Genomic DNA, 288,358 nt, shown 5'->3' with positions numbered 1-288,358 from the left:
TTTATGTCATTTTAGATGGCTGGGGAAGAAAAATATTTTCCATGATCTTTGTTGTTACACTTGAACAGTGGCTCATCAGTATGTTGGCACTGATTGACTTTCAGCTGTTGATGGTTTTTTCTTTGTTTCTTTGTTTCTTTCTGTTTCTTTCTTTGTTTCTTTCTTTTAATTTTAGATTCAAACAACAGAACTCAAATACAGAATAAAGAAAAAAATCTGAAACTTAAATATTGAAACTTAAATACAAAGTAAGAAAAGAAAAGTATGTCATGTGCATAGCAGAATATGAGAGGATTCAAAATATGTACCAATAAATTTTCATTTCAAGAAAGCCTGTATGATAAATACTACACATTATGTTCAGCTGTCCCTCTTTTCTTTGCTTCCTTGTAAATGTTCTTTTGTTCTCTGCTGTGCACTTTTTACTTTGTTCTCCCCCCCCACCCCAAGCTACAGTTAGGTGTGGGTACATTTAGATATAGATATATACATACACATACACATATATACACATATAGACATATAGACATATATTTTCCCTAACAAATTCTACTCCTGATCTTTGTTTTTACGTTTGTGTGTATCTCTTATTTCCTATCCCTATTGACTCCTCTTCTTTACTTCTACCTGCTCTTTTGCACTCCTATTACCTAACCTACCCCCCCACAAGGATCCCTCCCTTATCTTCCCATTCTCACAAATCTAAACACCCTTCTATAACCCCCTTTGACCTATTCCCTCCCCCTCCCCTCTACAGATCCCTCCCTTATCCTTTCCCCCCTTCCTATGCCCTTACTATTTTATTTCTTCTGAATTTAGAAAACTTTTATACTGTTCTAGATGTATATGAATTGTTCCCTCTTGAACTCATTTCTGATGAAAGTAGGTTACCAGAACTACCAGCCCTCCTCCCTCATCTAATTCCTCTGTGTTGGTTCTTCCTCTTGCATCTCATTTAAGTAAGATAATTACTCTTTTTCGCTGCTCCTAAATTGTTTTACTTTTCAAAGTCATATCATACTCAGATCTACCCCAATCTTTCTTATGAACTACCCAGTTACTAGTGACAATCTTAGATATATGTTTTACACTTTACATACGTAAAAGGTAAATGGTCTGTCCTTATTGTATCCCTTGTAATCAATCTTTGGTTTGTACCTTATGTTTCTCTTAGCTCTTGTATATCAAATCTTCTATTAAGTTCATTTTTTAAAATAAAGTCCTGAAAGTCTGACAGTTGATCAAATGTCCATTTTTTTCATTCATGATTATGCTTAACTTTGCTTTAACTTTTATTTTCAGCCAAAACCCCAGTTCTTTGCCAAGAACTTTGATATATGGTATAACCAGACCTGAGGTCTTTTAGTGTGACTGCTGGTAGGTCTTGTGTGATTCTACTTATGGCACTCTCATATTTAAATTTTTTTCTTTTTCTTAATATTTTATCTTTGAGCTGGGGGTTTCAGGATTTGAGTATAATATTTCTATGAGTTTTCCTCATAGGATCTCTTTCAAGTGGTGATCGGTGGATTTTTTCTATTTTTACTTTCCCCCCTTGTTCTAATACTTCAGGACAATTTTCCTTAATTATTTCTTATATTATTGTATCAATATTCTTTTTCTTTGATAGCTTTTACATGGTCCAATTATTCTTATATTTTCTCTTCTTGATCTGGTCTCCAAACTAGTTGTATTTCTTATGAAATATTTCACTTTCTCTTCTATTTTTTTCATTCTTTGTATATTGTTTTATTATTTCTTGATCTCTTATAATTTTGCTGGCTTCCCTTTGCCCAATTCTCATTTTCAAGGAGTCATTTTCTTCCTTAAGATTCTAGAACTTCTTTTCCAATTGGTTGACTTTCTTTTCATAATCTTTTAGTTTTTCTTAGATTGTTCTTTTTTTCTTTAGTTTTTCCTCAGTCTCTCTCATTTGAATTTTAGTCTTTTAAAAGTTCCTCTATAAATTCTTTTTGAGCAGATGACCATTTGACATTACTCTATGGAGTAAAAGAAGATTTCTTTGCTTCAGTATCCTCCTCTGAAGATGAACCCTGGTCTTCTCTATTCCCATGATAACTTGCTGTAATTGGATTCTTTCTCTTTTGCCTGTGCTTTTTTTTTAAAGTAATGACTTAATTTTTGTATTCACCTCTAGTCCTGGAGCATGGGGGATGGTGCTTCTGATCTCAGATCTTCAGTTCTCCCCTCTAGTCTGGAACCAAAGCCAAACCTCCAGCCTCCTGTAAGTGCCCACAGTCAGATGCATTCTTCCCCACTGCTTCTGCACTCACCAGGTGAGTGCTGGTTTCTTCTCGCCTCTACCCTCGGCAGCACAGCTAGTTCTGGTGTTCCTTGTCAGCAGAGGTTCCCTCAATCTTCCCTGGCTCAGATGCCCAACTCCCCTCACTTTCTGGGAGTAACAGTTCTAGTGGCTGGGGGGTGAGGCAGTCTTCCAACCCAGTTAACCCCAGGGCTTGACACTTGTTGTTTAAGTGGCTTGCCCCTTGTTAATTCTTACCCAGTGTTTATTGTGCAGGAACCCAACCTTGTCCTGGGACTTTTCTTCTGATCTTCTCAGACTGTCCCAAGAGATTCACACCCAAATCCTAAAGCCAGACACTGACTTGCTGGCTTGTAACTCCCTTTTGGGACACTTCTAAAGGGAAGAGTTTTGTCTAAGTTGAAATTATCCACAAGGAGAAATTGCCATTTGAGATCATCTTGGGTCTAACTATTTCACTCAGAGTTCAGATCTGCGGACTCTATTTGGGATAGCTCAGATAAGTTGGTGTACCTTTCACCTTGGGCTTTCTGTTTTATCTGGGTCCCACATCTCCAGTCCACTTAATATCCATAGAACTCCTTTGATTCCCAGTTAGTATTAATTTGAAATATAGGCCAAACTTCCAGGACTGTCTCAAGTCCTAAACTTAGATCCTGCTTGAATTACAAGGACTGCACGAAGGCCTGAAGGTAGGAGATTCTTTCTTCTTGGTCAGTCAGGGTTCTAGTACCTATTCATCTGAGATGATTTAGCTGTGTGGGAAAAAGGATATGCAGTCCAGACTTAGAGCACTAAGTTAATAGTGCCAATATTGTTTGGTGAGAACCAGTCTGGGTATTCACCTAATGGCTGCCAATTACCAAAGACAAAAAAAGTCGATATTCACCCAACCACAGAGACACTAGGTGGTGGTGTTGAGGGATCAGAATTGGGAGAGGTGGTTCAGATTTGAAAAAGTTTCTCTTTAGCCATTAGGAGCTTTACTGACTCAAAAGCCGTGAACCTGAGATTTAGCAAGGAGCTAAACAAAGGCACTGATTTAGGAAAAGAACCAGGCTTATATAAGGACACAGGATGAGGATGATAAATGACACAAGATAAGGGAGACAAGGGAATCCCATGATCCAGGATGAGAAGGGGGGTGGAGACAAGGAATTTTATGGTCCAGGATAAGGGGAAGTTTTATGGTATTTCAAGATAAGGGGAAGAGACTCCAGGATGTCCTCAAGCTCAAGAGGGGCCTCACATGGTACTGAAAAAGCAACCCTTAAGATTAACCCTTAGGGCACCTTTGTATGCACATCATTTCCCCACTCAATCATTAGGCAGGAGAAATCTTTCAGGAAAGAGGGGTGAAGGTCATTGTCTTCATTAGCTGCTTCCTGCTGAACAAGGGCAAAGAGTCCACTTCAGGGGCCAAGAACAGGTTGAGAAATCATCGTAGGGGTGGGGAATGTGATGCCAGTTGAGTTCAGGGTGGAGAGAGGCAAAACACTTGGGATCACCAAGGGAAGGGGTTGACATCCTAACAGTTGAAGGTGAAATTTCTGTGGGTGAGAAGACACAAAGCCAACTAGGAGATTAAACAATCATGTACCAAATATAAGAGCAGTAAAATGATTAATAATAATGGGGTCAGAATTGGGGAAAGAAGGGAGAGAAACCATGACTCCCAAGAGGAGGTAGAGGGAGATATCAGGCTGGCATGGATGTCTTACATCCAAGAAGCTGCCTGTAATACCCTTTGAGTGCTCAAAGGATAAATTCCATGCAGTGTCTTCAGGGAATGGGGGAAGAGCTATGGGGAGTTGGCTAGTATACTGGGAATGATGGTAACACACCCAGCAATCATGTACTCTGTCTTGCCCCACAGAGTTCCCTATTTGAATTGACATTAGATTTCCAGTCCTGAGGAAGCAGACCTAATCTTTGGCACAGAGTAGGAATCAGGAATCAGGGGGCTAGAAACAGAAGTGGTCCAAGGTGGAGCCCAGAACACAGCTATAAAGCACACAGGTAAGTCCCCATGGTGAAGGGCTTCAAAATCTTCTTTGATCACTTTCCTGGCTAGTCACACTCTACATCTTATCTCACATCTCACCTCCTGCCTCCTGCTTGTTTCTCTGCCTCAGCACTCCTGTCTGTCTCACCACCTACCCAAATGCTTTTGGGAGAGGGACAAAGGAATTGTCCCTGTCTGAGTCAGAGTGGGGAAGGGAGCAAAATGAGGCTGAAGGAACGTCCAGGGAATGAGGAGAGTGTGGAACAGGTGTCCTTCTTGCATGACCATCTGCAAGTGGACAGCATAATCTAGGAGACACAAATCTGACAAGCAAGTGCAATAGGCAAGCCCCAAATAGAAGGAGCATTAAAAGTGATGTCAGAAAAGAAGAAAAACAAAGAAAGAAACCAAGAGCCCTATGATATTATTTGCTTTACATACAGGGTTTTCTGATCTTATTATTTTCTCAAAAGTTTCCACTCTGATTCCAATTCCTTTTAGAGGCTCAGATGCTATGGAGGATCCAACTCTATACATGTAAATAGAAGTAACAACACTTTGTACATAGAAGCTTTCTACCCTTGAGTTCAATAGTTACACAGATAAATTTACTTATAAGAGACTGACTTTTTCCAGTTATCATAAAATATTTAGGAGGATCCATAAGTAATTAATTCCAAAACAGTGCATATCACTAAGTTGTTTATAATAAAACATGTTTGTACCACAGAACACAGAACACGCAGTATAAAGAGGTATTATTTCCACAATACTACAAACTTTGAATGAAGTTTGACTTTTTCATTAATACAAAACATGTTACCTCTAAGAAAATTGCACTGAAATTCTTTTCCTCAAATTGAAGATGTTTCTGATCTAGTTTCAGTAATTAATAAAATAACATCGAGGTCCCTCAATCGGTTGCCCCAATACTCAATTATTCTAACATTATTTTAAGACATTTAAGGATCTTATTCCATACAGACGTATATATAGTAACAGACAGATGACTAGGCCAAATATCCATTTATGTGCGTGTTCATCCTTCGTTGCCAAAGAAGACCATGCCATGAGAGAAATGATGACATGATTTGCACTTGACTTTGTTTTGAGTGAGAGAGGGCTGTGCAGGTCACCAGCCTCATTTCTCCTCCAGAGCCATCTGGATCCAGTGACCAGATATTCATCAGGATAACTGGAGATGACTCAGGATGAGGCAATTGGGGTTAAGTGACTTGCCAAAGGTCACACAGCTAGTGAGTGTCAAGTGTCTGAGGTGAGATTTGAACTCAGGTCCTCCTGACTCCTGCTCTGGTGCTCTACCCACTGCACCACCTAGCTGCCCCAACCTCCTGAAGTAGCCCCTTTCACTTATACATGGTCCTGATCATTCCTTATGTGTGAGCCGCCATCATCCTCCTTCTAACTTATCACTAGAGTGTGAGAACCTTGAGGGCAGGGACTTGGAATCCCTGATATTTAGCACAGCACCTGGCACACAGTAGCCACTTAACAAATGCTTACTGATTTGTCACAAGAATCCATTTATCATAAGATTTGAGAATCAAAAGGGATGTAGAGATCATCTATTAAAACCTCCTTACTTTAAAGGTGAAGAAAGTGAAGCCCAAAGAGATTAGTGACTTGTCCAGGGTCACATGATTCAAATCAGGATTTGAACCCATGTCTCCTGCCTTCAAATCTAGTGTTCTTTCTACTCCCATATGTAGTCTCATCCCTTGGAATAGAGGACAAAAGAAAGAATAAGCATTTATACAGTATCAACTATATGCTAGGCATTGGGTTAAAGCACTTTACAAATATTATTTCATGTAAACTTCATAGAAAGCTCGTCAAAGTTATTATTATCCTCATTTTACAGTTGAGTAAACTGAGGCAGCAGAGGTTAAGTGACCTGCCCAGGATTACACAGCTAGTAAGTGTCTGAGGTCAAATTTGAACTCATCTTCTCAACTCTAAACCCATCCCTCTATACACTGCGGCACCACCTAGCTGCTTCCTTGGTCCTATATTTGCCCATAGACCCAACCATGAATAATTTCATTCCCTATTCCATAACTGCTCAGATATGTAGAGATAATTATTATCCTTCCATCCAGGGCTTTAATTCTTTAATCTAAACACCCAGTTTCTTTAGCACATCATTACTTGGCATCTTGACTATTAAGCTCAAAAAGGGGTTACAGGAAAGGGGGTGAGGAAGTATTGAGGACATCATAGGCTAGATGAGTTTTGATCAAAAATTTGAAGAACATCATGTGTTAGGATGCACTAGAGCAAGTGGAGTGAAAAGGGGACTGATGGGACCCATAAGGTTCTAGGTTGCCTAGGGAATAATGCCTAGACCATCTGATGAGGGCTGTTAAAGAACAAGTTGATAGAATTATGGGGGAGGTGGAGGGATCCTTCAACACCTCCCACCAGCCAAATACACCAGAAATGATGGCTGGAAGGATGGACACTGGAGAAAGCAACAGCACCTTCATGAACTACCTGTTGAAAGGGGAGAAGACCAGCAAAGGGCATCCTCCAGAGACCTTCCAGCCTAGATTTACCTCTATGGGATACACATCTGATTCCATCCTCTGAGCTGCTTTCTCCCAAGTCAGTCTTTCTCCCTCCTAAAGAAGACATCTGATAGCTCAAGTAGAAGAGGTTCCTTTGTTGATATCCATTTACTAAGTTGTTTAAGATGTAAAAAGGAATATAATCTTAGGCTGAATAGCTCAGATCATAAACACACACTTTAATGTAGTAGTTCAGATGTAAAGTAGCCTTAGTCTATGGGATAATGATTCAACATTGTGTTTGTACATTAATTCACAAACTTCTTTTCATTTTGTCTAATTATTTCCATATCATTCATAAAGAATGTTCTATTCCAGGGATTTAATCTTTCACATGGCTATGCAAGAGAACTAAGTTACCCATCTGGGGTCCAGAATAACTATCCATTCAGATTAACCACTTGCCTTGATTACAGAAATTTGCCATAAAAAGGAAAAACAAGGACATGACTAGATAAAACATCACGGGTTTGCAAACAAATATTATTAATTCCATCTCATAGTCAGACTCAGGAATATTCAGATGAGAAACATTCCTTTTCAAAGGAACACAATGGAGAAACTGAACCAGGAGGATCCTATCCTAGGCAGAGGTTAGGATTGTTCTCTCAGCTTTTCTAGAGGAAGATCTCCACCTGTTACAGTCATATTTTCTCTGAGTAGCTTGTGGCATTTCTCTCAGATGGTGGTTTATTGACTATTGACTACTGATGGATTTTTCTATGATCCATCAGATAACTCAAAACATAGTTCGATATAGTCCCAAGAGCTTTTACCTCAGATGGCAAGTTTCATTAAGCAAAAATTTTACCAGGACTTTCATCTCCAATTTAAACTTGTCCTCAAGCAAAAGTCAATCACTAGAGATCATTTCTATATATTTGTAAATTCTGACCAAAACAAGCTCCTTCTTTAGGAACTCCATTACTCAAACAAACTCCTCAGAGCTGCTGGGGGCTGGACTTTTTGACTAGCCTGATGACTGCTCTGAATGGGCAGAATCCTCCTTTCCATATAAAACACATAGCAATCAATTACCAGTTTTAGGTTTTAGCATTAAAACTATAACAAGCAAACTTACAATTTTCATAAATGATAACCAAATTGTTTTAGCTGTAACACAAACAATAAACTTCAGATGACATCAATTGCAATTACAGATCATATAAAAATTATTGACAGAAGGATAGGATGTCTTACCAAGTGCAGACAGCGACTGCCTAGCTTCTTTATCTTGACCCCTCCCTCTTCACTCTTTCCCCAGGGCTGTGGCTGTGTGCTGGATACTTCCAGGCTGTAACAGCTGCCCCTCCTCCTCCTTCCTTTTGCCAGATGGGGAAAGATGAAACTCTTCCTAATCTGATCTGGGATGAGAGAGTTAACGGAAAAAAAAAAAACCTCTACCGAAATACCTTCTTGACTCAAAGGGAGGGAGTGGGGGATGGGAGTGACCAGGGTTGAGAGGAGGTATTTCAAAACTCCTTAAAGATCAATCACAAAACTTTCAGACTCTGACAAGATGATTTTAGCTGTTTTGACTTTTCACTTCTATGTCCATCCCTTAAAAATTTACAGTGGAACATTGAACTTTTCAGACATGATGGGGTACAAGCCCAAGGCAAGATCTTTTCCCTTTGGGTCAGGAGAGCTTTTGTCCCAGTAGTCTGAAGGGCCCCTGGAAAGTCTGGCCTTTGGGGAGTGGGGGGCTCCTTGGATTCCCCTTCCATTTCTCCCAGGCCAGATACTCCCTACCTTCTATTTAGCATTCTTTTGATATTCCTCCCTTTGATCCTATTACCAGCCACTCCCATCAGGATCCTCCCTGGGTTTGATCTATAGAGACCATCCCTGGGACCCCAGACTACCTGGTGACATCTGCTTTTGGCCCAGGCCCTCCATTGTCCAATATCTCCTGATTACCTCCGGCTGTTTCCAGCACTTGAACCCCCTCCTTGGACTTCTCCTCAAGATCCTTCCTAAACCCTTCCTCCCATCACCCTAGACTACCAGACCACCCCCAGATCCCTCCTACAGTCATTTCTGTATTTAAGTTACATCTTGCCTCCATGAAGGTGCTCAGATTCAATCCAGCTCAGTCTCTGTCTAGCTGGGATTCTATCTGGCCCGCTTGTGAATACAAGCATTACAAATTCTTAGGCTCCTTAAAAGTCAACCCAGTTTGGTGAATCTTTAATAAACTTTGTTTTTCTTTGGCTTTAGGAAGACTTGAATCGAATTCATTCGAGCAGGACCCAGCATGTCAGTATTTTGGGATCCCCAGCACCCCTGAAACTCAATAAGACAGATAAGATTGGTGCCCTTTCTTAGAATACCTGAAGGATGAACCAATGAAAGCTCCTATTTAAGACCATCCAAGGACACAACAAACCTAAGAGTGAAACTTAGAAAATTCACAGTAGGTTTGGATATAATTTTTATCAGTATCAAATTATTGCAACAAATTAGCTTGCAAATGGAAATTTAGTAAACCTTTAAAAATCACACAAAAAAAATTTGCAAAGCATTTCTTTGTAAAAAAAAGTATTTCCCTTTCTAAAAAAAGTCTTGCAATTTATCCTGATGTTAGAAATTCTTAATAATCATAAATTCCTAAGAAGTACCAAAAGGTGTTTTACCTTGGGGAGGAAGTTTGGGTTTTTTCTAAGGCAAGATAATACTCAGTTGAACTAGCCTTATCATGAGAAGTTTACCAGGCCTTTAAAAATTTACTCAGTAGGAATGCTGCTACATAGAAGGCTTCACACAGGCTTGATAAGAATTTATGACTAGCCTTCCACATCCAGAGAAAGAGGTATGGAATTGGATCACAGAATGAAGCAGACCATTTACTTTGTATTGTGTTTTGTGTACATGTGTGGTCAGACCTGGGCTTTAGGAAGATCACCATAGTGGCTGAATGGGGGATGGACTGCAGTGGGAAGAGACCTGAGTCAGGTGGACCTACCAGCAGCTACCCCAATAGTTCAGGTGATGAGGGCCTGCCCTAGGGCAGGCACAGGGGCAGGGGAGAGTAGAGGGCATGTTTGGGAGATGTTACAAAGGTAGAACGTACGGGACTTCACAGCAGATTGAGTATGAGGGGTGAGAAAGAAGAAGAAGACTGGGTGACACCTTGGCTGAAAGCCTACAGGACTGGGAGGATGGTGATATCCTCAACAAGGATAGGAAAATGAGGATTAGAGGTGAGAGTTTAGGGGAAAAGATAATAAGGTCAGTTGCTAATGACTACCTCCTTTTCTGTCCTTCAACTAGGACCCAATGGGACTGGGATGCATCAAACTCACCTGTTCACTAGGATTGCCTCCACACCCTGATGTGCCCATCCTGAGATAAGAGCTTGCTTGCCCAAGATCTGAAAACAAGAGATGTAGATGAGTCAGCCCAAACCCAGGCTCAGGCCTGCTTAGGCAGGGCATGTGATCCAGAGACTCCATGTAATCAGGACCATCCTGCGATGATATTGGAGTGGAGAAAGGGTGTGCCTTCCCTACCCTTCACTGAAACATTTGGCATTTCATGATGCCACCCGGAGAGAGCCTGAGGCCTTAACAGGTGCAGCCCCCTGGCTCCCTCACAGGATGGGGAAAGACCAAGAGACCACTCAGTTTGTACCACCTCACGCCAGCCCAGAATCCACACATTCATGGTAACCTGTGTCTCTGCTTGGCTGGTTCTACCCTAATCTCCATGGAAGGTGGTTGCCCAGGGGAGCCATGCCTCATCGCTTTGAGGCCTCACTCCAGATTTCCTCTACCATGCCCCCCAGCTGGGTACCCTGCATCTTCCTCAACGCATTTTAGCTCTGTCTTAGGTGCATCTCTTCCCATTAGAATTTAAGCTCCTTGAGGACAGGGACTGTTTTTATTTTGACTTATTGACTGACTGACATGCAGAGTCCTTTCAGCCTTGGTCATCACGTGGCCAAAACCAGGTCCCAAAGCTTCCATATGGTTGGACAGAACCAAGAGTGGTAATTGAATGAGCTGAGCAGAATGTCCCGTTCAGCCTTTCTACAGAAAGAAGAATTCCCTAAAAATGAGAGCTCCTGAAGGCAGAATTGCCTGCCTTGAGAAATAGTAGGTGTCCCCCAAGCAGAGGGCTGAGTAGAAGCTGGTCCAACCCCTTCCTGCATATGTTAAGAAGAGAGCACATGTTGGAGTAGACTTGACCTTTAAGGCTCTGTCCAGCTCTGAGATTCTCTCCCTTCACCATCTCCATGCTTGGCTTTGGAAGGGCCATGAGCTCACTGTGGGGCCATCCCAACATCAGCCTCCAATTGAGAAGATCCACTCCAACTCTGACTTAATCCTGCCTGAGCCTCAGTTTCCCCATCTGGGGTACAGGGCAATAACAATAATTCACACCACACACCTCACAGCCTTGTGGTGAAGGAAGTGCTTCATCAACCTTAAGGAGACCTAGAAAGCTTGCAATCCATCTGACCATGATGCTAAGCTGACGGCCACTAGATGGAGGAAGAAAACCACAGATCGAAATAGCATCTAGTCTTTGTTACTTGAAGAGAACGTTGAAACATCTGACTGAAATTCAACAAATTTGTATTTCTTAAGCACCTGCCATAGGCAGGGAATGTGCTGAGAGGGATATGATGAGGGCAAGTGATATACAACTTGTCCTCAAGGAGCTTATGACCAGGTACCTAGTAGATAGACAAGCACCAGTATGTGGCACACCGCAAGAGCTTCCTGAGTGCTTGGTGACTGACTGTTGGACAAGATAACTATGATATGAATTGGACTCTCTTAAGTACCTAGGACACATGTAGCAGGGAAGGACCATTTTTAATTTGGAGGCTTGGAGAACACTTCATGGAAAAACTGGCCCCTACCTTGAGAGGGGTTTCAGCAGGTGACTTTATTCAAGGGGTGTGGAGGCCAGGATCAGATATAGACAGGGAAAGATTAGAAAATGAAATGCTCAGTCGATTTTATTTGGTAAAGCAAATGCTTTTCACTTAGTCAACAAAATGACAAAATACTAGATTTTAGAATAAATATTAATGCCTGATAAGGTCCTATGTACATGTATATATGTTCTGCCCTGAGAACCACATTTTTAGGAAACATAATGTTATACTAGAGAACATACAGAGGAAGGTAACCAGGAATAATGAGGGGACTGGAAAAGATTCCGTATGTGGAGTATCTAACCACTTCCATTAAATAAAAAAGAAAGCATAGATCAACTACATGGGCATGCAACTAAAAAATCTTAGAAGCACCCTGCTTCTCCGGCATAACTTTTTTCTTAATTTTGCTTTCACTGATTATTCCTCTTCCCCTCTACTTCCCTTCTTCTCTGGAGATCAAGACATAATAGAACAAATCCCAGATCTGCTGTATAATTAGACTCTTTCTATTACCTCTGATGATGATAGAGTTCTGAGGTGACCCATGTATCATCTCCTTACATTAGAACATTTTTATCTTTCTTTAGTCTTTTACGATTGTTTGCTGAAGTTTACTTTTGTATGTCTCTCTTGATTACTACATTTTGTATTTCAAAGTTTCTGTGCAAGTCTGGTGTTTTCAGAACAGGGGATTTCAGAAATGCTTTTAAATTCTCTATTTCATTAAAGTTCTATTTCTCTCCTTTAGGATCATATTCAGTTACATTGTGACCTTTTCATCAGGAATGCATAGAAGTCCTCTATTTCATTAAAGATCCATCCCCCCTCCCCTCCCTCTTCCCCAAACCCCATAGGATTATACTTAGTTTTGTGGGGCAAGTTATTCTTGGTTGCAAGCCAAGATCCTTTGGCTTCTGGAGCACCATATTCCAAGGTCTCTACTCCTTTATACTAGTGAATGATAAATTGTATGTGATCCTGACTGTGACTCCTTGGTACTTGAATACTTTTTTCTGGCTATTTTTAATAGATATTTTTCTTTGACTTGGAAGCTCTGAGTTTGGGCTGTGATATTCCTGGGACTGTTCATTTTGGGGTTTCTTTCAGGAGATGATTGGTGGATTCTTTTCTATTTTACTTTGCCTTCTGGTTCTAAGACATCCAAGGAGTGTTTGTTTTCTATGATTTCTTGAAAGAGAATGTCTAGGCTCCTTTTTTGATCATAAATATCAGATGACCCAATGATTCTTAATTATTTTCTCCTTGATCTTTTTTTCCCAGGGCACTTGTTTTTGCTATGAGATACCTTATAGTTTCTTTTATTTTTTCAATCTTTTGGTTTTGTTTTAATATTTTTTATTGTCTCATAGAGTCATTGGCTTTCTCTTGGTCCATTCTAACTTTCAAATAACTTGTCACCTGTGCAAGATTTTATCTTGTTGTATCAAATTGTAACCTTTCAATTCTTTCCTCCACAGCTATCATTTATTTTCCTTTATTCCTTAAGTGTTCTCGTTTCATTTATAAAAAAATTTAAAGTCTTAAAAAAAACCTCTTATTTCATCTCTTCCAGGAATTCTCATTCAGTTTGTGCCTAAGTTGTACAAACTTTTCCTCTAAACTTTTGCTTGCAGATGTTTTGGTGTCATTGTCTTCTGGGTCTAGATCTTAAGCATTTGTGCCACCATAATAGCTTTTTATGGTGGGGTTCTTTTTTGTTTCCTCATTCTTTGAACCCACCTCCTGACTTTGGATTTTATATTGAGGCTGGGCTCTGCTTACTTTTGGGGTGGATGTCTGGGCTTACTTTTTATCTTCTTGAACTCTTCTGCTGTTTTCTTGGGGTGTTGGATATTGTGTTATTCTAGGACTTCAGGAACAGCTCAGGCTCAGGACATTCATTGGCTCACTTCTCTCAAAGTTATGTGCTCAAAGGAAAAGTCTGTTCATTCCCCTCTTGGGTGGAGGTCTGAAAGTTTCTAACTCAGGTTTGGGTATGAGCAACTCCTGGCTGGCAGTTCTGGTAGAGGGTGCTAGACGTAGCCACTATCAGTCAGCTAGGAAACTCTGGGGATTGATGACGAAACTGCAGACTCCTTTTTGGTCTGGGCTTCCTGCCTTGGTTGTTCCAAAGCAGGTTTCAGGTTAGACTGGAGGCTGGAACTGGGTCCCTGCTCTGTCTGCCTTGTATCTTTGACCTATACTTGGCTAGTGAATGATAGAACTGCCAGATGGTATGATTCCCACATCCTGTACTAATTCAGGGATCTCTTCCTGCCACAGTGCCTCTTACCCAAGTGCTTAGCCTCAGTCCTGTTTCAGTCCTTGCTCTCCACTGTGTGTTCCTGGCCAGATCCTATTCCCAGTGTGCTAAGTCTATCTCCCTGTGCTGACTTGAACTTGAAAAATGATTCACTATAAGTTTTAGTGAAGTTCCTGATCAGGATTCAGGTGAATACATTTTCTATTTTGTTTGTGGTATTGGAGAAACTGGGTGATATTTCTTCTTACTCCTCTGCCATATTGATTCTGTCCTGCCAATCAGATGCAACTACAAGCAAATTCTAAGAAACATTTGTATCAAATTTAATTTCAATATTGCAAAATCTATTTTAAAAATAAAAAAGAAGGGGCCCTATCAAATTCCTTCTATGTTACAAATATGGTCTTGATACCTAAACCTAAACCAAAGAGAGTTTAATAAGAGGATGAAAATTGCACCTTAATAGGTCAAATAGAATATACTTAAAACCAAGAGTTAACTTTATATGTAATAGGAATACAGTAGAGGTCAAGGATACATAAAAGCCAAGGCTCCCCTCCAAGCCCAGTGAGATACACCTTTCCTACTACACTGGTAAGTTGCTTCCTTGCTCCTAGATCAGTTCTGAGGCACTTTTCAGTAGAAGGGGAACTTGGGAGGGCTTCAGAGGGTTCCTTCCTCACTCTGCCATCTTGCCACTGGAAATTGTCTCACTTTTTTTGTGATTTTCTTGCATGAATCTCTTGCATCACCTTTCTTGTATTATTCTTGCATAACTTTTCTTACATTATTCTTTTCCCAATTTTTCTTCTACCTCTCATTTGATTTTTCAAATCTTTTTTAAGTTCTTTCAGGAATCCTTTTTTTGGCCTGAGGCCAATTAACATTTTTCTTTGAGGCTTTGGATGTAACAGTTTTGACTGTAGTCTTCTGAGTTTGTGTTTTGATCTTCCCTGTCACCATGGTAACTTTCTAGGGTCAGGTTCTCTTTGTTGTTGTTGTTGTTGTTGTTTATTCATTTTTCCAGCCTATTTTTTGACTTTGAACTCTGTGTTAAAGTTGGACTCTGCTCCCCGGTTGGAGGGAGCAGTGTCCTAAGGTTCAGATTTATTGTGCTGCTGTTTTCAGAGATAGTGCTGAGGTGTTTGTAAGTTTTCAGTTCTTCCAAGGTGGTATTATGTAGGGAGAGGTGTGGTCAGTTACTGCTCTCCTGGCTTGTACTCTTGTCTGTGAGTGACCACAAGCTTTCTTTTCTACCCTGGAACTATGCCCAAGGTCTCTGTTTCCCTGTGACTTCAAGCTGGGTGGTGCTAGTTCTCTTTCTCACCCTGTGACTGGGACCTAGATCCATGGGCAATGCAACCAAGACCTACAGCCAGTGCCAGCAAAGGGACCTCTCTAATCTCTTTATGAACAATTTCCAACCACTTTAACATCTTCAGGCTGAGAACTCAGGAAGCTGCAGCCACAGATTTGATCTTTCACTCTAGTCTAACATACCTTTCCTCCTTACCTAAGTTGCCTTGGGCTGAAAAATTATTTTACCTCATCCTTTTGTGGGTTTAGCTGTTCTAGAATTCATTTTGAAGCATTATTTGAAGTTGCTTGGAGGGAATTTGAGAGAGCTCTTTTCTGCACTGTCTTGGCTCCACCACACAATTTTATTACTGTTTTTAAAGAACCTTCTTTTAATTTTATGATTTCTTTAAGGATTTTTTTTGTTTCCAGATTATTTATTTCTTCCCTGTTATCTAACATCTCTTCTGTGTTTATTTTAAGTTTGTTCATTTTTGGATTTCTAATTTTATAAATGTGTATTAGGTTTATTTATCCTCTCTTTTTCTATTTTCTTAGTTTATCTTTTTATAGATATGATCCCCCCCAAATTTTTCCTTAGCTGCATCAATCCCAGATATTTTGATACTATGTTTCATCATTATTATCCTTTTTTGTATAACTATTAATTATTTCTCTGATTTGTTCTTTGACGCATTCATTATTTAGGATTTTGTTGTTAAGTCCCCATTTGAATTGGTGCCTTTTGCTTAGGCTCCCTGAACTGACTACTATTTTCATTGCATTATGGTCTGTAAAAGGATGTACTTACTATTTTTGCCTCTTAAAATTTGTTCGCAATATCTGCAATATTGGCTTTTAATAAATGGCCAATTTTTATAAAAATTTCACGTGGTGCTGAAAATCTTAATTCTTTAGCAATTCCATTTAGAAGATGCCAAAAGACTTTTGCCTCATGTTTTTTTGTTTTGTTTTGTGTTTTTAGCAATTTGCTCAGTTTTGTTCATAATTCTTGTAAGCTTATCCAGACCTGAGAGAGGGTCATGAATATTTTCTGTTAACATTGTGTTATGTCTTCTTGTAGCTCTGTTTTTTTTTTTTCTCATGAGGCAGCCAGGTGGCACAGTGAATTGCATCTGGAATCAGGAAGATTGGACAAATCCTAGGACACTTACTAGCTGTGAGACCCTGGGCAACAGACAAACAATATAGTTTCCTCAACTGTAAAATGTGTATAATATAGCACCTACCTTGCTAGGTTATTGTGAATATCAAATGAGATAGTTATATGAATTAGATGCTAAAGCAATTGAAGTTTATAAATTTAATACTGATATTGATCTGTTGTCTAGGGTTCCTTTCAACATAATATCAATTCCTTGTTTATCCTTTTAAATTTTGAATGTTTTTGTTTTGTCTGATAGTAGATTACAACTCCTGCTTTTTGGATTGACTTGATAGATGGTAAATCTTGTAAGGAACAATCTTGCAAGATTGTGAGGTTTTGTTTTTGTAGTCCATCTATCACTTTTTCATTTTATTGGATTGGTTAATTGATTTACCTTTAAAGTTTATAAGAACTAAATTTCTATTTTCCTCCATTTTTCTCTAATATTGTTTTGTTTTCCAAATGAATGTTTTCCCCTTCTTCCTCAGTATGGTGTTCCTTCAGTTATATTAATCAATTTTAAGGCAACACTATTTCCACCTTTACCCTTACTTTCATCCCCCTTCCTTACTTTTCATCTCTTTTCCTAATTTTTGAGTTTTGCGTGTTAGTTTCTTTTTGCTTGCTTTCATATGTCTTTATATACTTTTATATGTCCTTTCCTTCCTTTCTTCTCTCATATGTTATGCTTGCTTTTATATGTTATTTAATTCTTTCCTTCCTTTCCCTTTCCCAGTTCAGTAGTCAAGTAGGATCCCTTCCTCTTAGGCATAGTGGAGTGCCATGCAAATGCATGACCTTCCCCACACAACTTCATCTATTCTTTAGTTCTCTGTTCAAGCTATGCTGAAGCTGTTGTTGTTGCTGTTGTGTTCATTCTTCATTGCCAAAGACGACCAGGCCATCAGAGAAATGATGACATGACTTGCACTTGACTTTGTTTTGAGTGAGGGAGGACTGTGCAGGCTACCAGCCTCACTTCTCCTCCAGAGCCATCTGAATCCAGTGACCAGATATTCATCAGAATGACTGGAGACTGCCCAGGATGCAATGGGAGACCTTGGCCCCTTTAGGCCAAGGCCTATTCAGGAACTCACTTAAGGTGAAGTAATGCCCATTCAGTGAATAGGCCTGTTTAAGAAGTAATCAGGGGATATCCTTGCTGTGGCCATGCTTTTCATGCTCTTTCAGCCTGAGTAAATTTCTGACATTTACTTAGCTGAGGTACTACAGAAAAGGTGGGTTTGGAGTATAGAGTTGAGTTCTTTTGCAAGATTGTGAGTCAGCTTGTGCAGTACTGTAACTGGGAACATGATGTGTGTATGTGTGTGTGTGTGTGGCGGGGTGTTGAGAGATTTCATTAGGCATTAGAACTTGCCTTCTCTGCTATTTCTTCATCAGGTCTGTACCTACTTTGAGTTCTTGGCACACCCTCAGTCTGAGGTCTTCTCACTTGAGGAGTCTGGCTATCCGGAAGCAAAAGGAAGGGGTAGACTCCCCATGCAGATGGATGATGCCTAGTCTGGCCCCTATTACCCTTTCCTCAGGGGACATGCCAGGCCCTTGTGCACCCACAGTTGGAGGTTCAGGTAAAGAAATATTTAGCTTTGGGAAAGAGTAAACTTAAAGGGAACATGAAACGTATTTTCAAGTATTTTAAGCTATCTTTGAAGCATGGAGATGAATAGATATCATGTATTAGAGGGCAAACTGGTTCTGCAGTTTTCTCTGTCTGGAGGAAAATGTCAGGAGGACAAGGATGAGGTGGAGTACATTCGTATTGGGAAAGAAGTAGGAATAGTATTTCTGAACAATTCATGGACAGATGATGCCCAGGGATTGGAATATGATAGATCTGATGGACAAAGATGGGAGGAGGAGAAGCATAATGGATATTTTTAATATAGAGATGCCCTTTGAAGCATCTCTTCTTCATATTCTATCACATGGAAAGAATCTGATATCTGAAGAGTTATTGGAACAGGTTATGACAGAGAAGTCACAGGAATTATTTTCGAAATTGAAATACTTGTGGTATAAATCTGTGAGAAGCCACCAAGCTGTTGCAAGGGATATCTAGCGGCATGAAATTTGAGAATGATCTTTAGGAAAAGTTTGGTGGCAATATATAACCTTAATACCTAGAAGAGATGAAGTAAAAAATGGGAATCTGTGAGTTTTAAACATTAAATCATAGTTTGAAGATAAAAGCTGAATTAAAGTTCTAAGAGACAAAATAAAAGGGTAGCTGCAATTCTAATAAATTTTGATTTGAAAAATTTTAATTTTTTAAAAAAATAGAATTTATTAATTGTACACTTTCAGTTGTCAGAATAAAGAATGAACCTTTTGTTTTTAAAAAGGGGAAAAGATTATTACTATTTGTCCAGGTACAGATGACTCCTGTATACCCGTGGAACAGGTCACTTGTGCATAAGGACAATCTGTAGATAATGAAACATGGAGCACACACACTGACCATTTGTGTGGCCACAGTTTCTAGACCAAATCCCACTGGACGTGACTCCCCTGGATTTGATTCTTTCGTTCAGCTCCTAGTTTCCTACTCTCTAGATTCTCCTGACTGATGCTCTGATTCCTACTCTGAATGGCTCTTCCATTGGTGGAATTCTTCGACCTTGTTTTTCATTCATGACTTCTGGCTCTCATGCCTTTCATACTTCAAGAATCTATGCTTTCCTGGATGAGGAACCTTTCTCATATGAGATAGAGTATAGCCCTTTCCATGTAAGTCTTTTTGTTTGGCTGGTGATCCACCTTTTGATGATGAGATAAACAACACTAAGAAATAGAAAATGCTTGTAGAAGGATTTTAACTTTTCAAAATAGTTTCACATGCATTATCTCTTTTAATTCTCATAATTGTGATGGGATGAAAGAATAAATTGTGGAAAGCATTGGAGATTCAAATGGAAAAGTAAGCCAGTTCCTGCTCTCCACAGACACTAAAGACCCAAAAAGAAAAGTTCTTGCCACCAGAATCCTTGGCCCAGTCAAATTGTTGGACATCTGAAACTGATGTGATTTTTGTCCATGTAAAGACATTAAAGATGTGAGAAATGAATATTTCTCTCATATTTAATAACTATTATATTTAGGTCAAGATTTTTCCCTTTTTCTACTTCCTTATCCAGAAATCATCCTGTGTGGGCAATCTCTCTTAAAGTTTTACCTAGACTAAGCTCAAAACAGACAGTAAAAGAAATTCTAAGTTTGGATTAATGGGTCTATTCTTGCTCATTGTGCTTTTCCAGACATATCTGGGGAAACGTTGATCCTCTCTTTTGCCTTAAAAAGTGATGTGGAAATTGATGTCTCTTTGATCAAGATTTGAGTGACCTAAGTCATGTACCCCAAGATAACCCACCTCCCATTGTGTTAATCAATCTAATCAATCAGAGGTGATTACACATCCCTTAGGAATACCTTCTCTTCAAAGGGCATATAAACTGCCACCCCATTGCCATTAGCAGTCTTTGGTCTGAAAGAGAAGGCCAAATGACTATCCTTTTATTAATAACCTGTTGGCCTTATTAATAAAATTGTTAAATTGCTCAGAAACTACATCTCTCAACCCTTTTTAATTGTCACAAGGAAGAGAAATGGCCATTTGATTTGTCACTACAACCTAAGGAGCATGGGACTTTTCCATCTGTTTCCCAGGAGGATGGCTGTGAACCCTGGGTTGGAAGCATTGCTCTTCCATTTCTCAAGACATTTGTGTTAAAGTTCCATCAAGGTCTGAGAGGAGGTAGTAGTTAAGGTGATGGTGAGTGTGGTTTGACTTGCTTAGTTCATTCTGTCTTCTAATTCTTCTCTAAGGTACCTGGCTACTTCAGCAAGGCTAGCTTGCTTGCCCTGTGAGTAGCAGGTGATTGGCATTTGATGGGGATGGCTAGCAGCCCCTTCACCAAAGGAGTTACTTCCCCAGATGATGAATGTGAGTGTTAGGATGGAAGAAAGACTGGTAGGGTGTAGGTGTGGTGCTGTCACTCCCAGAACTCCTAGGCCTAGCTGCCTGGTGGTGGTGGTAGTGCTGTAAAGGAAAATGGGCCCTCTCTCCTTGAATTCCCCCCTCAATGGTGGCTGCAGGGGCTCATCCCTAGGAAAAGGTGGGTCCAAATCAAGCTTCTGACCTTTACCAGCCTCTCTGAGCCTCAAGTTCCACACTTGTAAAATGAGGATGATAATTAATACCTGTGGGCCCTTCCTTCCAGGCTTAAGAGGCTTCAATTAGTATGGAAGGCACTTTGCCAACTTCTAAGTATCCTGGAAATGTTGAGTATTGCCCCTGGCCTGTGCAGTTCACTAATATTCACCTTGAGTCCCTCCATTCCTACCCAGGATGTCAGAATTTCCCCAAACTCGAAGAGCAATTCTGGCTCTAGTTAGAGTATGTGTAAGTGAGCACAGACCATAGCTCTGAAGTTCACCTTTGGGTCAGTCTTGTTGCTGGTCCCACTCTAACTCTGTACTCTAGCTTCAGGACATGGGCTCTTGACTTACCTCTCTCTTCCAGTAACTTCATCTTGTGCCCCTATGCTCCAAGTACTTGTGTTTGGTTCTTCTGGGCCTGGGGGTCTTGTCTTCCCCCTCTTCCCTCAGTCCTTCCCCAAAGTACCAATCTCCTGGCATGGTTGCCATTATTTGCTTCCAGACCTCCGTGATATTTCTGATCTACTTGTACTTCAACCTCTACCAGTGATAGAACTTTCCCACACATTTCCCTCATTCTGTACTCTGCTCAGATGCAACATTCTCTCCCCACCTCTTTGATGTCCTTTCACATGCTATCTCTCCTTTATCAACTTTTATGAGCCTTTGACTAATCAACCATCCCCTGTTCCTGGCTGGTCCTGTAACTGCCTGAGCCACTGAGCAATTTTCATCATTTGATAGAAGGAATTGTTTCATAGGGATTAGGTACTTTGTGTAAGGTTACACAGATTCTTGGGGGCAGAAACAGACAGAAGCTGATTCTCCAAATTCATAAACTTTCCACTAGGCCATGTGCTTTTCCTCAGCTAGGGGGAGCCACAGTATATAGAGTTCTGGGCTTGAACTCAGAATGACTTGAGTTCATATGTGGCCTCAGACACTTACTGGCTGTGTAAACCTGGGCAAGTCACTTCACCTCTGCTTGCCTCAGTTTCCTCATCTGAAAAATGGGCATAATAATGGCACCTACCTCAAAAGGATGTTTCAGAGGATCAAATGGGAGATTCATAATTACAAAGAGATTAGCCCAGCACCTGGCCCAAAGTACTATAGAAATGTTAGCTATTATGATCATTTTTTTGCCTTCAGTGGTGCTCTATGAATTCTTCAGGACTCACAGGACTCACTTAGAAGGCTAGATCACCAGAGACATTCTGCTGCACCATATTGTTTCCTTTCATCAAATCAAACCCATTTGGAATTCAATTTTTAGATTCCTGGAGATCTGCATTCTCACTTAGCCTGCTTCCATATGCAAACTTAATGCATCAAATGTTCACATGACTTTACGGACTTTCAGGTAGTTTTGGTACATTGTGTAGGGACAATTAATCAAATACCTGATATTATTAATAGTGCTGCATAAAATCTCAAGAAATAAGCAGTACATAGGTAAAATTCAGTCATTATATTACTAAGCAGTCACCAAGTAAATTCAATTAGTCTATTTGATTTGAAAATAGACCAAGTAGTAGCAACTATAATGTGAATTCAGCCTCCGCCTCTGCCTCTGGGCTCCCATGCTGCAGCAGCTAATGGGAGCCCAATGCAGCTAATTGCAGCCATGTGGTGAGGGATTTTAGAGGCCCATAGCTTTGTGCTGGATCCCTGTGAGTCATCTTTCTCTTCTGCCAGGCTTGCTGTAACTTGGCTCTGCCACTCCTTAATCTCAGAGGCTGCCCCAAAACATTCTGTTCTTCCTGAACCAGTTCGACTGAACTTTTCCCATTGCCTCCCACTTCCCCCATTCCCACCCAACCAGGGGAGTGTTTAACCTAGGTGTCACCATTCACCTTCAGGCTCCTTCTCTCACTTCCTTCACCCTTTTCTGAGATGTCCAAAGACTGCCTTACCAAAACATGTATAGTTCAGTCTTTGCCCTCTTGGTTAAGAGACTTTGTAAGAAAAGACAAAAACAAGAGATGGGGAAAAAGCGTAGGAAAGTAAATTGTTCTTCATATTTTGTTCTCAAAGAGGGCCAGTGACATCACAAGGGTAATGTCTTGCCTTGTGAGTGAATTGAATTTAAGCAAGACAGAGTTGTGTGAGAAGGGGCAGTCTGAAGGGAAGACAAGGAGAAGGGAAGCTGTCCTACCGGAGGAAAACAATCCCACTTGCCACACAAATAGTGATCAAGCACTGCTCCTCTGCACTAAATGCAATACTCCACTGCATTGTGGTACTTTCATTCTTTGTGAAAATCTGTCAAAATCATGGAGTTCTTGGTTTCCTTCTTTGTTTTCCTCTTTTCTGACATCATTTTCAATGCTCCTTCTATTTGGGGCCTGCATATTGAACTTGTTTGGCAGATTTGCGTCTCCTAGCCTATGCTGGCAACAAGGACATCTGTTCCACACTCATCCCCTCATTTTACTCCCCTTCCCACCCCTACTCAAGCAGGGACAACTCTATGCCCCCTCCCAGCAGGAAGTAGCTCTCTCCCTCTCCCAAAAGCATTTGAGTGGATATTTCTTAAGGGGGAGACAGGGATAATGATAGGTAGAAAAGAGTGCTCAAGGGAGATTGAGCAAGTGGGATGCAAAATATGAGATATGAGATAAGATGCAGGGTGGGACCAGTCTAATGAAAATGATAAAAGAAGACTGCATTGAAGCCCCCATTGTAGACTTCCTCAACTATGGGACATCCCATAGTCCTATTTTCCTTGTTTATCTGTTTGACCAAGACACCTCTGGACTACCTGTTATCCCAGGCATTCCAGAGCCATCCTTGCCCCATCTCCCTTCTCCTACTCCTCTTCCCCCATCCCATCAGATTGTATATAGACAATTGCTCTGCCTCCTATGGGAGCAGGCATGCTGGGTCCGTTAATGCCTTTCTTTAACTTGGAGATTGTGTGAGTGAATTCTTTCAGGACAGACACTGGGACTCTCCCATCTCTTCTTCCACTGCAAACCCTCTGCTTCACTTGTGAGTTTTGGAGGGTCTGGGAGCTGCTAGTTCTTCAGTTTACTGTAGCCTCCTCTTCGTACATGCAGAAAAGGGGATTTGAGAGCTGTCTCTGGTGAAAAAAATTTCTGTTCAACCAGTCTACAATTTAGCAGTTGACAAGAAGTTACTTGTGTGTGTTCATAATGCCAAGGTCAGAATGTTCTCCACTGTACCAAACTGTCTCCTAATAGATGAGGAGAGATGAAGGTGTGGGAAGAAAAATGATGTTGTATTAATCATGGAGGAGATACAATCTGGATATGAAATAGAAATCTAACTATTTGTAGAACAACACCAAATCTCCATCCTGCCAAAACTATCTGTGGCTACCTTAAAAATGCTGTTCCAGCTCCTTAACCACAAAAAAATGGAATGCTAGTGGATGGCCTTCATGAATTTGCCTTTTGAAGATGATTTTCACAAGTACCATTGTAGAGTTCAGAAAAGGGAGGAAAAAGGCAGAGCTTAGAAACTAAGCTGTATGAAAGTATATGCAAAATAACCCCTGCCTTTTGGGGGTATCAATCCCAGTGAAGTAATAGCATAGATGTAGCCTAGATGAGATAATCCAAAATTGCCTGGATTCTTTTCAGCTGTGTTTGCACAATGCTGATTAACAATGAAGCAGAAATGGTAAACTCTCTAGGGTTATCCCTAATTATGCATCACAACAAAATGTTCAGAGCAGAAGCCTGGGTCACCCATTGTGCAATAGAAATGTGTACCAAGCAGGGCCCACTTTTGGCCAATCACATCCCTGCCCAAAGGTACAATTCCCAGGATGTGGATCTCAAAATCACTTTCGGTAGCCCTTACTGGAAACTGACCATTTACATGAGATATTAAACTGTACAACTCCTTAACTGACTCTTTGTTTAACTGTGGATGGCTTCTGATTTTTTTTAAGTTTTGTGGATTGTGTCTAAACAATTCAAGACTGTGCTCCCTGATTTTGAGATGCCTAAGTGATGGTATTGCACAATCACCACTCTACTGAATGTGTACAACAGCCCCACAAAGTTGATGAAGTAAAGTATATGCCCTTGTACAGCTTTGGGTGCTAGAATTAAAGAGAATCTGTTATGACAAGGAAAAGAAAAAAGAAATGTGTACCAAGTATCTGTTTTGGAAGACATGATCAAAGATATGGAGTAGAGCTATCTAATCTAACCCCCTCATTTTACATAGGAGAAAACCAAAGCTCAGAAATATAATTATTTGCTAGTAAAGGACAATGGTTGGGAATCAAACCCAGGTCCTCTGACTCAAAAGCCAGTATCCACTTCAATATGACCTAGCATGACACAGCTAAGTGGATAGAGTGCTGGACCCAAAGACAGGAAGGCCAGAGTTGAAATCTGGCCTCAGACACTTACTAGGCATTTGACTCTGGCCAAATCACTTAATATCTGTATGCCTCAGTTTCCTCATCTGTAAAATGAGTTGAAGAAGGAAATAGCAAACCACTCGAGTAACTGCCAAGAAAACCCCAACATGGTCTCGAAGAATGGACATTGCTGTTCAGTTGTTTCAGTCATGTCCATCTCTTTGAAATCGCATGGACCATAGCAACCAACCCCTTCTATTCTCCACTATCTCTTGAAGTCTGTCCAAGTTCATGTTCATTGTTTCCATGGCACTATCTATCCATCTCATCCTCTTCTGTATTCTTTTCCTTCCCTGGTATAATACAGCTACCTCCCTATATGACAAATGAGGAATGGTACTGATGTTCAAGGGCAGAAGATATACTGTAGGTTACCTATTATGGACCATGTAGCAAGAATGAAAGAAAAGAGACCATCTGCTCAACTAATGAATGTATTCCAAATGACCACAAATGCTGACCAGGAAGCAAAAAACTTAATGGGATGCAGCAATAATCCAGCCATTTGGACAGTGAGAATGGAGTCAACAATTCTGGTGTTCCACAATTAGTCTTGGCATCTCGAAGATTGCCAAGGAATGCATATATACTTGTAGCTCTCAAGAATTCGTTTTTTATTGAATGGAAGAGTCAGAAGGGACCCTAAAGCTCATTTTGTCTAATTCTATCAGCATGGGCTAGTGGGATGAGGGTTGAATTTGGAGTTAAGAAGAGACCTGGGTTTGATTCCCACTTCAGACACTCACTAGCTCTGAGATCATGAGTTCTCTGAGCCTCAGTTTTCTCATCTGTCAAATAGGAATAATAAATGCTTTCATGTCCACCTCACAGGGCTGTAGTTAGGAGCAAATGAGGTAATATATGTAAAGTGCTTTGTAAATCTTAAAGTTCTGCAGAAATCTCAGCTTTTATTATTCAAAAGAGGAAGAAAGTAGAGTCAGTAGTGAAACCCCAAATACTAGCTATTGTGAGGATGTAGGCTAGAAAAGGAGTAAGAACATTCATGAATTTTATTTAAGTTTACCCTTCTTTTCCAAGAGGTCACTGTTTAACCAAAGTCTTCTCTCAAAGTGATTGCCTTTCTTTTAAATGAAAGTGTTGGCAAAACTTTGTTCGGACATGACTTGCAAATTTCACCTTCACTATGAGGAAATACAAGCACATTTCAATTAACTAATCCATAATAAAAACCAGAGGAAATATGCTGTAATGGGCACTGGGCTGTCCTCAGGACTGAGGGTTCAAGCCCAACTCAAGCTGACTTTAAGATCCAGGCAAATCATTTAACCTCTAAATGCCTTAGACCACTTGGTAAAACTCAGAATGGCATCGATAGAGGAAGCTTCCTCAATGGGAATTCCCAAAACTAATGAAATCACAGATCAAACCCCTATCTTTATTAAATAGTTAACTTTTGGGAAGAGAGATATAACTTTAAGTACAATTCATTAGACTACTAATTCCTTGACATATACCAGTAATTGACTTGTAACCAGAAGTTCACTGGCCACATGTTCGTTGATTAACTGAACATAGATACAGCAGAACTGCACAATAAACTCAAGAAGTTTAATAAATAAGTCACTTCTCCTATTTCATAGCTGAAAAAATGTCACCAAAGAGACAACCAAAAAATCTAAACTAAGGTTATGCCTAAGGAGTCCTCCATGCTAATCGAGAAACTCCAACTTCAAAGCAATGCTCTTAAATCAGACCCATGAATCAATTTAAAGTCTGATTTTAACTGACTGCCCACATACCCAGAACTCTGTTAGACAGTGTGTGTGTGTGTGTGTGTGTGTGTGCATTTGTGTGGGAGCACATATGTGCATGTGTATGCATGCATACACACATGTATATGTTTGTATGTGTTTGAGGTGGGAGGATAGACATAAGAGGAGAAGACATGGTCCCTCTCTTTAAGAAGCTTATAGTATAATTCAGGATACAAAAGGAGAATCATGGAATTTAAGAGTTTGAAGGATCTGACTGGCTGTCTAGTCCAACCCTTAAGTGAACACGTCTGCCAAGTGATCATCCAGCCTCTGTTTGAAGACCTTCAGGGAGAAGGAAACTACCACCTCCTCCACCTTGGGCCAGTTTGAATTCCTAGGGTTCTTTTCCTGACCTCAAGTCTAAATTTTCCTCTTGGTAACTATCACTCCTTGCTCATGCTTCTGCCTTCTAGGGTCAACAGAATAAGAAGCCATTAGCTTCCTCACATAAAGACTGTTCTCATGTCTCCACTGAATCTTCTCTTCTCCAGGCTAAATTACTTTGGTTCCTTCAACCAATTCTCATAAACACACATTCCAGACTCTTCACCATCCTGGTCATCCACCCCTAGACCTTCTCTGGCTTATCAGTGTCTCTAAAGGTTGCTTCCCAGAACTTAACTCAATACTCCCATCAAGGTCTAATGAGGGGTATAGAGAGATTACCACCTCCTTATTCCTTCTTATTTATTCTCCTTATTCTTTCTTAATGCAGTCTAAAATAAAATTATCCTTTTTGGCTATCATATCTAACTCATAGTGAGCTTATAGTTCATTAAAACCCTCAGATCTTTTTCAGATAAACCACTATCCAACCAGGTCTCCCTAGTTTTATGTTTGTGAAGTTGATTTCTTTTTTGCTCCCAAATGTAAGACTTTATATTTGTCTCTGCTAAATTTAATTCTTATTTAATTCAGCCCACTCTTCTAGTCTATCAAGATCTTTTTGACTTCAAACTCTCAGTAGGAACCTGAACAAGGGCTTCAGAGACCACAGGGTGACTCCATGGCTAGGGCTCCTCACTCCTCAGCCCAATCAAGAGAGAACCCTTCACTTCCTCCATTGGCTGCCCTTAGATTTCACTGCACTTTAAGTTGAGATCTCTTCCTCTAGTTACTAAATGTGCATCCAGTTCAGACTTTCCTTTTATGTTGGCAGTCCAACGTATGCAATAAAGTCAAGTATGTCAATAAAGTCCAAAGTGCCAAACCTAGGGCTTTCTTTTCCATCCTGGGTTGCCTTCTCCAGCAGCCATGGAGCAAGAGTCTGCTCCTTGACCCATAGAGAGAACCCCTAATTCATGTTTAGAGAGGGAGGAAGCAAGGAAAAAGCATTTAAAGAGTACCTATGGTGTCCCAGGCACTGTGATAAATGCTTTTTGAAAATTTTTTTACAAATACGACCTCATTTGATCCTCACAACAACCCTGAAAGGTAGGTGCTATTAGTATGGTCCCCATTTTATAGATGAGGAAACAGAGGCAGACAGCAGTGAAGTAACTTGCTCAGGATCACACATCTAGTGAGTATCTGAGGCTAGATTTGGGCCTTGTTTCAGGCTCAGCACTCTATCCCTGGGCTACCAGATGCCTTGGGAATTTGCAACCAAGAGCTATTCATTTGAGTGGCTGGGAATCCAGGTGTACTAAGTAAGGAATCTAATCTGGACAATAAGATAGCATCAAGGGTTGGAAACAGCTGGAGGCAATCTGGAGATAATGGAGGGCTTCAGTGGGAAGCAGGTGGCACCATTCAGAACTAACTGACAATGGAGAACCAGACTAGGTTAAGTATGACAGATTTGAGTATGAAAGGTCAGATTCAAGGGGAAGATTCTAGGAGAGTTAGTTCAAAGAGGTTCCCAGAGTCTACACCCCATCAACCCCACTCTCACCACCACCCTCCTATCCAATCAGTCATCAAGTCCTGTCTTTTCTTCTTTTGTTGCAGCTTTACACCTTTTGAAAGTGTCCCCTCCTCTCCGCTGATATGGGTCCTCAACCCTTGTGTCTGAACTATTTCAATAGCCTGCTGGTGGGGCTGCCTGTCTCAAGTTTCTCCCCACTCCAGCCCATTTTCCACTCGACTTCCTAAAGTGAAAATCTGACTCCCTTTTGCCTCCAGGATGCAATAGAAAATCCTCTATTTGATATTCAAAGCCTTTTACAACGTGGGAGGACTGTCTTTTGCCTTTCTTTTATCTTAAGTGCTTAGTACAGTGCCTAGCACATAGTAAGTACTTAAGAAAAGTTTATTTACTGAAGGACAGTCTGAGGAGGCTTTACTAGGGGTCTATGACCCAAAGAAGGTTAAAAATCCCCGATCTTGGCAATTGTCTTATTGTACAAGGAGACCTGAGGCCCTGAGAAGTCTAGTGACTAGTCCAAAGTTAGTCCTATAATTAGCTACTGGATGATTAGGTGGGAAAGTTCCCAGAATTCTTCCAGTCTGGAAGAGAGGACAAGTCATCCATGTCTTTAAAGGGGTCTTGATGTCAACTTCCTGCTTCAAGGCAAATAATTGATCCATCCCATCTCAGAAAGCAGGATCAAGAGCAGTGAATTTTCTTTCTAATGTTTTAACTTGTAGGAAGAACACTATTGTTACATGAACAATGAATTATGAAGACAACACAATTGAAGAGAATTTTGGACTGGCTTTAAGTGAATGTGCAGTAAAATCAATCTGGCACACCTAAAAATAAATATCCTCGGTATTATGCTGTGTCATAACTGGGTAGACATGGTAAACAATTCGTGTAAGTGATTGTAACATTATCTTTCATTCAGTCAAACCAAATATTCCTGGGGTTAGATAAGGAAAAGGGAAGAGAGAATACATCTATCTAGCTGTAAGGTTATTTTGGATCATAGGGTCCCTAATTTGGACTTTGTTGAATAACTTTTGGGTTCATATAGAAGAATAATGATGAATTTTCTGCATTGGGGCACAAGACAAACCTTTACCTTTCAAGATGTAATATTCCTAGAAGGTCGAGATATGTAATTCAGAGAAACCAGCTTGCCAAAGCCACGTGAACCTATGGAACTTCCTTTTGATAGATTGTCTGTTTCATGACTTAGCATTGTACTTGTACCTTGATGTACCCTAACCCACCTTATATTCCTGAGACACTTCCTATTGGGGCATGCACAACTCAGGGGCTCTTTTCCCCCTCCCTTCACCCTCAACTCTAATTAGATGATCTGTCTGGCATGGTTGGCTAGGTTTTAATATTCACCCCTGACTAGACATGCTGCATTGAGCTATTCCTCAATGTTGTAAACTGATTGGCATAAGATTTGTGATTTTTTCCCTTTGACTACTGTTGTTTGAACCTATATTAGAAAGTCTAGTCACTCTCTTAAGTCATCTTACACGAACAGGTTTTTTTAAAGTTATTTTTATTTATATCTTTTCCTCCTATATCCCTCTCCCTTTTCCCTCCCAGAGAATCATCCTTTATAACAAAGAATTCTCAGGTGAACAGTTGATCCCACAGTATTGACTGTAAATCTCCTACTTGTTGTGTGCTCTTATGACATCTGAAGGGTTGTGTATCCCAGAGGTGGTTAATCCTGCCAAGCCAAGGTCTGAGGATTACTGCCTAATATCTTTCATCTGAGAAATAAATGGAGCTGAGTTGCTATAGTCCAGGCTTGAAGCCCTGCTACGATGGCCCCCACATCCCTAGTATCATCTGGGGGACCTTTTATTTTGTTCTAGCTCCTTCAGGGGAAAGATCATGCCTCCTGATTCCCCTGCTTTTCCCCACTGCACCCAGCACATGCTAGTGGGAATAGTAGATATTTAGTAAACATTTGTTAAGAGCTGACCTGAAACATCTGCTTCTTTCCACTCCTGGCTCAGCAGCAGCATTCTCAGCCAGTAGCAAATAGAGCCTGATTTCTCCTGGCAGAGGTTAAAACAGAGTTTTCTTAAAAGAGAAATTGCCAGGTCCGTAGCCAGAATAGGCAGCCACCACTGTGATACAATATGAGTAGTATCAAGTCCATTTCTGACCTCAAGTATATTCTTATTTACCTATCACTGCTGTCTAAAATTCTACCAGTAGAGAGTGATTACAGAGTCTTAAGACATTTCAATCTTGACTCTATTGGGTACCAGGGGCACACAAATGACTGGATCTCTCAAACAGTAGGTGATCCCAGACTAAATTTCCTCTTCTGTATGTAATCTGAGCCCCCAAACCCACCGATAGGGGACCCTTGCCTCATTGATGAAGATCAGTGTCCCTTTTCTGAACGAAAGGTGGAGTAGAGTTAGTGAGAGTGGGAGAGAAGAGAGATCGAGGCACTTCTCTCTCTTTGGGTTGTTTCTGAATTCCAGTTTCAAGAGAAAAGATGACCCATCTCAACTTCTCTTCAGGAAAATGATGAGAGAAAAAGACTGAGAAGCAATTTGTAAAACTATACTAGAAACCCTGAGAAATATTCTTTTGGATGAGATCTGGGACTCTTCCTCTTAGCTAAGCTGAGTGAGTTACTTCACTCCTAATGGGAGAACTTCTTCAGTCTGCTTTGTCTGGTATGTATTTTCATGTGTATACTTTATCTGATATCCGTTTTTCTACTGACTTGGAAAAATGGGCTTCTTTGGTATTGTGGAACTGGTATTTTATGGGAAAGGAGTAGACCCTTAGATATAAAATATGGAGTCTCCTTTTTCCCATTAATAAGTAATGATCAGAAGTTTAGTTTGAACCTAAAAATTATATCCCCTAAACTGATAATATTTAAGGGAGAACATATAATTCTAGCCTGCAACCCCTTCTCTCTGAGGAGAGCTGAGTAGTGTACAGACTCTGGTCTCAACTTCCTGTTTCCTCTCCTGGCAGAAATGGAAGTCTCCCTTGGAGAATGGCGAAGATAGGAGATGTTAGAAATTTATCTATTGCTGCCTTTCTGTGAGCCACACACCCCACCTAACTACATTAAAACTTAAAGTCAGTGAGTTAGGCAAGCATTTATTAAGCACTTATGACTTGTAAGACACTGGGCTAAATATTGGGAATGCAAACACAAGTGAAAAATAAAAAGACAGTCCCTGCTCTCAAGGAGCTTATATTCTAATGGGGGAAGTTAATACATAATAAGAAGCTGAAAAGCCAGGAGTAGTGAGGGTGAACAGGGCAAGGTACAAGGCTCAGGGGCATGATGAAGGCCACAGTATGGCTTGTGAAAATGGAAGAGATGGTTGGTCTGGGCATCTTCCTGGGTTCTAGGAAGAACCATTAAGGAGGAGCTGCAGGCTACATCTGAGGTATGGGTTTCAGGTTGAAGTTTCTTTCCAGGATGACGAGTTTTCTGTGTCATGATAGAGAAGAAACTTAAGGATTGGACTAGATGACCTCTAAATCCCTTCCAATTCTAAGTTCTGTGAACTCATTCCTTTTTTAAAATTATCATTAGAATTTTCTTTAATGCAAATAAATATTTTAATATATGCTTGTTTCGTGTGAGTTCTCCACAAAATAGTCTTTTTGGCAAGCATAACTTTGACATTCAAACAACGTGGTCAGCCCATTGGAGTTGCACTGTCTGAGGCATAGTTTGAATGCTTGGCAGTTCAGCTCAAGCAAGGACTGGTACCCTATCCTGCCAGGTGACCTGCAGAATCTTCCTAAGACAATTCAAATGGAAGAAATTCCGTTTCCTGGCATGGCGCTGGTAGATTATCCAAACTTCACAGGCATGCAACAATGAAGTCAGCACAACAGCTCTGTAGGCCTTCAGTTTGGCAGTCAGTCTAGTACCTCTTCTCTCCCAAACTTTTCTTTGGAGCCTCCCAAACACTGAGCTACTTCTGGCAATGCATGTGTCAATCTCATTATCAATGTGTACATCCCTGGAAAGTATACTACCAAGGTAAGTGAACTTATCCACAGCATTCAAAACTTCTCCATTTGCTGTAAACATGGTGGACAGAAGAAGTGATAAAAGGACACTCTCAAGGTCTCTCTTAAGAACCTTGGAATTGAGTGACATGGGAGACACAGGCACAGGACCACTCAGCATGGTATGTCCACATCAGAGAATGTGCTGTGCTCTATGAGCAGGGCAGAATTGAACCAGCTCAAGGGGCATGCAAGATGAGCAAATTTAAAGTATTCACCCCAAATATTCATACGGACTATCTGTGCATGACCTGTGGTAGAGCATTCCAAGCTCTTGTTGGTCTGATCAGCCACAGCAGAACCGAGTGAGTGAGAGCCATGGAGCCCCAGGTATCTGCAGTGGCTGCTCCTGAGACTATCAGCCCGCAGATTAAATGTTTGTAAGTCACCTACTTGAAGTTCCAGGAGCCAAAATGGCAGAGTGATTGGCAAATGTTCTCTTCCTCTCCCCTTGTTGGCCTTGAAAGAACCATAAAATATTTTCCCAGAAAGATCCTGGATCAGTGGGATCAGCAGAAGGAGCAAACAGTCTCATAGCCCATGAGGCTAGGAAAATCGCTGAAGAGGATTCCTCTTGCTATTGTGGAAGGGGAAGAGTGAAGGACTGGAGCTGTCCCAGACAGCCCCACCTCAGTGAATGGGGAAGAGATCCAGAGCCCCAGGAGGTGGAGCCTCGCAACCACCAATACCAGGACTCCAGGCATGCCTCATCACCCTAGGGGAAAAGGGAAGACACTAGGGCAGCTGGGATCACCAACCACTGAGCCTGCCTTTGCTCTAGCTCAGATGAGGAGACCTCCTCTGGCCAGACTACCCCTCCCCCACACTTAACAAGCTATCTCCAGAGCAAATCTGGAGAAACACAAAAAGACTTAACCTGGCTTCTGTTTTCTCAAACCAGCCAGCTCAGCACCAGATTCTTTAGCTTCTAGTTGAAAGAACTGGAGGCCACAACACACAAATCCTCATCATCATGAGTAAGAAGCAAAGCAGGAAAGAAAAGATCATGGAATCTTTCTATGAGGGTAAGGAACAAAACATGAATACCAAAGAGGCCAGCATTGAGACTGTACTCTCATCTGAAACTTCAGAAGGGATTGTGAACTGGTCACAAGCACAAAGAGCACCTTTGGAAGAGCTGAAGAATGATTTTAAAAGCCAAATTACAGAAATAGAAGAAAAACTGGCCAATGATTTTTAAAGTATGAAAAAAGAATTCACTGAAGAGAACAGCTCCTTAAAAAGGAAAATTGGACAAATGGAAAAGGAAGCACAAAACCTAACTGGGAAAATTAGACACATGGAAAAGGAAGTACAAAAATTAACTAGATAAAATAATTTCTTAAAAGGAATAATTAGACAGATGGCAAAGGAGATGCAAAAGTAAACTGAAGAAAACCACTTGATAAAAATTAGAATTGGTCAAGGAGAAGCTAATGAGTCTATGAGACATCAAGAATCAGTCCAACAAAATCTAAAGAATGAAAAGATAGAAGAAAATGTAAAATATCTAATTGAGAAAACAACTGACATGGGAAACAGATCCAGGAGAGAAAAATCTAAGAATTATTGACCTATTAGAAAGCCATGATGAAAGAAAGAGCCTGGACAATGTCTTCCAAGAAATCATCAAGAAAAACTTCCCAGAAGTCCTAGATTTAGAGGACAAAATAGTCATGAAAAGAACCCACCATTCACATCCTGTAAGGGATCTCAAACTAAAAACACCAAGAAATATTGTTGCCAAATTCCAGAACTATCAAGTGAAGGAGAAAATACTACAGGCAGCCAGAAAGAAACAATTCAAATAATGAAGAGCTACAGTCAGAATCACACAGGACCTTGCAGCTTCTACATTAAAAGATCAAAGGAATTAGAATATAATATTCCATAAGGCAAAGGAGCTGGGACTACAACCAAGGATCAATTACCCAGCAAAGTTGAGCATAATATTTCAGGCAAGGAGATGGACATTCAATGAAATAAGGGATTTCCAGACCTTCCTGATAAAAAGGCCAGAAAAAAAGAGAAATAAAACTCTGGATAAGATAGGTATGATAGCTCTCTGGAGAAAAATGAATGGAGATAGAAAGGAATATACCTTTTTCTCAGTGGTACATGGCACATATACAAAAATTGACCATGTTCTAGGGCATAAAAACCTCACAATCCAGTGCAGAAAGGCAGAGATAGTCAATCCATCCTTCTCAGATCATAATGCAATAAAAATTATATGTAATAAAAGTCCATGGAAAAACAGAACAAAAATTACTTGGAAACTAAATAATCTAATCCTAAAAAATGAGTGGGTTAAACAACAAATCATAGAAACAGTCAACAACTTTATTCAAGAGAATGACAATAATGAGACAACCTAACAAATCTTATGGGATGCTGCAAAAGCAGTTCTTAGGGGAAGTTTTATATCTTTCAATGCCTACATGAATAAAATAGAGAAAGAGGAGATCAATGAATTGGGCATCCAGCTGGAAAGGCTAGAAAAAGAACAAATTGAAAATCCCCATTAGAAATTACAAATACTGAAAACCAAAGGAGAGATTAATAAAGTTGAAATTAAGAAAACTATTGAACTAATAAATAAAACAAAGGGTTGGCTTTATGAAAGAACCACTAAAATTGATAAACCTTTGGTCAATTTGATTAAAATAAAGAAAGAAGAAAACCAAATTGCCAATATCAAAAATTAAAAGGGTGAACTCACCTCCAATGAGGAGGAAATTAAAACAATAATTAGAAATTACTTTGCCCAACTCTATACCCATAAATTAGACAATCTAAATGAGATGGATGATTATTTTAAAAGATATAAATTGCCCAGATTAACAGAAGAGGAAGTTGAATACTTAAATAACATCATCTCAGAAAAAGAAATGAACAAGCCATCAATGAACTCTCCAGGGCTGGGTGGATTCACAAGTGAATTCTATCAAACATTTAAAGAACAGTTAATTCCAATACTATACAGACTCCTTGGGACAATTGAGGAAGAAGGAGTCCTCCCAAATTCTTTTTATGATACAAATATGGTTTTGATATCTAAACCATGAAGAGCCAAAACAGAGAAAGAAAATGATAGACCAATTTCTCTAATGAATATAGATGCAAAAATTTTCAATAAGATTTTAGCAGAAAGAATATAGCACCTTATCATGAGAGTAATACATTATGATTAGGTAAGATTTACACCAGGAATGCAGGACTGGTTCAATATTAGGAAAACTATTAGCGTTATTGATCATATCAACAACAAAACTAACAGAAACCACATGATTATCTCAATAGATGAAGAAAATATTTTACTTTGCCACCATTGTTTTTGTTTTCTGAGGCAATTGAGACTTGCCTGGGGTCACACACCTAATAAATGGTCTGAGGTCAGATTTAAAATCAGATCCTCCTGATTCCAGGGCAAGTACTCTATCCACTGCACCAGCTAGCTGCTCCCACTGTATTTTTTGTGAAAGATTTTATGGAATTTCATTGCCTAGGTAAATTATAAGCAAAAAAACCTAGAAGGAATTACAATACATTGCATTTGCAAGATCTTAATCAGGACAGTTTCACCTGGCAAAATGAGAAACTTGACATTTCAAGATGAGGGAAAAGTAAAGGTTTTGCAATTGAATGGTTTTCAAGTTTGTGCTAATTTGCAAAGGAAAGATTTAGTGGAATAAAGAAAACTAGTTCTGTAGTTGGACTGGAATATGATTGGGAAATCAAAATATGAGTGATTGAGAAAGGAGTGAAGGTTCAAATCAGGGTGTAGAAAGAAAGGGGCTTTTGTAATAGTCTATAGGAAGAAAGAGAAAGAAAGTGAAATGAGAATTAGAGTCCATGTGCAGGTAAAACTAAATCTAAAGGCAATTTCAAATAAGAGCTTAGGTTTCCTGAAGAGCAAGAATGTAGAACTGGTGATCGATTTTGACCCAAACTGGAATAATACAAGGCATTCATGTCTGACAGCTATCAAAATGTCCAGCATATATCAAAAGAAAAGCTCAGGATTTAGTCAAGTATTGCTAAGAATTGTAAGTCATCATATGTCACTTGGGTAAGAGAAGACGAAGATTTCCAGGCGTATCAAACTGTGGACTTTATTTGGAGAAGTGTTTCTTTCCTCATCAGGCAGTTAAAATTAATTTTGATATCTCTCATGAGTTCACCTATTTTGATGTTCTTGATGTAGAAAATTAGCTGGAACTATGTTGCAAACTTTAAAATTGAGCAATTCAAGGATTGGCTTTATATTGTGTTTTGATCAAGTAATTAGGGAAAATTATTATTCATAGCATGATTGATCTGTGCCCTGAACCATAACTGTGAGTGCTACCTTTGTAACTATAAGAAGCAACTCAATTCTAATGACTCCATCCTGGCCTCCCAATGCTACTTTGTATGGAATGCCAAAATTCATTGATGACTAAGATGATTTTTCTATGTAAAATTCTTTAAAAAATATATTCAATTGGACTATTAGATTGGTGAGAATTTTCTTGTTCTAAGTCTATAATACTGTTTTATGTTAATAATATGCTTTTTTTTTTTTGCATTGTGATTTGGAGAAACCGTTGTGTAAGAAAAACTATTCATTTGAGAAATGATACCTAAAGTACACTGGATTTGTATCATTAGATTAACTCCTCCTTTGATATGAATGCTGTGAAATTAAGAATTTAAGCTATCACTTATTAGAGACTTTTGGCCTTTTGTTTAAAAAAATTCTTAAGTATTTAATTGATTTACTTTGCTTTAACATGAATAATAATGATAATTACCTAATGTCTGGGTGAAATCCAAAAGAACTTATAAATTTTCATTATCTATGAAGTTCTTTAGGGACTTGCCAGGTCCTCTGGGTATTCGACCTTGACCAGGCCATGAAATCTGAACAGTTCTGTGAGAGAAGGAGCTGTAAAAATGTTGTTGTTTGTACTTTGTTTTTAATGAGGACCAATGACATAGCAAGGTGATGTCTTGACTTGTGGGTGTTTAAGTGATTTAAGTGAGGCAAGCTTGCACAAATTTATCAACCTCCCTCCCTCCCCAAGAAATCACCAAAGTCCAGGGGCAAGACAAAAGTCAAGATAACTGGCAATGGTGTTTTTAATGTCTGACCAAGCACCTGTTTCATCTGCCTTCATGGCGGTTGGAACAAATTGTTCTCATCCACTCATTTCACTGGGAGAAGTCTTGGTGAGTCTTAACTAACTCCATTTTGCTCTGTATGATTCATTTTGCTGTGTATGACCCCTGCCTGAACTGCAGAACCAGATGTACCAGCTAGTTCCTTTCACTGTCTTCTTTGCTCCCTCAGTTGGTACAAAAAGACTTAATTTCTTAAAAAAAAAAAAAAAAAAAAAGGAACACTTGAACAGCCTAAAGAGTGTTCCCCTCCTTTACCTAGTCTGACAGGTGAGGTATATTTCCTTTAGACTTAATGCAACTAGATGTACTAATAAGGACATATCCCTTCTCAATATCTTATAGCTAACAATAGCCATTTTCCAAATCAGCTGCACTATAGTGAGTGGCCATCTTCGTTTTTTTCCCTCATGTAACATACAAATGCTACTAACCAAATTGTGATCAACACATATTTCCACCAACTGCTGGTGGAAGGTATCATGCTCCGAGTGAATAAACTGCATAATATCTGTCTCTGATTCATGTTGGCTTATTGGCAGCGGCTAGCTAACTTATGACCTAAAGAAAATTCACACAACAAATTCTATTTGTAATTTTTAAAGATTCATTTCCTTCTCCTGCAATTTTATCTTGAAGTTCTCTTAACCCATATTATGTCTTCATTATATTAGGAATTCTGGTTATTCATGTCTTCAGCCTTGATTCTTTGATTGAAACATTTTGCCAGGACAAGGGTATATCCTATGTCACAATCTTGGATGGAGTGATTAAGCCTGGTTCCTATAGACTTGGAGTAGGACAATGCTGTGAGGGGGCTAAATTCTTGCCTCTGCAGAAGTCTGCATGCTTTTGCTCAGCTATGACTTGGGATGAGGTAGATGTGTACTAGTTCCATCTTCCGTCCATGATTAGGAAGCTATTTGGGGGCAAGCTCCTATTACTTTCTGCAGTCCTATTCTGAAACTGGGAACTGGGATAAACCTCTGCTCATTTCCACAGTCAGGAGCTTTAGCTGTCTTCTAGCATGGCCGGCAGCCAGGAGATCATGTTAGCTTCACTCTGTCTTATGGTCAGCTGGGACTAAAAGCTCAGACTGATTTTTAGCCTAATCCTTATGACTGGATTTAAAAGCTCACTGGTGGTTTTGTTAAATATTTTGTTCGTCATTCCTTAGGTGTTTCTCACAGAAGTTTGAGTTGGATAGAACCTTGAACACTATCATTTTGGACAGAAGTCCTGAACTGATTCTTTTTAAAATGTAAATACTCTCTAGGAGAGGTAATGCCATAAGCCTTAACTATTGAGCTCATGTGAATTTGATTCTCAGAGCTGTTCAGACATGACAGCTGGCTAAGAGCTTCTCCTTGAGAGAATGAGATATATTCAGTGGGGGAAAGGAAAGAGAAGCACTCACTATCTGGGGAAGACAGGACTGGCTTAGAAAGTCTGGGCCACAGGAGGACATTAGAGGAGTAAGGGAGAGGAAATCTGTAAAAAAAAAAAATTGACCTTATAGTGGAAGATGACTGTAAGCTCGGCACTCTATCCACTGAGGTGCCATCTACCTGCCCAACTGCTCCAACTGCCTATCATAATCAAGATGTCTCTCATAAACATCTTTAACTCAAAATATCTAAAACTTAACTCATTATTATTCCCCCAAACCTTCCCCTTTTCCTCCTAACTTGAGGAGAGCCAATGAAAAGGCATGGAGTCAGAAATGGATAGTTGTGTTTGAGCAATAACCAGAAGGCTAGTGCAATTAGAACTGTAGAGTTTGTGGAGGGGAGTCAAGTATGGAGTGGGGGTACAAGATTGGAAAGGCAGAAAGAGGTGAGGTTGTGAAAGGGCACAGCATTTTATATTTGATCCTAGAAATGAAAGGGAACCACTGGAGTTTACTGAGTAGGGAATGACATGGTCAGACTTTAGGAAAACCACTTTGGTGGCTAGTAAGGGGACTAGTAAGGGAAACAATCAGAGTAGAGCAGGATCTAAGAAAAGGAGACCAATCAGGAGATGTTGCAGGAGTCCCAGTGTGAGAGGATAATCACCTGTGAATGGAGAGAAAGGGATGTATACCAGAAATGTTGCCAAGTTAGAAATGACAAGTTTTGGAAATTGATTGGTTATGTTGGATGAGTATGAATAGTCAAATATGACACTGAGATTATGAATCTGAGTGACTGGGAGAATGCTAGTGCTCTCACCAGTTTAGAAGGGAGAGAGTTTAAGGAAAATTATAATGAATTCTAATTTTGGATATATTAAGTTTAAGACATTCCATATTAAGTTTAAGGGACATTTCAGATGTCTGATAGGCATTTGGAAAAGTGAGATTGGAAGTCAGCAGAGAGGGTAAAACTTGATAAATAAATTTGAGAATCTTCAGCATAGAAGATGCCATTAAATCCACAGGAGCTGATGAGATCACCAAGTGAAGTCAACTAGAGGGAGAAGAGAACAGGGCCCAGAACTGAACCCTGGGAGATATCTCTGGGTGAGGATCTAACAAAAGAGAGTGAGAAGTAGCATGGAAGGAGAAGAGAATGATCCACAGGGTCCAAGGTTGCAGACAGCTCAAGGAGAATGAGGAAAGAGCCACTGGATTTGGCAACTAAGAGATCACTAGAAACTTTGAAGACAATAGTTTCCATGGAATGATCAGATCAGAAGCCATTCTGAAGAAGTTTTAGAACTGAGTGAAAAATAAAGTAAATGCATTTGTAATTTTTAAAGATTCATTTCCTTCTCCTGCAATTTTATCTTGAAGTTTTCTTAACCTATAATATGTCTTCATTATATTAGGACTTCTGATTATTCATGTCTTCAACCTTAATTCTTTGATTGAAACATTTTGCCAGGATGAAGGTATGATCTCTGTCACAATCTTGGATGAAGTGATTAGGCCATGAATGTAGATGGTGTTTTCTCAAAGAGTTTAATTAGGAAAAGGAGGTTATAGGATAATAGCTACCAGGGGTGGTCAGATCAAGTAGAGGTGTTTTAAGTATAGGAGACACATGGTTATGTTTTTAGGCAGCAGAGAAAGTGGCAGTGGAGAGGGAGGGATTATAGATTAGAGAGTGAAGCAAGCTAACAGAGAAGATTGGATAGGATCACAGATGCATGTAAAGGGGTTTGACTTGGCAAGGGATAAGGACTACCTCTTTATGTGAGACAGGGGTAAAGAAAAAGATATCTTAAACTTTATGTGCCCCAAACTGAAATCCTTGAACCTTCTCTCACCACCCTCATATCCAAGCTGTTGCCAAATCTTGTCTATTTTTAACTTTATGACATCTCCTGAATATGCTCCCTTCTTTCCTCTGACACTGGCACCCCCCTGGTGCAAGCCCTCATCACCTAATAGCTGGACTTTCACAATAGGTGCTGGGGGAATCTGCCTGCCTCAAGTCTGTCCCCACTCCTGTCCATTCTCCATTCTAAATAATCTTCCTAAAAAACAATTATATTACCCTCATTCAATAAACTCCAGTGAATCTCTTTAACTTGAAATCCTCTGCTTAGTGGTGTAAGTCTTTCATACCCTGCCTCTCCTTTCAGGTCTTCTAATACCTTACTCTACCCCATGTACTCTGCAGTTCAGTGATACTGGCCTCCTGGATGTTCCTCTCTTACAATACTCCATCTCCCAATCATGGAGGCATTTTCCCTGGTTGTTCCTCATGCCTGGAAACTCTCTCCCTCCTCAGCTCTATCTCCTGGCTTCTCTAGCTTCCCTCAAGTCCCAGCAAAAATTCTGCTGTCTACAGAAAGCCTTTCTCCATCCCCTTCAATGCAAGTGTGTGCCCTCTGTTGATTATTTTCAATATATCCTGTACATAGCCTATTTGTACATAGCTGTTTTCATGCTGTCTCCCTAATTAGGCTGTTTTGCCTTTGTGTCCCCAGCACTTAGCACAGTGCTTAACACTTCGTAGGTGTTAAATAAAAATGAGCCCTCTTGGCAAATGGCCTCCACTTTTTCAGTGAAATCTGAGGCAAGAGTTCAAGCTGAAAGGGGCAGTTGTGGAAGGTTTGAGGAGGGATGCAAAGGTTTGGAAATGGTGCTGAGGTGAGTAGGGTGATGCGTCACTTAGGAAAATGTTTCTTGCTGCAGTGAGGATCTAATTGAGGGAAAGAAAAATAAGCATTTATATGTGTGCCAGATGCTGTGCTAAACCCTTCATAATTATGATCATATTTGAGTCTCACAATAACCCTGGGAGGTGAGTGGTGTTATGTTCCCTATTTTACAGCTGAAGAAACTGAGGCAGGTAGAAGTTAAAGTGACTTGCTCAGGGTCATACAGCTAGGGATAATTTGAGCTCAAGACTTCCTAATTTTAGGTCCAGCACTCTCCTTTGTACCACCTAGTTGCCTTGAGACTATGTAACATTAATTTATAGTAGATCCAGTAAGATCAGCATTGTGACTTTCTGCAGCTCCATTCAATATGTGAACAGCTGAGAGGGTGTCAGATGGTGGAAGAAATTCAAGGTTGTGGTTTGGGAAGGCATGACTGATGTTAGAATAAGTTGGCAAGAGATTAAAGTGTAGAGCTAAATGGATTCACTAAGCAGTTGGGATAAGAGAGAAGAATATAGTCCATGGGGGAGGGAGGGATATGGTCTGGGATAGAACTGAGGGATGGAGGGATTGGAGGTCATAGTAAGGACAAAGCACAAAGTTAGGGATTATGAGGCCAAGGGAGATGGAATGACAGAAGATTATGGTCAGATGAAAGGAAATTCACTATTCATGAACACAGAAGTGGAAAACTTATGGATGATGGCATAATAAATGGCATGACCATTTCTGTGTGTAGCTGAAGTGTAGTGGAAGGGTGGACCATGAGAAGTAAACATATTGAAGAAATGAGGAGTTTGGATATTTAAGGGAGTTTTCATTATGCACATCAAAGTCCCCAAGTATGAGAGCAGGAGGGAGGGGAGATAAAGGCCTTAATCTAAGCACTGAACTCTTTGAAGAAGGAAAGAAAACATCCTGGAGGTCACTAGACAGCAGTTATCAGAATCTTGAATGGATGATAAATTTATATTGAATGAATCTCAACAGAGAAGTTACTGAGTCATGGTGATAGAGAGTGTCTGGAAGTGACTGTAAGGAGACCCATCATGGGCCAATGAACTGTGAGGAATGAGTTAAAATGGAACCAAAGGGGAGCTAGGGATGTAGGGTCATCAGGAGGTAGCCAGGTCTCCGAGAAAATGCAGAACCATGAAGAAAATAGTTGTGTTTGGGACAGAAAGCAAAAGTAAAGAGGTTAACCTCAGAAAGACACAAGAATATCACATTCTCTAACTTTGTTTCATCTCCATAAGAAAGCTGGATCCACCAGGTAAAGGGGGGGTATGACCACTCAAATATTGGGAAATTAAAGAGCAAATGGACCCAATGTGTCCAAAATGCATCCCTCAAATTCTCTGCTATGGCAGGGTTATGAATTTTCTCTTCTTTGTGTTTAATTCTGATGGCTCCTTCTGAATACATTTGAAAACTAGACCTCAGCAACAACGGTTGTTATCCTTCACATTTGAAGAGGATCAAAATGACATCACCATGTCAGGATCAAGATACAGTTTGTGCGCAACTGTGACTGATCAGATCAAAATAAGCTTAGAAGGCTCTACCACGAGTCAGGCACAAAAGTCCGTATGAACATTTGGAGTAGAGATGTCTCTAGGGAGAGGATTCTCAGCAAATGGTAGAGTAGATGAGAAAATTCCAATCTCTCAAGATTTGCCCCCACAAGAGACAAAATAGCACCTCAGGGTGAATCTTCAGCAGTAATCTATAAAAATAATCATTATAAATAATCAATAAATAAAGATAAGTAATGACAATGCTAATAAATAAATAAGATTAGAGGCAGAACTGGGGTCCTGTGTACAGGCTTGTGACTACAGCTCCCAGTGTATCTGCACCTGCTGCTTCATCACCACAGGACTTTGAGGTAGGTAAAAATGGTAAAATGATATAGGTGATGTCTTTTGACTCATGCCTAAATTATATTTAAGTGAGACAGAGTTGCACAAAGTCTTCAGCCTCACCCTCTCTTCCAGAGTCATTGAAGTCCACTGGCAAGACAAAAGTCAAGATGACTGGTGATGGCTCAGGACACAATGGCTGACCTTGGCATCTTCAATGTCTCACTATGCTCTAAGCATTCCATAGTGCCTGTTTTCACTGTCTTCATGGTTCATTGGAACAGACCATAGACGTCCACTTATTCCACTGGAGAAGTCTTCATATACTTGGGGTAGACAGCCCCCTAATTCACCAGTTACTCTCAACCTGGTTTGGCCCATCTGCTGAAATGTTTTACCAGGGTGTCAACACTACCTTTGCACAGCTTCTTGGAGCCAGAAGTGAGTTAGGTGGCAGGTGAGCACTAAAGATGGAAACCAGCACTCATACCAGAGGTACTAGTCTTTCCTGAACACCTATACACCCAACTCAGCAACGATATGGGAAGGATGAAAGAATGGGGGGGGGGGGGGCGTTATATCAGATAACCTTGACCTTAGCAAATCAGAGGCAAAGTCACCTACTGAGTAGAGATAAATGAGGCTTCTTAATTAACTGGCATTTGAAAGTTAATAAATCTTCAAGAATCAGAATTGTGTGCCTTTTACTTTGTGCTAAACAGCTTCCTCTCTAATTATATATTTAATGGCATTTGCCAGCTTTGGGGGGAAATTGCTGATCTGAGATTAAGAAAATTTTTTTCTTTTTCTATTCTGTTTTTTTCTTTTTATGATGCAGCACACAATGACTGTATGCTTGTCATCCAAGTATTACTCTAGCCAAATTTGGAGAGGCCTATCATCACAGGTTAACCACATAGTAGTGACTGTTTTTTATGACCATTCATGATACTGTCCATTAAGATGATGACGAGACACAATCACAGACCCTGGAAACACTGAAGTATTAAAATAATCTAGTCCACATTGGTGACATCATGGGACCAGTGAAGCACAGGCTACAGCATCCTCATAGTTCCTTGGGGTCCTGCCTGATCTGAAAAATCATAGGAATCACAGCCCAGGAGAGTGGGACCATTTGAAAAGACATTCGCAAATCTGGAACAAAGAGGTGTGATTTTTTTTTCTTTTTAGTCTTGCATGCATCAGATATCAATAGAGATCAGTATGATTATTTCTGAGTCCTAGTTTTCAATCTTTTTCAGAAGGAGCAACCCAGAAGTAGACCCAAGGAAGAGAAAATTTGTAACACCACCAGAGCAGAGAATTTTCAGGCATGCATTTTGGGGGACATCTGGATCCCTTTCCTCTTCAATTTTCCAATATTTGGGTGGCCTCCTCTCACCAGTCTTTTACCTGGTGGATAAGATTTGTTATGGAGGTGAAATTAAGTTTTCTCCTAACAGTGCATCACTATTTATGTAACTGACCCTCAATCACCTTTTTTCTTTCCCCACTATACTGTGAAAAGATGAGATTACTTCTTAGTGTGTGTGCGTGTGTGTGATAGAGAGAGAGAGAGATAATTTAATCTTTTCATATGTGTGTGTATTTATATATTTATCTCTCATAGGAATTTAGCTGTTTGCTTGTCTCCTCATTAGAATGTGAGTTCCTGGAGGACTTTTCCCTTTCATTATATCCCCAAGGCTAAGCATGGAGCCTGGTACATAGCATGTGCTTACTAAATGCTTGCTGCAGCTGATTTGGCCCTAGCATTCTGAAATCCAGTATCTTCTTTCATAGTAAGGCTGATTTGCTTGTTTTGTATTTAAACTAGCCCACAGATAGCCAATTTAGCTACAGTACAAAGGTTCCTCGGCCCAAGAAGTGAAAATCCAGGACAGCAGAATAGAATTTGGCTTCTGATGGCATTTAACAGGGCCTTTGGACAGATCCTTAACTACACTGCGGTGGCCAGAGCTTTGTTTTAGGATGGAAAATTTAGAGGAAGTCAGGAGTACTATGCTAGGACACATACTATTTTCTCCTCTTCTCCAGATTGCCCTAGGTACCAAAAAGACTAGTTTTAAACTGTCAAGTTTAAAGGTTACAGTTTTTTAGTAAAAGTCAAATGACTCAGAACAAGTAAAGATTAGGTTGCCTGGCTTTACATCAAAACAACGAAGAGGAAGAGGAAACAGAATTGCCCAAGTTTTATGTTGCCATGTAGCTTTTACTTGGATCATTTGTTTTCCAAATCCATCAATTAGGACCTAGAGTTAGAAACTCTTATTTTAGCTAAAAGAGAGTTGCAATTAAGTGTCTGCACCAAACATGACCCTACTGCAGGTAAGATCTGACAAGCAGGAACAAGAGCTCCATGGGAGAAAAGATCGAAGCATTTACTAGGGTTTGAACAACAGCAGTAAGGCCAATCTGAGAGAACTGAGAAAAAAGTTGGGTGTGAAACAAAGGAACAAGGTGAGAAGACAGTCTGGTCCCAGGAAGTGCATGGAAATTGGTGCTCAAGACAATTTGGTGGGTATGAATTAAAATTTGAAATACACGAGCTTTACAACTCCATGTGCAATCTTCTTTTTCTGTTCTTTGTGTAGGAAAATGTTCATGTTGGGGGCATTTGTCAAGTTCATGATAATAGGAAGGAAATCTTTTTTTTTTAAGTGAAAAGCAGCAAATGCATTGACTTCAGCCCTCTTCAGAGAGGGTGTGAGGTAGCCCTGGGTGGAGAAGGTATGGGGACAGGTATGACAAGAAAGCAGAAGGCCACAAGTCCAATTTCTAGCTTGGCCTTGCCTTCTGGGACACGGCCTTTTAAGCTAGAAAGAATAGAAGACGTCATGTAGTCCAATCCCCTCATCTTATAGATGAAAAAACCAAGACACAGGTGACTTGTCCAATGTTACCTTGGTTTCCACATTCATAAGATAGAAGAATTGGAAAATGCACACTGAACCAAGGAGTGCTGAAACTCTGGAAAGAACTACTTTATTAGACTGGGAGCTTTGCACGGGCTTCAATTGCCAGAAGCATCCGGTGATCAGCTCTGAAATCGAATTCATTCAGTTCTAAAAGAATCTTGCCGTAGAATAGCTTTTTATATACAGCAGAACTTGGTAAACCCAAATCACCACTCAGGAAAAAAAAAGAGATGCATGATGATGTGGTTTAAGCTGAAATACTTTGACCACACAATGAGAAGATGGGACTCGTTGGAAAAGACCCTGATGAAGGGAAAGATTGAAAGCAAAAGGTGATGGGGACAGCAGAGGATGGGATGGATAGAATGCGTCATGGAAACAACAAACATCACCTTGGACAGGCTTTAAGAGATAGTGGAAGATAGAAGAGCCTGGTGTACTATGGTCCATGGGATCACAAAGAGTCAGACACGACTGAACAAAAACTATGTAGTCATCATTTTCCCTTTTTTCTTCACCATCTGGACATGGCCACGACGAACATTTGTTGGCAAGTACTTAATCAGTCTTTGTGGGCCACCAATCATCTGCCATCTTTTCCTAAGCCCTCTTAATTAATCTCTCATGTTACCTTTCGGCAACTCATTATGGATCGTCTTAGTCACCACAAGCTTCAGCAACAGATAAACATCAAAAGAGGATTCACATATAATACCCTAGAGAGACAGAACTTCTGTGCAATTTGGAGTCTTGAGGTATATGTATGGAATATGAGGAAGACGGGAGAAGCACATTAACTCTCCTACCCCCTAAGAATTCAAACCAGCATAATAAAACTTAGAGAAAGAAGGCATTGCTAGACCACATCCCTAGATTGACATTGAAACTTTGTTGTGAACAGGAAAAGAACTTATTGATTCAAACTAGAACAATCTCTTAGAAAAGGGAGACACATCAAAATGAAGTTGGTTGCCATAACATATATAACAGCTTGGGGTACACAGGATAAAGTTTTGCCTTCAAATCCCAGGGAATAGTTTAGGGAGATGCCAAAGAGGTAATGGGCAATTTTTGTCAGACTAGCTTCCAGGTGTCCAGGAGGAGCAGGAAGGATACTATAAGGAAGGCTCCTGCAGCATGCTAGGCACATAGTAGGTACTTAATAACTGCTTGCTAACTTAACCATCTCTGTGGGGCACTGCTTAGCTTCTCTCTCTCTCTCTCTCTCTCTCTCTCTCTCTCTCTCTCTCTCTCTCTCTCTCTCTCTCTCTCTCTCACACACACACACACACACACACACACACACACACACACACACACACACATCATGCTTGTCAAGCCAGAGGATGGAAACATCAGGAACTCTTTGTTCCTCTCCTCTGTGCAAAGAGCTGTCCTTAATCATCTTCCTCCTCTTTCCCCTCATTGGATCTGCAGTGCAAATCCCTCTATGTTCATTGACCTTGAAGGCTTGCTAAATCTCCATTTTCTTTCTGTTCTTTTCTCTCCATTTTTCAAAGACCTTACTTTGCCTTTACAAGCTATAAAGCTGTGGGATCTTGGGTCTAATGAAAAAAGCCCCACCAGGAAGGAGGAGAGCACTGATTTATAGATATAGATATAGATAGCACCGACTGCTATCTTCTCTACAGGAATGTGCATATGAATGTTAAAGGTTAGTTTTGAAAATGAATGTTCAGTTTCTGGAAATTATTTTCAATAGATTTAGCCATTTGTACTGTTCCAGGAGTTTCCCTTAGAAGGTGCTTTGCTTGGTAATCCTCGTGAATTATCCCTCTCCTTTCAACAGCCATTTTTTTTTTACTGAGACCTTTTGGCCAAATGTGGAAGATGCAAAGGAAGGGAAGTTTAAATGAACCCCAATCCCTCCTAGTAGCCTCCACTATAGCACTAGCAATAGAATTCTTCCAGTCAATGGAACTATAGCCCAGTCAAAAGAGGTGGGGGAGTGATTTTCTAAGGAAAGGAACATTGAGAACCCCCTGCTCCAACTGCTGATTATATTTCTAGCTCCTGCCTCCTAACAGCCTTAGAATGAATGACAGAATCATAGATGCTATGCTTAAAGGCTAAATGTTCCCAGTATGATATGGTTTCTACTTCTTTGCACCCCAAACTTAGGCTTATTTGCATCTTGCTGGAAATATGGTGCCAAAAATGGAACAAAATACTCTGGATGACTTAATCAAGACAGAGTCCAAAAGAAATATGATGTCTCCCCAAGCTCCATGATTCAATGCAACCTAAGATTGTCTGCACTTTGTGGGCTGTTGTGGTCTTGTGGAGTTTACAGTCCAATAAAGTCCCCAATTCTTCTTCACATGAATGGTTGTTTAGTGAGGTTTCCCCCATTGTCTTGTTCTTGAATCCAGAACTTTATCCATTGTTAAATTTCATTCTTCTGTTAGATTTGATCTGTAAAAGCTTATCAAGATCTTTTTTGAATTGAATGTTAGGTATCCCTCTTAGCTTTGTTACCCACAAATTGGATAAATCTGAATTGTGGAAAGGTTATTCTAGGATTTTCCAGGACAGACCCAGCCACCAAAACTCTTCTCCAGGTACTGAGCCACAGCCAAAGTCAGGTGATCATTGAAGGGGCCAGCTACCACCTGGATACCTAGAGGAAGCCCCTTGCTGTTCAGGCCAAGTGGGCACTGGGTCACAGGCAAGCCCAGGGCATTGAAGATACCTAAAAGAGACCAAAGAATAAAATTCTGAAAATCACACTTGTTTTCTAAGATTCAACTATTCTACTTTCTTACAGAAAACGGTAGCATTTCACTTGCTTTCTCTAAGTGCAGGGGAGGGTGAGGGTGCCAGCACAAAAGGAAGGGTCATAATTAACTGTATGCAAATTATCTTATTTTGGCACTGCGGCTGTGTGACTCTTTCCAAAACTACAAATGGATGGTGGTGCAAAGATTACTGTACAATGAGGACAAGGTGAATAGACCAATTAAACAAAACCATACTTGGCACAAGAGAAGCAAGGAGATGAGATAGGGGACTGTGGGTGTTGTCAGGCAGAGGCAGGGTTTCCTGACAAGGGAAGGTTTGCTGGTTAAGGGACTGGAGAGAGAGGTATGCTCAGAAACAAACAGGTCTCAATCCATTGAGAACCATGTGGTCAGTACCTACTGAGAATGAAGAAAGGACCTTAATATGGCCACTCCAGCAAACTGGTGCAGGGGAGGGCTAAAAGTAGAGGAATCTTGATATTTTTCTGGAAATTTACTACATTAAGAAGGCAGGAATGTGTGGTTCTGTAAAATCACAGAATTTGAGAACAGGAAACGACTTTGGTGGCCACGTAGTCCAACTCATACACAAAAAGAAATTCCTATGCTTACACATCCATGGAGTGCTTATCCAGTCTCTTCCTGAAGACCTCCAAAGAGGAGGAGCCCACCACCTTTTAAGGCAGTGGAAAGTTGCCACCTTAGGATGGCTCTAGTTTTTAGGAAGTTTTTCCTGACATTGGGAATAGATCTACCTCTTTGCTACTTCCACCCCTCATTCTTAGTTCTGTCCTCTAGAGCTATCCCCCTCAAATCTCACTTCCACCTAACAGTTCTTCAAATACCAACACAACATCCCCACTGAATCAGTTCTCCAGACTACACATGCCCAAGGTCTTCAAGGGCCTCACTGTTGTATTAGAATTCAGACGGAATGGTTATGAATAGAGGGGCCCAACAGGTAAGCTGGCAGACTTTGGCTTTGTAGGACAGCCACAGTGTGTGCCTATGAATGCTCTGAAGATGAGCTGAGGACAACCTCATCTCTTTCTAAGCTGGAACCTACCTGTGTAAGCAAAGTTGAAAGGCCTTGTCAGAGGGAAGTGGTGCTTGGGAGCCACTAGAGGATGGGAGGGGTATAAGAAGACTCCATCATTTCCCAGCATGCCTACAAGCTCTGACCAAAGGTTTTGCCTTAATTCTTCAAATCTGGCATTGGTTTCAGAGTCATATTTCAGAACTGATTCCAACAGGCTCAGACCTATGGGTGACAATAAAAATCGATATGAAATTAGAAAGATTACTCACATGTAATGGCCCTTGATTGGGACAGTATCTCCACATATGGTCTCTGTTCCTCATACTTTAGTCCACGGGAATAATTCAGGCCTTCCAAAGACACTTGATGCCTAAGGAAGGAGAGTGTGCTCCCTTTCCTTGGCTTTTAGCACCTTTTCCTGCTCTACCCATGGCACAACCCAGGAGGTCATTCATCATTCATCACTAGGAAGGATAGAGTCCAGATACTTTCTCACCAAAAGTTTTCATAGATTTTTCATAGATTTCATCATTTTCATAGCTTAGGGTACAAGTTTGGTTAAACTACTGCCTCTTCCTAGTGGCTAAAGAGTCCTATAACTGAGCAGAAGCTGCCTGATCCAATCAGGGGCTACATTTTCATGCCCAAATCCTCTGGAACACAATATATCTAACATCCATGGCTTCTCTGCAGACTAATTTACTATAGTCACTAAAGAAAACAATAAAAATAAACTTAGCTACTCCCCTAGCCCCCAAACTGAAGCCCTCCCAGTAATGAGGCTCTAGACTGGGATAGTGCTAGTGGTGATGGGCAAGAAATGTATTTTTCAATATTTGGAAGGAAAAACTGTCCAGACTTGCTGGTTAACTGGATATGGGGAAGGGAAGGAAGAAAAGGAGACCATGAAACCATGGTTTCAGTAATGGGTGACCAAGTGACACTTGGGTGTGTGATTTTCTTCAATTCATGATCTTAAGTGGTTTAGCATTAACAATAGAATTCAGGTGCCCTAATAACCCTACTCTAAGAACTAGAAAATATGGTCTACCAATAGCTTATGGCTAAACAAAAATCTGGCCAATCATTGCCCCTACCCAGTATTAGAGGGGATAAGCAAAGCAATGCTCCAGATTCATGAGATTCTAAAGGCTTCCATTAGAAATACAGTACACTAAACCCACTTTCTGTTTCTTCCAGGGCAGTACAAATTGTAACATTTCGGCAATACTACCCAGATGGAGAGCTATCTTTCTGACAGGTTAACCACACCCACAATTCACAGATATGTCCATAAAAGGAACTGTCCTGTGCATAATGAAGTTTTTACGGATTTCAGGACTAAAAATTTGCTCAGGCTTCTTGCATGCTGCCTTTTCCCCATAAGAGAAGATGGATGAATATACCAATAGAAGGGATGGTGTGTGCTGACATCCCAAGGACCCACTTCACCAGTTCCCAGAAGGACCACACAGGCTTTCCATGATCTCCTAGCAGTTCCTGGAACGTCACCATTTCCTGGAATTTGTCAAACAAAACACACATAGTTGTACACTTGTTTGAATGATGTTTTGATACAAAAGGGTCAGGGAAATCTCCTCAGCTGCTCTTCTGAAGGCTCATAATGAAAAGTCTATAGAGAGAGATACAATTTAAGAAATTAACTCTTTCCCCCTCCCAAACATCCCTTTTTCCTGAGACATGACCAGGCCATCATTGTGTCTATAGGAAAAAAATAATACCTGTGGCTTCCTTTACCCAGCTTCCTACTGACCTGCATCCAGCCCTGCAATTCTGAGACTCTGGGGTACAACAGAAAACCATACAACGAGGAATATTAGAAAATTTGCTGTCTTTTCATGTTGGTATAAAGTTTGCCAAGAGAGGTAAAAACAGAATTTTAGAAAGAAAAAAATGTGATCATGGAAGAAGCAGGCTTCCTTCAAAGTTCTTGTCACTATAAACATGAGTTGCAGGAATAAAAATCAGTATTTCTATCACCTAGTGCATGAAATGGGCTGTATTTTCAGGCACAGCAAATCCACAGTCCTCAAAGTATATTTTGATACCACAATCCCATGACACCATACCGTGCCATCATGGTTCTTGGTCGACATCATGGTGACCCAGATCTGGTAAGAGTATTTCATTTGGCTAAATTTTACATGTTGAACTGAGGCACCTAGCACAGTCTCCAGATGTCTCACCACCTAAAACCAAAGAAAAATAAAAACAAAAAAAAATCCATCAATTGAAACCTCTGGCTACATCAAAGTGAGCAAAGTATCCTATAGATCAAAAACAAGGACTCTGGAGACATGAGTCCACTTTTATCCTTGAGCCTACTAAAAGGAACCAATGACTGTCATTGGATAATGAATGGCTAACACCATTCTGGATGCAAGCTAAAGAGACAATGATAGAAGTGCTGCCACGCTAAGGATGTTGAGGAAGACCTGGTTATGCCCACGTGCCCTTTCTTCAGTCCTTCATGGCCCATAGTAATTGCAAGGACCCCGCTGGGCTATGCACAGAATCAAGGGTTTGTTTGAGAGGAAGCTTCAGATTCACACTTTTCAGTCTGTGGATTCACAATTCACAAACTGGGTTTCCAGTCTGGTAGAAAACTGTACCATGTTTCTATATATTTCAAGCAAAACTTTATCTTTTATTTATTGTTTATAGCAGAACACAAAAAGAAGATTTCATGGAAAACCATGAATCTCCACTTCATACATGTTGTTTCAAACAGTTGCAAAACTATCCATTGATCTATGCTCCCTTCTGAATTTCTTTCAATTCTCTTCTGTGCATTTTATTTTAAAAAATGTTTTCTTTTTTTCCAATTACATGTAAAAACAATTTTTAACATTCGCTTTTTAACAAAATTTTGAGTTCCAAATTCTTTCCCTCCCTTCCCCTCCTCCCCCCTCATTGAAAAGGCAAGAAATTTGATATAAGCTAAACATTTGCAGTTTTACAAAAAAAAAATATTTCCATGAAAGAAAACACAGACAAAAAAAAATCAAGAAAAATAAAGAAAGTAAAAAGTAATATGCTTTGATCTACATTCAGACTCCATCAGTTTTTTTCTCTGAAGGTGGCATGAATTTTTCATTTTAAGTCCTTCAGAAATGTCTTGGATCATTATTGCCAAGAATAACTAAGTCATTCACAGTTGATCATTGTATAATATTGCTGTTAGTGCATATAATGTTCCCTTGGATCTGCTCACTTCACTTTGAATCAGTTCATGTAAGCCCTTCCATGTGTTTCTGAAGTCATCTTGCTCACCATTTCTTATATTTTTTTAAAAGATACATTTCATATTTCATTTTTCCAATTACATGTAAAAACAAATTTTAGTATTTGGCTTTTTAAATTTTGATTTCCAAATTTTCTCCCTTCAACACCTCACCTCTCATTGAGAAGGCAAGCAATTTGATATAGGTAATACATGTGCAGACATGCAAAACATAATTTCCTATTAATCATTTTGTGAAAGAAAACAGACCAAAAAAAAATTCCCAAGAAGAAAAGTGTGTTTCAATCTGCATTCAGAATCTATTAATTCTTTCTCTGGAGATGGATAGCATTTTTTCATCGTAAGTCCTTCAGAATTGTCTTGGATCATTGTATAGCTGAGAAGAAGTCATTCATAGTTGATCATCGTACGATATTGCTGTTACTATGTACAATGCCTCCTGGCTCTTCTCATCTTACTTTGCATCAGTTCTTGTAAGTCTTTCCAGGTTTTTCTAAGACCATCCTGCTTGTCATTTCTTATAACACAATAGTATTTCATCACAATCATATACCACAACTTGTTCAATCATTACCAATTGATGGAGATTCCCTCAATTTACAATTCTTTGTCACCATAATAAAAGAGCTGCTATAAATGTTTTTGTACATATAGGTCCTTTTCCCTTTTTGTTTTTTAATCTCTTTGGGATACAGACCTAGTAGTGATATTACTGAGTCAAAGGGTAGGCATGGTTTCATCGTCCTTTGGGCATAGTTCTGAATTGCTCTCCAGAACGGTTGGGTCAGTTCACAATTCTACCAACAGTGCATGAGTGTCCTCTCCAATGTCTTCTCCAACATTTGTCATTTTCCTTTTCTGTCACATTAGTCAATCTGATAGGTGTGAGGTGTGTGAACCTTAAAGGTCTTTTAATTTGCATTTCTCTAATCAATAGTGATTAGCATTTTTTTAATATGACCATTGATTGATTTAATATCTTCATCTGAAGCTGCATGTTCATATCCTTTGACTATCAATTTAGGAATGACTTGAATGCTTATAAATTTGACTCCATTCTCTATATATCTGAGAAATGAGGCCTTTATCAGGAAACTTGCTGCAATTTTTTTCAAGTTATACTTGCTGTATATTTCCCTCCTATTTTCCCTGTTTATCCTTCCCTCTCTGCCTCTCTGCTTCTCTCTCTCTCCATCCCTCCCTCTCTCTCCTTCCTTCTCCCTCTTCCTCTCCCCCCCTCCTTTGACCCTGTCCCTCCTCAAAAATATTTTGCTTCTGACCACTGCCTCCCTCACTTCTATCAGCTACACCCTCCCTTCTCTTATCCCCTTCACCTACTACTTCCCTCTACGGTAAGATAGATTTCATCTTTGATCCAACTCCAATGAAAATAAGGTTCAAGTGTTGTCTGCCCCCCCCCCCATTTTCCCCTGCACTATAAAAGCTCTTTTGTACTTCTTTTGTGTGAGGTAATTTTCTACCTCTCATTCTACCTCTCCCTTTTCCCTTTTCCCAGGTCATTCCTCTTTCTAACATCTTAATTTAATTTTTTAAGATAACATCCCATCACTTTCATTCCTCTTTCTTGCCCTTTACTTTTATTTTATTGTTTTGGATATCATTCCACCATAGTCAACTCACACCCATGCCCTCTGCCTAAGTTGATGTTCTTGTTTGTCCTTCATTCTTGAAGAGGACCATGACATCAGGGAGGTGATGCCATGACATGCAAGTAAATTGGATTTAAGTGAGGGAGGACTGGGCATAGTCACCAGTCTTTCTTTCTCCTCCGGAGCCATCTGTGTCTCTGATTGATTCAGCGTGAATATAAATAGGAATTCTTTAAGTTTTGTCAAGAAACCCTGAAGGTCTAACTGCCCTAATAATGAGAAAGCACTTCAGAGTTACAAGTATCATCTTCCCATGTAGGAATGTAAACAGGTTAATTTTATTGAATTCTTTATGATTTCTTTTTCGTGTTTACCTTTTTATGCTTCTCCTGAGTCTTGTAGTTTTGAATGTCAAATTTTCTATTCAGCTGTGGGTCTTTTTTATCAGGAATGCTTGAAAGTCCTCTATTTCATTGAATGTTATTTCCCCCAGAAGGATTATACCCAGTTTTGCTGGGTAGGTGATTCTTGGCTGTAATCCTTGCTCCTTTGCCATCTTCTGGAATATCATATTCCAAGATCTCCAATCCTTTAATAATAATCCTTTAATCCAAGCTGCTCAATCTTGTATTATCCTGACTGTGACTCCATGATATTGGAAGTGTTTCTTTCTGGCTGCTTGTAACATTTTCTTCTTTGACCTGTGAGCTCTGGAATTTGGTTATAATATTCCTGGGAGTTTTCATTTTGGGACCCCTTTCAGGAGATGATCAATGGATTCTTTCAATTACTATTTTACCCTCTGGCTTTAGGATATCAGGGAAGTTCTTTTCTTGATAATTTCCTGAAATATAATGCCAGGTTCTTTTTTTTTTTTTAAATCATGGCTTTCAAGTAGCTCAATAATTCTTAAATTATCTCTTTTATATCTCTTTTCCAGGTCAGTTGTTTTTCCAATGAGATATTTCCTATTTTCTTCTATTTTTCATTATTTTGCTTTTGTTTATTGTTTCTTGGCATCTCATGAAGTCATTGGCTTCTACTTGCCCAATTCTCATTTTTAAGGAATGATTTTCTTGAGTGAGCTTTTGCATTTCCCTTTCTACTTGGCCAATTCTGCTTTTTAAGGCATTCTCCTCTTCAGTGTGCTTTTTAAAAGATATTTTTCTATTTGGCTGATTTTGCTTTTTAAGGAGTTTTTCTCTTCAGTGGATTTTTGTTCCTCTTTCACAATTTCACTTAATTTGTTTTTAAGGTATTATTTTCTTCAGTATTTTTGTGGCTCCTTTACCAAACTGTTGACGCTTTTTGAATGATTTTCTTGAATCACTCTCATTTCTTTTCCCAATTTTTCCTCTACTCTCTTATTTGAGTTTTCAAATAATTTTTGAAATCCTTTCAATCTTTCCTTCTTCCAGGAATTCTTTTTGGGCCTGAGGCCAATTCACATTTTCCTTTGAGGCTTTGAATGTAACAGTTTTGTCTTTGTTTTCATCTTCCGAGTTTGTGTTTTGATCTTACCTGTCTCCATAGTAACTTTCTATGGTCAGGTTTTTTTTGTTCATTAGTTCATTTTTCAATCTATATCTTGACGTGGAATTTTGTGTTAAAGTTGGGCTCTGCTCCTGGAGTGGAAGGAGCACTGTCCCAAGCTTCAAGTTTTTTTGTGCTGCTTTTTTCAGAGCTAGTTCTTAGGGTCTGTAAGTTTTCAGTTCTTCCAAGGTAGTATGATGTAAGAAGAGGTGTGGTCACTGTTCTTCTATCCTGTGCTCTGGTCTATGAGTGACCAGAAACACTCTTTTCCACCTTGGAGCTATGAAGAAGGTCGCTGTTCCACTGTATTTGCAGGCACTAATGTTTTAGTGCTCCTCCTCTCACTGGAATTTGACCAAGAACTGTGTAATGGGCAATGCAACACAGTTCCAATACCACTGTCAGCAAAAGGCCCCCATAATCTCCCTCTAATCAGTTATCTGACCCCTTTACAGTCTGTGAGTTGAGAGCTCAGAAAGCCACAGCCATGGACATAGTCACCTCCAAAGTTTGCTGATGGTTTGCTAGGGTGGGGCCTGCACTAGAATGTCCTCCACTCTCATCCCAGTGAGAAGACCTTTCCTGCCAACCTAATTTATTTTGTATTTTGTATTTTTTAATTTTTTTATTTATTTTTTAAAATTTATTTATTTAACTTTTAACATTCATTTTCACAAAATTTTGGATTCCAAATTTTCTCCCCATTTGTCCCCTCCCCCCCACCCCAAAACACTGAGCATTCTCTTTGCCCCTATCACCAATCTGCCCTCTCTTCTATCATCCCTCCCTTCCCTTGTCCCCATCTTCTCTTTTGTCCTGTAGGGCCAATGGGAGGAGGGAGCAATTTGAAGTCAACACTCTTGGGGAGGTTCAGGATCAAAAGAGAGAATAGAAGCAATGGGGGGCAGGATAGGATGGAGGGAAATATAGTTAGTCTTACGCAACACGACTATTATGGAAGTCATTTGCAAAACTACACAGATATGGCCTATATTGAATTGCTTGCCTTTCAAAGGGGATGGGTGGGGAGGGAGGGATGAAGAGAAGTTGGAACTCAAAGTTTTAGGAGCAACTGTCAAGTACTGTTCTTGCTACTAGGAAATAAGAAATACAGGTAAAGGGGTATAGAAAGTTATCTGGCCCTACAGGACAAAAGAGAAGATGGGGACAAGGGCAGGGAGGGATGATAGAAGAGAAGGCAGATTGGTGATAGGGGCAATGAGAATGCTCAGTGTTTTGGGGTGGGGGAGGGGACAAATGGGGAGAAAATTTGGAACCCAAAATTTTGTGAAAATGAATTTTAAATGTTAAATAAATTAATTTTAAAAAAATAAATGTTTACCAACTGACTGACTAAAGCTCTCATTTTGTAATACAAGAATTAGTTCCAAATGAGCAGACTACTTAAAACTGGGGACTCTAATCCTCTAACCTCAGGATTTATCTAGATCCCACTCTGTCCAAGAGCATCTAGTGAAGCCAGCAGAACAAATTCTTCTTGATACTTTGGTTGCTTCCTAGAGAGCACCACCCAATCAGATGCTGCAGACAGCAATAATGCTTACAACAGGGATACTTAAATGTTTACCTGCTTATCAGAGACAGTTAAGTTTCCATTAAAAAAACATATGACATATACATACATAGGTATTCATACAATATACCTGTATTGACCCATGATTCTATTGATACAGGACCTTCTGGTTTAGAAACCAATGTAGATCACCAACTCAATTGTAACTTGGAGTCTTGGAGAATTGCTTGGAGAAGGGTCAAATGCTGGATTTGACTGAGATAAGACTCTTCTTCTTGCCCAAAGGACTCACAGCTGGATCCCAGATCAATTAATCTAAGGGCAAAGCTAACCCAAATTGCCTCAGATTGGCACCACAACTTCCTTTACTGCTATAGTCCCAGCTAGTGTTCCACTAATATCCTGGCCCATAACATCACTTAAATTAATTTACAGATTTAGCGCTAAACCAATCAAATTACCTGCAAGATACTTTTTAGAACTAGACAAAGTCATAACAAAATTCATTGGAGAAATAAAAGGTCTGAAATATCAAAGGAAACAATAAGAGAAAAAAGTATGAACAAAGGAGACAGTATTACCAAGCTTCAAGCGGTATTATAAAGCAATAGTTAGCAAAGCAAAGTGATATTAAGAAAAAAAAGGAGAGAAGTAGATTAATGGAACTAAATAAACAAGAAACAGTAGAACAACATTTGATGAACTCAAGAATGTAAATTAGTGGGAGACAGAAACAGCTAGGCAAACTGAAAATCAGTTTGGCAGAAATCAAGATTAGATCATTTTACACCATTTATTACCACATACTCAAAATGCATAAACAACCTAAATATAAGAACTCTCAGCATAAAAAACATAACCTAAAGTGAGATCTGGCAATTCTCACAACTAGGAGGAGAATTCCTAACCAAACAAAGAAAAGAAAATTTTGACTACATAAAATTGAAATCTTTTGCACAGATAAAATTAATAAAATTAATAAATAATTAGAAGCAGTACAGTAGAGTGGGAAAATATTTGCATAAAACATTACCAATGAAAGCCTGATATCCAAACTATCTAGGGGCAGCTAGGTGGTACAGTGGATAGCATGCCAGACCTGAAGTCAGGAAGACTCATTTTTCTGAGTTCAAATCTAGTCTCAGATGCATTAGCTTTGTGACCCTGGGCAAGTCACTTAACCCTGTTTGCCTCAGTTCCTCATCTATAAAATGAGTTAGAGAAGGAAACGGCAATCCACTCCAGTATCTCTGCCAAGAAAACCTCAGATGGAGTCATGGAGAATTGAACTGAAAAGCGACTAAACAACAACATCCAAACTATGTAGAGAACTGTCACAAATATATAACATCAAGTCATTCCCCAAAGGATGTGGTCAAAGAATATGAATTGTTTTCAAAATAAAACTTACAACCACAGAAAACCATGCTTCAAATGCAAATAAAAGCAATCTGAATTTGCACATCAGGCTATACAATCTGCTAAGGATAAAAAAAAAAAGAATATTGGAAGGGCTGTGGAAAATAAACACACTGATGCACTTTGAATGAAGCTATGAAATGAGTGGTCTAACTGTTTTGAATTCAATTTGTAATTATTAAAGAAAAATGACTGGGGGCAGAGCCAAGATGGCAGAGTAGAAAGACGCATATACACTAGCTCCCAACCCACAGCCCATAGATGATCTGTGAAAAAGAACTCCCGGCGAATTCTGGAGCAGCAGAGGACACAGAATGGTGGAGCGGAGGAGATTTCTGTTCCAGAGAGCCCTGCAAACCTCTCGCAAAAGGTCTATCACACTGTGGACCCGGAGCCAGCCGAGCCCAGACCTGCTTCGGCGTGTGGCGCCGAGAGGAGCAGATCCGAGGGGGCTTTGGGGACAGAATCTCCAGCGGCCATGCAGGTCCCTCCACCCACAGGTGACAGGTGTTGGTGAGAGGGTCTCTTTGACAGGTCGAGAGGGGAGTGGGGTGCCCCCATAACTCAGGCCCCCTCGGGAGGCAGCAGCAGAGGTGGGAGCAGACCAGGGCTCCCCAAACAGGCAGGAGCCCGGATCCATTGTTGAAGGTCTCTGCATAAACCCCCTGAGGGAACTGAGCCCCATGAGGTGGCCCTGCCCCCACCTGAGCACCTGAACTTGATCTCACACTGAATAGCAGCCCTGCCCCCGCCAAAGCCCTGAGGCTGGGAAGCAGCATTTGAATCTCAGACCCCAAGTGCTGGCTGGGAGGATCTGGAGGCCAAGTGGGTGTGAAGAGAATATTCAGAAGGCAAGTCACTTGCTGGGAAAATGCCCACAAAAGGGAAAAGAAATAAGACTATAGAAGGTTACTTTCTTGGTGAACAGGCATTTCTTCCCTTCCTTTCTGATGAGGAAGAACAATGCTTACCATCAGGGAAAGACACAGAAGTCAAGGCTTCTGTATCCCAGCCCACTCAATGGGCTCAGGCCATGGAAGAGCTCAAAAAGGATTTTGAAAATCATGTTAGAGAGGTGGAGGAAAAACTGGGAAGAGCAATGAGAGACATGCAAGCAAAGCATGAAAAACAAGTAAACACCCTGCTAAAGGAGACCCAAAAAAATGCTGAAGAAAATAACACCGTGAAAAATAGGCTAACTCAATTGGCAAAAGAGGTTCAAAAAGCCAATGAGGAGAAGAATGCTTTCAAAAGCAGAATTAGCCAAATGGAAAAGGAGGTTCAAAAGCTCACTGAAGAAAATAGTTCTTTCAAAATTAGAATGGAACAGATGGAGGCTAATGACTTTATGAGAAACCAAGAAATCACAAAACAAAACCAAAAGAATGAAACAATGGAAGATAACGTGAAATATCTCATTGGAAAAACAACTGACCTGGAAAAGAGATCCAGGAGAGACAATTTAAAAATTATGGGACTACCTGAAAGCCATGATCAAAAAAAGAGCCTAGACATCATCTTTCATGAAATTATCAAGGAAAACTGCCCTGAGATTCTAGAACCAGAGGGCAAAATAAATATTCAGGGAATCCACAGAACACCACCTGAAAGAGATCCAAAAAGAGAAACTCCTAGGAACATTGTGGCCAAATTCCAGAGTTCCCAGGTCAAGGAGAAAATATTGCAAGCAGCTAGAAAGAAACAATTCAAGTATTGTGGAAATACAATCAGGATAACACAACATCTAGCAGCTTCTACATTAAGGGATCGAAGGGCGTGGAATAGGATATTCCAGAAGTCAAAGGAACTAGGACTAAAACCAAGAATCACCTACCCAGCAAAACTGAGTATAATACTTCAGGGGAAAAATTGGTCTTTCAATGAAATAGAGGACTTTCAAGCATTCTTGATGAAAAGACCAGAGCTGAAAAGAAAATTTGACTTTCAAACACAAGAATGAAGAGAAGCATGAAAAGGTGAACAGCAAAGAGAAGTCATAAGGGACTTACTGAAGTTGAACTGTTTACATTCCTACATGGAAAGACAATATTTGTAACTCTTGAAACTTTTCAGTATCTGGGTACCGGCTGGGATTACACACACACACATGCAGTCGCACATGCACACACACACATAGAGACAGAGTGCACAGAGTGAATTGAACAGGATGGGAACATATCTTTAAAAAATGTAATCAAGCAGTGAGAGAGAAATATATTGGGAGGAGAAAGGGAGAAATGGAATGGGGCAAATTATCTCTCATAAAAGAGGCAAGCCAAAGACTTATTAGTGGAGCGATAAAGAGGGGAGGTGAGAGAAAAACATGAAGTTTACTCTCATCACATTCCACTAAAGGAAGGAATAAAATGCACACTTATTTTGGTATGAAAACCTATCTTACAATACAGGAAAGTAGGGGAGAAGGGGATATGCAGGGTGGGGGGGATGATGGAAGGGAGGGCATGGGGAGGACAGAGCAATTTGAGGTCGACACTCATGGGGAGGGACAGGATCAAAAGAGAGAATAGAAGTAATGGGGGACAGGATAGGATGGAGGCAAATATAGTTAGTCTTATACAACATGACTATTATGGAAGTCATTTGCAAAACTACACAGATTTGGCCTATATTGAATTGCTTGCCTTCCAAAGGGAAGGGGTGGGTAGGGAGGGAGGTAAAGAAGTTGAAACTCAAAGTTTTAGGAACAACTGTCGAGTACTGTTCTTGCTACTAGGAAATAAAAAATACAGGTAAAGGGTTATAGAAAGCTATCTGGCCCTACAGGACAAAAGAGAAGATGGAGACAAGGGCAGAGAGGGATGATAGAAGAGAGAGCAGATTGGTGATAGGGGCAATTAGAATGCTTGGTGTTTTGGGGTGGGGGGAGGGGATAAAAGGGGAGAAAATTTGGAACCCAAAATTTTGTTAAAATGAATGTTAAAAGTTAAATAAATAAATAAATAAAATATTGAAAAAAAGAAAAAAAAAAGAAAAATGACTAAACAGACCATACCTTTTATCATGGCAATGACACTACTGGACATATAACCCAAAGAAATGACAAAGTTTTAATGCACACCAAAATATGAATAGCAGCCTCTTAAGTTATAGCAAAGAACTAGGCATACATTGGATGAACACACACACATATGTACATGTGTGCATATATACATATATAAACACATATATCTACATTTTATACATACACATATATATCTAGATCTATCTATCTATCTAGATCTATCTATCTCTCTATATATCTATATCTGCCAGTTTTCCCAGAAGTTTTTCTTGAATAGTGAATTCTTGCCCCAATAGCTGGGATCTTTGTGTTTATCAAACACTAAGTTTACTGTGCTTATTTACTTCTGTATATTGTATACCTAATGGATTCCATTGATCCACCACTCTATTTATCACCCAGTACCAAATTGTTTAGATCATTATGGCTTTGTAGTAGAGTTTGAGATTAGGTACTGCTAGGTTCCCCTCCCTCTCAATTTTTTCATTGATTCCCTTGATAGTCTTGACCTTTTGTCTCTCCAGATGAATTTGGTTATTTTTTTCTAGCTCTATAGAATAATCCTTTGGCAGTTTGATTGGTATGACCCTGAACAAGTAAAGCAATTTAGGCAGATAGAATGGTCATTTTTATTATTTGACCCAGTCTACACATAAGCAATTCATATTTCTCAATTTTTTTACATATGCCTTTATTCATGTCTACCTCTGACTAAGGCATAAGGTAAGAGGTGTTGATAAAACATTTTTAAAAACAAAAACAAATTAGGAGTTGTACTAGATGACTTGTAAAGTCCTTCTGAGTTCTAAATCTATTGAACCTATGACTTCTTTCCACCATACACACACACACACACACACACACACACACACACACACACACGTATAATTACTTTAGTTGAAGCTAGGAATATGAGTCTGGTAGGACTTTTGCTATAATCACATGAAATGGCATTTAAACAGCTCAATTTGACTTTGGACAGTACTACCCACATATCCACTATTAATATTCTAACTAGCAGCCAGAAAAGGAAAAAGTTTGGTATATCACTTCTTACGTGATGACTATCATAAATTACTAAATCCTGTTCCTACTTACTTTCTTCTGGGCCTGAAGCAGTTCTTGGTCCACTCGGGACACTAGAAATGAGCCCCCATCATGTTCCATCCAGTAGAATTTAATTTGTTGTGCTGGAACTTTTTTATCTAGCTTTAACCTGAGGTAAAGAAAAGGCAAGGAATATTGAGACAAATATTTATCTCTGTGTCCTCCCCCTACCTAAACTACTGAGCTATAAAATACTTTCTCCAAGTACATCAGAATCTTCAGACTTCAGATATAGTGAGTTCTTCCAAAACAGAAATACCTATAATGCCTACATCAATAAAGAAATATAGCAAAGTGTGGATTTAGTGGGCAGCACCTTCAGTTGGACAGACAAGAAAAGATAGGAGCATCTAATATCTGCTTGCAGAAAAGACAATAAATTCAGGTATATAAATAATAAATAAACAAATAATAAATAAATAAATAATAGATTCCTATCTGCCTCTGCAAATGAGATCAAGAGATCTCAGGGGCAAGAACAGAATTTAAAATGGGTTGGGTCCAATGTTGCCTCTAATTTTTAACAATTTTAAGTGAATTGACTACCTTACAGGAGCAAACAATACTGAAGGCTGGGCAGACCTGAAGCACTTTGCTTTGCAGCCAGCTGAGCTTGACATCTCCCTCTCTCTCCCATGGCTGACCCCCCCCCAAATCAGTGGCCACATCCCTGTTAGTGTACTTTGGCAATTTCACTCTGGTGGCACCTTCTTCCCTTTCCACTCTCACAGCCATGCCTCTTGCTAAGGCCCCCTTAACCTAGTGCTTGAGCTTCCTAACTAGTTTCACTACCTATAGTCTCTCTCCACTCCAGGACCTCTTCCACAGAGCCAATCTGATCACATCATTTGTTAATGAAAGTTGGAAATATTGTTGTGTTACCAAACAGACAAGCTCTAGTTTTTAGGAAAAGATTGTATTTTTTTATACAAACTTGCACACGAAATCTCTTGATTGGCCTTAAAATCACCTGGCATTGGACAGCTAGGATTTTTTTTCTTGTTCCCTGATGGCAGCATAAATGAACCAGAGGCAGGGTGGGGTGAGGGTTAGATGAACTCTCTAACTGCTCAAATGGCATATCTCACTAGAGTGACAGCTTCAAAATATGGGATAGTATAAGTAAGGCTACAACAAATTTTGAAGATCAACCACATTTTCCCACTGATTCTTTTCTCTCTCATTTTTCTATATTGCTCACCTTCTTTAATTTAATAGCAGATATTTATATAGGATCATAGGAACAGAGTTCTAGAGCTGACAAGGACCTTTCAGGTCATCTAGTCTAACTTCTTCATTTTACAAATGAAGTCACTGAGGTCCAAGGAAGTTAAATATTCCACCCAAAGTCATACATATGATAACAGCCAGAAGCGAGATTTGAACTGAGGTACTCTAACTTTAATTGGGGTGTTCTTTCCATTTTGGTTTAAAGTTTACTAAATGGAGAAGGAAATGGCAAAGCACCCCAGTATCTTTGGCAAGAAAACCCCATGGACAGCATTGATGTGCTATGTTCTACTGGGTCACAAAGAGTTGGACAAGGCTGAATGACTGACCAACAATAAAGTACATCGATATATGATCTCATTGGAGCCTTACAACAACTACCCTGGGAGATAGGTGCTACAGGTATCCCTCTTTTGCAGAGGAAGAAACTGAGGCTCAGAGAGTCTCACCTCTGCATATAACTAATATGTTCGTGTAGAGGGGAAGTATACATGACTGGTATTCCACACCATTAGGAAGCCAGGGCCTGTGGATGTGGCCTTTTCTTCCTCAACCTACTTCTACCATCAGTGGGCTCCTCCTGCTTTTCTAGGGCTGTCTTGCCTCTGAACAAAGGATCTAGTTGTGTCTGGTTCTTGGTGACCCCATTTGGAGTTTTCTTGGTAGAGATACCAGAGTGGTTTGCCATTTCCTTCTCCAGATCATTTTACAGATGAGAAACTGAGACAAACAAGGTGAAGTGACTTGTCCAGGTTCACACAGCTAGTCAATATCTGTGACTACATTTGAATTCAGGGAGTTCTTGACTCCTGGCCCAGCTATCTACTTTGACACCTAGCTGCTCCCTCCCTTCACTAGTTTAAAGGGGGCTGGGTGCCCCACTGGAGGAAGAGCATTGTAGCTGGAAAGTATCTAGAGGAGGAGGATGAAGAAGGCCCATGCTGGGCTCAGCTAAAGGGTCTGGGGACATTAAGCCTGGAGAAGAGAAGCATCAAAGAAGGCAGAAGAGTTATCTTTAAGTATTGCCATGTGGAAGACAATAGAATCTTGCTCTACTTCCTCCCATGGGCTGTGGGTGTAAGTGAGAGAGGGAGAATTAAGGGAGAAACCTTCTTGCAAGGAAAGCTACAGCTGCCACAAGATCCAGCAGGGTTCCCCTCATGGGGGATCTTTAAGCAAAGGCTGGAGGATCATTTGTCAAGGACAGTACATAAGGAATTCTTGTTCAGGTACAGGTTGGACTAGTAGCTCCTCCTGAGGTCCTTTCCAACTCTGAGAGTCTGTGGAGTATGCAGAAGAAATACTACTACTACTACTACTACCACCACCACCACCACCACCACCACCACCACCATCACCACCACACCACCACCACCACCACCACCACCACCATCACCACCACCACACCACCACCACCACCACCACCACCACCACCACCACCACCACCACCACCACCATCACCACCACCACACCACCACCACCACCACCACCATCACCACCACACCACCACCACCACCACCATCACCACCACACCACCACCACCACCACCACCACCACCATCACCACCACACCACCACCACCACCACCACCACCACCACCACCATCACCACCACACCACCACCACCACTACTACTAGTGAGAGCAGATATTTAAATTTAATTTTAAGAGTTGCAGAACACTTTACAGATGTCATTTCTTCTAATCCTCAAAACCCTATGGAGCAGGTATAGTATAAAGGAAAGAGCACTAAATTTGGAGTCCAATGAATTGAGATCCTTTTAAGCTCTCTCTCTCTCTCTCTCTCTCTCTCTCTCTCTCTCTCTCTCTCTCTCTCTCTCTCTCTCTCTCTCTCTCTCATATCCATATTCATGTCAGGAATTGGAAGGGAGAATGCATGGTCAGGAGTATATGAGTGAGAGTCAACAGAGTGAAAATCAAAGTTGTCTTGCCATCAGAGAATGCCATAGTCTACCAGAGCAGAAAGCAGAATTAGCTGAGGAGTTAGGGAAACAAATCATAAACTAGGCATAGAAGCAAGGGTGTGCTGGTAAATGTTTAGCCACCAACTCTCCAAAAACTGCATTCAAGACACATTTTTAAGTTTAATCTCCATTATTAACTTTCTCCATCACTTTGTTAAGTCTAGACAATTAACAAAGCAATATATTAAGCCTTGATTGGTAGCATTTGCTGATTTTCATGGTGTGGAAAATTATACTGAAAATTTAACCATCAGCTCTTGTGAGGATGAAAAGGGGATAAGGTGGCTGTCTGTGCATGGCCCAGTCAGGTTGTTAAAAGACAAAGACTGTGTAGAGATCATATAACCAAGGGCAATTACTGTTGGAGGAATTTACAGGAGCAGCATGGTGATGGTGCTAGAAGAATGCTGCATCAGAAGTACTGAGGTTCACAAAGAACCCAATGAGAACCACAACAAAAGAACCTTCCCCCCTCCCAACTAAGAGCTAGAAGGGACCACTAACACATTAGAGGCACAGCTAAAACGATTTTAGTGGACTAGAGTGATGGGCCAAATGAAATAAAATGAATTTAAAAGGGATAAATGTAGAGTCTTGATATTCTTTTATTCCACTCTATCAGTATTGGAACAGGGAGGGCTGGATACACAGAACTCTGCACTTGAAACCCAGACTGGGTTCAAATCACCCATTAGACCACTGTCTGACAGCAGGCAAGTCACTTATACCTCCTAACAGTGGAGCTGTCCAAGGTGCAATAAGAGGCTTCAGGAAGTAGTGAGGTCTTCTCACTTGAGGTGATATAGCAAGAGCTCTACCAAAGTGGAATTAGATGCCTTGAGTGGTACTGGGTTCTCCCTTGTTGAAGGTCTTGAGACAGAAGCTGGATAACCCCTTGCCAGGTATGTTACATCTTGCATTCCTTTCGGGTGTGGGTTGGAATAAATGGCCACTGAGGTCCCTTCTAACCTCAAGTTCTACAATTAGGACTGGGCAGATGAACTTTCAGATTCCATGATTCCATAATTCCATAATTTGAATCAGTAAAGCTTTGGAAGTATATATCACTTACTTCTTTAGGTGGGCTTCAAACCCTCTGCTCTAGTGAGTATTCAACTGGACTCCCTAATTCAGCCCCATTATGGGGAACTGAGTGGAATTGCCTCCTCTCTTCAAAGAAGTATAGGCATCATCAAACATGATGACTCCAATCAGGGGAAGATTAGCTTACCTTTTCTTGATTTATATTTTCATCCCTCCAAGAGTAGGGCAAAATGTCCCACCTCCATCCATTCTGTAAGCAGTCCCATTTGGACCAGAAACCTTTTTAGCAACTGGTTCCTTTAGAATTTACTTCAGATACAGTTTGAAATGAGATTGCTAAGAGAACTGCAGAATGGAAAACCAACCAGGAAATTAATCTATTTTCCCACATAAGTAGAGTAAATTTTGGATCACTTGTCTGCTTTTTATCCAGTATCTTCTTCAGGAAACCCCCAAAAAATCAGCATTTACAGAGAGTGGCTTATTAGTACTCATAACATTTCTTTGTTAGAAGCCAAGAATCATTACCTCTATTTTACAAATGTGAGAACTGAATCAAAGGTATTTGGAGGTAGTGTGACTTAAGGGCTGAAGTACTGAACTTGGAATCAGGAGAGACCTGGGTTCCAACACCTCTGGTAATAGTTACTAGCTAAGGGACCATGGACAAGTCTCAATAGTTTCCTCACTTGGAAAATGAAGATAATAATACCTACAGCACCAACCTTTCAAGGCTGCTCTAGCAAGCAAATGAGAAGATGTATCTAACATACTTTATAACTCTTAAAGCAGTCAGAATGCCAGACACTATTATTAGAAAGGAAATATAAATGGCATCAAATAGTTATGGCATAGGATAATGTCAAGAAGATACTTATGGATGCCAGGTCCCGCCATGACTTTCAACATGGGTTCCAGATCTTCAGCATAACGACACATGGGGCCTGTGCACTGGAATTTTTTGCAGGGTCCCGTGGCCAGGGGAAACTGACCTTCATTTGAGACCACTCCTGAAAGCAAAGATATGTAGGTTAGCATGGAAAAGCCTTTCCTTACTTGCCCAATGGTCTACATGTTTCCCCCTCATAGGTTTCATTGCAGAGCTAAAGACCTCACTGTAGCCACTATGGCCTACCACAGCTGTATCTGAAGTGAGATCAAAGGGAGAAGGATGGTTTTAGTGCCACTTGGGTTAGAGAATAAAGAGGGAAGTCACTCTGGTTAAAAGCATAGTCCTTTTAGGGAAGTCGATGAAAAGGGGGAAGAGAAAAACAATGAAATGGCATGCAATTTCTTCCCAGCCAGGTATTCCATTTTACTGTGAAACTCATTCATTTGCAAGCCACTTGCTTCATCTCCTGGTAGAAAGGAAGAAGCAGGCAAAAGTCACAGGATTTCTAGAAAGTTCCCCTGAATAAGGTAGTGAGGGGGAAATTAGGTCTAAACTATAATCTACATACAGCCTGGGCTTTAGATGAACTGGGAGGGCCCCCATCCCTCTGTCTAGAATCAACTAGAGTCTAGAAATGGAATCCTAGAAACATTTGGGTTTCTGCAGGTGGATTTATATTTCCTTGTCAAAGATAGATGATTTTCTTTGTGAACAGAACTAGCCTCTCTCTTTGTGTGTGTGTGTGTTTTGGGAGGGGGGGGGGGTATATCTCAGTGTTCAAACCTTTGCCGGATTCAGTATTTCAAGGATCTGCAGTTCTATTTCAATGGCCACCTTCCCCCTCAAGCAATGCAGATCACAAACCACCACACTTCAAGAGGCCATCTATTCCAAAAGGATGGTCACCAGGGAAAGATAATGTTTTTTTTTCCCCAAATATTCTTATCTCTCCTAACTCAACTCCCTGATGCTCCAGTTTAGGCCTATGTGAAGGGAGGCAGACAGTCAATATCTTCCTTCTAACAACTGTCCCCACTTCTGATGTTATTCTTTTGAATTTTTTCCCATGCTAAATAACACAAATCTCTTTCACTTTTTTTCACGGATCTCACTTTTTATCCTATTTTCTGTACCTTCCTTTTGTATTGCTCAGTTTTGAAAGATCAAAATTGCACTCTTTAATTGTGAACTGCTTAGCACGTATATACTTAGTACCAAGGAGACAGAACAATTTATTAGTGTCCAGAATTACAACAGCACTTGAGATTTTACTCCCCAAACCCTATATATATTTCTGAGTTATAGAGAACATCAGTCCTGTGTAATAAAGTATAATCTTCCCAATGGCCAGGCTTCTCCTACTGCAGAGCAATAGATCTCTTTCCCCACACCCCACCCTGCTTCCAGCGCTAGATGAACATTACCTGATGTGGGCTTATGTCCAAAAATCCCATTGAAAAAAGCTGGCATCCGGATGCTGCCAGCAATATCTGAGCCCACACCAATTACTGAGCAGGCAGCAGCTAGAGCACAGCCTTCACCTCCTGAGAACACAAGAAAGAAGACATCAAGCAAACAAATAAGCAAGAGCCATTGAAACTTTCTGAAGCACCCACATACTCATGAGATGATCTCGAGTACCAAACAAAATAAAGGTTTAGAAATGATCATCCAACTTATCATCTCTCAGTTTTAGAACAGTGATATGTCCATTTTCTAGGGAGAAGAGGCTACTAAAGATTAGTAAGTTACCACTTATGGTGCCAAACGATCATGAAATTGTTATGGTTTTAGGTAAAAGTCTAGAACATGAACAGGAAGCAGAGGATCAGAAGGACATCTCTTGTGGTAAATACATGGAGACTTCCAGGAAGTCTCCCTAAAAAAACGTATTTGGAAAATTTTGGGCAAGATCCTCTGTGGAGCAACATCTCTACTTGTTGGAAACAGTATCATATCCATACACTTGCCTTGCCACAGTTATCATATTTTACATGCCATACAAGAGGCATACAAATAATCCTACAGAAAGAAAAAGATGAAACTTCCAGAAACAGCTATTTGTAGCCATGCTTTACAACCTTTCCAAGAATGGAGAGGTCATACTTAAGGCTTTTTGAGGACTGGAAGCATTTTTTATACCCCACAGCCTATAATACCTAGCCTAGCCTACCACAAAACAGTGTCTTGTACATGCCATATACCCAATAAACATTTGCTAGAATTTCAGAATAATAAAAGACTTTTAAGGCCAACAACCCAAACCCATGCCAGAAGCATAATTCCCCTCCACAATATCTTTAATAAGTGGTTACCCAGTCTCAGCCTGGAGACTCCCAAAAACAGAGAACTCATTACCTATCTAAGGGTAATTCATTCCTTATAATGAATCCCCAAAATAGGCACCTTTGAACTTCTATCCATTGGCTCTCTGGGGTCATAAAGAATGAATTTAATCCTCTTTACACATAATAACTCTTCAAATATTTGAAGGCCACAGCCATGGACATCTTCTCTTTTCCAGGCTAAACATCCCACATCCTTCAATCTTTATGTGACATTTTTAAAGTGAATTTTATATGTCTCTCAATATATCTATATCTATCTATCTATGTATCTAGATAGATATAGAGATAGGATATAGATGTAGAAAGCTAGATGTAGATATAGATGGATAAATATATAGAGATAAATAGATATAGATATATATAGATACTCTACATCACCAAAATTTCCCCCAGATATTGCTCCATAGTCCTCCCAGAAAACAAATATTGGGAAGGGAGGGGGAAGGGAAACAAGAAAAACAGAGAAGGAAAGAGAAGAAATAGAGTGTTATGTGGTGGTTGTTCATTCTTTGTTTTCAAAGAGGACCAGTGACATCATGGGGTGATGCCTTGACTTATGCATGAATTGCAGAGTTGCACAAAGTCATCAGCCTCCCTCTCTCTTCCAGAGTCAACAAAGTCCAGTAGCAAGACAAAAGTCAGGACAACTGGCAATGGTCCGGGTTGTAGTGAATGACCTTGGTATTGATGATGTCTGACCAAGTTCTGGTCTAAGCCCTCCACAGCAGCAGGTGTCTTCATGGCTGTTGGAACAAATTGTCTCATCCATTCATTCTGTCAAGGGTAAGTCTTTACACGCACAGGATGGACATCCCCCTAACTCACCACTGGGGTTGAGGGCTTTGGTTACCCTCAACCTTGTTTAGCCCAACTGCTGAGAGGGTTTTACCAGGGAGTGGCCACTGCTTATGCTACAGCTTTTGGGAACCACAGGTAAGAGCTGCATGTAATTAGAGAGAGAGTACGTAATTATAGTGATGAAGCTTGGTGCCAAAGAACAGATGAGAAAACGACTCTTTCCCCTACATTGAGGAGCTGGGGCCTACAGGTATAAACTTAGTGTATGTTGCCAGACTCTGTGGGTGGTATTGTGACAGCTGGGTTTTTTGTCTTCTTTCTTTTTTAAATTTTGTTATAAGAGATGGCTCACTGGGTAGGAGAGTGGGGAGGGATGTGCTCAGAAAAGAAGAAATGAGGTTGGAGCTAAGATGGCAGAGTAAAGGAAGGGATTCCCCTGAGCTCTTCCCCCAAACCCTCCATATACTTTTAAAAGATGAGTCCAAACAAATTCCAGAGCAGCAGAACCCACAAAAAAGATGGAGTGAAACAAATTTCCCATCTAAGACAACTTGGAAGGTTGGCAGGAAAGGTCTGATATACTAGGATGAGAGAGGAGGACAGTCCAGTGCAGGTCATGCCAGCACAGAACAGGATCTCAACAAACCTGGAGCAGGCCTCAGGGCACCTGAATCATGGGCAGCAACAGCGGTTTCTAGACCTCTCAGAGCACAGACACCAAAGACAACTTAGAAGGTCAGTAGGAAAGGTCTGTTGCACCTGGGTGAAAGTGGAGCACAGTCCAGCACAGGTCATGCCAGCACAGCCCCTACCACAGCAAACCAGGAGCAGCCTTGGGAGCCACTTAATCAGCAGTGGCAACAGCAACAGCTACTTTCAGAGCTCTCAGCCCATAGATGGTAAGGGTGTCAAACAACTGGTCAGAAGGAGACTACAGGGTTCTCTTTGCTGGCACTGAGGCAGGATCTTGTTGCTTTGCCCATACTCAGATCCAGGTCTCAGGCCTGGGTGGCAGTCCCAGGGTGAGGAGGAGCACTAACATAGCAGAGCTTGTGGTCACAGTGGAGGGAGGGGGGACCCTCATCCCATTTCCAGGGCAGAAAAGAGCTCTTGTGGTTGCTCACTGACCAGAGCACAGGTCAGGAGAGTAGTAAAAACTCCTCTCTTTATATCACACCACATTGGAAAAACTAAAAATTTACAGGTCCCTAGAAGTATCTCTGAAAATATCTGGACAAAATCCTCAAAGCTGGGGACACTGTACCCTCCACCCTGGAAACAGAGCCTTACTTTAACAAAGAGTTGAAAGTTAAGTAATAGGATGGAAAAATGGGCAAACAACAAGAAAAAAAGACTCTGACTATTGAAAGTTACTATGGTGATGAGGAAGTTCATAACACACACTCAGAAGAAGACAACAAAGCAAAGCTCCTCCATCCAAAGCCTCCAAGAAAAATATGAAATGGGCTCAGGCCATGGAAGAGCTTTAAAAGAATTTTGAAAATCAAGTAAGAGAGACAGAGGAAAAATTGGGAAGAAAAATGAGAGTGATGCAAGAAAATCATGAAAAACAAGTCAACAGTTTAGCAAGGAGATACAAAAAATATTGAAGGAAATAACACCTTAAAAAGCAGAATTGGTCAAATGGAAAAGAAGGTTCAAAAGCTCACTGAAGAAAGCAATTCCTTAAAAATGAGAATGGAGTAAATGAAAGCTTAAAAATTAGAATGGAGTTAATGACTTTATAAGAAATCAAGAAACAATAAAATAAAATCAAAAGAATGAAAAAATAGAAGATAATGTGAAATATCTCATTAGAAAAACAATTGACCCAGAAAACAGATGCAAGAAAAATCATTTAAAAATTATTAGACTAGCATTTTGTCTGGGGTGGTGTAAGGGAGATGGAAGAAGGCAGTGGCGCTGGGAAGGGTGGGAGCAGTTGTTCTTCACGCCTCTGTCTAGTTCAGTTCCGTCTGGTCTGGTGCCATGTGGTCCATGTGCTCTCCCACTTGCCATTTCTCGAGGAGGAGCCTCCGTCTCACAGAGATCAGGGTCGCTGGGACTCTTCTCCCCCCAACCTGAGTGCTAAGGAGACTCAACAGTTGAGTGCTAACTCGACAGATCAGCCCATGAAAACTTCCATACTCAGACAATGAAACAGATCTGGCAGAAAACAGCACTTGCTATCCTGGGCCTGGCAGCAGGAAAGAAGACAAGTGGTGGAAATCTTACAGTCTGCAAAGCAGACAAAAATGTGACATAGAAGCTGGACATGGGTGGTGGAGAGAGATTCAACATTCCAGTTTCCCAACAACAGCAGCTTAATAGGCAAAAGAACAAGAATCAGAATCCCCAGATAAAGAATGTTCACAAGAAGAAAGAGGACATTCCTGTAATTCATCTGCAGCTGCATGGCAAGCTGTACAAAAGTGAGGGGAAGAATGGACATTTCCCAAATAATCAAAATTGGAATTCTAGCTTAGCAAGTTCCACTTCATTTTGAAATCCCAAACTAATCAGAACTGTGCTGGAGCCAAATTTAGTGAACCCCCATCACCAAGTGTTCTGTCAAAACCTCCCAGCCACTGGGTTCCAGTTTCCTTGAATCCTTCTGATAAAGAAATAATGACCTTTCAACTGAAAGCCTTACTTAAAGTCCAGCTGTGATGTGAAATAATCAGATCACTGGTGTTTAAATGTTTAGGGCTTCAGATATTGGAGAGGAGCAAATCAACATTTGCTCCTAAACATAAAAACTAAATGGCTAGAGAATTTGTCTTTCATCTGTATAGAGCAGGTGGCAACTGTGGGTAATACTTTCTGTAAAATTTCATCATGCTTGTGTGTGTGTGTGTGTGTGTGTGTGTGTGTGTGTGTGTGTGTGTGTGTGTGTGTGTATGTTTGTGACGGAGTGTGCTTGCATCGCCTCTGACTAAGGAGATATATGGCAGCATTAGTTGGTAGTTTGAAATCAGTTATTCAGAATATTTGGACTTGACGTCAATTGTTCTTTTGAATAGCAGCTCTTCCAAGTTTTGAACTTGAAATCATGGTTTAAATTGTAAAGGGGGATTTATGGTATAGATTCATGGGCTTTTCTTAATTAGGGAAATAAATTTTTGTATCATGTTTCTAGGCAAAAACTGTAGTTCAGTGCACATTTATTGTGAGACAACAATAGACTTGTTATTTCTAGAAAACAAGCTAAAACAATTTCTATTTCACTTTGGCTGGGATAAAGAACTGGTTGAATACCAGCCATTTGTAATGGAATAGGAAACTGTACTGCCAAATCATATATGAGCTTTCTTGAATAATGATGTATGATAGGAATCCTTCCTTGTCAATGAATGAATTAAGGTTGGATTAATGTTTAAGGCTGCATATGGAAAGGGATGCTAGTCCACAAGGTGGTACTGAAATCAAAGGGACTAGTGGTTGATGATGGCATACAGAAGAAGGGTTGAGATTGAGTAGGGCAGAGAACATTGCTCTATTACCTGCCTCATCCTCTGGAGATAACTGACTTTTGTAAAGGAGATATGCCTGATTTTCTAGGAATACTCATTCTTTCTCAGTTGCTTTGTGGTTAGGAACTACATAGGGGCATGCCCTTAGGTACACACATAGGGACAGACAAAAGGATTATTTTTTTCTCAGGAGAATGTACCAAAAAGCTTCTTAAAGATATTATAATCTTTATTCAATATTTGGCATCTTTTGAACAGTTTTCAAAATGCATCAAGGCATTGAAAAAAGACTGACAAAATTGGTCTGGCCTCAAATAGAATTTTCTGAGAATTTCAAAGTAGGGTAAGGTTGTAAATGACCTAGAAAAGAGAGAGCCATGTAAATAAATGTAAATCTTATAACATATGTAAATTTTTGCTGACCTATTCTTTGAAAAGAGTATTTTTAATACAAAATTGCTGAATGTAAGGCAGACTATGGACTGAACTAAGACATGGTCTGGTTTTAAAGGGATCAAAATATATTTTTTTAAGGAAGCAGTATACTTGCCCTAAGTTGCTTGCCAGTGTACATACATGTTAGATTGAGTTCTAAACTGTATTGCAAGAGACTTTTAAATTAGGGCTATAAGGAAATAAGCAGAAGTGTGAAAGTTGCTAAGACTCAGTAGTGCGCTTATTCTGAACACCAAGGGATGTTGAATAAGAATGCTATTAAAACAGGCCTAACTATTTTTTCAAAAAATAAAAAAAAGAAAAATTTTAAAAGGGTCAACAAGAAGATGATTTTAATTGAATGACGATCTTTTACCAAAGGGTTCCTTCTCAAAAAAGAAAACAAGATACTTCCTTTGGCTTTTTCCCATCAATGCTTCAAACTAAAGACTATTTACAAAATGATGGACTTTTTAAAGAAATGCAGGTGCTGTTATTTTTTTAAGATTATGCAGTTAGGATCCATATGAGCATTGATTTTTAAAAAATTCCAAATAGCAACCTAACAATGAATAAAGGGGGAAAAAATTAGGATTTTAAAACAGTAACTTGTCTAAGAAAATGTCTATACAAAAAAAATGGCAGCTTCCTCCATGTTGACAGTTTTCTTTATAAAACTGATTGGCATATTGATTGCATTTAAACTTCCCTCAAAGTAAAAATATCTTAAGAACAGGTGTCCAAATAAATTTGGTGTTTAATCAACTTTTGTGAAATACTTTTTATACATATATGAATTTGAAACAAAACTGAAAATAAAATAACTCTTCTCCCCCCAAAATATTATTAGACTAGATGGTGGAGTGATTGGCAATTGCTATCTCCCTCCCCTTGTTAACCTTGACAAGCCCATAGAATATCCCCCCAGGAAAAACCCTGGAACAGTGGGAGCAGCAGAAGGGGTAAACAGTCTCTTAGACCCATGAGGCTAGGAAAATCACTAAGGAGGGTCCCTCTTGCTGTAGCTGAAGGGGATCTGTGCAGGATGAGAGCTGTCCCAGACAGCCCCACCTAAGCAAACCAGGAGAAGATCCTGAGCCCCAGTGGGGGTGAAGCCCACAACCGCCAACACCAGGACCCCAGGCATGACTCAGCACCCCAGGGGAATTGGGAAGACACTAGCACAGATGGGATCACCAACTGCTGAGCTTGCCTGTGCTCTAGCTCAGCAGAAGAGACCTTCTGTGGCCAGACCACCCCTCTCCCACACTTAACACAGCTAGCTCCAGGGTAACTGTGGGGAAATCCAAAAAGACCTTACCTGGCCTCTGCTTTCCAACACCAACCAGCTCAGCACCAAGTAAGCTGCAGCATTTTAGCTTCTAGTTGAAAGAACTAGAGGCTACAACACACAAAGCCTCAAGTTTTAGGCACAAGAACTGTGGGACAGAGCCCCCTGTGCCCCAGACACAGAGATCTACTTTAAAAGTCAGGAAAAGGTTGATTATCATGAGTAAGAAGAAAGCAGAAAAGAAAAGACCATAGAATTTTTCTATGGGGACAAGGACCAAAACACAACTACTAAAGAGGTCAGCATTGAGACTGTACTTCCATCTGAAACTTCAGAAGGGAATATGAACTGGTCTGAAGCACAAAGAGCCTTCTTGGAAGAGCTCAGAAAGGATTTTAAAAGCCAAATTAGAGAAATAGAAGAAAAACTGGCCAGTGACTTTAAAAATATGAAAAAAAAATCACAGAAGAATTTAAAAGGACAATTGGACAAATGGAAAAGGAATTACAAAAATTATTAGACTACTTGAAATCCATGATCACAAAAAGAGCCTAGATATCATCTTTCAAGAAATTATCAAGGAAAACTGTTCTGATATTCTAGAATCCAAGGGTAAAATAGAAATCAAAAGAATCCACTGTTCACCTTGTAAAAGAGATCCTAAAATGCAAACCATCAGGAATATTATAGCCAAATTCCAGAGTTCTCAAGTCAAGGAAAAAATATTGAAAGCAGTCAGAAAGAAAAAAAAATAAAAAAAATCATAGAGCCACAGTCAGGATAATACAAGATTTAGTAGCTTCTACATGAAAGGATCAGAGGGCTTGGAATATGATATTCTGGAGGGCAAAGGAGCTAGGATTACAACCAAAAATCACCTACCCAGCAAAACTTTAGGGGGGAAAATGCACATTCAATGAGATAGAGGACTTTCAAGCACTCTTGATGAAAAGACGAGAGTTGAATAGAAAATTTGACTTGCAAATGCAAGACTCAAGAAAAGCATTAAAAAAGGAAACAAGAAAGGGAATCATAAGGGACTTAATAAGGTTAAATTGTTTATATTCCCACATGGAAAGATGATGCTTGCATAAGACCTTCCTCATCATTAGGGTAGTTAGAAAGAGTATAGATAGAGGGCACAGGTATAAGTTGAATATGAAGGGATGGTATCTAAAAATTAAAATTAAAGGGTGAGAGAGGAATGTACTGGGAAAAAGAGAAAGGGAAAGGTAGAAGAGAATAATTATCTCACATAAAAGAGGCAAGAAAAAGCTTTTACAGTGGAGGGGAAGAAGGGGGGACATGAGGGAGAATGAGGGAACCTTACTCTCATCAGAATTGGCTCAGACAGGGTACACACTCAACTGGGTATAGAAATCTATCTTATCCTAAAGGACAGGAGGGGAAGAACATAAGAGAAGGAAAGGTGATAGAAGGGTAGACTGGGGGAGGGGTTAGTCAGAAACAAAACACTTTTGAGGAGGGACAGGATGAAAGGAGAGAGAGAATAGAATAAATGGGGGAAGGGGAATTGGAATAGAGGGAAATATAGTTAGCAATAGTAAATGGGGAAACAATTTTGAAGCAAGTTTCTCTGATAAAAGCCTCATTCCTTAAACATATAGAGAACTGAGTCAAATTTATAAAAATAAGAGCCGTTCCCAAATTGATAAATGATCAAAAGATATGATCAGTTTTCAGGTGAAGTAATCAAAGTTATCTATAGCCATATAAACAAATACTGTAACTCACTATTGATTGGAGGGATGCAAATTAAAACAATTCTGAGGTACTACATCATATCTATCAGATTGGCTAATAGGACAGAAAAGGAAAATGACAAATGTTGGAGGTAATGCAGGAAAAATGAGACATTAATGTACTGTTAGCAAAGTTGTGAACTGATTCAACCATTATGTAGAGCAATTTGGAACTATGCACAAAGGACTATCAAACTATGCGTACCCTTTGGCCTAGCAATACCACTACAAGATCTGTATCCCAAAAGAGATAAAAAAAACAAAAAGAAAGAAGACCTATATGCACAAAAATATTTATAGCAGCTCTTTTTGTGGTGGCAAAGAATTGGAAACTGAGGGGATGTCCATCAATTGGGGAATGACTGAACAAGTTGTGGTATATGAATGTAATGGAATACCATTGTGCTATAAGAAATGATGAAGAAGATGATTTCACAGAAACCTGAGAAGTCTTATATGAACTGATACATGTGAAGTGAGCAGAACCAGGAGGACAATCCATACAGACATAACATCATTGTAAAGATAAACAATTTTAAACAGTACTAGAACTCTGATCAATGAAATGATCAACCATACTGATGAGAAAATAATGCTACCCATTTAATGACCAAACCATACATTTCTGCATGTAGTAAATGTGTAGATTTTTTTCCTTGACAATGTTTATCCGTTACAAGGACGGTGGTTTTCTTTTTCTTTTTTTTTTATTTTAGGGGAAGGAGTATTGTGCGGGAAAAGTGGACTATTCATACATAAATAAATGAATGAATGAATGAATAGATAGATGAAAAGCGGTCATTGAAGCCTTTTTAGAATGCAGAGAAGAGAGCAGAAGCGTGTTCAAAAAGCAATACAGGTAGGGCAGGGTCACCTTGAAAGTAGCAAATGAATTTGAGATTCTACATCATACCCATGGCAAAGTTGACATATAAGGAAAGTGATAAATGTTAAAAGTGTGGAAAGAAAACAGTTACATTGCTACACTTTGTGGGGAGCAGTGACCTTGTGAACTCATTCTAGCAAACAAATTGGAATTTTTCCTCCAAAGCTAGTAAATTGTGCATAGCCTTTGACTTAATGATACTACTACTAGGCCTATACTCCAAAGAGAAAAATTAAAGAGGAAAAAGGCCTATGTATACCAAAGTACTTATGGCAGTTCTTTTCATAGTGGCAAAGAACTGGAAACTAAAGAGGCCCCCACCAATTGGGAAATGACTGAACAAACTGTGGTATGTGAATGTAATGGAATATTACTGTGCCATAAGAAATGGTTACTGCATTAATCAGTTAACATCAATTATTCTTATGTCTTTCAATTTTACTGTTATAGTTCTGTTCATTTCACTCTTTATCAGTTTATACAAGTCTTCTCTGGCTTCTTTAGAATGGGTAAGAACTTTGAAAGACTTAAGAACTTTTCAAAAGATAAAATAGATCATTTTGATTATGTGAACTTGAAAAGCTTCTGAAAAAAAAAAGAAAAGCTTCTGCACAAACAAAATTAATGCATCTAGGTTTAGAAAGAAAGTGGTAGAATGAGGAAATAGGTTTGTATCCAATTTATCAAGGATAAGGGTCTGTCACTCAAAACATATAAATAAATATAAAGACACACACATATATATACATGTAAACAAAAGCTAGTCTTCAACATATAAGTAGTCAAAGGACATGAAGGAACAGTTCTCAAGAGAAGAATCGCAAATCAAAACAACTCTGAGGTTTTACCTATACCCTGCAAACTGGCAAAGATGACAAAAGATGGGAATAGTCAGTGTTGGAAGGATTGTGGGAAGAGAGGCACACTGGTATATCGTGGATGGAGCTGTGCAATTTTACAACCATTTTGGAAAATAATTTGGAATTGTGCAAATAAAGTGACTAAAATGTCCTTATTCTTTGACTCAGAGATTTTATTACTAGACATTTACTCGAAGTTGATTATTGATAAGGAGAAAGTCTCCATACACACCAAAACCTTTATAGCAGTGCTTTTTGTATTAGCAAAGAATCGGAAAAAAAAGTAGGTGCCCATCAAATGTCTAAACACATTGTGGCACACGAATGTAATAAGACTGTGTTATAAGAAACGATGTGCGTGAAACATACAGAGAAGATCCACATGAACTGGTGCAGTTGGAAGTCATCAGAGTCAAGAAAACAATCTCAATAACTACACAATGTAAATGAAAAGGACAAAAATCACAAACCAATCAAAAGCAAATGTTGCACAATTACAAAGAAGAAGTGTAGCCCCAAAGAAGGGATACAAAATGATACTTCTACCCCACTCCTTCGCAGAGGTGAAAGGGCCACAGGAGTGGAACATGGCATATATTTCAGACTTTTTCTTTAGGTAGATTTGGTTTGCTGATTTTAATTTTTTTTTCTTTAAAAAATATTGTTACATGGCCTGGACAAAAACTCCGACTGATGCAATGACTTGTCAGGATTCCCTTGGATTCATGATCAAGAATACTGCCTACCTCCTAACGGAGAAATAATGAGGCAGCTCTGGGGCATCACAGTGCACAGAGTGCTGGGCCTGGAGTCAAAAACACCTGAGTTCAAATTCAACCTCAGATTCTTGCTGGCTGTGTAATTCTGAGCAAATCACTTCAAGGATTTTCTTCAGTTAGGAAACTTTAAAATGAGGGTGATGATGATAGCACCTCCCTCCCTGAGCTGCCATGAGTAACAAATGAGATAATATTGGTAACGTGTTTAGCACAATATCCAGCTCACAGTAAATGCTATATAAATGTTAGCTACTATTATCATTATTATTATTTAGTGATGGCATCAAGATGGAGAATGAGATGTTTTGATATGAACAATGTGGGAACTTGTTTTACCTTATTATGCTCATCTGTTATAAATAGTGTTTCTTTTATTTCTTTTTCAGTGGGGGTGAGTTGGGAGGGAGAGAAAACAAATGCCTATTAACTGAAAAAAAATTAAAAGGTAAAAAAGTAACATGGCTAATTTATTATATATATTTTAGAAGCAAACTATATAATAGAGATTCAAGTTTTCACAAATGATTCTCTTTCTATTTTACTTTGTATAAGAAATGTTCTTTTTGTGTTTGCTAAAGTCAGAATAAAATTAGAGAGGAAAGCAGTGTAAAAATAAAACATAAAGACAACTTTTTTTAAATAGAGGAAACCACAGTGTTATATACACAATAGGTAGCTAATAAATACTTAGTGACTGAATCTTATCCTAAAGCTAGAAAGTCTTTGTGAGAAAAAATAACCATCTTGAATGGATCTCGTTTACATTTGTGTTGAAAAGATTTTCCTCAAGTAACCATGTCTTTTTCTCCTAGCTTATAAGTCAGATCAATTAGGCAAACAGAACCATTTGTCAGCTCCACTAGATTACAAGATCTTTGAGGGCAGGGATTGTCTTTTGCCTGGCATATCTGGCACTTGATCAGTGCGTATTCCCTTTGTAGTCTTAATGCACTACTTGCTGCCTGCTAACTCAAACATGGTAACTCACCTGAACTACCACCTACAATGCACTGCACATCATATGGGTTGTTGGTTCTGCCATAAACATTGTTGCTGGACTCATACCACATGCAAAGCTCACTGCAATTGGTCACTCCAAGGGGAATAGCACCAGCTTGCTTTAGCAATGCCACTACTGCAGCATCTGATTTGGAGATAACATTCCGGCGATTCACCAGGCCTGAAGAATTGGGCATTCCTAGAAGGACAAAGATAGGACAAATCAGCTTTGATTCTTGGATTCTTGGATTCTAGGTAGTCAAATATGAAAAAAACCAAAGCAGCCTTATGCTGATCTAATGATCACTTGACTCATGCCCTGAAACGAAGCAGTCTGATTAAAAAATAAATAAATAAACTCGGAAGTCTAATGGAACTCAAGCAGTTAAGTGAATGGGCAACTACAAACATGGTTTTTCCTTGTACATGTCAATGCATTGACCATCTCCACACTGATCTCCACACTCTGCACATACCGGTCTCCAGAACTGGAGTGTATATCCACTTCACTCTAGCTCCTTTAAAGTTAACTCCTACAGGAAGCCTGTCTTGATTCCCCCAATTCCTAGTCCTTACCCACCCACACAGATTGCCTTTTATGCCATTCAGCTAGCGTCAATACCCAGAACATAGTAGGCACTTAATAAATGTTTGTCCTTTCTGCTTAGAGGATCGGGGAAATCTCTGTCACCTGTAAGTTTCATCCAAATATCCCTTGAGAAAAATAAGGTTACCATGCAACTCAAAGGCTTCCTTAACAGTCAAAGGGACCCCCAAGAAGGGCCATTTCTTTTCTAGTGTTGCTTCATCTTCTTGTTCTTCTGACAGCCTTTTATCTACTGCTAAAGCTTCTTGCTGAGCCTCCTCAAATCTGGGGAGGAAAAAGAAAACCCTCTCATTTAAAAGAAAAGCATAAAAATACAGAAACTGGTAGGCAAAAGTGCATCTGTTGTGAGTATCTGAACTATACTCTGCTACTCCAATGAAGCCATTATTTCATGCGATAGCCAAAGGAAAAGTCCCTATCAAATACATGGGATTAGGGCTTTTCAGTATCTCAGTTTATATGTCTTCAATATAGGAGTGCAAGTACTCTACTCTTGTGAGAAACAATTTGATTTTTAATCACGAAATGACCTTAGGTCACTTAGAACTTCAGTCACAGAAAGACAAATAGTCCAAACAGGAATATAACGATTGTTCAGTGGAAAGGAGTCCAAGATGGGCAAGCTCGATTACCTCCTACTGCTTGCCAAAGTATTTTTTCTAGTTGTTTGCTGTGCTGCCGGTGAAGACAGCTGATCAAAAGGGAGCCGTCTTGGATGATGAGACCAAAGCATCTAGAATTCCACAAGCACCAGCCTTTTCCCCAAGGGACACAAAGATGAGAATTTTGTTTCCTAGTCATTTTCACTAAAACAGATGACAAACTTTGAAAAGAACTATGATTCCCTCTCACCTGCAGCAAGCTCATGTATGCTTATGAGTATCTGTCATCAGGGCCTGTCCTGGGACTCTGACTCACCTATCCTTGACAATTGCATTGATCATTGGGTTCACTTCCTTTATTCGGTCAATATATGTGTTAATGACATCTATACATTTCACCTGCAAAATAAAAATAAAAGCAAAACCCACGTTAAGAAGCAAGTAGCATCGCACATTTGCAAAGGCTTCAATCAATGATTCCATTAATGAGTATTGATGGCGCATCTACCTTGAGCAAGGCAGAATAGGCATAGGCAAGGATACAAAAAGGATTAAGACATAGCTCTTGTTCTAAAGGACCCAAATTGTTATAACATAGAGTAGGGAGATAAACCAAGATGGGAGAAAAAGATTATTACAGATGGAGGAAGCCACTTGTATGGTGGTAAAAATGATTTAAAAACCTAGCCCTGGGGTACAAATAAAAAAAAAAAACAAAACCAGAGATAGTTCCCTGCTCTCAAGGAGCTCACACTCTAGTGGGAAAGACAACACATGCAGTAGATTTTGCAAAGGTCCAGTAAGCAGATGGTAAGGTGTTATCCTGAATGTCATTTCCAGTGATAAAGCCACACCCATATGTAACAGTGAAAGACTTGATCTACCATCTCCACAGAAAGTGATTCCCTGGGTGAGGGCTTCCACAGCTGAGCTAGGAAGCAGGGTCAGTAGGGAGCACTGATCTTTCCAGGAGTTCTAGGATATTGCCTTTGGGACTTGAGGGGAGAGATGATATAGGTGGTGAGCTTCCCAGCATGCATTGCCTCCTGTTTATCCCTTTGCTGCTCAGGTAGGTTGACTTTCCTGCCTCAAACCTGGTAGTTGGTCAGCATTTGGTGGGGATCTGACCTATATTCTGGAGTCCTTTAATAGGTAGGAGGATGACAAGATGGAGGAATTGGGATTTGAGAAGATTCACACTGTAGTAATGTGTAGGATAGAGTAGAGAGCGTAGAGATGGGGAGGCAGGGAAACCAGTCAGAAGGCTGGTCAATAGCTTCTGTAGAGAAGGACAAGAAGCTGATGACAAAGAAGTAAATAAAGTCATGTGTACTCCAGAATGGATTTCGGGCAGATGTCTCTCTCTGTGTGTCATCAGGAAACAGCTGATCACAATCACTCTCACAGCTGAAGGTCCCCACTATGCTGCTGACCAGCACATGCCCAACTCCAGTCAGCTCTCTCAGTGATGCCAGGAAGTGATATTCAGCATGATGCCTGGCACATGGTAGGGGCTCAAGGAATATTTAATTTAAAAAATGATAGTAGGAGGAGCCAAGTAGAAGGATACACATATGCTTAGCTCTTACCCCACAGCCTATAAAATACCTGTAAAGAAGAACTCTCAACAAATTCTAGAACAACAGCAGCCACAGAACAATGGAGCGGAGGAGCTTTCTGTTCCAGAGAGAACTGAAAAACCAACGGGAAAGGTCTGCTGCCCACTGGACCCAGGAGCAGAGCCCAGCCCTGCCTTGGTCACATGGCACCAAGAGGAGCAGATCTGAGCAGGCTTCAGGGATAGAATCTCCAGTGGCAGCGCAGATCCCTCAACCCACAGGCACCAAAGGTCAGTGAGAGGGTCTTTTTGGCTGGCCGAGAGGGGAGCGGGGTGTCCCCATAACTCAGGTCCCCTCAGGAGGCAGCAGCAGAGGCAGTAGTGAACAAGGGCTCCCAAAGCAGGCAGTAGCCCACATCCATTGTTGAAGATCTCCTTGTAAACCCCCTGAGGGAACTGAGCCCTGTGTGGCAGCCCTGCCCCTACCTGAGCAGCAGAACTTAATATCACACTGAATAGCAGCCCTGCCCCTGCCGCAAACCCCTAAGGCTTGGGAGCAGCTCATTTGAATCTCAGCCCCCAAGCACTGGCTAGGAGGAACTGGAGGTTAGGTGATTGTGCATAGGAAACTCAGAAGTCAAGTAACTGACTGGGAAAATGCCCAAAAAAGGGGAAAAAAAATAAGACCATAGAAGGTTACTTTCTTGGGGAACAGGTGTCTCCCCCCATCCTTTTGGATGAGGAAGAACAAGGCATACTGTCAGAGGAAGTCAAGGCCTCTGCTTCCAAAGGGAACTTAAAATGGGCTCAGGAAATAGAAGACCTTAACAAAATGATAGTACAGAGAGAATAGAAGGAGGAGGAGAAAGACAAAGAATGAATGTTGAGGAATGTTGTGTTTAGGGGATGAAAACAAAAAGGATACTACTCAGAGAAGTATTATCAAAGTATCAAAAGGCAGTATCAGAACAGTAGTGAAGGGAGAAGTTGGGTCTCAAAGGACTGTTGGAAATCAAATAGAAGCAGGACGAATACATAGCTCACTCATTCAAGAAGTTTGGGAGTGAAATGGAGGAGGAGAATTTCAAATACTGAAGACTGGAAAGAGCCAGTGAAGGGATTAAATGTGGCCTCAAAATCCCTCAAATGTCAACAAAATAGTCTTTAGACTTTCTCTAAGGAATGTGATGTACTTCAAGCATTCAACTACAGCTCTCTAACCAGGAAAGCTGAAAGACAGGGTCTGCTTCCTGCTTTGCTATTGATATTGATATGCTATGCATATCCACTTATGTTCCTACCTGGGAGAACTGGGTACTAGAAGAATGGAACATAGGGTAACTGGCACATAGAGAAAGGAAAGGAATCCTGACCCTGCTTACTTCTGGTGAGATCTTATGCCAGATCTGTGGACCTTGGTTTTCTCGTTTCCTAAAATGAGGGGGTTCAGGGGGTCCATTCCAACTCTAGGGCCAATGATTTTAATAAAATCATTAATTATATCCAAGTTTCATTGCTCTGTCTATTGCTTTTTTTTTTATTTTGATAACTGTGCTTCAATATAGTTGGTTTCCTTTGTCATCATGTGTATTTTACGTATTTATAAAGGTGATTCTGAGAAAGTCTCCCTTGACTTCATCAGATGGACCACCAAAGGGGCCCAGGACACCCTAAAAGACCTTTGCTTTAGAGTATATTCAATGAACAGAAAGCTACGGGCTCTTGTTGATAATAAGAACTAACACTTCTATGTCATTTAAGTAATATAGATATTGGCATCTTTGTCCAAAGTCAGGAAAACATTAAGACCCCTAAGGTTAGGGAAGAACTACCCTTAATGATGGAACCCCCCAAAATCATGGTAGACTGGGCAGGTTCAGCCACCTCTACATGCCTACCTCACCAGGGAGATTAAATTGTCTCCCTGCTGATAGGGTTGATGCTGATGATCTGAAAGTGCATCAACACAAAATGAGCCAAAAAATATACCATTAATGTTGAAACCAAGAAGGGAACTAGGGTTACTTGAGAGATTCGAACAGGAAGGTTGTGCTCACAAGAAGATCCCAAAAGTAAAGTAACGAAGGATGAAGTTGGGTCACTGAATCACAGAGCTGAAAAGGGGGTCAGAGACTGTGTAGTTTAATCCCATTATTTGGGAGAGGAGGAAATGAATTGTCTATAAAACACTGGTAATGCCAAGAGACTGGACAGCTCCCAGCAGCAGTGGCAGCGTTATAGTATTGTGTTCATGTTAGTTCATTCAATTCCACAATGTTAAGTGCCTGACAAGTGAAAGGCACTCTTTCAGGTACTAGGAATACAACAAGAAAATGCCCCTTTTTCCTCAAGAAAGTCTCCCGGATCTATTAATTTTTCTCAACTTTTGTGCCATATTTTGTTTTGATATATTGGAAGGAAGGGACAAAGTCTATATGTTTTTTGTTCTGTTTGCTCCTAGAACTGATATGCCCAGAAACTGCAATTGCATCCCACTACTTTTTTTCACCACAAATGACAAAGAATTGCCATCCCAACTCATCTAAGGAGAGAAAACAAAGGGAAACTGCTTCTCTCTCCTCCCCTTGACATCTGCCAAACATACATACATACTCCCTGAGACCCTCCCTGAGACTGCTGTGGGAGCTGATCGTAGAGATTTACCAGAGAGGAACCAGCTTTTGATCATTTGCAAGTCAGTAATTGTCCTTCTTTTCTTTCAAAGTCCTCATACAATTTCCTTAGCAAACATGGAACTGAAATGGGATTCAACCAACTTCCTCAGACATTATCAGGAAAGCTGGGTGCTAAAAGAATGGAACCTAGGATAACTGTCCCATACAGAAAGGAAAGGAATCCTGACCCTGCTGCTCACTTCCCAGCAAGACCTGTGGACCTTGGTTTTCTCCTTTCCAAAAATGAAGGGTTTTGATTTTTTTTTTTGGGGGGGGGGGGGAAGGGGCCCGAGGCTGACGTTTGCAACTCTAAGGCCAATGATTTTAATAAAATCATTATATTGACATTTTGTCATTCAGTCATGTCCAGCTCTTTATGGATCATATCACCAAATGCCATCCATGTGGTTTTCTTGGCAAAGATATCGGAGTGATTTGCCAATTCCTTCTCCAGTGGATTAAAGCAAACAGAGGTGAAGTGACTTGCCCAGGGTCACACAGCTAGTGCATTATTACTAACAAAGCCCAGCTGCAGGGGATAGAAAGAGAAACCTATTTAAAGCTACGGTAGACACTATAAAATATCTAGGAGTCTACCTGCCAAAACAAACCCAGGGATTATATGAACACAATCAAACAGCTTGTACATGTCTGACACTCAATTGGAACCTAGGTCTTACTCCTCTAAGTCCACCTCTCTATCCACTGAGCTGCTGAGCTGCCTCTGAAGTCCACATTTCCTAACAATTTGGTAAAATGTGGATTTTCCCAATTCGGAGTGGTGTGTAGTGCATCCTTACACTTTTGGTACCAGAGCTGTTTCTTATTCAAGGCCCATTACACGATGTACCTTGTTTCTCCATCAACATTTTTATATGTATCATTGAAATCTAGATAAGATTATCATCTAGGACACTCAAGCATGTTCGAGTTAGGTGGGTCCTGGACTTGGGATCTAGATTCTGGTGCCAACTCTGCCACGCATTAAGCCTCTGTGGGGACTTTTGCGCTGTTCTGGGCCTCGTTTCCCCTTTTGTTAAGGGAAAGGAAGCACTAGGGGATTGGTACGGCCACTTTCGGCCCTCAGGCCCGAAGGATGGGAGTTGCTCAACATGTTTTCTCGGGAAAAAAGGAGGCGACCCTTAGAGCAGGGAAAGGAGACCTGGCTCAGTGCTTGCTGAGGAGCCAGACCTAGAACTACAAGTCCCAGAAGGCCTTGCGGCGCGCCTCCCGTCGCAGACCCCCACAGGTCCCTCCCCTCTCACCTTCCGCCGCCGAATGAGCTTAGCTAGCTGTACTCCCGACAGCAGCAGCAGGGGTTCGCTCGTGGGCCGGGCGATGCGAGGGCAGCGGTGGAGCCGCGGGGAGTCGAGGGCCCGCGCTGCGCTGCCGAAGAGGCCGATGAGGAAGCCGATGGCGCGCATCAGCAGCATGAGGCCGCGCTTGGGGAGCGACAGTGCCATGGCGCTGTCAGGAGCCCGGCTGCACCCCGCCTGCCAACCCCGCGCCAGCGCCAGACTTTTAAAGCGCTTACCCACAATGCCCCGAGACGCCCTGGGGCAAGTGCCAGACGGGCGTGGGCCGGGCACCTCTTACGCCACAGGCTGCTGGGAAACTCCACAAAGAAGATCCTTTGCATTGCTCTGCCCCTGCCTAGCCTGGAGGTGGTGTAGGGGTGGGTTCCCTGGGCATGAGGAGTGTGTGACCTCCTTCCCTGCTCTCCTAGTACCTAACACAGGCCCAGGCACATCACCACTGGACATGTGGGGACTCCCATAGAGTGGCCATTCCTTGAGAGGAAGGACTATTTGATTCATTCATTCACTGCCCAAGCTCACCCCCTTCTCCAGTTGAAAACCACCCACAGCCTCGGAACCTGCTCACCTCAGCCTGCCTTATTCTAAGGTTTTCCAGATGGGAGTCAGCCTATATCTATGCAACTTCTACTTGTTGTTACCTGTTTCCTCCCTCTGACCAAGCTGAACTTACCTAATCCTTCCCCTACCTTCTTGTTGTTAGTCGTTTCACTCATATCCAACTCGTTGTGGCCCCATTTAGGATTTTCTTGACAGAGATACTGGATTGATTGGCCATTCCCTTCTCCAGCGGGTCACCTTTTGTCAAAACTTTCCACTATGACCTTTCCATCTTGGGTAACTGCACGGCATAGCCTATGGCTTCATTTTTCTATGCAAGCCCCTGCTGCACAACAGTCATCCAGGAGAGGGAGTAGAATATTACTATGTCTACCAATAATAGACAACATTTATATAGTGCCTACTATGTGCCAGGCACTGAGCTAAGAATTTTATGATTATCATCACATCGGATCCTCACGACAACCCTGGGAAGTAGGGGCTGTTACCATCCTCATTTTATATATGAAGAAATAGAGGAAGCAAAGAGGTTAAATGACCTGGTCACTAAGGGTCACATAGCTAAGAAGGATTTGAACTCAGGTCTTCCAACTCCAGGCCCAACACTTTATCCACTGTACTCTAAGTAATAATCAAGATTAACACCCTGGTGCTCTGACTTTCACATCAGTGCTGTCAGTGTGCCTGCTTACTGAACCTAGAGATCCGGGAGAATTTCACAGGTCATCTAGCTAGTCCAACCCACTCATTTTGCAGGTGAGAAAATTGAGGCCAAGGGGCACAAAGTGACTTGCCCAAGATTACATAAAAATGAAATTTAAATCCAGGTCCTCAGGCTTCAGAGTTGAGACTCTCCAGTGTACTCCAACTGCAGCCAGTAAATTAGATAATTTTTTTTTTTTTGCAACACACCTGTTTTCTCATTTGTTCCTAACAAAAACCCTATGAGGTAGGGCTTGTTATTTATTCCACTTTATAGCTAAAGAAACCGAGGCTCAATGAGATATGGTAACTTCCTCAAGGTAATGAACCTAATGAGTGTCTGAGGTAGGATTCAAACAGAATTCTGAAGGGCCTTCCATCAGGTCTGAAGATCTGTGTAGCTGAATGAATGGAGAAAGTCTTCTAGCTTGGCCGCAAGTTGATGAATTTTTCAACCAAATGACCTCTGTAAGTCAATGCAATGAGGGATAAAAGCCTGTGATCTTCTAGATTTGAGGGAACACCTAAACTGATGAAAGAGAACAAGAAGTCTAGAATGCTCACAGACATGAAAGAATCAGAAAGCGTAAAGTTTGGAGGGCCCTGAAAAACTATCTTATCTAGTTCCCTTACTTTAAAAGAGGAGGAATCACAGGTCCAGACACAGCATCCCCAGCAATTCAGCTACTTAATGACTGAAACAGGACTCAGAGCTCAAGCCCCTTGACTACCAATAAAAGGAAGGATCATGATTGGGACCTAGTTATGAAACTTATTAAAAAGTTAAATGACTGTATTATCTAAAATGTTATAGAACTTGAAGTCATCTAGATCAGTGATAGCTTTGATTTTTATCATCTTAACACTATTTTTTAATCTGATTTTTCAAAATCACTATTTTTTTCTTCTCTTGCTGTAATGCTATATGTTTTCTTAATAAAGGTTGACAAAAAAATAAAGGTTGACTTGTTTTTCTGGGAAATTAAAAAATGTACTCAGAGCAAAAGTCATTCATCTTAATTTGTCAAATATGTAGACAGCAGCCAAAATGCCAATATATGCAAAATGTCAGTTAGGCCTGAATGCCTGCCTCCATCAATCAATTCTTTAGTCCATAAATATTGACTGAAGGCTCAACACTATGTCAAATGTCATAAGGGATGCAAAAGAAGGTCTGATTTCAACAGTGGAGGAGTTTATGGTCTAGTTGGGAAAATAAGTCACATACATGAAGCAACAGGAGAAAAATGCAAACCATTATTTTAATTGCAAGATGGTGTGTTAAGGACTATAAGGAATTCACAAATGTATGACCTGAAATAGTCAGGGGAGGCTTTGTGAAGTAGGTCGGACTTGAGCTAGTCCCTGAAGGATTTGAGTAGGTGGAGGAGGTGCAGAGGGATCTTTCTAGATTCTGTGCATGCACCTGTAAAACTGAAGGTGGCTATGGATGCAAGATGGCAGGCATCACTGGGGCTTCTCATCTATATCTAAACTTTGTTTGCCTTCTAGATTGATAATTGAGGAACATTTCCAAATATGATCTATGTCATTCTTCACAGATTCATTGAGAAATACTTGACAGAGGAGAGAAATTACCCTTGTCAGAGCAGGGAACTGCTACAATCCAGTCACTCCTTTTTTGTGTAGTTTTCATTTGTCTTCATTACACAGGCTGCTGCTTTTGACTGGGAACAATCTCTTAGGGGCAGCTAGGTGCCACAGTGGACAGAGCACTGGGCTTGGAGTCAAATTTGACTTCAAACATTTATTAGTTGTGTGACTCTGGGCAAGTTACTTAACCCTGTTTGCCTCAGTTTCATCATCTGTAAAATCAACTAGAGAAGGAAATGGCAAACTGCTCCAGTATCTTTGCCAAGAAAACCACAAACGGGGTCACGAAGAGTCCGACGTAACTGAACAACAACAAATGTCTCAAGAAACTTAAAAAAATCTGGCCTGTCCCCAACTCCATCTCCAGTTCCTCTGTTCTGAGGAGATGAATGTTGGTAGTAAAGCAAATAGGTACTGAAAAGGAACTAGCGTAAGTTCGTTGGGAGAGAAATAATCACTTACATTTTTATAACACTTTATTTAAGGTTTTCAAGGTTTTGTGTATATATTTTCTCATTTAATCTTTACAGCAACCCTAGAAGGTTGGTGTTATTATTAGCCTCAGTTTATAGATGAGAAAACAAACAGGCAGAGAGATGAAGTGTTTAATCCTGTCACATAGTTACTAAGTGGCATTTGAACCTGGGATTGAATCATTTCTGGATTCTAATTCCATGCCCTGCTGCCTCTTCATGTCTCAGGTAGTTCTGGAGGAGAAGGGAGTAAAGGGTGTTATGTTATGTTAGCCTAATTTGAGAACCTCTGGCATAGAAAACACATGATTGACACAGAGATGCACACCCACAGAGGCACTCAACCAAATACCTGTCTACACCTGTCAGTCAGATTCATATGCATAAATCACTTCCCTACAAAATACTGATGCACAAGAATACTCACCAATACAAATGAGTGCATGACTTCTCACACAAAGGAGAGTAGGGGGATGAAAGTTTGATGAGTGGGTGAATGAATAGGCAGATAAAATGAAGGCTGAGTGATTGAGATGAAGTTACATCATCGACAAAAATGGGGAAGTCAGGAGAGGGAGACAGGCATTTTAGTGAGGGAGGAGACAAGATAATGAGTTTCATGGCAGACATGCTGAAATGTTTGAAATGATAGTGCAGAAGCCAAGGAAACAGAGATTAGAAAAGGAGGGGAGTAATCTACTGTCAAAACTATAATAATAATAAACTAAGAACCTACTGTGTTCACAATATTGGCTAGGCACTGAGGGAAAATTTAGATAAGATGATTCCTCAGGGAGCTGGAGGGTCTAGTAACAGAAGATACCACCAAAGATAGTTAGTTACAAAGCATACATAATATTGACTATGTACATTAAAGGGTTGCAAAATACATTATGTGAGGTTTGAGTAGAAAGTTGTTACCAGTTGGATTGTGGGTGTAGGGTGGGGAAAAATAGGCAATAAGAAAAGGCTTCCCAGAGGAAGAGTTTCAGTCATTTGGGTTTGAGAAGATAGGTTCCCGGATTTCAATAGGCAAGGCAAAAAACAGAGGGTGACAGGGAATTTTGCTATTATTCAATCATTTTTCAGTCACGCCTCTTAGTGACCCCACTTGGGTTTTCTTAGCAAAGATACTGCTGTAGTTTGCCTTTTGCTTCCCTAGCTCATCTTACAGATGATAAAACTGAGGCAAATGGGATTAATTGACTTGCCCAGGATCACAGAGCTAGTTTCTGAGGCCAGATTCAAACTCATGATGATGAGTCTTCCTACCACTCTATACTCTATGCCATCTAGCTGTCTGTGATAGAGAATCATATGAATAAATTCTCATAGACTTATAGATTTAGCCTTGAAAGTCACCTTAAGGACTATGTAATGTAGTTCAGGTCCCGCATTTACAAATGGACAAATTGAGGCACTGAGATGTTAACTTTCCCAGAACCCAGATTTGAACTAAGATTTTCAGACTACAGACTGAAGGTAGATCTCCTAGAGGCAGAAGAATGCAAGCCATCATTTGGGGTTAGGGAGATAAATTGTCTAGTTTGGTCAAAGCATTCATGGAGGGAAATAATCTGAGATAAAGCTGGAAATGTGAAGTGGTACTAGGTTAAAGAGCATCTTATTTGGAAAACAGAGGAGGCACTGAATATTTTTAAGTAGATTCAAGTAAATTTCAAAGATTTACTTATTTAACAAGCTCCTACAATGTCTCTAATATGACATGATCACAACTGTACAGTGGTCAAAGAGAATTTAGGATTGACAAAAAAGAGACCAGTGGATTTGTTGATCAGCATGATATTGGTGACTTTTAAGGGAACAGTTTTAATAGCTAGAACATATTCCATCCTTACTTCTGTCTTTTAGAGTTCCTAGTTTCCTTCAAGGCTCAACTCAAGCACTGCATTCTCTATGAGGCCTTTCCTTCTCTGCTCCCCATCCCAAGCTCCCAGATGCTAGTGCCTTCTCCCCAATCACTTTGCATCTACATGTATCTGCATATTACATCTGCATGCATCTACATATGTAAATATTGTCTCCCAAAGTTAGATTATAAATTCCTTGACATTAGGGACTGTTTAGCTTTTGCCTGTAGCATTACTTTTAGGTTCATTCCCTCAACATGCCTTGGCATAGGAGGATTGGGTCTCTAGAGGAGTAGTGACTACTATGCTAAGAGTTCTAGGGCTAAACCTGTAGGTGGCCATCTTCCTGTAGTTCATGAGCTTTAACATTGTGTGCTTCCCATTAACAATCAGCCAGGAAGAGGCTGAGCCAAGGTAATGAAGTAAAAGCAGGGATTTGCCTGAGTTCTCCCAAATTCATCTCCAAACAATGTTAAAATAATGTCTCAAAATGAATTCTGGTGCAGCAGAACCAATAAAAAGTTGAGATAAAACAATTTTCCAGCCTAAGACAACTTGGAAAGTCAGAAGGAAAATTCTTTCACACTGGGGTGAAAGTGGAGCATAGTCCAGCACAGAACAGGCTTGGCAAGCCTGTAGTAGGTCAAGGGAATGACTAGATCAGTGGTGGCAGTGGTTTCTGGAACTTTCACCACACATTTGGTAAGGGAGTTGAACAGAAGGAGATTACAGATCTCCCTTTGGTGGCATTGAGGACAGAACTGTCACATTGCTCATAAATGGCTTTAGGTTGCAGTCGCAGGGTGAAGAGGAGCACTAGCAGGAGCAAGGACATTGCTCGTGATTCCAGGATGGAAAAGAGTGCTTATGGTCACTCACAGACCAGACTACAAGCCTGGAGAGCAGTAAACACATCCCCACTAAAATCATATCACCTTGGAAAAGCTGAGAACTTGAAGACTCCCCAGAACTAGCTCTGGAAACAGCAGAATGAAAAACTTGAAGCTTGGGGCAGTGGCTCCTCCACCCCAGGAGCAGAGCCCAACTTTAACATAAAGTTCAAAGTCAAGAAATAGACTGAAAAAAATGAGCAAAAACCAACAAAAAGTAACCAGACCATAGAAAGTTATTGTGGTGACAGGGAAAATCAAAACCTAAAAATCAAATTTGCTACCTGCAAAGCCTCAAAGAAAAATATGAATTGGTCTTAGTCCATGGAAGTGCTCAAAAAGGATTTTAAAAATCATAAAAGAGGGAAAAATGGGAAAAGAAGTGAGTGATGCAAGAAAATCGTGAAAAACGAATCAACAGCTTGGTGAAGAAGGCACCAAATATGCTGAAAAAAATAACATCTTAAAAACAGAATAGGCCAAGTGGTGAAAGAGGCACAAAAATCCATTGAAGGAAATAACTGCTTAACAAACAGAATTGACCGAATGGGAAAAGAGGCACAAAAATTAAGAATTATCCAAATAAAGGCTCACTTAAGAAAATAATTCCTAAAAAATTAGAACTGGACAAATGGATGCTAATAACTCTATGAGACAATCCATCTCTATGAGACATCAAGAAACAATCAAACAATTAAAAAGTATGAAAAATAGAGAAAAATGTGAAATATCTCATTGGAAAAACAATTGACCTGAAACATAACTCTAGAAGAGATAATTTAAGAATCATTAGACTACATGAAAGCCATGATAAAAATAAATATCCTAGACATCATATTTCATTTCAAGAAATTAAGGAAAGCTGCCCTTTTATTCTAGAGCCAGAGGGTAAAATAGAAATGGAAAGAATCCATTGATCACCTCCTGAAAAAGATCCCCAAAGGAAAACTCCTAAGAATGTAATAGCCAAATTCCATAGCTCCCGGGTCAAGGAGGAAATATTGCAAGCAGCCAGAAAGAAACAATTCAAGTATTGTGGAGCCATAGTCAGAATGACAAAATATTTAGCAGCTTCTAAATTAAAGGAACAGAGGACTTGGAATATGATATTCTGGAGGACAAAGGAGCTAGGATTACAATCAAGAATTACCTACTCAGCAAAATTGAGTACAATCTTTCTAGGAAAAAATGGATATTCAATGAAATAGAAGACTTTCAAGTATTCCTGAAGAAAAGACCAGAGCTGAATAGAAAATTTGATTATCAAATACAAACTCAAGAGAAACATAAAAAGGTAAACAAGAAAGAGAAATCATAAGGGATTCAATAAAGTTAAATTGTTTACTTTTCTACATGGGAAGATGATACTTGTAACTCATAAGAACTTTATTATTATTAGGGCAGCTAGATGGAGTCTACATAGGCAAAAGACAAGGGTGTGAGTTGACTATGAGGGGATGATATTCAAAAAATAAAATTAAGGGGTGAGAAAGAGGGATATACTAGGAGAAGAGGGGAGGGAGAGGTACAATGGGGTAAATTATCTCATATAAAGAGGCATGAAAGAGATTTTACAATAGAAGGGAAGATGGGGGAGTGTGGCAGTGCTTGAACCGTGCTCTCACTGGAATTGTCTCAAAGAGGGAATAGCATACATATTCAGTTGGGTATAGAAATCTATTTTGCCCTATAAGGAAATGGAAAGGGAGAGGAATAAGATAAGTGGTGGGACTGATAGAAGAGAGAACAGATTTCGGGATGCAGTGATCAGAAGCAAAACACTTTTGAGGAGACAAGGTGAAAGGAGAGAGAGGAAGAAAATTATACTTTGAAAATTAGAATTGGGGAAGGTGAAGCTATTGAAATTATGAGATCAAGAAATAATTAAATAAAATATAAATAATGAAAAAATAGAAGAGAAAGTGAAACATCTTATGAGAAAAACAACAGATTTGGAGATCAAGAGGAGAAAACATAAAAATAATTGAACTAACTGAAAGTTATGATCAAAAAAAAGAATCTTGATACAATAATACAAGAAGTAATTAAAGAAAATTGTCCTGAAGTGTTAGAAAAAGGGGGGAGGGGAGTAGAAATAGAAAAAAAATCCATCAATCACCACTTAAAGAGATTCTATGAGGAAAATTCATAGTCAAATTCCAAAACATCAAGCTCAAGGATAAAATATCAAAAACAGCAAAAATAAAACAATTTAAATATGATGGTGCCACAATTAGAATCACGCAAGACCTAGCAGTGGAGACATTAAAGGTTAGTAGGTCTTGGAACACTAAATATTGGGGCTCTGGTAAAAAATATCATACCCAGCAAAATTAAGTATAACCATGAATGAAAACAAAGGACATTTGATGAACTGTCAGACTTTCAAAACTTTGTTAAAAAAAAAAAAGAAACCTGGAGATTTGACTTACGCGAGTCAAGAGAAATATCAGGCATATTACACACTGATTATAAAGGATTCAATAAGAACAGACTATTTTTTTATATGTAAAATGTATGTCTAAGATTCTTATTAATAATTGGGTAGCTCATAAGAAAGACTGGAGAAAACCTGAGTACGGTATGAATTTAAAAAGTAAAACAATTTAGGAACAGCTAAAATGAGTAATTATTTTTATACAAATAAGGTGTAAGAGGAAGAATCCATATAGAGGAATTAGATGGGAGAGGAGGGCTGCCAGTTCTGGTGACCTACTTTCATCGGGAATGGGCTTAAGAGGAAACAATACATATGTATTTATAAGAGTATAAAAGTCTTTTAAATTCAGAAGAAACAAAATGGTAGGGACATAAGAAGGAGGGAGAGGACAAGATAGGGAGCTTTAGAGGGCAGGGTGAGGGAATAGGTAAAAGGAGGTATAGAAGGGTGTTTAGATTTATGGGAATGGGAGAATAGAGGAGGGATCCTTGGAAGGGGGTAGGTAAGTAATAAGAGGTCAAGGTAGTGGGTCAAAGTAAAGTAGAGGAGGCAGGAGGGATAGGAAACAAAAGATATATACAAACATAAAAACAAAGATCAGGAGTAGAATTTGTTTGGGAAAGTATATATCTATATATGTGTATATATATATGTATATGTGTATGGATATACCTATAGCTATAGAGAAATACATCCAAACTTAATTGTAATCTTCTGGGGGGTGAGGGAGGAGGGGAAGGGGAAAAAAAAGAACAAAATAAAAAAAGCACAGAGAGAACAAAAGAAAACTTACAAGGAAGCAAAGAAAGGATGGACACTTCTCAACATAAAGTATATTATTTATCATATAGGGTTTCTTGAAATGAACATTTATTGTTATATATTTTGAATCCTATCTTATGTTCCACTATGCACATAACATGCTTTTTTTTACTTTGTATTTAAGTTTCAATATTTAAGTTTATGATATGTTTTTGTTTCTTTTCTCTATTCTGTATTTATATTCTGGCATTTGAGTCTAAAATAAAATAAAAAACAATTAGTTTAACTTGATTTTACTATTTTTTGAAAGGTAATGCCTAGTTTTATTTATTAATTCAATGAATTAATTTAATTAACTCAGTTACTTTCAATTCTATTAATCTTTAATTTTGAATTTCTATTTGTTATTTAGTTAGGAATTTTGTTGTTGTTCAAGTTTTTTAATTGCATGTTCAAGTCATTGATTTGTTCTTTTTTCTCTTTTGTTGATGAACACAGTGAGAGATTAAATTTCCCCTCAGAAATGCTTTATCTGCAGTCTATACGTTTTCTTATGTCATCCCATTATTATAATTTTCTTTGATGAAATAATCTGTTCTATAATTTATTTTTTGACCCACAGGTTCTTTAGAATTGTATTATTTAGCCTCTTGTTACTTTTAAGTTCTTTTTTTTAAAGACTCTTTGGTAAGGTCTTCATTCCCTAATGAATGGTCAGTTTTTATAAAAGTTTCACAAGTAGCAAAGAAGTATACAATTCCTTATTCAATAATTTCCGGAGATCTAGCATTTTTGGTTTTTCTAAAGTTCTGTTCAGGTCCCTAACTTCTGTCTTATTTATCTTTTGGCTAGATTCCTCTAATACTGAAAGGGATATAGTAACATGCCCAGATATTATAGTTTTACTTTTTATCCCTCCAGTTCAATTAACTGTTGCTTTAAGTATTTAGTAGCTTGTTATTTGGATGGAGTGGATGTGGGTGTGTGGGGTGCATGGGGTGAAAGAGGACTAGCACATCTGGTGAGGGCTTGCCAAGCCTTTTTCAGGGCTACTCATCTGCCTATGGTGTTGACCTGGCACCCATCCCTCTGTTGCTACAAGAAGCTGTAGCATGCACAGTGACCACACCCCAGTAAGCCATCTATGTAGATGGGCCAAACCAGGTTGAGGGTAAACAATAGGCCCCAAACAGTGAGTTAGGGTGGGGGTGTCTAACCCCAAGCATGTGAAGTTTTCCTGACTCCCATCGGAATGAGCAAAAGAGAACAATTTGTTCCAATGGCCATAAAGGCAGCTGAAGCAGGTGCTATGGAGAGTTTGATCAGACATTGAAAACTCCAGTCATCTACTGCATACAGTGCCATCTTCAGTCATCCTGACTTTTGTCTTGCCACTGGACTTTGTGAGGCTGACACCATTGCACAACTTTGCCTTACTTAAATCTAATTTGCACATGAGTCAAGACATCACCCCATGAGGTCATTGGTCCTCTTCAACAAATGAAGGACAGACAACGAAAACTTTGCTATTAGGTGGCTCATTGGATAGAACCTTGAGTCAGGAAGACCTGAGTTTAAATTCACCTCAGATACTTGCTAGCTGTGTGACTCAGACAAGTAATTTAACCGTGTTTGCCTTAGTTCCTCATCTGTAAAATGAGTTGGAGAAGAAAAGGGCAAACCACACCAATATCTCTGCCAAGAAAATTCCATATGGGGTCACAGAGTCAGACATGACCGAAATGACTACAAAATAACAAATTCTATGCTATTAAGTGTATATTAAATATTGATATTGATTTCATATCTATGCTGCCATCAAGCATAATGTGAGTTTCCTGTTGATCTCTTTTTATTTGTCTGTATTTACTGTAGCCTTATCTGAAATCATCATAGTTAATCTGACTATTTTGAGTTCAGCTCAGTAGTGGTAGACTTTGCTCCAGCTTCTCATTTTAACTCTATTTAAATTATTGTATTTCAGTCGTGTTCTATTTTCTAATCCATTCTACTATTTTCTTCCCTTTTAGGACAGCGTACTCCATTCACATTCGCAGTTATGATCGTTAATCATTCTGTTCTCTTGTGCTTTTTCTTTTTCTTTTTTTTTTTTTTGTTTTTTACTCTTTATACTTCCTTCCATCTTGGGAATTTGCCTGATACTTGGGACCTTCTAAGTGAAACAGCTTGTTTTCTCTCTGTTTCAGCACTTCCCTATTGCTGATCCCAGGTTTTTACTTTTTCTTTCCTGTTAGCCCCCATCCTTCACATTTTTCCTTCCAGCATTTGAGATTATTTTGCATATACCTATTCTCTTTTTATCTTGTCTTTTCTCTTAGACTCCTTTTTCCCCCATCCCTGTCCCCTATTTCCCTTTTGAGTTTAGTGTATTTGTATGTAATTGTATTCAGTCTTCCCTTGTCTGATTCAGATGAAAGTGAGGTTCACTAAATTCCTATTTCTCCTACCCCTTCTTCTATAGCCACATAATCTTCATTTTGCCTCTGTTGTTTTTTTTTTAGTAGTGTTCAACTCTTTGTGACCCCGTTTGGGGTTTTCTTGGCAAAGATGCTAGAGTGGTTTGCCATTCCTTCTCCAGCTCATTTTACAGATGAGAACTGAGGCAAAGAAGTGAAGTGACTTGCCCAGGGCCACACAGCTAGTAAGTGTGTAAGCCTGGATTTGAATTCATCTTCCTGACTCCATGTTCTATCCACTGAGCCACCTAGCTTCCCTGTACTATGGTATACTGAAGTGGATATTGGCTTTTGAGTCAGAGCTCGATACTGCTCATGGAATTTTCTTGACAAAGATGCTGGAAGCAGAGATACTTGTCTAGTGGATTAAGGCAAACAGAGGTTAAGTGCCCAAGGTCACACAGTTAGTAAATGTCTAAGGCCAGATATGAACTCAGTTTTCCTGAGTCCATGCCTGGTACTCTATCTATTGCACCACCTAGATGCCTCTGCTATATTGTAATAATTACAGTGGTAAGATTTCCTTCTTTTCGCCCAAATATTGTTCACTGGTTCTCCTATTTTTTTCTTCTTCTAGGACTATTAAAACAGAAAAAAAACACTCCATATACCCTCTTTCTATTTAACATCTATGACTCTTAGAAATATCAGGGTTCTAAGAATACATCTATTCCTTATTTCTTTATTAACATGTAAAGAATTCACTCCCACATATTCCCTTTCAATTATACAAATACACACACACACACACACACACACACACTTCCTATGTTTCTCTTAGCACCCTCATTTCCATTTTTAAATGTCTACTCAATGACAGGGTTTTCATCAGAAATGTTAGGAAATCTACTCTACTCAAGGTTCATTTCCCTATGTAGGATTTTATTTAGTTTTGCTGGATAGGTTATCCTTGGATGCAGACCTTTATCTCCTGCCTTTTGGAATATATTCCAATCTCTCCTTTAAGCGCAGCTCCTAAGTTTTCCATCTTCTTTGATGTGACTCCATGGTATTTCCACTCCTTTTTGGATGCCTCGAGTATTTTTTCTTCTGGATTTGGGCCATGATGTTTCTGGAGTTTTCATTTTGGGAATTTCTTTCTAGTGGCAATCAATGAATGCCTTCTATTTTCACTTTCCCCTCTGGATCTAAAAGTTCTGGGCAATTTTCATTTATAATTTCCTGAAATATGGTACCCAAAATATTTTTCTCATCATAATTTTTGGTGACTAATAATTCTTAGATTGTCTCTCCTTAAATTTCTGTTTTAGGTGAGTGACTTTTGACATATTTCTTAGATTTTCTAGATTTTTCTTTTTCTTCTTTTTAGATTTTTATTTTAATTTTCTTTTTTATCTTTAGATTTTTCTTTTGGTTTTGTCCTGTTACTTGTTGTATTATTGTCTTTGTTTACTGTCTCACTCATTTTAAATTTCAGGTTACTCAGTTTTTGCAGGAGGTTTTCTACCAACTGTTCTTAAGTGTTAGGTTTTTTTTCTGTCTTTCCTTCCTAGATTTTCCATGTTGTATCTCTTGTTTCACAGCAGTCCCTGTGACTAGAGCAATTTTTTCTCTGTGGCTTTACCTGGACTTTAGTGTGAGGTTGCTCTCTTCTTCAGAGTTTGTCCCATGGGCCTTTTTCATACTAAGGTAATTCCTCTTGTTGATGAGAGTTTTCCTTGGTTTCTCATTAAGAGGCAGGGGAAAGGTTGTGTTTGGGATAAGCTCCACAACAGGGCAGGGTCTACATGGTCCTGAGGGTAGTAGATCAGACTTGTACCTTCATTCAGGGAACTTTGGGGCTCTGGCTGGATGCTCCATCTTGTTACCAAACTTGCAGACTTATTGTGCTTTGAGCAGAGATGAAGGATAATAAGTCTAAGGCCCATGGTAAAGGGCCTCCTCCTTTCTACACATAACCTTTAGTGAAGGATGAGGGAAACAAACTTTTATTACGTACCTATTATGTGCCTAGCACTGTAATATGCACTTTACAAGTATATAATCTTTGTAACAGCTTTGGGGAGTAGGTGCTATTATTATCCCCATTTTACAGTTGAGGAAACTGATGCAAACAGAAGTGAAGTATCTTACCCAGAGTTACACAGCTAGTAAATATTGAAGGCTGGATTTTTCCTGACTGAAGGCCCAATGCTCTCTCTACTGCATCACCTAATCACCTTAGGGGTAAAGCTTGAGCTTGCCAATCTCCATGTGAAGGCACTGGAAGACTCAAGGGTTTGCATAAAATTTTTGGACCTGAAGCTGGCCCATCAAGCTGGAAATTCTTAGCCACCTTTCTGCCCATCTTTAGTAAAGGAAATGACTAAACAATGAATAAAGGAGTGAAAGGGTTACAAAAATCTCTTTACATTATGCCTTATAAAAACATATTTAAACAGAGTATGAGACTTTAACAAGAACATAAGCACATTTTAAAACATTTAAAATTTAAACGAATTAAATATAAAATATTAAATCTAAGTGGCACAGTGGATAGATTGCTGGACGATAGATGTCAGGAAGACATAAATTAAAATCTGACCCCAGATATTTACTAGCTATATGACCTCAGAGAAGTCACTTAATGTCTGTCTGCCTCAGTTTTCTCATCTGGAAAAGAGTGATAATAATAGCACTTCCCTCCCAGGGTTGTGGGGAAGATCAAATGAGATAATAATTGTACAGTGCTTGGCACAGTGCCTAGCACATAGCACTAAATAAATGCTAGTTATTGTCACAACTTAATTTTCAGTAGAAATAATACAAGGTCAACAAAAGGTGTCAGGAGCCCTAATTTCTATTTCCAAATATGAAAAGGACCTAAATCAACTCAGGGGTTATCAGTTTAGACTGCTACCCCAAAAGGCATTATAGAGTATCTTCTTGAAGGACCAGAAGAACTTACTCTACAAGGGGGAGAGGTACATCCTAACAGGGACACTCTGTAGACTATGTTCAGACAGCTTCTGCTTTGAGAGTGACAGAGTAACCTTACCAAGTTTACTGAGCCTAGTTTCTCTTAATCTAGTTTTGATTCTGGGAGAAGTTTTCTTCCCCTATATAGTAATACAAGCAATATGCCTTTAGGATATTCCAGATATATAATAGTTAGGCTTATGGTCAACCAAGAGGAATTGATCATGTCTATCCAATTCATTCTACATGCAATTGTCAGATTGATTTCCAAATGCAGAGAACTGATCATATCATCCTCCAGCTTCCAAATTTCTTTGACTCCTTGTTGCCCACCAAGTAAATCTCACATTCTTTTGCTTGATATGCAAAACCCTCCATAACCTGGGCCCTAGCATACCTTTCAAGACTTATATCACATGATATTCCCCTTCAAAAACCTTGAACAATAGCAAAATTAGACTTTCTTTGACACATCCCATACGAAATCACAGAATTTTTGAGTTGAAAGTCAGTGTATGCTGGAACCAGCTCGTACCAGCTAGTAAGAACAAATTGTAAAATTTTCAGTGTGATCATTTACACCTTGGAAATTGACAAATGCTATGAATCACATCTTGACTTAATGGCAAAAGGTTGGCAGACTGTGACCTCCAGCCTCTGAGCTTATTTTCTGCTCGAAGGTTGTACAGAAATAGGCAGAGTACCAGATTTGGCCTATTGCCTATAGTTTGCTGACATTCTTAGTTCACAGATGTATAAAAACAAACAGATGGCTGGATTTGACCTCAGAACTGTAGCTTGTTGACTCCTTGTCTAGAATTAAGAAAATACCAATAATATAAATTAAACTTAAAAGTATATTCTGCATACATTTTCCTTGGGGGAGGGGCTAGTTGTTAAACATTTACTACACATCCCTGGTTGGAAGGGACCTTTATAGGTGGCTAAAGGTAACATAAGATGTCTTGTACAGGGTTGAAATGGAAGGATTCCCCATATATGGAGAGGTTGTCTAGATCCTCCTGTTGTGAATGATATTGTACCAATAGCATCAACTTCCAGAATGTCACAGAACTCCTGAAATGAGATCCATGACTGTTCCAAAGAGATTAGCTTAAAATTCTGTACAGGAAAAAAAAACTTGCAGCTGTTGTCTTTCACTCTCAAAGAGGACCAAAATGACATCCCTATGATAAAGTCAAGTTTCAGTGTGTCCGACTGTGGCTGATCAGACCAATACGAGCTTAGAGTGCTGTACCACAGATTGAGCACAAATAGTCCACGTGAATATTTGGGGTGGATATTCTAAATCTGGGCACCCTGTGTTTCCTTTGAACTGTTTCAATTCTGCTTTGCTCATAGAGCACAGCACTCTTTCTGATGTGGGCACACTATGCTGAGTGGTCCTGTGTCAGTGTCTCCCATGTTACACAAAACCAAAGTACTTGAGAGAGACCTTGAGAGTGTCCTTGTATCACTTCTTATGACCACCGTGTGATCACCTGCCCCATGTGAATTCACCGTAAAATAGTCTTTTTGGCAAGTGTATGTTTTGCATTCGAACGATGTGGCCAGCCCTTCAGAGTTGCACTCTCTGAAGCATAGTTTGAATGCTTGGCACTTTAGTTTGATTAAGAACCTCAGTGTCTGGTACCTTATCCTGCCAGGTAATCCTCAGAATCTTCCTAAGATAGTTCAAATGGAAGCTATTCAGTTTCCTGGCATGGCGCTGGTAGACCATTTATGTTTCACAGGTATGCAACAATGAGGTCAGCACAATGGCTCTGTAGACCTTCAGTTTGGTAGTCAATCTAATACCTCTTCTCTCCCATCCTTTCCTTCAGAGCCTCCCAAACACTATGGATGGAAAGTACCTAGTGTCTAGATTATGATATACAGTTAACCAATTCACTGAGTTAATACATCAGTACCTATATCTGAAAGAGGGCCAATTAACTGGACCTGGAATCGCTAGAGCAGGGTGAGTTGCAGTGCTTTTACTTATCCCAAGTTGTTCCCTAGCATAAAGATTCATCTTTTCAAACATTCTTCTAGTAATATCGTATGACTGTCAATCTTGGAACACCACAGTATCTAAGGAATCACAACTGCAGGTGACCCTAAGGGCAACGGAGAGATACATGGAAGGAACAAATAGGCTTCCAATGATGACATGCTCAGAAAGCAGCATAAGGGGCATTCAGAGACAGCCAGGTCGTGCAGTGGATTGAATGCTTGGCCTAGAGTCAGGAAGATCTGATTCAAATCACCTCAGATTGGTGCAAGTACTTTCATAGAACCTTCACAAATAAATATCCATCTGATATTCACCACTCTTGCTCATATCCTTTCTCAATCCTACGTTGTTTTCATTGATATCCCTTAGGGGGGTCATTTAACCTCTGTTTGCCTCAGTTTCCTTAACTATAAAATGGGGATAATAACAACACCTCCCTTCCAGAGTTGTTGTGGGGATCAAATGAGATAATATTTGTTAAAGTGTAGAATATTATCATTAGGTAAATACTTATTCCCTCCCCCCCACACACACACACCATGTATCCACTGGCACCCATGAAATGCAAAAAGACCTAGAGGAAGACCTCTAGTATATTTAAAAATAAACACTTTATTTAAAAATAAACACTGCCTCTAAAAAGATCTGTTCTGATCTAAAAAGAATGGATCGCAGAATGAGAAAGTTTGTGGTCTGCACTGGTAGAGGGAATATCCATATCAGTGAGATCATGGATCTGTTGAAGACTAAAAGGGACCTTCCAAATCACCCATTCTAATCCCTCCATACAAGACAACCTTCTTCTTGCATACCTGCAGCAATGGATTATTTCTTGAGGCAGCCTGTCTCATTGCTAGATATTTCAAATTGTTTGAAAGGTCTAGAATCTCTGTCACCATCTTTTAGGATCTTGACTTGGGGTTTGCTAGTTCTCCCTCTCAGCTGCTTCCTCTTACCTGCAAGTTTGAGACTTACCATCTATGTCTTCAATCTATTCATTGATAAGAAGATCAAACAGAATAGAATAAAACATAGATCCCTGATTGATTACATTCCACCGGAGACTTTCAAGTCAACATTAGTTTTTTAATTGACATTTTTGCAATTCAGTTATTTTATCTTTCCCTAAATCCATCTCATTGCAATATTATCTAGTCTGTGATTTTTTCATCTTACCCACAAGGAAGTTCTGAAAGACCTTGTTGAACATCTTTCTGGTAAATTCAGGTGTATTGCATCTAAATTATTTCTCTGATCTACCAATTTAGTAACTCTGTCTAAAAAGAAATGTGGTTATTTGAGCATGACTCATCTTTCAAAACAAAACAATGCCTTATTTTTATCATTGATGCCTTTTATTTTTACATCACTTTTACTTCTAAATATATTTCTTCTTCCTGCCCTATCAAGCTAGGTGTCCTTTGTGGCAAGGATTAAATGAGGGGAAAAAACAATCTGTTAAAATGATCACATCAATCAAGTCTGGCAGCATATACACTCCATATCCTTATTTCTTTGCCTTTCCAATGAAAAGAGAGAGGTGAATTTTTTTTCTTTTCTTCTCTAGAGTCAATTTTGGTCATTATATATATTCTATTGATTTTGCTTACTTTACTTACCACTGCTGACCCTCCTAAGCTCAACCTTCAAAGATCATGACTTGGGAAACTTAATCTACTTAGTTTTGGAATTTCTAGCCCCAGGGCTGAGCTGATTTAATTGGTAAGTACAAAATCATATCACATCCCATTCAGTCATTCACTAAGGTAATCTTGCCATCATGTTGCAACATGTGTATCTCCATTTCTCTTCCTTCCCTCCCCCAGCCCCTGGTCTCTCGCTCTGGAGCCATTATCAAATCACCTTTCTCTGACAACCATTTCCCTTTATATAGTGTCTTCCCCTATTATAAAGTATGATCCTTGAGGGTTAGGATTGTATTTTTGTCCCCAGTGTTTAGCATATTGCCTGGCACATAGAAAACACTTAGTACAAAATTCTCATTCACCCATCCATTCATCCATTCATTTATTCATTCATTCTGCATCAGTTCATATATCTTCTCATGCTTCCTTGAATCCTTTATATCCACTGTCTCTTATAGTGCAATAGTATTCTATTCTATTAATGTGCTGCCACAATTTGTCCAGACAATCCACAATTCAACCAATGAATCAGCAACAGGTATTTATTAAGCACTTGCTATGTGCCAGGCACTGTACTAGGTGTCAAGGGTACAAAGACAAGGAAACACGCAATAGCTCTTCCGAAGGAGCTTCCATTCTGAAGGGAGAAAGACAAAAATAACAAATCTAAGCAGGTAGAGAATAAGTATGGGGCACAGAAATACAAAGAAATACAAAGTAGTTATTTATAAGGAAGTTTGAGATGGAAGTTGCTTCCAGAAAGACTTTCTGTAGAAGGTTGTATTTGAAGAAAGGCTTTCTCTGAGGCAGAATTAACTGCATTTGAGAACTCTCAAGACAAAGGCCTAGAGGCAGGAAATGTCTAAGAAACAAAAAGGTCAGTTAGGCTGTATCATAGGATGTGTGAGGGAGAGGAATGGCCAGTGAGCCTGGAGAGATAAGTTGGAACTAGACTGTGAAGGTCTTTAAAAGCCAAACAGAAGAGTTTCTATTTTATCCTAGAAGCAATAGGGAGCTACTGAAGTTGGCTGAGTACAAGAGTGACATGGTCAAAAAGTGTAGAATGTACTGGAGTGAGGAGACACTTGAGGCAGAGATATCAAGTCCACTGAAATAAAATTAGACAAAGGATGGTGAGGGCTGTAGAGCAGGGATCAAGTGTGAAAGATATTATAGAGGTAGTAAGGGAAAGTTAATCAATGCACAAGCATTTTTTAAATACTTACTAGAGGCCAGGCACTGTGCTAAGGGTTGGGGATATAAAGAAAGGCAAAAATGCAGTCTTCTCTCCCTCAAAGAGAGCATTTTTACTGAGGGAGGCAACATGCAAATAACTATGTACATTCAAGATACATCCTGTGTAAATGGGAGGTACTCTCAGATGGAAGGCACTGGGGTGGGGAGAGAGAGAAACTGAGGAAGTTTTCCAGCAGAAGAGGGACTTGAGATGAGTATTGATGGAAGTCAGGGAAGCTGAGAAGTAGAGGTGAGAAGTTGAATATTCCAAGCATGGAGATCATCCAGTGCAAAGGTTAGGAAATGGAGGGTTTTGTGTGAGGAATGGAGGATAATGCTGAGATTACAAATCAGAGACAATGAAAGGATAGTGATATCATCAATAGATATAGGGATATTTGGAAGAGGGCAAGGTTTGGAGAAAAAGAGAAATTCTGTTTCGGACATGGTGAGTTTGCAATATCTCTGGGATATGCAGTTTGAAATGTTCAATAGATAACTGATTATGTAACACTGGACCTTGGGAGAGAGACTTACTTAGGCTTAATCTATAGATCCAGGAGTCATCTAAGTCCATGATAGCAGATAACACGAGGTCTGAGAAAAGGCCATCAGATTTGAGAATTAAGAGATCATTGGCATCTTTGGAGAGAGTAATCTCTTGATGAGTTGAGTGATGAGGTTAGTTGGAAGTCAGATTACAAAGATTTGAGGCACAAGTAAGAAAGCAAATGGAGGCAATGAGCATAGACTGCTTTTTCTAGGTGTTTGGAAAGAGAAGAGAAGAAAGAGGCAGAGAGAGAGAGAGGGAGAGAAACAGAATAACAGAGATGGAGGTTGGGGGAGGGGAGGGAAGATGCTTGACGTTGTAATCTGCTGGAGAAACATAGGGGAGGATGAACCTAGTGATGTGCTCATAAATGTCCAGAAAAAAAAGTATGTGCACATTTTAAAGTTGGACTTTTTTTAACTGAGGTTTTCAGAGTTTTATTTACACTACCAGCTAGATAAAAAGCACATATATTTGTGTCTGTTGTCCAGTCAATACGAATGCCATTTTTTTCCTACGTAGCTTCTCTATACAAAGTCATGGCCAATTAATGTGGTCATTGATGGCACTGGGCTTGGAATAATACAAAGGTATAAGGGGATACCTGTTGGCAGCCTTGTCCCAAAATACAAAACCTGAATTTCAAACGATGTCATAAACATACATGATCTGAACTGTACATGAAAGACCACACATCAAATCAAGAATGAATATAGTTAAACTATCCATTATGAGCAATTGCAATGTCATTATTCTGCACAGTATTTAAAACAAATTTTCATATATTTCAAAATACTAGTTATTTATTATTTAGTGTAAGCATCATGAGTTTTGCTGAACAATTTGCTATTTAAGAGGGATGGTAATACTCTTTTTACTATCTTAAAAACCCAAATGTTTTCCCCCTGAATCAGTGAAGGAAAGTTATTTCTGCCCCAGGCTTTTTAATAACCAGACTTGATGCCCAGAAATTTAGGAAGAACATAATTGCTACTCTTTAACAGGACAGAGAAATACCTCTTGTTAATCACAGTCATCAGAAAGGGAACAACATGTAACAAAACAAGTTTTTGTCTAGTGATAAGGAATTTTAAAATATGTACATACATATTAACCTTGCTAAATATAACACTGAAGCTGGAAGACAATATGAACAAGATTTTGTCTTCACTTGTTCAAGTTTCAAAGAAATTGTTTTTGCAGAAGGCCACACTGAAATTTTTGTGACCCAACCTCCTTAAAAGCAGATTCAAGCTGCTCTTAGGAATATTAACCCTTATTAATTATTATTAATATTATTCATTCATTCTTGATTAACATATATGGTTAAAAACAATAGCTCACATACAGAATGAGATAGAGGTGAAAACCTTTACGAACATTCTCTGCATTTACACATTAGCAATATTGAATTTATTCTGTGGAATAATATTTATAGATTATACACACACATACATTCATACAAAAATGTGTGTATATATGTATATGTTATGCATACAAAAGTATTTAGTATGTGACAAAAGTTACATTTTCCATCAATGGAACAATTCCTTCATATATATCTGGTAAGGACTTCATTTGGATAGGTTCTCCCCTGCTCCAAGCTCTGAGTCATGCCTGAATGAGGACCTAAATGAAGGGAAAATTAATTAATTAAAATTAAATTAAGTACAATTAAATTAAAATTAATTAAAAATAAAAATTAATCCAGTTTCTGATATGAAAAGGTCAAGCATGGCAAAAGTAAAGACCAACTTTGGTGTTTTGTGTTTTATAATCCATCATCCTGACACATGACCAAAGCACAAGGACCTCGATGTAGTAACTGTGGACCTGCAATGTGCAGGGTACTTCATGGAGTTGGAGGGCACACTGTAGATGGACTGCATTTCTCTAATGCTCTGTCTTAAGTAATCAGGTCCCTGAGACTTTTATAAAACTCATCTGGAGTATGCATAAGTGGTAGAGGTCATTCATGCCAATCTCAGCAACAGCTGACAGACTGATAGCTGGGGCTATTCCCCCTACTGAGCCTAGTCTAAGGATATTTTCTGCTCCTGTTCTGGCCTGAGCAGCTTGTGCAATGGCAGCTTGGTACTGAATCCAACAATGGTGCTGCTTTAAGTCAAATACCTTAATATATGCATTGGCATAAATCTTTTTTTAATTTTTAAAATTATTTTGTTTTTGGTTTTCTACAAGCACTTCCATATATCTTAGATTTTTTTCTCCCTCCCTCACCCTCCTTCCCCCTTCCTTCCTCACTCCCTCCCCAAGATGGTGTGCAATTGGGATAAATCTTATGAACAGTGTCTCCTGGTGCTCAGCCAGATTCTCTGTACTCCAGGTAGTAACTCCGCACAAACACTGCATGATCACTGAGGTACCCTCTCCTTCACATTCCAACAGCACACACTTGCCTATGTCCAGCCTTGCTTTCTCAATGATTTCAGTTTTATGAATGTTGGAGAGCTGATCCAGGCAAAAATGGTCTCCTCCAGATGTGTCCACATATTCTTTGACAGTAACATTTGGGCAGCATGAAAGAACTTTAAAATGTCTTTCCTGGGGAAAGGGGAGCCAAGATGATAGAGTGAAAACAGGGAATTGCTAGAACTCTCCCCAAAACCCTGCCAAATACCTGCAAAAAACGACTCTAAACAAATTCTGGAGTTGCAGAACCCACCAAATGACAGCGTGAAGCAAATCTCCAGTCCAAGATAGCCTAGAAAGTCGAGAGGAAGTATCTATCGTGATGGATCAGAGTGGAGCTAAGTCCAGTGTGGGCTGCACCAGCATAAACAGAGCCTGACAAGGCCTCAGGAGGACTGTGGTGGTTTCCAGACTTCTCAACCCCAAAATGCTGAGGATAACTTGGAAGGTCCATGGAAAAACCTGTCAGACCTATGTGAGAGAGTACCACGGTTTGACCCCAGCCTTAGGGTGGAGGAGGGGGCAGAGGAACCTGCAGTAGCTACAGCAGCAATGATAGTGGCTGCTTCTGGAACTCTAGGTCCACAGATTTAGGGGTATCAAGTGGCTGATAGTACAACCCCCCCATCTACACTGAAAGTAAAAAACTACCTTGACAAAGAGTTCAAAAGTCAGGTAAATCACTGGAGAAATGAGCAAAAAACTAGAAAAAAAATCAGACTATAGAATCTTACTTTGGTAACAAGGAAGTCCAAAATATATAAACAGAAGAGAACAACAAAGCTCCTACATCCAAAGCCTCCAAAAATATGAACTGGCCTCAGGCCATGAACGAGTGCAAAAAAAAATTGAAAATCAAGTAAGAGAAGTAGAAGAAAAATTGGAAGAGAAATGAGAGTGATGCAAGAAAATCATGAAAAATGAGTCAACTGCTTGTGAAAGGGGATCCAAAAATGTGGAAGGAAATAAGACCTTAAAAATAGACTAATCTAAATGGAAAACAGATCCAAAAAGCCAATGAGAAGAATGCCCTAAAAAGCAGAATTGGCCAGATGGAGAAGGAGGTCCAAAGGATCACTGAAGAAAATAATTCCTTTTTTAAATTTTTTAATTCATTTTATTTATTTTTAATGTTCTACAATCATTACCATAAAACTTATATTTTTCCCCCTACCTACCCCCCACCACTCCCCTCCCTCCCCAAGAAGGCATATAATTCTACATAGGATCTACATATACATTCCTATTTAATATATTTTCACTATAGTCATGCTGTGTAGAAGAAATAAAACAAATGGGAGAAATCATATAACAAACTCGATTATAACACACACACACACACACACACACACACACACACACACACAAATGATCTGCTGCATTCTGAGATTGAATTCCATAGTTCTTTCTCTGAATGTGGAAGGCACTTTGCCTTGGAAGACCATTGGGAATTTTTTTTTTATGTCCTTGCATTGCTATAAAGATCCAAGTCTACCAGAAAAAACTCTCACACACTGTGGTCATTGCTGTGCACAAAGTTCTCCTGGTTCTGCTCCTTTCACTCAGCATCAGATCATATAAGTCTTTCCAAGCCTCTCTGAAGTTTGCTTGTTCATCATTTCTTATAGCACAACAGTATTCCATTACATTCATATACCATAATTTATTCAGCCATTACCCAATTGATGGGCATCACGTTGATTTCCAGGTTTGGCCACTACAAAGAGTGCTGCTATAAATAATTTTGTACATGTGGGACACTTTCCCATTTTTATGATCTCTTGAGGATACAGTCCTAGAAGTGATATTACTAGGTCAAAGGGTATGCACATTTTTGTAGCCCTTTGGGCATAGTTCCAAACTGCTCTCCAGAATGGTTGGTTGAGCTCACAGCTCCACCAACAATCAATTAGTGTTCCAACTCTCCCACATCCTCTCCAACATTAATCATTTCTTGTTCTGCCATGCTTGCCAATGTAATAGGTGTGATGTGGTGTCTCAGAGTTGTTTTGATTTGCATCTCCCTAATCAAAAGTGATTTAGAGCATTTTTTCATGTGATTATACATATCTTTAATTTCTTCCTCTGAAAATTTCCTGTTCATGTCCTTTGACCATTTAACAATTGGGAAATGATTTGTATTGTTGTACATTTCACTCACTTCTCTATATATTCTAGAAATGAGGCCTTTATTCCCAAGATCAGCTGTAAAAATTCTATCCCAATATACTACATCCCTCCGAATTTTGATCGCATTGGGTTTGGTTGTGCAAAAATTTTTCATTTTAATGTAATCAAAATTATGCATCTTGCACTTCATAATGCTTACTATCTCTTCTTTAGTCAAAAATTCTTCCCTTCTCTATAAATATGATAAATACACTATTCCTTACTCCTCCAGTGTGTCCATGGTATCAATCTTTATACCTAGATCATGCACCCATTTGAACTTTATTCTTGTGTACGGTGTCAGGCATGGGTCTATGCCTAGTTTCCACCACACTGTTATCTAGCTTTCCCAGCAATTTTTGTCGATTAGTAAGGTCTTATCCCAGAAGCTGGGATCCTTCGGTTTATCAAACAGAAGATTGCTATATTCGTTGCCTAGTGTGTCTTGAGTACCTAGCCTATTCCACTTGTCTGCCCTTCTGTTTCTTAGCCAGTACCAACTGGTTTTGATAATTGCTGCTTTATAATACAATTTGAGATGTGGTAGGGCTAGGCCACCTTCCCTAGCATTTCTTTTCATTAGTCCCTTTGATATTCTGGACCTTTTGTTCTTCCAGATGAATTTTGATATTATTTTATTCAGCTCTAGAAAATAATTATCTGATAGTTTAATTGGTATGGCACTAAATAAGTAAATTAACTTAGGTAGAATTGTCATTTTCATTCTACTGGCTCAGCCTACCCATGAGCAACTGATGCTTTTCCACTTAGTTAGAGCTGACTTTATTTGTGCAAAAAGTGTCTTGTAATTGTGTTCATAGTCCCTGGGTTTGTTTTGGCAGGTAAACTCCCAAATATTTTACAGTGTCTATCCTGGTTTTAAATGGGAATGCAGAAGATTTGTGCAGGTTTATTTTGTAACCTGCAACTTTGCCAAATTTGTTTATTATTTCAAGTAGTTTTTTACTTGAATCTCTGGAATTCTCTAAGTATATCATCATATCATCTGCAAAGAGTGATAATTTAGTTTCTTTTTTGCCTATTCTTATTCCTTCAATTTCTTTATCTTGTCTAATTGCTATAGCTAATATTTCTAGTACCATATTGAATAATAGTGGTGGTAATGGACATCCTTGTTTCACCCCTGATCTTATTGGAAATGCATCTAGCTTATCTCCATTGCATATAATGCTTGCTGGAAGTTTTAGGTAGATACTGCTCATTATTTTATGGAAATTTCCCTTTATTCCTATGTTCTCCAGTGTTTTTAATAGGAATGGGTGTTGTATTTTGTCGAAAGCTTTTTCTGCATCTATTGAGATAATCATGTGGTTTTTGTTAGTTTTGTTGTTGATATGATCAATAATGCTAATACTTTTCCTAGTATTGAAATAGCCCTGTATTCCTGGTATGAATCTTACCTGATCATAATGTATTATTCTTGTAATAAGATGCTGTACTCGTTTTGCTAAAATCTTATTTAAAATTTTTGCATCTATATTCATTAGATAAATTGGTCTATAATTTTCTTTCTCTTTTTTGTCTCTTCTTGGTTTAGGTATCAAAACCATATTTGTATCATAAAAAGAATTGGGGAGGACTCCTTCTTCCCCAATTTTCAAAAATACTCTACATATTATTGGAATTAACTGTTCTTAAAATGTTTGATAGAATTCACTTGTAAATTCATCTGACCCTGGAGATTTTTTTCCTAGGGAGTTAATTGATGGCTTGTTCAATTTCTTTTTCTGAGATGGGGTTGTTTAAGTATTCAACTTCCTCTTCTGTTAATCTGGGCAATTTTATTTTTTAAAATATGCATCCATCTCATTTAGATTGTCGAATTTGTAGGCATAAAGTTGGGCAAAGTAATTTCTAATTATTGTTTTAATTTCCTCCTCATTGGAGGTGAGTTCATCCCTTTCATTTCTGATACTAGTAATTTGATTTTCTTCTTTTTTTTTTTAATCAAATTGACCAAAGTTTTATCAATTTTATTAGTTTGTTCATAAAACCAACTAGTGGTTTTATTTATTAATTCAATAGTTTTCTTAATTTCAATTTTATTAATCTCTCCTTTGGTTTTCAGAATTTCTAATTTGGTATTTACTTGGGGATTTTCAATTTGTTCTTTTTCTAGCTTTTTCAGCTGCATGCCCAAGTCATTGATCTCCTCTTTCTCTATTTTATTTTTGTAGGCATTCAAAGATATAAAACTTCCCCTAAGAACTGCTTTTGCAGTATCCCATAGATCCCAGATTTGGTAGGTTGTCTCATTATTGTCACTCTCTTAAATGAAGTTGTTGATTGTTTCTATGATTTGCTGTTTAACCCACTACTTCCTTAGGATTAGATTATTTAGTTTCCAATTGATTTTTGGTCTATCTTTCCATGGCCTTTTATTACATATAATTTTTATTGCATTATGATCTGAGAAGGATGCATTGACTATCTCAGCCTTTCTGCACTAGATTTTGAGGTTTTTATGTCCTGGTACCTGGTCAATTTTTGTATATGTGCCATGTACCACTGAGAAAAAGGTATATTCCTTTCTATTCCATTCAGTTTTCTCCAGAGATCTATCACATCTACCTTATCCAGAGTTTTATTTACCTCCTTAACTCCTTTCTTCTTTATTTTGAGGTTAGATTTATCAAGTTCAGAGAGGGGGAGGTTGAGGTTCCCCCACTACTACAGTTTTGATGTCTATTTCTTCCTTCAACTCCTCCAACCTCTCCTCTAAGAATTTGGATGCTATACTACTTGGAGCTTACATGTTAAGTTATGATATTGCTTCATTGTCCATGGTGCCTTTTAGCAGGATATTGTTTTCTTCCTTACCTCTTTTGGTTAGATCTATTTCTGCTTTTGCTTTCTCTGAAATTAGGATTGCTATCCCTGCTTTTCTTACATCAGTTGAAGCACAATATATTCTGCTCCAACCTTTGACGTTTATTCTGTGTTTATCCCCCCATTTCAAATGTGTTTCTTGTAAACAACATATTGTTGGATTATGGCTTTTAATCCATTCTGCTATCCATCTTCATTCTATGGAAGAGTTCATTTCATTCGCATTCACAGTTATTTAGTTTAATTATTTATTTTTAATTTATTTATTTTAATCTGTGTATTTCCCTCCATCCTCTTTGCCACCATTTGTGCTTTTAGCTCTCCCTTCTCCCTTCCCCTCCTCAATAGTTTTCACTTTTCACCACCTCCTCCTGCAGCTTTCCCTTCTGTCTTTTAGCTCCCCTCCCTTTTACTCCCCTTTACCCCTACTGCTTCTTCCCTCCCTTTTAGCTTCCCTCCCCTTTCTTCTCCCTTCCCCTCCTACTACTTATAGAGCTAGTTAGGATTATCTACTTAAGTTTATTGTTCCCTCCTTGAAACGAATCAGATGAGAGTACCTCTCAAACAATGCTCATCACTCTCCCCTCTTTCATTCTACTATAATTTTGTACTTCTTCCTGTGATGTAATTTACCATTTTCTGCTTCCTCCTTTTCACACCTTCTGTTACAATCACTTCAGCATACTTAAATCATATTTTTAACACGACTTCATTTACTTTATACCCATTCCCTCTATGTATATCCCTTTTATATTTCACAATAGATGCAAAATTCTCAAGATTAACAGATATCATCTTCCCTTATAGGGTGGTAAACAGTTTGCCCAAATTGAGTAACAAGTTACCCCCCGCCCAGTTTACCTTTTTATTCTTCTCTTGAGACCTGCGTTTGAAGATCCAATTGTCTATTAAGTTCTGGTGTTTTTGTCAGGAAGGTCTGGAAATTCCTTACTTTGTTGAATGACCATCTCCTTGCCTGAAATGTTATGCTGAACTTTGCTGGGTAGTTGATCCTTGGTTGTAGTCTCAGCTCCTTTGTTTTACAGAATATTAGATTCCAATTCCTTCAGTCTTTTAATGTAGAAACTGTAAGGTCCTGTGTGATCCTGACTATAGCTCCTCGATATGTGAATGGTTTCTTTCTGGCTGCCTGTAGTATTTTCTCTTTCATTTGATAGTTCTGGAATTTGGCAACGGTATTTCTTGAGGTTTTGAGTTTGGGATCCCTTTCAGGACGTGAATGGTGGATTTTTTTCATGACTATTTTGCCTTCTGGATCTAGCACTTCTGGGCAGTTTTCCTTGATGATTTCCTGGAACATATTGTCCAGATTCTTTTTTTCATCGTGGCTTTCTGGAAGGCCAATAATTCTTAAATTTTCTCTCCTGGATCTATTTTCCAGATCAGTTGTTTTTCCACTTAGATATTTTAGATTTTCTTCTATCTTTTCATTCTTCAGATTTTGTTTGACTCATTCTTGCTGTCTCCTAGAGTCATTAGTTTCTACTTGACCAATCCTAATTTTCATCAAATTGTTTTCTTCAGTTAACTTTTGCATCGTCTTTTCCATCTGTCCAATTGTTCCTTTTAAGGAGCTATTTTCTCCAGTTAATTTCTGTACTTCCTTTTCCATTTGTTCAATTTTCCTTTTTAAAGAGATGTTTTCATCAGTGAATTCTTTTTTCATACTTTTAATCTCATTGGTCAGTTTTATTTCGATTTCCCTCTTCAGCTGTTCCAGAAGAGCTGTTTATGCATGCGGGTAGTTCATAGTCCTTTCTGAAGTTTCAGATGGAAGTACAGACTCACTACTGACCTCTTTGGTATTTGTGTTTTGGTCTTTGTCTCTATAGAGAGATTCTATGGGGTTTTTCCTCTTGTTTTGCTTTTTCTTGCTCATGATGGTGATTGTGTGTTGTGGCTTCCAGTTCTTTAAGTTAGAAACTGCAGAACTTGGTGTTGAGCTGACTGGTGTGAAAAAGCTAAGAGCAGGTTTCTTTTTATCTTTTTGTTTTGTGTTTCCCCAATCAGTCCTGGGGTTAGCTTGTTAAGTGTTGGGGAGGGGTGGTCTGGTCATGGGAGATCTTCTCAGCTGAGCTGAGGCAAAGGCAAGCTCAGGGGTTGGTGATCCCAGCTGCCCTATTGTCTTCCCATTTCCCCTGCTATGCTGAGGAATGCCTAGATCCTAGCGCTGAGTTTCCACCCTTCCTGGGGCTCCTCTCCTAGCACTGAGGCTCACCTGGGTCCTAGTGCGAGTTACACCCCTCCTGGGTCTCCTCTCCTAACGTTTAGGCTCGCCTGGGTCCTACTGAGAGTTTCCACTGCCCTGGGGCCCTTCTCCTTCTGATTCGCTTCTGCCACAGTAGGAGGAATCTCCCTCAGCTATTTTCCTAGTCTCAAGTGTTATAAGCCTATTTTCCCCCTTGGCTGTTCCCACTGATCCAGGATTTTTCTGTGGAAATATTTTATGGTTCTTTTGAGGTCATCAAGGGGGGTGGAGAGAGCATTTACTGATCATTCTGCCATCCTGGCTCTCAGAAGTTCAAGTAGGTGACTTCCAGATGTTTAATCTGCGGGCTGAAAGTCTCAGGAGCTGCTGTGGCTGATATCTGGGGCTCAGTGGCTGTCATTCGCTTGGCTCTGTTGGTCTCTCATCCTGGGCTGCTGCTCCTCAGGTTCTGCCTGCTGCTGCCTCAGGTCTCCCCAGGGCCATCCTGCTCAGCTGTGCTGGATGCACTGAGCTGTGCACTGTGGACTCACGCCCACAGCATAGATCCTTCCCGTGGATCTTCCAGTCTCTCCTGGGCTGTGAATCTGCCACAGTCTGTTTGCTATTGGATTCTGCATTTCCAAAATTTGGTCAGATTCTCTTTTTAGAGGTATCTGAAGGAGTTTGTCTAAGAGCTTAGGTGAGTCATTGCTCTCACTCCACCATCTTGGCTCCGCCCCTCAAGAAAATAATTCCTTGAAGATTTGAGTGGAGGAGATGGAAGCTAATGACTTTATGAAAAATCAAGAAATTATAAAACAGAACTGAAAGAATGAAAAAAAAAAAGACAATATGAAATATTTCAATAGAAAAACTAGTAACCTGGAAAATAGATCCAGGAGAAACAATTTGAAAATTATGGGACTACCTGAAAGCCATGATAAAAATAACGAGCCTGGACATCACCTTTCAAGAAATTATCAAGGAAAACGCTGTGATATTCTAGAATCAGAGGGTAAAATAAATATCGAAAGAATCTACCAATCATCTCTTGATAGAGATTATGAAAAGAAAACCCCTATGAATATTGTAGTCAAAGTCCAGAATTCTCAGGTCAAGGAGAAAATATTGCAAGCAGCCAGAAAGAAACAATTCAAGTATTCAACAATCGGATAACACAAGATCTAGCAACTTCTACATTAAGGGACTGGAATGTGACATTCCAGAAGTCAAAGGAACTAGGACTAAAACCAAGAATTACCTACCCAGCAAAACTGAGTATAATACTTCAGGGGACAAAACTGTCATTCTAAGAAATAGAGGAGTTCCAAGAATTCTTGAAGAAAAGACCAGAGCTGAATAGGAAATTTGACTTTCAATCACAAGAATCAAGAGAAGCATGGAAAGGTAAACAGGAAAGAGAAATCATAAGGGACTTAGTAAAGTTGAACTGTTTACATTCCTACATGGAAAGATCATATTTATAACTCTTGAGACTTTTCTCAGTATTTGGGCATTTGGAGGGAATATATACATATAAGCAGAGGGCACAGGGTGAGTTGAATAGGAAGGGATGATATCTAAAAAAATAAAATTAAGGGGTGAGAGAGGAATATATTGGGAGGAGAAATGGAGAAATGGAATTGGGCAAATTATCTCTCATCAGAGGCAAGAAAAAGTTTTTTCAATGGAGGGGAAAAGGAGGGAGGAGAGAGGGAAAAAGTGAAGCTTATTCTCATCATATTTGGCTTAAGGAGGGAATAACATGCACATTCAATTTGGTATGAAAATCTATCTTACACTACAGGAAAGTAGGGGAGGAGATAATTGAGGTATAGGGGCAATGACAGAAGGGAGGGCAAAAGGGAGGAGGGAGTAATTAGAAGTATACACTTTTGGGGAGGGACAAGGTCAAAAGAGAGAATAGAATAAATGGGGGACAGGATTGGATGGAGGGAAATATAGTTAATCTTTCACAACATGACTATTATGTAAGCCTTTTGCATAACTATACATGTATAGCCTATATTGAATTGCTAACCTTCACAGTGGGGATGTGTGGGGAGGGAGGAAAGGAAAGAAGTTGGAGCTCAAAGTTTTAGGAACGAATGTTGAGAATTGTTTTTGCATGCAACTGGGAAATAAGAAATACAAGTAATGGGATATAGAAATCTATCTTGCCCTACCAGAAAAGTGAGAAAATGGGGATAAGGGAAGGGAGGAGTGTGATAGAAGGGAGGGCAGATTGGAAATTTAAACTCAAAATCTTGTGAAAATGAATGTTGAAAACTAAAATAAATAGATTTAAAAGGAAAAAAAAGAAAACTTTGAAAGACTAAAACTTTAAACAGTACAATGATTTCAGAGGATAGAAGATGAATCATGCTACCCATGAACGATATGTGGATATATCCAACAAGGAAATTTGTTTTGCTTGAGTTTTTGAAAGTTTTCTGTTTATTTTTCTTATTCTTACAGAATTTCTTATTCTATATTTCTTATAATGTTGATTGGCAAGGTGGCTTTGGAGGAAGTGTTATGGGAAAGGCAGTCATCAGTCAGGAGAGTAACACTGCAGGATGAAAGATCTTTCAGGACATGGTCTGTAATGTGAGGATACTATTATTTAGGACATATAAGGGGTATGGAGGGAGGGAGAGAAAATAAATGCTTGCCAATTTTTAAAAATTAAAAGTAAAAAAAATGCTTTTACATTTATTCATTCATTCCACCAAAGTAGTAGTAAAGGGCAGATGAATTATAAACCTCAGTCTCCATCTTGCAGAGGGTAGTGGGCCAGGCCTGAGTATGAACAGTCATCACCCATAACTAGCTAAGATTGCTGTTCAGCAGGCCCGGTTTTGTGTTTGGTCCAGCTTGCTGTCATAGCTACTCATTTTGTATTAAATGATAACTGTACTTAAAGATCAACTGTAAAAATTGCTTAATTTTTCACACTGTTTATATATTTATATTTAACAACATTTATATATAAAACAACCTTTGCAAAGAATCTCTTCAAATGTGTTTCTTCTCTTCCACCATTTGCACTGGCAACTCTTACAAAAATCTACTGACCAGTGTTGCCAACCAGATTATTTGAAAATCCACCAGACAGAATAGTAACAGGGAAGATGGCTAAGTAAGAAAACTGCCTTAATATTGTAATGAAAGGCAATATAAGGTTTGTTTCTGAAGAACATTTGTGATGGTACATGATGGTTTGTAAAGATGATTTATAATTAGCATGCCCAGTGATCATGTTTTTCAAACAGCAGGATATTTGTATTACAATAGGTGGCTCATTGTGTAGAGCCTTGGGTCTGGAGTCAAGAAGCCCTGAGTTCAAATCCCACCTTAGACACTTACTAGCTCTGCGACCTTGGACAAGTCACTTCATCTCTGTCTGCCTCATTTTCATCTTGGGTTAAATGGGGATAATAAATGTGAAATGTATTTAATAAGAATGTATGTGTAGGGGCAGAACCAAGATGGAGGAGTAGAAGGATGGACCTCTAAAAGTTCTCCCCCATAGCCCATATAATAGCTGTAAAAATGACTCTAAACAAATTCTGGAGCAGCAGAAGCCACAAAACGACATTGAAAGAGATTTCCTACCAAAGACAGCCTGGAAGGTCGACAGGAAAGGTCTATCACACTGGTTGCCAAGCAGAGCCTTCAGGGGGGAGGAAACTTTTCTCAGTATTTGGGTAGTTGGATATAGATAGAAGACAAAGGGCGAGTTGAATTGGACGGGATATTTAAAAAATAAAATTGAGGAGTGAGAGAGGAATATATTGGGAGGAGAAAGGGAGAGATTGAATGGAGCAAACTATCTCTCACAAAAGAGGCAAGAAAAAGTTTTTTCAATGGAGGGGAAAAGGGAGAGGTGAGAGGGAAAAAGTGAAGCTTATTCTCATCACATTTGGTTTAAGGAGGGAATAACATGGACACTCAATTTGGTATGAAAATTTATCTTGCACTACAGGAAAGTAGGGGGGAAGGGGATCAGTGGGATGGGGCCAATGATAGAAGGGAGAGCAAATGGAAGGAGGGAGTAATTAGAAGTAAATACTTTTGAGGAGGGGCAAGGTCAAACGATATGATAGAATTAATGGGGAGGCAGGATAGGATGGAGGGAAATATAGTTAGTCTTACTCTTACACACACACATACACACACACACACACACACAAGAATATATGTGTAGAAACCATACAAGATTTCATGCCATCTTGGAGAGGGAGTCAGGAGGGAGGGGGAGAAAAATCTAAGACTTTTGGAAGTGATTATAGAAAACTGAAAACAAATAAATTTTAAGAAATTTAAATGCAGAAAATAGCACCTCCCTCCCAGAATTGCAGTGAGGATCAAATGAGATATTTGTAAAGTGCTTAGTATATAGTAGGCACTATGTAAATGCTAGCTATTATTATAAGAACACAAACATTCAGAATTTGTTACATCTTGATCATGTGATTATAAAGCTGATGAAGTATGAGTACAGGGTTACAGAGGGAAGTTACATGGGAGCTACTCTGATACAGAACACAAATGAGGGTATGTGCCTGCAAAGCAATTTTCACTTGAACACTGAATCTTTGTGGAAACTTGTAAAGAATTTGATGACGGGTTGTGACGAAAACATGACGTGTTTAGTAAAAAGTAGTCAGTTTGAAGTAATTCCCATGTGAGTGCCACAATCATTGTGCAAATGATCAGCCATGGTGTCATAAATCTATGATGATTCAAACATGCACATGTTTGCTGTTGCAGAGTGAAAAGATATTTGTAACATTGTGAACAATTATTTATTGCTTAGCTGCAATTAGAGGACTTTTATTGAATCTTTGGACTACTGTTGTGAACTCCCAAGGAGTTTGCAGACCTCCTGAATGGGAACCACTGCTCTACAACAACTATGTGTTTTAAAACCAACTCTTTCTCATTCCTGATTTGGTTTCTTTACCATCATAGTGGCCATAACTCAGGCTCCCTCCCAGATATAAGTATGACTTCCCTCTACTATGTCCTCATACTCTCCCTTTCCTCACCTTAGCACCAGCTCTGTGGGGGCAAGAGAGTTCAGCAGCTTCATATGCATTATATGACTTCTTGTGGAGAGCAGGACAGCAGATAAACACGGGCTATTGAACTATGTTTAAGAGTCACTTGATGTTAGAATACCTTTGTCCTGGACCAGGACAACAAGATTGGACCTTTCAAAACAGAAGAATGAAATGAATGGTCAACCAGGATTTTGGATTGGCACATCTAGGTCCTAGCAGAACCTTTTGCCCTGTGACAGTGAATGTGATTAGATTTAAGTGTATGATATTTCTGATTTAGAAACAGATTCCAAAGCAAGTTTGGGAACTTAGAAACAAAGGGCTGCTCAATTATTAATTTGAATACTTATGGTTGGTTGTTGTCTGTTCTTCAAGAGGAACAAAATGACATCACTATATTAGAGTCAAGTTACTGTGTGTCCAACTTTGGCTGATCAGACCAATATGAGCTTGGAATATTCTGCCACAGGTTGGGCACGAATAGTCCATATGAACATTTGGAAAGAAGATGCCTCTAAATGTGCATATTTTATGTTTCTTTTGAGCTACTGCACTTCTGCTTTGCTCAAGTACAGCACCTTCTTTTATGCATGTACATCATGCTGGTCCTTTGCCAGTGTCTCCCATGTCATGCAATCAATCCCACAGTCCTTCAGAGAAACCTTGAGAGTGTCCTCATATTACTTCTTCTGACCACCATAAGAGCTCTTTCTATGCATGAGTTCTCCATAAAATAGTCTTTTAGGCAAATGTGTATTTAGCATTCAAACAATGTGGCCGACCCATCAGAGTTGTGTCCTCTGCAATAGAGTTTGAATGCTTGGCAATTTAGCTCAAGAAAAGACCTCAGTCTCAGTGTCTGGTACCTTTTCTTGCCAGATGATCTTCAGAACCTTCCTAAGACAATTCAAATGGAATTATTTTTTCCATTTCTTGGCATAGTGCTGTTATACTGCCCAGGTTTCATAGGCATACAACAATTTAATCAGCACAAGGTCTCTGTAGACCTTCACTTTGATAGGCAGTCTGTTACCTCTTCTATCCCACACTTTCCTTTGGAGCCTCCCAAAGATTGAGCTAGCTCTGGCAATGTATACATCAACCTCATTATCTATGAGGATATCCCTGGAAAGTATACTGCCAAGGTAAGTGAACTTATCTACAGTATTCAAAATATACAAGTATAGCATAGAGAACATATAGGTGTATAAAAAATGTCGAGGACTCTAGTGAGTGAGTTAAACATGGGACATGGTCATAGAACAATATAAGACAATCTTAGTTCACATGGGTCTCCAGCCCAAGGAAGGTTACTGATTGCCTGATGTCAGACCTTGATCAGTCCATAGCTGTTTGGTCCTGGGTGCTAGTTTAGGAAGAGTACTGACAAAATGGAGGGATTCAGGATGGAGATGGGACTCAAAATCTGTCATATGAGAAAGTGGAGCTGTTTACCTTCAAGAAGAAAAGTTTTAGAGAAACTATGATTGCTACCTTTAAAACTGGAGGTCTATACTACTGGAAGATGGGGTGAAACAATCTTTTAGCCCAAGAAATGGAAGATTGGCAGGAAAGGTCTGTGTCACTGGAGCAAAAAATGAGAGCAGTCCAGGACAGGAACCATCCTAGCAATCCAGCAGCAAGTCACACCTCAGCACACCAGTGGAAGATTCTGAGCCCTAGTGGGGTAGAGCAGGAAAATGCCAATGCCAGGACTCTGCACATGCCTCAACATAGCCCCAGGAAAACAGGCAGCCTCCAGTGGCCAGGCCACCATGTGCTTTAGTGGAGCCCTGGGAAATACAGAAACACCCCACTGGCCTCAGCACATGCCAGACACTAACACTAGGACCCTGGCTCATCACAGATAATCTTTCAGATCTTGAAGGCCTCCAGTAGCACCACCCATCACCATGTCACTCTCTCAGTGCAGCACCAGACATGGGGGGCCCCTGTGGGCCTCAGGGCAACAGATAAACAGCCAGGGCCTGCAGCCCCTGGCAGAAGTGCCCCTTTCACCCCAGGAGCAGAGCTCAATTTTTTTTAAAAAGAAAAATGCCAAAAAATATGAGCAAAAAAAGTACAAAAAAAAAAAGAATTTGACCACAGAAAGTTAATATGGTGACAGGGAAAATCAAAATACAAACTCAGAAGAGGATAACAATGCTAAAACACTGATGTGTAAAGACCCACCCAAACAAAAATGGGGAGTGTTCTCAAACCCAGAAAAAAAAAACTCATGGAAGAGCTCAAAAAGGAGCTTAAAAATCATAGAAGAGAAATAGAAGAAAAATTGGGAAAAGAATGCGTGTTTCAAGAGAGTTATGAGAAAAGAGTCATCAGCTTGGGGGGAAAATTACTTAAAAAGTAGAATTGACCAAATGAAAAATGAAATACAAGAATTAATTGGGGAAAACAACTCCTGAAAAGTTAGAATTGGGCAAGTGGAAGCTAATGACTCTGAGACATCAAGAATCAATCAAACAAATTCAAAAGAATGAATAGAAGAAAATGTAAAATACCTCACTGGAAAAACAACTGGCCTGGAAAACAGATCCAAGAGAGACAATGTCAGAATAATCGGACTATCTGAAAGTCATAATCAGAAGGAGGATCTGGATAGCATCTTTCAAGAAATTATCAAGGAAAATTACCATGGTGTCTACGAAGAAGAGGGCAAAATATGCATTGAAAGAATCCACTGATCACCTCGGGAAAGAGATCCCAAAATAAAAACTTCAAGGAACATTATGGTCAAATTTCAGAACTTTCTGGTCAAGGAAAAAATACTGCAAGTGGTCAGAAAGAAACAATTCAAATATTGGGAGCCACAATCAGGATTACACAGGACCTAACAGCTGCAACATGAAAGGATTGGAGGTCATAGAACATAATATTCCAGAAGACAACTAAGAATTACCTACCCAGCAAAATTAAGCAGAACACTTCAAGGGAAAAAAATGGTCATCCAATGAAACAGAAGGATTTAAATCTTTCATAAGGAGAAGACCAGAATAGAACAAAAAATTTGATCTCCAATATGAAGACCTAAAAGAAGGTTAAAAAGATAAAAAGGGAAAAAAAGATAAGGGATTCAATGGAGATGAATTGTGTACATTGCTGCATTGAAGTTGAGACTTATAATTCTTAAAAATTTTACCAACTAATGATAGTATACATAGACAGAGAATATGGGTATAAGGTGAATTTGAGGGAATGACATAAAAATTAAGGAATAAGAAAGAGGAGTACACCCAGTACAGAAGGGAGATAGAGGTAGAATAGGGTAAATTATTTCACATGAAGAGGCACAAAAAACCTATGGAGGAAAAGATGGGAGGGTGGACTACAGACATCGCATGAACCTTACTCTCAACAGTTTTGGCTCCAAGAGAGAATAATATACCCAATAAAATACACAATCTGTTGAAATCTATCCAATTTGGCAGGAAAATAGGAGGGGAGAAGATTATGTAAAGGGTAGAGGGACGGGGATTGACAGAAGAGAGGGCAGACTGGGGTAGGCTATAGACAAAAGCACAACACTATCAATGGAAAATGTGAAAGGAGAGAAGGACAAACAGGAAGAAAAATAGGATGGAGGGAAATATACACTTAGTAATCATAACTGTGAATGTGAATGGGATGAACACTCCCATAAAACAGAAGTAGATAGCAGAGTGCATCAAAACCCAGAATCCTACAATACATTATTTATAAAAAACACACTTGAAGCAGTGAGGCACACACAGAGTAAAGGTAAGGGGCTGAAGCAGAATCTATTATATGTCAGCTAAAGTAAACACACACACACACACACACACACACACACACAACAGAACAAGGGAAGCAATCCTGATCTCAGACAAAGCAAAAGCAAAAATAGACCTAGGAAACTACATCTTGCTAAAAGGTACCATAGATATGGGGCAGAGCCAGGATGGCAGAGTAGAAGGATGAACCTGTAGAAGCTCTTCCCCCACAGACCATAAAATACCTGTAAAAAATGATTCTAAACAAATTCTAGAGCAACAGAAGCCACAAAATAAAGGAATGAGACAGATTTTCAGCCCAAGACAGCTTGGAAGGCCATCAGGAAAGGTCTATCGCACAGGGATCAGAATGGAGTGCAGCCTAGCCTGGGTCACATGGCATTGACAGGAGTGGAGCAGGCTTCAGAGCGCTGAGTCAAGGGCAGCTGCTGCGGTTCCCAAAGTTCTCAACCCCAAAATGCCAAAAATAGCTTCAGATGTCAGTAAGAAAACCCTTTCACCTGAGTGAGAGGGGAGTACATTCTGGCCTCAGGCTAGGGAGGTGGCAGTCACTGTGGCAGAAGTGTCCACTTTTGGAGCCCTTTGTCTAAAGACAGTGGGGGAATGAAGCAGCTGATCTGGGTCTCACTACTGAGTGACAGTGCTGGGGTGAAGAGGAGTGCTGGTGTGGTAGAGCTGCTGGTGGCAGCAGAGAGGGAATACTACTTGCAGATCCTGGGCAGAAAAGAGTGTTTGTAGTTGCTCACAGACCACAGCACAGGCCAGGAGAGGAGTAAACTCCTCTCCTTTGATTGTGCCATCTTGGAAGAACTGAGAACTTACAGGTTCCTAGAGATATCTCAGAGAACAGCTGCACAAAACCTCTAAAGCCTAGGGTAGTATACCTTCCACTTTTTGAAAAAGGACTCAAAAGTAACTGGCTGGGAAAATGCCCCAAAAAAGGGGAAAAAATAAGACTACAGAAGGTTACTTTCTTGGTGAAAACATATTTTCTTCTATTCTTTCGGATGAGGAAGACCAAAGCATACCATCAGAGGAAGACATCAGAGTCAAAGCTTCTACATCCAAAACCTCCAAAAAATATGCAATGGTGTCAGGCCATGAAAGAATTCAACAAGGATTTTGAAAATCAAGTAAGAGAGGTGGAGGAAAAATTGGGAAGAGAAACGAGAGTGAAGGAAGAAAGTGATGAAAAGGGGGAGGTGGAGCCAAGATGGAGGAGTAAAAGGACAGACCTGTAGAAGCTCTCCCCCGTCAGACCATAAAATACCTGTAAAAAATGATTCTAAACAAATTCTAGAGCAGCAGAAGCCACAAAATGGCAGAGTGAAAGAGATTTCCTGTCCAAGGCAGCCTGGAAGGCTGACAAGAAAAGTCTATCATACTGAGCTTAGAGAAGAAGTCAGTCCATGAGCACAGCGGAGCCTTGGCTCTACAGCACATCAGAGACAGGACTGGAGCAGGCCTCAGGGGGCAGAATACTGGGCAGGAGCTGTGGTCTCCAGATGCCTCAACCCACTAAAGTCAAAGACAGTTTCACAGGTCAGTGAGAAAGCTCTTTGACGTGGATGAGAAGGGAATGTGGTCTGGCCTTGGCTCCAAGCTGCAGCAACATCCATTTTTGGAGCCCTTGGGCTAAAGACCATGGGGGAATTGAGCTGCTGATCTGGGTCCCAGTTCTGAGTGGCAGTCCTGGAGTAAGGAGGAGTACTGGTTGGTGGAGCTGGTGGAGGCCCTGGAGAAGGAATTCCCCTCTCAGATCCTGGGCAGAAACGCTTGTGGTTACTCATAGACCAGAGCGCAGGTCAGGAGAGGAAACTCCTCTTCTTTGATTGTGCCACCTTGGAGGAACTGAGAACTTATAGGTCCTTATGGTATACCCTCCACTTGACAAAGGACTCAAAAGTCAAGTAACTGGCTGGGAAAACGTCCAAAAAAGAGAAAAACAATAAGACAATAGAAGGTTGCTTTCTTGGTGAACAGGTATTGTCTTCCATCCTTTCAGATGAGGAAGAACAATGCATATCATCAGAGGAAGACATGAAAGTCAAGACTACTGCATCCAAAACTTCTTAAATAAATGTGCAATGGTCTCAGGCCATGGAAGCACATAAAAAGATTTTGAAAATCAAATAAGAGAGGTGGAGGAAAAATTGGGAAGAGAAATGAGAACTATGCAAGAAAATAATGAAAAGCAAGTCAACACCTTGCTAAAGGAGACCCCAAATATATTGAAAAAATAAAACCTTTAAAAATAAAGTAACCCAGGGGGAGGAGCCAAGATGGCAGAGTAGAAAGATGTACATAATGTAAATCTTCCCCCACAACCCATAAAATACCTGTAAAGAAAGACTCTCAATAGAGTCTAAGGCAGCCACAGAACAATGGAGTGGAAGAGATTTCCGGACCAGGGTGACCTAGAAGGCCGAAGGAAAAAGTATGTCCTACAGGAGGTGGAGCAGGGCCCAGCCCAGCCTTGGTCACATGGCACCGGGAAGAGGACAGGAGTAGGTCTCAGGGGTGGAATCCCTGGCAGCAGCAGCCACGGTTCACAGATCCCTCAACACACAGGCACCAAAGGCAGCTTCAAATGTCAGTGAAAGAGCTTTTTCACCTCCATGAAAAGGGGGCAGAGTCCTCCCCTAGCCCCAGCCCCAGCTGGTGGTGGTGTGGCAGCAGTGATGGCAGCAGCAGCAGCAGGTGGCAGCAGCTACGGTTGCTGGGCAGGTAGTAGTAGGCATCCATTGCTGGATAAAGCCCGTGGGGGAATTGAGCAACTGATCTGAACCTCAGCCCTGAGTGATGGCCTCGCCCATGCCTAAAGCCCCTGAGGGAATTGAGCAGCTGATCTGAATCTCAGCCTCAAGCCTGGTCAGGAAGTAAATTCTTCTCCCTTGATTGTGCCACCTTGGAGGAACTGGGATCTTACAGGTCCCCAGAGTATACCCTACTCTTGATAAAGGGCCCCAAAGTCAAGAAACTGGTTGGGAAAATGCCCAAAAAAGGGGAAAAAAGACTATAGAAGGTTATTTTCTTGGTAAACAGGTATTCTATCCCATGCTTTCAGATAAGGAAGAACAATGTTTACCATCAGGAGAAGATATAAAAGTCAAGGCTTCTGCATCCAAAATCTCCAAAATAAATATGCAATGGTACCAGGCCATGGAAGAACTCAAAAAGGATTATGAAAATCAAATAAGAGAGGTGGAGGAAAAATTGGGAAGAGAAATGAGAGCGATGAAAGAAAATTACAAAAAGCGAGTAAACAGCTTGCTAAAGGAGACCCAAAAAAAATGCTGAAGAAAATAACACATTTAAAAATAAGCTAACTCAATTGGCAAAAGAGGTCAAAAAAGTCTTTGAGGAGAAGAATGCTTTAAAAAGCAGAATTAGTCAAATGGAAAAGGAGGTTCAAAAACTCACTGAAGAAAATAGCTCTTTAAAAATTAAAATGGAGGGGCGGAGACAAGATGGCGGAGTGAAAGAAACGACTCACCTAAGCTCCTGGAAAAACTCCTCTGGATATCTCTGGGGGGAGAGTCTGACCAGACTTTGGAGGTGTAAAATCCAGTGGGTGACGGACTTTGACGGATTCGGAGCCCAGGCTGGACCGGAGGGTCCACGGGAGGGATCTGTTCCGCGGGGGTAAGACCCCGGCGCACAGCGCAGCGCAGTCGGCGCGGCAGGGCGGAGGGGACCAGAGGAGCCCGAGAGTGGCAGGCGAGACCAGCGGAGCAGGAGATAAGCCAGGCCGAGCCGGTGAGAGCTGCTGAGTGCCAGACATCACCGCAGCAGCCCTTGAAATATTCAGCCTGAAGACGGACTTCGGTGGGTCACTACTTGAACTTCCAGGAACTGGGATGGCAGAGTGATCAGTAAGTGCTCTCTCCTCCCCCCTGATGACCGTGAGGGAACCATAAAATTCTTCCCAGATTAATCCTGGATCAGCGGGAACAGCAGAAGGGGGCGGGTGGTCTCATAACACCAGAGGCTGGAAAAGTGGCAAAGGGGGATTCTTCCTACTGTGGTGGAGGCGATCTGGAGGGACAGACGACCCAGGGCAGAGAAAATTCGCACTGAGACCCAGGCAAGCCTCAGAGCCAGGAGACGAGCCCCAGGAGGGGCGGGAACACGCGTTAGCTTCTAGGCGTGCCCCAGCCCTCCAGGGGAAAAGGGAAGACAATAGGGAAGCTGGGATTACCATCCCCTGACCTTGCCTTTGCCTCAAGTCAGCTGAGGAGATAGCCTGAGACCAGACCACACCTCCCACACACCTAACAAGCTAACCCCAGGGTTGATCGGGGAAACAAAAAACAAAAGCCTGCTTTTAGCCCAGACACACATCAGCTCAACTTAAAGATCTGTACCTTCTGACTGAAAGAACCAAAAGCTACAACACTCAGCCAACATCATGAATCGGAAAAAGCAGACGAAAAGTGAAAAAACCATAGAATCTTTCTATGGGGATAAGGACCAAAACACAAACACCAAAGAGGTTAGGGCTGAGACTGTACTTCCATCTGAAACCTCAGATGGGACTATGAATTTCTCGCAAGCACAACTAGATTACCTGAAACGTCTGAAGAAGGATATAAAAGAAAAACTGGCCAATGATTTTAAAACTATAAAAAAAGAATTCACTGATGAGAACATCACCCTGAAAAAGAAAATTGAAGAAATGGAAAAGGAAGTTCAAAAATTAACTGGAGAGAATAATTCCCTAAAAGGAAGAGCTAATCAAATGGAAAAGGAAACCCAAAACCTAATTGGGAAAATTGATCAGATGGAAAAGGAAACGCAAAACCTAACTGGGAAAATTGGTCGAATAGAAAAAGAAGTACAAAAATTAAATGGAGAAAATAGCTCCTTAAAGGGAAAAATTGGTCAGATGGAAAAGGAGATGGAAAAGCTAACTGAAGAAAACACTACGATGAAGATTAGAATTGGGCAAGTAGAAACTAATGACTCAATGAGGCAACAAGAATCAGTCAAACAAAATCTAAAGAATGAAAAGATAGAAGAAAATGTAAAATATTTAATTGGAAAAACAACTGACCTGGAAAACAGATCCAGGAGAGAAAATCTAAGAATTATTGGCCTGCCAGAAACCCATGATGAAGAAAAGAGTCTGGACAATATCTTCCAGGAAATCATCAAGGAAAACTGTCCAGAAGTACTAGACTCAGAGGGCAAAATAGTCATCGAAAGAATCCACCGTTCCCCTCCCGAAAGGGATCCCAAACTCAAAACCCCAAGAAATATAGTTGCCAAATTCCAGAGCTATCAAGTGAAGGAGAAAATACTACAAGCAGCCAGAAAGAAACAATTCAAATATCAAGGACACACAGTCAGGATCACACAGGACCTTGCAGCTTCTACATTAAAAGATCGAAAGAATTGGAACCCAATATTCCGTAAGGCAAAGGAGTTGGGACTTCAACCAAGGATCAACTACCCAGCAAAGTTCAGCATAACATTTCAGGCAAGGAGAAAGTCATTCAACGAAATAAGGGATTTCCAGAGCTTCCTGACCAAAACACCAGAACTCAATAGACAATTTGATCTTCAAATGCAGGTCTCCAGAGAATCATAAAAAGGTAAACAGAGGGGAAAAAACAAAAACAAAAACTTGCTACTCAATTAGGGCAAACTGTTTACCTCCCTATAAGGGAAGATGATACCTGTTAATCTTGAGAACTGTGCAGCTATTATGATAAAAGGGATATATGTAGAGGGAAAGGGCATAAAGTAAATGATGTCATGTCAAAAATATGATTTAAGTATGAGAAGGGAAGGTAATAGGAGGTGTGGAAAGGGGGAAGCAGAAAATGGCAAATTATATCACAGGAAGAAGTACAAAACTATAGTAGAGGGAAGGAGGGGAGGGAGATGAGCATTGTTTGAGAGGTACTCTCATCTGATTTGTTCAAAGGAGGGAACAATAATCTTAAGTAGATAAGCCTAACTAGCTCTATAGGTAGTAGGAGGGGAAGAGGGAAGAAAGGGGAGGGTGGCTAAAAGGGAGGAAAGAAGCAATAAGAGTAAAGGGAACTAAAAGGGAGGGGGGTCAAAAGAAGGAGGGGAAGGCTGCAGGAGGAGGGGGAGAAAAGTGAATACTATTGAGGAGGGGAAGGGAGATGGGAGAGCTAAAAGCACAAATGGTGGGAAAGAGGATGGAGGGAAATACACAGATTGTAATCATAACTGTGAATGTGAAAGGAATGAACTCTCCCATAAAACGGAGACGGATAGCAGAATGGATTAAAAGCCATAATCCAACAATATGCTGCTTACAAGAAACACATTTGAAACGGGGGGATACACATAGGATAAAGGTCAAAGGATGGAGCAGAATATATTGTGCTTCAGCTCATGTAAGAAAGGCAGGAGTAGCAATCCTAATCTCAGACAAAGCAAAAGCAGAAATAGATCTAATCAAAAGGGATAAGGATGGAAACTATATCCTGCTAAAAGGCACCATAGACAACAAAGCAATATCATTACTAAACATGTATGCTCCAAGTGGTATAGCATCCAGATTCTTAGAGGAGAGGTTGGGGGAGTTGAAGGAAGAAATTGATAGCAAAACTATACTAGTGGGAGACCTCAACCTCCCCCTCTCTGAACTCGATAAATCCAACCTCAAAATAAACAAGAAAGAGGTTAAGGAGGTAAATAAAACTCTGGATAAGGTAGATATGATAGATCTTTGGAGAAAATTAAATGGGAATAGAAAGGAATATACTTTTTTCTCAGCGGTACATGGAACATTTACAAAAATTGACCATGTACTAGGACATAAAAATCTCACAATCCAGTGCAGAAAGGTAGAGATAATCAATGCATCCTTTTCAGATCATAATGCATTAAAAATTACATGTAATAAAAGGCCATGGAAAGAGAAACCAAAAATCAATTGGAAACTAAATAATCTAATTCTAAAGAAGGGTTGGGTTAAAGAAGAAATCATAGAAACAATCAACAATTTCATTCAAGAGAATGACAATAGTGAGACAACATACCAAAACTTATGGGATACTGCAAAAGCAGTTATTAGGGGAAGTTTTATATCTCTGAATGCTTACATAAATAAAATAGAGAAAGAGGAGATCAATGACTTAGGCTTGCAGTTGAAAAAGCTAGAAAAAGAACAAATTGAAAATCCCCAAGTAAATACCAAATTAGAAATACTGAAAACCAAAGGAGAGATTAATAAAATTGAAATTAAGAAAACTATTGAATTAATAAATAAAACCAATAGTTGGTTTTATGAAAAAACTAATAAAATTGATAAACCTTTGGTCAATCTGATTAAAAAAAAGAAAGAAGAAAACCAAATTACTAATATTAAAAATGAAAGGGGTGAACTCACCTCCAATGAGGAGGAAATTAAAACAATAATTAGAAACTACTTTGCCCAACTTTATGCCCACAAATTCGATAATCTAAATGAGATGGATGAATATTTTTAAAAAATACAAATTGCCCAGATTAACAGAAGAGGAAGTTGATTTCTTAAACAACCCCATCTCAGAAAAAGAAATTGAACAAGCCATCAATGAACTCCCTAGGAAAAAATCTCCAGGGCCAGATGGATTCACAAGTGAATTCTATCAAACATTTAAAGAACAGTTAATTCCAATACTACATACACTATTCTTGAAAATTGGGGAAGAAGGAGTCCTCCCAAATTCTTTCTATGATACAAATATGGTTTTGATACACAAACCAGGAAGAGACAAAACAGAGAAAGAAAATTATAGACCAATTTCCCTAATGAATATAGATGCAAAAATTTTAAATAAGATTCTAGCAAAACGAATACAGCATCTTATCATGAGATTAATACATTATGATCAGGTAGGATTCATACCAGGACTACAGGGCTGGTTCAATATTAGGAAAACTATTAGCATTATCGATCACATCAACAACAAAGCTAACAAAAACCACATGATTATCTCAATAGATGCAGAAAAAGCTTTTGACAAAATACAACATCCATTCCTACTAAAAACATTGGAGAATGTAGGAATAAAGGGAACTTTCCATAAAATAATAAGCAGTATCTATCTAAAACCTTCAGCAAGCATTATATGCAATGGGGATAAGCTAGATGCATTCCCAATAAGATCAGGGGTGAAACAAGGTTGTCCATTATCACCACTATTATTTAATATGGTACTAGAAATGTTAGCTGTAGCAATTAGACAAGATAAAGATATCCAAGGAATTAAAATAGCCAAAGAAGAAACTAAGTTATCACTCTTTGCAGATGATATGATGATTTACCTAGAGAATCCCAGAGATTCAAGTAAAAAATTACTAGAATTAATAAACAACTTTGGCAAAGTTGCAGGGTACAAAATAAACCCACACAAATCTTCTGCATTCCTATATATTAGCAACAAAGTCCAACAGCAAGAGATAGAAAGAGAAATCCCATTTAAAGTTAGGGTAGACAGTATAAAATACTTAGGAGTCTACCTGCCAAAACAAACCCAGGGATTATATGAACACAATTACAAGACACTTTTTGCACAAATAAAGTCAGATTTAAGTAAATGGAAAAACACTAGTTGCTCATGGGTAGGCCGGGCTAATATAATAAAAATGACAATTCTACCCAAATTAATATACCTATTTAGTGCCATACCAATTAAACTATCAGACAATTACTTTCTAGAGCTGGACAAAATAATATCAAAATTCATTTGGAAAAACAAAAGGTCCAGAATATCAAAGGGACTAATGAAAAGAAATGCTCGGGAAGGTGGCCTAGCGCTACCAGACCTCAAACTGTACTATAAAGCAGCAGTTATCAAAACCACTTGGTATTGGCTAAGAAACAGAGAGGTAGACAAGTGGAATAGACTTGGCACTCAAGATGCAGTAGGCAAGGAATATAGCAACCTTCTGTTTGATAAACCCAAGGACCCCAGCTTCTGGGATAAGAACTCATTGTTTGACAAAAATTGCTGGGAAAACTGGATAACAGTGTAGTGGAAATTAGGCATAGACCCATACCTGACACCGTACACAAGAATAAAGTCCAAATGGGTACATGATTTAGGTATAAAGATTGATACCATGAATAAACTGGAGAAGCAAGGAATAGTGTATTTATCAGATCTATGGAGAAGGGAAGAATTCTTTACCAAAGGAGAGATAGAATGCATTATGAAATGCAAAATGGATAACTTTGATTACATTAAACTGAGAAGTTTTTGCACAACCAAACCCAATGCAACCAAAATCCGGAGGGATGTAGTAAATTGGGAAAGAATTTTTACAGCTAAGCTCGGGGATAAAGGCCTCATTTCTAGAATATATAGAGAACTGATCCAAATGTATAATCATACAAGTCATTCCCCAATTGATAAATGGTCAAAGGATATGAACAGGCAATTTTCAGAGGAAGAAATTAAAGATATCTATAATCATATGAAAAAATGCTCTAAATCACTATTGATTAGAGAGATGCAAATCAAAACAACTCTGAGGTACCACATCACACCTATAAGATTGGCAAACATGACAGAACAAGAAAATGATAAATGCTGGAGAGGATGTGGGAAAGTTGGAACACTAATTCATTGTTGGTGGAGCTGCGAGAGCATCCAACCATTCTGGAGAGCAATTTGGAACTATGCCCAAAGGGCTACAAAAATGTGCATACCCTTTGACCCAGCAATATCGCTACTAGGACTATATCCCCAAGAGATCATAAAAATGGGAAAGGGTCCCACATGTACAAAAATATTTATAGCAGCACTCTATGTAGTTGCCAAAAACTGGAAGTCAAGGGGATGTCCATCAATTGGGGAATGGCTGAATAAATTATGGTATATGAATGTAATGGAGTACTATTGTGCCATAAGAAAAGATGAACAAGAAGACTTCAGAGAGGCCTGGAAGGACTTATATGACCTGATGCTGAGTGAAAGGAGCAGAACCAGGAGAACTTTATGCACAGCAACAACCACAGTGTGTGAGAGTTTTTTCTGGTAGACTTAGATTTGTGTAATAACACAAGAACTTCTTACCAAAAAAAAAAAAAAAATCCCAATGGAGGATCTCAAGGCAAAATGCCTGCCACACTCAGAGAGAGAAATATGGAAGTCACTCACATATTGTAGCACATCATGTTTGTGTATGTGTATGTGTTTGTGTATCATGTTCTGATTTGTTATACGATTTCTTTCATTTATCTTAGTCTGACTACATAGCATGACTATAGTGAAAATATACTCAATAGGAAAGTATATGTAGAATCTATACAGAATTGTATGCAGTCGTGGGGAGGGAGGGGGGGAGTGGGGGGTAGGTGGGGGGGATAAAATCACAATTGTATGGCAGTGATTGTTAAACATTACAAAATAAAAAATAAATAAATAAATAAATAAATAAATAAATAAAAGAAAAAAATAAAAATTAAAATGGAACAGATGGAAGCTAATGACTTTATGAGAAACCAAGAAATTACAAAACAAAACCAAAAGAATGAAAAAAGAGAAGACAATGTGAAATATCTCATTGGAAAAACAACTGACCTGGAAAATAGATCCAGGACAGACAATTTAAAAATTATGAGGCTACCTGAAAGCCATGATCAAAAAAAGAGCCTAGACATCATCTTTCATGAAATTATCAAGGAAAACTGACCAGATATTCTAGAACCAGAGGGTGAAATAAATATTGAAAAAATCCACCAATCACCTCCTGAAAGAGATCCAAAAATAGAAACTCCTAGGAACGTTGTAGCCAAATCCCAGAGTTCCCAGGTCAAGAAGAAAATATTGCAAGCAGCCAGAAAGAAACAATTCAAGTATTGTGGAAATGCAATGAGGATCTAGCAGCTTCTACATTAAGGGACTGAAGGATTTAGAATATGATATTCCAGAAGTCAAAGGAACTGGAATTAAAACCAAATATCACGTACCCAGCAAAACTCAGTATAATACTTCAGGGGGAAAAATGGAAAAATTTCATTGAATGCAATGAAATAGAGGACTTTAAAGCATTCTTGATGAAAAGACCAGAACTGGAAAGAAAATTTGACTTTCAAACACAAGAATCAAGAGAAGCATGAAAAGGTAAACAGGAAAGAGAAATCACAAGAGAGTTACTAAAGATGAACTGTTTACATTCCTACATGGAAAGAGAATATTTGTAACTCTTGAAACTTTTCTCAGTATCTGGGTACTTGGAGGGATTAAATATGCACACACACACACACACACACACACACACACACATACACACACACAGAGACAGAGAGAGAGACAGAGAGCACAGGATGAGTTGAATAGGAAGGGATCATATATAAAAAAATAAAATTAAGGGGTGAGAAGGGAATATATGGGAGGAGAAAGGGAGAAATGGAATTGGGCAAATTATCTCCCACAGAAGAGGCAAGAAAGGGGGGAGGTGAGTGGGAAAAAGTAAAGCCTACTCTCATCATATTTGGCTCAAGGAAGGAATAACATGCACACACAATTGGGTATGAAAATCTGTCTTACACTACAGGAAAGTAGGGGAGAAGGGGATAATGGGGGGGGGATGATGGAAGTGAGGGCAAATGGGAAGAGGGAGTAATTAGAAGTAAACACTCTTGGGGAGGGACAAGGTCAAAAGAGAGAATAGAAGAAATGGCGGGAAGGATAGGATGGAGGGAAATATAATTAGTCTTTCACAACATGACTACTATGGAAGTCTTTTGTAAAACTATACATATATACCCTATATTGAATTGTTGCCTTCTCAGTGGGGATGGGTGGGGAGGGAGGAAGGGAGAGAAGTTGGAACTCAAAGTTTTAGGAACAAATGTTGAGAATTGTTTTTTCATGCAACTGGGAAATATGAAATACAAGTAAAGGAATATAGAAATCCATCTTGCCCTACAAGAAAAGAGAAAAGATGGGTATAAGGGAAGGGAAGTGTGTTCTTTGGGGTGGGAAGAGGAGGGGGAGAAAATTTGGAACTCAAAATCTTAAGGAAATGAATGTTGAAAACTAAAAATAAATAAACAACTAAATAAACAAAAAGAGCAGGAACTTGCAAAGTAAACAAAAAAAAGAAAGCCATGAGAAGTCAGTCAACAGCTTGCTAAAGGAGACCCCAAAAATGCTGAAAAATTAACACTTTTAAAAACAGACTATGCGAAATGGCAAAAGATATCCAAAAAGGCAATTCAAAGAAGAATGCCCTAAAAAGCAGAAATGTCCAAATGGAAAAGGAGGTTCAAAAGTTCAGTGAAGAAAGTAGTTCTTTAAAAATTAGAATGGAGCAGATGGAAGCTAAGGACTTTATGAGAAACCAAGAAAGTATAAAACAAAACCAAAAGAATGAAAATATAGAAGACAATGTGAAATATCTCATTGGAAAAAACAACTGACCTGGAAAATAGATTCAGGAGAGACAATTTAAAAATTATGGGACTACCTGAAAGCCATGATAAAAAAAAAGAGGCTAGATATCATCTTCCAAAAAATTATCAAGGAAAACTGCCCTGATATTCTAGAACCAGAGGGTGAAATAGAAATGGAAAGAATTCACTGATCACCTCCTGAAAGAGATCCCCAAAAGAAAACTCCTAGGAATATTGCAGTCAAATTCCAGAGTTCTCAGGTCAAGGAGAAAATATTACAAGCAGTTGGAAAGAAACAATTCAAACATTGTGGAAATAGAAGCAGGACAACACAGGATTTAGCAGCTTCTGCACTAAGGAATTGAAGGCCTAGGAATATGATATTCCAGAGGTCAAAGGAGATAGATCAAAACCAAGAATCACCTACCCAACAAAACTGAGCATGATACTTCAGGGGAAAAAATGATCATTCAGTGAAATGGAGGACTTCCTAGTATTCTTGCTAAAAAGACCAGAACTGAATAGAAAATTTGACTTTCAAATAAGAGAAAAAAATAATAACAAAATTCAACTGGAAGAACAAAAAGTTAAGAATATCAAAGGTATTAACGAAAAAAATACAAAATAAGGTGGTCTACCAATACCAGATCTAAAACTGTATTACAATTACAATCATCAAAACTATTTGGTACTGGCTAAGAAATAAGAAATTAGGTACATGAGACATAGTAGTAAATGATCATAGTAACCTAGTGTTTGATAAATCCAAAGACCCCAGCCTTTTGGATATGAACTTGCTATTTGATTAAAAAAAAAAAAACTGCTGGGAAAACTGGAAAACAATAGGACACAAGCTAGGTATTGACCACCATCTCACATCGTATACCTAGATAAAGTCAAAATGGATGCATGATTTAGACACAAAGGGTAACACCATAAGCAAACCAGAAGAGCAAAGAATAGTTTACCTGTCAGATCTATGAAGAAAGGAAGAATTTATGACCAAACAAGAAATAGAGAGTATCACAAAATATAAAATAGATAATTTTGATTAGATTAAATTTAAAAAAGTTTGCACAAACAAAATCCATGCAACCAAGATTAGAAGGAAAGCAGAAAGCTGGGAAACAACCTTACAGCAAGTGTCTCTGATAAAAGGCCTCACTTCTCCAATATATAAAGAATGAGTCAAATTTACAAGAATACAACCCAGCTGATAAATGGTCAAAGGGTATGAACAGGCAGTTTTCAGATGAAATAACTAAAGTTATCTACAGGCATATGAAGAAGTACTCTAAATCTCTTTTGATTAAAGAAAGGCAAATTAAAACAACTGAGGTACCACCTCACATAGTCTAATATGTCAAAAAAGGAAAAGGATAAATGTTGGAGAGGATATTGGAGAGGACATGAATGTGCTAATGCACTGTTGGTAGAGTTGTGAACTGATCCAACCATTCTGGAGAACAATTTGAAACCATACTCAAAAGGCTAAAAACTGTGTGTACTCTTTGACCCAGAAATACTACTACTGAGTCTGTATTCCAAAGAGATTATAAAAATGGAAAAGGACACACATGTACAAAAATTTTTATTGTGATTATTTCTGTGGTGGCAAATATTGGAAATTTAGGGGACGCCTATCAATTGGGGAATGGCTGAACAAGCTGTGATACATGAATGTAATGTAGTATTATTGTGCAATAAGAAATGATGAACAGTCAGATTTCAGAAAACCTGGGAAGACTTGTACAAACATTAGTTTGTACATTTGCATTAGCAAAGTGAAATGAGCAGAACCAGGAATACATTGCACACAGTATCTGCAGCACTGCGATGATCACTGTATGATAATCAACTCAGCTCTTCTTAGAAACCCGATGATGCAAGACAAGTACAAAGGACTCCTGAAGGAAAATGCTATCCAATCCAGATAAGGAACTGATGGACTCTGAATGTAGATTGAAGCATACTTTTTCCATTTCATTCTCTTTCATGTTTTTTTTCCTATCGATCAGTTTCTTCTTTCACAACTCTAATACAGAAAAGTTTTACATGATAATACATGTGTAACTTCTATCAAATTGCCTGTCATTATGGGAAGAGGAGGAAGGAGGGAGGGAGAGAGAAAAATCTGGCACTCAAAATCTTCTAAAAATGAATGCTAAAAATTGTCTTGACATGTAATTGAGAAAAATAAAATACTGTTTGAAAAAGAAAGAACAAATAGTGTGTAAGCTCCCTAAGAGCAGATTTTTATTTTTGTCTGTATCCTCAGTGCCCAGCACAGGGCCTGACACACAGGAGGCCCTTGTTGAGTGAATGAATGCTATCAATCAGAGGTGTTTAACAATGGTGCAGGAGACAGAGAGTTCTTGGTTCAAGCTGATTATTGTTAAGGATGTCTTGGAGCACCAGGCCTGGAGTCAGAAAAACCTGAGTTCAAATCCATCCTCAGACACTAGCTTTGTGACCCTGGGCAAGTCACTTAATCCTGTTTGTCTCAGTTTCTTCATCTGTAAAATGAACTGGAGAAGGAAATGACAAACCACTCCAGAGTCCCTGTCAAGAAAATGGGATGACAAAGAGTTGAACATGATTGAAATGGCTCAACAACTGCTGGATTGAGGAGTCAGGGGAAGGTAGAACTTGACAATCCATGAAGCCCCTTTCAAGTCTAAGGTCAATTCAAACTCTATAGACAAAATATAGCTTGTGTGAAGGCAAACACAGGAGAACAAGATGATTGCCTCTTTAGGGAGGTTTGAAGAAAGAAAAAAGAGAAAAAAGAAAGAAAGAAAGAAGAGCATATAGTAAAGGATGGGGGAAAATATGGAAAACAACCATTACCAAGAAGTCTTTGTTCCAGAAGCTAAAATAGTTTTGAAATCTCATCCTTTCTTATCTAGTCCTGAGGACACACACATGAGAATAGCTAGAGAGACTCATTAGAATGAGCATTAAAGGACTGGTATTGATGACCAAAGTCAAGGGCTTTGGGTTTTTATTTGGCAAAAGACTAAGGAAGTTCCATGAAAACATCATAATGCAAAACCCTTTACATTTAATACCTGTTATAACACACTTCATCATTTCACTGATGTGGATATTGGGGGGAGGGGAGGGTGTCAAATTATCCCCCACATTCGAAGACATCAAGAACTTGATTTAGGGTTCCTCTTGTATGCTGCCAAGATCTTTAGATGACTCAGCAAAGCTGCTCTCCATTTCCTCGCCCAGACAAAAGGTGGACAGTGAAGAGTGAAGGAATAGAGTTGGAATCACCCTGCGTAGGGGCCAAAGACCTAGAAAAACACTCTGGGCCACCAGTTTTCTCATCCTTTAAAAAAAATGTTCTGCTTGTGGGTTTTGTTGTTGTAGTTTTTGTGGTATGGATCTGTTCTTTCCTCAGGAACTCTTTGGGTAAGAGACACCCTCTACTAATGGAGTGCAACAATTCTTTACCAATTTCTCAGACAATTTTCCAGAGCACTGAGCGGCTAAGGACTTGCTGGGAGTTACACAAGCAGCAGGTGTCCAGGTGGAATTGGAATCCAGGTATTTCTGATTCCAATGTAGAATCTCTATCCACTGACTAGACCATGACACCTGTCTGCACCTCCATTGGCTCATTTGTAAAATGGTGTTATTGCCTCTTCCATCTATGGTACAGCCTTAGGAAGTTCAAATGAGCTAATGTATGTGGAATGTTCTAGAAACATCCAAGTGCTACATAAATCTAGAAGCAGCAGCAGGGCCACTGGCTCTGAACTATATCCCTAAGCAGCCAGGGATCAGAAAGGTCTAAGTTCAAACCAAGCCTCAGACACTTCCTAGCCATGCACCTCTGGGTCAGCCATTCCTCTGTTTACCTCAATTTCCTCTCTGTAAAATGGGGATCATGATAGCACCCACCTCCCAAGGTTGTTGTAAGGATCCAATGACATGTCAATAAAGTGCTTAACTTGGTTCATAGCACATAGCAGATTCTCTAGAAAGGCTTATTCTCATCCCTTTCCTTCCTTTAAATCCATACAAGCTTCCCCACCTTTTTTCTGTCTTTCAAAAATAGCAGTTTCCTTACTGCAGAAATGAGCCAAATTAAAGTGCTTTGCAAATCTGGAAGCCCAATAGAAATGACAGCTCTGGTATTCACTGACCAGGCCAGATATTGTCTCCCAATGCAGCAAGTTACATAACCAGAACAATGCAGGTACTTTGGTAAAGAGATCATCCTTCCTTATTGCTTGCTGAGAGGTGAGCCAAGCAAATCCCTTTCCCCCTCTTGGCATCAGCTCCTTCCATGTAAAATTCAGGGGGTTGACCTAGGTTATTTCTAAAATCTCTTCAAAATATGACATCAAATGTGGACTAATCTGGGGTCACAGGGCCTGGGTTCAAATCTGAGTCTTGCCACTTACTGTGTGGCCTGGGGCAAAGGCATTTTAGTTCTCTGGGCCTCTGTCCAATGAGACTCCTGGGGACCTTTGCTCTAAATCCATGAGCCTATGAGCCTATCTTTTTCCCTCCCTGGGTCACAGTTTCCTCATCCATAAAATGAGGGAACTATCAGATGGTCCCTAAGGTCACTCTGTCCTCCTGTGACCCCCCTCCCCCAAGTGCCAAGGGAGATCTATGGGGCAGAGAACTAGAACCATAACACTATGTTTTAGGAAGTCACTATAGTGAGGAGTGAAAATGTCAGAGTCAAAGTATGAGAATTCTGAAAGCATTCAATGTTTTCTAGTAACTAAGTTACGAAATGATGGATACTGCAGAAGATAACCATGTTCTGCTAACTAAAGTTGTTTCACTCTGAAGTGCAAGCAAGATCTTTGTCATTCAAGGTTCGTGTAGTCCAACTGTGTTCCTTAGTGCCTGTGTAATTTTGAACCCATCTAGACCTCAGTTTCCTCGTCTGCCAAATGAAGGGCTTGCACTAGATGATTTTTAAGTACCCTTTCTGTTCTGAATCCTATGATTTTGATGTCAATGAAGGAGAGAGGATTGGATTTGGAATCAGAAGATCAAAGTTCACATACTGGCTCTGCCAACCCAAAAGCTGTATGATCTTTGGATTCAGGGGACTTTGGTTCAAATCCAAGCCTGGTCACTTGTGTGAGCTTGGGTAAGTCACTTCCCCTCTATAAAATGTGGGAATTGGACTATCTCTGAGGTCCTATCTACATTTAAACTTCTGATCTTCTGATTCTATCTGTATTCACTGAAGCAAAGGATGGATGGTGGAGACCTCCTGAGAGTCTCCTAAGACTCCCTCTGACCTTGAGAAGGAGTAAGGAGACCTGAGTTTGGGTCCTGACTCTGATGTAAATTAGCTATAAGACCTTGGAATCAGTCATTCAATTTGTCAAGGCCTCAGTTTTCCTAATCTCTAAAATGAAGGGGTTGATAAAGTCTCTTTCAGCTCTAAGCAATAATCACCCTTAATCTGGGCCTGTTTTAAGGGATTCAAATACAAAGGGATTTATTGTGGGGGTAGCATGGGAGTCATTTGATCTGGATTACACCAATAGGCCCAAGACCTAAAAAAATTTTCTGCTCTGTGGAAGAGAATGGGAAGTGTTTTGCCATTGGATGGGGGGCTTTGGAGCCTAGCAGGCCCTCTCTCATGAGTGTCCCCATGTCAGTAACAAGAGAATGCTTAAATGCTGAGGGGTGCTCTAGGAGGCCAATTTAAAGACTGATACAAGATTTTCTGCTCTTTAGGATATGGCAGCATGCTCAGGCTTCATTTCCATGGCAGCAGTTTTAAGCTTGAAGTCCAAGGAAGCGGGCTGTGCTTAACACATCATCTCGTGTCAGGTAACAGCCACATAGCTGGCGATAGCCCGTGAATGATTCCCGGCCATGTAGAACACGCCAGTTGTCTATAAATAGGACCTGTGAATGAACAAAGGGAAAGAGGACACCATCAGAAGAGGAGATGACTATGGGATTCTGAAATCAATTGATTAACTTATTTGTTTATTTTATTATAATATTACAATAAATTACTTAATTGATTTATTTGTTTGTTTGGTAAATAGTATTTTATTTTTTCCAGTTACATGGAAGGATAGTTTTCAACATTAAGTTTTTATAAAATTTTGAGTTTCAAATTTTTCTCCCTTCTTTCCCTCCCATCCTACCTCCCCAAGACAGCAAACAATCTGATATGTTATACAAGTGCAATCCTAAATATTTCTAAATTTTTCATATTGTGAAAGAAACAGAACAAAAGAGAAAAGCTATACAAAAAAAGTGAAAATAGTATGTTTCAATATGCAGTCAGACTCCATAGTTCTTTCTCTGGATATCCATCATGAGTGTTTTGGAATACTCTTGGATCATTGTATTGCTGAGAAGAGCTAAGTGAATCATAGTTGATCATCACACAATGTTGCTGTTACTGTGTACAATATTCTCCTGTTTCTGCTCACTTCACTCAGCATCAGTTCATGTAAGTTATTCCAAGTTTTTTTGAAATCCACCTGCCTGTCACTTCTTAGAGCACAATACTATTCCATTACATTCAAATACCACAACTTTGTCCAGCCATTCCCCAAGTGATGGATATCTCCTCAATTTCCAATTCTTTGCCACAATATAAAGAGCTGCTATAAATATTTTAGTACATATGGGTCCTTTTTTATGATCTCTTTGGGATACAGACCTATTTGACTGGTGGATCAAAGGGTATGCACAGTTTGGTTGTCCTCTGGGCAACTGGAGGTTACTTTAAAGAAAAGCTTTACATGGACTACTCTGAGTGAGCTCAAAAACCCAATCACCATGTTTGAATGCTCAGTGTCTGTGGAGTCCCTGGGGTAAGTCCTTCTAGAAGCTACAAAGGAAAATGGTAGCATCATATGGTACCTATATTTGAGGAACTTGTACTGGCTTAAATAATAGCTTCTCAATGCAGAGGACCCAAAGAAGCCAGGCAGCAGAAAGACTACTGAAAACTACCAAACAGTCCCTGTCCTCAAAGGGCTGACTCTTACTGCTAGGTGGCTTTAGGAAACCTACTGAGTTTCAGTCATAGCAAGCTCTCTACTCAAATGGAATGTTGTGAGGTTCAAAGGAACAAATGAGAATTTTGTTCTTAGGATACCAGGCTTCCTTTGGAGCTCTACCCAAGTGCTACCTCCTCAATGAGACCTTTCTGGATGCCCCTTCTTGTTAGTACCCTCTCTTCATATGACCTCATACAGTACGTATTCTGTACCTGCTTAGATGGCAGAAGGCAAGCTCTGGGAGTATGGAGACTTTTCCATTTCTGTTTTTATATGCTTAGTGACTTAGTAAGCTTAATGACTTATTACTCCTCTTTTCCTGTAATTCTTCCACTCTTCCTGGAAAGATATCAGATTTCTCACAAGGCATAAACAACAAAATCTCTTTAAAGATCAAACTCAGTCTTTTATCTTTTATTCTGCAAGGAGGAGGAAGCCACTGGCAGTTAAGCAGAGGAGTAATGTGGTCAGAGCTGGGCTTTAGGGAGATAATCTGGGTAAACACTTTTGTAATATAATCAGTGCTGATGAAAGGACCTTTCTCTTTTTTCCTGTACCCAAAATACTATCACTGTGCTATTTCCCTAGAGTTTCTTACAGTCTAGTCTGAAGGCCCAAGCATTTGAATGATCTGTCCTGAGCCCTTTTCTTTTCTCTCTCTATCCTGTTTCACTTGGGGATCTCATCAGCTCCCAAGAGTTAATGACCATCACAAGTTCATGTTGAAAGCAAGGGCAAAGAAACCACCTGAAAAGATCAATACCTGACTCCTCGGCTTGGTCAGCATCAGATCCAGGGCAAACAACTTTCATTTCAATTCTAAAGGGAAGAACTCACCTTGCCTGGTTTCAGTTTGATCCATAACTCATTCTCTGGCCTCCTCAGCTCGGTAGTGAGGGTCCGGTGTGCTGCATACCAACGGCGGACAACATCATAAGGCACAGTGTTGATGACAGCACGGTCATAATTGTTGTACCTGTGGGGCAACCCCCCCCCCAAAAAAGTGGAAATCTTCCTTTAAAAACAAGACTGTAAGCTAAGTCCAAGAAACAAAGTTGTTATCCTGAGAGCCTGGGAGGAAAGAGGAAGGACTGGGGAGATAATACAGATCAGCAACTTCTGCAGATTTCTTATTTCAGAGAATTGCTTGGGGCATTGAGAGGTCACCCAGCCAGGCTGAACCAGAGGCAGACCCTAAGCCCAGGCCTTCTGGACTCTGAGACCTGCTTTCCATCCATCCTGTTACACTGACTCTTAACATGCTCTAGCACATCCATGTTGCAGAGGAGACAACGGATCAGTAAAAGTAACTTGGACACATTTGAGGTGACTCTTGCTTTTCTACTTACTAATTTGTTAAGAGTCAATGAGTCAGGCAGGCCCTATTTAGATTTGACTTTGGAGTTTCTGCCTCTTTTAGGAAATGTGACATTGAATCTCCCTGAATCCAAGCCTTGATGGTGAGGCTGCTGTCACTTTTTAATTTCTGAACCTGCCCAAGACCTTCTTCTGAGATTCTCCCTGGAGCAAAGGCCTTTAGTGATGAAGCCTGTGGCACCATTTCAACTGATTCAAATCTAATCTCTTCTAATCTCTCCTCTAATGCTGGAGTGAGCACAGATGTAAGGACCTGGAAGATTTTGATCAGGAGGATCGGCTTAAGGTTCAAGAGTCACTCTGGGGAATATGAGCTGTGGTAGCTAATTCCATGCTCTGCCTAGGCAAGGGGCAGTTTGTTCATGCTCACCTGATCAAGTAGAGCTCTTTGTTCCATGGGTAGATATTCAAGACTGGCCCAACCCCAATCATGTGATTGTGACATTCTCCAACATTTTCAATATACTCATGTTTCAAGGGCACTTTACTGAGGAGGTCAAAGTCTGCAGGAGCCTTCTGCAGGACCTTTTCTGCTGCATAAAATCCATCCACAAGCAGGGTCCTACCACCAGTACCTTCATGCTTGAGACAGTGAAATACCTGGATGCTAATGGAGGGGAAAAAGGCACATCAAGAAATCCCTCTGTTCATTGGGGAGCAGAGGATCTTATTGGAACAGAAACAATGAAGTTTCCTTTCATTGTAAGCTTAGGCAATCAATCACAGATCAGAACTTGACTGTAGTCAATTAGTACCCATAGCTAGAACTATAAGAAACCCACCAGAGCCCCCTCATCTTCAGCCTGCTCTTAGGTCATGAAGCTGACCCCTGCCTCCCCTGTGCTCAAGACTGGAATCCCTTATGTCAGCTTGAAGGCAGGGGTGACTGCCTAACTGAGATTTGCTGAATTTCTGGGCTACCACCTCAGAGACAGACACAAGGCTTCTGGCTGAGCAGAGAGGGAACCTTGTTGTGGAGTACTTGTATAAGACATATTTACTGGGAAGCCCTAAAACACCAGGTGTTGGTTCCTAGAGATGTTAATGTTTGTATTGTCTAATAAGTAATATTAAACAGATGTCTACATGAACTAATGAAGTTGACTGCTAGTGTTTAGAACTGTAAGTCAGATGAATGTTTCTCTCTTGCAAGTTAGCATAAGTAATGGTGACTCCTTTGTGCACTGGCAGGCCACATTAGTCTTGGTGCTTTTACAAGACACCATTAGTCTGATTTCAAGTCTCCATTTGCAGAAGACTAATGGCTCACTCTAGGTTCCACAGCAGTGTTGGTGTAAACAAGAACCTTAGGTGTGAGTAAGAGATTCAAAGGGAAGGGAGGTGTGGCCATCAATGACCAGTGACTCAGAGATGGGATTTATTGGTGTTTCATTCCCTAGTTCAGCTGAGAAATAAACTGTGGTAGCCACCAGCCATGGTCAGACGTGCCTGCAGCAGCTGGCGGGGACAGTGACATTAGCAACCCACCAGTGTCTTCATGGTGGGGGCAGGGTAAAGAGGGCCAGCTAGACAAGGTCTGAGCACTAATGTCTGACTAGCCCTCCCTTCTCTGACCTCCTCTGCAGTGAGAGACAATGATTTCCTCCTTTTAATGTCCCCCTTTCCTTGTCCTTCCTGGTTTCATTGAGGAAAAAGCATCTCCTGTTTAAGAGGATTAATGTTGCAGAGGTAGAGGAAAAGAGTAATGTGGACTGGGTGTGCTGGGGGACAGGAAGGACAGATACCTTGTTATTGGTTTTCCAGTGTGTGGAGGAAGGGATTTTTCTCTGTCCCATATAATAATCACTCCATGGAACAAAAAGACTTAAATGTGTCAGGTACTTTGGGGGAAAAAATCACCTTGCAAAATGTAAACCCCTTCGCTCTATAATTAGATGGCTTTCTTTTCTCATTTAAAGCTAAAAGGAGGCTGATGAGTACTATTAAATCATAGAATGACTGTGCTTCCAGGAGGACAAAGACAAGAAACGTATGATGCAAATAACTGGCCTTAAAGCAAGATTTTGATATGCCTGCTACAATGTACACTCAATTGCTGCCAGCCCCAGATCAGAGCCAGCAAGTTCTGATCCTGGTTAATCGGTTCACATACCCACAGGGCTCTTGGAAATAGGTGGTGTCTGTATGGCGATCCAGGGCTAGCTTGGTGTATGCTGTGTCTCCCCTGGAGAAATCAGAAGTAAAATTCCACATCCTACCATAGATGGTTTCTCTGTGAGATAAAGAGAAGGAAGATGAATTGCTTGACATTTTCATTTCTTCCCCTTCAATCTTCTACCCTGAAATGCTTTCTTATTTTTCTCCATGAGAATCAATAAGAAAAACAGGCTGCTATCTAGAAAAAAAGGTAACAAATTTCATCAAAGCTAAATATGGCAATATCCTCAGCAAAGGTCTGTTCACTGAGCTCCCTGTCAAGAAGCTGGCATTAGAGTATCAAATATGATCAATCATCAGGGGCTCTGAAACCTCAAGCCACCTCTTGGAACCACAGACCAGAAAATCTGACGTGGAAGGACTACCCTACAGCACCCTAAAGGTGGGCATTCAGCCTTGGCTTGAATACCTCCAACGATGGGGAGCTCAAGAGGGCTGATTTCTCTGACAGCTCTGGCCAGGAAATTGTTTCATATAGTCAGCTAAGATAGAGCTGTCTGTGAATTTTAACTCCATGCTGACTGGCTTACTCATGACAGCCTCACAAATATCTCAGGATAGGCATGAGACCTCTTCCTCCCTGTGGATCCTCTTTTTCAGGCAAACCATCCCTCTTCCTTTCTATTTCTTTCTGGACATAGTCCTCCTACCCTTAACCATCCAGGTAATAGATGCTTTTCATCTGTGTCCTAAGATTGTGGTACCTAGGACCCAAACACAGCTGGTCAATCTGTCCAAATGGGAGCTGACCAACACACAACACTTTGAAACTCTTGCTTTTGCAAAAAACATCAAGTCAGGAGACTTTATTCCTGGTTCATTTGCAGAGAAAGTGATTTAAACTTGGAATCTCAGCTGCTTTAAATGTAGTGATGATACACACAATCTGCTTTGTCTCTTCATTGGCCCATTGTAAGGACTGAAAGAAATCTAGGGGAAGTGTTCTAGGAATTTAAAGTATTGTTGGGATTGCAGTAGAAAGGGATTTCATTGATCATTTCACATTTCATGGAATAGATGGCCAATTGTGAACTTCCAGCTTTTTGCCCACAAAACTCTATTAAACCAGATAGTCTTCTTTCCTCCCATTCTGGACCCTAGTAAATTGAGTTTTTTTAATTGACATACAAGACTTTACATTTGTCCCTATTCATTTCTCCTATGTTTTAGCTCCCCTTTCTAGGTTGAGATCTTATGAATGTGTGATTCTGAAATTTGACATTGCATTCATTCATTCATTCATTCATCCATTCAACAAATTATAGGACCTCTCCTGTCTGTCTCTCCCTCCCCTTCCTTCTCCTCTCCAAAGGAAGGTAAATTTGGATGGCCAAAAGATGCCCAGTTGACTTGGGTTTTACTGGTTAGATTCTTCTTCTCCTTCTTTCCTCTCCTCTCCTCTCTTCTCATTTCCCAGAACCTTAAACCTACTGCACTCTGAAGGTCAGACAACACTGGGCCCCTGCCTAAAGGCTATCTTCTGGACCCTCCTGACTTCAGAATGATTATCAATAGTAACTGTTGCTGTTTCCCTTCCAGACTGAGGTCTTTCTTTTCTTTGCCTCATTAAAGGAGCCATGCCCTGGATACTTCTTAAATAGGCCTCTTCAATGAATGGGCATTACCTGACCCTAAGTGAGTACCTGCAAAGACCTTGGCCTAAAGGCCCCAAGGTCTCCCAGTGCATCCTGGGCCAACTCCAGTCATCCTGAGGAATATCAGGTCACTGGATTCAGATGGCTCTGGAGGAGAAGTGAGGCTGGTGACCTGCACCGCTCTCCCTCACTCAAAACAAAGTTAAGTGCAAGCCATGTCATCATTTCTCTGATGGAATGTTCTTCTTTGGCAACAACAAGGACCTCAAAGATAAAAAGTACCTCAGGGACCATCTAGTCCAGCCTAGACCTGAATAAGAATTTCTTCTATAGCATAACCAACTATTGGCCAGCCAGCTTTTGCCTCAAAACCTCAAGCGAAAGGGATCCCTCACTTCCCAGGGTGGCCCCTTCCACTTTAGGATAGCTCTCATTCTTAGGAAGTATTTCCTGACATCAAGCTGTATTCCTTTTTGCAAGTTCTACCCATGGCTCCTGGTTCTGTCATCTAGGACCAACCAGAACTGGTCAAGTCCCTCTTCTCTGGGATAGCCCTTGAAGTACTTGAAGATACTTGTGGTGCTCTCCTCTTCCAATTTTCTCTTTTCTAGGCTAGACATATCCAGTTCCTTTAACTAAACCTCACAGGCTTTCCCCCTCCTGATTGCCTTACTCTGGACATTCATCACCTTAAAAATATCCTTTTAAAAATGTGCCGCCCTACCCCCACCCCCCGCAGCAAAGCCACATGTAGTCTGACCATAGCAAGTGACAGCAGGACTTCTGCTTGCAGCCCAGGATTAGATTAGTATTAGTATACTGAGCTGTATGTACAAAAACTCTGAGGGTCTGTTCATGTGCACTGTTCTTTAGCTGTACCTCCCCAGCCTGTGTGTATGAATTGATTTTGGAAACTCAAGTGTAGAACTTTATGGTTCTCTCTATTCTATGGTTCCTCTTACTGGATTCATTCAGTTCATCATTATAGACTGTTCAGATCAGAGATCACTCCCTCCCCCCCTCATCCCTGGGCTGAAGAGCACTTTCTCAGTGGAGTGTTATAGAAAGAGTTTGGACCCAAGAAGCTGGAGACCTGGTGGGAACCATAGCTTTGGTACTCTCCCTTCCTAGGACATGCATGTAGAATACATGTAGTTGTTATTTGCCACTACAAGGAACCCAAACATATGTAGTTGTGTACATGAACTGCAATATTCCTGGGGCTCCATAGTTATAACAACAGACATCCTCAGTCCTCCCTCCCTCTAGCTGCTAGCTCTTGTGACAAATTGCCACAGTAAGCTCCAGTTTTCCATATATGTTTGCCATCCCGGCCAGATTTGGGAAGCAGCTAACCACAGCCATGCACTTGGTTTAATTTAAACATTTCATTTGTGGTACTCAGTCCCACAATCTCCAATCAGCCCAGGTCTCACACTGTCTATCACAGGATTCATGAAAGATGATGCTGTTATGGCTGTGAGAGCCTGGATCCATCAGAGAAATCTAATGAAGATCCTGGAGTTGGAAGGGACTTCAGAGGTCATCAAGTCCATCTCTACTCCCTTTTTACACAGGAGAAAACTCCTGGAAACTCTTAAGGAACAAACTTTTACCCAGGCTCCATCTTCAGGGAAAAAGCATGGGAAACAGAGGACCCTTGGCCACACACAGAAGATGCAGCCAATGAGCAGGGGGGAACAGGTCTGCCCTAATGAGACTTCTGCTCTGGAGAAGGCTTGGTAGCTCCCAGCTTTCTCACCTGTTTTCCCATTTGATCCTGATGGAGCAGACCAGACAGGTATTTATTCTTTGCATCATTTCACAGTCTAGTCAAACAACTGGTATGGGAGGAAGGCAGGAGTAATTCCTGGGCTCCTGAAGTAAGCCCAGGGGTCCCACCAGTATGCCCCAGCAAACCACACAGCAGAGTTCACATTCAAACAATAGAGCTTATGGAATGCTTTCTCAAACAGTAACCTTGTGAACTCTTGCCAATAATCAAAATCATCTTCAGAACACAAGAGAGTGACTGTTGATAAGGGTTAAGTGACTTCTCTTTGGGCTCCAAGTGCAGTGCCCTCACTTCCCTCCCCCAGCCTCCCAACCATGCTATGGACACAAACTTTTGCTGCTGTGAGACAGGCCACTGAGGATGAGTCCACACCGAGACTCCAACTTTGGCCTCTCCCCATTCCTCTCTCTTTGGCCTGTAGACCTCCTACAGCTCAGGCTGCCCACACCTACCTCATCAGGCTTCAATCTCTGTCTGTGGGATGAACCCTGAATACTTGCTCCAGTAGGAAATCCCCAGTCTAGCCCATTTTCTAGTACCAGCTTCCTACCTGGTCTCCCTGACTCTGGTCTCTCCCAACACAACTAACAAACATATTTATAGGGTATGGGAATGAATCCCCATTCCATTCTCCTGCTCAAAAAGCTTCAGCAGTAACACTGGTTGTTTATGTTTTTTCACAGATTGGCTCCAACCTATGTCTCCAGACTCCCTCTCATTCACTCTCTGCTTATAGCCAAACGCTTCTACCAGCTGTTGCCTATACACATTTCACCTCCATACACCCTTGGGTATGGCAGGCCCTCCCTCCTCCTTACCTTCCACTTCCACCTTGGGGAATCAAGCTCAACTGCCACCTCCTTTCCAGATCTCTTTAGGTGTTAGTTGCCTGCCCCCCCCCACCCCTCACCGCCACCTGCCAAATGACCCTGTGTTGACTTTGCTTATGTTTTGTGTAAAATGCATGTTGGATCTGAACAGCAGAATGGCAGCACGTCCTTAAGGTCCTTGTATTTGTACCCCCAGCACCAAGTGCAGAGCTCAACATATAGCAAGTAAATTACTCAATGCTTGCTGAATTGCATAGTATTGAAATGAGCTGTTGAGGCATTTGCTCATCGCCTCTATGGCTAAACTCTAACAGAGACTGTCCAGGTATGTACTTGCCTCTTACTCAAATCCTCCTCTTGCCACACTTGTTCCTAGTCTCCCCTGGAAAGTTTAGGCAGTTCATGACTTCCTCCTGAAACCATGTGAATTCTTTATGATTATTTTGCCTTTTAATGTGCAATCTATTCTAGAATTTTGCCAGGGAACAGCACCAAGCATATCCAGAATTCACTTTTCCTTCCCCTTATTTTGGTTCCTAGGATGGTTCCTAGGATGAACCTTTTCAAATGACAATACAGTTGTGTCCAGTTCACACCTGGAGAATCAATAGGCTGGAAAATCTCTTGGATTGCTCCATATGCCTCCATATTAAAAAATGCAGCATAAAAAGAGTATCAGAGGCCTTACTGCACATGACATTTTGGATTTATGCATGAGAATGAGTAAACAAGTTATGTTTGATTTCTGGCCCTCAGGCTCTGCACATTAATTAATAATGGTGGACTTGAAAAATTGAATGTTGGCTAGGTCCTCCTCAAGTTTACCTGATCAAACTGATTCTGCCCACCAACTTTTCTGTATCCTCTCGAGTTGGAGGCACATTGTCTACAAATGCAATTCCATAGAGCAGGAAGTTTTGCAGAAACTCCTTCAGGCCATCTTTGGTCTCCAAGAAGCTCTGGAAGTCAACAGGCAGCACCTGGGCCTGCCGGTAGATCTCTGCATTCCACAAAATTCTAGGCTGGACAGACTGTTTCTGCCCTTCGTAGCTATTTTTCAGCAGCCACTCCAAACTGTACCTGGTCACATGATCATCTGGCCCTGGAGAGGGACAAAAAGGAAGCATCACAAAATGTGCTATCTGGGTGGGATCACTGGGAACTTGTTGGATGAAACTGGCTCTTTCAGTAACCAGCTACCCAGGGCCATGTTCTTCCATGAACAATATTTTAATGGGTTTAAAGGTTTATGGCAGCATCTATCCCCTCAACAGCCCCAGCTATCAAAGACTCAGCAAAGAATGTTCTTATAACCAAAGGAAGTCTTTGGCATTGTAAAATGGCTCAAGATTAGAAAGGAATATCATTTTATCAATGGAAAACATTTTGGAAAAATATATATTACCATCTGTTTTGCAACTACCCCCTAAAGATCCCCAGGGAAATGAAAAATCTAACTTGCAGGTGGAACCTGCTATACGTGGTATTGTCTTCCTCATTAGAATGTATGTAAGCTTCTGGAGAGCAGTCTTACTCTGCTCTTTATTTCCTTAGTGCTCAGCACAGGGCTTTGTACACAGTAAAGCATTGAGTGAATGCTTTTTTACTGTCCAAAACAAAACTCTGTCTGCTTTTCCCTAAACCCTCACCTTATCCAAGTCACTTCAACAAGCATTTATGAAGTACCCCTTATGTACCAGTCACTGTGCCTATTCTTAAGGAGCTCACACTCTAATGGAGGAAACAACATGGAGACAACTCGATGTAAATACGATCTATGTCGGATAAACTGGAGATGGTATCAGAGGAAGGTCAAGGAGGACTAGAAAAAGGGTGAGACCTGAAGGAAGCCAGGGAACCGCAGGCATAGAGATGAAAAGGGAGAGAGTTCTGGGCTTGCGGGAGAGCCAGTGAAAATGCCCAGAATTGGGAGATGGATTTAGATGGAGCCCAGGGAAAAAATAAGAACAGTGCCACTTGACTATATAGCATATTGGGGGCAGGGTGGAGGGAGTAAGGTGGAGGAAGTCTGGAAAACTAGGAAAGGGCCCAGTTATGAAGGCTTTAAAAGCTAAACAGATGATCTGATATTTGATTCTGAGGGCAATAGGGAACTACTGAAGTTTATTGAGTTGAGAGGGTGACATGATCAGACCTGTGCTTTAGGAAGATCAGTTGGCTGAATGGAGGATGGACTGTAATAATAACTATCATAGCTAATATTTATATAGCACTTACTAGGTGCCAGGTACTGTGCTGAGAACTTTACAATTATTATCTCATTTGATCCCCCACAACAACCCTGGAGATGGTGGTGCTATTATTATCCCTATTTTACTGAGTCAGACAGAGGCTAAGTGATTTGCCCAGGGTCACATGGTTAGTAAATATCTGAGACCAGGCTTGACCTCAGGTTATCCTGACTCCAAGCCTGGCACTCTCTCCACTGCAGCGCCACGTAGCTGCTCTCAACTGTGGTGGGGAGACACCTGAGGAAGGGAGGCCAACCAACCAGTTGGCCACTATAAAGTTCCAGACATGAAGTGATGAGAGTCTGCACCAGAGTGGTAGCAGCGTCAGAGGACAGAAGGGGTCATACAGAAGACTTCAGTCATTTCAGTCTTATCCAGAATTTTGTAACCTCATTAAGGGTTTTCTTGGCAAAGATCCTAGAGTGGTTTGCCATTTCCTTCTCCAGCTCATTTTAGAGAGGAGGAAACTAAGCAAACAGGGTTAGTTGACTTGCCCAGGGTCACACAGCTAGCAAGTATCTGAGACCAGATTGGAACTCAGGTCCTCCACTGTGCCCCACTCATATAGAAGATAGGACTCAACAACTGATTGGATCTGGGGGGTGAGAAATAGTCAGGAGTCAAAGATGACACCTAGTTTGTCAACCTGGAGGACTGGGCTATTGACAGTAATAGGGAAGTTAGGGGGGAAGGAGGTTTAGGGGGAAAGATAGATGCTATATGTAGTTATGGACAATGTTAAGTTGAAGATGTCTAGTAGGTGGCTAGAGACACAAGCCTGGAGGTCGGCAGAGAGGCCATAGAGGAGCTGAAGAGAAACCATTAGGGCTGGACAAACTGATCTGGGAAACATCAGCATAGAGATTCCAAACTTTCCGATGACTCTTGACTGCACTACTATCTTTCCAGTCACCCTAGTGCAGGCCCTCATCCTCTCACACCTGGACTATTGGCAGCGTCTTCTAGTTATCTCCCCGCCTTAAGACTTCCCCATTGCAGTTCATCCTCCATGCAGGTGTCAAAGTGATTTTTCTAAAATCCTCCCCGCCCCCATTCAACATATTCTAGTGGTTTCCTATCGCCTACAGGATCAAATCCCAAATCCTCTGCTTGTTGTTCAAAGTTCTGTATAACCTATTCCCCTCTTCTCCCTTTCTGGTCCTAAGTACCTTCCACACTAATGTTCCAGTGACACTTGTTGTTTCTCATACATGAATCTCCATGTCCCAACTGTGTGCTTTTTTGCTAACTGACCCTCAAGGCTGGCATGTTCTCCCTTCTCACCTCTGCCTCCTGGCTTATACAGGAAGACTTTCCTCTGAGATTACCTTCTACTAATCCTGTATGTGGGCCAAGAAGAAACAGTTAGAACCAAACATGGAACAGCTGATTGGTTTAAAATTGGAAAAGGAGTATGACAAGACTGTATATTGTCACCTTATTTATTTAACTTATATGCAGAGTATATCATGTGAAATGCCAGGCTGGATGAATCAAAAGCCAGAATTAAAGTTGGAGGTAATATCAACAGTCTGATAGGCAGATGAGACTACTCTGTGGGCAGAAAGCAAGGAGGAATTGAGAAGACTCTTGATGAGGATGAAAGAGGAGAGTGTAAAAGCTGGCTTGAAGCTTAACATTGAAGGAAACTGAGATCTTGGCAACTGGAACCATCACTTCCCGGCAAACAGAAGCAAAGAAGCAGTGTCAGATTTTGTATTCTTGGGCTCAAAGATCATTGCAGATGGTTACTCTAGCCACAAAATTTAAAGATGCTTGTTCCTTGGAAGGAAAGCTATGTACAACACAACTCTGTAGAGAGCTGGCATACCTGACTGTTTGCATTTGTCTCCCCCATTAGAATATGGGAACTCCTCAAGGGCAGGAACAGGCCTTTCTTTATATCCCTATCACTTCCTGTCCCACAGTAGGTACTTAATCAATGATTGTTGAGTGGCTGAGCTTTTCATTCACTTGTTCATTATGAAATCATTTTTATAGCTGGAGGGACCTGAGAGGTTTGAAAATGATTCACTAAGGATACAAATAAAGTCAGTGGAAGAGCCAATCCACTTTCAGTTCTCTTGGTTCCCTGTTGAAGACTTTTAAACTCTGAAAAATATGTTTTTAAAAATGGGGTTATAATTTATTTTCAGAATGAAAGTGTTCATCTAAGGGGTTTATATACAAACATCTGGGCTTTGTTCCTCCCATCCTCCTTCCGACCTCTAAAATAGGAGCATGTTCATGTAAAATAATTATAACAACCACTGCATTTGAATCAGTCCATTTCTGTCAGATGTTTCTCACCAAATGACCTTGAGAAAACCAATTTAGTATACATATACCTGCATAATATCTATGGGTCTTTCTACCTATAAGTGAAGAATAAAGAAAAGTGAAAGGTGTTATTAAGAACAGGAAAAATTATAATATCAGTCCATTTCACTTCCAATATCTTAGATCCAAGAATCAAAGGCAGAAATATGGGGGATAAGAACCCTGCTACAGAGATTACAAAACACACTTAGAAGCTGAGGTTGGTAAATACATTTTTAAATGTTGTAGAACATAAAACAACCAGTAAATCTGCTGAGTACATCCAACTCTGCAACACAGTGGTAATATGTTTTGTGTAACATAGGCTGTGACTTCTCTTGTTTCTTCACTGTTTCAGATCTCATTACCTTCCACAGCCCATTAAAGGAAATTGGCTATGGCGAGCAAGTAGCCCTAAACAAAACACAATAGGTGTCACAGTAAGGCAGTGAAAGATCAGGGAGAGCTAATAAATGACTCCAGGAAGAGACAGCTTTCAATTTAAAGTTGAGGGAATAGGAATTCTAGCTACAATGAAATGAACATTTACAATTCAGAATATCAAGGAGAAATAAACTCATTTTGTTTCATGCTAGAACTGAAGCTAGAACAGCAGGGAAACTATGTTCTTGAATGAATGACTTGGCAGGGAGGAAAGGATGAGGTACCTAGGGAAAGCTGTAGGGAGAATGCTTTGGTCCAATACCCTATGACACAGATTGAATTGCCCACCAGGAGAATGCCTGGGAAGTGAAATCTCATTGCTCCTGACTAGAGGACAAAGGAGACAACAGGTGAGAATCCCCCTCTGGGAGAAGAAAGGCTACAGGTCAAAGGGACTTTGGAGGAAGGAATGGGTTAAACAGCCAAAGGATTAGACACATCAAAACAAAGCTAAGTCCTGGATTCCATTATGAGGCTACACATAAGCTCAGCTTTAGAGGAAACTAGGAATCCTAAAAGGCAGGGGTGAGGAGGGAGTATATTCCAGGCATGGATAAAAAAAGAAAGAAAACCAAATTATCAGTATCAAAATGAAAAAAGTGAATGCAGAAATAATGGAGGTGAAATTAAAACCATTGTTAGGAGCTATTTTGCCTAACTATATGCTAATAAAACTAATATGAATGAAATGAATATTTATAAAAATATAAATTGCCCAGATAAATAGAAGAGGAAATAGAATATGTCAATAACCCTATCTTAGAAAAAGAAATTAAATAAGCCATAAATGAGCTCCCTAAGAAAAAATCCCAAGGACCAAAAGGATTAACAAGTGAATTCTAGCAAATATTTAAAGAAAATTAATTCCAATATCATATAAGCTGGTTGAAAAAATTGGTAAAGGAGTCCTACTAAATTCCTTCTACAACACAAATATGATTTCAATATCTAAACCAGGAAGAGCCAAAACGGAGAAAGAAAACTATAGACCAACTCCCTTAATGAATATCGAGGCAAAATTTCTAAAGAAAATATTTGCAAGGAGACTACAGCAATATATCGCAAAGAATGTATCACACTATGGCCAGGTGGGATTTATATCAGGAATTAAGAGTTCAATATTAGGAAAGTTATAAGTATAATTGACTGTATCATTAACAAAAACAACAAAAATCACATGATTATATCAACAGATTGAGAAATAGTTTCTGACAATGATACCCATTCCTATTTAAAACACTAGAAAGCACAGGAATAAATGGAACTTTTCTTAAAACTATAAATAGTCTCAATCTAAAACCAAGAGCAAACAGTAAAAACTGCTAGGTAAACTGTAAAAAAGCAATGAGGAGGGCATACATTCCAGACAGGAAGGATAGCTTGTACAAAGGCAAGTGAAGGATGTGTTAGAGAAGAGAGAACCTGAAGAGGATACTGGCCAGAGTAATGAAAGGTTAAGGGATTTGCCTGAAGTCATATATCCAATAAAATAAAAATGTTGGGATAGATGATTCCCAAGGTCCTTTCAGACTCCAAATTTTATGAGCCTATGAGGGTGATAAAGGTTTGATCTCAAGGAGGGGAGGAGGGGAAGTGGTCATGTGATTGGAGATAGGGAAACAGTTATAAGATGGTACGTATATGGATTCTATAATACTTGCAAACTGACTAGATCTGAGAAAGGAGAAGAGGAAAAACTCAAAGATAATTCCAAGGTTTTGAGCAAAAGTGACTGTGAAGATGGTGGCATTATCAACAAAAAGGGAATCTGAGAGGAGGAGTGCATTTAGGGAGGAAGGTATTGAATTCAGTCTTGGAAATACTGAGATTGAAGTGTTAATGGGAAATCCAGGTGAACATATCAATTAAGAAATCAGAGATAAGACACTAGAGTTCCAGGGAGACACATTAATTCAGAAGTCATCTCTGGAAGGCAACAACTGAAATCATGATAATTACTGAGCCTCCTATCACAAATGATAGGAGGAAGACATTGAATCACTGAAAGAGACTTAAAGATGTCTTTAAACAGTTGTCAAGTGTGATGCAGTGGAAAGAGCACTGGTTCTGAACTTAAAGGGCCTAAATTCAAAGCCTAGCTCTGTCACTTACTGTTTGTGTTTGATCCCAGACAAGTCACTTAACCTTTTCAGACTTTAGTTTCATCCATAAAATGAAGAGCATGGACTAATTGACCTCTAAGGTCCTTTGCAGAGCTCAGTTTATGAACCCATGAGATAGGAGGAGAACCAGGTGAGTGCAAAGGCATAGAAAGCAAAAGAACAGAGGGTGATCAAGTCAAGATATGCAGAGAGATCAAGGAGAGAGAAAAAAGGGAAAAGGTCATTGGAGTTAGCAGTGAAATGAGCACTGGTAATCTTGGAGAGAGCAGTTGGTGGTTAGGAAGTTGTGGTAGTGGCTGGGAATTTGGCAGGAAAGAGAGGAGAGAATTAGGTCTTGAGACAATGGAAGTTAAATGAAAAGTTATTAAGGAAGGGGGAAACTTGTGCATGTTTGGAGGTGTCACTGAGGACCAACACATGTACAGAGTATACCAGCATTTTGTTGTGGTGGTTGAATCATTTCAGTTCTATCTGACTGTTCATGACCCCGTTTTGGGGTTTGCTTGGCAAAGATACTGGAGTGATTTGCCATTTTCTTCTTCAGTTCATTTTACAGATGAGGGAACTGAAGCAAACAGGGTTAAGTGACTTGCCCAGGGTCAAACGGTTAGGGTCTGAAACCAGATTTGAACTCTGAAAGACAAGTCTCGCTGACCTAGGGGCCTGGTACTCTATCCACTACAGCACCACTTAGTGGTCCTTCAGCACAATTAGTTGACATGAATTCTCCATGTGCGAGAGGGTGGAGAACCTGTTTCTAGGATAATCAAGATGACGTGTAATGGAAGTCCTTTGGAGAAACCATGAGATATGTCCAGACATTCTGGAACTGGTTCTAGACTGCTAAGTACATGTTTAGAGGAAGCTTCTTTGACTAGCTGCACTTGTGGAACTGAAACGAGGCATTTTCAAAGAGGCTTTGGACATTTTCTTCTTCAGCTGCTCTCTCTCTCTTGGTTTGACTCCTTTGTTAATGGTGTCTGGTGAAAGATAATGCTGAAAAGGGGGAAGCCTTCCCCCCCTTGAGAACATGGTCCCATGGAAATGGCCCTCTGTCTATTTATTTTTTTGTATTGGTTCTTTTCTGCTTTAGGTGAAGGGATTGGAAATTTGAAACTTAGGGGTTTTGAAGGGTCCGGGTAGCTTGGGCCAGCTGTGGCCAGCTCAGTATCAATGCCCCCAGGAGCTCCCTCAGGAGCAACCTTCAGGCCATCAGTAGCTGAGACAAAGACTTGCATTTGGCAATGATATTAACCTAAGTATCATAACAACAACGTGGTAGGACCAACACAATGTAGAAATTGTGCTGAGTAAATCCATTTTTTCCAGGTCGAGGTGGGATCAAGAAAGTGTGCCCCTACACTGCTGGGGGCAAACATTTGTACTTTTGTTTTTGTTGTATCTTCCAAGGAAATATGCCTTTTGTAAAAAACTAATTGATGTTAAGTGGTTAACTGGAACTGCCATCTAACAGTGAGGGCAACAGAACCAGTGAGTCAATGTCATTAGAACTGAAATGCTTCTGAACTCCTCAGGCTGGAATTGAGAGGGATCCAGCCAGGAGGAGGAAGAGTCAGGAACTTGATACATTTGATAGATAGGAAGGAGTCAGTAAATAGGGAGACAATGGAGGTGAAAGAGTTGGAATGATCAGACAAAATTCTAACTTTCCAGCAACCTTGGCTCCCAAGATAGAACACCAGGCCTGGAGCCAGGAAGACTCATCTTCCTGAGTTCAAATCTGGTCTCAGACACTCACTAGCTGTGTGACTATGGGTGAGTCACTTCACTCTGTTTGCTTCAGTTTCCTCATCTGTAAAATGAACTGGAGAAGGAAATGGAAAACCATTCCAGTATCTCTGCCAAGAAAACCCCCAATGGGGTCATGAAGAATGAAATGTGATGGGCCAACTACAACACTATTTAACCCCCTTGGCTTTAAACTAACTAGCAACCTACCCAAGTAATTTCTGAGCCTTTAGCTATCGATGCTTCATAGCTACCCTGGGATTATGGTGTAAATCTGAGTCCCAAAGCTCTCTGGTGTGGGACTCTCTTTTCATTAGTGGAAATCAATGCCCCACACCTGCATGAAGGGTAGGGTGGAGTTGACCAAAGCAGGAAAGAGGAGAAATTTGGTCTCTTCAAATTCTTGAGTCGCTTTGTCCTCTGCAGTAGCTTTGGGCACTTCTAGCTTCCAGCTTGGAGAGAAAAAATGGAAGATGCCAACCCCACTTTAGATTGCTGAAAGGAAAATTAGACTCTGGGAATAAGGTGACATAAAAGCTGCCAGTCTCCATCATGTCCCCATCTCCTGCTTGGATGAGATCTAGGATTTTCTCTATTAGTTGGGTTGAATTACCTTACTCCCAATGGGAGAGCTCATTCACTCAGTATTTTCAGGTATATGTTCTCTTATGTATACATCCTCTGATTTTGGTTTTGCTATAGACCCAGATAAATGGGTTTCTTTTCTATTGACTATGTGAGTTCATTGTGGGAGTTCAAACCAAGCCCTGGATATGAAGCTTGGTTTCTCCATTAAGGATTAGCAATCAGAAGGTTAGTTTGAACCTGAAGATCACATCTCCTAGATATGGTTTGACCCTTAACATTTAAGGGAGTAGACTGACACTGCAGATAATATTTAAGGAAACAGAGTACAGTACCCCTTTTCTCTGAGGAGAGCAGAGTGGTAGCCTCCAGCCCCAAACGCCTTCCTGGCAGGAATGAAAGAATTCCTTGGAGAAAATGGAATGGGGTGAGGGAAAAGAGGCAAAACATGTCGCTTCTGCCTCCTTTCAGGCCACACAAGGTCACCCCTCTGCTACATGTAGGGGACAACCCTCACTACACTGGGATGGACTTTTGGATTACATCTTTACTCGCTCATCTCCAACATAGCCTCTACCTATCCTAGGTGTACCCTGGCCCAAGATTCCTCTTTCCCTTGACAATTATTTCACTAATTACTAATATCTGGGGATCCTTGTCTTTCAGACAGCATATGACATCATTGTCTCAATCTGTTTTTAGCTGCGACAGGGCTGTCTGCTATAGTACCACTCACCAGCAGGCGGACCCAGAGACTGCTGAATTAATCAAGGGAGGAAAAAAAAAAAAAAAAAAAATAGATCTTTGTTAAAGTCAACTATGTACCATGCTGTGGATACAAAGAAGAAAGTGAAATGGTCTCTGCCTCCAAGAAGTTACATGTTATAGGGGGAAACAACACACATGTAAGTACACAAAAGAAAATTTTGGGGAAAAATACAGTACCTAAGAGGGGAGGGGCAGGTCAAACCCTCATAAGTAGGTGGCCTGTGAGCTGAGCTTTAAGGGAAACAAAGGATTACAAGAGGCAGGGGTGAGGAAAGGAAGGAATTCCTGGCAAGGGTTATAACCAATACAAAGGCAGGTAGGTGGAAGATGTAAAGCAGATGTAGATGAAGATGTGCAAGGAATGGCAAAGTATACCAGGTGACTGGATCATAAATTGTGTGAAAGTACAATAAGCCTGAAATAGTCAGCTGCAGCCAGACTGTGAAAGACTTTAAATGTCCGTTTTACTCTAGAGTCAGCGGTTTTCACTTTTGATATGTTTTTCATATATCAACTTTATCACAACTTTTTGATATGGTGAAATCAAGAGATCCTTTCTCAGAATAAAGGTTTACCACTCCATTCATAACTGAAGGAAATGCTAAATTTCATTCAGAGGTTAGTGAAAATAAAAATGGTTTCATGATAGCTACCAATCTGGTTGGTTGGATCCCACCTTATCTTTGGCTCTGCCTGCTTGTCTGTCTCCTGTCCCTGTCCAAGACGTCTCAGCCCTGTCTCTGTTCCAAGGTCTAGCTTCCAATTGGTCCAAAATTTGTTTTTGCAAATGCAGTGAAGCCCCCCCACCCTCACCCTCACCTCACTAACCAGAACCACAGGGAGCTAACAGCTGATGAGGGGCTATGAAAGTAATGGGAAGTCAAGTCTTTTTAAGGGCAACAAATGAGGGCGCTAGGATGCTGGGAAATGGATGCCTCACTCATGTCCTATCTGTGTCACTGTGTGAGCAATCAGATTCCAGAAGATGTTATGAAAACCTTCTCCATTCCTCTCATTCTCCTGCCTGTCTTCTCGTACTCACAGAAATATGGCTCCCTCTAGGAGATTCTGCATTTCCCACTCTCCACTATAATGTTAGAGGAAGCTTCTTTCATGCTTCTACTCATCCTCTGACAGACACACTGGGCCCAGTGGAGTTAGGTTTGCTCCCAGCTCTCCGTTGCTACATTCTGAGCCTCCCACTGCCACCACTACCCAGGAAGATCTTTTCCTTAGAGATTTACACTCTCCAGTTTCATTATCCTTTGTTATGCAAATACTCATCATCTGGGGTATTAAAAAATGTCCACTCTCTTCTTTCTCAAGAAGTTCAGGACTTGGTTCACAATCTTACTCTCTGTCTCATACCTTTACTGATATCCCCTCAGGAAACCTGCCCTCCCTGTTCAATAGCCTCTTAAATGCTCATGATGAACACCTTCACTCCATTTCAGAAACACACAGGTACAGTCAGACCTCCGATTTTGTTTTTACTGACATCTGAAGTACAGCATGTTGAATGAGATCTCAGGAAGGGGTTCTTTGTATTGTCAAGTACAACAAGGACCTGGTTTTCATAAAGAATATGACAGAACTTTCAGATAGGAACTCAACTGTCAGTTTCATACCCAGGTAAGATGACAGTAGCATACTGAATAAGAATCTTCACAAGGAGAGGATATCTTAAAACTAGATAGAGCTGCATGGTTGGTCATGGCCAGGACAGGGCCAGCACTCAGATGTGATCCCCCAGAAGTGCCAAAAAGGGCCTAGAAGACCTTGTGTCAGTGAGGGCCAAGGGCTGCTGATATGCAAAGCTCTGAGGAGAAGAATCTAATTTGTACACATGTCATGCATGAAACACTGAAACTCCTGTGAAATAGCTAGCTAATTAACTCCTTTCTCTAGCTTAGGGATTCCAGTTTATAAACTAGGATAGACAGGAGACCATTAGTGAAGAATCAATTAGGAACTTCTGGGAAAAGCAGACCATGTGCTCTGGGTCATTTTAATGTTTAGCCTAGGGATATGTGTGCTCCCACATCCTTTTTTTATAGTTGGTTGGTCAAGATGTTAGAAAAAAAAAATCTTTCCATGTATTATGAACTTGAGTTTACTGTTTTACTAGAAGAAATATCAGAATAGAGGATTCTCTGGTTGAGTTGGTTTCCCCCATCCTTCCTTCCACCCTCCCACCCATTCATATGGCTGACAATCTGAGAACAAGTACTTTCTCTGTTTGTTTAACATTGTAGATGACACGCAGTCCAGAAAATGTGATAATTTACTTTGTTATACAATAACATTGTGAGTGTCTAATGTCCTCTAGGTTTTGCCCATGATAATTGATTTCAGCTAGAAGGGACCTCAGAGGCCATAGAGTTCAAACTCCCTCATCTGTATGGGAGATGGGGAAATTGAGGTGCAGAAAGAGGAAACTTGCGGTCACTTGGTGAGTGGATGGATGCTGAAAAAGAAATTCTCCTTAGTCTGTAAAGGATTAACCAAAAGTGCTTAACAGAAACCTGAAACTCTAGGTGAGGAAGAAGGTAGTAAAACAATGCTCCAAGGGGCAGAGCCAAGATGGCAGAGTAAAGCCAGGAAGTCACCTGAGTTCTCCCCAGTTTTCTTCAGAAACAACGTTAAATCAAGCCCTTAAACAGATTATGGGGCAACAGAATCTACAAAAAGATAGAGTGGAACAATTCTCTAGCTAGATAACTTGGAGAGATAGAAAGAGAAATCCCATTTAAAGTTACTATAGACCCTATAAAATATTTGGGAGTCTACCTGCCAAAACAAACCCAGGGACTATGTGAACACAATCACAAAACACTTTTCGCACAAATAAAGTCAGATCTAAGTAAGTGGAAAAACATCAGTTGCTCATGGGTAGGCTGAGCTAATATAATAAAAATTAAAACTCTATCTAAATTAATTTACTTATTCAGTGCTATACCAATCAAACTACCAAAAATTATTTTCTAGAGCTAGAAAAGATAACATCAAAATTCATCTGTAAGAACAAAAGGTTCAGAATATCAAGGCAATAAATGAAAAAAAATGCTAGGGAAGGTAGCCTAGCCATACCAGATCTTAAATTGTATTATAAAGCAGCAATCAACAAAACCACTTGGTCCTGTCTAAGAAATAGAGGGGTAAATCAGTGGAACAGGTTAGCTACACAAGACATAATAGTCAATGAATATAGCAATCAACTGTTTGGTAAACCCGAAGACTCCAGTTTCTGGGATAACAACTCACTGTCTGACAAAAACTACTGGAAAAACTGGCAAATAGTATGGCAGAAATTGGGCACAGACCAATGTCTGACACTGTATACTAGAATAAAGTCAAAATGGGTACAAAATCTAGGTAGAAAGGCAGATACTAGAAACAAATTAGTGAAGCAAGGAATAATTCATCTGTCAGATTTATGGGGAATGGAGGAATTTATGACCAAACAAGAGACAGACAACATTATGAAATACAAAATAGATAACTTTGATTACATTAAATTGAAATGTTTTTTCAAAAAGCCAATGCAACCAAGATTAGGAGGGAAGGAGAAAATTGGAAAAGAATTTTTACAAGTAGTATCTGTGATAAAGGCCTCATTCCTAAAATATTTAGAGAACTGAGTCAAATTTATAAGAATACAAGTCATTCCCCTACTGATAAATGGTCCAAGGATATGAACAGGCAGTTTTCAGAGGAAGAAATTAAAGTTATCTATAGTCATATGAAAAAATGTTCTAAATCACTATTGATTAGAGAGATGCGAATCAAAACAACTCTGAGGTACCACTTTCATACCTATCAGATTGGCTAACATGACAAAACAGGAAAAGGATAAATGTTGGAGAAGATGTGGCAGAGTTGGAACACTAATTCACTGTTGGTGGAGCTATGAGCTGATCCAACCATTCTGGTGAGCAATTCGGAACTATGCCCAAAGGGCCAGCAATACTGCTTCTAGGCCTATATCCCAAAGACAGCAGAAAAATGGGAAAAGGATCCAAATGTACAAAAATATTTATAGCAGCTCTTTTCTTGGTGGCCAAGAACAAGAAATTGAGGGGATGCCTATCAATTGGGGAATGTCTGAACAAGTTGTGGTATATGAATGCAATAGAATTCTATTGTGCTATAGGAAATAATGAACAGGTAGACTTCAGAAAAACCTAGAAAGACTTAATATGAACTGATGTTGAGAAGTAAGCAGAACCAGGAGAACATTATACACAGAAATAGCCACAGTGTGTGAGGACTGTTTCTGATAGACTTAGCCCTTCATAACAATGCAAGGACCTAAAACATTCCCAAAGTGGTCATGATATAAAATGCCATCCACATCCAGAGAAAGAACTATGGGGTCAGAACACAAAATGAAGGAGACTATTTTCTCTTTGGTTATGTTATGTTTTGTTTCTCTCATGGTTTCTCCCATTTGTTTTAATTCTTCTGTGCAATAAGACTAATGTGAAAATGTGTTTAATAGGAATACATGTGTGGAATTCATATAAGATTGCATGCCATTTTGGGGAGGGAGGGAGAAAAATCAGAACTTATAGAAGTGATTGTTAAAAACTGAAAGCAAGTAAATTAATAAATTTTGAGAGAAAAAATAAAGATAACTTGGAGAGACTCTAGGAAAGGTCTGGCTCACTTGGGCAGAAGGGGAGCACAGATCAGCACAACCAGTACCTAGGCAAGCCACTGGGAGGCTCTTAGCCACAGCATAGATCAGCAACTAAAATTCTGTGGTTCTGGCTCAGCAGGCCAGCTGTGAAGCCTCTAGCCCTAGAGCCAAGGGCACAACAGGCATGACTAGGGTGGGCCACCCTAGCTCAGTGTGCAAGTTGTGAATACCTGAAGCCTTGGAGCAGAAAGCCAATGACCAGACTCCTAGCCCCCAGCACAAGAAGCTTGGAACACTGCCCTCCTGGAGCACGACCCAACTTTAAAAGCCACAAAATAGGCTAAAAAACTGAATTTCTTGCTCATTTCTGTTTCTTTACAGAAAAGAGTCCTGACAATAAAAAACAACTATGGTGACAGGGAAGATCAAAACACAAATTCAGAAGAGGACAACTATATCAAAATACCTACATGCAAAACCTCAAAGGGGAATATGAATTGGTCTCAAGCCCATAAAAAATTGGGAGGCCTGAGAAAGGATTTTAAAAATCAAATAAGAGAGATAGAAGAAAAATTGGGGGGGAAATGAGAGATATGCAAGAGAGAGTCAACAGCTTAAAAAAGAAAAGACACAAACTGACTGAAGAAAACAACTCCTTAAAAAATACATTTGGCCAAATGGAAAAGAAAATCCACTGGAGGAAATAGCTCCTTAAAAAGTAGAATTGGCCAAATGGAAAAGGAGGTACAAAAGCTCACTGAAGAAAATAATTCCTTAAAAATTACAACTGGGCAAGTAGAAGCTAATGACTCTATGAGACATTAAGAATCACTCAATTCCCCAATTGATAAATGGTCAAAGGATATGAACAGGCAATTTTCAGAGGAAGAAATTAGAGATATCTATAATCATATGAAAAAATGCTCTAAATCACTATTGATTAGAGAGATGCAAATCAAAACAACTCTGAGGTACCACATCACACCTATAAGATTGGCAAACATGACAGAACAAGAAAATGATAAATGCTGGAGAGGATGTGGGAGAGTTGGAACACTAATTCATTGTTGGTGGAGCTGCGAGAGCATCCAACCATTCTGGAGAGCAATTTGGAACTATGCCCAAAGGGCTACAAAAATGTGCATACCCTTTGACCCAGCAATATCGCTACTAGGACTATATCCCCAAGAGATCATAAAAATGGGAAAGGGTCCCACATGTACAAAAATATTTATAGCAGCACTCTATGTAGTTGCCAAAAACTGGAAGTCAAGGGGATGTCCATCAATTGGGGAATGGCTGAATAAATTATGGTATATGAATGTAATAGAGTACTATTGTGCCATAAGAAATGATGAACAAGAAGACTTCAGAGAGGCCTGGAAGGACTTATATGACCTGATGCTGAGTGAAAGGAGCAGAACCAGGAGAACTTTGTGCACAGCAACGACCACAGTGTGCAAGAGTTTTTTCTGGTAGACTTGGAATTTTGTAATAACGCAAAAACTTCTTATAAAAAAAAAAAATCCCAAAGGTGGTTCTCAAGGCAAAATGCCTTCCACACTCAGAGAAAGAAATATGGAAGTCACTCACAAAATGCAGCAGATCATGTTTGTGTATGAGTATGTGTTTGTGTATCATGTTCTGATTTGTTATACGATTTCTTTCATTTATTTTAGTCTGACTACATAGCATGACTATAATGAAAATATACTCAATAGGAAAGTATATGTAGAATCTATACAGAATTGTATGCAGTCGTGGGGAGGGAGGGGGGTAGTGGGGGGTAGGCGTTGGGGGGATAAAATCTCAATTGTATGGCAGTGATTGTTAAACATTAAAAAATAATAAAAAAAAAATCACTCAAACAGGGGACGGACCCAAGATGGCAGAGTAGAAAGATACACATACTCTAGCTCTTCCCCCACAGCACATAAAATACCTGGAAAAAAGCCTCTCAACAAATTCTAGAGCAGCAGAAACCACAGAACGATAGAGTGGAGGAGATTTCCAGCCCAGGGTGCCCTGGAAGGCCAATGGGAAAGGTCCGTCACACCAGACGTAGAGCAGATTGCAACCCTGGCTCAGCCATGGGCTGGAAGGAGCAGGACCTGAGCAATCTTTGGGGATGCAATCCCTGGAAGCAGTGGTGGAGGTTCCCAGACCCCCCAACCCACAAATGGCAGAGGCAGCTTCAAAGGTCAGTGAAAGGGCTTTTTCACCTCTGTGATAAGGGAGCAGGGTCCTCCCCTAGCCCCAGCCCCAGGTGGCAGTAGCAGCTGCAGCAGCAGCAGTGGGCAGCAGCAGCTGAGGTGGTGGTGGCCATGGCAGGGATTGTTGGAGCCTCAGCATAAAGCCCCTGAGGGAATTGAGCACCTGATCTGAATCTCAGCCACAAGTCAGGCCAAGGAGGAAACACCTCTCCCTCGATTGTGCCACCTTGGAGGAACTGAGAACTTACAAGTCCCCAGAGTATATCCTCCTCTTGACAAAGAACTGAAAATTCAAGAAACTGGCTGAGAAAATGTCCCCAAAAGGGAAAAAAGAATAAGACAATACAAGGTTTCTTTCTTGGTGAGCAGGTATTTTCTTCCATCCTTTTAGATGAGGAAGAACAATGCATATCATCAGAAGAAGACCTAAAAGTCAAGGCTTCTGTACTCAAAACCTCCAAAACAAATATGCAATTGTCTCAGGGCATGGAAGAGCTCAAAAAGGATTTTGAAAATCAAATAAGAGAGGTGGAGGAAAAATTGGTAAGAGAAATGAGAGTGATATAAGAAAATCATGAAAAGCAAGTCAAGAGATTGGTAAAGGAGACCAAAAAATGCTGAAGAAATTAACACCTTTGAAAATAGACTAACTCAAAAGGCAAAAGAGGCCCAAAAAGCCAATGAGAAGAAGAATGTATTAAAAAGTAAAATTAACCAAACAGAAAAAGAGCTTCAAAAGCTCACTGAAGAAAATAGTTCTTTAAAAATTAGAATGGAGCAGATAGAAGCTAATGATTTTATGGGAAACCAAGAAATTACAAAACAAAACCAAAAGAATGAAAAAAATAGAAGACAATGTGAAATATCTCATTGGAAAAACAACTGACCTGGAAAAGAGACCTGGGAGAGACAATTTAAAAATTATGGGACTACCTGAAAGCCATAATCAAAAAAAGAGCCTAGACATCATCTTTCATGAAATTATCAAGGAAAACTGCCCTGATATTCGGGAACCAGAGGGTAAAATAAGTATTGAAAAAATCCACTGATCACCTCCTAAAAAAGATCCAAAAATAAAAACTCCTAGGAGTATTGTAGCAAATTCCAGAGTTCCCAGGTCAAGGAGAAAATATTGCAAGCAGCCAGAAAGAAATAATTCAAGTATTGTGGAAATACAATCAGGAAAACACAGGATCTGGCAGCTTCTACCTTAAGGGATTGAAGGGCTTAGAATATGATATTCCAGAAGTCAAAGAAACTAGGACTAAAACCAAGAATCACCTACCCAGCAAAACTGAGTATAATACTTCAAGGGAAAAAATGGTCATTCAATGAAATCGAGGACTTTCAAGCATGCATGATGAAAAGACCAGAGCTAAAAAGAAAATTTGACTTTCAAACACAAGAATCAAGAGAAGCATGAAAAGGTAAACAGGAAAGAGAAATCATAAAGACTTTCTAAAGCTGAACTGTTTACATTCCTAAATGGAAAGATAATATTTGTAACTCTTGAGACTTTTCTCAGTATTTGGGTAGTTGGAGGGATTGCACATACACACACACACATACATATAGACAGAGAGTACAAGTTGTGTTGAATCAGAAGAGATGATATCCATGAAAAAACAAAAATAAAGGGAGGAAAATACTGGGAGGACAAAGGGAGAAATGGAATGAGGCAGGCTAAAACTCATAAAAGAGATAAGAAAAATCTCGTTCCATGGAGGATAAAAGGGAGAAGGGGAGAGGGGAAAAGTGAAGCTACTCTCTCCCATATGGCTTAAGGAGGGAATAACATGCTCACTAAATTTGGTATGAAAATCTATCTTACACTACAGGAAAGTAGGGGAGGAGGCAACAAGTGGAGTGAGGGGAATGATAGAAGGGAGGGCAAATGTGAGAAGGGAGTAACTAGAAATAAACACTCTGGGGAAGGGACAAGGTCAAATGAGGGAATAAAAAAACAAGGGGGGATAGGGTAGGATAGAGAACAGTATAGTTACTATTACACAACATGATTATTATGGAAGTCTTTTGCAAAACGACACATATTTAGTCTGTATTGAACTCCTTCCCTTCTCAGTGGAGATGGGTAGGGAGGGGGGGTGGGAGAGAAGTTGGAATTCAAAGTATTAGAAACAAATGATGAGAATTATTATTGCATATAACTGGGAAATAAGAAATACAAGTAATGGGGTATAGAAATTTACCTTGCCCTACAAGAAAAGAGAAGATGGGGATAAGGGAAGGGTGGGGAGTGGTAGAAGGGAGGGTACACTGAAGGAAGGGGTAATCAAAATACAAGGTATTACGGGGGAGGGGGAGGGGAGAGATGGGGAGAAAAATTGGACATGTTACAAAGTGATGTAAAAGCAATTAGTATTAAAACAATTGACTGAATTAATTACTGAGACTAAATCAGAGACATCTTTAGTTTGGGGAAAAGAATTGTAGTCTAAGTTTCCTAGAGGCAGGTAACTTTAGGTAACATTTGACATTGATGGAAAAGTTAAGGTTTTAATGGCAAATTTGATTTTATGATTGTTATTTAATCAGGAACTAGAACAGGTATAGAAAGGCATGTAAGTCATTTAAGACTTCCTCAAAAGATGTTCCTTAGCCAATGTGAAATTATATTCATATCTGAAACCCAGTTATTGGAACTTGCTATTTTAAGATTCTATGGGACTATAACTGACTGTTCTTCTGAGTCTAGCTCCAGGTATGGATAGCAAGAAAGGCAGTCTGAGCCTCCTACCCATGATGCCAGTAAGCCTATGAGATGCTGGTATGAGCTGCAAAAGGTGATCTCATGGGAAGGGTGAGAGAGCGACTGTTCAGCCTGGGCTGAGGTAGGATTCTACTGACTCAATTTCCCACTGACACCTGGCAGACTTTAAGCCTGACTGAATGTAAGTGGACAGTCTACTCCTGCCTGGAACTGACATGAAGTTGGGGAGATACTGTTTCCCTGCAATGTCCCTACTCCTAGTGGCAATCTCCTATAGTCAAAAGGTTTGTAAGCTTAATACGAGATCTATTAAATTATAGGGTGTTGGTAGGGGAACATCCGAGGTTAAGTCTAAAATTAAGCTATTAGGCTTAGGACTTTAGACCAACAACAATAAGTTAGGGTCTTTTAATTCTCAGTAATAGCGTGGAGACAATTAGGTCAACGGCTTGTGAAGTTAGCATACATAGTTATTATTTGTATCTCAGTTGGTCAATGTTAAAAAAAAAAAAATTCGTTTGTGGTCTATATTGTAAATGCTTTAAAAGAAGTATCCCCTGACCAAAAGTTGGAATTGTGTTATGTGATATGAACTGTGTTAAAAATGAGAAATAAAAAAAAGAGCAGTGACTAGTTTTGATTTTGTATTCTATCCACAGTAGTTAGAATAGTGGTTGGCACATAGTAAGTAAGCACCTAGCAAGGGCTTCTTAAAAATAATTAATTAATGAATGGCCTCAAAAGGCAGGAAGGTTCCTGTTGTATAGGTGAATTTTCTTAAAAATTGCCTAAGAAGGCATTGAAACTATCCTTGAGACTTAACAGGCTAAGGTTACTAAGGCTCAAAGTATTGATCCTAGGCACTTCCAGCTCAATGGGATATCCACTGCTGTACAAATTCATATACTCTTCTGAATAAGAGTGTGCCACAGTGGCAAATGAGGAGGGAGCTGCACCTACCTGAAATGATGCTGAGTCACTGTTGAATGTCCTTTCTGTGTAATTGTGGAGTAAACTGCCTTTCACTGAGGGTTAGATGGCATATAATTTATATCATGTTCCCATTTGGAGCCTGGGCCACTGGCCCAGAAAGCAGTAATGGGTCCTGGGTGTAAAAGCAGGGTCCTACTCAGGGCCCCTTATCCTGAAGCCTTTGTTCTCTTTACTTCCCTTTCTTTTCACCCTCCCACCTAGCATCATTTAGTTTCTAGTCTCTTGGCCAGGAGCTTCAGATAACCCACAGAACAAACATGGCCTCTTGGCATAGTACCAGATCTTCCTGGCTGATTTCAACTCCTGATAAACCTATCTTGGTAATACCACCAATCTTAATGGGCTCCCTTGCATTCAGGGCTGGGAAGTTCTCAGTGGATGTATATGGATCTGGCTGTTAAGGAAGGCAGCGGGTGCCTTAATGAGGCTTGATTCCCTGCAGAAAAGAGCTTCATAAAACTGTGAAGCAGCCGTTTTGCTTCCCTATTTTGTAGCATGTGACCTGTCTAGAAGCTGAGCTACAAACCATTCATTCTTGTCCATCCTGGCATGGCTTGTGGAGAACTCCTATGGATGAGTGGTTATGAACAGCTTGAACTAAATTGGCCAAATTTTATAGAGTACTTCTGGTTCTGGTGACTGTTCCCTGCCCCAATTTGTCCTGCAGCGACTTCGATCTGACCCTCCAATCGCATGATAACGTTCATTCCTCCAACGGATGAATTCAAATGAGCCCAACTCCCTGGGTAAGATCATCTTTTGGGTTTATAACTCAGGCAGATATAACAAGGAGAATATGAATGAGGTGGGGGCCAGAGGCAGGGCTAGGAGCTATCCAGGGTGCCAGCAGAATTCCATTGAGGAGAAGCAATCAGTTCTAAGATTCATATGTTTAGAGCTGAAAAGAACCTTAGAGGTCATTTATTCCAACCCCCTCATTTTTACAGAGGGAGAAACTAAAGCACAGAGAGGCTAAATGACATGATCAAGGTCACCAGATATTAAGTGACAAAGCTGGGATTTGAAGTGAGATCCTCTAGCTGCAAATCTCTTTCCACAGTGAGTATGACCCAATGGTAAAAATAAAGTCAGTAGTGCTAACACTTAGAAGGAACTGAGGCCAGCAAGGGAAACTAAGGAGAACAAAAAGGCATGGGTTTTTCAAACTATGAGTACAGAAAAAAAAAAGAAGGCTCAAGGAAGGGCAGAACTATCAATGGAAAGAAGGCAGAGCTGTTTCATTCTGATCTGGCTTCTGTTTGCCCTGGCAAGGAGAGGGGTCTTTAAAGGGAAAGTAACAGGACAAAGGTGGCAAAACAGAGGTGCTACCTAAGAGAAATAAGGGGATACTAAGAAAGTACCTAATGCTCCAGCGATTTAACCAATCATTTGGCACAGATGAACTATATTCTCTGACACTAGAAGAGCCAACATTTACAGTTTGCAAAGCCACAATACCACAAGACTGGAGACCAGAAAAGTATCAGTCTTCTAAATTCTGAAAGAAATAGAATGCTAAGGGAATAGGGAGGGGAGAGAGGATAAGGGAGGGATATTTAGAGGGAAGGTTAAGGGAAAGGTCAAAGAGGGCTAGAGAAGGGTGTTTAGATTTATGAGAATAGGAGAATAGGAGAGGTATACTTGGAGGGGGTAAGCTAAGTCAAAGGAGGGCAAGGTAGCCAAATTCCAGACTTTCTAGGTCAAAGAGAAAATATTGCAAGCAGCCAGAAAGAAAAAAATTGAGTACTGTAGAAATACAATCAGGATAACACAAGATCTAGCAGCTCTTACATTAAGGGATCAAAGGGCTTGGAATATGATATTCCCGAAGTTAAAGGAACTAGGATTAAAACCAAGAATCACCTACCCAGCAAAACTGAGTATAATACTTCAATTGGGGAAAAAATGGTCATTCAATGAAATAGCAGCTAGGGCAGCTAGGTGGTGCAGTGGATAGAGCACCAGTGCAGGAGTCAGGAGGACCTGAGTTCAAATCTCACCTCAGACACTTGACACTCACTAGCTGTGTGACCTTGGGCAAGTCACTTAACCCCAATTGCCTCATCCTGGGTCATCTCCAGTCATCCTGATGAATATCTGGTCACTGGATTCAGATGCTCAGGAGGAGAAGTGAGGCAAGTGACCTGCACAGCCCTCCCTCACTCAAAACAAAGTCAAGTGCAAGTCATGTCATCATTTCTCTGATGGCATGGTTTCTTTGGCAACAAAGGATGAACACAGAAAAAAATTTAAGTCTAAAATAAAAAAGATAAAAAAATTTTAAAATTAAAAATTGGGCCAAAGGTCCCAATTCTCAAAAGAGGGAAGAGAAGTATAGACCATTGAGTCTGACTTTGATTTCAGTGAAAATTCTATAATAGATCCCTCAAGAAATGATTGGCAAACACCTAGAAAAGGAAAAGATGAGAACAGGTCATGCCAGACCAATGTCATTTCCTTTTCTGAAAGAGTCACTTGACTGGAGGATCAGGGGCATACTGTGGAGATAGTTTATCTGATCTAACCAAAGCTTTTGATTAAGTTTCCATTCTTATGAGGAAGATGGAGCTTGTCTTCTGACCTCCAATTTCACATTTCCAACTGTTTTTCAGACATCTCAAACTGAATATCTAGGAGACATCTGAAACTCTTTACTATGTCTAAAACACAATTCAGTCTTTCCTCATGCCCTACCTTCCCTATTACTGTAGAGAGCACCTCTGAGTCTCTCGGGCTTGCAATCCCACACTCTCACTCCCCAGATCTACACGGTTGCCAAGGCTTGTCGATGTCACTTTTACAGCATCTCTTGAATATGATTCCTTCTCTTCTCAGACACTGTCCCTGCCCTGGTGCAGGCCCTCAACACCTCTCACCTGGACTATTGCAAAAGTCTTTGGGAGGGTCTGCCTGCCCCAGGTCTTTCCCCACTGCCGGCATGGGCAAGCAAAGTGGCGAAAGGTCTTGAATTCATGTCATAGGAAGGTAGATCTACTGAAGGGCTTGGGCAAGTTTGGCTTGAATAAGGAAACATTCAGGGGGATCATGTGGAGCAGGGATTAGATCTGTTCTGTCTAATGAGAAGGGCACCACCAGGAGCAATGAATAGGAGTTACAAAGAGACTAATTTAGGATTAATATCAGAACAAACCTTTTAACAAAAGTGGTAGGGCTGCTTTGAGAGGTGGTGGGATCCTCACTCCTGGGAGCTCTTCATGTGGCCTTTAGAGGACCACTTGCTGGTCAGTTTATAGTGGGAATTAGTCAATAGCCATTGAGATCGTTTCCAATTCTATTCTTCTTCTTATTATTATTAAATACTTCTTGGCTACATTTATCAATACTGAGTTTACTTACATGTGAGAAAGAGCATGGCCTCATTTATACGGATGGTCTGAGGCTTGATGCCTAAATCCACACTGGCAGTATCCAAGCTGCGTTGATTGGTCTTGGAGTTGTAACAAGATGCTGAGCGGCAGTGATCTCTGAGCCAAACATAATCAAATCTCATCACCGTGCCAGCATAGCATAGTTCTGGGAAAGAGAGAGAGAATATTGACAATAGAGAAATTTGTTTGGCAAAATTGTAAATTCAGAGGTTCAGAAAGTAATCCCCAACCCCAACTAGAAACCATCAAGGTAAAGATCTTGGAGCATATTTATGGATACCCTAAAAGCCCTATCTTCTCAAGCTGGCTTGCAGGCAGGAGAAAGGTTGAGGGGAGCATTACAAGGGGTGGATGTCTTTTCCTCCCAAAAGCTCAGGGCCCTGTCATATGTGACTTTAGCTCCACAGCTTTTCTTCATATTCTTTCCTGTCCCTTCCACACTTGTACTGACAAAGGCATTTTATAGTTTACTATATCTCTGAAGTACTGAATATATAGCCCTCAATTCAAGTCAGTCAGCATTTACTGAGTGACCATGTGATAGGTCATGTGCTTACTATTGGGTGTACACAGACAAAAATGGCAAACATATACATATAAATATATGTGTATATACATATATGTGTGTATGTATATGTATAAGCTTTATATACATATCTATCTATATGTATATGTATATATATATACATATATGTATATCTGTATGTACATCTGTATGTACATACAGTAATGTACATAGTAATTTGCAGAAAGTTGGGAAGATGTTAACTTCGGAGGGTGCTTTGGGGGAAGTTAATGATTCTGCCAGGCAAGGATAAGGAAAGCTTGTACAAAGGTGCCCAGGTGAGAAGATTCATAGGCTCCTGTACTTAGAAAGTACCTCATAACGCCATTGGGCACATCAGCTGACAACATGGAATTCTTGCTTCACCATACAAATCCTGGGCCCCAGGGGTTATTTCAGAAACCTCTGTGACACAGTAATAATGAAGATAAGATTTTCCCAAGCCCTAAACAGTTCTACTGGATCACCCCATAGCAGAGGGACACATAGCACAAGGACTATCCACTGATGCTGGGCTCCATTAAAATGTAACTCCTGCCCTAAAATACTGACTTTCACCTGCTAGCTCCCACCTTCAAATGCACAGATTTGAGGAGTTATGGGGAGTGGAGCTGCTTGGATCTGTTTCTTCCTTTGCATGCCAAGCTCATATGTTTGCTGCTTCCCCTACCCTGGCCAAGCCATCTCCATTCCCAAGGCATGGTCAACACCTCCTTCAAAACCAGCCTCAAAACACTCAGCCTTTAGGATATTTCCCTAATTAATCCTATATCCCTTTACAAAATGAATGTGCTATATAGATACTTTGTTAGTTTATTCCACCCAAAAATACTAAATGAAGACCTATAATGTGTAAGACCCTCCACAAGGTTCTGTCCAGAATACAATTCAGTTCAACTCAGTATACATCCAGAGAGTGCCTGGTCTGTTGGGCCATGGGAAGGCAGAGTCAAAGTCAAAGAATAGGCCCTGCCCTCATTTTGTTTGTTTGTTCAGTCATTTTTCAGTCATGTCTGGCTCTTTCAAACCCCATTTGGGGTTTTCTTGGCAAAGAAACTGGAGTGGTTTGCTATTTCCTTCATGAGCTCATTTTACAGATGAGGAAACTGAGGCAAACAGAGTGAAATGATGTGGCCAGGTCACATAGCTAGTAAGTGTCTGAGGCCAGATTTCAACTCAGCAAGATAAGTCTTCTTGATTCCAAGCCCAGTGCTCTATCCACTGGGATATCTGGGAAAGAGAAAGAGAATATTGATTATAGAGAAATTTGTTTAGCAAAATTGTAAATTCAGAGATTCAGAAAGTAATCTACAACCCCAACTAGAGATCATCAAAGTCTCATATCATCATAAAACTATCTGCACCACCTAGCTACCTAATTTATATTCTACTGGAAGTAATATAAGATTCCACAGATAAGGAAATACAGAGGAATTGGAATACAGTGAGAGCACCAAAAAAAAAAACCAAACTCAGAGAAGGCACCTGAACTGAGCTTGGCAAATTTTGAGAGATGGTAAGAGGAACAGCAGGTGAACTCTGAGCATGGAGGAAAGCTTGTATAAATGCATGGAGGGTGAAAGATTCTATAGTCCAGTTTGGCTATACCAGACTACTAAAGGCATTGAAAGATGACATATGAGATAAAGCTGGAAAGTGAGGTTGAAACCAGATTCTTTTGGTCTTAAAAACCAGGTTGAATGAGGAACCACTGAAGAATCTTGAGCAGTCTTTCTTTCAAACTACCCAAATAAAAATGACAGTCATAAAAGAACTGATAATATTTTCATATATGAGTAAATGATTTGACCTTATTGAGTCCCTCATAGTTGGTCCCTAATGTCTACTTTATATTTCTCTTGCTGTTTTTGTCACAAATACCTGAAAGTGTTTTAGTTCATTAAATGTCCATTTTTTTCCATTCATCCATACTTAACTTTGCTGGGTAAGTTACCCACGGTCATAACCTGAGAATCTGATAATACCTTAGCCTAAAATGGCCAGTGTCCCACATTGCATCCTGTTCCATCTCCAGTCGTTCTGATGAATATCAGGTCACTGGACCCAGATGGCTCTGGAGGAGAAAGTGAGGCTGGTGACTTTCCCAACCTCACTCAAGTCAAAGTCAGCTGCAAGTCATGCCATTATCTTGATGTCATGGCCCTCTTCAAGAACAAAAGACAAACACAACAACAACCTTAGGAAGCTGCTTCTGGAAGCTAGGTAAGGACTGGATCAGAGAGGGATGAGAATGGATGGATGCAGCAAGACTGATTAGGAAGTCATTACAACTGTCCAAATGAGAGGGGATGAGGATATAGGCAAGACGCCTGCATCTTCAAGAAGCTCACTGGACAAGCCAGGAATATTATGCCATACAAGTGGCACCATGTTGATACTCTAGGGGTACTGAGCAGGGAGAACAGGAAGGAAGGCATTGAAGACATGGCCATGTGATCTGTGCCTTAAAGCCTAGGCAGTAGTTTGAGAAATGGCAATGAGAAGGGCATTCCAGGCAGAGGTCATCATAGAAGCATATGTTGGGGGGAATGCTGAACTAATCAGCTTAATTAAGGTAAGGTTTGTAGAAGGGAGTAAGAGAATATGAACAGAAAGTCAGATTGTTGCATACTTAATGGGTGCAGATCTGAGTACTAGAAGACACACTGATACAAAGCAAGCCTGAGGATTTACAGGCTACTTAGGAGAAAAAAACCTTTCTGTAAAGCTCATTTAGAACATGGATCACCAAAAGTTCCCCTGCTCCAAAGCTTGCAATGGTTCCCTATGGTACATGTAGTATACAGTGACTATTTGCTTGGGCCTTAGTTTGCTTATCTAAAACAAGGTGACAACAACCCTTCTACCAATGAACCCAAAGAGGTCATTTGGGGCAGAGATTGAGATGGATGAGCCAAACATTGCCAAACTGGATTTATAACAAACAGGGATACAAGGATGGTTCAAGATTAAGGAAACAATCAAAATGTGTCATCTTAAAAATCAAATACAAAACCACATGGTTATCTCAATAGATGCAGAAAAAAGTCACTGAAAAAATACAATACTCCTTTATGCTAAAAACCCAGTAAAGTATAGGCTTTGAGGGATATTCTTTCAATATCTTAAAAAAGTATCTACCTAAAACCAAAAGCAAGCATTGCATTGTATGTGATGGGAATGCACTAGAAACTTTTAGGATAAAAATGAGAATAAAGCAAAAATATTCATTCTTCCCATTACCATTTGATACGAGTTCTGGAAATGCTAGCAATAGCAATGAAACAAAAGAAATAAATTAAAGGCACTAAGATGGGAAAAGAAAAGATAAAACTATCCCTATTGGTTACTTTGCTGAGGGTATACTAGGAAAATCCTAGAGAATCAGCAAAGATACTAATGAGACAATTAATATGTTCAGCAAAGTTGCAAGCTACCAAAAAAAAAAAACCCTCAAAAATCAACTGCATTTGTCTATGATACTAACAAAATCCAAGAGATAATACAAGAAAGGGAAATCTCATTCCAAATAACTACAAAATTAATAGCATGAAAAAGATTTGTACAACCAAAGTGTCAACTGTGCAGCTCGCAAAACTTCCAAGTAAAGCTCAAGACAGATTAAAGTGTAACTGGGAAATTTTTAATAACATAACTACAACATAATGCTAATTTGTGATTTTCTAAGTCAACATACAGCCTAGTTTCTATTTGGGTTTGATTCCACTGTTGTAACATTCAATTATAAAGTCCTTCTTAAAAGATATAATGAGCAACTTAAACATATGGAGGAATATTCAGTAATTATGTCTGGACCTGGTCAATATCATAAAAAGGACATGCTAATTTATACTTTGAATGCTATACCAGTGAAAGTATCAACGGGATGGAACTTGATAAAATAAAAACAAAAGATCTAGAATATCATTCGGAAAAACAAAAGATGTAGAATATCCAGGAAAATTATGAAAAGGAGAAATAGCACTTTCATATCTCAGACTATATAATAAAGCAATATTCATCAAAACCATCTAGCATTGGTTGAAAAAAAAGAAACTAGAAATAAAGAGAGAATCAGAAACAACAGATCTCAGTAACCTAGTGCTTGACAAAGCTCAAAACATAAGTTACATAGGAAAAAAAACTCCCTATATGATAGAAACTTCTGAGAAAACAAAAAGCAGTTGGCAGAAATTAGGCTTGAAACAGTACCTTATACCATATTCCACAATATATTCTATTTTTTAAAAGTTTTTGTTTATATTTTCTGTTTCTGATATTATCATAGTTATCACAAGTTTCCCTTACTCTCCCACTCTACCATATGATAAATAGTATTTTTCTAGAAAGGAAAAAAAAAGTCAGCCTAATTAGTTGGTATACTGAAAAAGTCACATTTACTTTTCACTTTTTGGTGTGTCCTCATTCTTTCACTTTATATCATTGCAATTACCACGTATATTGTTTTCTTGGCTCTGATGACTTCACAGGGTATCAGTTCATATAGATGCCTCAATGCGTCTCTGTGTCCATCATGTAAATCATTTCTTAGAGTGCAGTAATATTCCATTACCTTCATGTACTTTGTTTATACATTCAAGTAATTTGTTTAGCCACTCCCCCAACTGATGAACATCTACTTTGTTTCCAATTCTTAGTTATCACAAAAAGTTATGCTATAAATATTTTGGAGTATATGGGGACATTTTTTTCTAAATGATGGCTTAATTCAGGTTCTCTGGGACATTTTAGTGACTTTATTTGCATAATTCCAAATTGCTTGGTTGTACTATTTCATAGCTCCACAAACAATATATTCATGTGCCCATCTTTCCACAGCCCCTCCAACATAAACTGTTGACATTTTTTGTCATTTTTACCAATTTTCAGAGTGTGGGGTGAAACTGCAGGGCTGTTTTGACCTGCACTGTTTTTATTGTTAATGATTTGGAGCATTTTTTTAAGTGGTTATGAATACTTTGTAGTTTTTCTTTTGGTAATTGTTCATGTACTTTGACCATTTATCTACTGAACAATGACTGACTATCTCTCTCTCTCGCTCTCTCTCTCTCTCTCTCTCTCACACACACACACACACACACATATACATATATGCACACACATACAATTATATACATACACATATTATATATACACATACGTACATATTCATTAATATTGATCCAAAAATTTTAAATAAAATACCAGCAAGGAGATTACAGCAATATATCACAAAGATCACAGCCATGCTGGATTTATACAAGGAATGCAAGGCTGGTTCAGTATTAGGAAAACAATAAATGTAATTAACCAAATCAATAACCAAATCAATAAAATCATATGATTATTTCAATAGACCCAGAAAAAGCTTTTGACAAAATACAACACCTATTCAAACTGAAATAACTCCTACCATCAGATTGACAAAGTTGAGGGATAAAAAAAGACAAATTTTCATGGGGGTGTGGAAAACCAGTACATTACTGTAATGCTGGCAGAATTATGAAAGCAATTTGGAATTATACAGAGTATACCATTATACTTATCATACCAAGAATATAACTATGAGGAGTATCCAAAAGAGATGAAAGAAAGAGGGAAAAGACCCATATGTATAAAACATATCTATAGCAGATCTTTTTGTGGTGGCAAAGATTAGAAACTGAGGGGATGCTAATTAATTGGGCAATTGGATGAACAAGTTATAGAATATGAATGTGATGGAATGTTATTGTGATATAAGAAATGATGAAGAGGATGATTTCAGAAAAACCTGGGAAGACTTGTTTAAACTGATGCAAAGTGAAGTGAACAGAACCAGGAGAACAATGAATGCAATAACACTATTGTAAAGATGGTCGATTCTGAAAGACTTAGGAACTCTGATCAATGTAATAAAAAACTATGATTCCAAAAAAAATCATGATAGCACATGCTATCCACCTCCACAGAGAGAACTGATGGACTCAGAGGGGGGATCTGGTCAGTTTGGTGTGTTCTAATAGATTTGTCGATTCAGAAGTTGAAGCAACTCCTCATAGAATCTACTCTTGGTTTTGGAGTTCCTGTTTGGTTAAAATAAAAATTAATATTTCCTGAACTCTAGAAAAGCCCAAAATAGAACTTTCTTTATCTCCCCCTCCCTTCCTCTAGGGTCTTATAAAATTGAAACTGTGTGTATCCTTATGATAATTGACGAAGCTTCATATTTGAATTAGTTGAGATGGTTTCTGATTCCACAGGGAACCTTGCTTTCCCACAAACCACTGTCCCCTAGATAGAATTTAAATAGGCAGGAAAGCCTGGAGATTTTTTTCCCCTTATTCTGCACCAGATTTCTGGACTGCAAAGGGCTAGGGAAAGGGAGGGAGGGCAGAATCAAAGGTTTCCCCTCGGTAGAAAGTAACTGAAAGATAACTGATTTACCATATATTGATTATTCATGAAAATGTGGTTTGAAAGATCTGAAAAATCCCAGTGTTTGGGAGTAAAGGGGATCTTTGTTACACAAAACACCCCTCTGTCCCACTCTTTAGTCCTCAGGATATTGTCCTGGAGGAATCTACAGAGAAAATAAGGAAAATTTATTATCTAGTGATATAACATTTGATTTTCAGAGGAGAATTGTTACCTTAGCATTGTAAATGATTTAACTGAAGCTAAATTATCTAGGTAAATTAAAAGCTAAAATAGAAACTGGATCTGCACTTTGTTTCTGTGAAGTGATAGAAGTCTGATAGGTGAGATAGGAAGTCTCTTAGTTGATTCCATGAAAACATTCTGGTAGGGCAGGAAATCTCTTAAAAGAGTAGAGATTTCTTCAAGATAGGAGTAAGGGTTTTATTTTGGATCTGTTTTGGCCAGAAACCCTGAAGGTCTTCCCCTCCCAGACTGATTTTGGGTTTTTTGTTTGTTTGTTTTGACTAGGTAAAAGAGGCCATATTTTGCCTCATTTCTTACCTAGCCTTGATCACTAAATGGGCATGGCCTCAGTCAAACTGAAAACTGGGAAAGACCTTAGCTTAAAAAGGTCAGGGTCTCCTACTGGATCCTGGACCATCTCGTATCACCAGGATCTATATCTTGCCACTAGACCCATAAAGCTCCAGAGAAGAGAGTGAGGCTGGTGACTTGCAAAGCCCTCCCTCACTTAAATCCAATTCACTTGGAAGGCATGGCATCACCTTCCTGATGTCATGGTCCTCTTCCAGCATAAAGAATGAACAATGAATTAACAAAAGGAGAGTCAGTAAATTGAAGGGATAATTTTAAAAATTAACTTTGAGATATGTCTGTACTGTGAGGGAATCAAGAAAGTGTAGTGTTAGTGTGGAGAAAGATGAAGATTTTTATTCCTCTAAATTTGGGAATATTATTTCAAGATAGGCTTGTTATGTTCAATTGTGAGATGTCTACTTCATTACCAATTAACAAAGAATACACTGGCAAATCCTTTGCTTCAGAAAATACTTCAAATTTGGTTTGTAGCATATATTTCATGAAAAGCTTAAAAGTCTCTTCTCTTTTTTTTACCTTATCTGATAAGGTTCTGTTTTCTTGGATCTTGAGTACAAGGTTACGTTAATTAAGCATCACTCCTTTGTAATCTGCAAATTTACTTGTTTGTTTTCTGTGGTAACTTCCAGACATTGACTCTGAAACAATATTGTAATGCTTCTCATTTAAAGTAATATGTATTTTGTCTTTTTTCTCCCTCTTAGAATGATTACAATGTTTTTTTTTAATTTTTTAAAAAATATTTTTTAATTTTCAACATTCACTTTTATAAGATTTTGAGTTCTAAATTTTTCCCACCCTTCCTGACCCCTTCCCCAAGATGGCATGCAATCTGATATAGGCTATATGTGTACAATCATATTAAACATATTTCTACATTAGTCATGTTGTGAGAGAAGAAAATGATTATGACACTTAACCCTCTCTAAGTTAAAAAGGTTTTGATGGAAAATACTTTTGGAATTTGGCATTAAGGTAAAATGTTTATAAACTTAGAATAAGAAGCACTTTTATATTCCTGAGTGCAACTGGATTTTTAATTGCTGATTTCTGGATATAACTAGTATAGAATGCCTAACTTCACAGACTAATAACTTTTTTTGCTTTTCTGCAAGAAAATTTAAGAATGTATTTAATTGAATTGATGTCAGTTGCCTGGCAATAAGTTTTGTCTATGATTTACATTCTGGACATTATATTATTATGCATAGTTTCTTCTATCATGCTTTTGGGAAACCATCATATAAGAAATGCTGTTGTGCCTAGAAGGTAATAATTTTTTTATTGTTTTATTTGGATGGTAGCTTGCCCTTCTGATTATAGATTGCCTGTAATAGCTAAATGAGGCTCCTTTGGGGTTTATTTGGAAATACTCTTTTCTTGTAGGAGAGAAACCCTTCCCCCAGGATTCTCACAGCTATCACATGGGAATGGCTTGTTTGTTCTTTATATAATGAATAGTCTGGGTGATGTGTGAATGTGATATGTACAAATTTTATATATAAATTTCTAGAATGTAGACATTTTCTCACCTTCTTCTTAATTGATTTTTATACAAGAATGTGTTTAACCTGACAAAGTAAAGCGATAAATGAATGCTTTTGTTAAGATGTTTTATATACTCAGTAAATATTGTTACTTATTACTTACTATTTATGCAACATGATAGGTGAATTGATAACTTTGGGTCTAAGGAACCAGTCCTGATTTGGATCGGCAGAGGAAAGACTCCAAATCAGGACTGGTTCCTTAGGCCCAAAGTTATCAATTCACCTATCATAGGTATAGCAAGGGAAAATTCCTTTAGCTCAGTTGGAATTTAGGTAAAAGTCATAGATACCTTTTGGAACAGTCAATCAGGCAATACAGTTCCACAGTATTCACAGGATAACATAGCCAGGCCCAGAATCATTTTTTATTTCTTTTTATTAAAATGTATTACACAATTTCCTTCTGGAACATTTTGGTTAATTGGAGTCTGTTTTCTGTTTATATTAACCTCATCTGGCTAAACGTGACTCATGGAAAGGATAATATTAAGGGAAGACTTTTTGACAGTTCTCAGATAGGAAGCCAAAGAGGAGTGTGAGTTTCCGAAGGCAATTTAGCTAACTATTCGTGAAGATAGTATACTGATTCCTATTCTGTAGTTATCTCTGAGGCATATAAATCTCTTCTCTCAATTAGCCCATTATGAACCCTATAAATGTAGTTTTAAACTGTAACATGATTTAGTTTACCTACAGAATATGATTAACTAGGTTTGTTTTGTTAGGAGATATATAAAATTATGATTCTGTTTAATTAAGTTTGTTCAATTTTTGTGGCCTAAGAAGATGTATTAGATTGCCATATGTCAAAAATTATTTCTTTGTCTCTCTGACATAACTTTGTCACTAGAACCCTAATCTTTATTCAGGGTCTTTTTCTACTTCCTGAACCTGTACTTAAGCACAATAAAACCTAGGTTTTTACCTCTATAATTTCTGTATTGTGATATGTTTATTCAGCACATGGACTCAAAGAGGAGATATTTCTCCTATAACAAAAGCAACTTTCTCTAATGTTTTATAATAGATCTTTGTTACAATAAGCAAGTATCTCCGAATTGTTAGGTGTAAATGACCCCATTGCTTTGAGAGCTTTTTTTAACTGTTCAGACTTTGTGACCACTACTTTTATCATTTTCTTTCTCTATCCATCTATCTGTCTGTCCATCCATCCATCCATCCATCCATCTATCTATCTACTACAAGGGTCAGATAAAGATAGGAAAAGCAAGTGGTATGTAAAGACTGAAATTCTCTAAACATTCAGATGTACTTTAGGCAGTTTAATTTAATGTTCCTCTTATAGCTCTGGTTTTTGTAAGGTTAGTTCCATAAGGCATAAGGTCTGACCTGATTTTCATCACATGAATTAATTACTGGAAAGCTAATGTGATTAGATTTTGTTAGGTTTTATATTAAATTAAACCAAGTCTTATTGCTAGAAGGTTTAAACAGCATTACCTAGGGAACCTTTGCAAGTGACTTGAAACCTGGGAAATGGATCTACTGGATCCTCTCCACCTCTCCAAAACTCCACTAAGGAACAAGGCCTGATCCAGGTATTATTACCAAGTAATAATTATTACCAACTAATTAATCCTAATTAAGGACAGTAGAATGTTTGAACTAAACTGGACACTTCATAAACGCTGGTCTAGAACAGATCCTTTTAGCATAGTATTTGCAAGGTAAAATGTTTCCCAGAAGCAGATGACTTCATGGGACAGCTAAATTCAAGACAACGGAATAAGAAATATGTTGTCTAAATGGACTTGTGGGGTTGGTAGTCAAGAATGTGTTGAACTAACAAAACTATGGCATAATGCCAATATTTCTTGCTTCTGTTTTGTTGCTGTATTCAATACTGTCCAATACTTGTATCTACCTATAGAAATGCTTGCCATAAAGGTGATACTGAGGCATTCAGAGAGGTGACTGATTGACTAGATGTATAAGAATATAGTCACAGAGAGGCATTTTATTTCTATTTCTCTCTACAACCCAGAGGAGGGAATGAATTAAGAGTTTTAAAACTCCCTTTCTATTTGGCTTCAGAACAGTCATTTCATCTGTAAGGAAAATCATGTAGCCAGCCGAGTCTTTCATTATAATGGCTTCATTCTGAGATAACCCTTTGGTACACTAATTCCTGGCTATGTTTGATGATCAATTTACAACTAGATCTAACAGAACTTTCTCCGATTATCATTTGACATGTAAACCTCCTTCCTCTCCATTTGTCTGCTATGAAGTTTACAAGTTATCTTTTCCTTTTGGCAACTATTTCCTTTTTTTCGCTGATGTAACTGGTAACTAAATAACCTTTACCAGAACTTTGTCTATTGCCCAGAGGTAATTTAGAATCATGAAGTTTTGCTCTGAGCATAATAAAACCTGGTTTTAAAATGTCTCTGAATGTTGATAAGTATGATTGGCAGCAATACTTATCAATGAATCGGCTATTTCCACAATACACGTCTCATCTCTCCATGTAAGAATGTAAACACTAATCTTGTTTCACCCCTTATAATTTCTGTCATGTTTATTTTTTTATACTTCTCTTGAGTCTTGTGTTTTCTATTTCAAATTTTTACTTCAGCTGTGGTTTTTTCATCAGGAATGCTTGGAAGTCCTTTATTTATTACAGGTTCATTCCAACCTCCTCCCCCATTGCTCCTGTAAGATCATATACTCAGTTTTACTGGGTAGGTTATTCTTGGTTGTAAACTTGGAATTTTTTTGCCTTCTGGAATATCATATTCCAACCTCTCCAATCCTTTAATTCAGTGGCTATGAAATCTTTTGTGATCCTGACTGTGGTTCCTTGGTACTTGGATTCTTTCTTTCAGGCTGCTTGTGGTATTTTCTCCTTGACCTGGGAGTTCTGGATTTGGGCTATAATATTTCTGGGAGTTTTCATTTTGGAGTTTCTTTCAGAGAGTACCTGGTAGATTCTTTCAATTTCTATTTTGTCCTCTGGTTCTAAGAGATCTGAGCAGTTTTCTTTTATGATTCCTTGAAATATGATGTCTAGGCTCTTTTTGTTGTTGTTGTTCATGGCTTTCAAACAGTCTAAAGATTCTTAAATTATCTCTCTTCAATCTACTTTCTATGTCAGTTTTTCTTCCTATGAGATGTTTCCCATTCTTTTCTATTTATTCAGATTTTTTAGTTTGTTATATTATTTCTTGATATCTCATAGAGTTATTAATGAGCTTCCATTTGGTCAATTCTGATTTTCAAAGTTATTTTTTTTTCAGTAAGGTTTTGGACCTCTTTTTTCAAGCTGTTAATTCTCTTTTTCCATCTTTCACAGCACTCATTTGATTTTTTAAATCTCTTTTCCTTTCAAAAAAAATACTCTTCTAGGAATTCTTGCTAGACTTATTTATGTCCCAGCTACATTTTTTCCTTGAGGTTTTTTTTGTCGATGTTCTCAAGTCATTGTCTTCTGAGTTTCTGTCTTGAGTTTCCCCATCACCATGGAAGCTCTTTTCTGTCATTTGGTCATTCTTCCAGCCTCCTTCCTGACTTTGAACTCAGTATTAAGGCTGGGCTCTATGCACTTTGGCAGGGGGTACAAGTGGTGTCTGGCCTGGATGTCTGTCATCTTCCATCCTTCTGCTGCTTTCACAGCTCCAGTTGGAGGCCTGCAGGTTTTCAGTGCTACCACAGTGGAGTGATATCAGACAAGATCTGTTCACCGCCCTCCTAATCTGTGCTCTGCAAATTCCTGACCCAGCTTTGAGTCTATGGACAACTACGGTTGGGAACTTCAGCAGACAGCTGCTGCACTCAATCACTAATGGCATGTTGGCTCTTGAGAAGTTCAGAATGACTGAACTTCTGGCTCCCCTTTTGTCTGGGACTCCTGCCCTGATTATCCCTCTGAAGGTTTATAGTACTGGGGAAAAGGCTAGAACTGAGTCACCATTCTGATCCAGGAATCAGAGCCATAAGACTATATTTCCAGAACTTGTTTCTTGTTCATTACACAGCTAAGATCCATTCTCGAGACTGTTCCTCTTTGGTCCAGTAGCCAGAACTGGGTAATGGACAGTGGAGTTGTCACATGGCACCTGTTCGTGAACTCAACACTAGTTCAGGGATACAATGAGCAGTTAGGTGGCACAGAGGTGTTCTCAGTGATAGAGCACTGGGCCTGGAGTCAAATCTGGCTTCAGACACTTACTGCTGCATGAACCTGGGCATATCAATTTATCTCTTACTGCCTCAATTTCCTCATCTATACAATGGGGGTAATAACAGCACCTACCACCCAGAGTTATCAGGAGGGTTGAATGAGATATTTGTAAAGTGCTTAGCATACTGCCAGACATATAGTAGGTGTTATGTAAATGTTAGCTGTTATTATTATTAATCATCATCCCCTGGGATCTCTTTCTACCCTGCTGCCCTATCTTGCCTCTCTTTCTGTCTCTGGGCACTGGAATGCTCCTTGCCACTGCCACACATATTTTTTGGCCAGAGCCTATCCCCACTGTCTCTAATTGCTGGTCCCCACACACAATATTTTCACAGATCTCTGTCTATCTCCTGGAGCTACCCTAGGCAGGAAAAATGACTCACTGTGACTTTTTCTTAGCTTGCCCCATCAAAATTTGGATTGTTGCAGGTTTTAGATTGTTGTGCAGAAATGACAGAGGCAAGCTAGGTTCAACCACTTCCTCTCCCTCTGCCACCTTGCCTTTTTCCCCCCTTCAATCTAGTTTAGGCTCTCATCCACCCAGACCTCTTAAATGATGACAGAGTTACCAAATGGCTATCCCTAAAATATGGCCTAGCCATGTAACACCAGAATCTAGAGGATGAAATCTAAATTCCTCCAATTGGCATTTGCAGTCCTCCACTGTCTACTTCCATCCATTCCTTTCAGGTTTACTGCACATTACTCATCTTCGTACACTTTATGTTCCAACCAAACCCCTGATCATTGCTCCCCATACACAATATTTCATCTTCTATATTTGCAGAGGCTGCCTTCCAGTCATGGAATGGCCCTCCCTCCTCAACTTCACTCTACACAATCTCAAGCTTCCTTCAAGGTTCAGCTCCAGAGCCACCTGCTACACAAGGCCGACTTTTGTGTCCCAAGTTTGGGACCACTTTGCATACGTTTTGTATTTACTAATTACTGGATCCTAGATCTAAAGTACTATAGAGGGCATGCAGTCCAATCACCTCATTTATCAACATGGAAATTGTGTTCTAGAGAGGAGAAAGAACTTACCCAAGACCACATAGGTAGGATGTCATGGAGCCGGGATTCATACTCAAGAGTTCTTACTCCAAATCCGATGCCTCTCCACTGTACCAAAATATCCCTTAAATTCATTTATATTCATGTTTCTCCTTCCCATCCCACAAATAGAACATAAACTCCTTGAGGACAGAGACTATTTTGCTAGGTGGCACTGAAGTGGATAGAGTTTCTGGCCTGGACTTAGGAAGACTCCTCTTCCTGAGTTCAAATCTGGCCACAGATACTCAATAGCTGTGTGACCCTGGGCAATTCACTTAACTATGTTTGCCTCAGTTCCTCATCTGTAAAATGAGCTAATAAATGGCAAACCAAGTCAATATGTTTGCCAAAAAAAAAATGAGGTCACAAACAGTTGGACACAACTGGAAAAAACTTCCCAATACCCAGCACAGTGCCTGATATTTAGTAGGTGATTCATAAATGCTTGCTGAATAGATGAATTAATGTTCTTCTTGCTTTCACTGTTTCCTCTCTCCAATCCATCCTCAATAAAGCTTTTAAAATCATCTTTACAAAGCATAGGTCTGGCTACATCACCCTCATGCTCTCACCGGGCAAAAGAGACAATCCACACTTTGGCTCCCACATTCCTTTCAGCCCTTAGATCTTATTATACTCCTTCACAAGTTATATGTTCTAGTCAAAAGGGTCTATTTGTTAGCAGTTGACTAAACTCATTGCCCATCTATGATCTCCATGCATTTACATGGGTTCAAAATCCTTCTCTTTCGTCAAGGTCCCCCCTCCAACTCCCTCCACCCACATCACTGCCAGGGCTTTCCTTGTTCTCAGTGCTGGCCAGGAACACTCTACTTATCTTTCTCCTTTGTGGTCCCTAGTATCTTTTTTGATTCCTCTCCAATCCTCCCAGGTAAGCACCCTAAAGACAGACATTCTATCATTTTGATTTTTGTGTGCCTGGCACCCAGCACAGAGCCACCCACTGAGTGGGGGACAGAGACTGTGATGGGCAGTTCTTCCGGGGAAGAAACATTCATTGCTATTGAATTCACAGAGTGCTCACTATCATTAACCATTATGGTGAGCTAGTCATTAGTTGACATAAGTCAGGGACCTTCTAGGATACTGTCTTTGCTGCCATCATCTCTAATTGGTGTAGGGAGAGGGGCTTCAATTGCTAGAGATTCTCTAGACATCTCAGCAAGCAGCTCCAGATGACATCAAAGTCCCCTTCCTCAGTATATGTCTCTGCACTCAAATTCTGCTATGAGCCAGCCCCTACCCAAATGATCTTCATGCTGCTGCCAAGCACAGTTCAGAGGCCCCAGGGCTGTGTGCTGCCATCGGTGAGTTGCTAGAAGTCTGTTTTGGAAGCAGGGATGCTGAAGGGCTTGGTGTCTCACTCCTCCTTTCAACTGATGCTGAATGCCGCAGCATATCTGAGATAGCCTGTGGTACCACATTCTGAAGAAAACAGCAAAAGGAAAAATGAGTCAGATGCATGACTATGAAACACAGTCAGAGGTGACAGTGACTTCATGGGCTCAAGTACAAAGGGCCAACTTCAATTTGCAAAAGCTAAGAACAAAGGGCCCCAAGTCATTGCTTTCAATCACCTCACCCACTATTCACTTGGTCCCCAGTAATCTGGCTTTTGCCTCCATTACCACAAACGAACTTTAATCACAAAATCTCACAGATGAAAGAGAACTCTAATCTCTAACAGATTTAGGAATGATACTGTAATAAGAGGGGTATAATTTCCACAGAGAGAGAAATGTTATTCCCTTTGCCTTCTGCCATGGGCAACCTTCATCTGCAGTACTGTGTTCAGTTCTGGGCACCAGAATTTAAGGACATTGATGAGATGGAGAATATGCAGAGAAGAATAACTAGAATGGAGAAAGGTCCTGAATCCAATGGCACATGAGGAACTGGGCATGTTAGTGTGAAGAGAGAACTCAGGGAAGGCATGAGAATTTGTCTTCAAGGATTTGAAGGGCTGTCACATGGAAGAAAGATTTGAGCCACAGAAGCAGGAGCAATGGGGGAAAGCTACAAAAAGGCAAATTTAAGCTTGATATCAGAAAAAAAAACAACTTCCTAACAACTAGAACTATCCAAAAGGGAAATGGACTAATTCAGGAGGTAGTGGATTTTCCTCAGGAAGTCTTCAAGCACAGGCTGGACAACTACTTCTTAGAGATAGAAAACCAGGATTCTTTTTCAGTGATTGGACTGGCCTAGATGACCACTGATAGATGTCCCTTTCACTTGTGCAACAGCATGAATACTTTCTCTGGGCCCAAATGTAATTCACTAATGTGCCTAAAACAATGACTTCTTTCCAATTCTCATCTTCCATAATTTTTTTTGGTGGCATTTGAATTCCAATAATAAATATCCCCTTCTTTAAACTCTCCTATGCCCTCCTTCAAAGACTTTCTTGCCTGGCTGCTATTACACCATGTTCTCCTGATTTTCCTTCTTTTCCACCCACTTCTCTGTTTCTCTTAATTGGCTCTCCTTGTTCTGCCTATCTCCCTTGCCCTTACCTTACATTCTTTTAATTCTATACTCAGTCCTTTTGAGATATTATCCACTCTCAAATCACTAAGCTGATTACTTCAAGATCTCTACCTACAGAGGGGCAGAATCAAGATGGTGGACTAAAGGGTACATTTTTTGCTGAGCCCTCCCAACATTTCCTTCTAAACAACTTTTAAAAAACATGTCACATCAAATTCTGAGTGGTATAACCAACAATAAGGCACAGGGAGTCATTTTTCAGACAACTTGGAAGGACAGAAAAAAGAGTTCTCCAGGACTGGCGTCAGGGCTGGGCAGGAATACAGTGGGGTAGAAGTTACACCACCTTGGGTCTTGGACATGGAAGGGCAGCAGAAACAAGAGCATTCAGTGCCCAGAGATGGTAAGGAGATTGAGCACCCAATCAGAAAGAGATTACAAGGGACTCCTGTGGGACACAGGGCAGAGGACCAGGTACCATTTGACAACTTCACTGCCCCTTAACTAGTTCTGGGTTGCAGTTTCAGGGATGAGAGGAACACTTGCAGTCACAGAGAACCAGGAGCCCTACCTGGTTCAGGACCAGGTAGTGGTCCTTTCAGAAAAGCAGTGGCCACACCTCTCCCCGGATCATACCACCCTGGAAGCACTGAAAACTCACAGGCCTCTAAAACTAGCTGTGAAAACAGCAGAAGGACATAAACAACAGAAGCTAAGGTCAATTATTCTTTTCCCCATGCCCGAACTCCCACTCCCAGAGGTGAGTAGAGCCCAACTCTAACATAAAGTGCAAAGTAAAAAAAATAGGCTAGAAAAATGAGCAAACAAAGAAACAAAAAAGAACTTGACTAATGAAAAGCTGTTGTGGTAATATGGAAACTGAGGACACAAACTCAGAAGAAGACTTGTGAAAACAAAGCTTCAAGGAAAAATGGAAAAAAATTTACAGCAATTTTCTCTGATAAATGTTTCATTTCTCAAATATATAGGGAAATGAGCCAACTTTATAAAAATAAAAGTCATTCTCTAATTGATAGATGGTAAAGGGATATGAACAGGCAGTTTTCATAAGAAATCAAAGTTATCAAGTCATATAAAATGTTCTAAATCACTAAAAACTAGAAAATGCAAATCAAGAAAACCTATCTCACAATACAGGAGAGTGGGGGACAAGGGCACAAGTAGGATGGGGGGGAGGAGAGAGGGGAGGGCATGGGGAGGAGAATGCAATCCGAGGTCGACACTCATGGGGAGGGAAAGGATCATAAGAGAATAGAAGTAATGGGGGACAGGATAGGATGGAGGGAAATATAGTTAGTCCTATACAACACAACTAGTATGGAAATCATTTGCAAAACTACACAGATTTGACCTATATTGAATTGCTTGCCTTCCAAAGGGAAGGGGTGGGGAGGGAGGGAGGTAAGGAAGTTGGAACTCAAAGTGTTAGGATCAACTGTAATGTTCTTACCACTAGGAAATAAGAAATACAGGTTAAGGGGTAAAGAAAGCTATCTGGCCCTACAACACAAAAGAGAAGACGGAGACAAGGGCAGAGAGGGAGGATAGAAGAGAGAGCAGATTGGTCACAGGGGCAATTAGAATGCTTGGGTTTGGGGGGGGGAGGGGATAAAAGGGGAGAAAATTTGTAACCCAAAATTTTGTGAAAATAAATGTCAAAAGTTAAATAAAAAAAAAAAGAAAATGCAAATCAAAACAACTCTGAGGTACCACCTTACACTCACAAGATGACAGGGAAAGACAATGACAAATGCTGGAGAAGATGTACAAAAATAGAGACACTAATGCACTGTTGTTGGAACTGCTAACTTGTCCAACCATTCTGGAGAACAACTTGAAATTATGCCCAAAAGGTTATAACATTATGCATATCCTTTGACCCAGCAATGCCGCTATGAGGTCTGCATCTCAAAGAAATCAAGGAAAAAGGAAAAGGACCCATATGTTCAAAAATATTGATAATAACTCTTTTTGTGGTGGCAAGGAATTAAAAAGTGAGATGCCCAACAATCAAGGAATGGCTGAAGAAGTTGTGGTACATGAATATGATAGAATACAATGGTGCTATAAGGAATGACAAAGGGGCATGGTTTCAGAAAAGCCTTGAAAGACTTAAATGAACTGATGCAAAGTGAACTATGCAGAAGTAAGAGAACATTGCATATGATAACAGCAATACTATAAGGATGATCAACTGTGAAAGACTTAGCAACTCTGAGCAATAAAAATGATCCTTGCCAATTCCAAAGGACTCATGACGAAAAAATACTATCCACCTCTGAAGAGAGAACTGATTTAACTCTGAGTATAGATTGAAGCAGATTTTTTTCACTTTATTTTTTTTTCGCTTTTATAACATGGCTAATGTGGAAATGTGTTTTATATGACTTACTATGTACAATGGGTACAAGTATTGCTTGACTTCCCAATGGGGGTGGAGGGTCTCGAGGGAATTTAGAAATCAAAATAATTTTTTTTAAAAAGGAAAAAAAAAGATCTCTATCTCCAATCCTGACTTGTCAACCCAGCTGAATACAGGTTGTCTACACTTGGATGAACTCAATAGGCCACAAATAATCCTTCCCACCATTCCCCCATCTCAAAATCAGATACCCATTGCAACTTTTCAATTTCTTTCAATGTCACTTTCTTCCTAATTCCACAGTCTTTCAACCTGAATAAGAATGGTCTCTCTCCTCTTCTACATCATGTCACATTGGTTCTCCCTTTATGTCCCCTGAATTCATCCTTTTTCTTTCTATTTTCCTTGTCAGGCCCTCCTCAATTTATGCCTGTATTACTGTAATAATTTCCTAACAGGTTTTCCTACTGCCAAACCATCCTGCACATTATTGCCAAAGTAATCTTCTTAAAAACCTTGTCGCTCCCTTATTTGAAAACTCATGATCACTCCCAACTGTCCATCAAATTAAGCTTCTCCAACTGGAAATATAATATTCCAGGTGTGAATACTGCTTATGTTCTCTTCTTTTTTCTCTTCTAGTGATGAGCACAGGGCAATCAATAAAGACTGATTTGTGTGAAATTATTCTTAATATGAACCATAACTCTATGTCAGATGTTTTACAAAAGCAACTGGCCTCTTTCTGGACAAATGAAAAGAAAATGTTGTTCTTTTTTCCCATTTTTTTCCTACAAAAATGGCTTCAGAAAATTTGTCCTTTTAAAATATCCAGAATTAAAGTAGGGTATTTTTGTATTCCATACTTCCCTAGAGCTTGAAATCAAAAGCTAAGAAAGTTTCCAGTCACTCTGACACTCCATTTTCTGAAGTTACAGAGGGGAAACCAAAGAGGAGATTAATAGCCAACAAATATTTATTAAGCATGTGCTATCACTATACTAAGTTCTGGGGATACAAATATGAAAAAATAAAGGTAATCTCTGCTCTCAAAGAGTTTAAAATCGAATGAGGGAAGAAATCACAAAAGAAACTCAAAAGTGGAGGACACGGGCCTGACATAGGGGCATGACAGAGAAGTCCCAAAGTAGTATTTTGTACTTAGTACAAAGTAGATGGAGAAATAAGGAGATGTTCTAAGCTAAACTCCCTCCTTAAATGAAAGCATCCTCCAATCAGAGAAGCAGAGGGTGGTGAAGAGGAAGACAACCAAGGTTTTTGAGATGATGAAGTTGTTCTAATAGTGAACTTTCTGGGGCCTGAGAGAGAAGCCAGTCAAGAAAATTCAAAGTAATGTTAAAGATATTCAGGGGCAGCTGGCATTTCAGAAGAACTGAAGGAGTAAAATTCCCATCACCAAAAGTAAACGTTTAATATTGTCCCACTCACAGATCTCCCCCACTTCAAGTTGTGTTTTCTTTAAACACCATATCCTAGGATTCTCCTCCTGGCCCTAGTCTCCTGTGTATATTTCTGCAAAGCCCTCCCCCTTTGGAGAGATGGCAGTTCCTAACAAGTAGGCAAAAATATACAGTGGGGGAACACATGTCATGACCCCTATCTATTCTAGAAATATGCCAGCTGTCAGAGCCAGAGGTTCTACATGGGATGTGCCAAATTGGAACACGTGCAACTAAGCAGTCACATATCAATGTGACTTTGTCTTAAATGCCATCATTTCCCTCCTATTAAGCAGCAGAGGCAGCCCTCTTTGAAGCGCAAACATTTAATGTGGACTACCTGAAGAGACTGTGTTTCAGGCTGCTTTTGCCTAGCCCCTGGCATGCTCCTAGACTGCCTTCCTTATCCACCAAGTCAATATATCCACAGGCAGTGCTTCCAGAATCTGAAAAAAAACTTTTCCTTGATCCTTCTACCCTATCTATTAACCTTCTTCTTAATCTCTCTCTTCCTTCACTATTAAACTTGCTAAGAAAAAAATTGGGAAAAGTAGAGCCCCATTCCCTAGCCCCTCTCCATCTTTTCTCCATCACCCTCCCCATCCTCTCTTGCTCACCCCACCCACCTTCTCCTTCACCTTCTTTTGCCATGAGGTTTCTGCTTCCTCCATGCTACTAATACTTCTCTCCTAAAATATCACCAAAGACCTGCTAACAACATGGTTCAATCCATTAGTCTTGCATCAGTCTACATCCTTCTAGATCTCTCTGCATCATGTAACACTACTACCACTGTCTTTTACTATCCCAGAGGCAATCTTCTCCCTTGACTTCAGATACCACAATCCCCTGATTCTCTTCTAACCCTAGTCTTGTTCACTGGCTCTTTATTCTCTTCTCAAATCTTTCATGTGGTTGTTGGCCAAAGCTCTGTTTAGGCTCTCTTCTCCTCCCTGTATATTTTTTCTTCTCTCATTTACTCCTACCTTACTAGCATTTTTTCATCTTACTCTTCTCTAAGCATTCTGCACTCCAGCCAAATTGGACTGGATGTGCTCTTCTACCAAAATACCTTCACTCATGCTTTTCTCTGTATCCTTTCTCCTCCTCTTTTCATACTCAATGAGTTCATACTCATTCTATAAAACCCATTTCCACTACCACCTCATTCTGGAAGCTTTTCTTTAGGCTGCCAGGCTTTTCTACCTTAGACCTTACATAGCATTTTGAATTTCAACTCCCCAATGCAGTGATTATATACTGGTATATATTATAGTTATTTGTATTTACTTCTTACCATTCCCCCACAATATGGTAGCAAAGTCCACAAATGATTAAACTTTGTATTTGTCCAAAGAGTCTTCCACTGCATCCAGTATATGGGAAACACTTCATGAATGTATATGAGTCTGATGAAGATACAATTGAGCTCCCTGTCAACGATATGCAAGACAGGGAGCAGAGCCAAGATGGCACAGTAGAAGGACAGATAGCTCTCCCCACCATAGCCCGTAAAATACCTGTAAAAAATGATTCTAAACAAATTCTAGAGCAGCAGAAGCCACAAACTGACAGAGTGAAACAGATTTCCAGGCCAAGACAGCCTGGAAGGCTGACAGGAAAGGTCTATCGCACCAGGCTCAGAGTGGAGCGCAGACCAGCCTGGGCCACACAGCATGGCACAGACAGGACTGGAGTAAACTTCACAGCATGGAACCATGGGTATCAGCTGTGGTTCCAAGATTTCTCAACCCACAAATGCCAAAGACAGCTTCAAAAGTCAGTAAGAAACCTCTTTTACCTGGTTTATAGGGGAGCTCAGTCCAGCCACACTCTTCGGTCCCAGGGCCGCAGCAGCATCCACTTTTGGAGCCCTTGGCCTAAAGACCTTGAGGGGGTCAGGGTCTCAGTCCTGAGTGGTGGTCCTGGGGTGAGAAGGAAAGTTGGTGTGTTGAACTGGTGGTGGCTCTGGAGAGGGAATCCTACTCACAGATCCTGGGGAGAAAAGAGTGCTTGTGTTTGCTTACAGTCCACAGTGCAGGCCAGGAGTGGACTCCTCTCCCTTGATTGTGCCACCTTGGAAGAACTGAGAATTTACAGGTCCCTAGACTATACCCTCCACTTGGCAAAGGATTCAAAGTCAAGTAACTGTCTGGGAAAATGACAAAAAAAGGGGGAAAAAAAGACTATAGAAGGTTATTTTCTTGGTGAAAAGGTATTTTCTTCCATCCTTTTGGATGAGGAAGAACAAAGTATACCATCAGAGGAAAACATCAAAGTCAAGGCTTCTACATCCAAAACCTCCAAAAAAATATGTAATGGTCTCAGGTCATGGAAGAGTTCAAAAAGGATTTTGAAAATCAAGTAAGAGAGGTAGAGGAAAAATTGGGAAGAGAAATGAGAACAATGCAAGAAATTCATGAAAAGCGAGTCAACAGTTTGCTAAAGGAGACTCAAAAAAATGCTGAGGAAAATAATGCCCTTAAAAATAGACTAACTCAAATGGCAAAAGAGGTCCAAAAAGCCAATGAGGAAAAGAATGCTTTAAAAAGCAGAATTAGCCAAATGGAAAAGGAGGTTCAAAAACTCATTGAAGAAAACAGTTCTTTAAAAATTAGAATGAAGCAGATGGAAGCTAATGAAAAAATTATAAAATAAAACGAAATGAATGAAAAAATAAAAGACAATGTGAAATATCTCATTGGAAAAACAACTGACCTGGAAAACAGATCCAGGAGAGATCATTTAAAAATTATTGGTGTGCCTGAAACCATGATCAAAAAAGAGCCTAGACATCATCTTCCAAGAAATTATCCAGGAAAACTACCCTGATATTCTAGACCCAGAGGGTCAAATAGAAATGGAAAGAATTCACCAATTACCTCCTGAAAGACATCCCAAAAGGAAAACTCCTAGGAACTATATGCAAGACACTGAGCTAGGTACTGAATACATTCAAAAATCAAATTATTGTTAGGTCACACACAGTTTAGGTTTACCTTTGCCACAGTTCTAATCGGTTATTATGCTTAACTTTTAACAGTATCTCCACTCCACTCACTCTTCTCAAAACAAAGCATGTCCATCAATGAATATAATGAAGACATCAGAAAGGATTTTTTTTTTTTTTTTTTTTTGCATATTCCCACTTTTATTTCTAAGAAACATTCTCAATCTAGGGTAATACAGTTATTATATCAATTATATTCAAGCATTTTTTGATCATGTAATCCCATCAGTAAAATATCTTTGACCACACCCTCAAGTCTATGTTTATTTAAAATTACACAATATATTGACAATATATTGTGTACATTATACAATATGCACAACATTAGAAATTAAAGGATCAGTCAAACATGAAACCCCCAATATTTTTTATATAATAAGGCTAGAAAGGCATTTTGGGACAAACTTGTGATTCTTTATAAATACCAAACTGAATAGTTTCTATTTTATACTAACGCCACTGTAGTTTATTGAGCAAGAGAGTGACATAGTCAGGGATTTTTTAAAGATATATTGGAAGGGAATAAGAAGTTGACTGAAAAAAGGAAAGGGAGACTGCTGCTAGGTTCTTATGAAGGTATGATACAGGATTATGGAAAGAATACAGAAGTATTCAACTTTTGTGTTGCCTCTGCTTTGTCCACCAAGGAGAATGATCTCAAGACTGAAGGGGCTAGAGCCAAAAAAGGTTAAAGGGGAATTGAAATCTAAGATGACCATGATTTAAAGAGGGAATTGAAATCTAAGAGACTGTAAAAGAGGACCCAGCTACCCTCCGTTAGTTCAAGTCACTAGGGGCCTAGCTGGCCTGCATCCCAGGCCACTGAAAGAATTAGCAAATGCTGAGCTACTGTCAGAGATTTCAGGGAAAAAAATGTGATTGATGAGAAAGATAACACAGGACAGGAGATCTGAACTTTCAGAAAAATGAAGAGAGGGAAGCCTCACCTGGACTCTAGGCCTGGAGTTCTGAATTTGATTTCTTCCAAAATATTAGAGTATGTTTTCAAAGCGAAGCTTTCATGAGCATTGAGAAAAGGAAGTGATGAACACTAAAAGCCAGCATGACTTCACTAAAATAGTGATATAAGATTAACTTCCTTTTGTCTTTTAGTAGGATTACTATAGCTGATAGACAAAAGGAAAGTCCCTTGTCAGAATATACACTGATTTCAGAGTGGAGAGATGGAGTGATAGAGGCTAGATGATAGTACAGTTATAAAGATAAAGAACTGGCTGAATGAGTAGATCCAAAGAGTATCCATTAATGAATTGATGCCAAGTTGGAGGAATATCCCTAGCTGCCCTATGACCTTCAACATTTAAAAAACTTTGGTTTTATATTCAACTTAACAGCTCCTCCCCCCTAAGTGAGTATTTCCATATACACAGGAGAACAGAGAAATGTGGATGTTACTGTAGGTCTTCATTATGTCTAATGTGCTTTTCTTTTTAAGGAGATAGTAAGTTCCAGTTGTAGCTTTGAAAGATCATTCAGTGTATTTAAGACTAACACAGATAAGGATATAGGTGACATGTTTATCAAATCTACAGATGACATGAAGTGGGAAGGGAGAGCTCAGACACTGGCTAGAAGACATCTCAGCAGGTTAAAACAGGAAGAAGTTAGTAAGATGAGATGCATCTTATAAAGATCAGTATAAAAACCCTACAGTGGGGTTCAAAAAAAGTAAAGTTCAAGAAGGAAGATGAATGGACGGACAACAGATAGACAAATGGACAGACAACAATTCCCATGATAAAGATCTAGGGAATTTTAGAGGACCACAAGGTCATTATGAATCAACAACATGAAACGGGACCAAAGCATTCCACAGGCTTCATTAAGAAAACTATACCATCCAGAATAGATTATGTGATGGTTGTCCTATATTCGGGCATGAGCAAACAACATTTGGAGTATCATGTTCTGTGTGGGGCATATTTTATGAACAATGCATTTCCACAGGAAGGGGAGGATGACAAACAGACTGGAGACCAAGATATACAAGGTTTGATCAAAGGGATGGAGATGTTTAACCTGGAAAAGAGAAAACTTGTGGAAGGGTGGGGGAACTGGAGGTGACTTCCAGTATTTCAAGGGCTGTCACAAAAAAAAAAGGAAGAAGACTTTCCCCCTTTAGCCTGGAGGGCAGATGTTGTTGGGAGGCAGATTTTGACTCAATTTGAGGGGAAAACTTAATATGGATTAGAGCTGCCTCAGGAGGTAGGAAGATCTCTACCAGAGGTCTTTAAGTAAGACTGAATAACTACTAGTCCCAGGAATTAGAAAGGGGATTTGGGCTTGGGTACAGGTTGGACTAGATGACCTCAAAGGGCCCTTCTGTTCCAGAGACCTATAAGAAACATTACAGCACTTTATTCTCTTCTCTATTTCCTTGATCTCTACTAGTTTTATGTCTCTAAGTTTTAAGACTGTATATATAAGTTTTTAAGACTGTTAACCCCTTGATGGCAGTGTCATGACCTCCATTCATAAGTGCCAAGCTTACAGTAGGTACTCACTCTACTTTTGTCTAATCAAACCTCAGGCACAGTAGCCAAAGCTCCTGGAGAATTGCTTAAGCTTTGAATTCTAGTCATAGCCAGCAATTACATAATGGATCCGCCTGCATTTTTTTCACCGTTATTACAAAGGAAGAAAGATCACTTCCTGGAAGGCTTTAAGCCAACAGCCCATTTTGCTTCTGATGATTTTTCCTTCAAAATGTGTCTTCAATTCAGTCCTCTCTCTCTCTTCCTATTGCCACAATCCTAGGACATGCCCTGATTACTTCACACCTGGACAAATGCCATAGCCTAGCTGGTCTCCATGCCTGCAGTCACTCCTCCCACCCGCTCCAATTCATCCTGCACACCCCTGCCAGACTAACTTGTTTAAAATACTACTTTCATCATATCACTCCAATAGCTCCCCATTATCTCCAGGTTATAGTTCTAGTTCTTCAATCAGGCATCCAAGGTCCTCCACGATTGAGCCCCATCTAATTCATCCAACCTTAGAGTCTACCATACCCATGATTCCCATAGTTCCCTCTGCCTGTCATTTCCTCCTTGGTTTCCTCTGCCCATTCAGACCTACCCATACTTCAAAGCCTATCACAATTCCATCCAATTCAATTCAACAGATACTTTCTGAATACCTACTACATGCAAGGTGTGAGGTTCTACAAAGTCAACCAGTCACTGCCCTCAAGGAACTTGTATTCCACTAAGGGGGAGATATAACAGTTACACAGAAGGAAATGGGGGAATCATTTGAGGAGGGACAAAGTAGTAACAACTGAGAGGAAACAAGGAAGGCTTCAGGGAATTTGGAAAGAAGATAAAGATTCTGAGAGGCAGATATGGGAGGTAGGGGAGTGTATTTCAAGCTCCTGCAAATATATGAATCCAAAAGTTAGAACAGAGAACTTGGGAGACAGCTAGGAGACTGGTTTGGCTAGAATGCCATGCATGCAAAGAGGACTAAAGAGAAATAAGTCTGAAAATCCAGACTAAGAAATGTATCTTTTGTCCCATAGTCAATGGGGAGTCATGGAAGGTTTTTGAGCAGGGAAGTTCCACACAACCTCAATTCAACAGGCATCTATTAAGCATCTGTTATGTGTCTGGCACTATGTTAGCTCCTCTGGAAGCAAAGACAAAACCAAAACCAAAAACTGTCCTTGTTCTTAAAGAACTTACATTCTGCTGGGTAAACACAACATGAAAACAGAGAGTAACATACAAAATAATTTCAGAAAAGACAGAGCAACTGGGGGAATCAGGAAAGGCCTCTTATATGAGGCAATATGTGAGCTGAGGCTTGAATAGGACCACGGATTTGAAGAGAAAAATATAAGGGAGGGTACAATCCAGGCATGGGCAAAAGCATAGAGTAGGGAGATGACATGTCAATTTCTGGTAATATCTACTAGGCCACTTTGTCCTGAACAGAGTAAGAAGAGAAGTACCACTGAATCAGTCTTCAAAGGTAGGTGGGAGCCAGATTGTAAAGTATTTTAAATGTCAAGTTGAGTGTGGACTTTATCCTAGAGGTAACAGGGAGTCATTTTAGGCAGAAGTACATGGACAGATTTAGAAATCTCAATTTGGGAGCTGTGTAGAAGATAGACTAAGGAGGAGCCAGGGAAAGTCTGGAAGCAAGGAGACCAATTAGGTTATTTCAATAGACTACTGAACCCTAGACGAGGTGAGAAGTGATAAGATCCTAAATTCAAGGTATACTGTGAATTCTATAGCTTCTAGGGAAGAAAGTAACTAGAAAAGAAGTAGGAAAAGAAGATCTGAGTTGAATAAGAAAGAAGGAAATTCTGACAGTGATTTGGAGGGGTTTGGACTAGAAGTCAGTTTACCTCACACAGCAAAAAGAAATTTGGAAGAATGTGAAGTAGAATAGTCTCAAGACCAGTTTCTATTGTTAGACAACTATAACAGAAGACTAAAGAACAATGAGCATGATTTAAGGATCTTAAGGAATAAGGACCTGAAGAAAAGGAAAAGGAGAAGGCAGCTAGCAAAGCAAGGTAGAGAAAACCAACTGCTAAGTGAAACAAATTGATGAACCAATTGATAAGTAAAACAGATTCATGAAACAAGTGGAAATGTTGGCTGTGAGTGGCTGATGGGGGTCAAGAGAAGGCTGTAAAGGGTCTTTGGAAAATGCTTAGGAAGTTGTAAACATCCATGAGTAGTTCAAACAACAAGGCTGAGAATGTTAATCAGTATGAAGGGGGGGGGGTATTTGCAGTGATTTATACAGTGTCCAATGTTTATATTTCTGCCACAGTCAAGTGACTGTTATCTATATTCCAAGTGTCTGTCCTCCCTCCTAGAAAATTAGGTAAAGAAGTGAAGGAATACCTTTCCATAATCCAGGTTATCATGGACAATAAACTAAGGAGTCAGAAAAGACCTGAACTAGCATAAGGAGATTGGGAAGTAGAAGAATGGCACACAGAAAAATCCAGAACTTCCACATGAAATTATAGATGTATGAATATACATATATATACATATGTGTATATATGTGCATATATACATATATATGTGTATATACATATGTGTATATATTTTTTTACATATATACTACTACAGACATTTGGAAAGAAGCAGTTTAAGTACTCAGAAATGATGTCCAGGATTATACAAGACCTGGCAGCTTCTACTCTAAATGAAAGGAGACCTTGGAATCAAATACTCCAATAGACTTTACAATCAAGAATTAAAAAAAACACACACACATAGTTTAATGTAATCCTCCTGGGGGGAGGGGCAGGACCTTTAATGGAATATTAAATTCTCAAGCATTTCTGATGAAAAGACTGGACTTGAGTAGAAACTCTGAAATACAAACTTCAGAGTCAAGAGATACTTAGAAAGGTAAATTTGTTTGAACAATTAGAAGGGGTTGCATGATGATGTAGTGCTAACACTCTAAAAGAGAAGAAACAAGTATTCCTTCAGAACCTGAATGTCCTCAAAGGATATTGAAGGAGTTAAAGAAAAAAGTCCTGGGGATGGATTTGTTCTGTTCTGAATGTTTAAATGAGAGGATGAAGAAGAGAAAGTAAAGGAATATGCTAATATAGAAAGGAGAAAGAAGGGAATGGAACTTGTTCTTTCTTATAATTAGGGCATGTGAGAGAATATACAAATATGATGGAACGAATAGGGATACCAGATGAACCTCACTCCTCCCTGAAATAGACAAAGGAGGGTTCAATACCTTCAAAGAGAAATACATAAAATTCATCAGGGAAATAAGTCAGGATTGGGAGAGGAAGGTATTAAGAGGGAGGATAACACAGGGGAAGGAATAATCACAGCAAAACAAACTTCTTGATTCCAAAAAGGGGAATTAAAAGAAAAAAAATAAAGCAAAGAAGTAGAATATAAGGGGATACCCAAAAATTGGAGATTATCTAAACAAAATGTGGTACATAAATGCAATGGAATGTTATTGCCCTTTTAGTAATGATGAAAGAGACCATACATAGTAGTATGAACTGTTACAGAGTGAAGTAAGTGATCAGAATCAGAACAATTTGTGAAAGGACATCAACAGTATAAAGAAAAACAATTTTGAAAGAGGAACTCCGATCAATACAATGACCATGTCTCTAGAGGACATGTGATGGAATATGATATTCACCTTCTGAAAGAAAGGTGGTGGACTCAAGGTGCAGAAAGAGGCATAGGTTTCTGGGCACAGCTACTGCTTAAATTCATTTTGTTTGACTGTTTATTTCTTCAAATATTTGTCTTTTTTATGGAGAGAGAGTTAGTAATATTGATTCTCCACCCCTCCCCCAAAAAATCAGAGGGCCATTGAAACATTTTTGCAAATGCCCAGAAGCGAACTAAAAAAAGTAAAGATAAGTAGCAGAGAGTTGAAAATAACATCAAGTCAACAAACATTCATTAAACACCTATTATAGGTCATATTATATACTTTTTAATGAGTGGTATAAAATAGAGACTCATGGCTTCATACACAGTCTTCTGTTAGTGTTCAGAAATGGAATTTTCTTTATGTTTTGAGTACAAAATAAAATGAAAAAGAACAGGCATGAATTTGAACAAGTCATGCTAGATGAACTTAATTTCCTTTTTTTGACAGATTCTAAACTTGAAAGATCAGAGGAAAATAAACTGTGCTATAGTTCACTTAGATTTTAGCAAAGCATTTGATAAAGCATTTCATGCTATTTTCTGTGGAAAAGATGTATACTAGAAAATAATACAAATAACAACAATAATAAAAACTAGTTAACACATATGGTGCTTATGGTGTGCCAGGCACTGTGCTTTACAAACATTATCTCATGTGATCCTCATGACAACCCTAAGAGGTGGGTGCTATTATTTTATTATTATGATCCCTATTTTACAGAGGAGTAAACTCAGGCAGGCAAAGGTGAAGTGATTTGCCCAGGGTCACACAACTGATGAGCGTCTGAGGTCATAGTTGAACTCAGGTCCTTCAGACTCCAAGCTCAGAGCTCTGTGTACTGCGGCGCCCCCTGGCAGCTTCCTAATACAATTAAGATTCAGAACTGTTTGAATGGCCAAGTCTCAAAGAAGTCAATAGTCATTCAATGTGAACTTGCCAGGATCTATGCTTGGCCCTGGATAAAGGCAAAAATAACTTGCTCATCAAACTTGTAGATGACAATGAACCGGGAGAGCTAATACAATGAATAACAAAGCCAGGATCCCAAAACATCTCATCAGGCATTGGCCTGAGTCTAATAAGATTACATTCAGAAAAGGATAAATTTCAGATCAAACACTCAGGTTCAATGAATCAATTTCACAGTTTGAAGATTGGAAAGGCCTGTTTAGACAGCAGCTTCGAGCTATATATGAGTCAGCTGTGTGATATGTTGACCAGAAAAGCTAAGCAGGGATGGGGAACCTGCAGCCTCAAGGCCACATATGGTACTTCAGGTCCTCAAGAGAGGCCCTTTGACTGAATTCAAACTTTACAGAACAAATCCCCTTCACAAAAGGATTTGTGCTGTAAGACTTGGATTTCAATCAAAAGGCTGCAACTGAGGAGCTAAAAGGTCAAATATGGCCTCAAGGTCACAGGTTCCCTACCCCTGAGCTAAGGCAATCTTGGGCTCCATCAAGAGAAGTCCAGCAGCTAGGAATAAGGAAGTACTAGATTCACTGTCCTCTTCCTGGATAGATACAGACAGATCAGACAAATAGACAGACAGACAGATAAACTGAAGAGCATTTAGAGGAGGGTAACCAGGATGGTGAAGAGTCTTGGGTCACTGTCACACCGTGTTCGTCCTTCATTGCCGAAGAAGACCATGCCATCAGAGAAATGATAACATGACTTGCACTTGACTATGTTTTGAGGGAAGGAGGGCTGTGCAAGTCACCAGCCTCACTTCTCTTCCAGAGTCATCTGAATCCAGTGACCTGATATTCCTCAGGATGACTGGAGAGGGCTCAGGATGCACTGGGGGACCTTGGGCCCTTTAGGCCAAGGTCTTTGCAGGTACTCAGGGTGAGGCAACAACGCCCATTCATTGAATAGGCCTGTTTAAGAAGTAGGCAGGGCATGGCCCCTTTAATGAGGTGAAGAAAACAAAGACATCAGGCTGGGTGGGAAACAGCAACAGTTACTATTGATAATCACTGTAAAACTAGGGGGGTCCAGGAGCCTTTGGCAGGGCCCATTGGAGTCCCAGTTTCAGAGAAGAGAAAAGGAGAGAAGAGGGGAGGGGAGGGGAGGAGAGGAGGCAGTAAAACCCAAGTCAACTGGGCAACTTTTGGTCTTCCACATTTACCTTCCTTTAGAGAGGAGAAGGAAAGGGAGGGAGAGGCACTGTCACATAAGGATTAGCTGAAGGAACGATTTATAACCAGGAAAAGATTCAGATGGAATAAAATAGCTGCTTTCAAGGACTAGAAGGATGGTCACAAGGAGGAAAGATTCCATTTGTTTTGTTTAGCCCTGAGGGCAGAACCAGTAGCACCATGCTAGGAAAACCCTCCTAACAACTGGAGCTGTCCAAAAGGGGAATGGAAGCTAAGTGGCACTGATAGAGCCTTGGTCCTCAGTCAGTCTGGAAGACTCATGTTCCTGAGTTCAAATTCAGCCTCAGACACTTACCAGCTGTGTCACCCTGGGCAAGTCACTTCACCCTGTTTGCCTCAGTTTCTCCATCTGTAAAATGAGCAAAGGAAATGGCAAACCAGTCCAGTATCTCTGCCAAGAAAACCCCAAATGGGGTCAGGAAACGTCCAACAGAGCCAAGTGAGCAACATAAAGGGAAACCGGCTGCCCTGAGAGGTGATGGGTTCTCTATTCTTTGAAGCTTTTCAAGCAGAGGCCAGATGGCAGCTTATCACATATGTAATAGTGAGGATTCCTTCTGAATATGAGCTGTGTCAGATATGGTCAGTAAGGTCCCTTCCAACTTTTCAAATTCTATGGTCCTGTGATTTTATGTTTAATACAATAAACATTTATTAAGCACCTACTATGTGCCAAACACTCTGCTAAGTTCTGGGGATACAGAGAAAAAGAAAGAATCTCTACCCTCAAGGAGCTTACAATGTATCGAGGGAAGACTCCTTGAGAACAGGAACTGTCTTTCCAACCCCTCCTCTCCTATAAGCAACGAGTTACCATATCTTGTCAATTCTGCCTCCACAACACCTCTTGCATCTCTCATCTCTCTCCACTCACACAGTCATAGGCATAATAATAATAGGAGGAGCAACGGAAGCTGACCCATGGCATTAAAACAGTCCTTTAAGAAATGCTATTATTATCTCAACTTTGCAAGTGGGGAAACTGAGGTTCAGCAATGAAATTGAACCTAATTCAGCCACTATTGCCTTTGCAGTAGCTTCTTCACTGATCTTGTTTCTGGTCTGTTTGCTCCTCAGTGCTTCTTGCAAGAAGCTGCCCAACCATCTCCCTAAATCATAAGTCTATGCCATGCTCAACAAACTTGAGTGGCTGCATTTTTTTTCTCTAGGATAAAATTTAAAACTTCTCAACTTGGCATTTCAAGCCATTCACAATCTGGTCCCTGCTTTCAGCCTGATTCATGTCCACCCTGTGCTTTAGGCAAACTGGCTTTGTTACTATCACCCCAAAGGCAACAGTCTATCTCCATGCCTTTGTTCAGGGTATTCCCCCATGACCACACTTACCTCTTAAAATCCTTAGCTTCCTAAAAGACTCCATCCAGGTGCCACCTTGTCCAGGAAGCGTCTCCTAAGTCTCCTCCTTGTTAGTACTTTGTCCCCTCTCAAATTCTCCATACATACTGAATGTATGAACTGAAGGGAGCGCCTGCCTTAATTTATACTGTTAGATTGGACTGGATTGGATGGGAAATCAAAGACCCATGTATGTATGTGGTGCTCACAGCTAAAAGCAGAGCACATAGCTAATAAGCACATCTGGGGTTAGACCCCAGGTTTCCTGCTTTCCAAGGAGATGCTCCTTCTACTGCCCAGATGCTCCGACTGGTTCACTTAACTAAGTCATCTACCCGATTCAATCACAAACCCTGGGAAAGTAAGGAGTGGGTCATGTTATGAGCTCTGTGGCTTTCCCACAGTGCCAGGAACACAGTAGGTGTTCCCTTGAATTACATTAATATTCCCCAAGCTGCCATCAGAGTAGCCAAAGCTGCTGGAGGTTTTGCTCTAAGTTCTAGCCATAGCAAGCAATCACATAATGGGTCTACCCACATCTCTTTCTGGTTATTATTAAGAAATAAAGTAAGAAGATTCACCTCCTACAAAACCCTGAGCCAAAAGACCATTTTGTTTGGAGACAGTGACAGTTGTTCCTGAGGAGAATTAAAATGTCCTCATTGCACTATATTAAGGGATTGCAAAAAGACAAATGGCTTTGTTCCTCACCCCTCCTCTGCTCTCCTTCCCCTTCCCTTCCCCTCCCCCTTTTTACCTTCCCCCCTTCTCCTTTCTCTCCCTCCCCCACCCCAACCTTTGCAGGTACCCGTATAAGCATTGATCTCTATATCCAATTAGAAGAACTCCACTCTGTTCACTCCACATATTAAGCACCTATTATGTGGTAAGTATTAGGTCAATCCCCATATAAATCAATGAGAGAAAACCCCCAACCCAAAAATCAACTGCAGAAGTACAGGGTAGAAGACTTGGCCCAAAAACAGGCTATGAGGAATAAAGACAGCTAGACAAGGAAAGTCGAGAATTAGGCCCTGAAGAGATTGAATCCCTCTCCTTCAATTTAGCTATCTCCCTCCCTCATTCCACAGAGGATGACAATGGACCAAAGCACTAATATGGGCCAACAATCTGGCTCAACTGCTCAAAAAAGTGGCATTACTGGGAGAAAGTTTCTGTCACTAGTTCTGGCTAACTTGTGTGACTTTAGCCAAGTCACTTTCCCTCAGTTTTTCTTTAAAAAAAAAAAAAAGCAATTGTCTCTTCTCTCTCTGAACTGTCCCACTGGGGGACGAAAGGACATTACATGGCAATAGCTCCTAGGTTTCAGATGCGCAGAAGAGCTCACTAGGGGGACTTGGCCAAGATCCCAAAGGTAGTAAGGGAAAGCAGCAGGATGCAGCCCAACCAGGTTTGGATGCTGTCCGGCTTTCCTGCCCTCCAAAAAGAATGTGGGGAAAACATCCTCCACACCTGAAATGACTAACAAACACAACCTAATCAATTCCTGCCAGCACATGATTAACTGTGGCTGAGACTGAAGTCATGCCCAAGGGCCCAGGATTCCTCACACTAGCAGTTCCTAAAGGGCCCTAATCATACTTCAGGTCTGAATATTTACTTGGCAGCATGGAACAATGAATGTGACAAGCGTGGGAAAGGAGTAGATCTCCGAGGACATGTTAATTATGGGCTTATTTATCTTAGCCATCCTAATGTGTCTTCAGGGGCAAGGGCCAACGTCTTCATTAACATACCTCAAGCACCTAGTACAATGGCGCCTCTTTGTTCTGTGGGGGCCAGATAGACCCTGCTGAGGCTTTCACGCCATCAAGGCTGGCTGGCTCATCATCCCCAGCCCACCCCCTAATGCCAGGGTTCCCCAAGTCTCTCTCCTAGGCCTTCTACTCTCATTTCTCTCTAAACTCTCCAGTGACCTCATTAAGCTGCCCTGGCTCTACTATCATTTCTGTGCCAATGACTGCCAGATCTACAAAGCAAAAGAATAGGCTGAGCTATTGAATCCCACATCACCAACTGCCCATGGGATATTTCGATGTGGATGTACCAAAGACATCGGAACCATTATCATCCCAAACTCCTCTAGTTCTGTCTGTACCACCATCCATCTGGTCTCCCAGGATTGTAACCTTGGCATTTCCCTCAACTCCCCTCACCCCCTCACACTAATCAGTTGCCAGATCTTACCACTCGTACCTTCACAATGGATTTCTAGATTTGATTAGATTTTTCCAATTACATATAAAAACGATTTTGAAGATTTGTTTTTTTAAATTTGAGTTGCAAATTTTCTCCCTCCCTTTCTTCCTCCCTCCCCTTCCCCCTTCTGGAGAAAAGCAAGCTATTTGATATAGATTCTGCTTCACAATGGATTTCATGTCCCTTCTCTGCTCTCTATTCACACAGACACCCTTCCTTCAAGCCCTCATCATTTATTATTTTGTCAAAGTCTCCTAATTGGTCTCTCTGTCTCAAGTCTCTCCCCACTCCATTCTATTCTGTTTCCAAAGTAATTTTCCTTAATTGACCATCTGATTATATTGCTACTCAGTTAAATGCAGGCGCTCCTACTGCCTTGATGAGTAAATAGCGGCTCCTCTCTTTAGCTTTGAAAGTCCTTCACAACCTGACCCCAACTTATCTCATCTTCATTCTTTGTGTGGCACTTAAATGTGGGGCCACACTGAACTCTCTCTCTCTCTCTCTCTCTCCTCTCTCTCTCTCTCTCTCTCTCTCACACACACACACACACACACACACACACACTCTCTCACACACACTCACACACTGTCTTTCACATATACACATACACTCTCCCTCTCACACACATACACACACACATTCACTCACACACACACACACTCTGTCTCTCTCAGACACACATTCTCTCACACACCCACACTCTCTCTCACACACACTGTCATATCTCATCCTCATTCCACACTCATCCTTGTGTGGCACTCAAATGTGGGGCATATAACACACTCTGTTATACCCCCGTCTCTCCCCCCCACACAAACACACATTCTCTTCTCTCTCTCTCTCTCTCTCTCTCTCTCTCTCTCTCTCTCTCTCTCTCTCTCTCTCTCTCTCTCTCTTACTCTTTCCCTCTCTCTCTCCCCCCCCCTCACCCACACACCCACACACTCTGTCTCACACAAACTCTCACATACACTGCCTCACACACATTCTTTCTCTCTCTCTCATTTTCTCTGACACACACGATACTCCATCTCTCATCTGTTTTTAACACTGACTATCCTCTATGGGCAGCTAGGTGGCACTGTAGTGAACAGAGCATTGGTCCTCAATCAGTCAGGAAGACTCATCTTCCTGAGTTAAAATCTCCCTCAGATATTTATTAGCTATGTCACCCTGGGCAAGTCGCTTCACCCATTTGCCTCAGTTTCCTTGTCTGTAAAATGAGCTGGAGAAGAAAATAGCAAACCATTCCAGTATCTTTGCTAAGAAAACCCCAAATGTGGTGGTCACAGAGAGTCAAATACAACTGAAATGACTGACTAACAGTAACAAAAAGTCCCCCATGCCTAAAATTCCCTCTATCCTCACTGCTGCCTCCTGGACAAGACAAGGGTGTAGTCAGTCAAGGCCAAGTTCATTATCATGAAGTAATGAAGAGGGCACAGAGAAGGTATAGTCAAGAGGCAGAGTTTTTACTTAGAGGACCTACAGAATTCAATGCAATCCCACAAACATTGCTGAAGTTCCTACTACACTCCAGGCACAATGCTAGGCATGAGGGATCAAAAAACAAAGAACAGAACAAGCTGTACCTTCAAGCAGTGGCACAAGCTCTCCTGGGTGTGCAGTTGGTACACTTGGATACTCCAACAGATGTGCAATCGTCCTCATTTGGATATTACCTCCAAAGATGCAGATTGTTACATAATTCAAACCCACGTAGCTCCTGCCCATGTCCTCCCATAAGTCTTCCACAGGACATATACTTAATGTGCTGGAACCTATGCTCTCTTTCTCTGGCCATTCAAGAATGCCAGTGGAGTAGCTAGGCTGTCTATCCATTCCTCCTGGACTTATCTGCTCTGGAGCTCCCCATTGGTTATAAGTTGATGGCACAGTACACAGAGCTCTGGGCCTGGAGTCAGAAAGACCTAAGTTCAAATATGACCTCAGACACTGGCTGTGTGACCCTGGGCAAATCACTTCACCTGTCTGCCTCAGTTTCTTCATCTGTAAAGTTAGGATAATAATAGCCCCTACCTCTCAGGGTTGTCAGGTTGTCAAATGAGATAATTAATTGTAAAGCACAGTGCCTGTCACATAGTAAGCACTCTATAAATGTCAGCTATTAGATATTATTATATGTTACGGTCTCCCAGCCATATAACACTGGTAGGACACTGGTATTAGAAAGATGAACCTTAGTTTCTAGAAGCTTAAGGTCATTAAGGGAGCTTTGCAATCCAACCTGCTCTCCAACTACTGTTTAAATTTGGGGCCCACCTCACTGTCCACTTAGATTGCCTGTCCTAGATATCTACACTAAGGTTAAGCATCCAACTGGATGGCATAATCCAAGTAACTGATTGAGCTTCATCCACTAGATTTTCTCCTGTGTAGATGGGCAGGTCAGCTCTTTTGAGTAACTAAAAATCTCTTCCAAGAGGCTTGGCCATGTTTTAGACCATGAGTGAGAAACCTGCTGCCTCTAGGCCACATGTGGCCTTCTAGATCCTTTTGACTGAGTTCAAGTTTTACAGAACAAATTCTTTTCCATTAAGGGGATTTGTTCTGTGCAGTCTGGATTCAGTCAAAGGGTTGCACTTGAGGACCTAGAGGGCCACATGTGGCCTCAAGGCCAAAGGTTCCCCAGCCCCGTAGGACTTCTCCTTGATCTAAGTGTCCTTCATCAGGCCGAGTCAAGAAGCATTTATTGTGTATTCGGCATTTTTCTAAGCACTTGTAAGGGGCAGCTAGGTGGTGCAGTGGATAGAACACCAGCACAGGAGTCAGGGGGACTTGAATTCAAATCTCACCTCAGACACCTGACATTCACTAACTGTGTGACCTTGGGCAAGTCAAGTGACTTGTAACAAGTAACTTGTGGCAAGTAACCCCAATTGCCTCATCGTGGGCCATCTCCAGTCATCTTGATGAATATATGGTCACTGGATTCAGATGGCTCTGGGGGAGAAGTGAGGCTGGTGACCTGCACAACCCTCCCTCACTCAAAACAAAGTCAAGTGCATGTCATTTCATTATTCCTCTCATATCATGGTCTTCTTCGGCAACAAAGGACAAACACACAAAGCACTTGTATACAGATACAAGCAGAAAGAAAGACAGTCCCTGATCTCAAGGAGCTTCCAATTCAATGGGGGAAGACCCCCACATAAAAGTGAGCTGCCTTTTTCCAAGTGGAAGTTGCAGGAGGAGCTGTCCAATGGGTGAAGGGGGCCACAGGACTGCAAGGTTGTGTACCCAGGTGAGAAGGCAGCTGAGAGGAAGTGGGAAAGTCCAATACGTCAGAAGCAGTCAGAAGAGGAATGCGAGATAGCACAGCAGCCAATATTTCTGGGGATCTGCTACCTTGCAGTTTCCACTGCATCCTGTGGCTGTTGAACAGGATTACTTAGCTCTCTTGGCATACCTTTCAGGATCCCAGCTCTAGATCTGAAAGGGACTGAAGAGGTCACCTTGTCCAACCCTCTCATTTTGGAAATGAAAAACTGAGGCCTGCCGAGGCAAAGCCCCCAGACTCCAAATTCAGCATTCTTTCCTTTGCATCATACCGCCCTTTATCAACGGGAGAGATTGGACATCCCCATCCCCAGATAAATAAATACAAAGTATGTCCAAAATAGTTTTGCATAGGAGGTGGCCCCACTGAGTTTCACTTGAGGGGAGCTGATGACTCTAGGTGAAGAGGGAGTACATTCCAGACATGAGAGACAGCCAGCCAGCCTGTGGAATAGAACACAGTGTACAGGAAACAGCTAGCTGGCCCATTTGGTGTGAAAGGGAGTAATGTGACATAAGTATAGAAAGTTGGGTGGAAGCCAGGTTGGGGAAGGCGTCAGATGCCAGGCTGAGGAGTCTGCATTGGATTCCAGAGGCCAAAGGGAGCCCCAGAAGATTTTCGAGTAGGGGGGGTGATGCAGTGATCAGATCTCTGTTCTAGGAAAATCAATTTGGCAGCTGTGGGGAGGGTGGATTGAAGAGGGGTGGCCATACCATTTACAAAAGCTGAGACCAAATGGTCCCAAGATATAGCCTTGGCTGATGTTTGGGTCCTGGGCTTGGAAAATGGAGAAGGGGCTTTGCCAATCTCTGACCCTCATGTCTCCGACCTGCTTGTCACTTTCTCGGAGAGCCAGTGTGAAGGCCCCAGCCCCCTTCCCTTGTGGCTGTTCTCCTGAAAGGGCCATGTAGGGGCTCTCTCTTGTTTACTAGGCACCTTGACATATTCAGGGAAATAAGTACTCATTCATTGATTGATTCTAACACCACGCTTCAACTGCTCCGGGAGGGGAACATGGGTCCCACGGGGCTCTAAACCGTACTAAAGTGGAGTTAAGAGATATTTGCTAAAGTTTGAAACTGGGAACACATTTGTCCTTAGAAATATCAGAAATTGTGGTTAGGTTCCTAGGCCAGCCCACAAAACCCAGCGGAGTCTTCAGGGTAGCAGCCATGCTGCACATTTACAAAGAAAAAAATAGGAGCAAATAACACTGCAGGAGCAGGTCATTCCCCTTATCTGGAGGCCAGCCTTACAGCAACCTCAGCAATCTAGAACACAAGCACAGGAGTTATACAAAAGTTCTCCTCCCCCATCGTGGAGAAACTTCTACCTAAAGTAGGGAAGGCCCTCAGGCCGTCATTTGGACTCAATTTACACACCATTCGAACAAAGCCCTGGGTTCTCTAATTTCTCAGACTTCTACAGAGAACCAGCCAATCAGAGAGGGGGGCGGGGCATGGGGAAAGAGTTTGCTGGTTTTGTTGGATGTACTGGTAAACTCAGAAGGGAGGCTAGAATCTGACAGCAAGGGAAGAGACAACACACACACACACACACACACACACACACACACACACACACACGCACGCACGCGCGCGCGCGCGCCTCAATGAACCCAGCAAGGGTGCACTTGTGACAGGCCAGGGATACATTCTAGGTGGTCCAAAGGGACCAATCTTGGCAAGAGTTGTCATTTCAGCTGCTCCACACACACCGCCCCCCACTCCAAGAAAAACACAAACTTATCCAACTACCAACTGATGCCTACAATTGCTCTACCAGGAGCACAATCTTTCTGTCCACAGTTAAGAGATAAAAGGCTGAAAATCCCCAGGCTCAGAGAGCTGATTCACACTAAAGTCCATTTAGTCAAAATGCCGAGCAAAGACAGGGATGAAAGTGTTTTCCTGTTTTCTTAGGAATGAAGAGAGAATGATGGAGAGTAGAGAGGATGAAGGATTGTTTCCTCAATGATCTCAGAGGTCAGCTGGTCTAACCCTTCATTTTACAGAGGCCAGAGCAATTGACTTGCCTGAGAACAGTTATTAAATGAGGATGGGGGCTTGAACTAGACCTTCAGAATTCAAAATTCAGTGTTCTTTTCCAGTGTGTCTTACAGAGTGTTTGAGACTCCAGCAGAGCACCAAAGGAAACTTGACTCTTAGTCCTCATTTCCCAGTCTCGCCAGGGCTGACCCCTTGCCACACTGTTGTCTCCACCTTTCCCAGTGCTCTCAGTACTGCTGAGAATGCCAACTCCTCTGGGCCCTCCCAGTAGAGGAGGCTGCCTCCAGCTGCTCAGCTCTGGGGACAATTTTCCAATCCTTTTGTTGTCCCAGTCTTTGTTCCTCAGGACCCCAGGGACCTGCCATCTGCTTAACCCTTCTGGCTACCATGGCTCACTCCTTGCCCTTCCGCGAGGGTGGCCTCTCCCACAGACCAACTGAAGAGTGAACACACAGTGTTTCCCTTTCTCATAGAAGCATGCAGCTGCCTGGTCCCCTAACATCTGCTCCCCTGTTCTCCTGGGAAGCACTTCCTTCAAGCTTCAGCCCTCCTGCCCCTAATACTACTCTCAGCTTTTCATCACAATCACTCCTCTGTCCACATGTCATATTCATAAGCAGAGTGTAAGGTCCTCTGATGAGAGACTGGTTTTCTTTTTACCTTTATACCTAGTACCTAGCAGCATGCCTCACACTCTGCAAACATCACTCAGTGTTTGCTGCCTTGAGAGACTGACGGTGCAACTGTTGCTCTTCAGTTGTCACTCAGTTTCCCCTTCTAGGAAGCCGGACTCAATGACCTCTAAAGTTTCTACCAGCTCTCAGTCTCAGACCTTTCAGCCTTCAGTGCTTCCCCTGCCACACAGTTAGCCTTTAAAAATGTTTGTTGATTGACTGATTGGATGTTTCTTTGTGAACCCTTAGTCTGCCACACAGTGAGCCTTTAAAAATGTTTGTTGATTGACTGATTGGATGGTCCTTTGTAAACGCTCAACTTTGGCCTCTTGATTCATCTCCCCTTCAGCCTTTTCTTCCTCTTCTATAGCTACCCTCCAGAAACACTGCGGGGTGGGCCCTAGATTGAACATCTGCTTGGGAGGCGAGGTGTTCCTTTCTCCCAGTGCCCAGCAGGGGTTGAACTGAATTGAATTGAATTACATATAGACCCAGGAGTGGCCTAATATTAATGGATATACATAGGTATACATATTGGATATACATAGGGTATAAATATTATTTGTATACACAACGGACTCTCACAAGATTTATTTGTGGGAAAACTCCTACTAGGAAAAGTCTCTTCACCATTGCAGCAGGTGGGCAAGCAGTAAGAGGTTCAGTCCCAGAACCTGATTTCTGCCATGGATGTCCTGTCTGAAGTGCAGCCCTCTAACCACTAGACCATAAGCTGGCTTTCAGATAGTCATCACATCTCTTCAGAAGAACTGAAATGGGCCCATCTGAGTTATATGAATTAGGGCAAGTCACTAGACCTTCCTGAGTCTCAAATCCCTTATGTCAAAAGTAGGGGTCCGAATCTATCTGTTACTGCCCAAGCAAGACTATTGCTCAGAAATGGCTCTGTAACCCTGGGTGGGCTCCATCCCTCTCAGGCTCAGCTCAAGGGACCTCAGAGGTCCTGCCCCCTGGGAGAATCTTGCCACCAAATTAAGTAAGGCCTGTGGTGATGGCTGCACCCAGCTCCCCTTCCCCTCCCCCTCCCCCCCACAGTGTGAATCAACAGCAGGCCCCAGGCAGCCCCAAGCCCGGGCCCCCAATGTCTGCTCTCACTTGACCCAGATTAGAACAGTTAAACGTGGATATGGGGGAGAAGAGAACTGACTCCATTTTGCCCTATATTTGCTGTTTGTTACTATATTTCTTTGTGTCTCTGGGAGATGCCTCTTTGACAAGGACTGAATGTGTCCTTGTGTACCTCCCTTCCCCCAATCACTTTATGGTTACAAAAGAAAACTCATAGCGTTTGAATAGTTCCAGGAACTCACTCCCTTCTCTTTATCCTATCGAAGAAGGCCCTGTAGGAGCTTAACAGATGCTAATTAACTAACTGACGGATAAAGAAGATACTGTTTTCTTCTTTCTGCAGCGGACAGGCTACAAAGGACACATTCTTTCCTTACTAGAACAATTAAAGCATCCAAAGAAGTATCTTTTCCTGCCCTACAAGATCTAACCCCAGACTTCTGGATAAGAAGCTGCTTTCCTTTTTGCCTTTTCCTTAGGCTCTGAGAGGCAGGTAGCTTGGGAGGAGAGAATCTATAGAGGAATGCATGCTTATGGATGGAGGAAGTGTATGTATGTGTGTGTATATGTGTATGTATATATGTATGGATCTGTGTATGTGTGTATGTTGTCTCATCCCTGGGATGCTGAGGCACACATGCCGTCCACCTTGTGATGGGGAGTACCACCTCTTGAGTGGATAATAACCTACCTGCCTGAAGGTAATGTCCTGTGTTGCCTTCTTCAGGGCAATGGACCCAGCAAATTCTTGTAATCAAGCCTAGTAAAAGACAATGGCTTTTGGTGCCCAATTCCATTGGGATCCCAGAGAACCTGTTTCCACCCTCCCTTCTTAGTGTATTTCCCCTCAAATAAAGCCAGCTTGCTCTCCTTTCTGGCTGCTGACTGCCTGTGTTTCCAACTTCCTTGTGAGTGCATTTTGGAATCCCCCAAACCTTACCCCAAACTAAGGCATTACTTCATTGTGCAGAAGAGAAGATTGAGGGCCAGAGAGGGGAAGAAATTTGTATAAGGTCCCACAGAACCCACGACTTGTGACTGCTTCCCAAACCAGGGCTCACTCCCTCTATCCACCATTATAATTCAGAGGTATTTTGTTCTGTGTCATTTGGTTGCCTGGGAACACTGATGTCAGGCCATGTGACTCACTCCAACTCTGCTGCTGATGATTTAAGGAGCCCTCTTTCCTTTATTTATTTTTTTGTTAAACAGGAATCTTTTTCCCAGAGGGTTCATTAATTGCATGATCACTGTTGGATATTACAACACAGCACAGAATTTCTGTGCTTAACTATGACCCTGAGTCATTCAGAGAATGGCTTCTTCAGGATAGAGAAGGAAACGATGTTCTTCTAGTGAAGAGGGAAACACAGAAAGAATGCGTGACAAAACCTTCCAATAAAATCATTAAAAAACAGTTTGGGTCCACATGTCAACAGGCCTTGGTACTTTGGAAAACTCATTTCTGTGAAACAACTCCTTCACAGACAATGGAGGGTATATAAGGTCAAAATGGAATAAGATTGATCAGGAACATTGGTGTTTAAGGAAAAGTAGGTCCAATGGTAGAAGTATGAGGGCTCATTGAATCTCAGAGCTAGAAAGGGCTTTGGAAGCTGCTTGAGCCACCAATGTCTATATTCTCATTCATGGCCTAGTGGACAGAATGCTGACCTCAAAGATAAGAAGATCTGAGCTCTAATCCCTCCTCCATTGCTGGCTAATCATTTCATCTCTCTGAGTCTCAGGGTGTTCACGGTCTGAGCAGTTGATAATCTGCACTGAGAGGAGTTTGTCTCCCTCCCTGTATTCATTAAAATCACAGGTCTGGTCCAAAACAACAACCTCAAAATGACTTCCTTTCCAGGCTTGTTGTAAATCACACATGAGTATGCTTCTGCAAACCTTTCCATGCTTTCTAAATATCAGCTTGGAATGTCCTCCACCAGGCTCTCGGTCTCTACTGGAAACCCTCTCTCTAGTGACAGGGCACTCACTACCTCCTGAGATGGGTCCCTTCCACTTTTGAGATGCTTCTAAGTATTTGTCGATTTTTCATTCCAACAGAGTCTCTGAAACTTTCAGCACTTCCTCCTATTTATTCCCTCTGGGACCAGCACAGTAAAACTCCTTCCAAAATTTGAAGACAGTTTGTATCCCACCTCTCTCTCCCTTCCTCTCCCCCCTCCTTTTCCTTCCCAACTGAGCCTCATGTGGCTGCATTTCCCTCAGACACACTTCAAGTTAACAGAAATTCAAGAGGCCACCTAGTTGAACCTGTGATTGAACAAGAATCTCCTTTGCCACACCAAGGCCCTTCTTTAAAACATGGTACTGAAAATTAATCCTTGAAACACTGCCTGACCAAGGCAGGGTAAGGAACAATTGTCACTTGTGGTCCTGTAAGTTCTAGCTCTCATAAAAGTCTAAAAATGCATTAGCTATTGGTCATGTCATATCCCACAGAGGACTCATGAAGAGCTAGCAGTTTACTAAGAACCCAAGATCTTCTGCACAGGAATGGTCATCCAACCAGTCCTCGCTGATTTTGTTAACCCAAATGCAGGACCTGACATTTATTCCCATTATATTCCATCAGATTACATGGGACCTATCATTCTACAACTGGAATCATTATGACTCCTGACTCAGTTATCCAATACACAGTTATCCTTCTTTGCTTTGTTTCATCTGAAAATTGATCAAGCATCTCATTTGTGCCTCATCCAAGTCAATGACAAAAAAGACTAAGGACAAATCCCTGCTGCTCACCTGTTTGAAACTCCCTTCCTGCCTGTCCTTTCCTACCTATGACAATCACTCTGACTTTAAATTCAGTCTTCCTAGGATATGGATAAGTTTTTATGAGCAGCTGACCTCCCAGCTGTGATAACTTGCCTCTTAAGGCTGACAAAGTCATAAATAGGTAGAAGGAATAATGTTTTAACAAGATTTTCTAGGCTCTTGGTGTTTGGCTTCTCCTTCCACCCAACCCTTATTTTACAAAGGAAGAAACAGAAAGTCATAGAGGAAGGAACTTGCCACCATAGCCAGTGACTCTAAACCCTTCCCACTGTATCTGGCTCCTTCTCAAATCATGTCAACACTCAGGTCTGGTTTTTTTTTCTGAAAACTAATGAACTGGGCTACTATGACGAAAGCCGTAGATTCCTATATGCTTATCATAACTTAGAATATGGGAAGTGCCAGCTGGAGGGGGTGAGAAGCTGGCTCCATTGGTATAACCACCATCAGTTTCCCCCAGCTCAGGCCCAAGTTCACCACTGCTCACTGGTGTCTGAGAAACCCCCTTATTCTTCTGGGTGGTGGGGGTGCAATGCCCATCACAGAGAGGGAGGGAATGTTTGACAAGGTTTTACCACTTCTTAAGGAGAAGAGAAGAGCAGCTAGGTGGCACAGTGGATACAGTGCCAGATCTTACATGAATAAAAGAAAAAATAACTAAATCAACAGAAACTGTTACTAGTGAAAACTGTTACTAGTTATCACTGTAAGGCAGCCATTAAGTGGACCTTGGGCAGGGACCTATTGCTGGCCAGCCCATGGGCTTCAGAGTGCACTGGGTTTAAGGTTTTGGGAAAAGGAAGGAAGGAAGGAAGGAAGGAAGGAAGGAAGGAAGGAAGGAAGGAAGGAAGGAAGGAAGGAAGGAAGGAAGGAAGGAAGGAAGGAAGGAAGGAAGGAAAGGAGGAAGGGAGGAAGGGAGGAAGGGAGGAAGGGAGGAAGGGAGGAAGGGAGGAAGGGAGGAAGGGAGGAAGGGAGGAAGGGAGGAAGGGAGGGAGGGAGGCACATCTAGTCAGTAAACCACAAAGCCCCAAAGGAAGGGGAGAGGGAGACAGAAGGGAGAAGATGAGTTGGGCTACCCAGTTAGCTGGGTCCCCTCTCAGGCAGCTTGGTCTACTCACAGTCTGTGTTTGTCCTTCGTTTTCGAAGACCATGACATCAGAGATATGATGGCATGACTTTCACTTGACTTTGTTTTGAGTGAGGGAGGGCTGCGCAAGGTTACCAGCCTCACTTTCTCCTACTGAGCCATCTAGATCCAGTGACCAGATATTTATCAAGATGACTCTTCCTGCTTTACAAAATTAGGGGGATGGAGCCAAAACTAGGTTAAAATACCCCCTAAACAAGGCCACAATAGGTAAATGGTCAGCCCAAATCCACCCAGAATTCAATCATTCAGAGTAAGGGGGGGTGAGGGATGGCACTGGAAGAGAAAACAGAAATCTGTACACACACTGCATGTCTGCTTAGGACAATGCCACTGAATATTTTGAAAGCAGTAGAGACAGGAGAATGGACTGATATCAAGACCCAAGCAAAGAGAAGGAGAATCTTCCACAAAATCCCATCCATTGGACAGGCATTCACATAGGCAGGCCTACATTGCACTCTGGGCCACATTCACTCACATAGATCAAACAATATTCTGCAGACTTTAAAAAGTCCAAAGTAGAAAAAGCACAGCCAGAACTAGGGCAAAATATCACCAAAGTATGTCCTGGGTCACAAAACGTGAATGTACTGCCCAAATTAATCCAGAATTCAATCATTCACAGTAGGTGGACAGAGGATTGGCTCTGGTAGAGAAAGCAGAAATCTTCCCCCATACTGCAGGTATGACTAGGACAATGCCACCCAATAGATGGAAAACAAAAGAGGCACAAGCATGACCAGAAATCTAGACCAAGGCAGATAGAAGGAGAAGCTTCCACAAAATACCATCCATGGAAGCGTCCTTCACAGCAGGGGGCCCTACACTGCACTCTGGCCCAGATTCCTTAACAAAGATCCAACAACAATCTGCAGACCTTAGAAAGTCCAAAGGAGGAAAAGCACAGCCAGTACTAGCCCAAAATACCTACAAAGTATGTCCTGGGTCACCAAAGGGGAATATACTGCCCAAATCCATATAGAATTCACTGTAGAAGGGCCTATGATGAGCTGTAGCAGAGACAACAGAAATCTATACACACACTGCATATTGGCCCAGGACAATGCCACACCATACATGGAAAACAGAAGAGGCATCAATATGGCCTGAAACCTAGAGAAAAGCAAAGAAGAGAATCTTTGACAGAATCCAATCCATGGGATAGGTCTTCACAGCAGAGGGGCCTACAATACACTCTGGGCCAGAATTGCTCATATCAATCCACCAATACTCTGCAGATGATAGAACGTCAAGTGGGGAAAAAGCAAAGCCAAAACTAGGGTAAAATAGCCGCAAAATATGCCCCAGGTCACAATAGGGAAATGGTCAGCACAAATTTTCCCAGAATTCAATCATTCACAGTAAAGGAGGAGAGCACTGGCTCTGGCAGTGAGAGCAGAAATCATTCCCCACACTGCATGTATGACCAGAACAATGTCAACCCAACACATGGAAAGCCAAAGAGACACAAGCATGGCCTGAAATCCAGACCTAGGCAAAGAGAAAGAGAATCTTCCACAGAATACCATCCTTGAGACAGGCCTTCACAGCAGGGGTCCTACTTTGTACTCTGGGTGAGATTTCTTCATAGAGATCCAACAATACTCTGCAGACCTTAAAAAGTCCAAAGGAAGAAAAATGCAACCAGAACTAGGCCAAAATACCACTAAAGTATGTCCCTTGTCAAAAAAGGTGAATGTATAGCCCAAATCCACCGAGAATTTGATCATTCAGTGGTCAGTACTAACCACAGGGAGAGGCAGGAGGTTTACTGGGATTATGGGAATTCCTGAAGGGAACCAAAGGCGTCACAGTGTGGCACCAGGCTTCACAGGTCAACTGGCCAACCAGAGTGATTTCATCATGGGGTCAATGCAAGGAACTAAGTACATTCAAATTATAGGGTTCCCTGAGATTGGGGGGGGGGGACACAACCTAGGACAAATAGGGCAAACACAGGGTGTATAGCTGATCCCAAAGGATCAGATTAGATTCATGGGGCAATGATATAAGACCCATCAACAAGATAAAGCACTGTGTGGAAATTCACGAAATACGGTCAGAAACATTTGAGTGAGGACCAGTAGAAAGTAAAAGAGAAGAGAGAGTGTAGGTGGAACATGTCACAAGCCATCCAGACAGGAGGAATGGAGAGATGAAATGGTCCAAAAGCAACACCTGAAGCAGCAGGATACTGTCATGCTAAGATGCCATAATTATTGGATATTTATTGAAGAAATTTATTTCTCTGCTAAAAGCAGAACAGAGAAGAAATTCTTGACTTACAAATCATCCTATCCTTTAGAAAACAAAAATGCAACAAGGGAATCTACTCTTGTGGACATGATTCCCACCAATGTGGAAAAGGAGAAGTGACAACAAGCTTGGGAGAAAATGACTTTAACATCTCATCTTAGCATTCCTGTCAGATAAGGATCAAAAATTTCAGAAAAAGGTTCAGAGAAACTGGCCAAATGAAATGGCATATGTCTATCAAAGTGTTATATAAATTTCATCTTAAAAAAATAAAAGCTAGGCAGGGTCCCAAGGCTTAAGATATCACAGGAAAATCCGACAGAGAACAAAATTCCAACAGCCTCAAAACAGGGTAAGAAAGAAAAGAAGGAAATGTCTAAATAGACCAATATGGATACTCAGGGAACTCAGTGACAGAGTTAGATTTTGAAAATACATATACAGAGGATGGAAGCAAAGGTGGGTAAGAAAGTAAGGAGGAAATCATTCCCCAATTGATAAATGGTCAAAGGATATGAATGGGCAGTTTTCAGAGGAAAAAATTAAAGATATCTATAGTCATATGAAAAAATGCTCTAAATCACTATTGATTAGAGAGATGCAAATCAAAACAGCTTCGAGGTACCACATCACACCTATCAGATTGGCTACATGACAAAACAATATGATGATAAATGTTGGAGAAGATGTGGGACAGTTGGAATGCTAATTCATTGTTGGTGGAGCTGTGAGCTGATCCAACCATTCTGGAGAGCAATTTGGAACTATGCCCAAAGTGCCATAAAAATGTGCATACCCTTTGACTCAGCAATATCTCTTCTAGTACTGTATCCCAAAAAGATCATAAAAATGGGAAAGGGTCCCACATGTACAAAATTATTTATAGCAGCTCTCTATGTGGTGGCCAAGAACTAGAAATCAAGGGGATGCCCATCAATTGGGGAATGGCTGAATACGTTGTGGTATATGAATGCAATGGAATACTATTGTGCTACAAGAAATGATGAACAGGAAGACTTCAGAGAGGCCTGGAAAGAGCTATACAAACTGATGCTGAGTGAAAGGACCAGAACCAGGAGAACTTTGTACATAGCAACAACCACAGTGTGCAAGGAATTTTTCTGCTAGACTTAGCCTTTCACAGCAATGCAAAGACCTAAAAAAATTTCCAATGGATTCTCCACATTCAGAGAAAGAACTATGGAATTGGATCACAGAATGAAGCAGACCATTTTTTCTTGTGCTATGTTTTATCTTCTTTTCATGGTTTCTCCCATTCATTTTAATTCTTCTATGCAACATGACTAAGGTGAAAATGTATTTAAGAAGAATGTATGTGTAGAACCTACATAAGATTGCATGCTGTCTTGGGGAGGGAGAGAAGAGGGAGGGGGAATGTGGGGGAGGGAGGGGGAAAAATCTAAGATATATGGAAGTGATTGTAAAAAACTGAAAACAAATAAATGACTTGATTTATAAAAAAAAAAAAAGCAAAAGAAAGTAAGGAGGAAATCATGGCTCTAGAAACTTGAAAACACAGAAGGAGCCAAGTCTGGTAATGAATGGATGCTAAGGTTGATCCAAAGCATTCCCTGAGCTATGTTGGGATCAAGAGGAGGATAAAAGAAAGGACAGCACTACTACTTGGGGGAGACAGCCAGACACCAGGGATGATGGAGAGACAGCCCAACTACTCAGTTCTATTTTGCTTCTGTTCAAACTGAAGAGGCTACAGAATTCAAGTGGTTAATAAACAACTTGATCCCAAGATCAAAGAAATAAGAAAGAGCACCCAAGCATGGAGGGAATTCAAGTCCCCAGGTAGCCACAAGCTACAAGGACTAAGTTGTTGTCTGCGATTTTGGCAAAGTCACCAAGAATCAGAGAGGTGCCACAAGGCAGAATGGCAAAAAATGTGAGTCTGGTTTTCAAAGGTGGGAGAAATGGAAGAATTTTTTAAACTAGAGGCCTACGTGCTTGACTTGGATTCCTGGAGAATTGGGAGAATGCATTATTAAAGTCTTGTGAGAAAGCCCACATCAGGGTAAGGCCTGATGAGAACGGGCGAAGAGAACAGACAGGCTTTCATAGCCAATTTGCTGCAGTGGACCACATTTTCACAGTAACACAGTTGACTGAGTGGTACAGAAAATATAAGACTTTTCAGTGTTTATTGACTGCACTGAACTCAGCAGAGCAAAATTAAAGGTGGGACCCCACTCTGCTAGGGATTGAACAAGTTGATAATTTTCAACCCTGAAATTCTATTATTCTCATTGCATTTTTCTTCAAAGGGGGTCTTCCTAGAAGATTCAGCACCTGTAACACCCCTGACTCCTGAAAAATTTCATGGCACCACCGGGGATGTTGATCAGGCAGACCCCCATTTCAGGAAAGCAAGAGTAACATAAGAGAACGGGGAGTGGGGGGAGAGAGAGAGACAGAGACAGAGAGAGAAAAAGACAGATAAACAGAGAGAGAGAGAGAGAGAGAGAGAGAGAGAGAGAGAGCGCCGGAGTATCCATTTTTGTTTAAAAGAGATAGGAGAAGTTACAAGAATGGGGACAAAACAAAGTAAATTGCAGGAATCTTTAAAATTCTAAAAACAATGCTACATAAAGTCCAGCAAACTTGGGAATATACAAAAAATAGATGACTACAAAAATGAAAGAGATAACAAATGTACCTTTTTCCAAAAGAGAAACTGGAACAGTTTATTCAGAAGTTGACACATTAAAACCAAATCACAAGTCCAAAAACCCATGAGAAAATGCTAGCAAACATTTCGAAAATTTAACAATTATTTTGTTGCAGAAACTGTTTTTGAAAAAAAAGAGAGAATAGTGTGTTCTACCCAAGCTTCAACACTTTCAAAGGATGTTGATAAACTGGATAAAGGCTACAGAAGTGCAAGCCCAATGGCCTTGAGTTCCCACCATAAGAGAATCAGTTGAAAAACCAGCTTAGCCTGAAGAAGAGACAACTGGAGAGGAATAAAAACTGCCTGTCAGGTAGCCCCAGAGGGAAGAATCAGAAGGAAAGAGCAGAAGTGGAAAAAACGCCAGTTGAGGCTAGACTGTGTTACAATGAAATAAAAAAACCCAAGTACAATCCAGACAAGCAATGTATTCAGCAAGGCATGAAGTTGCAAAAACAAATCTCAGTAGCACAAGAGGCCCTGAATCCTGGTTTCTATAAGGCTGATATACAATTTGGAGAGAGTGATAAACAGGATGTTAGATTAAGCCACCTGGTTTCTTTTTGGTACAGGGGATTGGGAGACACTCAGGTAAGGGAAAAGGGGTATTCTTGTGGTTGCGTGATAGTGGGGAGAGGGAGTAGTCTTGCAAAATTATCAAAATCAGGTGATTCACATGGAGTTTGGACATAACCTCACAAAATGGTGGATAAAGGCAAAATAGAGTCACTAATGTCAATGCAACAATTGTAAGAAAATTATTTCTAGCACTATCAATCAACCAAACAGCATTTTATGAGGTGATAAATGCTGAGAACATAGACCAAAATCAAACGGTTCCAGCCCTCAGGAGCTGGGGGGGGGAGGGGAAAGCAGGAGGTGGGGAAAATGGATGTACACATATTACAGAATCAGGTAAACCAGAACAAGGTAAATCCAAAATAAATACAATGGATTTTGTAGGGGAGGCACAAACAGCTGGAGGGCAAACAGGCAAAGCCTCCTGGCACAGCAGCATTTGAGCTGGGCTTCAAAAGGAAACTAAGGATTCTGAGAGGTAGAGATGAGGAGGGAGGACATTTCAGGTACATGGGACAAGCTGTACAAGGCATGGAGACAGGAGATGAAAGGGTGTAAGAAATTGGCAGGGCCTTGGTCATGTGTAAGTCTAGAAAGTATCAGGTAACGATAGGAAGAGCACTGGACTTGTACCAGTCTCAGGACTTGAATTCAAATCCTGCCACTTGCACTTACCACTTTGGGCCTCCATTTCCTGTATAAAAATTAAGGGAATAGGTTACCCTCCAAGGTTTCTTCCATCTCTGTTCCTAAAGATAGCCTGTGGTCTTGTGAAAGGTAGCCTGGGCCCAAGCTGGGAAGGGCTTTAAAAGGCAAACAGAAATTTGAATTCAATTCTTGTGACAAAAAAAAGTTTCTTTAGCAGGACCATGACATGCTTTAGAGACACCACTTGGGTAATTGTGTGAAAAGGGAAGAGACTTCAGCTGGGAGACAATCCACCAGCAAGTTGCTATGAGGATCGACATTGGGCATAAGGGAAAGGATTTGAGAAAAAAGGAGAATTGACAAAATGACAAATGGTCACTTGCGTGATGTGAGAAAGAGTAAGGATCTCAGAGCAACTCCAAGGTTCTGAATCTGGGTGACCAGAAGGATGGCTGCACCCTTGACAGGTACAGAGAAAGTCAGAAGAAAGATGGATGTGGGTTAGGGTTAGGGAAGGAGGGAGAGAAAAGAAGTTCTCTTTAGGATAGAGTGTGAGATGCCTATGGGACATCCAGTCAGAGATATCCAAATGGCAGTTGGTGATTCAGGACTAGAACTCGGGAGAGAAGCCAGAGCTAGATGGGTAGACCTGGGAGTCATTTACATACAGATAATATTTGAATCTACTGATGAGAGTTCAGAAATAGAAGAGAAAAGGGCCCTGAGGAGAGTCTTAAGGTACATCCACATTTAGGATGTATTAGATGAAGGATGATCCAGTAAAGAAGACTGAGAAGGAATGACTAGATCAAAGAACCAAGAGAGAACAGCACCACCAAAACCTAGTAGGGAGAGGATATCCAGGAAGAAATGTTAGTCAATAATACTGAATACTACAGAAAAGGCAAGAAGGATGAGAACTTTAAAAAAGGCCATGAAATTGATACTTGAGAGAACATTGACAATTTTGGAGAGAGCAATTTCAGTTGAGAGATGGGACTGGAAGCCAGAATGGAGAGGGTTTGAGAGGTGAGTGAGAGAAGTGGAGGTAATGAGTGTAGACAGTTGCTGTGTTTGCCCCATTCCCTTTCAATCCTAAACACAAAAACCACCGTGTCCAGAGCCTTCCAGTCCCTCAAGCTATTGTCTTCTCTCTCTCTCTCTCTCTCTCTCTCTCTCTCTCCCCTTCCTTGTCTCATCTCCTAGAACAAGCTTGTCATTCTTATCACCTCTACTTCCTCTCCTCTCCTCTCCTCTCCTCTCCTCTCTCCTCTCTCCTCCTAAACTTTTCTCTACTTGGGGTTTTCACAACGCTACTCTGACCTGACCCCTCCTTCTCAGCTGCCTTTACTGGCTCATCATCCATTTCACTCACTGGGTGTTGTGGAAAGTCCTGTCCTAGACCCTCTTTCTTCTCCCTCTATTCTCTCTCTGTTTCTGTCTCTCCCCCCTACAAACTCATCAGCTCCCATGGGGTTCATTATCATTTCTATGCAGATAACTCACTATATATAGCCATCCCTAGTCTCCCAAGCTCCAATCCCATGCCCAAAATCTGCTGAATATTTCAAACTTTGTGTACAGTCTGCTTCTCATACTCAACAAAACTCATTATCCTTCCCTCTCCTCCAAACCCTATACCTTCTCCAAACTTCCCCTGTTAGAGTGCAGAGCCATGTTTCCAATGCCCAGGTTCACAGCCTCAAAGTCGTACCTTACTGCACTCAGTAGCACCTTCTATCCTAGGTCTGCACAACCTGCAGCCCACCAAAGGATTTGGGGTGACCCATGAAAAATGTAGAGGTATACATCCTTTGTATGTAGGGGAAATCCAGCTGCAAGTTGTGTAGGCCTGTCCTATCTGATCACTAGACAGGTTTTATAGTTCCTACCTTCACAGTGTGTCTCCCATATATTTCCTTCCATCCTCCACTCACACAAATGCTTTTTTTATTGATATCTCTGCCTCAAATACAGGTCTGACTGTGTGATTCCCCCACTCAAGAAGTGGCTACTTATCACCCCTAGGCCCAAAAACAGACTTCTTGGCTTGGCATTTCAAGGCTGGCTTCATCTTTCTAACCTTGGTGTACATTCATTATTCCCCTTCACATGCATGCTACAGCTGAACTTCTCTTTCTACACGGAACTCTCTATATCTGCCATAGGTACCTCCCATGACTACAGTGCCCTCCCCTCTCCCCTGTCCCTTAGAATTTCCCATTTCTTTTGAAAGCTCAGCTCATACCCCACCTTCTCCATGAAGCCTTTGATGATCCCCTTGGCTCTCTCTCCAAATTACTTTTTATTTATTTTGCATAAATGGTCTGTCTATATGAACATGTCTCCTTTTATACAAAATAAGCTCCTTGGGAGCAGAGACTTATCCCACTTCTATCTTTGTATCTTCGGGGCCTAGCACACAGCACCCTGCACACCTTCTATAGCCTTCTCTTAGAGGCAAGATGACTAACTGAAACAAGAGAGAGAGGATGGCATCTAGGATGAAAACATTCTTTCCACTGTACCCCAGTGCCACTCACTGCATCCCAGATTTGCCCCCCACAGCTATATCCCAGTGAGATATATGCATGGTACCATGAATCTAGATGGCTCACTGCAAGAGGCAAGGGTTCTCTTAACTGTTTACAGAATTGTGTTTCAGTCCTCTTTGTATTCTGTCAGGGTAAATAAAGACTGTCCTATATGTATTTGATGATCTCTCAGTCTCAATGCTTGTCAGTGAGCTGAAGATGTTTTTAGAAAGAGGCATGAACCACTTTCTGATGTTCCTGGAAAAAAACTACGGTGAATAAAAAGGCCAAAGAGTTCCCCCCATTATATTCAGGTCAATAGTGGTGTCAGTTATATTTCTTTCCTTCCTTCTTCCTTCCTCCCTCCCCTTTCCTCCTTTTTCTGAACTTAACCAACATCCAAGGAAATGATATTTCCCACAGAGAGAAGAGGAGGCCACAGGGACTATCTTGAATCAAGGATATCAAGGATAGCTGGCTTTTCTTAAATAGATAATTAACTCAACACTGTTTCCTGAGCTGCCCTCTTTGGTTGGGCTTCCATAGTTCTCTTCTCTGTGGTTTTACAATACTTCAGTGCCCCCTCTCTTTCCTTTTTTTTTTCCAATTTTGGTAATAATATTGCTAACCTCTTATCCCCACTCCCAAAACATTTTTGAAAGAAAGAAAAGAGTATTAGATCTTTACAACTCCAGAGGGGAAAAACTCTTGCCCAATCACGACACAGAGGAAATTATGAGACAAAATAAACGAATTTAACTGTATATAAATAAAAGCATTTGCAAAGCTAAAAACAATGCAAATGGAATACAAAGGAAAGATATAGAACCAGAATATGTATATGTTATCAGTTTAACAGTTCTGACAAAATTCAGAAGTGATACAAATGTATGAGTAATGGTCAAAAGATGTGAAGAAGCAGATCTCAAAGAGATACATATTTTTATTTATTAACCACTGCAGGGTCCATAGCTCAGCAAGCTTTCTGAAATGCCTGTAGGGGACCCCAATGAACACCCCCAGGGAGGTTCAATGTCTCAAGGGGGGGAATTTACTTCCAACTCCACCATAAGACATCAAGTCATCTATTTCAAACTCCTCACTTAACTATTTGGGAGAAGCCCCCTAGAGTCTCTTGCATCACTTAGTCTATGACATAAGGACTAGGTCAGATAAGTTAAATGTCATGTTTCAGTCCTAACTCATGACAGTGTTTACTAAGGCCTAGAGCAATAAGGTTCTGGTCACAGATGAGGGAAGAGGGGGAGTACCCGCATGGATGAATTCTCATATCCTTGAAATATAAACATGATCATTAACCTGAACTGATGAAGCCATGTCAGCAACCATCTTCTCCTATTCCACTCTGCCTTCTTGATAGAATGCTATCAAGTCTAGCTTATCTTCCTCTGGATAAAAAGATCAAAATATAGGCACTGCAGAGATACAAGACAGCAAAAATATGGTTGAGGGGGGCCTTTGACGAAGAGTTTGGCCTCTGGAATCATAGAACTAGAGTGAGAAGGGGCCTTGGAAATCACCTAGTCCAAGCCTACCCATTTTATAGATGGAGAAGGTGAAGGATCTTTCTGCAGTCTCACACATACACACACACATGCACACACACACAGCAGAGCTAGGACTTGAACCCTTGCCCTCCAACTCCCAGTTCGATTCTCTTTCCACTTTGGGCAACAGGATTGACTAGCCTTGTGGAACAAAGTCACTTGGGAGCTGCACTGGCATATTCCAGGAGTAGCATGGCTTCCAGCACTGGCTGGCCTACAGCGGGCGGGCCAAGGCCTCCAGACTATCTACAGATTGTGCTCTTGGAGCATCTACACTTTTGTTTCTGACATAAATTGGTGGGGGTTTTATACTCAGTTCACTGATGTCTCATCAAAAACAATAACTAAGTGACAATTCATTTTCACAAAGTTTTATCTACAGTGAGAGCAAGAATAAGTGGGACAACGAGCTCAGTGACCTAGTGTATGAAAAGTCAGCTTCAGATCAAGAAAACTCAAGTTCTAGGTTTATGGAGGCAGCTAAATGTAGCTGAAGCCAGGACGATCTGAGTTCAAACCCTGCTTCAGACATTTCCTAGAGGCATAAACTCTAAAACCACCATTAGAGAAGGAGCCCAGGTCAGAACATGTCCTCAGTTTCTCACTTGGATGTTCTACTTTGGGATTTGACTTTTCCATCATGCTCCCACATCAGGACCTTCCCCAGGGCCTCTCCAACCCAAACCCCCACTTTTCAGCTTTTGTATGTTGGAAATAACCCCATTCAACTGAGCTCTTTGTAGGAAGGGACTGTCTTTGGCCTCTTTTTGTACCTCCCAGTGCTTAGCACAGTTCCTCACTTTTTATTAAACATAGAGGTGCTGACTGACTATGGTATGGTGTGGTGTGATTCTGGACAAGTCATTCAGATTCCTTATAGGTAACATAGTGATAGTAAGGATACTACCTACCTGGTAGGGTGTCGTGAGGGTCAAATAAGCCAATATATGCATAATGTTTGGCAGCAAACCTTCAAGTACTACATAAATAGTAGCTATTATCATATACACAGGCTGAGTTCTCGGTATTCTAGGCAGCTCTCTGAGGGTTGGCTGAAGGAGTTTACATCCTGGAAGTTTCCTATTGCATTGCAATCTGCCCTCCCCAGCCCCCAAAAAGTGCTTCCTTTCCTAGAGCTCTTCTAGCTGACAAGGGGCTTCCTTCACAAAAGCCCTAAGAGGCAGGAAATGTAAATATTATTACCCTCATTTTGCAGAGGAAGAACTGTGGGTCTGAGAGGTCAAGCAACTGTCCCACAGTCACACAGCCTGCATCAGAACTCAAGTCACTGCTTCCAAAGTCAGTCACAAAGTGTTCCTCAAGTATTTATTATGGGCCAGGTATTATGCTAAGTGCTAGGGATACACAAAGGATAAAAGGTCCCTGCTTTCAAGGGCTGTGTACCTCCTAGTAATGAAGGAGATAACACACCACTCAATAGATCTTGATGAAAGGAAATCTGGAAGGACAGGGCAATCAACGTCTCCTGTAGAACAGGGCCCTTGAGCTGAATCTTGAGGAAAACTAGGGAAGGGAAATTGAGGCAAGGGGGCAGAGCATTCCAGACATGGGAGAAAGCCAATGCAAAGGCTCAGAGATGGGATGACTTATTCACAGAGGGCCAATGGTGCTGGCTGGTAGAGGGCATGTAAAATAGAGTAAAAAGGCTGGAAAGGAGGGGACTAAGTTAAGAAGAGCTTTAAATGTCAAAAAATCATTTGTATTTGATCCTGGAGGTAAATAGGAAGCCAATGGAGCTCACTGAGCAGGAGACCAAAATGATCAGATGAACACTTTAGAAAAATCATCTTGGCAGCTGAAGCAAGATGGACTGGAATAGGGAGAGATTTGGGGCAGGGATAACAAATAGTTAGAAGGTTACTGAAATAGTCTAGAGGATAGGTGATTAAGACCTGAATTAGGGCAGTGGCTGGGTGGGTGAAGAGAATGGAACATCTCTAAGATGATGCGAAGGGAGAAATGACAAGATTTGCCAATGGACTGGATCTGTAAGATGAGTGAGAGATAGGAGTCCAAAAGAACACCAAGACTGTGCACCGGGGAGCCTGGATGATGGTACCCTCCACAATAATAGAGAGGTTTGGAAGAGAGAGGGATTTGGGGGAAAAGACAATGAATTCTGTTTGGGTCATATTGACTTTGAGGTGCCTGTTGGATGGACATCCAGTCTGGGATGTCCAAGAAGCAGTTAGAGGTATGTGGACAGAGCTCAGTGGAGAGCCTAGGGCTGGACACATACATCTGGGAGGCATCTGCATGGAATTAAGCATTGAAAGCAAGGGAGGTAATGAGATCACTGAGCCACATAGCAGAGCGTAAGAAGAAGAAAGGTTAGGACAGAGTCCAGTGGGCCCATATGCAGTTCATGTCAATGGCCTAGACCAAGAGCTAGCAAATTTTGAGAATTTCTGCCTACCACAGATCCCAAGAACAGGCTACAGACAGGCCTATCCATGTGGTTGTGGAACAGGAAAAAATTTGCTCTCCTTAAGCAGAAGCTTTGCCCCTCACATGAGAGTTCACTGCGGGGAGAAGAGGAGTCAAGGCCATAGCTAGTGACAGCACCTGAGAGAGAGAGAACCCAGGAGGATGTTGGCTCTCAGCCTGACCCAGAGTGTCAGATCTCTGGACCCAACTAAGATTGGAATCTTCAAAGATCAGTCCCAAATCTCTTCCTGGAAGGGTATCCTCCCTAATATTTAATCCTAATCATCAGATCCTGACCGTCCATGCCTGCCATTTTTCCTTTTGAAAGCTAAAAAGGAAAGCATGTGGCTATTGGCATGAGGACTTTGCAACTCAGTTATATTTTTACAGGAAGAAAGAAAAAGTGTTTATGGTACCAGAATTTAGGAAAGTTCTATTTTGTCCCCAGTCAATAAGCATTTATGAAGTACCTATTATGTGTAAGGCACTGGGAAAAGATAGAAAGATAAATAAGATATGGCCCTTCCTTTTAGAAGGTTAAAATATCACAGGGGACACAAGATGCATATAAATAACAAGAAAACAGAGCAGAACATGAAATGTGCATGAGGTACAAAAAGATCTGGAAGATTTCATGATTCCCACCAACAACTGGAATCAAAGAAGATTTCGTGGAGGTGGCAGCATTTGAGCTGGGTCTTGAAGGATGGGTGAAATGTCAACAGAGAATGGGGGAGGAAAGGTATTCCTGATGCAGGAAACAATATGAACAAAGCAATTTGGAAGAGTGGGCTACATTAGGCCAACACAAAATAAACATGAAAATCTATAAGATGATACAAAGACGGAAGCATATTACAGAATGCCAGGATGTCAGAGGCAAAAGAGGCCTCAGAGGCATCCAGGCTGATCCATACCTAAATGAGAATTCCCTCTACAGCTTAGCTGACAGGGGTCATCCTCCAGCCTTTGCCACCTCCAGGGGCCAGCCACCCCACTTTGGGATGGCTTTGATTGTAAGGAGGTTCTCCCTCATAGCATGTCAGTCTAAACTTAGCATGCTACTTACTGGAATGTTCATGAAAGACATCCACAAGTCACAATTATGTTTCTCCCTGCCACTTTTGAGTACTGAATGGGTCCCAGGCAGATAATGTGGCAGCAGTGAAAAAGAAGGTCTAGAGCAAGAGCCCCCTTAGCTAACGGTGGTGGTAGGACTTTTTGGAAGGACTCATTGTTTTCCTCCCTTGAAAGGGGCACTCTTCTTTCTAATTCCATCTGGTTGATCACAGGCTTGACTGTTATACTTCTGAAAATATGCTGTATGCAATAACAATTATGGGACCAGACTTTACACAGGATTGCAACAGGTTTAAGAAAAACTAAGGATCAGCAAAACCTTGAAGAGGTCACTCTGTAATTCTCAGGGCAAAAGCTGGCAGAACACAGTCTACTCAATGTCCCTACACAGTTACTCCTCCTCCCTTCCCACAGGAAGATTTTTTGGTCCTTGAAGAAGATACAAGGATTATGTATAATGCTCTTCCTTATGACTGTCTAACTTGTGATTGCAAAGAAGAAACATATTTGCAAAACCAAACTGGAACAGGAAGAAATATGATAGAACCAAGCACATTCCTAAGACACCCCCATCACAGGAAAGAAGGGGAGTGATTAGCGTTATCAATATCTTCCAAGGCTTTTAAAAAGGCTCAACCCCAACAAAGAGGCAAGTCTGGGACTTGCTCCCTCTCTTGCTGCCTCTGGCTTGCAGAGTTTGGGAGCTAGCTCATCTTCTCTCTCCCTAGACATCTTGCAAGTGCGTTCTGCTGGAGGAGACCAGTGCTCTCAGAGCCCATCTCCAAAGAGGCCCTAGCGTTGAGAAGGGATCAGGAACTCTCGGTGCGGCCCGGACTCTGGAAAAGGTATCTGTCTTCCTCTAGCCTAGCTTTGCAGAAGTGCTTACTCAGCAAGCTCAGGTGTGACTTCGGTCTCCAATTCAAGCCAAAGGATATATGTGTCTTCTTGGCAAATCTCTTCTGTCTGTGATGTGTCTGTTACTATGGGAAGTGCTTTCTAATATAATTTCCTCATGATTTAACTAATTTCTATTTTGATGAATGACAGTTTACGTTTCCTTTTCAGCTAAAATGAGTATTTTAATTCCACATGTTGAATACAGTTATGCTACCTTTTTGAGGAAAGACCTATAAGAATGTGAGATTAGGACTTTTAGTCAGAGCAAAAAGGTCCTAACTTTTCATTATAAGGATAAAAGGAACCCAAGGCCAGGTTAAGCTTCTTTCTCACAATTCTTGTGGGAAATTATAACACAGAATTTTGAAAGAAAGAAGCGCCACATACACTGTGGAATTTGGATTTCATCTAGCAGGCAACGGGAAGCCATTGAAAGTCTGTGAACGGTGGCAGATGCCATCGAAGGTGTGTGTAAAGAGCATCGAGACGTTCCTAACCAGCAGGGAGGCTGGGCTAGAAGGGGGAAAAAGAGTGGAAGCAGGAACATCTATTGGGAGGTTATTGCAATAAAATGGGTGAGAGGTAAGAAGGGCCTGAACTAGGTTGGTAGCAGAAGAAGGGATGGAAAGGTGAGGATTTGGGAGCTATTGGAATCCTAACCAAGGCAGCTTCTGTGAAAAGTTGGGGCTGCAATTCGGTCCAGGTCAGTGGGCTGTGAATGAACAGATCAAGGAGGAGAAAGATCAGAAGATGGCCAGAAAAAGAAAGAATGAAAAGAATTTTTTTTTTCCTTTTTGGTATTTCTTTATAAGATTTTGGGGAACTTCCATAATAACTCCTTCTGCATACCTGCAGAAGCCAACTGGGAGAAGGAAGCAAGTATCAGGCTGGGGGAGTGAACTAGATGACCCAGGAGGGTACTTCCTACTCCAATGCTAGGCCCTCCTTTATCCATTATTTCACAGGCCATACTGTCTGGGATCATAAATTTCTAACTGAAAAGTTTTTCAAGGTCATATAATCCAAAGTCTGCATTTCAGATACAAGGTATCTGGGAATTAGGGGGCTTCCCAAATTAACATAACTCCTAATTGGAGGCTTCCCAAATTAACAAAACTCCTAATTAGTGGCTGAGACAGAATTTATATTCAGGACCTCTTGACTTCAAATCCAGAACTCTTTCAATGGTTCCAGGTTGGGAGGTCAATGCCTCTCCTGCGCCACTAGGCTAGAAGGGACATCCACATTGTTCTGCCACCTAGCAAGGTCTTTGATTGTAGAGAGTGGCAACAGAGTCATGGCCCTGAGCCTCTGTGGTACCTCAGTTACTTGGGGGCCCAACTACAGAAATAAATGGAGAGAAGTAAGAACTTGTACTCTACCAAGTGAGAGTGGCCTCAACAGTGTTCCATTTGACCCACATCTTGGGATTTAGACCTCTCAATCATGCTGTCTAGCTAAACAGGAAATGCTATCGGCTACCTTTTAGCCAGCTAGACTCCAGCTCTAAATTCCTTACTGCTAAACTGGCCTGGTGTCATTGAAAAATGAGAGCTAAAGTGGAAGTGGAGCTTGAGTGAGGGGATGTTGATTAATGAACAACTGGGCTAGAACCCATTGCATAGAAAGGCAGTGAAATAGAATGTGAGTCTAGAAGAATAGAGTCTAGAACCTTGCTTCTAGTCTCAGTTCCATCACTCGTATCAATGACTTCAGGGCTCCCTTCTCTGGGCTTCAGTTTCCTCATCTATAAAATGAGAAGGTGGTACTGGATGGTCTCCAAAACTTGTCACCTCCAAAATTATGTGATTCTATTCTGAAAGTATCATAGGGCCCCACTTCCCACTGGGGTATGGAAGGGGGAGAGGGAGGTTGTTCGACTCCTGACTTATTTCTCAGGCATCTGGCACCAAGGAGACCTGAGCTTGAGGTTAGGGTATGCTACCTATCCACGAGTGTCCTTCACTAGCTATGTCCCCATTACCACCTCCAACCTGACCGTCCCCCACAAACTCCATTTATAGAATGAGTTGGGAAAAGAAATGAGAAGTCCATTCTAGCTCTAGATCTACAAATTCATGACCTTAAGATCTGACCTCTTATCCAAGCTTTAGTTCCATATTTACAGATACATTCCTTTGTCCCGTCATCTTAATAGGTCTAAAACCCAATTTATCAAACTCTCTATCCACATCCCCAAGAGATCTGTCTAAATTTTCTCATTTTTGTAAATACTACCATCAGTCTTTCAGTGCCCTACAAGTGAAATCTCAGTAGCATCTGTATCCTTCGTAGCCCACTGAGAACAAATGCTCTGCAGATTCTCTGAGTTGGCCCTTTGTCTCTATTCACACTGTTATAGTTCTGGTCTATTGGAACCCTAATTCTAACCCTCAAATCAAAATCTGTACAAGTACCTCCCCCCCAACCCCCCTCCACAGCCTCCCAAACTTGGCTCCACTTGGAATTCATCCTGTGCCCCAATTTCATATGAAATGACCTAAAGCACTGATTTTAGGTTGTCACCACTGACCTAAAATCAACATTAGCTCCTACCTGCCTATCATAGACATCAGTGACCTAGACATGGGTCTTCTGTGGCCTCAAAATTGACTAGCAAATTCAATTAGACCAAGGAAAATTTAGGAAGTAAAGTCTTTTGTTAGTGCAAACTAAGCTGTAAAACATTCATATTAACTGAGGAATTTACACTTTAAAAGAGCTCAGGATCTTTCAAGAATCCCTGGGATATGGCAGAACTTTTGCCTTCAATCCGCTGCCCTCCTGAGCATCTCCTGCACACCCCAGGTTCATTTTCTACCTCTATCCAGGCTTTCTTTCTTCTTCTGTGTCACCCTTTCTAGAATGTCCTCCCCATGGTCCCCACCTCTATCTGAAATCTCACTTTGAGATCCAGCTTGGAATCCTGTCTCTTTTCTGAGCTGTTCTCCCTTTCACTAGTGTGGGCTTAGTTAGCACAGTGCCTGGCACTTGGTAAGTACTATGTAAATGCCAGTTACCAGCATTGGTATTATCGCTCATCATTATTATTGGTATATCCCCCTTGGCTTTTAAGGTTTTCCCCTATAGGGGAAAAAAAAGTTGGACCTTCTATGCTGCACAGCACACAACACAAATAATGGAGAGAGTCACTCTGGAGCTCTCAAAGGGTCTATGGTTGGATATCCCAGGGACATCTTAGTTTCCTCGTTTAGTCTATACATTCCTTGACCCATTTCTACTTTTTTTGCAATTCTTGTTCCGAATTTGGCAGAACAGGCTATTTTCAAGGAACAGAGTGGGAAACTAGGTAAAGAGGGACGACTGTCTGTGTCTGATTTGGAAGAGATCGAATGAAGGGGAAGAAGAAACTTCTTTCTAGGTCTCCAGTTAGCCAAACCCTCCAGATGGAGGAAGCTACTTGTAGAGAGGCTAGGCTCTGGCAGAGAAGAGAGGAACTAGGGAATGAGGCGGCTTATCTGAACAAAAATTGTCCCCAGTAAGCTCCGGCTACAGGCCATCATTGAGGAGAGCAAGCCAGTTTCTTTGGGAGGCACCCGATTTTAGCAGATTAGGGTAGATTAAGCATTCGGGTTTGAAGGTGAGGCCTGCTCCGCAGAAACTTCGAGGGTGGTCACCTTTCCCACTTTTCCCAGCAGCCAATGGTTCCCTTTCTGATCTCTCTGCCCACCCCATTCACACTGGGCCGTGTCTGGGTCTGCCCTAGGTCCCTTCATCTGGGAAATGATGGGGTTCAATTCGATGACCTCTGAAAAGTCCACCCCAGCGTTTGGGCTCACATCCTGGGTCCAGGATGCCAGGGGTGCCCCATCCCCCCATCCCCTCCATCCCCTGCTCGCTCTGCCACCCCCCCCCCCTTTGCTTAGCTGGCACAGAAGGAGCCCCTTCAGGGGCTGGGGGAGGGGCAGACGCCCCCCTCCCATTCCCCGACCCCCCCCCAGGTCACCCCCCAGCCCCGCCCCGCCCCTCGCCCACCCTGTCTGCGGTCTGCACCCACCTGCGCGGGCGGCGGCGGGCGGCCCCAGGGCACCAGCGGTAGGGGGAGGGGCTCGCGGGCCCAGACTTGGGCCCCGCCCCCACCCAGCTCTTTCCGGCCACGACGTCTACGTTGCCCTTCCCGCGAGGGAGAGAGGCGGGGACAGGGCCCGAGGGGGCCGGCAGGAGGGCAGCCGGCCCGCCCTGTGGGGCCAGCCAGGCGCCGGCAGCGCCGGGCCCCCTGCCCCTCCCCCTTCCCGCCGTGCCGCGCTGGCACTAGGGAATGGCAGCTATGCGCGCGCCTCGCGGTGCGGTGGGGGGGGGCGGGGTGCGGGGGGAGAGAGATCGCCGGGAGGGGAGGGGACGCACAACTGCAGGGACCTGCGAGCCTCGTTCTGACCCCGGAGTCAGTTTCCCTAAGGGGATGCTGTCCATAGTTTTTAATGATTCTCTACCAATAGTTTTGGTTTGCTTTTTGCAAATAATAATAATTAATAGTAATTAACGCGTAAAGGTTTGCAAAGCACTTTCTACTTGGTAACTCCCAATTCCCATTTTACAGATGAGGAAACTGAGGCTGCGGGACGAGGTCACAAAGCTAGGAAGACCTCAGGTCGACTCAAGGCACTCGGCTCAGATGAGTGTGCATTCATTCCCACTCCTACCAGCTGAAGAAATCTGTGTAGATATTCCTACAGTTATTTCCAGTCCTTTCCATCTCCTCACTCTGGTTACTAGTTGGACGTTTCTAAACATGTCGAACATATGTTTTCTTTAGGCCATTATTTCTAGCAGATAGAATTAGAGAGCAAGAGTTGGAAGGGACTTGGGAGATCATTTACCCCGGAATCCCTCAATTTAAAATGAAGAAAAAAGCACTGAGAAGCTGTGACTTGCCCAAGGTCACACAAATTATTAATAAGCAGTGCAGGTGGAATTTGAGTGTTCTCCTACTCTCCTGGGCATCTTCCTTCGTGTTTCCCTTTGTATGTGTCTTCAGATGCCAGATCCAGTCACTCCTATCCCTTCCCTCAAGCCCTAGGATCCTAGATCTGAGAGCTGGCAAGGACTTAGATGAGGAAACTGAGGCCCAGGGAGAGAAAGGGACTTGCCTATATTTACATAAGTAGTAAGGGATACAGGTAAGGATTTAAAGCAAGGTCTTCTTATGAGAGAGCCAGGGATCCTGGCATTGTCCTATGCCGACTCCCCTGTTCCTCCTTCCAGGGATGGGGAATTTTCTGCCTGGAGGCCACATGTGGCCCTCTAGGTCCTCAAGTGTAGCCCTTTGACTGAATCCAAACTTCCCAAAATTCCCTTAATGAAAGGATTTCTTCTGTAAAACTTGGACTCAGTCAGAAGGCCGTCCCCAAGGACCTAGAAGGCCATCTGTGGCCTCTAGCCTGCAGATTCCCCACCCCTGTGGACCTTCACCCTTGGGGTAGGAACTATTATCATTACGCTCAGTGACCTTGCATCTTTATCTTTACATCTAATTTTAATGATCTGACTACGCAGAGCACGGAGCAGTTACTATGTCAGGAAGCAAATCTTTTTCTTTGTTGGGGGACACAGTCTATTCCTCTTTTCACAATGATGTTCGCTGTCTCTCCCAGTGTATTACAACTGTCTTCCAAAAATTAAAAAAAAATCCTCTTTCACTTCTTTTGATCCTTCATCATCGTTTCCAACAGTTTTCAGCATTGTCTTTACCTATGCATTAAAATGATAAAGCTCTCTGCTTCTTGGCAGTATGCTTGCTTCTACTCATCCTTACTACTTCAGGATGAGATGACCAAATCTCCCATGAAATAATATTGCTTGATGCTTTGAATAAAACCAACTCTATCAATTCTTTTATTTCCCTCTTTGGGCAGAAGCTGTGAGCTGTATTTCTATTAACTGCAACTGATTTGTATGTTCTGGCATCATTTAGAGTGAAAATACCCCTAGGAATACGGTATTTCTCCTTTTTCCCTTTTCAACACCTGCTAAGATAAATAAATGCAAGGTAAACACAAAGTAATTGGGAGAGGGGAAAGGGGAAGAAGGAGCATCCCATTTGAGCTACCTCGAAGTCCCATAAGCCAAAGCCTGAACTGCCCAATGGGATACATACTGGCATCATCTAACACAAAAATACATTGCCAGAACATAAAATAGGTGACTAACACACACACACACACACACACACACACACACACAAATGGAAAATAGGCCCACTAAGAGATCTGTGACATGAAACCTAGAGAGGAAAGAGAATCCAAAAAGAGAAGGTGACTAATAGTTATGATGAGAAGGAATTGTGCATCGAACATGGATGACCATTCAAAGAGAAGGGTTACCAGTCATCATTCTGGAAGTTTTGCTTTGAACTAATCAATAGCCAAAGTCCCATCTAGGTCTGATAGTCTATCTTTCAGTGATGTAGAACTTGGAACTTAGTCTATCAGATCTGGAAGCGTCCTTTGACTTTCAGCTGTCATCGGTGGAATGGAACATAGATTGATTGGAGGTGGATCTATCTGAGATCATGGAGTACATGAATACACTCTACTATCTTCAGAAGGACCTGTGTCTCACTGAACATGGATGACCATTCAGAGGGAAGGATTACAAGTCATCACTGTGCAGGTTTTGCTTTGAACTAATTAATAGCCAAGGTCCCATCTAGGTCTGATAGTCTATCTTTCAATGATGTAGAACTTGGAACTTAGTCTATCAGATCTGGAAGCGTCCTTTGACTTTCAGCTGTCATCGGTGGAATGGAACATAGATTGATTGGAGGTGGATCTATCTGAGATCATGGAGTACATGAATACACTCTACTATCTTCAGAAGGACCTGTGTCTCACTGAACATGGATGACCATTCAGAGGGAAGGGTTACAAGTCATCACTGTGCAGGTTTTGCTTTGAACTAATTAATAGCCAAGGTCCCATCTAGGTCTGATAGTCTATCTTTCAATGATGTAGAACTTGGAACTTAGTCTATCAGATCTGGAAGCGTCCTTTGACTTTCAGCTGTCATCAGTGGAATGGAACATAGATTGATTGGAGGTGGATCTATCTGAGATCATGGAGTACATGAATACACTCTACTATCTTCAGAAGGACCTGTGTCTCACTGAACATGGATGACCATTCAGAGGGAAGGGTTACAAGTCATCACTGTGCAGGTTTTGCTTTGAACTAATTAATAGCCAAGGTCCCATCTAGGTCTGATAGTCTATCTTTCAATGATGTAGAACTTGGGACTTAGTCTATCAGATCTGGAAGCGTCCTTTGACTGTCAACTTTCATCAGAAGAATGGACAATCAACTTTCATCAGAAGAATGGACAATCAGATGTCATGGCTAAGAAATGCTTTAGAAAACAGAACATAGAGTTATAAAGCTGAAAATAATGGTTGAACAAAGATTATACAGATGGGAATACATGGAAAGAATATACATACATTAAAAGCATGTAACATTAGAACAGAAACAAGTATCAAGAGAAGGAATTGTGCATGATCAAACATGAATGAACTTTGAGAGGGATGGTTTGTAAGTCATAGCTCTTTAAGTTTTGCCTTGAACTGATCAACACCCAAGATCCCATCAACGTGGACAGGCCTGATATCGTGGAGTACATGGATACAAACTGGTATCTTGAGAAGGAGCTGTGCACCATTGAACACAGATGATCAAAAGGGTTACAAGTCATCACTGTACAGTTTTGCTTTGAACTAATCCATATCCAAGGTCCCATCTAGGTCTGATAGTCTATCTTTCTATGATGTACAACTTGGAAATTAGCCTATCAGATCTGGAAGTGTCTTTGAATTTCAACAACACCAGCAGCAGAGAACACACCATTTGTAGCCAAGGGGCCTTTCAGCTTAGAACAAATGATAGAGTAGAATGGACCACTTTTGAACATTGAATGACAATGTGGGAAGTCCATAGAACAAGAATTTAAGGCAGATTGATGCCTTGCAACAATAAAATGAAGAGGGAAAGAACAGGAAGTAAACTTAAAATGTGGAATGCAAAGGTGGAAAGTATCAATTGATGGAAAATCATTGCTGGGAGGAACATTAAAACTGTGGAGGCAGATAACCTGAAGATAAGGGGTAGTATACTAATTTGTACGTATTTTTAAAATATATACTGTCAAGATTAAAAGTAGCTATGCATCATGGATGAACAAAGGAAGCAATGGTTTGCAATTCACCATTCTACAGGTTTGGCATTGAACTAATGAACATTCAAAGTCCTATCCAGGTCTGACATCTTTCTGTGATGTAAAACAGGAAGTATAGTCTATCAAGACTGTCCTTTAGTTACCAATACTCATCAGAGGATCCAAGAGGTTAAATGACCCAAGAGCATGGAGTGGCATGCCTGCAAAGAGTCTTCAAACACAGAGATTCAAGGACCCTTCTATATCTGCTATTCTATCTTTTTGTGATGTAAAAGTGAAAAGATAGTCTACCAGATGTGGAAGTATCCTTTGGCTATCAGCTGCCCTCAGTCAAAGGGAAAATGCAATAGGACTGAGCAAGGTGGAAGGAAAGAGTCTTCAAACACAGAAGATACAATGCCAGAGGAAGAAGAGGTCTCATAAGAAAAGGTAAGTGTATCAGCACTCATGGTGCATTTCACCTTAAAATGGTTACTATCAGAGCAGAAAGGGCCTCTTAGAACTTTGAAGGACAGTGTTGGAAGTCCATAGAACAGAGACTACTAGTACACAGAGATGCCTTAAAAGACATAACACAGAGTGACAGAGTCAGGAATGACTTTAGAACACAAATTGTAGAGTTGGTAAATGCCAATTGGACACAGAAAGAAGTAGGAGGGACGTTCAAACTGCGAAGGCAGATTATCAAAGTCATAAGGCCCAACAGACAGATTTAAAGCACATACCTTCAGAATACCAACTGCTATCATGAGAAGGAACTGTGCATCACTGAACATGGATGACCACTGACAAGGATTGTTTACAATTCACAATTATAGAGGCCTTGCTTTGAACTGTTCAACACCCAAGGTCACTTCTACATTGGGTATTCTATCTTTTTGTGATATAAAACTGAAGAGGTAGTGTATCTGATGTGGAAGTATCCTTTGGCTATCAGCTGTCCTTAGTGGAATAGAAAATGGAACAGAAATGATCAAGGTAGAAGGACCCAAGGGCATGGAGTGGCATGTCTACAAAGAGTCTTCAAACACAGAACTTGTAATGACAGAGGAAGAAGAGGTCTCACACCAGAAAAAGTAAGTACATCAGCACCCATGGAGATTTTCACTTTAATTAAGTTACTATCAGAGCAGAAAGGACCTCCCTATATCTTTGATGGATATCAACGGAAGACCATAGGACACACACTGTTAAATCAGAGAGATGGCTGGAAATATAATAGAGTGACTGAGCCAGGAATGACATCAGAACACAGATTGTACAGGTGGGAAGTGCCAATGGGATACAGAAGCACAGAGGTAGAATGGACATTCAAATTGAGAATGCAGATTATTCAAGTTATAAGACCTTTCAGACAGATGTAAAGCATACACCTTTAGCACTCAAAATGTTATCATGAGAAGGAACTGTTCATCACTGACCATGAATGAACAATGGAAATGATTTTTTACACTTCACCATGGACAGGTGTTGCTTTGAACTGTTCAACATCCAAGGCCCTTTCCATCTTTGCTATTCTATCTTTTTGTGATGTAAAACTGAAAAGGTAGTTTATCAGATGTGGAAGTATTCTTTGACTATTAGCTCACCACAGTAGATTGAAAAATGGAATAGGACTGATCAAGGCTGAAGGACCTAAGATCATGGAGTGGCATGCATGCAAAGGGTGATCAAACAAAGAACATGTAAAGACAGAGGAAGAAGAAGTCTCACATCAGAAAAAGCATGTACATCAGCAAACATGGAGATTTTCACCTAAAGGTAGTTACCATCATAGCAGACAGCCCCACTTGAGATCTTTGAAGGACAGAATTGGAAGTCCATATGATATAGATTGTCAAGACTGAGAGATGCCTGGAAATATAACACAGTGACAGAGCCAAGAATGACTTTAGAAAACATATTGTACAGGTGGGAAGTGCAAATTGGCCATAGAAAGACAGAGGTACAAGGGACGTTCAAACTGAGAAGGCAGATGTTATACGGCTCAACAGACAGATTTCAAGCATATACCTTTAAGATACCAACTGTCATCATGCGAAGGGACTATGAAACATTGAACATGGTTGACCATGGGCAGTGATTGTTCACAATTCAACATTCCCCAGGCCTTGCTTTGAACTGTTCAACATCCAAGGTCACTTCTATATCAGGTATTCTATCTTTTTGTGATGTAAAACTTAAAAGGTAGTCTATCAGATACGGAGGTGGCCTTTGTCTATCAGCTTCCTCAGCAGAATGGAAAATGGAATAGAACTGATCAAGGTGGAAGGACCCAAGATCATGGAGTGGCATGCATGCAAAGTGTTTTCAAACACAGGACATGTAATGGCAGAGGAAGAAAACATCTCACACCAGAAAAAAGTAAGTACATCAACACCCATGGTTCTTTTCAGACAGTATTGAAAATCCAGAAGACACAAACTGTCAAGTCTGAGAGGTGTAATGAAAGATACCAGAGTGACAGAGACATGAATGACATTAGGACACAAATTGTAGAGTTGGGAAGTGCCAGTTGGACACAGAAAGACAGAGGTAGAAGGAATGTTCAAACTGAGAATGCAGAATATCCAAGTTATAGGATCCTTTAGAGTACAAACTGTTATCATGAGAAGGAATTGTGTATCACTGAACATGGATAAACATTGACAGGGATTGTTCACAATTCATTGTTATACAGGACTTGTTTTAAACCATTCCAGATCCAAGGTCCCTTCCAGCTCTGCTATTCTATCTTTCTGCAATGTAAAACTCAAAAAATAGTCTATTAGATATGGAAGTATCATTTGGCTATCAGCTGCCCTCAGTGTAATGAAAAATGAAACAGGACTGATCAAGATAGAAGGGCCCAAGAGCATGGAGTGGCGTGCCTGCGAAGAGTCTTCAAACACAGAACATATAAGGACAGTGAAAGAAGAGGTCTCACACCAGAAAAAGTAAGTACATCAGCACCCGTGGAGATTTTCACCTTAAGGTAGTTACTATCAGAGTAGAAATGGCCTCCTTAGATCTTAGAAGGACAGTGCTGGAAATCTATAGAACAGAGACTACAAGTACTGAGAGATGCCTTCAAAGACATAAAGAGAGTGACAGAGTTGGGAATGACTTTAGATCACAGACTGTACAGATGGGAAGTGTGAATTGGACATAGAAAGACAGAGGTATAAGGGACATTCAAACTGAGAAGGGAGATTATCAAAGTTATTCTACACAATAGAGAGATTTAAAACATATACCTTTAGAATACGAACTGTTATAATGAGAATTAACTGTGCATTACTCAACATGGATGACCATGGGCAGTGATTTTTTACAATTCCTGATTCTGCAGGTCTTACTTTAAACTGTTCAAGATTCAAGGTTCCTTTCAGCACTGCTATTCTGTCTTTTTGTGATGTGAAACTGAAAAGACAGTCTATCAGATCTGGAAGTACCCTTTGGCTGTCAGCTGCAATCAGTGGAATGGAAAATGGAATAGGACTGATCAAGGAGGAAGGACCAAGAGCATGGAGTGACTGGCCTGCAAAGAGTCATCAAACAAAGATGGGAATTAGGAATTAAAGAACAGGCCTCACACCAGAAAAAGTAAGTACCTTAGCACCTATGGAACTTTTCACCCTAAGGTAGTTGTTATCAGAGCAGAAAGGGCCTTGTTAGATCTTGGAAGGACATCATTGGAAGTCCATAGGACACAGAATGTCAAGTCTGAGAGATGCCTGGAAATATAACAGAGAGAGCCAGGAATGACTTTAGAACACAGATTGGACAGGTGGGAAGTGCCAAATGGATACAGAAAGAGGGAGGTGGAAGGGACGTTCAAACTGAGAAGGCAGATTATCAAAATTATAAGGCCCAACAGACAGATTTAAAGTATATACCTTTAGAATACCAACTGTTATCATCAGCAGGAACTGTGTGTCACTGAACATGGATGACCACTCACAGGGATTATTTGCAATTCTCTATTCTGCAGGCCTTGCTTTTAATTCTTCAACTCCAGGACTCCTTCCATCTCTGCTATTCTATCTTTTTGTGATATAAAACTGAAAAGGTAGTTTATCAGAAGAGGAAGTATCCTTTGGCTATCAGCTCCCCACAGTGGATTGGAAAATGGAGTAGGACTGATCAAGGTGGAAGGACCCAAGACCATGGAGTGGCTGGCCTACAAAATGTCTTCAAACACAGAACACACAATGACTGAGGAAGAACAGATCTCACATCAGACAAAAGTAAGTAAGTTAGCACCCAAGGAGCTTTTCACCTTAAGGTAGTTACTATCAGAGCACAAAGGGTCTCCTTAGATACTTCAAGGACAGTGTTGGAAATCCATAAAACAGAAGCTGCCAGTACTGAGAGATGCCTTCAAAGATATAAGATAGATTGACAGGGCCAGGAATGACTTTAGAATACACATTGTAGAGGTGGCAAGTGCCAATTTGACATAGAAAGACAGAGGTAGAGTGAATGCTCAAATTGAGAATGCAGATTATTTAAGTTATAAGGCCCTTTAGACAGATTTAAAGCATATACCTTTAGAATAACAACTGTTTACATGAAAAGGAACTGTGCATCACTGAACATGTATGACCATGGGCAGTGATTGTTTACAATTCACCCCTCTGCAGGTCTGGCTTTGAACTGTTCAACTTCCAAGGTACCTTCTATATCGGCTATTCTATCTTTTTGTGCTGTAAAACTGAAAAGGTAGTTTATCAGATGTGGGAGTATCCTTTGCCTATCAGCTGCCCTCAGTGGAATGAAAAATGAGATAGTAATGTTCAAGGGGGAAGGACCCAAGAACATGGAGTGGCCGATCTGCAAAGAGTTTTCAAACAAAGAACATGTAATGGCAGAGGCAGAAGACATCTCACATCAGAAAAAGGAAGTACATCACCACCAATGGTGATGTACATTAAGGTAGCTTACTACCAGAGCAGAAAGGCCCTCCTTAGATCTTTGACGGACAGTATTGGAAATCCATAAGACATACTTTCAAGTTTGAGAGATGACATGAAAGATAATAGAGTGACAGAGCCAGGAATGACTATAGAAGACAGATCGTACAAGTGGGAAGTGCCCATTAGACAGAGAAAGAAAGAGGTAGAAGGGAAGTTCAAAATTAGAATGCAGGATATTCAAGTTACAAGACCTTTCAGATAGATTTAAAGCATATACCTTTAGAATACCAACTTTTATCATGAGAAGAAATGGTGTGTCACTGAACATGGATGACTGTGGGCAGTGATTCTTTACAATTCATTGATGTGCAGGTCTTGCTTGAAACCACTCAAGATCCAAGGTCCCTTCCATCTCTGCTATTCTATCTTTTTGTGATGTAAAACTCAAAAAGTAGTATATCAGATGTGGATGTATCCTTTGTCTGTCAGCTGCACTCAGTGGACTGGAAAATGGAATAGGATTGAACAAGGTGAATGGATTGGCATACCTGCAAAGATTCTTCAAATAAAGAACTTATAACTACAGAGAAAGAAGAAGTCTCACGCCAGAAATGGTAAGTACATCAGCACCCATGGAGTTTTTCAAAACTATGAGAGCAGAAAGGGCCTCCTTAGATCTTGAAAGTACAGTGTTGGAAATCCATAGTACAGAGACTACCAGTACTGCGAGATGCCTTCAAAGACAGAACATAGAGTGACATAGCCAGGAATGACTTTAGAACATAAATTGTAGAGTTGGAAAGTGCCAATTGAACACAGAAAGACAGAGCTAGAAGAGACGTTCAAAATAAGAATGCCGAACATCCAAGTTATGGGGTCCTTCAGACAGATTAAAAGCATATACCTTTAGAAAAACAACTATTATCATGAGAAGGAAGTGTGCATCACTGAACATGGATGACCATTGGCAGGGATTGTTTTACAATTCACCATTCTGCAGGTCTTGCTTTGAACTGTTCAACAGCTATTTTATCTTATTGTGATGTAAAACTTAAAAAGTAGTTTATCAGATGTTGAAGTATCTTTTGTCTGATTGTTGCCCTCAGTGGACTGGAAAATGGAATTGGTTTGATCAAGGTAGAAGGACTCAAGAGCATGGATTGGCATGCCTGCAAAAATTCTTCAAGTAAAGAACTTGTAATGATAATGGAAGAAGAGGTCTTACACCAGAAAAAGCAAGGACATCAGCACCCACGGAGTTTTCAAAATTAAGATAGTTTCTATGAGAACAGAAAGGGCCTCCTTAGATCCTTGAAGGACATCATTGGAAGTCCATAGGACTCAGATTGTTAACTCTGAGAGAAGCCCGGAAATATGACAGAGTGACAGAGCCAGGAACGACTTTAGAACACAGATTGTACAGGTGGGAAGTGCTGAATGGACACAGAAAGAGGGAGGTAGAAGGGACATTCAACCTGAGAAGGTAGATTTTCAAGGTTATAAGGCTCAACAGACTTATTTGAAGCATTTACCTTTAGAATAACAACTATTATTATGAGAGGGAACTATGCATCACTGAACATGGATGACCATGGGCAGTTTTTGTTTACAATTCACAATTCTGCAGGTCTTGCTTTGAACTCTTCAACATCTAAGGTCACTTCTATATCAGATATTGTATCTTTTTGTTATGTAAAACTGAAAAGGTAGTATATCTGATGTGGAAGTATTCTTTAGCTATCAGCTCCCACAGTAGATTGGAAAATGGAATAGGACTGATAAAAGAGGAAGGACCCAAGAGGGTGGAGTGGCTGGCCTGCAAAATGTCTTCAAACACAGAACATGTTAAAGACAGAGGTAGAACAGATCTCATACCAGACAAAAGTAAGTACATCACCACCTATGGAGATTTTCACCTTAAGGTAGTTACTATCACAGCAGAAAGGGCCTCCTTAGATATTTCAAGGACAGTGTTGGAAGTCCTGCCTTCAAAGACATAGCATACATTGTCAGAGCCAGGAATGACTTTAGATCCCACATTATACAGGTGGCAAGTGCCAACTGGAAATAAAAAGACAGAGGTAGAAGGGACATTCAAACTGAGAATGCAGATTATCCAAGATATAAGGCCCTTCACAGATTTAAAACACATACCTTAAGAATAATAACTGTTTACATGAGAAGAAACTGTGTATCCCTGAACATGTATCACCATGGGCAGTGATTGTTGACAATTCACCATTCTGGAGGTCTTCTTTTTGAACTATTCAACCTCTAAGGTCACTTCTATATCAGGTATTCTACCTTTTTGTGAAATAAAGCTGAAAAGGTAGTTTACCAGATGTGGAAGTATCCTCTAATGATCAGCTGCCCTCAATGGAATGGAAACTGGAATAGGAATGATCAAGGTGGAAGGACCCAGGAGCTTGGAGTGGTCTGCCTGCAAAGAGTCTTCAAACACAGAATATGTAATGGCAGAGGAAGAACAAGTCTCACACCAGAAAAAGTAAGTACATCAGCACCCATGGAGATTTTCACCTTAAGGTAGTTACTATCAGAGTAGAAATGGCCTCCTTAGATATTTGTAGGACAGTGGTGGAAATATATGGAACAGAAGCTACCAGTACAGAGAGATGCATTCAAAGACATAACACAGAGTGACAGGCCAAGGAATGACTTTGGAACACAGATTGTACAGGGGGGAAGTGCCAACTGGACACAGAAAGACAGAGGTAGAAGGAACATTCAAACTGAGAATGCAGATTATCCAAGATATAAGACCTTTCAGACAGATTTACACCATATGCATTTAGCACTCAAAATGTTATCATGAAAATGAAATGTGCATCACTGAAAATGGAAGAATGTGGGAAGTAAACTTTTACAATTCATCATTCTGCAGATCTTACTTTCAACAGTTCAAGATCCAAGGTCCCTTCCTACAAAAAAAGATGCAATGGAAATGATAGCAGGGGTCTCACACCAGAAAAAGTAAGTATATCAGCACCCATGGAACTTTTCACCTCCAAGTAGTTACTATCAGAGCAGACAGGGCTGCTTGAGATCTTGGAAGGACATCATTGGAAGTCAACAAGACACAGACTGTCAAGTCTGAAAGATACTTGGAAATATAACAAAGTGACAGAGTGAGGAATGATTTTTGAACACAGATTGTACAGGTGGAAAGTGCCAATTGGAAACAGAAAGACATAAGTAGAAGGGACATTCACACAGAGATGGCAGTTATAAGGACCTTCAGACAGATTAAAAGCAAATAGCTTTAGAATTCAAAATGTTATAATGAGAAGGAACTATGCATCACTGAACATGGGTGACCCTGGGCAGTGATTGTTTACAATTCACCATTCTACAGCCCTTGCTTTGAACTGTTCAACATCCAAGGTCACTTCTATATCAGGCAATCTATCTTTTTGTGATGCAAAACTCAAAAGGTAGTCTATCAAATGTGGAAGTAGCCTTTGGCTATCAGGCTGCCCTAAATGGAATGGAGAATGGAATAGGAATGATCAAGGTGAAAGGACCCAAGAGCATGGAATGCCATGCATGCAAAGAGTCTTCAAACACAGAAATTGTAATGACAGAAGAAGAAGAGGTCCCACACCAGAAAAAAAGTAAGTACATCAGCTCCCACCGAGTTTTTCACCTTGAGGGAGTTACTTAAAGTGCAGAAAGGACCACATTAGATATTTGAAGGACAGTGTTGGAAGTCCATAGAACAGAGATTACCAGTATTGAGAGATGCCTTAAAAGACATAATATGGAGTGACAGAGCCAGGACGAACTTTAGAACACAGATTGTACAGTTTGGAAGTGCCAGTTAGAAACAGAAAGACAGAGGTAGATTATCCAAGTTATAAATCTCTTCAGAAATATTTGAAGCATATACCTTTAGAATACCAACTGTTATTATGAGAGGGAGCTGTGTATCACTAAACAAAGATGACCATTGGCAGGGATTGTTTACAATTCACCATTCTGCAGGTCTTGCTTTGAACTGTTCAACATCCAAGGCCCCTTCCATCTCTGCTATTCTACCTTTTTGTGATATAAAACAGAAAAGGTAGTTTATCAGATGTAGAAGTATCCTTTGGCTATCAGCTTCCCACAGTGGATTGGAAAATGGCATAGGACTGATCAAGGTGGAAGGAACCAAGAGCATGGTGTGGCTCACCTGCAAAGAGTCTTCAAACACAGAACATGTCATGATAGAGGAACAACATGTGTCACACAAGACAAAAGTAAGTACATCAGCACCCATGGAACTTTTCCCCTTAAGGCAGTTACTATCAGAGCATGTAGGGCCTCATTAGATATTTGAAAGATAGCATTGGAAGTCCATAGAAAAGAGATTACCAGTACCGAGAGATGTCTTACAAGACATAATATGGAGTGACAGAGCCAGGATGGACTTTAGAACAGAGATTGTACAGGTAGGACGTGCCAACTGGACACATAAAGATAGAGGAAGATAAGATGTTCAAACTGACAATGAAGATTATCTAACTTATGAGGCCCTTCAAATATATTAAGCATATACCTTTAGAAAACGAACATTATCATGCGAAGGAAATGTGCATCACCGAACGTGGATGACCACTGGCAGAGACTGTTTACAATCAACCATTCTGCAGGTCTTGTTTTGAATTGTTCAACATCCAAGGATACCCTTCCGTATCTGCTATGTTATCTTTTTGTGATGTAAAACTCAAAAAGTAGGTTAGCAGATGTGGAAGTATCCTTTGGCTATCAGTTCCCCTCAGTTGAATGGAAAATGGTATAGGACTGATCAAATAGGAAGGATTCAAAATCATAGAGTGGCTTGTAAGCAAAGAGTATTCAAACACAGCACATGTAATGACATAGGAAGAACCAGTCTCACATAAGACAAAAGTAAGTATCTCAGCAGCCATGGAGTTTTTCACCTAAAGATAGTTACTATTCGAGCAGAATGGGCCTCCTTAGATATTTGAAGGACAGTGTTGGAAATCCATAGAACAGAGTTTACCAGTATAGAGACATGCCTTAAAAGACATATCATAGAGTGACAAAACCAGCAATGACTTTGGATCACAAATTTTACAGGTGGCAAGTACCAATTAGACAGAGAAAGACAGAGGTAGGAGGAACGTTCAAACTGGGAAGGCAGATGGCCAAGGTTATAAGGCCCAAACGACAGATTTAAAGCATCTGTTTTTAGAATACCAACTGTTATCATGAGAAGGAACTGTGCATCCCTTTTCATGGATGACCATGGGCAGGGATTTTTTTTTACAATTCATCATTCCGCAGGTCTTTCTTTAAAACTTTCAAGATCCAAGGTCTGATTCAGTGCTGCTATTCTGTCTTTTTGTGATGTGAAACTGACAAGTATTCTATCAGATCTGGAAGTATCCTTTGGTTTTCAGCTGCCCTCAGTAGAATGGAAAATGAAATAGGACTGATCAAGGAGGAAGGGCCAAGAGCACTGAGCGACTGACCTGCCAAGAGTCATAAAACAAAGAATATGTAATAGGAATGAAAGTAGAACTCTCACATCAGAAAAAGTAAGTACATCAGCACTCATGGTACTTTTCACCTTAATGTAGTTACTATCAGAACAGAAAGGGCCTTCTTAAATCTTTGATGAACAGTGCTGGAAATCCATAAGACATAGACTTTCAAGTCTGAGAGATGCCATGAAAGAAAGCAGGACAGAGCCAGGAATGATTATAGAACACAGATTGTACAGGTGGGAAGTGCCCATTGGACATAGAAAGACAGAAGTATAAGGGAAGCTCAAACTGAGAAAGATCCAAGTTATAAGACCCTTCAAAAAGATTTAAAGCATCTACCTTTATTTGGAATACCAACTGTAGTTATAAGAAGGAACTATGTATCACTGAACATGGATGACCAAGGGCAGTGAATGTTTACAATTCACCATTGTGCAGGTCCTACTTTAAATCGTTCAAAATCCAAGGTCTCTTCCAACTCTGCTATTCGTTTTTTTTTGTTTGTTTGTTTTTTGTGATGCAAAGTTCAAAGGTAGCGTACCAGATGTGGAAGTATCCTTTGGCTATGAGCTGACTTCAGTGGAATAGAAAATGGAACAGGACTGATCTAGGTGAAAGGACCCAAGAGCATGGTTGACATGCAGGAATCTTGAAACACAGAACATGTAAGGACAGAGGAAGAAGAGGTCTCACAGCAGAAAAAGTAAGTACATTAGCACCCATGGAGCTTTTCACCTTAAGGTAGTTACTATCAGAGCAGAAAGGGCCTCCTTAGATCTTTCAAGGACAGTGTTGGAAATCCATAGTAAAGAAGCTACCAGTTCTGAGAGATGCCTTCAAAGACATAACATAGAGTGACAGAGCTAGGAATGACTTTTGGTCACAGATTGTACAGGTGGGAATTGCCAATTGGACACAGAGAGACAGAGGCAGAAGGGAGCTTCAAACTGAGAAGGCAGATTATCAAAGTTATAAGGCCCTCCATACAGATTTAAAGCATATACCATCAGAATACTAAGAGTTATCATGAGAAGGAACTGAACATGGATGACCATTAGAAGGAATTGTTTACAATTCACCATTCTACAGGTCTTGCTTTTAACTATTGAATAGCCAAGTCCCCTTCCATCTGTGCTATTCTCTCTTTTTATGATGAAAACTAAAAAAGCAGTATATCTGATGTGGAAATATCCTCTGTCTGTTAGCTGCCCTCAGTGGAATGGAAAATGGAATAGGACTGATCAAGGAACAAGGACACAAGAGCATGGAGTGACTGGCTTGCAAAGAGTCATCAAGAAAAAATGATGTAATGGGAATGAAAGAAGGGGTCTCACACCTGAAAAAGTAAGTACATCAGAACCCATGGAGTTTTTTACCTCAAGGTAGTTACCATCAGAGTAGACAGGGCCACTTTAGATCTTTGAATGACATTGCTGGAAGTCCATAGGACACAGATTGTCAAGTCTAAGAGATGCCTGGAAATATAACAGAGTGACAGAGCCAGGAATGGTTTTAGAACACAGATTGTACAGGTGGGAAGTGTAGAATGGACACAGAAAGACAGAGGTAGAAGGAATGTTCAAACTGAGAATGCAGACTACTCAAGTTATAAGGACTTTCAGACAGATTTAAAGCATATAGGTTTAGAACTCAAAAATGTTATCATGAGAAGGTACTGTGCATCACTGACCACAGGTAAACAATTCACCATTCTGCAGGTCTTGCTTTGAACTGTTCAACATCCAAGATCACTTCTATATCCGGTATTCTATCATTTTGCGATATAAAACTCAAAAGGTAGTTTATCAGATGTGGAGGTAGCCTTTGACTATCAGCTGCCCTCAGTGGAATGGAAACTGAAATAGGAATGATCAAAGTGGAAGGACCCAAGAGCATGGAATGCCATGCATGCAAAGAGTCTTCAAACACAGAACATGTAATGGCAGAAGAAGAAGAGGTCTTGCACCAGAAAAAAGTAAGTACATCAGCTTCCATGGAGCTTTTCACCTTAAGGGAGTTACTACTGGAGCAGAAAGAACTGCATTAGATATTTGAAGGACAGTGCTGGAAGTCCATAGAACACAGATTACCAGTAATGAGAGATGCCTTAAAAGACATAACATGGAGTGACAGAGCCAGGATGGCATTTGGAACAAAGATTGTACAGGTGGCAAGTACCAATTAGACACACAAAGACAGAGGTAGTACAGAAGTTTAAACTGACAATAAAGATTATCCAAGTTATCCAAGTTACCCTTAAAGCATATTTAGAATATCAACTGTTATCATGAGAAGGAGCTGTTCATTACTGAACATGGACAACCATTGGCAGGGATTATTTTATAATTCACCATTCTGTAGGTCTTGCTTTGAAATGTTCAACATCTGTGTACCCTTCCATATCTGCTATTTGATCATTTTGTGTTGGAAAATTCAAAAACAGGTTATCACATGTGAAAGTATGCTTTGGCTAATCGGTTGCCCTCAGTTGAATGGAAAATGGAATATGAATGATATAGGTGGAAGGATCCAAGATCATGGAGTGTCCTATCTGCAAAGACTCTTCAAACACAGAACATATAAGGAGAGTGGAAGAAGAGGTCTCAAACAAGAAAAAGTAAGTACATCAGCACCCATGGAGATTTTCACCTTAAGGTAGTTACTATCAGAGCACAAAGGGTCTCCTTAGATCTTTCAAGGATAGTGTTGGAAATCCATAGAATAGAAACAACCAGTTCTTAGAGATGCTTTCAATGACATAACATAGAGTGACAGAACAAGGAATGACTTTAGAACACAAATTGTACAACTGGGAAGTGCCAATTGGACACAGAAAGACAGAGGTAGAAGTGACATTCAAACTGACAGTGCTGATTGTCCAAGTCATAAAACCCTTCAGACAGATTTAAAGCTTATACCTTTAGCACTCAAAATGTTATCATGGGAAGAAAATGTGCATCACTGAAAATGGATGAACATTGGCAGTGATTGCTTACAAATCTCTATTCTACAGGTATTGCTTTGAAATGTTCCACATCCAAGGACCCTTCCATATCTGTTATTCTCTTTTTGTGACATAAAACTCAAAAAGTTGGTTATCAGATGTGGAAGTATCCTTTTGCCCTCATCTAATGGAAAATGGAATGGGATTGATCAAGGTGAAAGTATCCAAAAACATGGAGGAACATGCCTGCAAAGACTCTTCAAAACACAGAACGTGTAAAGACAGAGGAAGAAGAGGTCTCACACCAGAAAAAGTAAGTACATCAGCAACCATGAAACTTTTCACCTTAAGGTAGTTACTATCAGACCAGAAAAGGCCTCCTTACATCTTTCAAGGACAGTGTTGGAAATCCATAGCAAAGAAGCTACCAGTTCTGAGAGATGCCTTTAAAAACATAATATAGACTTACAGAACAAGGAATGACTTTAGAACACAAATTGTACAGTTGGACACGGAAAAATAGAGGTAGAAGGGATGTTCAAACTGGCAATGCAGATTATTCAAGTTATAAGCCCCTTCAGACAGATATAAAGTATATAATTTCAGCATTCAAAATGTTATCATGAGACGGAACTGTGCATCACTGAACATGGATGAACATTGGCAGCGATTATTTACAATTCACCATTCAACAGGTTTTGCTTTGAACTGTTCAACATACAAGGCCCCTTCCATTTCTGTTATTCTATCTTTTTGTGATGTAAAACTGAAAAGGTAGTCTATCAGATGTGGAAGTATCCTTTGACTATCAGCTCTGTACAGTGGGTTGGAAACTTGAATAGAACTGATCAAGGTGGAAGGAACCAAGAGCATGGAGAGGCTGACCTGGCCAATTGGACACAGAAAGACAAAGGTAGGAGGGATGTTCAAACTGAGAAGGCAGATTATCAAAGTTATAAGGCCCAACAGACAGATTTACAGCATATACCTTTAGGATACCAACTGTTACCATGAGAAGGAACTGTGCATCATTAGACATGGATGACTATTGGAAGGGATTGTTTACAGTTAATGTAGGTCTTGCTTTGAACAGTTCAACATCCAAGGTTCCTCTCTGCTCTACTATTCTATCTTTTTGTGATGTAAAACTGAAAAGGTAGTCTATCAGATGTGCAAGTGTCCTTTGGAAATCAGCTGCTCTCAGTGGAATGGAAAATGGAATAGGGCTGATCAAGGTAGAAGGACCCAAAATCATGTGGTGGTCTGCTTGAAAAGAGAATTCAAACACAGAATATGTAATGACAGAGGAAGAAAAGGTCTCACACCAGAAAAAGTAAGTACATCAGCACCCATGGAGTTTTTCATCTTAAGGTAGTTACTATCAGAGCAGAAAGGGCCTCCTTAGATCTTTGAAGGACAGTGTTAGAAGTCCATAAAACAGAGATTACCAGTACTGAGAGATGCCTTAAAAGACATAACATAGAGTAACAGAGCCAGGAATGACTTTAGAATACAGATTGTACAGATAGAAATTGCCAATTGGACACAGACAGAGGCAGAAGGGAGGTTCAATTTGAGAGACAGACTATCAAAGTTATAAGGCTCTCCATACAGATTTAAAGCATATACCGTTAGAATATCAACTGTTATCATGAGAAGAAACTGTGCATCACTGAACACGCATGACCATTGCAAGAAATTGTTTATAACTCACCATTCTACAGGTCTTGCTTTCAACTATTCAACAGCCAAGTTCCCTTTCTTTCTCCTATTCTATCTCTTTGTGCTGTAAAACTGAAAAGGTAGTCTATCAGATGTGGAAATATCCTTTGTCTGTCAGCTGCCCTCAGTGGAATATAAAATGGAATAGGCTGTTCAAGGAGGTAGAACACAAGGGCATGGAGTGGCTGGTCTGCAACGAGTCATCAAACAAAGAAAATGTAATGGGAATGAAAGAAGGGATCTCACATCAGAAAAAGTAAGTACATCAGCACCCATGGAGCTTTTCACCTCAAGGTAGTTTCCATCATAGCAGACAGCCCCACTTGACATCTTTGAAGGACAGAATTGGAAGTCCATATGATACAGATTGTCAAGACTGAGAGATGTCTGGAAATATAACAGAGCGACAGAGCCAGGAATGGTTTTAGAACATAGATTGTACAGGTGGGAAGTGCCGAAAGGACACAGAAAGACAGAGGTAGAAGGGACTTCGAACTGAGAAGGCAGATGATCCCAGTTATAGAGCCCTTCAGACAGATTTAAAGCATAAACCTTTAGAACGCAAAATGTTATCATGACAAGGAACTGTGCATCACTGAACATGGATGACCATTGGCAGGGATTGTTTATAATTCACCATTCTACAGGTTTTGTTTTGAATTCTTCAACATCCAAGATCCCATCCATCTCTGCTATTCTACCTTTTTGTGATGTAGAACTGAAAAGGTAGTTTATCAGAAGTGGAAGTATCCTTTGGCTATCAACTGCTCACAGTGGATTGGAAAATAGAATTGAACTGATCAAGGTAGAAGACCCAAGAGCATGGAGTGGCATGTCTGCAAATAGTCTTCAAACATAGAACATGTAATGACAGAGGAAAAAGACTTCTCCCACCAGACAAAGTAATTACATCACCACCAATGAAGCTTTTCACCATAAGGTAGTCACTATCTTAGCAGAAGGTGACTCCTTAAATCTCTGAAGGATCATATGGGAAGTCCATTGAACAGGGAAGACCAGTACTGAGAGAAACCTTAAAAGACATAGCATTGAGTGACAGAGTGAGGAATGACTTTCAAACACAGATTGTACAGGTATCAAATGCCAATTGGACACAGAAAGACAGAGGTAGAAGCGGTGTTGAAACTGAGAATGGAGATTATCTGAGTTATAAAGCTCTTCAGACAGATTTAAAGCATACACCTTTCAAATATGAACTATTATCATGAGAAGGAACTGTACATCACTGAAGATGAATGACCATTGATAGAGATTGCTTACAATTTACCATTCTTCAGTTCTTGTTTTGAACTGTTCAACATCCAAGGTCCCATCCAGCCCTGCTATTCCATATTTTTGTGATGTAAAACTGAAAAGGTAGCCTATCCAGATGTGGAAGTATCCTTTGGACATCAGCTCCCCACAGTGGAAAGGAAAATGGAATAGTACTGATCAAGATAGATGGACTCAAGAGCATGGATTCAAGTGCCTGCAAATAGTCTTCATACACAGAACTTGTAATGACAGAGGAAGAAGAGGTCTCACACCAGAAAAAGTAGGTATATCAGCAGCCATGGAGCCTTTCACCTTAGGGTGAAAGTCACCTTAGTGACAGTCACCCTAGTGACTATCAGAGCAGAAAGGGCCTCCTTAGATCTTTGAAGGACAGTATTGGAAGGCCATAATATATAGACTTTCAAGTCTGAGATATGCCTTGAAAGATAACAGAGTGACAGAGCCAGGATTTACTTTGGAACATGGATTGTACTGTTGGGAAGTGCCAAGTGAACACAGAAAGACAGAGGTGGAAGGGATGTTAGAATTGAGAACGCAGACAACCCAAGTTATAAGGCCATTCAGATGCAAATGTAAAACATATACCTTTAAAACACAAACTGATATCATGAGAAGGAACTGTACATCACTGAACATGAATGACCATTGAGAGGAATGGTTTACAATTCACTCTTTTACAGGTTTTGCTTTGAACTACTCAAACTCTAAGGTCCCATCCAGGTCTGATAGTCTATTTTTCAGTGATACAAAACTTGGAATTCAGTCTATCTGACCTAGAAGTGTCCTTTGGCTATCAGCTGTCATCAGAAAAACATATAATGGGATATCAATTGATGGAGGGGGAAGGACCCAAGAGCATGGAGTGGCATAACTACAAAGAGTCTTCAAATCTATAATGGCAGAGGAAGAAGTCTCAAAGAACAAAAAGTAAGTACATAAACACCCATGGAGCTTTTCTCTTTAGGGAAGTTACTATCAGAGCAGAAAGGGCCCCCTTAGATCATTAAAGGACAGCGCTGAAAGTCTATATGTCTATAGAAATGTGAAAATCTGAAAGTCTATAGAATGAGACTTGTCTTTACAGAAATATAGTGTGACAAAGGGGAGAATGACTTTAGAACACAGATTGTACAGATGGCAGTTGCCAGTTGAATACAGAAAGGCAGAGGTAGAAGGGACATTGAAACTGAGAAGGCAGACTATTCATGCTATAAGACTCTTCAGACACAGACTTAAAGCATATAACTTTAGAACACAAACTCTTATCATAAGAAGGAGCTGTTCATTACTGAACATGGATGACCTTTGGGAAGGATGGTTTACAAGTCATGCTTCTAGAGCTTTGGATTTGAACCCATTAACATCCATGGTCCCATCCAGATCTAATATTCTATCTTTCTGTGATGTTGTGAACCTTGGAGCCTAGTCTATCAGACCTACAAGTGTCCTTTAGCTATCAACTGTCATCATTGGAATGGATAGCAAAGTACAGACTGATCAAGGTGGTACCTTAAGTGCGTAGATACCAACCGATGTCATGAGGACACATTCTGCATCATTGAACATGGATGACCATTGCCTGAAATAAGTTAATAGACATACGTCTTCACATTTTGAGATAGTCCTAATCTTTAAGGTCTCTGATTAGTGTGACGTTTCATGTTTTTATGATGTTGTGAAGCTGGGAGGATAGAATATCAGGCCTAGAAATTGCCTTAACCCATCAATGGATCACAGTGGCATGGTCACAAGAATATAGATTGAAAGAGCTGCAATGCCCCGAGAGAATGGATTCTCAATCTTGGAAGCAACTTGAAAGCAAACTATGTGCAATGAATTCATTGTAAGTCCTCACAATCAAAAAGGCTGGCTTGAAGAGAGCCTTTGAACAGAAAACACAAAGCATCATAACTTCAAATTCTCCTTAGAATAGAGAAGAAATAACCTTATAAAGTAGAAGCCAAATTGTCATGTGGGTAGTGAGTGGCCTGAGAACATAGAATGAATAAGCAGGAAATGCCCTTTGAGCACAGAAAGTCATATGTTTAGGTATCATGAGAACATTGATTATCTAAAAGGAAAAAATCCTTCACTTTTTGGAATATTTATTTTTAATATTCATTATTTAAGATTCTGAGTTCCCAGTTCTCTCCTTCCCTTCAGCTTCTCCCCCACGGATGGAGAAGACAAGTAATTTGATCTCAATTATACATGTGAAGTCATACAAAACATTTTCATATTAGCCATGTTGCAAAAAGAAAAATGAGATGAAAAAAATCTGTTAATTTGTACTCAAGAGTTCATCAGTTCTCTCTCTGGAAGTATACAGTATTTTTTATGATGAATTCTTCAGAAGTGTCTTTAATCTTTGTATTCATCAGAGTGGCTAAGTCTTTCACAGTTGATGATTGTTATAATATTACTTCTATTTTGTGCAGTGCTTTCCCGTTTCTGCTCACTTCACCTTGTTCATGTAAGTTTTTCCAGGTCTTATCCAGTTCATCATTTCTTATGGCACTGTAATATACCATTATGTTCATATACTACAATTTGTTCAGGCATTTCCCAATTAATGGACATGCCCTCAATGTCCAATTCTTTGTCACCAGAAAAAGAGCTGTTATCAATGTTTTTGTACATAAGAGTCCATTTTTCTTTGCTCTCTCTGGGGTACATACCTAGTGGTGGTATGGGTCAAAGAGTAGGCACTTTTATAGCCCTTTAAGCATAGTTCCAAAATTGTCTCCACAATGGATCAGTTCATAGCTCCACCTTGATATTCTTGATAATTCCCTTAATACTCTTGACCTTTTTGTCTTTCCAGATGAATTTTGTTATTATTTTGTCTAGCTCTATAAAATAAATTGTTAGTTTGGTTGGTACAGTATTAAATAATCAGATTGGCTAACACAAAAGGAAAGGAAAATGACAAATGCTTGAGGGGATGTGGGAAAATGGGCACACTAATGCACTGTTAGTGGAGTTGTGAATCCAAGACAATTCCAAAGGACTCATTTTAAATAATGGTGTCTATATCCATACACACACAGAAACTGATGCAATCTGAATTCAGATGAAAGCATACTATTTTTCCACTGTCTTTATTTTTTCATGTTTTTCTTTTGTTCTGTTTTCTTTCACAACATGACTAATATGAAAACATTCTGCATGACTGCACATATATAACTTAAATAAAATTGCTTACTCTCTCAGGGAGGGGGGTTGGAAAGGAAGGAGGAAGAGAATTTGAAACTCAAAATTTTTTAAAATGGATGTTCAGAATGTGTTTGGGGGAAATAAAATAACATAATTCTCCTCAAATGACAGAAACATTCAGAGCTAGAACTATAAGTTCTGTAAGACTATGTTGTCTCAGCTAGAATGGACGTGAAACACAGAATGTCACAACTAGAGAGAACCTATGGAAGAATAAGAAAAACTCTTGAAGCAAAGAATGTCAGAGTTAGAATTCTTTACAACATATAATGCCAGGATGGAAGGCATTTTGTGATATAAAACACTAGAAATAATAGAAGTAGAATATAAAACAAAGAAGGACAAGGGTGGGACCTTAGAACACAGAATATTATAAATATTTCCTTAGATCACAGAATGTCAGTTCCAGAATGGGCTTCAAAATATAGAACAGGTTCATAGTTGGACGGCTGTTGGAATGTGAAATGACACAGTTTAAAGTCCATAACACAGAATTTCTAGACTAAAATTCTTTTCCATCTGTCGTAGTTTTGTTAAATTGTTGAAAAGAAAAGCCAAGTTACAGGAAAGAATTCTGGGCTGCCCCAATAACGGGGCTTAATCCATGACACAGCCGTGAGTCTTCTTATCTTATTTCTCTAAACTCTCTCACTTTGGGTTTAGTTTTCATCTCTTTGCAGATGATATCTTGGATTAATATGTTCAGCCCTAACCTTTCTCCTGAGCTCCAGTCCTGTATCACCAATTGTCTTTTGGATATTTTGAAGTGGATGTACTGTGGACATCTTAAATGCAATATGTTAAAAAAAATAGAACTCAGTATTCCTATCCCCCCCCAAACCCTCCTTTAGATTTTCCTATTACTGTTGAGAGTATCATCATCCTCTCAGACACTCAGATAGACTTGCAAACAAAGTGTCATCCTTGATTCCTCATTCTCATTTACCCCATATATCCAATCTGTTGCCATCATATGGTTTATACCTTAACATTTCTCAATAGGTCCTATACTCTCCACTCATACAGCCATCATACTACTTCAGTCTTTATCACCTTGCTCTTGGAATATTACAAAGTGTTCTGGTTGGTTTCCCTGCCTCAGTCCTTTCCCCAACCCAATGAATTTCCTATCCTGTTGCCAAAAGAACAGAAGGTTCATGGGGTAGAAAAATTAATGAGTTCAGTTGTAGACATGTTGAGTTTAAGACATCAACTAGACATCCAGTTTGAGATGTCTGAAAACCAGTTGGAGATATGAGATTGGATGTCAGCAGAGAGTTTGGAGCAGGAAAGGTAGGTGTGAATATCATCAGCAGAGAGACAGTAATTAAAACCACAAAAGCTGATGAGATTACCAAGTGAAGTAGCATAGAGAGAAGAGAGAAGAGGGTCCAGGAAAAAACCTGGAGGGATAACTACAGTTAGAGAATGGGATCTGGAAGAGGATCTGGCCAAGAAGACTAGGAAGGAATAGTCAGACAAGTAGAAGGAAAACCAGTGGAGAGAAGTGTCCCATAAACCTAGAGAGAATCGAGGATAAGAGTGTAACAACAGTGTCAAAGTCTCCAGAGAGGTCATGGGGAAGAAAGACTGAGAAAAAAATGGGAGGAGGCAGAGCCATAGGAGATTTGAGGAGGTATGAGGTTTAGAAGAGCTGAGGGGATATAGAAGGGAGGTATAGAAGGATTGTCTAGCAGAGTGAAGGCCTATTTGAGTTTGTATTATATTAATTTTTATCTTTCCTCAGTTTTCTTATGATTTTTGTACTTTTCTATTTCACTGATCACATTCTGCCTTATCATAGGTGTACTTCTCTAATCAATAGTGATTTAGAACATTTTTTCATGTGACTAGATTTCACATGACTTTGAGTTTTTCATCTGAAAACTGCCCGTTCATATCCTTTGATCATTTATTGATTGGGGAATGAGTTGTATTCTTTTTAAATTTGACTCGGTTCTCTATAATTTAAGAAATAAGACTTTTATCAGAGATACTTGTTGTAAAAATTGTTTCCCAGCTCAAAAGGTATTTATTAGGCTCAGGCAAACCTTATAATAGTTACACAAGTATCCAGGCAACAATAGTAGAGATTACACAAGGTAAGTGTATGAAATTACGAATGTTCATTGCCATACATGTTAATTAATCCCCGCACACTTGATTATTCTTGTTTACTTTTGACTCTGTTCTGTTATGTTCATTAGAGAAATGCTTGTCAATTGTTTATGTTTATGCACTAATGTTTCTAGTGTTACTGTTTTGGTTAAACATAGGCCTATTGATAATGTCATTGTTATAGCTAGCTAACTTTGCTTTTTTAGCCATGCATTGCTTTGTTATTTATGATTAATTACTGTATAATATGAATATGCATGTATACTTGAGCTGTGCATGTACTATCTTGCACACACTTAGCTATGCTGTCACTATAGTACCCTATCTGATGATGCTCTGCATATAGCTCCATGTCTATTGTATGTACTGTTAATGTGTATATGATTTCTATTCAAAAGTATAGATGATTTGCTTGTCTGTTTTACTTCTATTATTCTCTTTTGTTTTGTGTTTTTGGTGAAGCTTGGCATGGCATATTCCAGTTTTTCTATTCTACTCATTATTCTGGCTCTCAAAGACATATATATACTCTCATAATTCTCATTTCTCTTTTAAACTACTTAGGAATCACATCATCCTTCAATTCCAGAGGGTCATCTAACCCATCAAGTAATGAATTGTTTTTCTTCATTTTGCAGTATTTACTCATGAATTCCTGAACTGGTTTACTAGATCTGGTGGCCCTATTTTCTCCTGTTGTGCCTGTTTTTTCTTGATTTGTAGTTGGTTTATCTGTTTATGTTCAAGGTCTTTGAGTTTTCTTCTTCCTGAAACCATTGGTGATTTTAGTCTCTCCCCTTCCCTGCCCTGGAGGAATGTAACTCCAGTTCCAAAGCCCAGTGGTATAGGACTTTCTCCTTTTTTGGCCAAGATCAATGCCCTATACCTGTATAAAGGATCAGAGCTGAAGAGATGAGAGCTCTTCACTCTTCTTGAGTCTTCTTTGGGTTCTCTTGCAGTTTCTGAAACTCTTCAGATTTGGATCACATTTGGCTTCCAGTTTCAAGAGGAAAGATGGATTAGGCCAACTCTGCTTCAGGTTACTGAAGGAAAAGACCCTGCCAAGATACAAGAGGAGCTGGCTTTCTCCATCATATCCCTATTCCCAGCTAGTTATAGTACCAACTTCAGAGAACTTCCCCTTGGGTGAGATCTGGGACTCTATCTGTTGGTTGGTCTGAGTTACCTCACTCCCAATGGGAGAGTTTCTTCACTTTGTATTGTCTGGTATATATTCTCTCATGTATACTTTCTCTGATTTCTGTTTTGCTACCAGTTTGAATAAATGTTTTGCTACTAATTTGAATAAATGTTTTTCTTGGCTAAATGTTATATATATTCATTCTGGAACTGATTATTTGGAGGGAAAGGAGTCAAGCACAGATTGAAAAACCCTGGCATTCAAGGGACTCACAAGTTAGTTGACTCATGAAAAACTAACTCATTCAAAGTAAATGAGAGATTAGAACCACCTATTGCCCATAGGAAATTTAGCTAGACTTTCTAATCAGCAGGTGGAGAGAACTGATGGACACTCAGGAGAGGAAAAGGCTGAGAAAAAAGAGACTGTCCAAAACTGTACGAAGACTTTCTGACTCAAATATAGGCATGGAAAGTGATGCAGTCATTGAAGGAAACTGTGTATTATTGCAGAGCAGGAGTACTGATCCAAAGGCAGCTCATCTTCTGCCCCAAACTTCTACAGAGACTCCTAGGGTACAGATTCAACTCACAGAGCTCAAACATACTGACAACAAACACAGCTAACCAACTAGCTGCTAGCCATGGTGCAGACACACAAGTTTATAATGATCCCAATTGTTGGACCACACCAAACTATACCAGGGTATAGGAGGTGAAAGATCAGTCAGTGATAGGAGAAGTAGGCCTATGATGTTGTGGTGCTCTCTAGGTGATAATACTAGAGACTGTTCATATGAAAAATACCTTACATGAAATTGTATGTTTACTATTGTACATGTCAATTACTGCATATTTGAGTATGCTTGTTTTTTTATTTTGCTATTTTATTCTCTTGACTGTGTTTTGTATTGTGCTCACACTGTAGCAATGCCTATTCATTGTTCATTGTTTTGTATACATGCTATTACTTATAGTTAAACTTATGTTTTCGATATAGGCCTATTGGGAGTGTTATTATTGCAGCTAGCTAACTTTGCTTTGTTTGTTAATCGCACTTATTGCTTTTGATTAATTGCTGTGTACTATGGATATGCATGTACTTTTGAAATGTGCATGGGATATATGTCCTGTGTGTGGTTAGGACATGTCACTATTGTATAGTTGCAGGTTTTCAACTTGGCCCAGATGACCTTTGCAAGGGACTGAAAAGAGTTTTAGCCCAGGGGAGGAATATAGTAACCCTACTCCTAAAGCTCATTGGAATGAGATGTTGTCCTTATTGTTGGATGTTCCATGCCTGTGTAAAGGTCAGGGTAGAGAGAGCAAGAATGGGAGAAAAGACTACTCTTCAGTTTTCTTGAGTCTTCTTTGAGTTATCTTCCAGTCATTGAGTCACTTTGGATTTGGGGAGTTCTGGCTTCCAGATTTGATAAGGAAAATAGAAGAGATCAACTCTGCTTCAAGTTGCTGAAGGAAAAGACTCTGAGAAGATGTGAAAGAAACCTGTAATATCCATTATATCCATATCGCCAGCTTGCTATACTAGATACTTTAGGGAAATTTCCACTGGATGAAATCCAGGACCCTTTCACTTAGTTAAGTTGAATTACCTTGTTCCCAACAGAAGAGCTCCTTTACTCTGTATTGTTTGGTATATATTCACCTATATATACATTTTCTGATTTCTGTTTGCTACTGATTTGTATAAATGATTTTTTTTGTTAAGCACTATGTGTGTTCATTGTAGAATTGGTATTTGGAGGGAAAGAGAGTCAAGCCTTAGATATAGAGCTTGGGGTCCTCCTTCCCCCAATAATGAAATGGCAATCAGAAGTTAGCTTGAATCTGAAACTTACATCCCCTAGACTAATAATACTTAAAAGAGAAGATAGATATAATTCTAACTTGGTATCCCTTTTCTCTGAGGAGAACAGAGTGGCAATCTCTGGCCTCAATTTCCTGTTTCCCCTCCTAGCAGAGGGGAAAGGTGAGGGTGAATAGAGGCTAGAGGAGTCTATTCTGTCTCCCTCTGAGCCACAAAGACATGCCTATGCTACATGTGGGGGACAGTCATGGAAGCAATGGACATGAGTTTAGAGAGACTTCAGGAGATAGTGGAGAATAGAAGGACCTGATGTGTCCATGGAATCACAAAGTCAGACATGACTGAATGACTGAAGAACAACTGCATTTTTTCCTCCAGCACTTACTTCCTGGTTCCCTCATCTCTGGTGATGGTTTCCTTGGGGGCAGGGTCTCAAAGCATCTCAGACTCCTCCTACACTGGGTAATTTATAGTTTACTTGTTTAGGTCTCTGTTATCAGAACTGGCCCCAGCTGAATGCTAGAAAAGAAAAAAGAGAAAAGAGAACATGAACTTGTATACTTAATGAGTGAAAATGTACAATTTAACACCTGTAGCTTAATTTTATTGGATTAGTCTGCAAATGAATTTCACTGATGTTGATATTCAACAAGTTGTTAGGTTTGGTGCACAGCATCCCACCTGCACTCTGTTCAGTCTGGTGACCTAACCTGTTCCTTTGGTACTACAGGGTTGTCTACCCCAGCACTGGCTCCGTTGTTATCATGAGGGTTTTTTTTGGCCTGACTCCATTTTTGCCGGAGCCTTGTTGATCTCAATGAGGGCAAATTTCTGCAGACTGGAGCCAGAGTCCCCACGGCACTGAAAAGAAGGAGGAGGGATATGAGTGTGGGGGTGGGTTTAATTGTAAGCTTGTGTTGTGTCCTGGGCTCTGCTAGTATAGCTTCATGGTTGGTATTGTGGGAGGTGAGAGAGGAGTGCTTAGTGAGCTCAGAGCATGGGTTTTGAGGGTAGTTTTAACCTTCTTTTGGATTCTTGGTATCCACAATCATGGAGACAACTGAAGTTGCTTTATTTTAGTTGCATAATTGCATAATTTCTGTTTTGGAGATGTTTAAGAGGTCATAGAGATCAGAGAAAATGTCTAGTTCTCCATCGTGTTCCTCACATACAGCAAGGAGAAAGTGAATATACTAGAGAAGAAATCAGGAAACTAATATTTCTCATAACTGATAATATGAGAGAAAATAGTATATTAATATGGAAGAGGAAAGTGAGTATTAAGCCTCACTTTTATCTCTACTGGAAAAAGAAGGTGAAGCACAGAAAAGTACAGAAAAATCAAAATTCTTAATATTTTTTATATCACAGACTCCTTTGGCAATCTGGTGAAGCCTGTAGACTTCCATTCAGTTAAATATTTTTTTAAATAATTGAAAGAAATGCTACATTTCAGCTAGAGTTAGTAAAAATAAAGATGCAATTTTTTCTCATGGACCTCCTGAAATTTCTCCATTGACCCTTGTGTGTAGGGGGGAGGATTGTGTGAACTCTAGGTTAATCAACCATGGTGCAGAAATACCTTAAACACAATAGGGCAAGGTGAGGACAAAGAGGGCAGAGTTTAAGAGGGTGTTGAAAGGAAAGAAAGTGTAAAAACCAGTACTCAGAGAAAGAGCTAGGTGAAGAAAGGAGAACTATAGTGAGAGTAGAGTAATTTAATTACAAATTAAGACTATTGATAATATTTCTTCTCCTATTCTACTCTTTGTAAAGTGGTGTGTGGGCAGCAAATACAGGAACAATAAAAGGAGTAAATGATGAAGTGAAACATAATTAACAATCCTATCTGCAAATGAAAATGGGATAAACTCACCAATGAAATGGTCTTCACCATTAAACGAAGGGCTGAAGCACGTTATGTCTCAAACTAACAAAAAAAAAAAAGCAAGGGTAGTAATCTCCAATATTAATCTCCAAGAAGGCAACAATAAAAATAGACATGGGTAAAAGAGATAAGCAAAGAAACCATATTATGCTTAATAATACTATTGATAATGAAATAATAGCAATATATTATGCACACATATGCACTAAATGGCAGAGCATCTAAATGTTTAAAGGAAAAGTTAATCAGATTGAAAAAAGAAATGGACAGTTAAACTATATTGGGTGGGCACCTCATTGTGCCCCTTTCATACATAGACAAATCAGAAAAAGATTAGCAAAAGACATTAAGGAACTGAATAGCAATTTAGAAAAGTTTAATACGATAGATCTCTGGAAATTACTGAATGGTGAGAGGAAGGACTATAGGTATTTCTCAGCTGTATATGGCAATTTTACAAAAACTGTCTATGGTCCTCTGGATTATGTGACCAACAATATAAAGCATATTTATTAAGCATATTTAATGAAGCATAAATCTACAAAAACAAAAGCAACAACTAAAAATCCTCAACTAAACAGAAAAATAGAAATTCTGAAAATTTAATAAAATAGATAAATCATTAAGTAAATTGATTTTTTTTAAAGGAGAGGAAAACCAAGGTGCCAAATGTCCAAAAATGAAAAAGGAGAATTCACAAAAAATGAATAGAAAATAAAGGAAATTTTTAAGGATTATTTTGCCCAATAATATACCAAGAAAACTGCTAACAAATTAAATGGATGAGTATTTATAAAAATATAAGATGTCTCGATTAAGAAAACAAATAGAAAATTTAAATCAGCACACCTCAGAAAAAGTAACAAAATACAAATTGATTCTCATAGGGGAGAAAAAAAAGAACAGGCGGATTTACAAGTGAATGCTATCAAACATTCAAAGAAGAATTAATGAAAAATTACATAAAATGTTTGCAAACATAGAAAAGGAAAGGATCTTATCAAATTCCTTCTATAGAACAAATATGGCCTTCCTACCTAAACCAGGGAGAGACAAAGTGGGAAAAGAAAGCTGTGGACCAATATCTCTAATGAATTTCAAGCAAAAATATTGAACAAGATGTAGCAAAGAGACTGCATCAGTATACTGAAAATGTTATACACTTAGGTGATATAACACTATGTCCATGTTGGATCTATACCAAGAAAGTAGGATTGATTTAATATTAGAAAAACACTCAATATAATAGATCATATTACTCTCCAGGGTGCACTGCTGACTCATTTCCATAGGACTTTCTTTACCATTCCATTGAAACCTCTTCACTCTGGAAGCTCACTCCACCCCTGGAGTATCCTCTACCTCTAGGGCCTCTCTCTCTGGTTGATTGGTTCTTCCTGGAACCTCCATTTAAGGAAGACAATAATAATAATAACACCTATAATGGCTAACATTTATGCAGCACTTATTATGTGCCAGACACTGTGCTAAGTGCTTTACAATTATTATCTCATTTGATCCCTACAACAACCCTGTGAGGTAGGTGCTATTAGTATCCCTATTTTATAGTTGAGGAAATTGAGACTGAGAGAGTTTAAGTGACATGCCCAGGGACATATAACTAGTAAATGTTGAAGGCTGGTTTCAAACTCAGGTCTTCCTGATTCCAGCCCTGGCATTCTATTCATTGTGACATCTAGTTGCTAATAAAGAAATTACTTGATCATATTAAACAGATGGAGAAAACTTTTGGACAAATGGCAATATCCATTTCCATTGAAAATACAAAAAAAAAAGCAAACAAGTAAATAGAACTTTCCTTTTCATGGTGTATAGTATCAATCTAAAACCTGAAGCGAGCATTATCTGTGCTGAAAAATGTTATGGACCTTTTCAGTATGGTCTGGAAATCCCCACTATCACCACTATTGTTTGACTTAGTCCTAGAAATGCTCAATATAACAATAAAATCAAAAGAATTTGAAGGAATAAGGATATTGTGGAAGCATATTAAAATCTATTTTAATTCAACTGAAAATATTGTAATGAATATTTTTTTCCTGTATAAAAGTCCTTTCCAGGCTCAGTAAATTTCTTATAAAAAAGAATGGCCTCCACTAAAATCCTTCCCACCTTTTTCTTAGATCTAACTCTTTTGATTAGGAAAGCTGAATACAAGGCTGAGCAGGGTAACCAGATCAAGAAGAAAAATACTTCATGTCTAGTTAAGCTCATTGCCTTCTTCCCCTTTCTCCTCCCCACCCCATCTTATGAAGGGACTTGAGGGTAAACACCTACCGGTGGGGCAGAGTGCTGGACCTGAAGTCAGGAAGACTCAACTTCCTGAGTTCAAATGTGGCCTCAGATACTAACTTAGACGTGTGACCCTGGGCAAGTCACTTCACCCCATTTGTCTCAGATTCCTCATCTGTAAAATGAGCTGGAGAAGGAAACAGCAAACAACTTTAGTATCTTTTCCAAGAAAACTCCCAAGTGGGGTCAAAGTTGGACACAATTGAACAACAAAAAAGGAAGCACCCTCTTTCCCCATTTCCTGAAGGGATTAAACTACAGATCAGAGGGAGGAGGTCGTTTTGATTAGTTCAGGCCTCCTCTGACCACCTGGAGGTGAGAAAAGAGCTTTTGAGGAAACTGGTCAAAAAAGGATTAAGTTGTTTTAGGAGAATAATTCTCCAGTGTTTTCCCCAAAATATTAATAGACTAGAGCAGGACTTCTTTTTTTTGTTTTGCTTTGTTTTTATCTTTCTTTTTCTTGTTTTTTTTTAAATTATTTTATTTGTTTTTGGTGTTCTACAATCACTTTCATATATCTTACTTTTTTCCCTTCCCTCCCCCTCCTTCCCCCCTCCCTCTCCCCTCCTTCCCCGAGATGGCATGCAATCTTATATAGGTTCTACACATACATTCCTATTAAATACATTTTCATCTTATTCATGTTGCATAGAAGAATTAAAATGAATGGAAAATACCATAAAACAAAACAAAACATAACAAAAAATAATACAAGAGAAAATGGTCTGCTTCATTCTGCATTCCAATTCTATATATCTTTCTCTGGTTGTGGAAGGCGTTTTTGCCTTAAGAGTCCATTGGGAATTTTTTTAAGTCCTTGCATTGCTGTGAAGGACTAAGTCTACCAGAAAAATTCCTCGCACACTGTGGTTGTTGCTGTGTACAAAGTTCTCCTGGTTCTGCTCCTTTCACTCAACCTCAGTTCATATATGTCTTTCTAGGCCTCTCTGAAGTCTTCCTAAAGCAGGACTTCTTAAACTTTTTCCACTCATGACCCCTTCAGCACTTCTTAACTTTGGGTTACAACCCCATCCACAGTTTAAGAACTGTACTAGAGTCTTGCTTTTTTTCCGATGGCGAATATTAATGCTGAATTAGAACAATTTTCCTTGTCCAACATTTATATAAATGTTACTTCAAAATGTCTTGTGTTAGAGAGATGCTAAGGGGGAACTCGGTCAGTGGGGACCTTTTTCTCTTCAAGCAGAGCAATATTTGGACTAGAATAGTGATAAATTGTTAAAAAAAAAATTGTCAGCCAGACATGCCTAAAACCTATGGTCTTAATATATTTTTTGGCAAAGAAGAAATGAAATCACAGATGGCATGATGGTTTACCTATAAAACCTTGCCTTCCACTAAACAATGAATTGAAATATCTAATAAATTTAGCAAAGTAGAAGGGTAGAAAATAAACCCACAGAAATTATCAATCATCAAAACCCAACAGGAAGAGATAGAGAAATTCCACTTAAATCACTTCTGAATGTATAAAAGATATGAGTACATTTATCAAAATATATTAAGGAATTGTATGATACAAACAGATGACACACAAAGCAGAAATAGAGAAATTTAATATTACTCATGGTGGGGCTATGCCAATATAATAAATATTATAATATTACCCAAATAAATGAACATATTTAATGTCATACCAATCAAATGGTTAAAGACTTGCTTTATAGAACTGGAAAAATGGTAACAAAAGTCACCTGGCATAATCAAAGGTCTAGCATTTCAGAGGAAAGAATGAAAAATGTGGTAAGGAAGAGGGCCTAGAAGTACCAAATTTCATACTATCTGAAAACAAATAAAATAATTTAATAAAAATAAATAAATAAATAAAGTTGATCATGTAATAGATGATTACTTACACAAGCTCCAGGAGCAAATAACTGTGTAGGTCTTTCTAGTGTGTATATTCAGGAAATCCTTCTCAAAATTTCTTGAGAAATTTATGTTTTTCTAAATCCCAAATCCCCAGAAAAATTATTTTTAAAATTGGGGAAATACTCCTCTGAGAATTAAAGATTAACAATAGATGCTACCACTTAGAACTGGTTAGGAATCTACTGACATCAAGTTGAAAGCAAGAAAAGAGTTGAAGATGAGGTCAACATTTCTGGAAATTAGGACAAGAGCAGGTAGGAGAGAAACAGTCATGATCTAGCTAGTCTGCCTTCTCATTTTTGCCATGGTATAATTGTGCATTCCTAGCCCTATCTGCTGTGAATGGTGAGTGATTCTTGGAAATAAGATAAATATTGCTAAGTTTATATATGTAACATACTTTATGTAAATCCTATGAATGATGTTCCAAGAAATAACAAATTTTAGAAGCAAAATAGATCCTTAAATTGCCAATTTGGACCCATGATTCTGTGTAGGGATTGTCAACCTTACTAGGAGATCTGAATGCTACATTATTCAAATCCTACCCAATAATGATCTCTGGCTTTTTCCATAGTTAGACTATTCACCATAGGCTGCAGTTGCTTGTAAATAGTACTAAGCACAATCTTTCTTGTTTATTAAGCAAAATTTTTGAGATATTCATAATGAGTGAAAAATATGAAAAACACTGAAGTATTTTGATAAATATAAAGGAAAATCAGCCAGCTTATTGCTGTATGTTTTAAATCATTATCACAATATATTGATTCAGAATAATAATAAACCATTTTTTTAATTATGTCTATTTTTGTAACAAAGTATCTCCAAAACTTTTAGTGTAACTATCACAGAAAAGTAATTAATTGTTTATTAAGGTCACTAATTATTATGTAAAACATGTAAATATAATGTTCTAAAAATACAGAATTACTTATGATTTGGAGAATTCCCAGGAATTCTGATTTCTTCTTCCTGAATCCCAAAGATTCATATCTGGCAGGAATTTAGAAGTATCATCTAGTAGCGTATTGTTCAAAAAACCCACAACCCTCTAGGGATCAAATTACTGGAGGAAGGCTTCAGTATTCAACAAAACAGCTGGAAAAATTGGAAATTAGTTTTCAGACCATTACAGAGGAGGTCCTTTTACATGTTTTCAAAATGTTGCTCCCAGGACTTAGAATGTTGTTACCCCAAGATCCTGGTGGGACTTCTAGGTCCATCTTTACTCCATGGATCAGGTTATCTCAGAAGAGGGCAATTCAGATGATTTATAAGAAGTGGGGTCTAACTTAGCTGATTCAGCTTGTTTTCCCTTCCTCTGAAGTCCTGAAAGCTACAGAGAGCCAGAAAACTGTATGTTTCTAGTCCGGAAACTTCCAGACGTAGAAGATTTTCATATAGGAAGTTCCAGAAAAGGGGAAAGACAAGAAGGAGATGGTACCAGACAGGATGTCAGTTACCACCTTAGTTGGGGCAGGAGGATGATATTCTGTTGCCCTTGTCTCCTTCTGTGCTCTTTTGAATGACTCTGGTTAAACCACATGACTTCCTTTAAATACCTCAAATAAAAGGAAGTATTACTGCATTCAGCATTGACTGGCTCACCTGATGCTTCTCAAAAGCCCCTTTTAATCCTACCAACAGACCACAACAGCTTGGCATCTGATTGGATATATGACATGAGGAAGAAGGGAGAGTCAAAGATTACTCTAAGGCTATCAACCTGAGTGACTAAAGATGGTGATGCCCTTCACAGAAACAAGGAAATTGGAAGGACAGGTATGTTTTAGATGGGAAGGTAATGAATTCCTTTAGACATATTGCATTTGAGATGCTTATGGGACATTCAGGTGGAGATATTCAGCAGAGTTGGTGATCTAGAACTGGAACTCATGAGCATTATCTTGGAGTTATTAGCATAGAGATGATAATTGAACCCATGGGAGCTGATGAGGTCACTGAAAAAGAGTATAGAGGGAGAAGAAAAGAGGGCTCAGGACAAAGTCTTGATTGACACCAAGTTTGGAGAAGTTATATGTATGAAGATCTAGCAAAGGAGGATGAGGGGAAGCTATGGTATCCTGAAACCAGAGAAGGAGAAAATATTCAGGAGAAGGTAGTCAGTAGCATTAAATGCTGAGAACTGAGCAAAAACCAAAAAACAAACAAAATAGTAACAAATAACAAAATAACCAAGAAACCCCCAAAATAACAAAAACAACAACCACCAAAAAAATTAAAAGTTGGCAGTTAAAAGATCCTTGGAAACTTTGGAGAGAATAGTTTCAGTGGTGGGATCAGAAAGCCCAGTTACAAGTCAATGAGAGGTGAGGAAGTAGGTGAAAGGAGTGTTGAAGGTTGTTTTTTTCGCCTTGGAGTCTGGAAGAAGAGATGGAGGAGGATACGTTGAGTTAGTGGAAGGGTCGAATGAAGATTTATTCTTGAGGGTGAGAATACTAAAGTATATTTTTTGGCTACCATTTTCACCATTGTCTACAAATATCTCCCTCATCTTGTGGTTTTGCACAATTGATTTTCTGAACCCAGTTACAAGGTTATTAGATTTGGCTCCCATTCTGTCCTGGGGAGATATTTTTAAATGCCAATGCCTTCAATCCATATAATATCATTATTCTTTTATTTTTGTGTCATTGGATAAGTCTGTGGAAGTAATGTGACAGCAGAAAGAGCCCTGGACTTGGATTCAAATCCCACCTTTCACGTTGACCAACAGTGTGTAAGTCACTTATGAGCTTCAGACTTCACATTGTAAAATGAGAACAATAGTACCTATAGAATCTACTTCATAGGACTTCTGTAAGGTTCCAATGAGATCAACGTGCTTTGCAAAATTTCCAAAGCCCACGGTGTGTGTGTGTGTGTGTGTGTGTGTGTGTGTGTGTGTGTGTGTGTGTGTGTGTGTGTGTATGTGCTTTCCCTCTGTTGAAATCCTAGATTAAGATACTGAATAGAATATGACTGAGATAATCCTTCGAATAGTCCTCCATTCGTGTTAAAAATGGAACAATTTCTGACTTCTCTTTGGGTCTAGCCATTAAATGAACTCTGAAATCATTTACTTCCTCTGTTATATAGTTGGCTTCTCTCTCTCTCTTTTCTGTGGATATAAGATGAGTGACTTCATGAAATGCTCCTTTGCTATACCCTGATCTCTCAATATAGTAACCCTTCTCAAAAAAGCAACTGAGTTGAGATTAGTGAGACCTGCCTTGTTCTTGATGAAGTGATGTTGACTCTTTGTGATCACCACTTCCCTTTCCAAATGTTCGCAGATTATCTCTTTGATAGTACATTCTGAAATTTGAAACTTCTACCCACATCTTTTTGAAAATCAGGATATACTGTTATGTTCCCTGTGATGTAGTTCACTTAGGCCCCTTAACTTTATCAAGGGCAACGAGGTACTACTCTATCTTTTTACTTATTTGGGGTTTGAACAATGATTGCTATTTTCTCTTTTCAATCATCTTTCTTGGCTGGGAAAACAGAAGCAAAATCAGAGTCAAGTAGTCCTGGCTTCTCTGTTGTCTGCTATCAACCCATCTACTCCAAGTAATGATTTTATTCTTTCCTTGATCTTCTTAACTTGGACATAGCAAAGACCAAACCAAATCAAAGACCACTTTAGTTGTCCTTGGCATTCCTTTCCACCATCTACTCGCTGACAGGTTCAGTACTGCTGACAATATGCTTATAGGCCTGAGCCACTCATTAGTATTTATCTGTCTTTGTTTTCACCTTTTGTATGTGTCTTTCACAAACTCTAAATTGATCAATGAGTTCCCTGTGTATCTACAATCGTCTCTTTAAACACTAACTACCTTGTTTTCTCATCAAAATTGTTTTGTTGCTTGTGTTACTACTAAATGGTCACTGAGGTTCCTTCCAATTCTGTGATTTTGTGAACTAGGAGGATCAGAAAAGTTATCCCCAGGAAATAATAACTTGAGTGGAGTCTTGTAGAAATGTTAAAATTCTAGGAGGCAGAGGTGAGAAGGGAGAACATTCCAGGCACTCAGCCCATGTCATCCTTGCCAGAGTAGGCAATGGACTAAGGCTTGCAAATTTCTAGAACGTCAGGGCACTCCATTCTCTTCCAGATAACAGATTTGGGAAGGATGTTTTTTTTTTCTTCAGGGCAAAACCTCTACAGGAGGCCAGTGTCTAGTCTATTGCATGGATCTCTCCCAGAGAAAAATTAGTGCCAGACAGGCAGTCAATACCTGCGTCTCTGGTCTCCAGTCTGGGCAACAATCTTTTCCACTCCTTGATCCCTAGCCCTGATCAAATGTGCTCATGAAGTATATCTTTGCACTGGTAGTACTGAATATGCTACTAGAGTCCAGGCCAGGCTTGGAAGAACATACAAGTTCCGCCGGAAGGCCACCATTCTCCCAATCTCTCTTCTTAAATTCATCTCAGCCCTTCTCTTAATTCCCTCCCTCACTTGATCCCCTCCCCATCTTAATACCCCCATTCCTCTGCTATCAAAGGGTTGTGCTCTAGTAGTCCCTTAGACTACTAGTCTGAGTGGGAAGGGGGGTTAAGTGGACAAATTAAGGAAATCAACAGGTTCAAAACTCTTTAGGTGGCAAAGAAGCATTCAAGAATGGACCAGGAGATGGATTTGGCAACAGATGGCTGACAGTAGTTGAAACACTAAGTAGTTCAGAAAGGTATAGAAATGAATAGGCCATATGGTATCCTCTGGCCACAGAAAGATGGAGTACCACAATAGATAGATGATTGAGAGGGGAAATAGTACTTGGAAGAAGAATGAAATTCTTTGGCATCTGGGGCTCCAAATATGTCTACTTGCAGAAGCAAAGTAGAGCAGATGGGAAGGTTGGCTCCTGAGGCTGAGGCCTGCTTGGTCCTTTACTCTTGCCCAAAGAAGTTCCTTCCCTTTGACCAATAAGCTTCTGGGCTTCTGCCCGCACCCCACTTTTTTCCTCTGATTCTCACTCCTTCCTCTTTGACCTCCTCTAATTCTTCTCTGCTCTGAACCAGAATTTCTGACACCCTTCAGAAGCATCATTTTTCATCAGGACAAATACATTTAACTTGCAGTCATTAAGCCCCAAGTAGGAGGAATTCAACCTACACTGGTTTTGGGAGCGCAGGAGGATGAAGCTGAATCATTATCATTCTGTTAGTGTGGTAGGTAAGGCGGTGTGATGAGGCTGAGTAGGTAAGAGACAAGCAACCATAGCAGCATGCCAAGGGATCTCTTCCCTGTGTTGCACTAGCCAGGGTGCTTAAGGGAAGGGAGTGATGCTAAGATTGTCAGTATGTTTTGGCAAACTAGCTGATGAAATTCTGCAGTCAGAGAGATTTCTGGAAAGAGAGGGAGAGAAAGGTCAGGGTAGGACTCAGACATCTCCAAGCAGCATGGTCTTTCCATTTGTGTCTGTGTGCCCTGCTCATCATTTCTACCCCATGGGAATGGCAGCCAGGAGGGATTGCAGCAGCTCTGTCTCCAGGCAGCTTGCCCATGTAGCTTTTGCCATTTTGGAGCTGGACACGTTTCCCTCTATGGGGCGGTCTGGTATAAATATGCATCTCAGGTTCAGCAGATAGCATTTGAGACCCCTGTTGTCAGGCAAGTGTAGCATTGATCACTATTTGGGGATTCATTACTCAAAAATTCTGGTGAAAATAATGTCATTATTATTCGCTTCACAAAAAGGATATTTTAGCTCCTCAGATGAGGAGCTAAAATCCATCTTTTGCAACTGATTTCTTTCTCCTAAATCCCTGTATTCAGATCCAGGGCTAATCCAAGATTCTTACAAGGATATCCTTGAAAGAATGATGGATGTTTATAACATGATTTAATGGAGATAAGAAAAATGAGCAGGGGATTTTTTTTCCCCAGACAACAACATTTCAGACTTTGACAAAATACAGCCAAGGCAATTGTATGCTTTTTATCCTTGCATTCTTGGGAGGTTCGAGTATAGTTCTGGGTCATCATGAGAGTTTATTATTTTGCATGTCTATCTTGAGTAGCTTCAGGGCACCCAGGACTCTTCTGAGGAGACATCACACGTGGAGAGGAATTGGAGACTTCTTAGTTTCCTTTATACCTCCATTTATGCACTGTCCAGAGTCAGTGATAGACTGCCCTGAAACCCTGTAAGCAGGCTTCCTTAGGGAAGACAGATTACAGCTCTGGCAACCTTAGCTCTGACCTCAGACCACTGCAGCAAGATTATTATTAGTACTGTTACCTGGTCCTCACCTTTTGTGATGGAGTTCAGATAGAAATGCTCTGAGGTCAAGTTGCACTCCAGCTATTTTGATTAAGGTTCTCTGGATTATTGTACAGGTGGGTACAATGGTGTTTTTGGTACCAGAGTTAGAGTCTTGCTTGGGCTGTTGGTTCATTTGCAGTGACTTCAATCAAGACGTATTTGGGACCACTCCCAGAGCAGAGAAGATGAGAGGGATGTCACACATATCTTCCTATTCTTAAATGGTCTCACTGTTATGAATGCTTTTCATTCTTCAGTGTTTGGAAATTATGAAGTTCTGATATGGTGATGATTATGACAGATATTTTTCTTAAATTTTTAAGGATAAATGCTTTCTCTCCAAAGTTATGAGTAAACAGTTCTGTCTAGATACAGTGCAGTTCACTTGTTGAATTCTCAATGATATCTTGGAGCTTTTAAGGGAGAAAGGGAATAAATATTTATATAGCACCTACTACGCACCAGGCACCGTATTAAGTGTTTCATGAACATCTCATTTGATTCTCAACACCAGCCCTGTGAGGTAGGTGTTATTATTATCCCCATTTTACAGATGAGGAAACTGAGACAAAGGTGACTTGCCCAGAGTTATACAGCTAAGAAATGTCTGAGGCAAGATTTAAACTTAGATCCTTGACTTCAAGCCCAGTGCTCCATTCTCTGTACCATCTAGCTGCGTTTGTAATATCAAGGTTTGTCAACTGTCAGTTTATAATGACTCCAAACTTCTAGTGTGTCATTCTAGTCAACTATCACTCAGGTTATTAATTGTGATTCTTTCTTGCTACAGAGAAAGTCCACTTCTCTTTCTAGCCTTTCATGTCTTTGGTGTATTTTTGTAAGCACAAAGGATTGTTGGTAATATGCTGGAGTCTATTTGTCCTCATGTGTCTCTCTATTGCTCTTTGAATCACTTGCAATTTCGATTCTTTGGAATCAGTATCTGTTGCTAGAGCTCCATTAGGGATATAACCACTAACCTTGGGTGTTCCTGGACCCTCTTCTCTTCTCCCTCTATACTATGCCACTTGGTGATCTGGATTTAATTATCATCTCTATGTTGACAGTTTTCAGATCTATCCTTTTTTGCTCCAATCTCTCAGATGATTTCAAGTCTTGCATCTTCAACTGCCTTTTAGACATCTCAAACTGGATGTCTAGTAGACATCTGAAATTCAATATGTCCAAAATTGAACCAGTGATCTTTTTCCCCTAACCCTCCCCATTTCTACCTTCCCTACTACTGTCAAGACCAACGCTATCTTCCCAGTCCCTTCGGATCAAAACCCAGGTGACATCCTCTACTTCTTGCTCTGTTTCCCTCCACCCTCCATATCCAATCTATTGCCAACGTCTGTCATTTTTACCTTTGCAGTATCCCTTGAATATACCTCCTTCTCTTCTCTGACATGGCCACTACATTGATGTAGTCCTTACTTACTTCATGCCTGGACTATTAAAGTAGCCTGTTGAGGGTCTGCCAAGACTCAAGTCTATCCTTCACTCAGTTGTCAAAGTGACTTTCCTAAAGCGTAAGTCTGACGGTGTCATCTCTGTACTAAATAAACTCCAGCGGCTCCTTTTCACCATCAGGATCAAGTACAAAATCCTTTGTTTGACATTCAAATAACCTACTCCTCTCCCCCTGCCCACACACATATGCACACTTTCTTCTTGCACATCTCCCATCACACTCTCTTCTTTATATTTCCTTGGACAAGACACTCTATCACCCAACTTCTGGTATTTTTTCTGCCTCTCCCCCATGTTCTCTCCATCCTCCTCTCTGCCTCTTACTTTCCCTGGATTCCTTCAAGTATCCCCCCAAAATAAACAAATACATCAAGAAAATAACAAATACACCTACCGAAGGAATAAGTAAAGAAATAAATTACTTCATATCTAGAAACTATTCAATGAAAAAACGAGAAAGAGAAAGATGCCTAAGAAGTTAAAAAAATTGTCATTTGACTTAAATGGTCTGGTAATTTACAAATA

The 288,358-nt window shown here is 40.2% G+C and overlaps 2 protein-coding genes, 2 long non-coding RNA genes and 2 pseudogenes across 17 annotated transcripts; 2 read left to right on the top strand and 4 right to left on the bottom strand.

Annotated features, from left to right (window-relative positions):
- The window catches only part of LOC140516257 (transcription factor IIIA pseudogene), an 11,375-nt pseudogene extending 530 nt beyond the window's left edge, over positions 1–10,845 (bottom strand).
- A 36,852-nt stretch (positions 10,846–47,697) lies between these two features.
- Positions 47,698–89,863, bottom strand: FAAH2 (fatty acid amide hydrolase 2). The gene is made up of 11 exons (XM_072626861.1): positions 89,606–89,863; positions 84,424–84,506; positions 83,633–83,769; positions 82,888–83,097; positions 70,691–70,810; positions 69,249–69,384; positions 64,110–64,227; positions 52,719–52,838; positions 52,035–52,146; positions 50,656–50,850; positions 47,698–49,540 (listed from the first exon to the last, which is right to left on the bottom strand). The coding sequence occupies exons 1-11, from the start codon at positions 89,801–89,803 to the stop codon at positions 49,365–49,367; spliced, it is 1,605 nt and encodes a 534-aa protein (XP_072482962.1). The 5' UTR covers positions 89,804–89,863; the 3' UTR covers positions 47,698–49,364.
- Positions 74,688–75,110, top strand: LOC140515966 (proline-rich nuclear receptor coactivator 2-like; annotated as a pseudogene).
- An 18,689-nt stretch (positions 89,864–108,552) lies between the features above and the next one.
- LOC140515204 (uncharacterized) lies at positions 108,553–113,395 on the bottom strand. The gene is made up of 2 exons (XR_011970895.1): positions 112,235–113,395; positions 108,553–111,443 (listed from the first exon to the last, which is right to left on the bottom strand). It is a non-coding gene; the product is annotated as an uncharacterized lncRNA (long non-coding RNA).
- Positions 113,396–142,914: 29,519 nt separating this feature from the next.
- TMLHE (trimethyllysine hydroxylase, epsilon) lies at positions 142,915–245,366 on the bottom strand. Of its 13 annotated transcripts, none has more exons than XM_072626392.1 (11): positions 245,142–245,363; positions 223,152–223,220; positions 212,104–212,157; positions 202,237–202,430; positions 195,346–195,527; positions 179,655–179,831; positions 156,304–156,580; positions 151,194–151,313; positions 149,451–149,687; positions 148,541–148,679; positions 142,915–146,588 (listed from the first exon to the last, which is right to left on the bottom strand). In XM_072626392.1, exons 5-11 carry the CDS (start codon positions 195,524–195,526, stop codon positions 146,457–146,459), a joined length of 1,263 nt encoding a protein of 420 aa, XP_072482493.1. In that variant the 5' UTR covers position 195,527; positions 202,237–202,430; positions 212,104–212,157; positions 223,152–223,220; positions 245,142–245,363; the 3' UTR covers positions 142,915–146,456. The 13 variants fall into 13 exon arrangements, with proteins under 13 accessions (XP_072482493.1, XP_072482496.1, XP_072482500.1 ...); XM_072626395.1 differs by having other exon boundaries at positions 202,237–202,360; XM_072626399.1 differs by lacking the exon at positions 202,237–202,430.
- Positions 245,367–254,611: 9,245 nt separating this feature from the next.
- Positions 254,612–273,848, top strand: LOC140515609 (uncharacterized). 2 transcript variants are annotated; one of them, XR_011971106.1, is made up of 6 exons: positions 254,612–260,421; positions 260,924–261,062; positions 261,437–261,693; positions 262,162–262,335; positions 262,732–266,607; positions 271,974–273,848. It is a non-coding gene; the product is annotated as an uncharacterized lncRNA (long non-coding RNA). The 2 variants fall into 2 exon arrangements; XR_011971105.1 differs by having other exon boundaries at positions 262,732–273,848.
- The last annotated feature ends 14,510 nt before the right edge of the window (positions 273,849–288,358 follow it).

The sequence above is a fragment of the Notamacropus eugenii genome, chromosome X (genome assembly GCF_028372415.1).
Source record: "Notamacropus eugenii isolate mMacEug1 chromosome X, mMacEug1.pri_v2, whole genome shotgun sequence".
NCBI classification, from domain to species: domain Eukaryota; kingdom Metazoa; phylum Chordata; class Mammalia; order Diprotodontia; family Macropodidae; genus Notamacropus; species Notamacropus eugenii.
The sequence above is the reverse complement of the archived record's forward strand: the minus strand, read 5'-3'. Positions and strand labels throughout refer to the sequence as shown.

What these genes read in the sequence shown, in the direction of transcription:
- FAAH2 (XM_072626861.1), bottom strand. Translation starts at nt 89,803, where the DNA reads ATGGCACTGTCGCTCCCCAAGCGCGGCCTCATGCTGCTGATGCGCGCC. An exon ending in GGAAGCCTTTGAGTTGCATG is followed by an intron (nt 83,098 to 83,632) that starts GTAACCTTATTT and finishes TTGTCCTTCTAG; the next exon opens with GAATGCCCAATTCTTCAGGC. An exon ending in CATTGTAGGTGGTAGTTCAG is followed by an intron (nt 70,811 to 82,887) that starts GTGAGTTACCAT and finishes TTGTGTTCTCAG; the next exon opens with GAGGTGAAGGCTGTGCTCTA.
- TMLHE (XM_072626392.1), bottom strand. Translation starts at nt 195,526, where the DNA reads ATGTGGTACCACAGGCTATCTCAGATATGCTGCGGCATTCAGCATCAG. An exon ending in GGCCATGCTCTTTCTCACAT is followed by an intron (nt 156,581 to 179,654) that starts GTAAGTAAACTC and finishes GTCCCTCTCCAG; the next exon opens with GGCCAGATGATCATGTGACC. An exon ending in TATTTCCAAGAGCCCTGTGG is followed by an intron (nt 149,688 to 151,193) that starts GTATGTGAACCG and finishes CCCCTCCATTAG; the next exon opens with CATCCAGGTATTTCACTGTC.